The following is a 275,170-nucleotide window of genomic DNA, read 5'->3' as shown; positions in this document are numbered from 1 at the left end:
GGCTCGGGACATCGGGGGGCGGGGCTCGCGAGATCGGGGGGCGGGACATCGGGAGATCGGGGGGCGGGAGATCGGGCGGGTGGGAGATCGGGGGCGGGACATCGGGAGATCGCGGGCGGGACATCGGAGATCGGGGGCGTGACATCGGGAGATCGGGGGGGCGGGAGATCGGGGAACGGGGCTCGGGGACTCCCCCTCCCCCCGGTCCCCCCCTCCTCCCCTTCCTCCTCCCCCATCCACCCCCTCCCTCCTCCCCCTCCCTTCTCACCCCCTTCCCCCTCCCCCTTCCCTCCCTTCCCACCTCCCCCATCTTTCCCCCCCTCCTCCCCTCCTTTCCCCCCTCCCATCCCCCCAGTCGCGCTTTCTCTTCCCCGTCGCTCTCTCTCTTCCCCCAGTCGCTCTCTCTCTTCCCCCCAGTCGCTCTCTCTCTTCCCCCCAGTCGCTCTCTCTCTTCCCCCCAGTCGTTCTCTCGCTCTCTTCCCCCCCAGTCGCTCTCTCTCTCTCTTCCCCCCAGTCGCTCTCTCTCTCTCTTCCCCACCAGTCGCTCTCTCTCTCTCTCTCCCCCCAGTCGCTCTCATCTCTCTCTCTCCCCCCCAGTCGCTCTCTCTCTTCCCCCCCCAGTCGCTCCCTCTCTTCCCCCCCAGTCGCTCGCTCTCTTCCCCCCCAGTCGCTTGCTCTCTTCCCCCCAGTCGCTCGCTCTCTTCCCCCCAGTCGCTCGCTCTCTTCCCCCCAGTCGCTCTCTCTCTTCCCCCCCCAGTCGCTCTCTCTCTTCCCCCCAGTCGCTCTCTCTCTTCCCCCCCAGTCGCTCTCTCTCTTCCCCCAGTCGCTCTCTCTCTTCCCCCCCAGTCGCTCTCTCTCTTCCCCAGTCGCTCTCTCTTCCCCCCAGTCGCTCTCTCTCTTCCCCCCAGTCGCTCTCTCTCTTCCCCCCAGTCGCTCTCTCTCTTCCCCCCCAGTCGCTCTCTCTCTTCCCCCCCAGTCGCTCTCTCTCTTCCCCCCCCAGTCTCTCTCTCTCTTCCCCCCCAGTCGCTCTCTCTCTTCCCCCCCAGTCGCTCTCTCTCTTCCCCCCAGTCGCTCTCTCTCTCTCTTCCAACAACAACATGCCCTGAAAAGACCCTCGGCACCGCGGGCACTTCAGCGAGTAGATATATAAACGATAGATCTGTCTGTCTGTCTATCTGTCTGTCTGTCTGTCCTTCGGTGTGCGTCTGTCCGGCTATGCACTCGAAAGTTATAGAGCGTACCTACGCGTGCGTTACGTCAAAAGAAAGCTTACCATTCCAAAACGGTCGTAAGCGTATTTACGTTTCGGCCGGACAAAAATTGCGCCCGCGTATCCAAAAAAGGTTCAAAATTCCGCTCATTAGCATTTCATTATCCGCTCATTGGCGATAGAGTGATGTCGAGGTCGACCAAATCGTATGCCGGGTTCCTGGTGCGTGCGGGCGGGCCCTCCTACAGTCGAGTGACGGGACGATTGACCAATCCTACACTTCGGTGACCTGACGGTCGACCAATTGGTGCGTGTGTGGCGGGCCTTATCGTTCTGAACCGAGGTGAGTGTCAGCCATCTTGATTCCATTCCTTTTCCCGCTTTCTGTGTTTTTCTTTTCAAACCTACATTTCCAGCAAAAAAAAATTGCTTTTATTAATTGTTTTTAGAAAAAGTTCATTCATTTGTAAATATTTTCTCTAACCTGATGATTCTTTTTCCTACCTTTCCCCGTTTTTGTAAGGTCTCAAAGCCTAGGCCTCAAAGCCTGGGCCTCTCCTGCCCAGCCACGCCCGAGCTTGGTAATTGTCCCACGGCTTCTGGTAAGCTCCTCCCCCCCCCAGTCCCCCCCGTCACGTTACCCGGGGTAACGGCGTCGGCCGCGAGGGGTCACGGGACATGCACAGGGTACACCCGCAGCAGGCGATGCACAGAGCGCGGGAAGCCAGCATCTGATATGCGGCGTCTCTCTTTCTTCCCCACTCGGCGGGCTTGAAGCCGGTTGGGGCGGGGCGGCGGGGCTCGGAGAGCGGGGCTCTCAGGAGTGCGGGGCGGGGCGGGCAGGGCTCAGAGAGTGGGGCTCGGGAGTGCAGGGCTCTCGGGAGTGCAGGGCGGGGCGGCGCGGCCGGTGCTCAGGAGGACGGGGGCTCGGAAGGGGGGGAAGGGGTTACCCCGGCAACCGGGCGTGGCCGTCTCTCAGCCTCAGCCGGCTCATGCCTGTTCCCGGGGCTTGGCTCCATTTGCGGCCGCGGGCCACTCGCCCTCCTTCCCTCTCTCTCTCTCCTTCCCCTCCCCCCTTCTCTCCCGCCCTCTTCTCTCCCCCCTCCCCTTCCTTCTCTCCCCCCTCCCAACCTCTTCTCTCCCCTCCCTCCCCCCTCTTCTCTCCCCTCCTCCCCCCTCCCCTCCCCCACTCTCTCCCCCCTCCCTCCTTCTCTCTCCCCGCCTCCCCACTTCTCTCCCTTTCTCCCTCCCCCTCTCCTCCCCTTCTCTCCCCCCTCCCCCCTTCTCTCCCCCCTCCCCCTTCTCTCCCACCACTTCTCTCCCCCTCCCCCCTTCTCTCCCTCCCCCCTCCCTGCCCTCTGTCCCCCCCCCGCCCTCTGTCCCCCCTCCCTGCCCTCTGTCCCCCCCTCCCTGCCCTCTGTCCCCCCTCCCTGCCCACTGTCCCCCATCCCTGCCCCCTCCCTCCCCGCTACCCCCCGCCCCCCCTCCCCTGCCCCCCCTCCCTCCCCTGCCCCCCTTCCTCCCCTCCCTCCCCTGCCCCCCTCCCTCCACGCTCCCCTCCCTCACCGCTCCCCTCCCGCCCCCCTCCCTCCCCGCTCCCTCCTCCCTCCCTCCCATCCCCTCCCTCCCCCCTCCCCTCCCTCCCTCCCCCCCATCCTCCCTCCCCACACTCCCTCTCCCCCCTCCCTCCCTCCCCACCCGCCCTCCACTCCCTCCCTCCCCACCCTCCCTCTTCCCCCAGTCGCTCTCTCTCTTCCCCCCAGTCGCTCTCTCTCTTCCCCCCAGTCACTCTCTCTCTTCCCCCCCAGTCGCTCTCTCTCTTCCCCCCAGTCGCTCTCTCTCTTCCCCCCAGTCGCTCTCTCTCTTCCCCCCGCCGCTCTCTCTCTCATCCCCCCAGCCGCTCTCTCTCTTCCCCCCAGCCGCTCTCTCTCTTCCCCCCAGTCGCGCTCTCTCTCTCTTCCAACAACAACATGCGCTCGAAAAAGCCTCGGCACCACCGGCACTCCAGCTAGTCTATCTATAGATATAAAAAGGATACATCTGTCTGTCTGTCTGTCCTTCGGTGTGTTTGTCCGGCTATACACTCTAAAGTTATAGAGCGTACCTACACGTGCGTTACATCAAAAGAAAGCTTACGATTCCGGAACGGTCCGTAAGCATATTTACGTTTCGGCGAGACAAAAATTGCGCCCGCGGTATCCAAAAAACGTTCAAAATTCCGCTCATTAGCATCTCATTATCTGCTCATTAGCAATAGAATGACGCTAAGGTCGACCAATCGTACGGTCGAGCGACCCGACGGTCCACCAATCGCTGCATGGCGGGGGCGGGTTCCTGGCGCGTGCGGGCGGGCCCCCCTAGAGTCGAGTGATGGGACGATTGACCAATCCTACGCTTCGGTGACCCGACGGTCGACCAATCAGTGCGTGTGTGGGCGGGGCCTTATCGTCCTGAACCGAGGTGAGTCACCGCCATCTTGATTCCAAACTTTTCATTTCTTTTTCCCGCTTTCTTCGTCTTTAAAAAAAAAGTTGCTTTTAAAACACATTTAGTTTTTTTAAAAAGTTAATTACTTTCTAAATCTTTTATCTAATCTCATTAATTTTCCTACCTTTCCCCGTTTTTGCAGGTAGGCCTCGAAGCCTGGGCGTCTGTTGCCAGCCATGCTGGACCCTAGGCCATTGTTTTGTGGCAAGCTCCTACCACCCTTCACCCCCCACCCCACCCCCCCCCCCGCCGCTGGGCCCGATTCCGAACCAGCAGCCAGCCATCTTGGTAAAAGGCTGGCTGGGGCTTCATTCGCGCTCGCGCTGCACGGCTCATGCGCACCTCCACACCGAGCGCGGCCAGAGGGAAGCGAGCAGGTTAGCGGGGGCTCAGGAGGGGGAGCGGGGAGCGGTGAGGGTTACCCCGGCAACCGGGCTCGCCAGCCGCAATCGGCCATCTCAAGCCGCCTCAGGAGGGCGGGGCTCCGGCTCACCGGGGCGCTGCGCTCGGCATGTCAATGCGTGGCCGGCACGGAGCTCAGCGGAGCCATCGCCGGCAGAGGGGAGAGGGTCTGCTGGCTCCCCGCTCCCTTTCTCCCCCCCCTCCTCTCCCCCTGCACTTCCCTTTCTCCCCCCTTCCCCTCCCCTTTCCCCCCCTCCCCTTCCCCCCTTCCACCCCCTTCCCCCCCTCTCCCCCCCTCCCCTTCCCCCCCTTCTCCCCTCCCCTTCCCCCCCTTTCCCCCTCCCCTTTCTCCCCCCTCCTCTCCCCCCTCCCCTCCCCTTTCCCCCTCCCCTTTCCCCCCTTTCCCCCCACTTTGCCCCCCTCCCCTTTCCCCCCCTTCTCCCCTCCCCTTTCCCCCCTTCCCCCCTCCCCTTTCTCCCCCTCCCCTCCCCCCCTCCCCTTTCCCCCTTCCCCCCAGTCGCTCTCTCTCTTCCCCCCAGTCGCTCTCTCCCCCCCGTCGCTCTCTCTCTTCCCCCCAGTCGCTCTCTCTTCCCCCCAGTCGCTCTCTCTTCCCCCCCAGTCGCTCTCTCTCTTCCCCCCAGTCGCTCTCTCTCTCCCCCCCAGTTGCTCGCTCTCTTCCCCCCAGTTGCTCGCTCTCTTCCCCCCAGTCGCTCGCTCTCTTCCCTCCCCAGTCGCTCTTTCTCTTCCCCCCAGTCGCTCTCTCTCTCCCCCCCCCAGTCGCTCTCTCTCTTCCCCCCCAGTCGCTCGCTCACTTCCCCCCCCAGTCGCTCGCTCTCTTCCCCCCCAGTCGCTCTCTCTCTTCCTCCCCAGTCGCTCTCTCTCTTCCCCCCCAGTCGCTCTCTCTCTTCCCCCCCAGTCGCTCTCTCTCTTCCACCCCAGTCGCTCTCTCTCTTCCAACAACAACATGCCCTCGAACAAGCCTCGGCACCGCCGGGCACTCCAGCTAGGTCTAATCTATATATATAAACGGATACTTCTTTCTGTCTGTCTATCTGTCTGTCTGTCCTCACGTGTGCGTCTGTCCGGCTATGCGCTCGAAAGTTATAGAGCGTACCTACGCGTGCGTTACGTCGAAAGAAAGCTTACCTTTCCGAAACGGTGGTAAGCATATTTACGTTTTGGCCGGACAAAAATCGCGCCCGCGGTATCCGAAAAACGTTCAAAATTCTGCTCATTAGCATCTCATTATCCGCTCATTAGCGACAGAGTGACCTCGAGGTCGACCAATCGTACGCCGGGTTCCTGGCGCGTGCGGCCGGGCCCTCCTACGGTCGAGTGACGGGGCCATTGACCAATCCTACGCTTTGGTGACCTGACGGTCGACCAATCGGTGCGTGTGTGGGCGGGCCTTATCGTTCTGAACCGAGGTGAGTCGCCGTCATCTTGATTCCAAACTTTTCCTTTCTTTTTCCCGCTTTCTGCGTCTTTCAAAAAAACGTTGCTTTTAAAACACATAGGCCTAGAAATTGAGTGGGGTTAGCGCCCAATTAGAGCCGCTAGAGGGCCTTGCGCCGGAATTATAGCCGCTTCGGAAATTGATTTGGGCCCTACCATCGGCGTTAGCCGGTAGCGCTGCGCTGGCACCGATGACGTCATCGGTGTGCGCAGCGTCCCGGTTGCCGTGGTAACGCGGCCGGACGCCGAAATTCAGTTGCGGCCGCCTTGCCCGTGGCAGCCGCAACCAACGATTTTTCAAAAGTTTCTTGCTGGACTTAGCGCCGGCGCATTAAGGTGGCGCGGCGGCCGGCCCGCTTTCCCGGCGGCCGCCTGCCCGCACCTCCCTCCCCGGACTCCTCCACCACCCCCCCGCGGCACAGATGTGTGTGGGCCTCGAGCCCGGCACTTCTCCAAGGTGCTGGGCTCATTTTTCGTGCGATTCCACCGGCCAGCGGTCGGCTGCAGGCAGCTCCACCTTAACAGAAGGAGGAGGCCTGCAGTACCCCAGCCTGCCGCACCGCATCGGGTGCCGCAGCGGGTGATTAGCGCCGCAATCCTGCATTCAGCGCCCATTGTGAGGCGCTGACACCCTCCATTAGCGCCCGCAGCCGTCTGGGCGCGGCGCAGCTGAATTTTTGGCGGGCGCAGCGGCAATTAACGCTGGCGCTAAATTTCGAGCGCTACAGCCCTGGCGGAGGCAAACTCAATTTCTAGGCCATATTGTTTTTAAAAAAAGTTAATTACTTTCTAAATCTTTTATCTAATCTCATTAATTTTCCTACCTTTCCCCGTTTTTCCAGGTAGGCCTCGAAGCCTCGGCCTCTCCTCCGCACCCACACCCGAGCTAGGCACCTCCCGGCCCCAGTCAACAAGCGGCCCCCGATCGCCGCCATCTTTGTGAAGGCTGGAGGGGTGGGCCTCAGCCGCCATCTTAGTAAAGGCTGGTGCGGCGGTGGCGGCATGGAGCTCCGCGGAGCAGGAGCGCGGCGGCATCTAACTCTTGCCCCCCCCCCCAGTCTGTCTCTCTCTCTCTTCCCCGCGCCTCCTGAATGCGCGGGGGAAGAGGCCCGGGGCACCGTGGCCGCTTTCGGAGACTTCAACACCGTGACAGGTGAGGAGGGTCTTTGTTCACGCAATCGGCCGCTCAGGCCCAGGCCCGGAGATCGGGAGGCGGAGAGGGGAGAAGGGTTACCAAGGCAACCGGGGCTCGGGCGGGGGGCGTGGCTCCAGAGATCGGGCCTCCGGAGATCGCGGGGGGGGCGGGGGGGCGAGCCTTGGGAGATCGCGGGGGGGTGTGGCGAGCCTCGGGAGATCGCGGGGTGGGGAGGGGACCATGAGCCTCGGGAGATCGCGGGGGGGGAGGGGGGCGAGCCTCGGGAGATCGTGGGGGGGAGGGGGGCGAGCCTCGGGAGATCGCGGGGGTGGGGAGGGGGGCGAGCCTCGGGAGATCGCGGGGGGGGGAGGGGGGCGAGCCTCGGGAGATCGCGGGGGGGGGGAGGGAGGCGAGCCTCGGGAGATCGTTTCGGCGAGACAAAAATTGTGCCCGCGGTATCTAAAAAACGTTCAAAATTCTGCTCATTAGCATCGCATTATCCGCTCATTAGCAATAGAGTGACATTAAGGTCGACCAATCGTACGGTCGAGCGACCCGACTGTCGACCAATCGCTGCGTGGCGGGGGCGGGTTCCTGGCGCGTGCGGGCGGGCCCTCCTAGAGTCGAGTGACGGGGCGATTGACCAATCCTACGCTTCGGTGACCTGACGGTCGACCAATCGGTGCGTGTGTGGGCGGGCCTTATCGTTCCAAACTTTTCATTTCTTTTTCCCGCTTTCTGCGTCTTTAAAAAAAAAGTTGCTCTTAAAACACATATTGTTTTTTTAAAAAGTTAATTACTTTCTAAATCTTTTATCTAATCTCATTAATTTTCCTACCTTTCCCCGTTTTTGCAGGTAGGCCTCGAAGCCTGGGCGTCTGTTGCCAACCATGCTGGAACCTAGGCAATTGTTTTGTGGCAAGCTCCTCCCACCCCTCACCCCCCACCCCCCCGCTGGGCCCGATTCCGAACCAGCGGCCAGCCATCTTGGTAAAGGCTGGCTGGGCTCACTGCAAGCTTCATTCGCGCTAGCACTGCACGGCACATGCGCACCTCCACACAGAGCGCGGCCAGAGGGATGCGAGCAGGTTAGCGGGGGGGGCGGTGGCGGGTCTCGGGAGGGTAGGGGGAGCGGGAGCGGAGAGGGTTACCCCGGCAACCGGGCTCGCCAGCTGCAATCGGTCGGCTCAGGCCCAGGCCCGGTCCCGGAGATCGGGAGGCGAAGAGGGGAGGAGGGTTACCAAGGCATGTGGGTCCGGCCAGCCGCAATCGGCCGTCTCAAGCCGCTTCAGGCCTGGCCTCGTGAGGGTGGGGCTCGGGCTGACCGGGGCGCTGCGCTCGGCATGTCAGTGCGTGGGGCGGCACGGAGCTCAGCGGAGCCATCGCCGGCAGAGGGGAGAGGGTCTGCTGGCTCCCCCCTCACTTTCTCCCCCCTCCTTCCCCCACCTCTCCCCCCTCTCCCCCTCCCCTCCCCCCCTCCGCTCCCCCTCCCCCCCTCCCTCCCCTCCCTCTCCCCCTCCTCTCCACCCCTCCCCGCTCTCCCTCCCCTTCCCTCCCCCTCCCCTTCCCTTCCCCCCCCCTCCCTCCCCCCCTTTACCCCCCTCCCCTCCCCTTTCCCCCCTCCCCTTTCCCCTCTCCCCTTCCCCCTCCCCTTTCCCCCCTCCCCTTTCCCCCTCCCCCCACCCCCCTCCCCTTACTCCCCTCCCCTTTCCACCCCTCCCCTTCCCCCCCTCCCCTCCCCTTTCCCCCCTCCCCTCCCCTTTCCCCCTCCCCTTTCCTTCCCGCCCTCCCCTTTCCCCCCTGATGGGCCTTCAATAACCACAAAACTAGAAGTTATAGACTTAAACAAGTTGGCTTTTAATCACTAAGATCAGAGCTAACATCTCAACACGCCGACTGGTTCACAGGAATGAGTCATACAGATCCTGGGATCTTTGTGCAAGAGAAGTCAGGGGCGGAGCCAAGAGCCAAGACCTGGAACCTCCCAGGTTAGTCGGGAAAGAGGAAGTGAAACTATACACAGTGGGGGAGGGTAATATACATGAGTGCAAAACGAATACAGGATCAAGACAAACAGATTTCATTACACCCCCCTTCCCCTTTCCTCCCCCCCTTTACCCCCTCCCCCCCTTTCCCCCCTCCCTCCCTTCCCCCCCTGTCGCTCGCTCTCTTCCCCCCAGTCGCTCGCTCTCTTCCCCCCAGTCGCTCGCTCTCTTCCCCCCAGTCGCTCGCTCTCTTTCCCCCAGTCGCTCGCTCTCTCTCTCTTCCCCCGAGTCGCTCGCTCTCTCTCTCTCCCCCCCCAGTCACTCGCTCTCTCTCTCTCTTTTCCCCCCCAGTCGCTCGCTCTCTCTCTTCCAACAACAACATGCCCTCAAAAGTCCCTCGGCACCACCGGGCACTTCAGTTAGTCTACATATATAAAAGGATTGATCTGTCTGTCTGTCTGTCTGTCTGTCTATCTGTCTGTCTGTCCGTCTGTCTGTCTCTCTGTCTGTCTGTCTATCTGTCTGTCTATCTGTCTGTCCTTCGGTGTGTCTGTCCGGCTATACACTCTCAAGTTATAGAGCGTGCCTACACGTGCGTTACATCAAAAGAAAGCTTAAGATTCCAGAATGGTCGTAAGCGTATTTACGTTTCGGCAAGACAAAAATTGCGCCCGCGGTATCCAAAACACGTTCAAAATTCCGCTCATTATCTGCTCATTAGCATTGAGTGACGTCGAGGTCGACCAATCGTACGGTCGAGCGACCCAATGGTCGACCAATCACTGCGTGGCGGGGGCGGGTTCCTGGCGCGTGCGGGCGGGCACTCCTAGAGTCGAGTGACGGGACGATTGACCAATCCTACGCTTTGGTGACCTGACGGTCGACCAATCGGTGTGTGTGTGGGCGGGCCTTATCGTTCTGAACCGAGGTGAGTCGCCGCCATCTTGATTCCAAACTTTTCATTTCTATTTCCCGCTTTCTGCGTCTTTAAAAAAAAAGTCGCTTTTAAAACACATATTGTTTTAAAAAAAAGTTAATTCCTTTCTAAATCTTTTATCTAATCTCATTAATTTTCCTACCTTTCCCCGTTTTTGCAGGTAGGCCTCGAAGCCTAGGCGTCTGTTGCCAGCCATGCTGGACCCTAGGCAATTGTTTTGTGGCAAGCTCCTCCCACCCCCCACCCCCAGCCCCCCCCGGCTGGGCCCGATTCCGAACCAGCGGCCAGCCATCTTGGTAAAGGCTGGCTGGGCTCACTGCAAGCTCCTCGCGCTTCATTCGTGCGCGCGCTGCACGGCGCACGTGCACCTCCACACAGAGCACGGCCAGAGGGAAGCGAGCAGGTTAGCGGGGGGGGGGGCGGGGCTCGGGAGGGGAGGGGGGGCGGGAGCGAAGAGGGTTACCCCGGCAACCGGGCTCGCCAGCCGCATTTGGCTGTCTGAAGCCGCTCAGGCCCAGGCCCGGTCCCGGAGATCGGGAGGCGGAGAGGGGAGGAGGGTTACCAAGGCAACCGGGCCCGGCCAGCCGCAATCAGCCATCTCAAGCCGCCTCAGGCCCGGCCTCGGGAGGACGGAGCTCGGGCTGACCGGGGCGCTGCGCTCGGCATGTCAGTGCGTGGGGCGGCACGGAGCTCAGCGGAGCCATAGCCGGCAGAGGGGAGAGGGTCTGCTGGCTCCCCCTCCCTTTCTCCCCCCCTCATTCCCCCACCTCCCCCACCCCTCCCCTCCTCTACCCCCCCCTCCCCTCTCCCCCTCCCCCTCCCCCCTCCCCCTCCCCTCCCTTCCTCTCCCTCCCCTCCCCTCCCCCTCCCATCCGCTCCCCCTCCCCTTCCCCTCCGCTCCCCCTTCCCCCTCTCCCTCTCCACCTCCCCCTCCTCCCCCCTCCCCTACTCTCCCCCCCTCTCCCCCTCCCCTTCCCTCCCTCCCTTTTCCCCCCTTCACCCCCCACCCTTCCCCCCTTCCCCCACCCTTCCCCCCTTCCCCCTTGCCTCACCCTTCCCCCCCCACCCTTCCCCCCCAGTCGCGCTCTCTCTTCCCCCCAGTCGCTCTCTCTCTTCCCCCCCAGTCGCTCTCTCTCTTCCCCCCAGTCGCACTCTCTCTTCCCCCCAGTCCCTCTGTCTCTTCCCCCAGTTGCTGTCTCTCCTCCCCCAGTTGCTCTCTCTCTTCCCCCCAGTCGCTCTCTCTCTACCCCCCAGTCGCTCTCTCTCTTCCCCCCAGTCGCACTCTCTCTTCCCCCCAGTCTCTCTCTCTCTTTCCCCCAGTCGCTCTCTCTCTTCCCCCCCAGTCGCTCTCTCTCTTCCCCCCCAGTCGCTCTCTCTCTTCCCCCCCAGTTGCTCTCTCTCTTCCCCCCCAGTCGCTCTCTCTCTTCCAACAACAACATGCCCTCGAAAAAGCCTCAGCACCGCCGGGCACTCCAGCTATCTATATATATAAAAGGATAGATCTGTCTGTCTGTCTGTCCTTCTGTCTGTCCGGCTATACACTCTAAAGTTATAGAGCGTACCTACACGTGCGTCACATCAAAAGAAAGCTTACAATTCCAGAACGGTTGTAAGCTTATTTATGTTTCAGCCGGACAAAAATTGCGCCCGCGGTATCCAAAAAAACGTTCAAAATTCCGCTCATTATCTGCTCATTAGCATTGAGTGACGTCGAGGTCGACCAATCATATGGTCGAGCGACCCGACGGTCGACTAATTGCTGCGTGGCGGGGGCGGGTTCCTGGCACGTGCGGGCCCTCCTAGAGTCGAGTGATGGGACGATTGACCAATCCTACGCTTCGGTGACCTGACGGTCGACCAATCGGTGCGTGTGTGGGCGGGCCTTATCGTTCTGAACCGAGGTGAGTCGCCGCCATCTTGATTCCAAACTTTTCATTTCTTTTTCCCGCTTTCTGCGTCTTTAAAAAAAAAGTTGCTTTTAAAACACACATTGTTTTTAAAAAAAGTTAATTACTTTCTAAATCTTTTATCTAATCTCATTAATTTTCCTACCTTTCCCCATTTTTGCAGGTAGGCCTCGAAGCCTGGGCGTCTGTTGCCAGCCATGTTGGACCCTAGGCAATTGTTTTGTGGCAAGCTCCTCCCACAACTCACCCCCCACCGCCCCCCCCCTTGCTGGGCCCGATTCCGAACCAGTGGCCAGCCATCTTGGTAAAGGCTGGCTGGGCTCACTACAAGCTCCTCGCGCTTCATTCGGGGGGGGCGGGGCTCGGGAGGGGAGGGGGAGTGGAGAGGGTTACCCCGGCAACCGGGCTCGCCAGCCGCAATCGGCCGTCTCAAGCCGCTCAGGCCCGGTCCCGGAGATCGGGAGGCGGAGAGGGGAGGAGGGTTACCAAGGCAACCGGGCCCGGCCAGCCGCAATCGGCTGTCTCAGGCCCGGCCTCGGGAGGGCGGGGCTCGGGCTCCCCGGGGAGCTGCGCTCGGCATGTCAGTGTGTGGGGCGGCACGGAGCTCAGCGGAGCCATCGCCGGCAGAGGGGAGAGGTTATGCTGGCTCCCCCCCTTCCTCCCCCCACTCCTCCCCTCCCCCCTCCCTCCCCCTCCCCTTCCTCCCTCCCCCCTTCCTCCCTCCCCCTCCCCTCCCCTTCCTCCCTCACCTTCCTCCCCCCCCTCCCTCCCCCTCCCCCCACCTCTCCCCCTCCCCTCCCCCTCCCTTCCCCCTCCCCATCCCTTCCCCGTTCCCCCTCCCCCCTCCCTTCCCCCTCCCCCTCCTTCCCCCCTCCCCCCTCCCTTCCACCTCCCTTCCCCCCTCTCCCTTCCCCCCTTCCCCCAGTCGCGCTCTCTCTTCCCCCAGTCGCGCTCTCTCTTCCCCCCAGTCGCTCTCTCTCTTCCCCCCAGTCGCTCTCTCTCTTCCCCCCAATCGCTCTCTCTCTTCCCCCCAGTCGCTCTCTCTCTTCCCCTCCAGTCGCTCTCTCTCTTCCCCCCAGTCTCTCTCTCTCTTCACCCCAGTCTCTCTCTCTCTTCCTCCCCAGTCGCTCTCTCTCTTCCCCCCAGTCGCTCTCTCTTCCCCCCAGTCGCTCTCTCTCTTCCCCCCCAGTCGCTCTCTCTCTTCCCCCCAGTCGCTCTCTCTCTTCCCCCCATTCGCGCTCTCTCTTCCCCCAGTCGCTCTCTCTCTTCCCCCCAGTCGCTCTCTCTCTCTCTCTTCCCCCCCAGTCGCACTCTCTCTCTCTCTTCCCCCCCAGTCGCTCTCTCTATCTCTCTTCCCCCCAGTCGCGCTCCCTCTCTCTCTTCCCCCCCAGTCGCGCTCTCTCTTCCCCCCAGTCGCTCTCTCTCTTCCCCCCAGTCGCTCTCTCTCTCTCCCCCCCAGTCGCTCTCTCTCTCTCTCTTCCCCCCAGTCGCTCTCTCTCTCTCTCTTCCCCCCAGTCGCTCTCTCTCTTCCCCCCAGTCGCTCTCTCTCTCTTCCCCCCAGTCGCTCTCTCTCTCTCTCTTCCCCCCAGTCGCGCTCTCTCTCTCTTCCAACAACAACATGCCCTCAAAAGACCCTCGGCACCACCGGGCACTTCAGCTGGTAAATATATAAATAGTAAAAGGACAATCAAAGGGAGGTGGGGATGATTAGTGGCCAAAAAGGAGATCATATTATAGAGGCAGAGAGCATGGCTGAGGTGCTAAACGTGTACTTTGTATCTGTCTTCACTAAAGAAGAGAATGCTGCCAATGTCACAGTAAAGGAGGAGGCAGTAGAGAAGTTGGATAGGATAAAAACAGATAAAGAGGAGATACTTAAAAGGTTGGCAGCGCTCAAAAGTAGAAAAGTTACCCAGTCCAGAAGGGATGCATCCTAGGTTGCTGAGGGAAGGGTGGAAATTGCGGAGGCTTTGACCACAATCTTCCAATCCTCCTTGGATATGGGAGTGGTGCCAGAGGACTGGAGGATTGCAAATGAAGAGGGATAAAGCTGGCAATTACAGGCCAATTAGCCTAGTGTTGGTGGTGTGGAAACTTTTAGAGACATTTATCCAGGACAAAATTAATTGGCACTTGGATAATTATGGTTTAATAAATGAAAGTCAGCACGGATTTACAAATTGTGTTTGACTAACTTGATTCAGTTCTTTGATGAAGTAACAGAGAGGTGGATGAAGGTAATGTATATATGGGCTTTAAAAAGGTGGTTGATAAAGTACCACAGAATAGACTTGCAATGCAAAATTGAAGCCCATGGAATTAAAGAGTCAGTGGCAGCATGGATATGAAATTGACTAAGGGACAGAAAGCAGAGTGCTGGTGAACAATTGTTTTTCAGACTGGAGGGAAGTGTGCAGTGGTGTCACCCAGAGGTCAGTGTTGGGACCACTGCTCTTTTGATTATATATTAATGACCTGGACTTGAATATACTGGGCATAATTTCAAAGTTTGCAGATGACACAAAACTCAGAAATGTAGTAAACATTGAGGAGGATAGTAACAGACTTCAGGAGGCCATAGACAGACCGATGAAATGGGCAGACACTTGGCAGATGCAATTTTTGAAATAATTCATTTTGGTAGGAAGGATGAGGAGAGGCAATATAAACTAAAGGGTACAATTCTAAAGGAGGTGCATGAACAGAGACCCGGGGGTTTATGCACACAAGCTTTTCAAGGTGGCAGGACAAGTTGAGAAGGCTGTTAAAAAGGCCTACAGGGTTCTTGGCTTTATAAACAGAGGCAGAGAGTACAAAAGCAAGGAAGTTATGCTAAACCTTTATAAAATACTGGTTAGGCCCCATCTGGAGTACTGTGTCCAATTCTGGACACCACACTTTAGGAAGGATGTCAAGACCTCAGAGCGGGTGCAGAGGAGATTTACTAGAATGGTACCAGGGATGAAAGACTTCAATTACATGGAGAGCCTGGAGAAACTGGGGTTGTTCTCCTTAGAGCAGAGAAAGCTAAGGGGAGATTTGATAGAGGTGTTCAAAATCTTGAAGGATTTTGATAGAGTAATTAAGGAGAAGCTGTTTCCTGTGGCAGAGGGTCAGTAATCAGAGGACACAGATTTAAGGTGATTGGGAAAATGAGGAAGTTATTTTTTACAATAACAACAGAAAATGCTGGAAACACTCAGCAGGCCAGGCAGCATCCGCGGAGAGAGAAACAGAGTTAACGTTTCAGGTCTGGGACCCTTCATCAGAACTGGAAAAGGCTAGAGATGTAACAGCTTTTAAGCAAGTGCAGAGGCGGGCGTGGGGGGGGGGGGCGGGGTGCGGTGGAGGAAGGAATTGAAGGAACATTCCATGCTAAGGTCGGAGGCAGGAAAGATAAAATGTTGCAAATGGGGATGGCAAAATCATACAGCCTGAAAAATGGGGGTTATAGTCTGAAATTGTTGAACTCAACGTTGAGTGCGGAAGGCCGTAAAGTGCCTAATCGAAAGATGAGGTGCTGAACTTCGAGCTTACGTTGAGCTTCATTGTCATTTTTAAAAGTCATTTTTTATGTCGCGTGTTGCTATGATCTGAAGCAAATCTTCCGCACCTTTATATTCTAGCCCTCTAGTTAGAAAGGTTAACATTCCATTAACCTTTTTGATTATTTTTTGTACCTGACTACTACCTTTTAGTGATCTGTGTACACGGACCCCTAAATCTCTTTGTACCTCCACTATTCCTAGCTTTGTATCATTTGAATAATACTCAGATCTATCCTTTTTTGCTCACACTTACATGCATTGAAATCCATCTGCCACAGTTTTGCCCACTCACTTAATCTATCAATGAATCTTTGTAATTTTATGCTCCTGTCTACACTACTTACTATACCACCAATCTTTGTATCGTCAGCAAACTTGGATATATGGCTCTCTATTGTGTTATCTAAGTCATTAATAAATATAAAGAATAGTTGAGGCCCCAGCACTGATCCTTGTGGGACAACACTAGTCACTTCCTTTCAATTCAAGTGCATTCCAATTATCCCTACTCTCAGTCTTCTACCACCTAACCAATCTCCTAACCAGGTCAATAATTTGCCTTCAATTACATGAACTTTAATTTTAGCCAACAGTCTCTTATGTGGAACCTTATCGAATGCCTTCTGGAAGTCCATATAAACTACACCTTAGACACTCCCTTGCCTCCTACTTTAGTTACTTCCTCAAAAATTTCAATTAGGTACATTAGACATGACCTACCCTTTACAAATCCATGTTTACTCTCTAATCAACTAAAATTTCTCTAATTGCTGTCACTCTGTCCTTAATTATAGATTCCAATAACTTCCCCACAACAGATGTTAAACTAACAGGTCTATAATGTCCTGGTTTCTCTCTCACACTTTTCCTAAATAATAGAGTTACATTTGCAATTTTCCAATCTAAAAGGACAATTCCTGAATCGAGAGAGCTTTGGAAGATTACGGCTAAAGCATCTGCAATTTCCTCACCTACTTCCTTTAAAACCCTGGGGTGGAAATCATCAAGCCCTGGGGATTTGTCACTCTTTAGTGCCCTCATTTTTTCTAATACTGTTTTCTTGCTAACATTAACCTTAGTGAGTTCCAGTCCTTGATTCATCATTAATTTCCCAGGAATGTCAACAATATTATGCTCTTCCTCTACTGTGAAGACATAAGGTCTGTCACTTCCTTATTTTCATTTGCCATATTACCTATATTTGTTTTTAAAGGGCCCACATTACCCTTGACTACCTTTTTTCTTCTAATATAATAGTAAAAACTTTTTGTGTTAATCTTGATATCCCTTGCCGGTTTCTTTTTGTATTCCCTTTTTGCTGCTCTTACTATTTTTTTGTCTTCCTTTGCTGCTCTCTATATTTCTCCCAGTCCCCTGGATCTACACTATTCTTTGCATTTTTATATGCTCTTTCCTTTAGTTTTATGTTATCTTAGCAATGGGACTCAGAGTGTTTCTACAATCACATGATACGGCTAAAATCTGCTCAAGCTTTGCTCTGTGTTCCTATCTTATATGAAAAGTAATTCTAGTGCTTAGGCAATCACATGCAGGTGTGAAGGTTACAGATCCAAATGTCGACTCCAGTCTGCCATTGGGGTAACCCTACTACACAGTATAGAGTACATGTCTTAAAGGACTATTAGGATACATCTTTTCACTTTTTGTATTATTGGCACAACATTTGTTGTCAAAATAACAGCGAAATTAATGGCGTTTGCTGTTATTAAATCGGAAATCAGCCAGCAACTTGTGGTGAGGAAGAGCTACCCCGTGAGTTGCGAATCGCCACAAATTGCTGGACAATTTGCGTCGCTCCGCCGTTAGCCTCGCAAAAATGGCAGCTCGCCCTCAGCCTTCCCTTGAGTTTCGTGAAGTTGCTGCATTTGCACATTAATTGCCCATTAAACTCACCGCAGAAAGTAAGGGTGAGTACTTAACAGCGTAAGTACCTATTAATAAGGAGATTGATGTTCCTGCAATACCAATCAATCTCTCTAGCCCAGTAAGGGAACAATTTAAACTGTGGAGTCTCATTCCTACAGCTAGTAAGTTGTTGTTATAGATTTTTAAAATTTAAAATTTAAATTTTTTTTCTTACTTTTCCTTTCTGTCTCTTATTTTCTCTCTTGCTTAATCCAATTTTTCTTTCCCTCTCTTTATTTCTCTTTCTGTATCTGATTTCTCTGTCATTCTTCTGGTTCTTTCTCAATTCTTAAATTTCATTGGTTAAGGAGATGGACTGTTTATCCCGCCATTCACTAATTTCCCAGATGCCCCATTGCCCTTGCCATGCCGATATCAGCTCACACTCCCAGCAACTTACAGGGCAAATTTTTTTTGAGCTTGAGGCGCTATCAATTACTCATAAAAGACTGAGAGTTAGAAGAGTAACTAAAGGCTTTTATTAACAACAGAATGGAGGTCTGCCTCGAGTGGTCGACCGGTCCAGAAATACAAAGGGCTGGGGAGCAGTCACCTTTATACTAGGACCTGTGGGAGGAGTCAGCCGAGGCATGTCCAGGCATGTACACAGTGGAATACAAACAGGACAAACAGGAATACAAACAGTGGTTTACCACATTCACCCCTTGTTTAAAATTGAGTCCGGCGGGGTGAAGTGTATTAAAAGTTAGTGTATTGGAGTCTCTCCGGAGGTCTTGTCTGCCGCTGTGATCAGCGTGGGGACGGCAGGGGTAGTGAAGCTTCCGGCGTCGAGTCCAGCGTAGGCTGTGGCACAGGCGTGTCGTCCTCGTAGATGTCGAGCGGGTCGCGGGGCCCCGGCCTGCCGTCTGCTGGGGCTGGATATCGGATCGTGGGGGGGGGTGGTAGTGGGTAGTGGGTAGTGGGTTACTGCGGCCCCCGAGGGTGCAAGGTCTCTTATGGAGACTGTGTCCTCCCGCCCGTCCGGGTATGCGATGTAAGCATACTGGGGGTTGGCGTGGAGGAGGTCGACCCTCTCGACCAGGGGGTCCGTTTTATGGGTCCTCACGTGTCTTCTCAGTAGGACCGGCCCTGGGGACGTCAGCCATGGCGGTAGCGATGTCCCCGATGTGGACTTCCTTGGGAAGACAAACATTTTCTCATGAGGGGTGGCGTTAGTGGCAGTGCAGAGCAGTGACCGAATAGAGTGGAGCGCATCGGGGAGCACATCCTGCCAGCGGGAGGTTGGAAAGCCCCTAGACTTTAAGGCTAGCAGGATGGCCTTCCAAACTGTCGCATTTTCTCTTTCCACCTGTCCGTTCCCCCGGGGGTTGTAACTGGTGGTCCTGCTTGTGGCAATACCCCTAGTTAGCAGGTACTGACGGAGTTCGTCGCTCATAAACGATGAGCCCCGGTCGCTATGGATATAGCTGGGGAAGCCGAACAGGGTGAAGAGGTTGTTCAGACATTTAATGACCGTGGCACTGGTCATGTCCGGGCAGGGGAAGGCGAACGGGAAACGGGAGTACTCATCAATAATATTGAGGAAGTACACATTGCGGTCGGAGGAGGGGAGAGGCCCTTTAAAATCAACGCTCAGGCGCTCGAAGGGGCGAGTGGCTTTTATCAGGTGGGCCCTGTCTGGTCTATAAAAGTGTGGTTTGCACTCAGCGCAGACTTGGCAGTTCCTGGTCATGGTCCTGACCTCCTCAATAGAGTAAGGCAGGTTGCGGGCCTTGATGAGGTGGAAGAACCTGGTGACCCCCGGGTGGCAGAGGTCATTGTGGAGGGCCCGCAGTCTATTGATCTGCGCGCTGGCGCAGGTGCCACGCGATAGCGCATCCGGGGGTTCATTTAGCTTCCCGGGCCGGTACAAGATCTCGTAGTTGTAGGTGGAAAGTTCGATTCTCCACCTCAAGATCTTGTCATTTTTGATTTTGCCCCTCTGCTTGTTGTTAAACATAAAAGCAACTGAATGCTGGTCAGTGAGCAGGGTAAATCGTTTTCCGGCCAGGTAGTGCCTCCAATGACGCACAGCCTCCACAATCGCCTGGGCCTCCTTCTCAACAGCGGAGTGTCTGGTCTCCGGGCCTTGGAGGGTTCGTGAAAAGAAGGCCACGGGTCTCCCCGCCTGATTGAGGGTAGCGGCCAGGGCAAAGTCGGACGCGTCGCTTTCCACCTGGAAGGGGATGGATTCGTCCACTGCGTGCATGGTGGCTTTGGCAATGTCCTCCTTGATACGGTGGAAGGCTAAGCGGGCCTCTGCCGTCAAGGGAAAAGAGGTGGACTTGATCAGCGGACGGGCCTTGTCCGCATAGTAGGGGACCCACTGGGCGTAATAGGAGAAAAACCCTAGGCACCTCTTCAGGGCCTTGAGGCAGTGGGGCAGTGGGAGTTCCATAAGGGGACGCATCCGGTCGGGGTCGGGGCCGATGACTCCGTGTTCCACAACACAGCCAAGGATGGCGAGGCGGTTTGTGCGGAATATGCACTTCTCCTTGTTATATGTCAGGTTTAGGAGTTGGGCGGTGCGGAGGAATTTTTCGAGGTTTGCGTCATGGTCCTGCAAGTCACGGCCGCAGATGGTCACATTGTCCAGATATGGGAAAGTGGCCTGCAACGCATTTTGATCTACCATCCGGTCCATCTCCCTTTGGAAGACGGAGACCCCGTTGGTGACGCCAAAGGGAACCCTAAGGAAGTGATAGAGGCGGCCGTTTGCCTCAAAGGCAGTGTACTGGCGGTCCTCAGGGCGGATGGGGAGCTGGTGGTACGCTGATTTCAGGTCAATGGTCAAGAAGACGCGGTACTGCGCGATCTGGTTGACCATATCAGCTATACGGGGGAGTGGGTAGGCGTCCAGCAGGGTGTAGTGATTTATTGTCTGGCTGTAGTCGATGACCAGGCGCTGCTTCTCGCCGGTCTTAACGACCACAACCTGGGCTCGCCAGGGGCTGGTGCTGCCCTCAATAATCCCTTCTTTCAGGAGCCGCTCCACTTCGGTTTTAATGAAAACCCTGTCCCCGGCACTGTATCGCCTGCTCTTTGTGGCGATGGGCTTACAGTCGGGGGTGAGGTTAGCAAACAGTGGTGGGGGGGTGACTCTGAGTGTGGAGAGGTTGCACCTGGTGCGCGGCGGGCAATTTGGAAGCTGCTGGCTGCGGACTGTGAGTGGGGGTAGGGGTCCACCGTACGCCATCGTAACACTTTTAAGGTGGCACTGAAAATCTAACCCCAGCAGGACGGCAGCGCAGAGGTCAGGCAGGACCAGAAGTTTAAAATGATCGTACACGGTCCCGTCTACTACGAGTGTCACCACGCAGTAGCCGCCGATGTCCGCCGACTGGGACTCGGAGGCCATAGAAATCCGCTGTTGCGCAGGCAGGACTGGGAGAGAGCAACGCCGCACCGTGTCGGGGTGGATGAAGCTCTCCGTGCTCCCAGAGTCAAAAAGGCAGATTGTATCGTGACCATTTACCTTAATGTCCATTGTGGAACTGGCCAGTTGGTGCGGTCTCGCTTGGTCCAGTGTAACGGATGCCAGCGTAGGGATCGGTGTGTCGCTGCGGGTATCAGATGAGGCGGTGTCGGGGGCCTGCTGCGTCCCGGCTGTCGTCCAAGATGGCGGCGTCCATGATCCCCATGTGGCTGGAGGCGTCCAAAATGGCTGCTGTACCGGTGATTCGCACATGGCCGGGGAGGTCCAAGATGGCGGCCCGCATGGCCCACACGCGGCGCTGCTGGGGTTCGGGGTGGCTTTGGCCCTGCAGACGCGAGCGTAGTGTCCCTTCTTCCCGCAGCCCGAGCAGATCGCGTTTTTCGCCGGGCAGCGCGCTCTGGGGTGTTTTGCCTGGCCTCAGAAGTAGCATTTCTGGCCTTGGGGCACTGCTGTCTGGCCTTGGGACACTGCTGCGGTAGTTGGGCCGTTGTTGGGGTGTGGCTGGGGTGGCACGGCGCTATGAGGCGGTCCTACCATGTCCCAGGCTGTCATTCCCCGCGGCGTCCACGGTGCAGAGGAGTAGGCATCCAGGCCCTGGTAGGCTGCATCCAACGATAGTGCGAGTTCAGAGGCCTTGTTGAGGTCGAGGTTACTCTGCTCCAACAGTCGCTGTCGGGTGTAATTGGATCTGTGGCCCGCTACAAAAGCGTCCCGGATAAGTTCCTCTGTGTACACGGCGGCCTTTACATCCTTACAACCACAGGCCCGGCCAAGCACAGACAGTGCCTGAAGGTATTCCACGGTCGATTCCCCAGGTTGTTGTTTACGACTCCCCAGGAGGTGCCTGGCGTACACTTCGTTCACTGGGCGCGTGTACTGGTCCTTGAGGAGCTTGATAGCGTCCGCGTACGAGGTCGCGTCTTGGATGACCGAGTACACTCGGTGGTTCACTTTGGAGGTCAGGACATCCAGTTTGTCCTCGTCCGATTTGATGGCTTCGGAGGCGGTCAGGAATTTTTCGAAACACTTAAGCCAGTGAGTAAACTTGGTGGATGAGTCCGCCTCCCGATGATCTAAGTCCAGGCATGCTGGTGTGAGGATCTTCTCCATTATAAAAATGTTGTTAATAAAATTGAGGCACTATCAATTACTCATAAAAGACTGAGAGTTAGAAGAGTAACTAAAGGCTTTTATTAACAACAGAATGGAGGTCTGCCTCGAGTGGTCGACCGGTCCAGAAATACAAAGGGCTGGGGAGCAGTCACCTTTATACTAGGACCTGTGGGAGGAGTCAGCCGAGGCATGTCCAGGCATGTACACAGTGGAATACAAACAGGACAAACAGGAATACAAACAGTGGTTTACCACAGAGCTGAAGTGTGAGGGAAATAGTCCAACGAACAGGACACGTCATGAGATGCCCCGCTTCAACAAATTCTGGGTCATTATTGATTTAACATTGAAATTTGAGCCCCTTTCCATCTTTGCAGTACATTTAAGAATCAATTTAAGACCAGCTTCTTTTAAAATTAGATTAAGTTGTTTATATGAACAGTAATGCTGCACCACACCTTATGAAGCTTATTTTGACACATTTCCAGCAGGTTAGCATATGCATATGTTTAAAACCTTAACCTTTTACTTAACTTTGAAGGTAATTGCAAGGGAGCTGCCAATGTTAAATGTGGACTACACTAAAGTGGGAGGAACAAATATTAGGGTTGGGATCACACCTGAATATAAACAGGTTTCAATCTGGCCACAGTATCAACAAATACCATAGAATAATCTGCTGATAGACTCAAAAACAAGTACCTTCCGTCTAACAATTGAAGATCTCCTCCCTGTTGCAATACAACATCCCATCCTCATACCAGCCATCTTGTTCTCCTTATTGTGCACCGTTCCTGCTACTTAAGTGTTGAGGCTTGTGTGAAAAGAAATCCAGCTGAGGAGTTGCTTAGCTGCGGTTGTGCAGTACAGCCAAGACAGCGTGCATAGATTTGAAATAGTCTGAATTATGTTCCCAGGCTCAGTATAACTGAAATGTTATTCACCAATTTCCAAACCCACGGCTGTGTTTGTTAGGGCTCTCAAAATATGAAAGGTATTTTCCATTCCCTAAGTCCCTGTCAGGGGTGCATCTGAGGAATTGGAGGGGTTAACAAGCCACTGTCATTTGTAATGTTTGGGGTATCTAAGATTCTGAGAACAGGCATCAACTTAGTACTCTACCCCAAATTGCTTTCAAACTAATACTTCAAACATAATATCCTGATGTTACTCTAATTTAAAGGCTTTGTTCAATTATTTCAATCAGACTCATTTCAAAATTTGTAGATGACATGAAACTCAGAAATGTAGTAAGCCGTGATGAGGATTACAACAGACACAGACTGGCTGGTGAAATGGGCAGACACATGGCAAATAAAATTTAACACAGAGAAGTGCGAGGTGAGGCATTTTGGTAGGAAGAATGAGGAGAGGAAATATAAACTAAATGATACAATTTTAAAGGGGAGCAGGAACAGAGAGACCTAGGGATGTACATACACCAATCATTGAAGGTGGCAGGACAAGTTGAGAAGGCTGATAAAAAAGCATACGGGATCCTTGGCTTTATAAACAGAGGCAAAGGGGGTGATTTTCTCAATGGGGAGCTTTTGGAGGCGGGACTCCCACTTGTCGGGTTTCAGTCCCGCTCTATTAACTTCTGGCCAACCCACGCTATTTTCCATTGATTGACCTTGTTAAGCCCGCCCAGCAGGCTTAGCAGACCAATTAAGGGAAAGCTAGTTGCAGAGAATGTCAACGTATGACGTTTCATCTGTCAAAAATTGTTGACAGTTGAATTGTCATCGTTTGACAGCTCTGTGAAGCTGTCAAACACTGACATTCTCTGTAGTTTGATGAGGTCTTGGCCCCGATTTTCCCAAAGGTGTGGGGAATTGTCGGGTTCCCCGAATGTCGGGTTCCGACCCGAATCTAAATGGGTCAGCCAGCTGCATGCAATTTTCCCTCAATTGGCCAATTAATTTCCAGCGTGTGGGCACCCTTGCTAAGTGTCCAATTCCAGTCAGAAAGTCCCACATTATGATGTCATCATTCGTGGTGCTTTTAAAGTCTCCAGCAAGCTTCTCAACCTCTGCAGGCTTCCCAACTAGTCGGACTGAATGGCAGAGGAGCCTGCACCAGCTGCTGCCAGCAGCAGAGGCCGAGCTGCCGCCAAATTTGACGAGACCTCATTGCAGACATTGGTGGATGGGGTTAGGGCCCACAGGGAGGTCCTCTTCCCTAGCTCAGGGAGGAAGAGGCCTCCCAAAGAGACCAGGGCTGCATGGATGGAGGTGGCTGCAGAGGTCAACTCTCAGGGAGTCACCCGTCGGACCTGGATGCAGTGCAGGAAGCGCTTCCATGACCTTCACAGTACAGGAAAAGTAAGTATGAAGTTTCCATCACCCTCAACCTGATCCCCATTGCCTTTCCCCAACAGCACTCAGCTTCAGCAATCTCTTCCTCCACATCCCACTTCACAGTCACATCCATGCACCCTTACCCATTCTCTCGCTCTCTATGCTCACATTCACATAACTATTCCACCATGCAGCCCTTACACTGCCTCTCACTCTGATGCTTGGAACACAACTGACAACACACAGGGAGGGCCCTTGGTCTTGCAGCCTCACACTATCTTTGTCTCCTTCTAAGCATCTATGCTATGGATTCTCTACACTCACTCCTGCACTCTCACTCAAACTCCACTTGTCTCCCTCATTGCAGGAAAAGAGAGCTCACAATAGGAGAGAGCGAGCGAGGACTGGAGGAGGACCACCCTCAATCGCCCACCTGACCCCCTGGGAGGAAACAGTGATGGAGATTGCTGGGGCTGACGTGGCTGTGGAAGCTGGGGCAGGAAAGACAGGAGCAAGCCCGCAAGCTGGTGACAGAATAGTTTCCCATTTCTCTCATTGACATAGCATGAGTCGCTGATATGATTCTGAAGCTACATCATTTGGACTTATGAGCATCTGGCCTAGAAATTCAGTATAGCCACGTTTGGGGCGCTAAAGTCGGGCGGCCGCTAAAGTTTGCGCCCGGCGCAAAGTCACACCACCTTCGCCGATATTCAGTCGCATCGCCCCAAGAGGTTGCTGCTGCGCTAAAACAGGTGATGCACGACTATCTTTAGGCGCTAAGCCGGCGGTGCTGAGCGATACCCCCGAGGCCGGGCGCAGCGCAGGTGCGGCGAGTTGTTGATTGACGGCAGACACTCTGGCGCCGGTCAGCTCTTAAAGGGGGAGGGTGGATTTGTTTGCCTGCCACGCCCTGCACACTGCAGCCCTCAACCTAGGTCTGACCACTTCTGCTTCATCTGCACAACGCCCAGTGCTATGGAGAAGGCCAGGGAGAGAGCGCAGCGCTTCAGCGACGGTGACCTGAGGGTGCTGGTTGGCGGAGTGGAGCGCAGGCGCCATGTTCTGTTCCCAGAAGGTGGCAGGAGGCCGCTGCCCAGCGCCTACCGGAAAGCCTGGAGGGAGGTCTCAAACAGGGTGACTTCCAACAGCGTGGTTGCCAGGACTCCTGTGCAATGCCGGAAAAAGTTCAACGACCTCACTCGGGTTGTCAGGGTGAGTACCCTTTCCAGTGTCCTCCTCATCCCTGCATGTGCACCTCAGTTTATGGGCAAAGGGACCTGAAAGCCCTAATGGCCAGCCCTCATCCAGCAGCTATGGGACTGTCATGAAAATCACTTGCACATTCAGCACTTTACACACTGTACAAGCTATTCGACCATGGGAGGCATTGCAGACAAGATCAGGGCTTCACACTGTCAGGGCCAGTCCACCATGGGAGGCATTGCAGACAAGATCAGGGCTTCACACTGTACAAGCTATTCGACCATGGGAGGCAGTGCAGACAAGATCAGGGCTTCACACTGTACTTAGAGGCCGTCCTTTCTCTTGCAGGCCAAGGTGGCGCACAACCGGCGGAAACTAAGTGAGACCGGGGGTGGCCGTCCTGACGTCAAAGAGTTCTCCGACCTCGACCAGCGTGTGGAGCGCATTATGGCAGGCCGGCTGATTGGCCCCGTCGCCAGTGGAGATGCCGACCCTGTTCTGGGCACCAATGGTAAGGGCATCACCTTTTTGACCTCTCTCTTTCCACTTGCGCCTCAGATCAGCATCCTTTGCCACTGTCCGACCAATGCAGTGCATGGCAGCACTCATGCCTCCCTCGCTGCCGCCCTGTCCTCACTCTAAAGCTACTCTTGTGCCTTCCTGCTTTCAGATGGTGAATCGCCAGGTGAGGAGGCGGGCCCTCAAGCTGCCACTGTCAGCGATTCCGAATTCGAGGAGGAGGAAGAGGAAGCCGGCCCATCAGTGCCACCCTCAGCCGCGCCAGCCCATGGCGATGAAGGGGACACGTCTTCCCTGGAGGGGAGCCGGGGGGAAGGGTCGGAGGAGAGTGAAGCTCCGGGGCCCAGCGGCCTGCAGCAACGCGAGAGGGGTGGGGAAGCTCGGCGGACTTCTCCCCAGAGGGTGAGTGCGGCCTCCAGTCCTGCGACGGTCAGCGCAGAGGAGGTGCGGCTCCTGGAGGAAATGGCCGTCCAGGCTGAGCGCAGGCACAATGAGCTCATGGCTGCAGTGGCAAGGATACCTGACTCCATTGAGTCTCTGTCAAGGAGTGTGCAGCAATTTGGAGCAGCACAGGCCAGGAGTCTACAGGACTTCGCGGCAGCACAGGCGGCTTCGAGCCAAGTGCTCAGTCATGCCGTCCATTCACTGGCTGTTGTCATGCGGACACAGACCAGGGCTACACGGGCACTAACTGCTGCCACCCTCGCTGGATCAGCCAGGCATCGCCAGGGCACTCGCCGCGCAGCAGCAGCCCAGCAGTCTGTTCTTCAGCTGTTTGCTGCGCATGCTGCAGTGCTGGCCCGTGAGAGTGCCAATGTATCAGGCGACCAGGGAGCACCTGCGATCTGTCAGTTTGGCACCATTCCTGCAGCCGACACTGCCACTCCGCCATTGCAGCTGCCACGAGCCGCTGGACAGACTGCTGCCGCCCAAGCAGAGCTGGAGCAGTCAGCAGCCGGCCCCTCCAGGGCCAGAGCTGGTGCAGGCCGACCCCCAAGGGCATCTGGTGTCTCGCCATCTGACCCTCAGCAGCCTTCCCCCAGCCTTGCTGCAGCCACTGGGCTCCCATTGAGGAGGAGCTGCAGGGCGGGCAGGGGCCAGGCAAGGATGCGAAAGGCATCGCCCTCGCAGGGCAAAAAGTAGAAGGTCTGCACAAATGCTTTGTGTTTGTTGAAAGGCCGAGACTGGTGTAGTTGTGTTTTTGTAAGGCCGAGGCTGGTGTCTTTCTTTGTTTTTGTAAGGCCGAGACTGGTGTCTTTCTTTGTTTTTGTAAGGCCGAGACTGGTGTCTTTCTTTGTTTTTGTAAGGCCGAGACTGGTGTCTTTCTTTGCTTTTGTAAGGCCGAGACTGTTAGTTTTGTGTTTTTGGAGGGGGCTTCTCAACATGAGGTTGTAATGTGGGAAGGGCAGAGGTTTGCAATAAATTAATGTTCTTAAATCGCACTGTGCATGGTTTTTTTTGCAAGTCCTGGTTGCCCTGCTCGGCTGAGGGCTTGTGGAGTGGCTACATTCATCTGCTGACATTGGTGTAAGAGCCATAAAAGCTTAAGAAAATACTTTAAAATAGTGGCTAAATGGCATAATACAGTTAATTTACCTGAACGACTTATTGTATTAAGAAACCCCCTATTTTCTTGCTCCAGTAGTATAGTCCGACACCCCCTTCATTCTTGCCACAATGGAACAGTCCCTAAGCCACACATGGGTGCAGCCATCTTACAGTTTTAAACTGCACGTGGTGAAAGAGGCAGAAGCTGTGAGGTTTGGAGCAGTATAGTTTTTGACCGTGTTCGTTTATACGTGTTTGCTTTGTAATTCTGTTTGTTAAGTGTTATAGTAAACCATTTAAAAGACAAAGCTACGTTTGGGAACGTTTTATTTCGACACGCGTCTACTCGATGTTAAAAGCCCCACAGCCCAGTGGCCTGCCTGTTTGGAAACTAAGAAGCGCCACTACATTAGTCAAAAACTAGCTCCTTAAGAAGGAAGGGACGGAATCGTCGGCGAACGTATACATGAATGGTCACGGAGCCAGACGACAATTTAAGAAAGCGAAGGTACAGTGACTGTTACTTGCTTTGTTCATTCTGTTGAGAAGCTAAATAAGAGCTGCGGGTAAAATGGCCGAGGCCTTACGGAGCCAGGAGCTTCCCCCAGCCAGAAGGATTGCTGGCCAAAAGAGGGAAATAAAGCTCACCCCAAAGGCAAGGGAAGAGAAGTTACATAGAAGCATAGGTGCAAGGAAGGCTAAATTAGTTCAGATAACTGGAAAAATGAAGATAATTGATCGTCTCATGGAAGATAATGCTAATATTAAGAAAGCTGAAGACATGATGTATTACGATTTCTCCAAGCTGCATGAAGAATTTAATATACTCAATGAAGATGTATTAGCACTTCTGTCTGAAGAAGAGGGAAACACTGATCAGCACGACTGGTTTGATCTTAAATCAACCAGCATTAAGGACTATATCAAGGCCACGGAGCAGTGGATGTTAAAAATTCGTCAAGATGCTGATACAGCAGAGAAAGATAAGGTTGACGATGAAGTCGGACCAGACGATAGCATTTCAGAGACTTCCGCCAGACCGAGCAAAAATCGAAAAGAAGGTAGCTCTGTTTCTGGACGCAGGTCAGTCGCTTCTACCACAAGCTCGGCGTGACGCATGAGAGCGGAGGCTGAACGGGCGGCGTTGATGGCGCGCGCAGCATCTTTAGATGAGAAGCAAGCTCTTGAACGGGAAGAGGCCCAACTGCAGGTCCAAGAGGCCCAACTGCAGGCCCAACAGGCCCAACTGCAGGCTCAACTGCAGGCCCAACAGGCCCAACTGCAGGCCCAAGTGCAGGCCCAACAGGCCCAGCGGGCCCAGGTGCAGGCAAAGAAAGAGCGGCTGGAGATGAAAACAGCTATCGAGGTCTCAGATGCCAGGTTGAGTGCGTACGAAGATTATGAAGGCTCACGGGACGGCGGGAGCCACTGCCAGTCAACGTTGCCACATAGAGTTGGATCCAGGGCACCTTCAAGAGTTACAACAGAGCCCGAAAGCAATTCCCCGGCATTACAGCGTGGAAGAGTGGCCTCTCCACTAACAGGAGCACGTGATGCTACCCCAGGCGTCAGACGGTCTAGACTAGACCCTGCTGATGACCACCAGAGGCCTGAAGACACAGGGAGAAGCCTATACCGAGTGATGCAACGTCAGAACGAAATTACAGAGATGCTTGTAAAACAACAGAATCTGTTTCGACTCCCTCAAAGAGACATACCAGTGTTCCAAGGCGACCCACTCAAGTATAAGCCCTTCATCAGATCCTTTGAACAAGCCATTGACTCCAAGACAGAGAGCAGCAGTGATAAGTTGTACTACCTGGGACAGTACACCAGTGGTAAACAATTGGCACAAGCCATTCCCTGAGAGGGGGCCTAGAACCAACGTTCAATAAGCCGGCGACGGGCGGCCCTTGCACTTTCTGCCTCCCTCCTGTGCTGGTCCTCCTCCTCCTCCCCCTCCTCAGGTGGTCCTCCAATCTCTGGTGGCAGTGGCTGAGTCCTGCGGATAGCCAGGTTGTGCAGCATGCAGCACACGACCACGAAATGGGAGACTCGCTCTGGCGAATATTGTAGGGCTCCACCGGAACGATCCAGACAGCGGAACCGTTGCTTCAGGATGCCGATTGTTTGCTCAATGATGTTCCTGGTCGCTTGATGGCTGTCGTTGTATCCCTCTTCAGCAGGGGTGCTGGGCGCACGGAGCGGGGTCATCAGCCAGGTACACAAAGGATAGCCTTTGTCCCCGAGAAGCCATCCTCGTGGGTGAGGCTGGGCCTGGAACATGTCTGCCACAGAAGTCTGGCGCAGGATGAAGGCATCGTGGCTGTTGCCTGGAAAGCGGGCATTGACAGCTAGGATGAGCTGCCTGTGGTCACACACCAGCTGGACGTTGAGCGAATGGTAGCCCTTGCGGTTGCGGTAATCCTCGGAATTCTCCAGAGGTGCCCGCAAAGCCACATGCGTGCAGTCAATGGCGCCCTGCACCATGGGGAAGCCCGCGAATGCTGCAAAGCCCATTGCACGCTGTTGCTGCTTGGCAAGGGCCATGGAGAAGGAGATGAACTGACGTCTCCTTTTGAAAAGGGCATTGGTCACCTGGCGGATGCAGCAATGCACGGCGAACTGGGAGATGTTGGAAATGTCCCCAGTAGCGGATTGGAAGGAGCCGGTGGCATAGAGGTTGAGAGCCACCGTCACCTTCACTGCCACCGACAGAGACGTCCTGCCCCTCAGATGTGGCTGCAGATCACCGCCAAGCAGGTGGCAGATCTCTGTGACCACCTCCCTTCGGAATCGCAGCCTCCGAACACACTGCTCGTCAGACATGTTCAGATAGGAGAACTGCTGGCGGTATACCCTGGGTGGGTAAGGCCTCCGTTCCTGACGCCTGTTGCCCCCTCTCCGCCTAGCCAGGACTGCCACTCTCTCACGGCGTCTGTGAGCCCTTTGGATGCAATGGAGAAGGCCAGCGTTTGCACCCATTGCAGCCCCCATTATATGTTAGCAAACAATGATATGTCAATGAAGGCAAAGACAAGTGGAAAGCTGTGGCCTGAAGCCACAAGTACCTGTCCGAGTGTTGAGCCAAAGCAGAAAGCTCTCTACCTTGGTCTCTCTGCAAAGATCCGTCTCTCAAGAAGGAGTGCTGCGAAATGGCAGCCTTTTCTAGTGCAGGAGGAGTGCCCTTTAATTTGCGCCCCCCGCGCCCCGCATCGACTGAGAACCGTTCCCCTCTACCGGTCGCTAGGGGCGCCAGGCGCACAACAGGGCGTCGCGACTGAATTTCCGGTTTGGGGCGCACAAAGGGCGTTGCACGAGGAAATGACGTCAAGATCTGCGCGCGCAGCTGAGCGCGTGCAAAGACTTTGCGCCGCCGCTAAATCGTGAGTGAAGTTGGGGAGAGGCGCAGATCACGCTGCACCCGGCCGCTAGCCGCCTAGCGCCCAACATCTCCTCCTCCTAAGGCGCTACCGGCTGGCGCAAGCAACTGAATTTCTAGGCCTCTGTGCCTTGGCATCAGATCTCTAACTCTTTCCTTTACTCCCCCACAGGACCATCCGGAGCCCCAGTCGCCACTGCCGAGGAGGAAGAGGCAGCCAGACTCCTCAGAGGAAGCTCCAGCCTCTGAGGGCGCAGCATCAGCAGAAGTAAGCACACCCAGCACCAGCGCAGACACTCACACATCGGGGGGGGCCTTCGGGACATAGAGTAGTGTTGTCACCTGGTGTTTCACAGCTCACAAGTGAGCATCAGCAGATTGTGGAGACAGGGACAGCAGTGGAGAGTCCTCGTCGGAGGACGCAGGCCTCTGCCAGCTCAGCTCAGCTGCATGTCGACCCTATGCCTCTGGGTCCATCCGCAAGAGAGGAGGTGATGGCTTTCCATGCACAGATGCAGGAGTCTCTGACAGGTTTTGTCTCCAGGGTCGCTGCGAGTGTGGAGCGAATGGAGGAGTCCATGGCGAGCATGAGCACAGCCTTATTGGAGTCATTGGCACATGAAAGCATCACCACGGAAAGGATGGCTACCTCCGTGGTAAGGATGGCTACCGCCAAGGAGAGGAGAGCTGCAGCCGAGGAGAGGAGGGCTGCAGCCGAAGAGAGGAGGGCTACGGCCATGGAGGAGCTTAGTCGCCAGGGTATCGAAAACATGGTGAGTGCTTAGAATAGAATGACATCTTTTGAGGAGCGATGGGCATCTATTGAGCACCGAAACCAGACCTTCATGGAAGTCCCTCTGAGCAGGACTTCCAGTGCAGAGATGGGTCCCCATGGCCCGCCTGATGTGCAGCAAGGTGCTCTTCAGCCACTTGCAGGCGCTGAGGGGGAGCTGACCCATGAGAGGGAGGTTGTTGGCACACCTCAAGGAAGTGGGGGCTCCTCTCCACGCGCTCACACTTCCATGCCACTTCAGAGCCCTCGGTCAGAGCCCCGCCGGAGTCCACACCCAAGTGAGATAGGAGTCTTAACCCCTGCACAGCCGCAGGAGAAGCAGACTGCTGGCGAGCCCTCACAGGCTCGCCACCCCAGAGGACACCCGCCAAAGGTGTCGAGACAGGAGCAGCAGGAAAGTGAGCAAGGGGCTGCCACATCTGCTGAAGCCACAGGGGTACCACTACGTAGGAGCACGTGTAAGAGAAAAATAAAGCACCACTAATCACAAGGGTAGTCATGGGTGAAAAATCTTGTATATAGTTTTAATGCCATCAGTTTCCTGTACATTAAAAATCTGGTGGCAACTGCTGCAGTTATGGCGTCTGTCATTTGGCGAATGGGGATATCACATTGATGCCTTCGGATTACTTGCAGATGTCAGCAAGCTGGTCAAATAGGTAGAAATGCGCAGGCATGGGCCACTGTCCATGGTCAGCTAAGAAGCAGCGAGGCTACAGTGCCTGATGTACCAGGCTACGCAAATCTGCCCAGGATGAGTGCGTTTCTTGCATTCCGCCCAGCAATGTTCTCGCGCACTGGTGCCACTGGTTGACGGGCCTCTGCAGGATGCTCGTTTCCGTCCTCCTCCTCCTCCTCCTCCTCTTCCTTAGCATCATCCTCAGCATCATCCTCATCCGAGGCGGCTCTGTGAGGAGCCTCTTGGTCCTGCGGAATCGGTAAGCCACGACGCTGTGCCATGTTGTGAAGCACACAGCATACCACGACGATTTTGGAGACCCTGGCTGATGAGTACCATAGGGCTCCACCTGATCTATCGAGGCATCTGAAGCGCATCTTTAGCAATCCGATGGCTTGCTCGATAATGCATCTGGTGGAAATGTGGCTGGAGTTGTAGCACTCCTCAGCTTCGTTGGCTGGTCTCCTCAATGGCATCATTAGCCAAGACCGCAGGGGATATCCCTTGTCTCCAAGTAGCCATCCCTGAAGTTCATTTGGCGGACTGAATAGCGGAGGCACAGTAGACTGGCGCAGTATGAAGGAGTCATGGCAGCTGCCAGGGTACTTGGCACAAACATGCAAAATCACCTTCTTGTGGTCACACACCAGCTGAACATTAAGGGAGTGGAAGCCCTTGCGGTTGACAAAAACTCCTGGATTGCGGTGGGGTGCCCTAAGGGCCACATGTGTGCAGTCAATGACGCCCTGCACCCTTGGAAAGTCTGCCAGCTGAGCTAATCCAAGCGCTCGCGCCCTCACACTTGCGTGATCCCTGGTGAAATGGATGTGATTGTGCGCGAGGGCAAAGAGAGCATCGGTGACCTGTTTGATGCAAGTGCGTGCGGCCGCCTGGGAGATGCCGCTGATGTCTGCTGTTGATCCCTGGAAGGAGCCTGAGGCATAAAAGTTGAGTGCGGTGGTGACTTTGATGGCCACTGGTAAGGAGTGTCGACCTGGTGCTCTGGGCTCCAGGTCCTGCTGGAGCACTACGCAGATGTCAGTCACTACCTCTCGCGAAAGTCGGAGCCGCCTTTGGCACTGCTGCTCAGTCATGTTGAGGTAGCTCACCATGTGTCTGTAGACCCTGTTTGGGGGGTATCTCCTGCGCCGACGGCCTTCCATGCGCTGGCCCCTTCTGGCCTGTGCTGCCTCAGGTGGCTGAGCCGCAGCCTGTTGCTCCTGCTGGTGCTGCTGTTGCTGGTGCTGCTGTTGCTGGAGCTGCTGTTTTTTTTTAATTTTTTTTTTTTTTTTTTTTTTTTTTTTTTAATTTTTTTTATTGTTGCTGGATCTGCCCCAGCCTCCTCTGCTGTTGGAGATCCTCTAATGCCAGGAAGGGAAGGAACAAAAGGCCTCCCATGCTTCTGGCAGATGCCTCCGTTGAGGAAGTGCTGAGTGAGGGTGGTGAGAGGGGCTTCCCAGGAGCTCACACTGGAGAAGTGTGTGAGGCTCCAACCTTCCACAGCTGTGCCTAAGTCTTCAACAAGTTGCCCCAAGCCTGGAGCAACAAGGTCCTGCAGCCTACCAATGCTGTCTGATTAAATCTCTTCATTCCTGATTGACCTGCAGCTGAAAGTAAGCAAGCCGACATTGTTCACACCAGGTTTCATCAGCGGTGTTCCCACCAGGCGTGGTTTACATGGGGAACGGCTGAAAATTGCAAGGGCCCCTTAAAATTGGATTACAGCTGCCAATTATTGATCATTAGGCTCCCGCCGACCAATCCCGCCGGCTGCGGGCGGGACTGACTCGGGTCACGCTGAAACAGCGAGGCGAAAGTCGGGCGGGGCGGGAAATCGGGCGGGGGGTCGCGACCCCCAATTTCTGCGATTTTCAGCCCCCGCCCGCCTGAAACCCCGCCCGACGGCTCCGGGAAAATCGGGGCCCTTGAATTCAAGACCTCATCAAACCTCTTTCTTTTGCAGAAATGAGATGGTTGTTGCATTGGAGAATGCAACGGCCATCTGTCATCTCCAACACGGAGGTGTGAGACTCTCCGCATACCCACTGACTGAAGCCAGCAGGAAGAAACAAAGGTAAGTACACTTTCTCTAACACTTTACACTTACCTCAGATACTCACCTCTCCACACTTGCACCCACCACTCACCTCCAGAGCACACTTTTGGACCCCTCCAATCCCTGCAGACCCCCTATTTGCCTCGTGACCTGGAGGGGTTCAGAACCTTCAGGAAGCCCGCACTTGTGTGGGCAAAAGGGGGATAATCCTATTTTCTGTCTGTTAACTACCTGTTAACAGGCAGTTAAGTGGATGTAATCCCTTCCCGCCTCCAAGGAGACGGGACCCGGCGCGGGACGGCTACCCGCCTCCTGGCAAGATAGCATGGAGGCGGGTTGTGGGCAGGTTAGCACCCGCCCCCAGATTCTGCCATTTTCCTGGCAGTCCCGCCTCCAAACCCGCCTCCCCAGGGCTGGCAAGATCGCACCCATAGAGTACAAAAGCAAGGAAATGATGCTAAAACTTTCTAAAACACAGGTTGGCCCCAGCTGGAGTATTTTGTCCAATTCTGGACATTACACTTTAGGAAGGATGTCAAGGCCTTGGAGAGGGTGCAGAGGAGATTTACTAGAATGGCTCCAGGGATGAAAGGCTTCAGTTATGTGAAGAGACTGGAGAAGTTGGGGTTGTTCTCCTTGGTGAAGAGAAGGTTAAGAGGAGATTTAATTGAGGTTTTCAAAATCATGAGGTGTCTAGACAGAGTAGATAACGAGAAACTGTTTCCAGTGGCTGAAGGGTTGGTAACCAGAGGACACAGATTTAAGGTAATTGGGGAAAGAACTAGAGGCGACATGAGGAGAATTTTTTTACGCAGTGAGTTGTTATGATTTGGAATGCACTGCCTGTAAGGGCGATGGAAGCAGATTCAATAATAACTTTCAGAAGGGAATTGGATAAATACTTGGAGGGAAAAAAATTGCAGGGCTATGGGGAAGGAGCAGGGAATGGGAATAATTGGATAGCTCCTTCAAAGAGCCGGCACAGGCACGATGAGCCAAATGGCCTCCTTCTATGATGTATCATTCTATTCTATAATTTGAATTTCTCGTGTTTCTTGTATTGCAACCAATTCCTAGGGTAATGCCAGTGCCTGAATTGCTGTCACTAGCTGATAAGCTTTAATATGTGTGCTGGCCATATGATAAACAAGGGCTGCATTTGGTCTGTAGAGGGTAGTATGACCATTAAACAAAGCAGCAGGGTCAGTCAGTTATTGCAGTGGTACTACCAGGTGTATGCAACCTGTTAAACACTTTAATTTCCTATTTCAATGCCAATTCCAAAAGAATTCCAAAAGCAAAACTGGAAAAAGTCTGTGTATGGGTGGGTGGGGAGATGTTTACACAACTTCCACAGATTTCTTTTAAAATTAAAAGCAGCCACATCAATACTCCACGTTAAGTAAGAGACACAAGGAATCGCCACATAGTATCACGATTGTCAAGACAAGTATAGCCAGATAGCTAATTGCTACATGCTGCCTGGGCTCATATTACTATTTACTGTTCTTCCCAAAGTCCTGAACTAAATTACCTTTCCTTCAAAGGAAAGATGAGTTTCAACGTCGTCAGTGCTGATGCTTTAATTTGTATGTACAGCAACAATCCTATCTAGGCTTCTACAGAAGTCTTTGAAAATCCCAGGGTGAGGAGAAAGAACATCGTTATTAACTACAGCATTCCAAAATTAGGCAACCCTCCTGAATAAGCAGGTTTTTACTTTCAGGGACATGCAAACATAGAAAAAAATAGTCTGATTGCCATTGAGTGGAATTCCTAGCTACATTACACAATGTGGTATTAGGATGACTGCAAAGTACCAGAGCAATTAGAAAGAAGGTTGTGTCATTTTTGTCCAGTTTATATACATATTCACCATATCCTGCAGATGAATTAAGAATATGTTGAAGATATATAGTGGATCAATAAGTACCTGAAAAAGAGAGACAGGTTAATATATCCTTTGTCAGTTCTGTTCAGGTCAGTTCTTATGAAAGGTCCCATCTGAAATATCAAACTATCTTTTTCTTTCTAATTCAGCCTTTCCAAAAGTTAGCAGCTGAAATTTAGTGCAGGTTCCATTGGTCTCGCCATAACTCTGGCGGACACACCAGACAAATGCCAGAAATGCCAATTTCCTTGGGGGTTGCACCGGTCTGCCACCAGAGTTAAAGTGAGAGACCAGTGGAACCCCACCCACCCCATCCAATCTCAGCCCCTTTATCTTTTGCGCATGAATGTTCTTTTATATGATTCTGTTTCACCAATTAACACAAAAATTCATCAGTGCAGTCTGAACCATTTGCCGTTACGCTTTAATCCATGAACCGAAATTCTGCGAAAAGCTCTGCAACACAGGTACGGATCATCACATACATAATGGATAAAAAGAAAGACAGGCAATCAATATCCCAGCTACGACAAAAATGCAATTTTCCCAGGAACATATTCAAAGTCATTTGATAGAGAACGTCTCTAAGCTCTTCAAATGCGCCATTGCCACCAAGCTCTGCATTCATATCTTTCACCATTCCTTGTCTGAATTCCTTGGCCCCGATATTAACGCAGAGACGGGAACGGAGCACAGGGGATAGCGATAGCGGACAACAAACACGCAACATCGTGAGACATGTAGGAATGCTCGATTGCAACGGGGATGTCTCGTTATCATTTTACTTCTGGGTTTCATGTCTTCAACACACGCGAGCGGACGTGACGCGGACTCGCATGGCACGATTTAATATCGACTATTTAAAGGTCCATTTCACAGATGCAATGGAGGAGGATATCTGAAGATTGCTCGTGAGATATTTAAAGGAGAAAACCGAGGGACATGACTGTCAAGAGAGCAAAGGCTGTACCCAGGTTCAGTGAGTCATCTCTGGATGTTCTGCTGGGTGCCGTTAGGGCGAGGAAAGAGGTCCTCTTTCCCAGCAATGGGAAGCAGAAACCTGCTGCCACCGCAAAGAAGGCTTGGCTTGAGGTGGCACAGGAAGTGAGCAACAGGACCGCGACCAGGAGGACCTGAATCCAGTGCAGGAAGCATTTTAATGGCCTAACCAGGTCAGGAAAGGTAAGCAAAGTCACAGATTTATCTACATCCTGTAGTGCACCCGCTCCCCTCACTCTGTCTTGTCAAGGGTACTCCATTTACATCACTCCTCACACCCACTTCACTTTCAGCAGTACCCATCATTCTGTTTCAATGCACATCCTCACTTCCTCCTTCCTCCATCCACCACTGCCACTCACTCCAATCCTGATGCAATCTAATAACACCTCAATTCTCTGCACACGTCCTCAAATGGCACTGTCAGCACGTTCCTCAAATGCATGCCAGTGCCACTCGTGATGCAGCTGCCTGGTTGTCACCCTCACCAAATGTAATGCATCCATCGGATGCACACATGCCTTAGAGTCAATCAAAGGTCTGTCGTGCCACCCTTGTGGGAAAAGAGAGCACAGAATGCCAGGGACAGGTTGAGAATCGGAGGCGGGCCACCACAGATCGTAGAGCTTTACCCAGCAGAGGAGGAGGCTTTGGAGATTAATGGCATATCAGCCTCCCTATACATCGGAGGTGGTGAGATTGGTTGTGCATTGAAGCAGGATAACAGCATTAATCTCTCAGACCCACATCTGCTACAAGGCAAAGTCATCATGAATTGACTTCAGCACTTTACCAAATATGATCACTTTAATCATATGTATTTCAACATTTGTAAAGTTCCATGTCTAAACCTTATATGTCTGTTCGCTCCTCCAGGGCCATCACACAAAGAAAATGAGCCCCTGCCCAGAGATGGTGAGGACTCCTCAGAGGAGCTCATCCCTACTGAGGGCGCACTGTCACAGGACATATGTGTTGCAGGCGCCAGCGCAGATACGAGCACATCGGTAGGGCCTGCTAGACAGTTAGATGGGATGTCACCTGATGGTTGGCACGGCACAAGTGAGCATGAGTGAAGAGTGGTGGCAGGGACAGCTGTGGAGAGTCTGTGTCAGAGGGCGCAGTCCTCTCCAAGCTCTACTCAGCTGGACAGAGATGCTGAACCCTGGGGTCCATCAATGGAAAGGAGATTGCTAGAAGTTCAGCAGCAAGCGTGCGAGGTACTGGCAGTCCTGCCAGGAACACTTCCCACAGTGGCACAGAGGACAGAGGAGTCCAGCTCGGACATTTGAGTAGTGATGTTGCAGGGATCTTCAACTGTACAATCTTCCATTGAGAGTCTGGCCTCCTCTATGGACGTTGTATCAGGGCGCACAAATGAATCCCTGCAAGCCCAGACGGCGGCCTTGCAAGCTCTGAATGCCAACATGTCTAATTTTTTACATTACCTTAAATTTATTAATTCCCACCACTTTCCCATGCTCCCCATTCTCGAATGGCGAGTGCCAATTGTGCTTTTCATTTGTTTGGTGCTGTATGTGGAAAGATAAATTGACTGACACCAATTGGTGGATGTGGAACCAGTGGATGGATGGTTAGAGGATTGCTTGTGTGAGGTGGCGGGATATGTTATCATGACATTGGTCCTGTGTGAGTGACTAACTGAAGCTTCAAGCTATTAGGGCATCCCTGGCATCTCGAGCATCAATGCGATCAGCTGTTCTTCCTCCTTGGCATCGGAATCCTCATCAGATGAGGAGAGCTGAGGGGTTTGTTCCTCCTGCACCTCGAGTTCTTGCTGCTGCGCTATGTTGCGTAGAACACAGCACACCACGATTATGCTGGAAACCCTCACTGCTGAGTACTGAAGGGTGCCTCAAGACTTGTCCAGGCACCTGAAGCGCTACTTCAGCATGCCGATGGCTTGCTCGATCTCATATCTGGTTGTCATATGGCTCATGTTGCAGCGCTCCTGGTTCTCATCTGTGGAGTTATTTAGAGGTGTCATCAGCCAGGTTTGAAGGGGTATCCTTTGTCACCTAGCAGCCACCCTTTAAGGACCATTCCAGGTCAGAACATGTTGGGGACTGCCACAATATGAAAGCACCATGGCAGCTCCCAGAAAATCTGGCGCTGACCTGCTTAAACCTTTTCTTGTGGTTACACACCAACTGCACATTGATGGAATGTAATCTTTTTGCGGTTGATGAATGCTCCTGCTTGGTCAGCAGGTGCATGAATTGCCATGGGTATGCAGTCGATGGCACCTGTGGGAAGCCAGCCAGAGACGCAAATCTCAGTGCATGCTCATTCTGGCTATTGTCATCAAAGGGGAAGCTTATATGCCTCTCAGTCTTAGTAAGCAATCTGTCCATCACCTTCCTTATGCATTTATGTGCATATGACTGCAAAATCCTCACTGTCTCTCCGGTGGCAGCCTGGAAGGAACTGGATGCAAACAAATTAAGGGTGGTGGTGACTTTCACAGCCACTGGTAATGCGTGGCCACCAGGTCCAGCAGGCAGCAGGTCTTTGTGATGTCTGCGACCACCTGACGTGATGATCTCAGCCTTTGGAATTACAGGTCAAGGAAGCTGAGTCTCTGTTTGTACACCCTATTAAGTGGGTAAAGCCTTCTATAAGCTCATCCCCTCTGTTGCTCCCTTCTCTGCTGGCCACCTGCAGCTCCCTCCACAGCACCCCCTTGCTGCTGTTGATCCTCATTCTGCTCCTCTTCCTCAGTCCAATCAAGAGCAGCCATGGTGCCACCCATTGTGACGTTCCCTTTCTGAACACCTCCAAACTCTCCAAATCACTCTCTCACACCAAGTACTCTCACCAAACCATGGCTCAGAGGGAACTGAGAAAGCAGCTGTGAGCACTGAACCTTTATTGAGATCGGGCCTCCTGACCTTTAACCATCCCGATAAAGTGTCACACAATCTCGCCTCTGTTGTGTATGTAATATGTGTGCTACTTTGAACCTATGGACAGGACTGCACTACTTGTAGGGCGTAGTGATACGCAGTACCACTCCTGGCCTTAGGGGTATAAATAGTACTGTGGGTACTGATCTCCCCTCAGTTCCCGCCTGTGGGCATGAAGTAAAGAGCTACGTGTAGTCCCTACCTCCAACCAGTAAAGACCTGTTTTATTGTTACTGATTAAGTCTGAGTATTAATTACTTGAACAACTCACAGACTTAACACTGGCGACGAGTCAGGTTCTTACCCTGCGGCAGTTGAAGAGAGGTTTCAAACATCACCACCCCACTAGAAGCGACAGGCTTTAGGACTCTGAAGCCTCCATCAGCGACTGACAGCTTCCAGCGACTGACAGAAGTCTTTCTGCAGTTTCCTTGTTCAACCTAGGTGGTGGGGTAAGCCGTGCAGTGTTGGCTGCAAAGACAGGGCTGGGGAAGTTGGAGAAGATAAGGGCGATCGCAATCCCTGATAAGAGCTGCGGTGAAACGCGCGAGCGGGTAAGCCAGAGCCCGGGAGGGAGCGAGCAAGAGCCGCTTCGGTCGGGAGCCACTTCGCGATCCAGCGATCGCATCCGCTGATAAGGGCAGCACTCGGGCGATCGCGGCGAAGATAAGGGCCGCACTCGAGGGCTGAAGGGAGACGGCGTCGGGGGACGGGTGAAGACCGCCAAGCGCGGGAAAACCGCCATTTTGTGGGCGGAGGACGACGGCAAGAGCGGGAAGCCGCCATCTTTGATAACAAGTAAAGAAAATAAAATCTGAGAAATTGCAAATCTACAATGCCTAAACACGGGAATATTAGCACCTTTGATAGTGACCTCGAAGATTGGGCCATATATGTTGAAAGAGTAAAAAATTATTGTAAGGCCAATAAAATTCGTGACCAAGATAAAGCTCTAACATTATTAAATTTAATGGGTGCGAAGACATACGGGCAATTGAAACACCTGTTATCACCAGATGAACCGGCGGATAAGACGTTCGATGAGATTGTTACTGTCCTGAAAGATCATCTAAACCCCACGCCGCTGATGCTAGCGGAACGATTTAAATTTTACGACAGAAGGCAGCTACAGCATGAAAGCAATGCTGAATATTTGCTGGAATTGCGTAAATTAGCGAAATATTGCCAGTTTGGAACGGGACTGACAGAGGCACTTCGAGACAAATTTGTGTGTGGTTTATTTAAACAGGATACACAAAAGCGACTGCTCGAGGAGAATGAGCTGACGCTTGAGAAGGCGGCCACTATGGCAGCAGCACACGAAGCCGCAGCGAGAGGCACGGCAGTAATGCAGCTACGGTCACCGGAGCTCAGTGCACACAAATTGGGTGTGAGTTCTGGCAAATGTTATCGTTGTGGAAAGACAACGCATGATCAGAACCAGTGTTGGTTTAAAAACCAAGAATGTAGAACTTGTGGTAGGCTTGGACATATAGCTAGAGTATGCAGGTCAGGGAAGAAGACCAGCAACAAGAAGTCACCGCAAGGAAAATACGCAAAGGTACACAAGGTGACCGAACAGGAGTCCGATTCAGACGCTAGCAGTAATGAACTGGCTAGCTTAAGAGTACTCAACGCTGGTAAGGGTGCAGACCTCCAGACAATTTGGGTCACTCTTCAGATAGAAGGAGTCCAAGTAAAACTGGAATTGGACACTGGATCGGCATTGACGGTCATAAATAAGAAAGATTACGGAAAGTTATTCCAACATATTCCCCTACAGGATACGGGGATTATATTGAAAACATACATGGGGCAAAGAGTGTACCCCATCGGGAAAATAGAGGTTGCAGTGGTCCACAAGGGCGAAGACAGTCAAATAATGGACTTATATGTGATATCTGAAGGAGGTCCTCCACTACTAGGACGGGAGTGGATTAGGAAAATGAATATGGACTGGCATTTCCTACAAACAATAACGAGTGAGAACTCGGTGAAGATAGTCGGCCCAGACTCTGGAACGGATGATGGTAAGCCCAACTCAGGTGCAAAAGACAAAGTTTCAGCACAGAATTCCACTGAGCAACAACAACATAGTTTAACTGTGGATTCTGAGTCTGGCAAGTCTACTGATGTGCCCATTTCTGAGGGACACCGGGCTCGAACTCAACTCCATTTCAAACTACAACAGCAATTAGAACAAATGCTTCGCCGTTTTGAGCAAGAGTTGAATGCAACGAAAGAGTTCTTTGATATAGAGTTGGAGAATCTGGAAAGACAACAGAAGCAGCTGATGGAGAAAATGGAGCAGGAGCACACAAAACGTCTGATGTCAGAGGAGTTAACGGTCAGCCAACTCCTGCATATGCTGAAGGACAGGACTCTGAAATGGGAAAAACTTGAACACGAACTTCAATATTCAAACGAAAGGGGTTCGGAGCTCTCAAAGGTTATTGGAAGAGCTGAGGTGGCAACACAGACTGAGATGACTGCAACAGAGCAGCCCTTGGATGCCAAAAGTACGCTGACTCCCGTCAACGTAGAACAACAGACCGCTGAAACAGCTGCTCCGGTAGAGGGATTGAATAGTCCGATCAATCAATCTCCAAAAGAAGTTGAAGTAGTAAAATCTCAAATGAGGTCATTAGTAAACGACTTGCTGAAAGCCCAGAAAAAGCTGGATGAAGAGGTACGCATGAAGAAGTCTCTTCAGGAAAGATGTCTGGACTTGGAACAAAAGCTGGCTAACGCCCAGCTGGGTATGGAGGAAATAGAAGACCCTCTCGCTGGCCTAGATCAGGACGACACCGAATATTACTATGTCCTGTCCTGCCCAACTTGTAACTTCGACTCCCACCATACAGAAATCATGGAGGAGCACCGAAAGCCTACGGAACATCGGGAGAAGGTGGCTCTACTACGGAAAAAGGAGGAAGAGAAGGAGGAACTGCGCATGCAGCTGGCAGCTGACAGTGGAGCCCAGAGAGTCTCCAAGAAGCAGAAAAGGAAAAGTCGAAACAGAAGATGACCCATCTGAACCATTATTACCTCTACCAGATCACACACGTGGTCCCTCCGAACGGAGCCAATTCAGTTCGGAAGTTCAAACTGTTAAATCCATGGAAGGACTATTGAATGAGTCACTCCAGCAACGTGAACCGACTACACCACAGAGATTGAATCTGTGAACTGTTTTCCGCAGAGACTGAATCTGTGATCTGTTTTGACATGAAGTTATCTATGTATCTATGTTATTCTGTTATGTAAACCTGAAGTTATATATGTATATATGTTATTACGTTATGTTAAATGGGGAGATGACTGTAAAGCTAGGAAGGGAGGAATGTTGTGTATGTAATATGTGTGCTACTTTGAACCTATGGACAGGACTGCACTACTTGTAGGGCGTAGTGATACGCAGTACCACTCCTGGCCTTAGGGGTATAAATAGTACTGTGGGTACTGATCTCCCCTCAGTTCCCGCCTGTGGGCATGAAGTAAAGAGCTACGTGTAGTCCCTACCTCCAACCAGTAAAGACCTGTTTTATTGTTACTGATTAAGTCTGAGTATTAATTACTTGAACAACTCACAGACTTAACAGCCTCCATTTCCCTGGTGACTTCCCCAACCCCGGGAAACCCGTGCTGCAGTAGTTAATTTCAATTTGGGCTCCCAATTGCACTGTAGGAGCCCAATTTAAATGCGTTAATAAGCATCCTGCCTCTCCACGGCAGTGCACTCGGATGCCCCGATGTCTGCTGCTATAAAAATGCTGGCCTCCGCGGTGGGTTGGGGGCGTGTTCTGCGAATTTCACATTTTCATCCAAACCCTCTCCCGCCCATCGTGGGGAGGTTAATATCAAGGCCCTGGTTTCCGTCCGACCCACAACGTCTGGTCAATATCAGTGCTATGTGCCATGACGGCAGTGGGATGCTGCAGTTGACCACACTGTCCCTGTAAAACGAAAATCAACAATGTTCCTGTGCCATCATTTTCCAGTGACTCTTGCTGGAAAACATGTTTCTGTGGACATTGGATAAAGATAAAATTGGCCAAGAATATGGTGTTCTCATTCTCAGATATGAAGGGATTCGCAAAATTTCATATGTTCCCCCCCCGAAGATTAATTGGAGTTATTAAAGAAACCTTGGAGTGACTGTGTTTTAAAAATCCAGGGCCTCTCAAAATGGCTGCGGTCAGACACATGGCCAAAGGGCCTGCGGCATCCATATGGATTTTCTGATAGCTTCACAGACTGCATGTTTAATTTGAACAATGCAGTGAGGCAAGCTCAGTTGTATTCACGCCCTGAGGCAGGTTATCAATTGTTTGCCTACACAATCTAAGTTCGGGCGGAGATAGTCCCAGTTGCTTGAGGAACATTCAGAACAATTGAGGAACATTCAGAACAATTAAGGACATTCAGAAAACAATGGAAAGGCAGTTGTGGTACTGATCAGTGCCATCAACGTAAATGGGCCAAAATCAAGGTCCTCTTGTCTTACGTTTTCGAGCCCAAATCGGACAATGGAACGGACTGATGAGGCGCGATAATGACCCATTGCCGAGAGGATATAACTGGGGCGGCCCAGCACCTCTCTCTCCCTCTCTTCACCTCGGCCCAGTGTCCTGTTTGTCTGCTAGCAACCAAGAAGGAAAACCATCTAGAAAGCATCGCAAGCACATTTCGACGGCAGCAGCGGGGCACAAGGGCCAGGCCTTTTCATCTGTTTCACCGGTGAGCATTATCTTTCTGGCCATCACAAGACAACCTAGCTAGGTGTAAGGGTGGGAGTTAAAGGGGTATTACAAAATTGTGATTTTAGAATTTTTCCCTCGTTGTGTCCGTTTCTTCTCCCATTAAGTGTAAAACTGTATTGCATCCATAGCGATTTATTTTATCTTCTGTATAATACTGTTTTTTCTTGTAGTGTTAGCTTTTCTAATTAATAAACATTGGTTTTCCTTGCACCAATCCACTGGTCTGTTCGTTTGTCCTTGTTACCACTCGATAAGTCCTGAGCTCAGAATCAGGAAGGGGAAAAACGATTCGCAACCGCACAGCGGGCAGGGCAGCTCAGGAAAACATAACTGGCTGACCTACAATAAGCCCCTGGAACGAAACCCCCTACAGATAGCCTGCCCGCAGTCATGGAACCAGACCGCATCATAAGTCAGTATTTTAGGAGAGGAAGACTAAAATTTGGAGGAGGAAAAATAGAAATGTGAAGAAGGACTGGGGATTGGCTGTCCTAATATAATGCAATACTCAAACATTAATTATTAATTGAAGTTAACTGTAGACTCCACTTTTCATCAAGTTATCTGTCAGTTCAAATACAATTTGTGTGAACGTTCGCGAGAGTACTCCTTTAACAACTGGGATTTGAACCTATCTCACTATAAACGAGAGGGACTATTATATATGAAAATAAACCATACATGGGTAGAAAGGGATGTTGAAATTGTTTTGCCCTGCAAAGCATACAGTACAGAAATTGTAAATCACAAATTAAATGTTGATGTAACAGAATTATATACTAACATCATTAAAATCTAAATGATTAATGCAGGACAAAACCAAAGGTGCTCAGCAGATAAATCCTCCAGTTGTGGGAATTATTTTAGTTGAACTCTTCCCCTACTTTAATGGAAGCTCAAATTAAATGATTGTCTACTACTAGTAATGCTTCCTTTCCTGCAATTGGATACATCAAAGTTGATTATTGTACACTGTTATGCAAATAAATTCTAAATATATGTGTAGTCTACTGGCAGCAGTATTAAAAGGGGTTATTCTTGCATGTCGAACTGTCGCTTTCTAAATGAGCAAGTGGAGGAAGTTCAGAGACAACAGTTACACTAGGACAGCTAAGGAACTAGAATCAGACAAAATTGAACTTTCTACTTGTCTAAGAGGGAAGTCACTTCTGCCTGCCAAAAGCGTTCACTGCTAACCCTGAGGTGCATTCCGGGATCAGCTCATTTGTACGCTGAATAGTGGACCCCTGATTGGAGATCCACCATACATTGGCCAGGAGTACGGTGGGGGGGGGAGTTTAGTGAAGGCATGATTGCTGCAGGCAGAGGAGCAAAAGCAGACCAAAGAAGTAGATGATGAACATGGCCAGCCAGAAGAGGGAAGGCCCCTACATGGTATTACAGGGCTGTAAAACATTTAATGATCTGATGAAGATGGGCACCACAGTATGCATTACAGCTGAGCACTGAACAAAGGAAAGTTGTAAGAATATCTTCACATACTTTGGCACCTTTCCTTCACACGTGTGCCTGGAATGTCTACAGCTGTAGGTGCATAGAGCACGTAAGTGGTCATTGTTTGGAACCTGCAAATGATTCGCATCTCCACATTATCAGCATGCCCATCACTGTCAATTTGCACAGTCATTTTGCCTTTCACAATGCCTGCCTTTCCCCCTTAGGAGAAGAGTGCCCACAATGCCAGAGAAAGGAAGACTACAGCGAGTTGAGTGTGGCAGGCTTTCATTAGGCCGTGGAACCTTCCTGTTTCCACCCCCCACCACGAGGAGGAAGCAATAGAGATCCTGGGAAAATCTGTTGCAGAGGGTGTTGGTGATGAAGAAATGGGAGGCCCTGTGGCAGCAGAAGGTTAATTGCCCTGATCATAATTACCAGTCCTGGTCATCAGAAACTCCAAAAACCAAAAGGCTCTTCCTTCCTCTGAGCTCTGAGAATTCATCTTCATCAAGTGAGTGCTCATATTCCTTGTGCCTATGCCATAATTTAATTTCAGTTTCACGTTGTCATGCCATAGGAAGCTGCAGATGAAGTCAAAGGAGAAGGATGATGAGGGAAAGAAACTGTTCTCTCAATCTCCCAACCGTCTCTCAATTCCTTGATTCTCTCCTGTGCTACCTTTAATCAAACAGGCACAGGCACAGATGTCACCACACTGGGGCCCATAGGTAGCTGTAGTCAGAGGATTGCACAGGGTAAATCATTGAGCACTAGATGTCACGGTGAGGGAGTAGTGGAACACTGGGAAGATTTTGACAGTGGACTGGAGGTACTGATAATGTTCACTTATGGCTGAGGAATCAATGAACCCTGATTTCACCAGCCCAGTGTTTAAAAAGAGGATGTTAGCTGAGTATTGAGTTCATGTGGAAACTCTGTACACACCTCCCATAATGCATGAGCATTGTTAGGGCAGGTGGCGGAGTCCAACACTGCTGTTTGCTGTGCTATTAGGGATGGCTTCTGGTGTCTGACGGCCACCTTATGAGAAGTGTCTGTTGCAAGTAGGCCTATAGGGAACACTCCTGATGCAGAAGGCTTTGAGGCAGGCATGAGTTGCTGTCTGGCATCCCATTCCTCTAGACTGGTAACCTGGGGCAACCAGGTGAAAAGTGCAATATTCAGGGATTTCTATTCGTTACACGATGTGTTAGGTCGTGATTTGACTGATATATATTGCACCATTCCAGGTACCAATTAGCAATTCAATGGTTCAGAGGATGCAATGCCAGTAGCCAAAGGACATGTACGGTGGCATAGTGGTTAGCACTGTTGCCTCACAGCGCCAGGGACCCGGGTTCAAATCTGGCCTCGGGTGACTGTCTGTGTGGAGTTTGCACATTCTCCCCGTGTTTGCGTGGGTTTCCTCCAGTGCTCCGGTTTCCTCCCACAGTCCAAAGATGTGCGGGTTAGGTTGATTGGCCATGATAAAAAAAATTGGCCCTTAGTGTTAGGGGGGATTAAATATGTGGGGTTACGGGGTTACGGGAATAGGGCTTGGGTGGGATGGCTGTCGGTGTAGGGACCGGGTGCTAGGGTTTGGATGATCAGCCATGATCTCGTTGAATGGTGGAGCAGGCTCAAAGGGCCGAATGGCCTACTCCTGCTCCTAGTTTCTAAGTTTCTATCAAGGCCCTTCATTTGATAAAGTTGTCCCAAGTGAAGTACTTCAAGACTTTTCATGACTGGCCCAGGCACCTGAAGCATGATTTTAGAATCCTCATGGTGTGCTCAGTTATGACTCTTGTCAATGAATGAACCTTGTTGTTACTATCCGCAATGTGGCCCTTGGAAAATGCACCAGGGTCATCAGTCACAGCTGCAGAGGTTATCCCTGGTCCCCCAACAACCAGCTAGATGTAGAGTCAGGACCTTGAAATATTGCTGGCATACTTGACTGCTTTAAAATAGAATCATCAGGTAGTTAACAGGCAGTTTTTGCCTAATCCCTATTTTCATTCTTGAAGTGTGGGATTCCCGACGGCTCCAAACCACGCCAAGTTAGCGAGGCGGGCCGTTGGGCTGAAGGGCTTGGAGGGGTCGAGATGTCTGGTGTTCAGGTGAGTAGTGGTGTGTTTGGTGTGTTTAAAGTGTTTAAAGAAGTTTTACTTACCTTTACAGCCTTCCTTCCTTCAGGTCTCGGGAGTCCCTCATCTCACCGGCACAGAAAGCAGAATGGCCGTGATCTGTCAAAAATAGCAGCATTCAGCTTTCTGTTCCAGCGAGATCTCTAAATCATCCTGAGAGGAAGGGATTAACTTGGAGTACAGATTGTCAGTGTTTGACAGCTTCAAACAGCTGTGAAACGCTGATATTTCATCTGTCAAAAGGTCTTGACAGATAAAATGTCAATCTGTGATGTCACCTGTTGCCGGGTGGCCCTTAATTGCCTGCTGAGCCCGCTGGGCGGGCTCAACAAGGTCAATCAAGTCAAAATCGCGTGGGTAGGCTACAACTCGATGGAGGCGGGACTACAACCCCGAAAGTTGTAGTCCCGCCTCCTACACGCCTCCTCAATGAAAATCCAGGGCTTTGGTGAGACCTCACCTGGAGTACTGTGCACAATTTTGGTCTCCTTGTCTCAGGAAGGATATACTTGCCTTGGACGCGGTGCAACGAAGGTTCACTAGATTGATTCCTGGGATGAGAGGGCTGTCCTATGATGAGAGATTGAATAGATGGGCCTATACTCTCTGGAGTTTAGAAGAATGAGAGGTGACCACATTGAAACATATAGGCCTAGAAATTGGGTATAGCCTCGCTTGAGGCGTTAGAACTGGCGAAGCGCTAAGTTTATAGCCAGACGAAAGTTATCGCTGCCTGGCGAGATATTGGGTTGCATCGCCCCCAAAGGGTCTTGAGGCGTTAATTCAGCCGTTGCACGGTGCTCTTAAGGCGCAAAAGTTCAGGCGCTACTCAATATCGACGCGGACGGGCGCAGCGCAGGTGATCTCAATTACGGGAAACCACGAGACCTCCAGGCGCCGGCCGGCTCTTAAAGGGGTGGGTCAGTCAGCCTGAGCTTCAACACCCAACGCCCTGTAGGCCTCAGATTCGGCGCTCGCCCTTGTCTGGCGGTACAAACTTGTTCAGCATGGAGAAGGTTAGACAGAGAGCAGAGCGCTTCAGCACTGAGGCTCTGGGCCACTTGGTGGCTGCAGTTGAGCGCCGTCGGGATGTCCTGTATCCGGATAATGGCAAGAGGCCGAATCAGAAGGCTTACCAACGATCTTGGAGGGAGGTTGCTGTGAGGGTCAACTCCAGCAGCATGGCAACCAGGACCCCTGTTCAGTGCAGGAAGAAATTCAACGACCTCACACGGATCGTTAGGGTGAGTGATGGTTTAGCAAACTTCTGATTCCCTCCATCTGCAGCTGACTTCGGGCACCCTGCTGCAATGATGCCCCAATGGCCATCTGTCAGCATGCACCCATGGCACTTTCTGGGCACACACATGGACAGATGCCTCAAGGCCTCATGTAAGGGCTCTTGCATCATGGGGGGCATGCGATGATCTCTCAAGGCCTCATGTAAGGGCTCTTGCACCATGGGGGGCATGCGATGATCTCTCAAGGCCTCATGTTACAGAGCTTCCCCTTCTTTCCCCTGCAGTCCAAACTGGCCATGATCCGAAAGGAGCAGCGTCGAACGGGTGGCGGACCTCCACAAGTGGTCACTCTGACGGATCTGGAGGAGAGAGTGCACCAGATACTTGGAGGACGTCTGTCTGGTCCAGTGACCACTGCATCTGCCGACCCCATTACCGACAGCGAGGGTAAGACTCTCACCTTTTTCACCTGTTGCCTTCCACTTGGTCCCCCCGCCAGCATGCATCCTCAGTGTGCAGCCATGTCAGAGCCTTGCTGCAATCTGGCATGCCTTTCAGCAAAGCTGTCCTTTTGCTAAAGCCACTCTCCCACCTCCCACTTTCAGATGAAGCAGCACCAACTCGGGCTCAACGCGCTGAAGCTGCCAGTGCCAGTGCCACCGAAGGCGAGGACCAGGAGGAATCCGGACCAGCCGTTGCAGAATCCGGGGAGCTGACACATCTACAGACTGGGGATAGTAGTCCCCTGGAGGGGAGGTGGGGGTGGCTCTGAGGATGAACCAGTTGCCGGACCAAGCGGCATGCAGCAAAGCACGGGGGATAGGCAAGTTCGGCCACCGTCTCCCTGGAGGGCAAGGCAGGTCGTGATGACTGCTGCACAGAGTGCAGATGAGGTCCGTCGCCTGGCTGAGATGAGCAAACAGGCCCGGGTCAGACACACAGAGCTGATGGCTGCAGTGGAGAAGATGCCTGAGTCAATAGATTCATTGGCTAAGAGTATGTTGGACTTCGGGGCAACAATGGAGAGGACTCTCCAGGGCTTTGGGGCATCAATGGACAGGACTCTGCAGGTGTTCGGGGCAACAATGGACAGGTCTATCCAGGGCTTCGAGGCAACAATGGACAGGACTATCCAGGGCTTCGGCCCAACAATGGAGAGGACTGTCCACTTCTTTGAGTCGGCTATGGAAAGGACTGTTCAGGGCTTTGGACAATCCCTGGAAAGGTCTGTGCAGGGCTTGTCCGAGGCAGTGGAGCGGTCGGCACCTGGCTTGTCCGAAGCAATGGGACGAACTGTTCAGGCCTTCTCCGAAGCACTGGCACCTGGCACACAGGTCCTCCCTGTTGCCACGCAGTCACTTGCTGGGCTCCTCCACAGCCAGATTGATGCAACGCGATCTCTCACTGTAGCCACCCTCTCTGCATCAGTTAGGATCACCCCAGGCCCTTCCAGTCCCATACAAGGCCAGCAATCAGTGGAGCATGCGATTGTGGTGGTAGAGCCGACCCGCTCCCCTCAGATAGCCAGTGTGTCGTCCGACCATGGTGCAGGTGTCCTCTCTCAGCAGGAGACCACTGCACATGCCAGCGCTGGGACGCCTGCATTGCAGCTGCCACCACCTGCAGGCCACACTGCTTCCAGCCATGGTCCCATCAAGCATCCTGCATCCGCACCCTCCAAGCCCAGAGGTCGGCCAGGCCGTCCCTCAGGGGCTTCTGCACTTCCAGACAGTCAGCAGGTGTCCCCCAGCCTTGAGGCTGCCACTGGGTTCCAATTACGTCGGAGCATCAGGGAGGGAAGGGGCTGGGCGCGAAAGAGAAGTCGTTCTCCCTCAAGGGGCCAGTTGTAGAGTGAGGTGCTGAGACGTTTGTTTGTCCAAATGCAAGGACACCCTCACCTGTTGTTATATTTGCAGGTTTGTTGAGTTTTGCGGCTTTGCCGAACAGTTCACAGTTATTTTGAAACTTATGGTTTCTGTTGACATTACGTTGTTTAGCTGTAATGAAAGACTTTTGTGCCAATAAACAGAAGTTTCAATGTGGCATGGTGCATGTGACTAGTTTCAGTGATGCTGGCATTCAGAGGCCCTTCAACATCCAAAGTGCGCATGAGTTAAGACTCTCATCATTCCGCCACAGGGGTCTCGACACGAGTCCAGATGAGCCTCTGACGTATGGCCCTTCCACTTTCAGCAGCCCTTCCATCTTCCTCCTCCTCTTCCTCCTCCTCCGCCTCCTCCTCCTCCTCCTCATCCTCATCCTCCTCCTCCTCATCCTCCTCCTCCGCCTGCTCTTCCTCCTCCTCCTCCTCCGCCTGCTCTTCCTCCTCCTCCTCCTCCTCCGCCTCCTCCTCCTCCTCCTCCTCCTCCACCTGCTCTTCCTCCTCCTCCTCCTCCTCCTCCTCCTCCTCCTCCGCCTGCTCTTCCTCCTCCTCCTCCTCCTCCGCCTCCTCCTCCTCCTCCTCCTCCGCCTCCTCCTCCTCCTCCTCCGCCTGCTCTTCCTCCTCCTCCTCCTCCTCCTCATCCTCATACTCCTCCTCCTCCGCCTGCTCTGCTGGTCGTTGAGGGACAGCTGGAATTGGCTGGGTGCGTCGAATCACCAAGTTGTGGAGCATGCAGCAGACGACGACGATGTGTCCCACTTGCTGCGGCGAGTACTGCAGGGATCCCCCCGAATCTTCCAGACATTGGAGACGCTTTTTGACAACACCAATAGTGTGCTGTTTTCTGTGCCTGGTCGCCTGATGGCCGCTGCTGATCATCTCTTCTGCTGGGGTGTCGGCCACACGGAGTGTTGTCATCAGCCATGGCCAGAGAGGATAGCCCTTGTCCCCAGTAAGCCAGTCTCATCTTCGAGGCAGCCCCTCAAAAAGGTTACAAACTGAGGTCAGCTGCAGGATAAAGGCATCGTGGCTGCACCCTGGGAAATGCGCGGTGACTGCCATGATGATTTGGCGGTGGTCACAGACCGGCTGCATGTTGAGGGAGTGCAACCCCTTGCGGTTGCGGAAGTCCTAAGGATGATGGCATGGCGCCCTCAAAGCCAAGTGTGTGCTGTCACTCGCCCCCTGCACCATGGGGAAGTCCGCAATAGAAGCGACACCCTGCGTGCCCTCCGCCTGCTTGTGCAGGGTCTGAGGGAAGGTAATGAATTGATGCCTTCGCCTATAAAGGGCTTCTGTAACTTGCCGGATGCAACAGTGGACTGCAACCTGAGCGACAGTCGTAATGTCCGCAATGGCTGACTGAAAGGATCCGTTGGCATAAAAATGGAGGCCATCAGTCAGTTTAGCCATCACGGACAGAGAGGTTCTGCAGCGTTCACGCGGCTGCAGATCATGACCAAACAGGTGGCACAGATCAGTAACAATGTCCCTCCAGAATCGGAGCCTTCCCAAACACTGCTCCTCCGACATGTCAAGGCTTGTCACCTGCTGCCTAAAGACCCTCGCAGCTTCCCATCGGATTGGCCAACCTCCATTGGCCCCACTCCTTCTGGCCAATCCCGGCCCTCTCTCCTGCCTTCTCTCTGCCCCTTCACAGTGTTGGGCGATGAGGCCGTCACCCTCCAAACAAGCTCTCATTCCGATGCCAGTTGGTCAAAAGGCTTTTAGGTGTAGTGCTGCAAGTGCTTCGGACAGGCTTGAAGGACCCAAGTACTGTAAAGCTACATTCCCAGAACTCCGCTCCACATTAGCTCGCCAACTCTCTCTGGCAACGATCGCAATGAGCAGGCCAAGTGGCAGAAGAATCTGCACTAAAGCTGTCCCCTTTAAATAGCGTCCCCCTACTCCGAGAAGGGCCTGTTAGCCCTCCCTCGAACTGTCACTAATAGCGCTGGGCGCTAAGGCTCCGAGCGCCCCTAGAAGGCGTTGCACACTGAAATGACGTCATGAACTGCTTGCGCTCGCGGGCGCGCGCAAACACTTAGCACAGGCGCTAAATGTATAGTCAATATCTGAGTTGTCGCTATCTTCATAGCGCCCGCCCCAACATAGGGCATCGCCCCAATTCTAGGTCTCTTTAGGCGCTCAGCGCCGGCGCTACCAACCCAATTTCTAGGCCATAAGATTCTGAGGGGGATTGACAGGGTAGATGCTGAGAGGTTGTTTCCCCTGGCTGGAGAGCCTAGAACTAGGGGGCATAGTCTCAGGATAAAAGGTCGGCCATTTAGACTGAGTTGAAGAGGAATTTCTTCACTCAGAGGGTTGTGAATCTTTGGAATTTTCTACCCCAAAGGGCTGTGGATGGTGAAACGTTGAGTAATTCAAGGCTGAGATAGATTTTTGGACTCTAGGGGAATCAAGGGATATGGAGGTCAGGCGGGAGAGTGGAGTTGAGGTCGAAGATCAGCCATGATCTTATTGAATGGCGGAGCAGGCTCACGGGGCTGTACTCCTGTTCCTAATTCTTATGTTCTTATGGATATATACTTGAAAAGGAAAAATTTGCAGGGATATGGGGAAAGAGCGGGGGAGTGGGGCTAATTGGATAGCTCCTTCAAAGAGCTGGCACATGCATCATGGAGTGAATGGCCTCCTTCTGTGCTCCATGATTCTACATACAGCCCAAAACATCCTTAGGTCTGTTTGTTTACCTAGAGAATATTAGAGCCTGGTGCACTGAGCCCGGGCTCAGCAAGGACCGAGTGCCGGTGCCCTGAGCCTGGTGCCCTGAGCCCGGGCTCAGCAAGGACTGGGTGCTGGTGCCCTGAGCCTGGTGTCCTGATGCCCTGAGCCCGGGCAGTTTGAGGTGCCGCTCCCTCTGGCGGCGATGGCTGTCCCGGGAAGGCTGAGCTCGGCACCTCTCTGAGCACAGGTTACTTTTACAGCTCCACCCTCCGCGGCCTTTGCACATCGCTCACCGCAACCCGGACACTCCCACTCCCAGTTGTCCTCTCCCCCTCCCTCTGGAGAACTGGTGTTATTAAAATGCCACTGAGAGGAGATGCTGAACTTGTCTGTGCTTTGAGCAGGGAGGAAGTGACTGCCTAATCCAGGGGATTAGAAACTACAGAAGCCTCTCCCTCCCCCACCTGGTTTTCTGATCCAAGAGCAGGGGACATACAATAACCAGTTCTGCAAAGGGCGGCACAGGAATGGGCAGAGCCCAGTAACCGGAGGGAGGAGACAGCAATCGTTGGAGAGCCGCTGCTGCCCGAGCCGAGTAAGTTTAAATGTCCCACTTTGCTGCACTCGCCGGGCCTGGGCTGGGGATTTGAAAGGTTTAAAACCGCTGTGTGTGTTTTCTCTCTGCCTCTGGTGCTAATCCAGTAGCCGAGCGCTGTGGTGTTTTGCCCATCGGGGGAACTCGATCCTTTTTATTTAAACTCGGCACCGAGCTCTGCTTCCTCATCGCCCGGGTGCGATCCCCGTTCCCGGCAGTGTGAGCTCACACTTTAACACCAGGGGACAGCAATCTTTAACGCCAGGGTCAGCCCAGGCGAAGGTGCTGCACCTGCTCGCCGCGGCGCTGCTTGTTCGTGTTCAGTGGTGGGTGTTTTATTGGTTGTGAAGTGTATTTGGTTTGATTGTTCAGAAGAAACCGAAAGGTCAGTCACGGTAGAAAATGTTTGCAGACGGGAGTTGGCAGAACATTGCAATGGGACCGGATCTTCAGCACACGAGTTGCTTACTCTGCCAGTCATTCATTGCCCTTCAGTCACACTGGAGGCAACTTTTTTCTTTGGTTGGGGAGGGAACACAACACTTTGAGTGAAATGGAAGATAACGTGATGTGGATTGGCTCGTTCGTTAATTAAAGTGTGGCTTTTTGTGTTTGCTGGAATTTAACAAGAACTTGGTTCACATGGAATAAACTTAGTTCTTCACTACTGGCGCGTTGAGTCATATCCAGGGTGAAGGAACAAGCAGCCACGGGGCGATGTTATGAGATATTAGCGAATGCACTGTTTTCTGGGGTAAGCAGGTTGCCTTGAGAAGTGTCATGTGACATGTCCCTTGGCACCGAGCTGGCACGGTTGTTAAGGAGATGTGTTTTGGAACGTTACATCACTATTGTTAACTCTTTGAGGACTGCACCAGAGCCCAGAGTAACCAGATCACACCGTGCTCGTGTTTCACAATGCATTGTTGGCATTGTTTCCCTATATTTATTTTAACACATCTAAAATTCTGGAAAGTTGGTTTTTAATGGAAATGTAAGTAAAAGTGTGTATTTTGAAAACCTTTTAGGGTTGAAAGAGTTACACCTTTTGTGGCAATACTGTTTCAGTGAAATTGTCCTTTGGTTACAACATCATGTGTTACATTGGCAGTATATGTTATCCACAGTGCAGTGAGTGTATGTGGTATAGAGTGATAATGAGAAGACCGTGGAAAAATGAATGGAATTGCTGAATTCAATCCCTAATTTACCGGTAAAAATCCTGGAATCCCATGTCATAAAAACAGATTTAGATTTATTCTGTCACTATAGATCAGTAGCTCTGGTAATGAGCGAGCCTTAAAAAGATGCTTGCAAATGGCCGTGGAAACTTCATGTGGGCAGGTGTACTCATGTTAGGGGTGTACTGCTGTGCTTGTCTGCTGAAACAATGTTCAGTGGCAATTGTTTGCACTTTCTGGGTTATTTGCTAGCAATGAGAGCATTCTCTTGTGGTGCTCAAGTTCTGTATCAGGTGTTCCTGAAATACCAGCCAGCCGTTGGCAGTAGGACAGCAACAAAGATCACATTAAAAATATTCTTCAGTAAATACAAGATTGTTCATAGGAAATCCTTATCGAATTTATTGATCCACGTTCATGAAAGAAGGAAAGAATGAATTGAAAATAATTACAAATGCACAATTTCTAGCAAGTAGATTCTCACTAATGTTAAGTTTTTGTTTTAGATCTTGAATTGTCATGTAGTTGTACAGCATGACCAGCAGCTCGGTAAGTGCTATCAATTTAATCTGGTTCTGAGCTTAACACTGCCGAGATGTTTTTGAACATCTTCCCTAGCTACTTCCATATGAGAGAGCATTCAGTCAGCATTAGAAATCTTTAAAAAGAAAGCTCACTCAGGGAGGGATAACTTTCCATGTCCATCAGGTTAAACTTTTGCATTAAGTATTACATATGTTTAGCGTGTTGGTAATTAAAATGTTTCCCTCTTCCTCCCGTACCCCCTCCCAGGGTAGCTCATGCCCCTGGCTACAGAAGCAGAGCAGTGGATTGGGAATGGGTTGCTTGACCATCTGTTTTGTAGGAAGAGCAAGGACTGGCAGGACCAATGGCTGGAATGGAGATATTTTACTTCTCGCCCCTTTCTGTTGCTTGTTAATTACAGTCAGTAACAGTTCAAGCCACCAGCAGTGGTGTGAGACTTCTGTCTTCCCTGTTAACCGTTGCTCTTATCCACAGTATTTTGCCTTTTGTACGTCGGAAATCTGAAATATAAACCAAAATTGCTGGGAATACTCAGCAGGTCAGGCAACATCTGTGGAGAGAAAAACAGAGTTAACGTTTCAGGTCTGTGACCTTTCATCAGAACTGAAAAATGTTACAGATGTAACAGATTTTAAGCAAGTAGAGGCAGGGAAAAGGGGGAGGTGAGGAAAGAACAAAAGGGAAGGTCTGTGATCGGATGGCAGGCAGGAGAGATTAAATGACAAAAGGAATGATGGTGCAAGGCAAAAGGGGACGGTACTGGGACAAGTAAAGAAACCAAACATGGGTTTAGAGGAGGTGTAAATGGTAACAGTAGAACCATTACCAGCACCTGCTGCCTGGAAAAAAAATGGGAGCAGTGTAACTTATAATAGGAACTTATTTCTTCCTACAAAAGCAAAATATTGTGAATACTGGAAATCTGAAATAAAAACAGAAAACGCTGGAAATACTCAGCAGGTCAGGCACCATCTGTAGAGAGAGAAACAGAGTTAACGTTTCAGGTCGATGAGCTTCCTACCTCGACATCATGGCCTTGACGGAAACCTGGCTGAAGGTTGCTGACACCTTCCCCCTAAATGAAGTCTCCCCGCCTGGTTATACCTTCCACCACTTGCCCCACCCAGACCATCGTGGTGGCGGTGTGGCTCTTAGCACCAAATCCCACCCTGGTCTGTCCCCCCGACTCCTCCAACACTTTCTCCTCCTTTTGAGCATCTCATCTTGATCCATCTCTCTCGCCTTTCATTTAAAATCTTCATTCTCTACCGGCCACCCAAGTACCATGAAAATATTCTCACCGAGATATCTTCACTGCTTTCCTCCCTCAGCCTCTGCACCGAGCGACTTCTCATCCTCGGTAATTTCAACCACCATCTCAATTCATCGTGCTCTCGCTCCTCTGAGTTCACTGCCCTCCTATCCTCCCTTAATCTCTCCCTCAATATAAACTCCCCAACACATATACACAGCCACCCCATAACCTTGCCACCTCATGTGGCCTCGCTACTCCCATCATGTCAATCATAGATAAGAGCATCTTTGATCACATACTTGCATCGCTCTCCACCCACATCCCCCTTCCCCCTCCCAACCCTACTTCCTTCTGTGTCTGCTCCTGGAAAAAAACTCACTCCCAGTTCACTTACAACTGTACTTTCAAAATCCCAACTGTCCAGCCTTTGGCCTTTCATTCACCATGACATTCTGCAGCTACCGATCTGCTCAACCACACCCTCACCTCCAGCTTTGATGCCCTAGTCCCTATTAAAACCATTACTCCCTCCCTCTCCCTGGCAACTATCTGATGTTGAACCAGACTGTTGGCAACCTTGGTGTCATATTTGACCCCAAGATGAGCTTCTGACCACATATCCACGCCATCACTAAGACCACCTCTTTCCACCTCCGTAACATTGCTCGACTCCGCCTCTGCCTCAGCTCATCTGCTGCTGAAGTCCTCATCCATGCCTTTGTTACCTCTAGACTTGACTATTCCAACACACTCCTGGCTGGCCTCCCATTTTCTACCCTCCGTAAACTTGAGGTCATCCAAAAATCTGATGCCCATGTCCTAACTTGCACCAAGTCCCGTTCACCCAGCACCCCTGTGCTCACTGACCTACACTGGCTCCCTTGGGATGTTTTATTACATTAAGACACTATATAAATACAAGTTGTTGTTGACTCTATTCTTTTTCTCCCCTTTTCCAGTTTCTTTTGACCTACATCTGCGACCCTTCCGATGCCCACCGCCACTTTAACAGTTTCCAATTTCCTGGCCCTAACATTAAGTCTCCTTTTCACCATGGACATCTAGTCCCTCTACACCTCTATACCCCACCAGGACGGCCTGTGGGCCGTTTGCTTCTTCCTTAAACGGAGGCCCAACCAGTTCACATCCACCACCATCCCCCTCCGCCTGGCTGAGATGAACAACTTCTCCTTTGCCTCTTCTCACTTCTTCCAAATGAAAGATGTTGCTATAACCTATATCACTATAGGAACCCATATGGAGCTATTCATGGGATACGTAGAACATTCTTTACTCCAGTCCTACGTGGGGCCCCTCCCTCACCTCTTTTTCCAGTACATTGATGACTGTAGCGGTGTCACTTCCTGCTCTCGCCCCGAACTGAAAAATTTAATCAACGTTGCTTCCAATTTCCACCCCTCCCTCGCCTTCATATAGTCCATCTCCAATTTATCTGTACCCTTAGCGACTTCTCTATCTCCATTTCTGGGGATAGGCTATCGACCAATATCTACTATAAGCCCATGAACTCCTACAGCTACCTTGATTATACTTCCTCCCACCCCGCTTTTTGTAAGGACTCTATTCCATTCATACAGTTTCTCCGTCTCGGTTGCATCTGTTCTGACAATGCCACCTTCCACACCAATGGTTCTGATACGTCTTCCTTTTTCCTCAGCCGAGGATTCCCCTCCACCATGTCCATCCCATTTTCCACATTTCTGCTCTCACTCCTTCCACTCCTCCCAGAACCATGATAGGTTCCCCTTGTCTTTACCTTCCACCCCACCATTTCTCTTCTCCCCTTTCAGCATTCCAAAGGGACCGTTCCTTCTTGACATCCCTGTCCACTCTTCAATCGTTCCCAACACCCACTCCCCTTCCCATGTAAGCGCAGGAGATGCAACACCTCTCTTCACACCATCCAGGGCCCCAAACACTCCTTCCAGGTGAAACAGCGATTTCACTTGTACTTCTTTCAATTTAGTATACTGTATTTGCTGCTCGCGATGCCATCACCTCTACATTGGGGAGACCAAATGCAGATTAGGTGATCGCTTTGCTGAACACTCTGTTCAGTCCACAAACGTGACCCTGAGCTTCTGGTCACTTGCCATTTTAATTCACCGCCCCAGTCCCACTCTGACCTCTCTGTCCTTGGCCTCTTACAGTGTTCCAATGAAGCTCAACGTAAGCTCGAGGAACTGCACCTCATCTTTTGATTAGGCACTTTCGAGTCTTCTGGATTCAACATTGAGTTCAACAATTTCAGATCATAACCACTGTTCCTATTTTTTCGGACAGCAGCTGATTCTGCTATTGCCACTTACACCTCCTCCAGATCCATCTTTTGTTTCTTTATGTGTCCCATTACCATCCCCTTTTGCCTTGCGCCATCATCCCTTTTGTCATTTAATCTCTCCTGCCTTCTACCCTATCACTGGCCTTCCCTTTTGTTCTTTCCTTTCCCTCCCCCTTTCCCTGCGTCTGTACTTGCTGTAAACCTGTTACATCTGTAACATTTTCCAGTTCTGACGAAAGGCCACAGATCTGAAACGTTAACTCTGTTTCTCTCTCCACAGATGCTGCCTGGCCTGCTGAGTATTTCCAGCATTTTCTGTTTATATTATTAAACGTTGCTCTTGATTGGTCAGGAGTGACTAAAGAAGCAACTGGTAACTTTGTTCATTACATTTTCAAAGAATTGTCTCTACCAGCATGGTCTTCACTCATTGCCAATAAATGTTGCATAATTTGCTTGTACTATCACTAAATGAGAAACATATCTCGTTCTTCTATATACTGGGAAGTACTGGCCTATTTTAAATGCTTGAACCTCGTACTACACTTGATCAAACGCAACAATAACGTGTCTTTAATGTAATAAGACGTCCCAAGGCGCTTCATAGGAGCAAAGTCAGGCAAAAATTGATACAGAACCAAAGAAGGAGATATTAGAGCAGGTTGGTCAAAGAGGTAGCTTTTAAGGAGTGTCTTAAAGGAAGAAAGAGAGGTAGAGAGATTTAAGGAGGGAATTACAGACCTTAGGGCATGGACAGCTGAAGGCACGGCCGGCAATGGTGGAGCAATTAAAAATTGGGAATGCACAAGAGGCCATAATTGGAGGAGCACAGAGATCTTGGAGCGTTGTAGGGCTGGAGGAGGTTCCAGAGATAGGGAGGAGCAAGGCCATGGAGGGATTTCAAAACAAGGATGAGAATTTTAAAATCAAGCCATTACTGGACCGGGAGCCAATGTAGGTCAGTGAGCACAGGGGTGATGGGTGAACCGGACTTGGTGTGAGTTAGGATACGGGAAGCGGAGCTTTGACTGAGCTCAAGTTTATGGAGGGTGGAAGATGGGAGCCTGGCCACAGGTGCATTGGAATAGTCTAGTCTGGAGGTAACAGAGGCATGGGTGAGAGTTTCAGGAGCAGGTGAGCTGAGGCAGGGGCGGAGTCGGGCGATGGTACAGAGCTGGAAGTAGACAGTTTTGGCGATGGAGAGGATATGGGGTCAAGTAGGGCAATTAATTAATTAAGAAAGGGAAAATAGAATATGAGAGTAAGCTTGCAGGGAACATAAAAACTGACTGTAAAAGCTTTTATAGATATGTGAAGAGAAAAAGATTGGTGAAGTCAAGCATAGGTCCCTTGCAGTCAGAATCGGGGGAATTTATAATGGGGAACAAAGAAATGGCAGACCAACTAAATACATATTTTGGTTCTGTCTTCACAAAGGAGGACACAAATAACCTCCCAGAAATACCGGGGAACATAGGGTCTGATGAAAGGGTGGAACTGAAAGAAATCAGTATTTGTAGGGAAATGGTGTTAGGAAAATTGATGGGACTGAAGGCCGATAAATCCCCAGGGCCTGATAATCTACATCCCAGGGTACTTAAGGAAGTGGCCCTAGAAATAGTAGATGCATTGCTGGTCATCTTCCAGAACTCAATAGACTCTGGAACATGGAACAGTACCCATGGATTGGAGGGTAGCTAATGTTTCCCCACTATTCAAAAAAGGTGGCAGAGAAAAAGCAGGGAATTATAGACCGGTAAGCCTGACATCGGTAGTGGGGAAAATGCTGGAGTCCATTATAAAAGATGTAATAGCAGAGCACTTGGAAAGCAGTGACAGGATCTGTTGTGTATGTACCTTTAAGAGAATAACTGGTCTCAGACTGCAGTACCGGCAGTGACCACCCCTGTATAAAAGGCGCTAGTGAGCCTCTGTAGTTTCAGTTTCCCGATTGACTTCAATCAGTAAAGACTTGTTTTGTTCAACTCCTGCTGTCTGTGTCTCAATCATTCACGGACATAATACTGGCGACGAGCAGATACGAACTTACCTACAGTCTGCACCACCTCCTGGGATCCATTCCTGCAGCGAAGTGAGCAGAGGTCGAGGCCAGAAGGAAGAAAGAAGCAGTAGAAACGGGCGTCGACTGTGGGCATCCGCCCCTGTGTTAGCGGAGTTGAAGATTGCTGGAGAAGCTGTCGAAAGCGGGGCCTGGTTCCTGTCGACGGTGCTTCAGCTAATCGGGCTGGTGGCAGGTAGTACACTGATCCTTCCTGGGCTGTGGCGTTCGCGAACTCGAGCAGGTGGCTTGCAACGGGGCCCAGCAGCGTTGTCGGGAAGAGGAGAGAGAGAGGGTGGAGCACACAGGGCGCGGCCGGTGCTACGAAGCCGGGCTGCGTATAGACCCGAGAAGAGGGAGGCAAGAGTCCCACAGGGTTGTTCCACGACGGGAAAATAATTAAAAAAAAGAAATATTAAACGCGCAAGAAACCGCGAGGAGCTGCAGGTTGCAACGGGAACTGCGGAAAGCAGCGCTAGCAACAGCGGGGAAGAAGGCAAAGCGCCGGAGGCGCCATCTTAATCAGCGGGGAAGAAGGCAAAGCGCGGGAGGCGCCATTTTGTTAAATCGGAGAAGAAGGCAAAGCGCGGGAGGCGCCATTTTAGATTTTCAAGATGCCGAAGACTGGCTGTATCACTGCCTTTGATAATACAATAGAGGACTGGACCACGTATGTGGAAAGAGTCGAGGTATATTGCGAGGCAAACGAAATAGCTGATGAGAAAAAGGCATCGGTATTGCTAAACTTAATGGGCGCTAGAACGTACGGCCTATTGCGGGACCTGATTACTCCAGCCAAACCGAAGGCGAAGAGTTTTAACGAAATTGTTGCTGTCCTACTTGATAGCAGAAAGATTTAAATTCCACAGGAGAACCCAGCATAAAGATGAGAGCAATGCTGAGTACCTTACGGAACTACGCAAGCTATCAAAGCACTGCCAGTTCGGAGCAGGACTGGCAGATACCCTATGGGACAAATTTGTCTGTGGACTCCTGAGTGAAGGAACACAGAAGAAGTTACTCTCAGAGAAAGAGCTGACGCTAGCTAAGGCTTTCAGCGTGGCAGTATCATACGAAGCAGCAGCCAGGGGAGCTGCGGAAATTAAACAAAAGCCACAGGAATACGGCACCCACGAAATGACACGGGGATTTGCAAAATGTTATCGCTGCGGCAGAACTAACCATGACCAGAAGGACTGCTGGTCTAAAGACAAAATATGCAGGCAATGCGGAAAGATGGGACACATTGCACGAGTTTGCAGGTCTGGGAAGAAGACCAGCGACAACAAAAAGGCTACTAAGGAACCGTACAAGAAAGTACAAAAGATGACGGACAGTAGTTCCGAAGACCAGATGAGCGATAGTGAATCCGGGAACAGGAGACTAAGCTGTCTCAAACTTCACAATGTAATCGCAAAAGAGGATCACCGAACCATTTGGGTCACCCTCATGATAGCAGGGTCCCAAGTTAAAATGGAATTGGATACAGGATCAGCGCTAACCGTCATGAATTGACGAGACTACGAGCGGCTATTCTCACACATACCCTTGAGAGAGACATCCATCGTCTTGACGACGTATACGGGGCAAAAAGTATACCCCAGAGGAAAAATAAGGGTGCCTGTTGAATACAACGGCAAGAAAATACGGAAATTGTATCTCTACATACTGCAAAATGGTGGACCACCGTTATTGGGACGTGAATGGATCAGGAAGATAAGCTTAGATTGGCACTCCATTCATGCAATGATGGTGGACGGTAAAAAAGATGACGACGTCACTCCTGGACGATTGTCAACAATCTTAGCTAACGCCTGATGCGCTATCAATTACTCATAAAAGACTGAGAGTTAAGAGAGTAACTAAAGGCTTTTATTAACAAAAGAATGAAGGTCTGCCTCGAGTGGTCGACCGGTCCAGAAATACAAAGGGCTGGGGAGCAGTCACCTTTATACTAGGACTTGTGGGAGGAGTCAGCCGAGGCATGTCCAGGCATGTACACAGTGGAATACAAACAGTGGTTTACCACATTCACCCCTTGTTTAAAATTGAGTCCGGCGGGGTGAAGTGTATTAAAAGTTAGTGTATTGGAGTCTCTCCAGAGGTCTTGTCTGCCGCTGTGATCGGCGTGGCGACGGCAGGGGTAGTGGAGCTTCCGGCGTCGAGTCCTGCGTGGGCTGTGGCACAGGCGTGTCATCCTCGTAGATGTCGAGCGGGTCGCGGGGCCCAGGCCTGCCGTCTGCTGGGGCTGGATATCGGATCGTGGGGGGGGGGTGGTAGTGAGTAGTGGGTTACTGTGGCCCCCGAGGGGGCAAGGTCTCTTATGGAGACTGTGTCCTCCCGCCCGTCCGGGTATGCAATGTAAGCATACTGGGGGTTGGCGTGGAGGAGGTCGACCCTCTCGACAAGGGGGTCCGTTTTATGGGTCCTCACGTGCCTTCTCAGTAGGACCGGCCCTGGGGACGTCAGCCATGGCGGTAGCGATGTCCCCGATGTGGACTTCCTTGGGAAGACAAACATTTTCTCATGAGGGGTGGCGTTAGTGGCAGTGCAGAGCAGTGACCGAATAGAGTGGAGCGCATCGGGGAGCACATCCTGCCAGCGGGAGGTTGGAAGGCCCCTAGACTTTAAGGCTAGCAGGGCGGCCTTCCAAACTGTCGCATTTTCTCTTTCCACCTGTCCGTTCCCCCGGGGGTTGTAACTGGTGGTCCTGCTTGTGGCAATACCCCTAGTTAGCAGGTACGGACGGAGTTCGTCGCTCATAAACGATGAGCCCCGGTCGCTATGGATATAGCTGGGGAAACCGAACAGGGTGAAGAGGTCGTTCAGACATTTAATGACCGTGGCACTGGTCATGTCCGGGCAGGGGATGGCGAACGGGAAACGGGAGTACTCATCAATAATATTGAGGAAGTACACATTGCGGTCGGAGGAGGGGAGAGGCCCTTTAAAATCAACGCTCAGGCGCTCGAAGGGGCGAGTGGCTTTTATCAGGTGGGCCCTGTCTAGTCTATAAAAGTGCGGTTTGCACTCAGCGCAGACTTGGCAGTTCCTGGTCATGGTCCTGACCTCCTCAATAGAGTAAGGCAGGTTGCGGGCCTTGATGAAGTGGAAGAACCTGGTGACCCCCGGGTGGCAGAGGTCATTGTGGAGGGCCCGCAGTCTATCGATCTGCGAGCTGGCGCAGGTGCCACCCGATAGCGCATCCGGGGGTTCATTGAGCTTCCCGGGCCGGTACAAGATCTCGTAATTGTAGGTGGAAAGTTCGATTCTCCACCTCAAGACCTTGTCATTTTTGATTTTGCCCCTCTGCTTGTTGTTAAACATGAAAGCAACTGAACGTTGGTCAGTGAGCAGGGTAAATCGTTTTCAGGCCAGGTAGTGCCTCCAATGACGCACAGCCTCCACAATCGCCTGGGCCTCCTTCTCAACAGCGGAGTGTCTGGTCTCCGGGCCTTGGAGGGTTCGTGAAAAGAAGGCCACGGGTCTCCCCGCCTGATTGAGGGTAACGGCCAGGGCAAAGTCGGACGCGTCGCTTTCCACCTGGAAGGGGATGGATTCGTCCACTGCGTGCATGGTGGCTTTGGCAATGTCTTCCTTGATACGGTGGAAGGCTAAGCGGGCCTCTGCTGTCAAGGGAAAAGAGGTGGACTTGATCAGCGGATGGGCCTTGTCCGCATAGTAGGGGACCCACTGGGCATAATAGGAGAAAAACCCTAGGCACCTCTTCAGGGCCTTGAGGCAGTGGGGCAGTGGGAGTTCCATAAGGGGACGCATCCGGTCGGGGTCGGGGCCGATGACTCCGTGTTCCACAACACAGCCAAGGATGGCGAGGCGGTTTGTGCGGAATATGCACTTCTCCTTGTTATATGTCAGGTTCAGGAGTTGGGCGGTGCGGAGGAATTTTTCGAGGTTTGCGTCATGGTCCTGCAAGTCACGGCCGCAGATGGTCACATTGTCCAGATATGGGAAAGTGGCCTGCAACGCATTTTGATCTACCATCCGGTCCATCTCCCTTTGGAAGACGGAGACCCCGTTGGTGACGCCAAAGGGAACCCTAAGGAAGTGGTAGAGGCGGCCGTTTGCCTCAAAGGCAGTATACTGGCGGTCCTCAGGGCGGATAGGGAGCTGGTGGTATGCTGATTTCAGGTCAATGGTCGAGAAGACGCGGTACTGCGCGATCTGGTTGACCATATCAGCTATGCGGGGGAGTGAGTAGGCGTCCAGCAGGGTGTAGCGATTTATTGTCTGGCTGTAGTCGATGACCAGGCACTGCTTCTCGCCGGTCTTAACGACCACAACCTGGGCTCGCCAGGGGCTGGTGCTGCCCTCAATAATCCCTTCCTTCAGGAGCCGCTCCACTTCGGTTTTAATGAAAACCCTGTCCCCGGCACTGTATCACCTGCTCTTTGTGGCGATGGGCTTACAGTCGGGGGTGAGGTTAGCAAACAGTGGGGGGGGGGATGACTCTGAGTGTGGAGAGGTTGCACCTGGTGCGCGGCGGGCAATTTGGGAGCTGCTGGCTGCGGACTGTGAGTGGGGGTAGGGGTCCACCGTACGCCATCGTAACACTTTTAAGGTGGCACTGAAAATCTAACCCCAGCAGGACGGCAGCACAGAGGTCGGGCAGGACCAGAAGTTTAAAATGATCGTACACGGTCCCATCTACTACGAGTGTCACTACGCAGTAGCCGCCGATGTCCGCCGACTGGGACTCGGAGGCCATAGAAATCCGCTGGTGCGCAGGCAGGACTGGGAGAGAGCAACGCCGCACCGTGTCAGGGTGGATGAAGCTCTCCGTGCTCCCAGAGTCAAAAAGGCAGATTGTATCGTGGCCATTTACCTTAATGTCCATTGTGGAACTGGCCAGCTGGTGCGGTCTCGCTTGGTCCAGTGTAACGGATGCCAGCGTAGGGGTCGGTGTGTCGCTGCGGGTATCAGATGAGGCGGTGTTGGGGGCCTGCTGCGTTCCGCCTGTCGTCCAAGATGGCGGCGTCCATGATCCCCATGTGGCTGGAGGCGTCCAAAATGGCTGCTGTACCGGTGGTTCGCACATGGCCGGGGAGGCCCAAGATGGCGGCCCGCATGGCCCACATGCGGCGCTGATGGGGTTCGGGGTGGCTTTGGCCCTGCAGATGTTAGCGTAGTGTCCCTTCTTCCCGCAGCCCGAGCAGATCGCGTTTTTCACCGGGCAGCGCGCTCTGGGGTGTTTTGCCTGGCCACAGAAGTAGCATTTCTGGCCTTGGGGCACTGCTGTCTGGCCTTGGGACACTGCTGCGGTAGTTGGGCCGTTGCTGGGGTGTGGCTGGGGTGGCACGGCGCTATGAGGCGGTCCTACCGTGTCCCAGGCTGTCATTCCCCGCGGCATCCACGGTGCAGAGGAGTAGGCATCCATGCCCCGGTAGGCTGCATCCAATGATAGTGCGAGTTCAGAGGCCTTGTTGAGGTCGAGGTCACTCTGCTCCAACAGTCGCTGTCGGGTGTAATTGGATCTGTGGCCCGCTACAAAAGCGTCCCGGATAAGTTCCTCTGTGTACACGGCGGCCTTTACATCCTTACAACCACAGGCCCAGCCAAGCACAGACAGTGCCTGAAGGTATTCCACGGTCGATTCCCCAGGTTGTTGTTTACGACTCCCCAGAAGGTGCCTGGCGTACACTTCGTTCACTGGGCGCGTGTACTGGTCCTTGAGGAGCTTGATAGCGTCCGCGTACGAGGTCGCGTCTTGGATGACCGAGTACACTCGGTGGTTCACTTTGGAGGTCAGGACATCCAGTTTGTCCTCGTCCGATTTGATTGCTGCGGAGGCGGTCAGGAATTTTTCGAAACACTTAAGCCAGTGAGTAAACTTGGTGGATGAGTCCGCCTCCCGATGATCTAAGTCCAGGCATGCTGGTGTGAGGATCTTCTCCATTATAAAAATTTTGTTAATAAAATTGATGCGCTATCAATTACTCATAAAAGACTGAGAGTTAAGAGAGTAACTAAAGGCTTTTATTAACAAAAGAATGAAGGTCTGCCTCGAGTGGTCGACCGGTCCAGAAATACAAAGGGCTGGGGAGCAGTCACCTTTATACTAGGACTTGTGGGAGGAGTCAGCCGAGGCATGCCCAGGCATGTACACAGTGGAATACAAACAGTGGTTTACCACAACGCCAAAGAGGTATTTCAACAAGAACTGGGCACTCTTAAAGGCGTAACCGCCTCGATAAAAATAGAAGAGAATGCAATTCCCAAGTTTTTCAAAGCAAGACTGGTACCATATGCAATTCGCCCAGCCACCGAGGCAGAGCTGGAGAATCTGGAGAAGGCAGGCGTGTTGTCTAAGGTCGACTGGAGCGAGTGGGTGACACCCATCGTTCCTGTCATGAAGAAAACGTTAAGCAATAAGTCTGAGGAGCCAAGGAAGGTTCGCATCTGTGGGGATTTCAAGGTGACGGTGAACCCAGTCCTTCACACAGTACAATATCCTCTTCCAAGGATAGAAGACATCTTCGCCTCACTGTCTGGAGGGAAGCGTTTTACAAAAATTGACCTAGCACAAGCATATTTGCAGATGGAGGTTGAAGAATCCTCTAGGAAGTATCTCACGATAAACACTCACAAAGGTCTTTACCAGTATCATCGATTGGTATTCGGAGTAGCATCGGCTCCGGCGATATGGCAAAGAGCGATGGAACAAGTCCTGCAAGGGATTCCGGGGACTCAGTGTTACTTGGATGACATCCTTGTGACAGGTGAAGATGACAGTGAACACCTTAACAACCTAGAACAGGTGCTCACTAGACTACGGGAACATGGGCTACGAGCCAACCGCCCCAAGTGCGAGTTTTTTAAGAAACAGATATCGTATTGTGGCCACGTGATTGATGAAGAGGGGTTACATAAGTCCCCTGACAAAATTGAAGCGGTTGTTAAGGCCCCAGCGCCTGAAAATGTGTCGCAACTGAGGTCATTCCTCGGATTGGTGAATTACTACCATAAGTTTTTGCCGAATTTGTCGACAATTCTGCACCCACTGAACGCCCTGCTATGAACGGGAGTAGCATGGCAATGGAGCAATGACTGTAAGCGGGCCTTTCAGAAGAGCAAGGACTTAATCACTTCAAGAGAAGTATTGGCTCACTGCAACCCAGCACTGCCGATCAGACTGGCGTGTGATGCGTCTCCCTACGGCATTGGGGCGGTACTGTCACATAAATTCCTTGATGGTTTAGAGAGGCCGATAGCTTTTGCGTCACGCTCGTTAACTTCTGCCGAGCGTAACTACGCCCAAATTGACAGAGAGGCCCTCAGCCTAGTGTGGGGGGTGAAGAAGTTCAATCACTACCTGCACGGTCAAAAATTTACTCTACTAACAGATCATCAACCTCTTGTCTCCATTTTCAACCCTCAGAAGGGCGTACCGATAATGACAGCACAACGGCTGCAGAGGTGGTCCCTTTTCCTCGGGGCACACCAGTATGACATCGAGTACAAAGGAACTAAACAGCATGGGAATGCTGATGGATTGTCACGCCTACCGTTGCCGACGGTGGAAGAAGAAGACCTTGCAGTGGATCCAATGGAGTTATTCCACTCGACCATAGTCAAATGTCTCCCTGTGACGAATGCAAACATAGAAAAGGAAACACGGAATGACCCGACACTATCACGGGTCTATGATTTAACGGTGAAGGGATGGCCAGCACATGGCGAACCACTGCTGCCAGCATTCTCGCCGAGAAGAGAACAGCTGTCAGTGTGCAGAGGAACCTTGATGTGTGGATCCAGAGTAGTAATTCCACCTAAGTTGACGGATAGAGTGCTCAATGAGCTTCATGAGGGTCATCTGGGTGGGGTAAAAATGAAGAACTTAGCCAGAGCGTTTGTGTGGTGGCCGGGAATCGATAGAGAAATCGAAGAGATGACCAAGAGCTGTGCAGCATGCCAGAAGGTCCAAAACGCCCCACCACAAGCTCCTCTGCATCCATGGGAGTGGCCCTCATCTCCATGGCAAAGGGTGCACATTGATTTTGCTGGTCCCTTCATGGACTCGATGTTTTTAATTGCGGTGGATGCACATTCAAAGTGGCCAGAGGTAATAAAAATGTCCTCAACCACCACGGAAAAAACTATCATAGTTTTACGAACCATATTCGCCAGGAATGGGCTGCCTGAACAGATTTGCTCTGACAATGGACCACAGTTTGTGTCTGAAGAGTTCCGGAGGTTCTTAAAGAACAATGGTGTTAAGCATTACACATCTGCCCCATATCATCCAGCCACTAATGGATTGGCCGAGAGGTTTGTTCAAACATTCAAGAAGGCTATCAAGGCAATGTGTAATGAAGATATACCCCTACAACACAAGGTGGACAACTTCTTGTTTGCCTACCGGAATGCGACACATGCGGTTACCAACCAAACTCCAGCCATGATGTTCTTCAATCGAAGACTACGATGCCGCTTGGATTTGGTTAAGCCAAACGTCCGAAGAGATGTGGAGAACAGGCAGTTTCAGAATATGAATGAAAGGCCGACCAGGAGTTTTAAGATTGGTCAACCAGTTTTGGCCCGGGACTACCGCACTGAAAAATGGCAGCCAGGAACGATTTGTACACGGCAAGGACCTCTCATGTATACCGTGGACGTTGGAGAGAGCATTGTAAGACGCCATGCTGACCAGATTCTAGAGTCACTGGAAAACGTCAACTCCACACCACGATCTGATACACCTGGCAATGAAATCGACGTACCAATTGCAGCTACCGCAGAATCGGTGACATTGGAAGCAGATGAACCAAACAACGACATTGATCCCGACTCAACCTTGCCAGAAGAACCTAATACCCCAAAGAGGCGTTATCCAGACAGAATCAGGAAGCCTCCTCAAAGACTGAACTTATAATTGCTTAAACTTAACCAATGTATCTAGCAACCGTAATTGTGATTGTAATTAGTTATCATTTAGTTGTTAAATGAATGTTATGTACTGTTTATCTAAAAGGGGAGGAATTGTTGTGTATGTACCTTTAAGAGAATAACTGGTCTCAGACTGCAGTACCGGCAGTGACCACCCCTGTATAAAAGGCGCTAATGAGCCTCTGTAGTTTCAGTTTCCCGATTGACTTCAATTTGTAAAGACTTGTTTTGTTCAACTCCTGCTGTCCGTGTCTCAATCATTCACGGACATAATAGGATCGGACAAAGTCAACATGGATTTACAAAAGGTAAATCATGCTTGACTAATCTACTGGAATTTTTTGAGGATGTAACTGGTAAAATAGATATGGGAGAACCAGTGGATGTGGTGTATTTGGACTTTCAGAAGGCTTTCGATAAGGTCCCGCATAAGAGATTAGCGTGCAAAATTAAGGCACATGGGATTGGGGGCAAGGTATTGACTTGGATAGAGAACTGGTTGGCGGACAGGAAGCAAAGAGTTGGAATAAACGGGTCATTTTCCGAGTGGCAGGCAGTGACTAGTGGGGTACCGCAAGGATCGGTCCTAGGACCCCAGCTGTTCACAATATATATATTAATGATCTGGACGAGGAAATTGGATGTAATATCTCCAAATTTGCAGATGACACAAAGCTGGGTGGGAGGGTATGCTGTGAGGAGGATGTCGTGAAACTCCAGTACGATTTGGACAGGTTAGGTGATTGGGCAGAAACATGGCAAATGCACTATAATGTGGATAAATGTGAGGTTATCCACTTTGGTGGCAAAAACAGGAAGGCAGATTATTATTTGAATGGCAATAGATTGGGAGAAGGGGAAGTGCAAAGAGACCTGGGTGTTCTTGTGCACCAGTCGCTGAAGGTAAGCATGCAGGTGCAGCAGGCGGCTAAGAAGGCAAATGGTATGTTGGCCTTCGTAGCAAGAGGGTTCGAGTACAGGAACAAGGATGTCTTGCTACAGTTGTACAGGGCCTTGGTGAGACCGCACCTTGAGTATTGTGTGCAGTTTTGGTTGCCTTATCTGAGGAAGGACGTTCTTGCCATGGAAGGAGTGCAGCGAAGATTCACCAGGCTGATACCTGGGATGGCAGGAATGACGTATGAGGAGAGATTGTGTCGGTTGGGCTTATACTCACTGGAGTTTGGAAGATTGAGAGGGGATCTCATCGAAACCTATAAAATTCTGTCAGGGCTGGACAGACTAGATACTGGAAGGATGTTCCTGATGGTCGGGGAGTCCAGAACCAGGGGTCATAGTCTAAGGATAAGGGGTAGGACATTTAGGACTGAAATGAGGAGGAATTTCTTCACCCAGAGAGTGGTGAACCTGTGGAATTCTCTGCCACAGAGGGCGGTGGAGGCCAGTTCATTAAATATATTCAAGAAAGAGTTGGATATATTTCTTAAGGCTAAAGGGATCAAGGGATATGGGGAGAAGGCAGGGACAGGGTACTGAATTTGAATGATCAGCCATGATCTCATTGAATGGCGGAGCAGGCTCGAAGGGCTGAATGGCCTACTCCTGCTCCTATCTTCTATGTTTCTATGTTTCTATCAAGATTGTGAACAGTCTGGTTCAGCCTCAGACAGCAGCCAGGGAGAGGGATGGAATTGGTGGGTAAGGAATGGAGTTTGTGGCGGGGACCGAAGAAAATGGCTTCGTTCTTCCCTATAGTTAGTTGGAGGAAAATTCTGCTCATCCAGTACTGGATGTCACACAAGCAGTGTGAAAAAACAAAGTTAGTGGAGAGGTCGAGAGAGATGGTGCTGAGGTCGAGCTGGGTGTCATCAGTGTACATGTGGAGCCTGACTGTGTTTTTGAATGATGTCGCTGAGGGGCAGAATGTAGATGAGAAATAGGAGGGGCCTGAAGATGGATCCTTGTGGGACTCCAGAGGTAACTGTGCAGGAGCAGGAAGAGAAGCCGTTGCAGGTGATTCTCTGGCTACGACTGGCTGAGGGGAATGGAACCAGGCGAGAGCAGTCGCAACCAGCTAGACGATTGAGGAGAGGCATTGGAGGAGGATGCAGTGGTCAACAATATCAAATACTGCAGACTGGTCGAGAGGACGAAGAAGGATAGTTACTATGGTCACAGTCACATCGGATGTCATTTGTGACTTTGATGAGGGCCGTTTCAGTGCTGTGGCAAGGGCAGAAACCTGATTGGAGAGGTTCAAACATGGAGTTGTGGGAAAGATGGGCATGGATTTGGGAACAGCATGTTCAAGGACTTTGGAGAGGAAAGGGAGGTTGGAAATGGGGGGATAGTTTGGAAGGACAGAGGGGTCAAAGGTGAGTCTTTTGAGGAGGGTTGATGGTGGTGGATTTGTAGGAGAGGGAAACAGTATCTGACGAGATGGAATCCATAACAACATCAGCTAACATGGAGGTCAGGAAGGGAAGTTGGGTGGTCAGCAGTTTAGTGGGAATAGGGTTGAGGAAGCAGCAGGTTTGTCTCGTCTTAGGAAAGGAATTCCTGAATTTAGGCCTAGACAAACAACGACTTGTGGAAAACAAACTGTATCTCGTGCTCTCAGTTTCAATCCTTGTATCACTGCTGTTGAAATATATAAAGTATATATCTTTTTAAGATGATGGATCTCTTGTGGTGTTCCTCACAGGCTGAGGAGCAGGCCACACTTTCTATCTGCTTGAGTCCAGATGCGAGTGATATAGTTCCAGGTGGAGGCTAGTGCCAAGGCTACAGTGAAGGGTGGGGCCTGGGTTGAGGTGTGGATGGGCAGATGCTGGAGTTGTATGTTGGGGAGGCAGGTTGAGTTACGAAAGAAAGTAAATTGAATTAATAAAATAAAGTTTACTCCAGCAGCGGGGCACAGGTGGAGGTGGGTACTGCTGTGGAATGGGGTGTGGACTCCTTTAAATTGACTGCAAGCCTGGTGGAGATTCGGGCAGAGCTACATCAGTCTATTGTAAATGAAATTGCAGTTTAGTGCAGGTAATGTCTCTGCCATTTCATTCCTCGGAACATTCACCTCAGAATTCACAACATTTAAAGCAACAGCTCTCATCAAGAGCTGTCCCGTCAGTCTGACTCTAGGTGGGAAGTGTTCTGGTGGCTGTATGTCAGAATTGTTTTTGCTGCAGTGTCATTGGGAAGGTTTTTGTCTTCATAAAATGTACTTGTGAAGAAAATTGAAACTGGGGATAAAGGTTTTGCATAACATGATTGATGAATAATAAAAGTAGAATAAAACCAATTACAAAAACACAAAAACTTCACCATTGGAGAAAATTAACGCACAGACTCAATAGTCATAACATAGACAACGTGTACAAGGAATAGTATTAAAAAGGTCTTCTGTCTTCATTTTGTATTGGAGCCCCCATGTTCACCATTCCCTGGCCAAGAACACAGGCAGGTGCCCTGTTCTGGTGATGCTTCTTTTGAGCCAGCTGCTCATAAATACCCAGGAGTAGTCCAAGTAGTGCCGTGGTTGTAAAGTCTGTGGGTTGTATAGCGAAGTAATACACAGACTACAAGAGTAACTTAAACAGGACTTTACTATTCGAAGGTCAGGGCGAATCTGCCCAATAAATTCTGCCACAGCACTTATATACCGGTGTGGTCACCGTCGGTATTACAGTATACAGCAGCCAGGATAAAGTAGTGCCACACCTAAAATAGTTCTCTTAAAGGTGGACGGTTACATACAATAGTTCTCTTAAAGGTAGAACAGTTACATACACTACAATCCTCCCTTTTTAGCTTACAACATACTTATTCCCCATTAACATAACATCATAACATATCCAACTTCATGTTACAACAGTTCACAGAGGTAGTCTCTGCGGAAACAGTTCACAGATTCAGTCTCTGCGGGAAACAGTTCACAGATTCAGTCTCTGATCTTCTTGACTCGGTCCGGACCACGCCTCCGTGGTGTAGTCGGGTCACCTTGCTAGAGGGACTCATCCCATAGTCCTTCCCTAGACTTAACAGCTTTACTTCCATCACTTCTGAACCAGCATTGCTGACTTTTTAAAACAAACAAAAAACAGTTGGATTGCCTTGGGAAATTTTCCTACTTTCCAACTGATTTGGCTCCGTTCGGGGGACCACGTGTGTGATCGGGTAGAGGTAATAATGGTTCAGATGGTTATCATCTTCTGCTTCGTCTTTTCCTTTTTTGCTTCTTGGAGACTCTCGGGGCTCCATTGTCAGCTGCCAGCTGTAACGCCACCATCTCCCTATGTTCCTTAGACTTTAAGTGATTCATCCTGATTTCGGCACTTTGGGAGTTCTCGGCACAAGCTGGGCAGACCAGGTCCTCGTAATATTCAGTGTCACTCAACAGATCATGGTAATATTCGGTGTCGTCCTGAGCTAGGCCAGTGAGAGGGTCTTCTATTTCCTCCTTACCCAGCTGGACGTTAGCCGACTTTTGTTCCAAATCCCGACATCTGTCCTGAAGAGACTTCATCATGCGTTCAGATTCATCCCGCTTTTTCTGGGCTTCCTGCAAGTCTTTTACTAATGACCTCATTTGTGATTTCAATACTTCAACTTCATTCGGAGATTGATTCATCGGACTATTCAATCCCTCTACTGAAGTAGCTGTTTCAGTATTCTGTTGTTCTACATTGCCGTGCGTCAGCGTACTTTTGGCATCCAAGGGCTGTTCTGCTGCAGACTTCTCAGTCTGGGTTGCCACCTCAGCTCTTCCAATGACTTTTGAGAGCTCCCTTCCCTTTGAAGATTGAGGCTCGTATTTAAGTTTTTCCCATTTTAGAGTTTTATCCCTCAGCATATGAATGAGTTGGCTGACTGTTAACTCTTCTGCCATCATCCCTTTTCCATTAACTACAGGGCTGTTTATAACCTTGCCCTGGAGGAGTTGGCTGACTGTTAACTCTTCTGTCCTCATCCCTTTTCCATTAGCTGCAGGGCTGTTTAGAACCTTGTCCTGGGGCTCCTTTGCTGCTTCTACTTCGCCATCATCCGCAGCCCCCATCATTCGAATTTCCACAAATGAATCGTCCGGTGATGCTGCACCCAACTTCAGTAGGAGCTCGGAAGTCATGTCGACCAACTCAGCTTTTTCTGCCTGCAACCTGCTAACCAGCGCCTTCAGTTGCGGCCCATCTTGTTCCACCGGATTGGAGCACGCCCCTTCAGAAGCCGAATCAGCTTTGATTCGTTTGGCCTCCTCGTGCAGACGGTTTGTGTGCTCCTGCTCCCTTTTCTTCCCCAGCTGCTTCTGTTGTCTTTCCAGATTCTCCCATTCGGTATCATAGAACTTTTTCATTGCTTTCATCTCTTGCTCGAGACGGCAATTCAATTGTTCTAATTGCTGTCGTAATCTGAAATAAGTTTGCGTTCGAGCTCGATGTTCCTCAGTAATATATATGTCTGTAACTTGAACAGACTCAGAATTCTCTGTCAAGCTATGTTGTTGTTGTTCAGAGGAATTCTGTTCTGAAACTTTGTTCTCCTCTGGAGCATAAGCCTTTATGCCCACATTCGTTCTACCAACCTTAGTCAGCAAGTTCATTTTAGACTTGTCTTTCATGCTTGGGCTGGTCTTATCGTCATCCGTTTCAGAGTCTGAGCTGATTGTCTGCCCCGAGTCCTCACTCGTTATTGCTTTGAGGTAGTGCCATTCCATGTCTATTTTCTTGATCCACTCCCGTCCTAGAAGTGGTGGTCCTCCCTCAGGTAGTACGTATAAGTCCATTCCTGGGTGTTCTTTGCCCCTGTCTCTCACCTTGACTCTTATCTTTCCCATGGGGTATACTTTATGCCCCGTGTATGTCTGCAATACGAACTTGGTATCTCTCAAGGGTATATGTGAGAATAGCCGGTTGTAATCCCTTCGATTTATGACTGATAGGGCTGATCCAGTGTCCAATTCCATTCTCACTTGGACTCCGGCTATTTTTAGCATGACCCAGATAGTTTGTAGGTCAGCTTCCTTACTCACATTATGAATTCTCAGACTACCCAGTTCCTGGCCGCTTGGGTCTGAATCCGAATTCTGTTCATCTGAACTCTTCTCAACCACCTTGTGTACTTTGTTGTACTTTTCCTGTGATGGCTTTTTTTTTTGGTTGTTGGTCTTCTTCCCTGACCGGCATACTTTGGCTATGTGACCCAATTTGCCACATTTCCTACAGTCCTGGTTTTTAAACCAGCATTGGTTCTGGTCGTGTGTTGTCTTCCCACAACGATAACATTTCGTTGCACCCGAAGTAATTTGATCCACACTGAGGACCGCTGCCTTCAGCTGCTTTTCCGCAGTTCCTTTCGCTGCGGCTTCGTGTGATGCTGCAATAAGGACAGCCCTATCCAGTGTAAGGTCGTTCTCTTCGAGCAGTCGCTTTTGCGTTCCTTCCTTCGACAACCCGCACACGAACTTGTCTCGCAATGCCTCTGTCAGATTTCCTTCAAACTGGCAGTATTTCGCTAGCCTACGCAGTTCGACCAAGTATTCCGCGTTGCTTTCCTCTTTCCGTTGCGTTCTCGCATAAAATTTGAATCGTTCCGCCAACATCAGCGGTGTGGGGTTCAAGTGATCCTTCAGAACAGCAACAATATTATCGAAGGTTTGATCCGCCGGTTTAACTGGTGCTAGAAGATGCTTCAATAGCCCGTATGTCTTCGCCCCCATCGAGTTTAGCAAGGTTATAGCTTTATCATCATCCTCTATTTTATTGGCCTCACAATATATCTCAATGCGTTCTACATACGTGGCCCAATCTTCTACCTCGGAATCGAAATCGTTGATGTTACCACGCTTAGGCATCTTCACCTCCCTGATAAACAACAACGAAATATTTCTTTAACTCTTTTTAAAAAAAAAAAATTTTCCCAAGATGGCGGTTTCCCCGCGCTTATCTTCTTTCCCCGCCCCTTTCAAAATGGCGGTTCCCGCTTCTGTCTTTTTCTCCGCCTACTGGCGGCTTCCCGCGGTTTCCCGCGCTTATCTTCTTTCCCCGCCCACTTTCAAGATGGCGGTTCCCGCTTTTCTTCCCCTGGCGGGAGGGGTAAGCTTTTCCCTCGGGCGACGGCCGCTGGCTTTCGGGGTTCGCAGCCTGCTCTTCGGCTTCAGCGCGTTCCCTTCTCTCGGCTGGGCAACCGGCTCTGATACAACCCGTTGACGGCGAACGGTCTCAGCCGCTGGCTGGATCTCGCTCAGTCTCCCTCGCTCGGGCTCTGTCTCTCCGGTGCTGGGTACAACCCGTTGACGGCGAACAGTTTCAGCCGCTGGGCTGGATCTCGCTCAGTCTTCCTCGGGCTCTGTCTCTCCCGCTCGCGCGGCTCTCGCTCGCTCTCTCTCGGGCTCTGTCTCTCCCGTTCGCGCGGCTCTCGCTCGGGCTCTGTCTCTCCCGCTCGCGCGGCTCTCGCTCGCTCTCTCTCGGGCTCTGTCTCTCCCGTTCGCGCGGCTCTCACTTGGGCTCTGTCTCTCCCGCTCGCGCGGCTCTCAATCGCGCCTCCCAGCCCTCTCGCAGTCCGGTGCTTCCCTCCCCGGCTGCGGCTGAGTTCTCCGCGATTTATTTATTTTATCTCTTCCCGCGCCTTACGATCCCGGTCGCAGCGCTTCGTGGCCTCGGTCACTGTCCGACCTTTTTCACCCAATCGCTCCTCCCAGCCTCTCGCAGTCCGGTGCTTCCTCCCCGGCTGCGGCTGCGTTCTCCGCGGTTTATTTATTTTTATCTCTTCCCGCGCCTTACGATCCGGTCGCAGCGCTTCGTGGCCTCAGTCACTGTCTGGCCTTTTTCACCCCAATCGCGCCTCCCAGCTTCTCGCAGTCCGGTGCTTTCCTCCCCGGCTGTGGCTGAGTTCTCCGTGGCTTATTTATGTTTATATCTTCCCGCGCCTTACGATCCCGGTCGCAGCGCCTCGTGGTCGCGGTATTTGTCCGGCCTTTTTCGCCGTCGCGGTCTAGTCTCACGACGCTCCCCAGCCCGCTTGTACCGCGGCTTCTGCTCCACGCTGCCCCAGTCTCAGCGCCTCTGGGCCCGACTTCTGTCCAGCTCCTTTCCCCCTCGACCGTGGTCGAGTGCACCGCCCTTATCCTCCGTTTATTTGTTTCTATTTTCCCTTTACTCACAGTCACCGTGGCCGACTTGCTTCTCGTGTTGATCGGCTCACTCACCACCGTGGCAGAAGGGACAATCCGTGCCTGTTGCTGATGGAAGACTTCGTGTTTGAAATCTTCCTCCTTTCTTGGTCTGCAGACTCGAGTTTCCTCTCAGCAAAACGACGAGGGCGGGTGCCTCTTCTCGACGCTCGTTTACTTCTTCAGAAGTATTGTTGCCGCAGGGTAAGATCGAACTCGTCGCCACTGTAAAGTCTGTGGTTTGTACAGCGAAGTAATACACAGACTACAAGAGTAACTTAAACAGGACTTTACTATTCGAAGGTCAGGGCGAATCTGCCCAATAAATTCTGCCACAGCACTTATATACCGGTGTGGTCACCGTCGGTATTACAGTATACAGCAGCCAGGATAAAGTAGTGCCACACCTAAAATAGTTCTCTTAAAGGTGGACGGTTACATACAATAGTTCTCTTAAAGGTAGAACAGTTACATACACTACAGTGGTTATGTTATTGGACTAGTTGCATGTACACCTGCAATGCTGGGATGGATTAGGCCCTTTTGGGGAAAGAAACCTGCTGTCCTTACCCAGTTTGGCTCATAAGTGATTCCAATCCCAGACCAACGTGGTTGACTCTTAACTGCCCTCTAAAGCGGCCTAGCAAGCCACCCAGTTATATTGAAAACCACTAGAAGAAGGCCCGCTACCACCTCCTCCGAGCAACTAGGGATGGACAAGAAATGCTGGCCTTGCCAGCGGCACCCACATACTGAGAATGAATTTAAAACAAAAAGATGGTTGCCACTTTCTTGCAGTGTATTGAAGCTCCAAATGCGCTATGCCACAGAATCGTGGGCCACAGGTTTGATTTCACTTCAGTGAGTTCCAGGTAACGGGTGTGGTGCTCCACCAAGTGCTTGCTGTAGAAGGTAAAAGAGTTTCCCTCGGCTACTGTTGCATACCTTTATGTGAAGTTGAGAGCAGCTTTGATTGATCCCTCAAAACAAGTTGCTTGACCACCTTCTTGGCTGTATTTGGTGTGTGACTCAGGGAAAAGAAAACACTGAGCTCAGCACAGGCAACACAAGCAATTCTGCCTTCCTCCTTACTGTTCAATAATAATCAGCCATTTGTTGCAAACAAACTTTCTTGGTCACACAGTCACAAAGTTATTATCAGACTTCATATTTGCATAGATAAGACTTTCCTTTGCATTAAATTTTACTTCTGCTACCTAACAAAATTAGATACAATCTGAACTGGCTCATTTTAATATTGTGCCCTTTCACGCTTCCCAAAACACTAGTGTTCCTTTCATGACATGCACTTTATCTGATGCTCAAAATGGTTGTCATTTTTTTGGCCAGAGAAACTTGTATACCTGCAATGCAGGGACAGTTACAATTTTTTTTACCTACAATTAAACTTGTGTTGGAAACCATTCACACCAGTTAATAACCCAACCCTCAGTCCTTGGCTTTGTGTGTACTTTGATGCTTGTGCAGCTAAAATGCTGGATCAGAATGACATCACTAGCTTAGGTTTCTAGGCAACTGGAAATGCGAGACTTATGAAGTCGCCATGCAGTTCCCCGTGAGTCAGAGAATTATAAGTCCAAGGTTTGTGTCTGTCACTATCGCTCAGAGTAGGCCATGCTGGAGTCATTTCAGGCACTTTGTTGTAAGAGCTATTCGTTCTGTTCTGTTTTGTTTTGAATGCTTTGCATATTTCTCTCTCTCTCTCTCTCTCTCTCACACACACTCTCTCACCCATGGTGCCGGTACCTCAGACAAGGAGTAATGGGCCCGGCAGGGAGGCTTCATAAACAACTGGTTTAGGCCGCAAGCCCCGAATAACAACCTAAAGTTCCCACGTTTGATCCGGGAGAGACAGCACACCCCTTTAAACAAACTGACAGCACAACCTTTTTCCAGTTCTGATGAAAGGTCATCGACCTGAAACGTTAATCTTGTTTCTCTCTCCACAGATGCTGCCTGACCTGCTGAGCAATGTCCCCACCCCCCCCAATTTTTTTTTGGTGTGTGGCCCCTTTAAGAGGCTGTGCGGCCCACTCGCAGTCCTTTAACATTGGACAAGCCAGACCTGGCCTGCGCGGGACCAGCAGAGAGCTGTGCAGCGGTACAGCTTATAGGGAACGTTGCTGCTGAGTATTTCCAGCATTTTCTGTTTTTATTTCAGATTTCCATCATCCGCAGTATTTTGCTTTTATATATTAATATAATAAGGAGTTTGTCTGAGGTACAGTCAGCTTTGACATGCTCAGAGACACAATTGAGCAAGATTTGTCTTCGGGTCATGTAGTATTCATGAACCCTACATAACAAACAATAGAATACTTTGGCTATCTGATTAACAAAACTACCTGGTGCAGCTCATGACTGGGCAGACTTTAATGAGGAAAAATTCTTGAGACCCTGAGAAGTAATGGTTCTGTTCTGTTTACACTATGAAATTGTTCTAACTATAGAAACATCTCACAGTTGTTAGCAGAATGGATGATTCTTGCTTTAAAATGTCACTTTGCCACAACAGAAAATTCAGTTGTGTCAGCCTCTGGGGAGTACAACTAAAAATCACCTGGCTCTGGGCTTTTTTTTATGTGGGGCAAAGGAAACTGAGATGTTTAATTTGGAGTCCAGGGAATTTCTCAGTGATCCAGTGCGGTAGTCCCATGTTGTTTGTGTCCTCAGCCTCCTTGTCTTTACTTGCTTTTCCAATAGAAATAAAATTTTAAAGAAATGTTTTCTTCAAACCTTCTGTTATATTTGGTGGGCAGGCGGGGGCTGAGATCTGATAGGCTAACGTTCCTTTGTTAAAAACACATCTTTTTAAGTAAAAGACTTGCATCTAAGCTTCCCGAATGTGATGAGTTAAGCTGTACAGGCAGTGAAGGTCCCAGGTTCGAATCAGAGTCTGTGCTGAGTTAGCTGCTCTCAGCCAAGAAGGCCGTAGGGATATTGCAGTTAGCCGTAACACTGTCCCCTGGGTTAAGGACAGTCAAGATGGCGGCCGAGACGGTCCGGTGCTGAGCGCGCTCTCCCTGCTTCGGGTGGCCAGCTCTCGCTGCTCGCTCCCGCAACCGGAGCGAAGTGTTCGGCGAGTTGGGCAGAGGCAGCGCAGCGCAGCGAGCAGCAGCAGCAGCCACGACGACCCGCTGGAGCACGTCGGCCGGCAGCTCCTCGGCGGGAAGGCATTCCGACTGGGAGGAGGGGAGCCAAGCATGGCGGCCAGAGGCCGAACCATGAGAGGGAGAAGCAGGCCCCGGGCCGTCGGACCGTGGAGCCGGCGTCAGTGAGGAGGAGGCCGCGGCGACTGGAGCATTCACATCCCGACGATGTGTTCGGCGAGTCGGGCGGAGGCAGCGCAGCGCAACGAGCAGCAGCAGCAGCCACGATGACCCACTGCAGCACGTCAGCCGGCAGCTCCATGGCGGGAAGCTTGCAGTCCGACTGGGAGGAGGGGAGCCGGGCATGGCGGCCAGAGGTCGGATCGTGAGCGGGAGAAGCAGGCCACCACTTGGAGCCGGCGACAGTGAGGAGGAGGCCGCGGTGACGAGGAGGACGGAGCAGCTGAGGGACATCGTGCTCCCACTGCCACTGGAAGCCATTGTATTGACTTTCTGAACACGGCGCTGTATGAATAGCTGACGTGTCCCTACGGGGAGTAAGCATTCCATTGTAATTGTACTTGTACTGGTTACATATGGCAAATAAAATTGAATTGAATTGAATTGAATTGAGGAGAGAAGAAATGGGTCAGACTTCCTGCTCCTGAATGCTACCTAGTGACTCCCTCTGGAAGTGCATATATGTGGATGCTGGGTGAAGGGAGCATTCGGCTCAACTGTGATGCCCCTCGCAGTTAAGCTGCCTGCTGATGTTCAGCAAGTCGTCAACACCTTCAGAAGGGGAGTTGAAGAAGGTATTGTCAAAGGCTTGGAATCATGTGCCCTTTTCACATTTTTGGCTGCAGGTTGTATGTGGTATGGAGAGATCATAAATGGGGAGTAGATGAGGGAAAATAGTATGCCTCTCTGTTGACTTATTATAGAGTAGAATTGATAGATGTCGAAGTTCAGATGGTTGAATCCACATATGTAGAGGAGAAAACATGATTGTGTGAGGTATTAGCAGATACCTAAAGGGGGAGAAAATTATATTTTTAAATAGTGACTGGGAGTAGGAAAATAGGAGTGGGGGGGAGCTCTGGAGTATATTGAGTATCAAAAAGAGGAAAATTAAGAAGTATGCAAGATGAGTAGGAGAGTGGGTTAGGTGGCTCATGGAGAAAAGCACTGACACAGGCCGAGTGGGCCAAATGGCTGTAAATTTCTATAAAGTTTCTCCCTCCTTGTGGTGGTTTTTCTTTAACAAGAGGAATTACATGTGTTTATGAAGATCTTTATTCACATACTGATACATTTGATGCATTACCCAATCCTAAGCAGCAGTATTGATTGCTGTGAAAACAATGTATCCACGCAAGGAAAATATTCAGTCATAATTCTTATGAGGGAGCTTATCTAATGCTTTGTGAAATGGAAGCTCTAATGCTACCCAGCTCAAAATGTTTGTTAGGTGTGCCTTGCCTTTCGTAACCTCATGTTGGCTTGATGTTGTTTCTTTTACTGTTGTTAAATGTGCTTGAATTGTTTTCTTTACAGTAAACTCTAATATTTTCTGCCATGTACATCAAGCTAATTTCATGAATTATAGCTCTGACTTTTAAGGACATGACTAACTTTTTAGTTATTTCCAGTCTTTTGGTATCATCTCTGTGGCCTATGAGCCAGACCACAGCACACTTTTTGCACAGTACTCCATTTGCTATCCTAAATTCTTTTTAGTATATATGAATTTATTTTGTTTGATCCTGATGTTTTATGCCGATATGAGCATTTGTTATTGGTGGAAAACTAAAGTTGTTTGCAGAGTGTAGTTTAAATTTATTTCATGCACCTGTGTGAACCATGATTTTATATTTAGAGCGAGGTGCGATTAAATTGACATGCTTTTGTAGATAAATATTTTACATTCACATGTTTGATCTTGGGTTGGGGCCACACAAGGAGTGCATCAGTGCTTCAAGGACACCCTCAAAGCCTCCTTGAAAAAGTGTAACATCCCCACCGACACCTGGGAATCTCTGGCCCAAGACCGCACAAAGTGGAGGAGAAGCATCCGGGAAGGCGCCGAACACCTTGAGTCTCTTCGCCGGGAGCAAGCAGAAGCCAAGCGCAGGCAGCGCAAGGAGTGCACGTCAACCCAAGCACCCCACCCACCCACCCCTTCAACCACCGTCTACCCCACCTGTGACAGAGACTGTAGGTCCCGCATTGGACTCATCAGTCACCTGCTAACTCATTTTTAATGTGGAAGCAAATCATCCTTGGTTCCGAGGGACTGCCTAAGAGAAGAAGAAGAAGCATCAGTGCTAATTTTGGGAATGTTGAATCTCTCGAGTTTCCAGGTTGGGTCCCTCTATCTTGGTTTATTTTTCAAATGTCACTTTCTCGGACAGCCTGCAGCTCCATAGTTCTGGCCGCTGACCTCTGTCAACTCAGGGCAAGAGGTATGCTATTTAAACCCCTGCTCTGAGATCTAGCGGTGAGAACTGGCTAAACTTACCTAACTTAAGTGCGTTTCAGTGCTGGGAAACCTTGGAACCTAGATTCACAGGGCGATTTAACTTGTTACGCCTGGTGTTAATGGAGCACTAAAGGGCCTCAAATTAGGGTAGGTAGGCTGACTGCCCCATTAACCTCAATGCTGTGGCTGTAGCCATTTTGATACCACTGGGCGCCCAAAGCCATTGCCTGTTTCAGGCGCCAGACCTCTTTTAATATGCAAATAGATTCCTCGGACCTCGGGTTCCCACAAAAATAATCTGGGTTGCTGCGGCTGCGGCTGCTGCCCCAGGAAAATGCTCCCCCCCCTTCCCTTGCGACCGTGGCCTCCCCCGTACTTGCCTTGTTGTCAGCTGGGGCAGCTCAATATTGGCCAGCCTTAATCTGGTCATTTGCATTATGTGCCCGTTCGCTGCCCCGCAGATTGCTGGCTTGACACAAATGGGGTGCAGCAGGTATGAGCAACTGGTCTGCTGTCGGGCACCTAAAACTCAATCAATCCTATAAACTTTTGGTTGGTAGTTTAATGTTTAAATGTGATACTTAGCCTCCGTTACTAGATAATCTTTTCTTTGCCTCTGTGCTTTCTTCCTCCGTCTTATAAAATTGATTATATGTCCCTAAAAATTGTCAGGTGAAGTGGAGAAATGCATTTCTCCACTTCACCTGACGAAGGAGCAGCGCTCCGAAAGCTTGTGATTTCAAATAAAGCTGTTGGACTATAACCTGGTGTTGTGTGACTTCTTACATTTGTCCACCCCAGTCCAACTCCGGCATCTCCACACCAAGTGAGAGAAGATTTTGGAGACGGGTTAGCCCAGTAAAAATGAAAGGGAAAGACTTCTCCCACAGCGGAAGCCCCAGTCTCAATTTCTAGTAACCAGTTACACAGCAGCATTGTCAAAGGCTTGGGAACATGTGCCCTTTTCTCATTTTTGGCTGCAGATTGTATGTGGTATGGAGAGATCAAAAATGGGGGGGGGGGGGGAAGATAATTCTTTACAATTAAATAATTATGCAAAATATGCCACATTCTTCAGGTACTGTAAGTTACATTCTGAAATGTTTGGAATACAATTTTCCAGGCTCCACCTGAATCAGAATGGGACCAAAGTCGTAGTGGAAAGGATAAATAGGCCTGTGAATAAGACTTTAAACTAGTAAGACAGGAGGAGGGATCTGGTGGAAATAGCATAAGCCTGAAGATAAAAGAAATAGGAGATGAGACTGAAGGTCAGACCAAGGTAAGGAATAAGAGAAGCATAAATGGTCAGGGAACAGATGCATTTATAGAACATAAGTATAAAATGACTGTTAAAAATAAAGTAAGAGGAACAATGAATAAAAACACATTACATTTCCTGTATAACAATGTGCACAGCATCCAAAACAAAACTGGAAGCAATAATTCGTAGCGAGGAATCAAATGTAATAGGGATAACTGAAACATGGCTACTTAAAGAATAGGACTGGCAGTTAAATATTGCAGGTTATAACTGTGATGAAATATATTCCATTCATCACTGCCTGTTTTCTGTGTCTTGTAACTGCCTGCTTTCTGTGTCTTTTCCCTTCCCCCAGTCCTCATGTATTATGTATTGGAATGTGCTGGAATTGGTTGTGTGCAGGGCTCCGCCCATACCTGGCTCCTTTGTAACCTAAGTCAGTCGGGCATCAGCCTCCTGAAGGAAGACATCTCTCTAGTTTACGTGTTATGTTCTAAGTTAATAAAAGCCTTACTTTTGTTCTGCTAACTTCGAGTCTCGGAATAATTGAGGCACATCAATAACATATTTAGAAAGGATAAGGAAGGAAGGGGTGGTGGGGTAGCTGTCCTAATTAGAGATAACATAATGGCAGTAGGAAAAGGGCAAACTAACATTAACATAGAAACAGAATACATATGGATTGAGATAAAGGATAAGAAAGCTAACATGAATCTTGTCATTCATGTGGAAATGACTTATGAAATGATACTGGGCGGCCTGCTGGTGGCGCTGTCCAGGGAGAGTATAAATACTCGGGCATGGGCCCAGCTTGCTCAGGACGTTCTTTAACAGGAACTAGTGAAGGACACAACTAGATCGCCATGTTGAAAAACAGTTGATTAAAGCCTTGTTTAAAACTTAGACCAAGTGCCTAGTAGTTTTCTTACATCAAAAGCGTCAGTCATGCTAATAGAGTATAGATCACCTGATAGTGGAAGGGAAGTGGAGGAATAAATATGTAAGCAAATCTATGAAATGAGCAAAAGACATAGAATAATAATCATGGGAGATTACAACTACTTCCAAATAAACTGGCAAGAAGAGGAAAGGAAATGGAGTTTTTACAGTGTGTACAGGACTCCTTTCTTACCCAGTCTGTATGAAGCCCAAGAAGAGAGGAATCATTGCTGGGAAATGAACCAGAGCAGATAAGTGAAGTAAATATATGGGAACAGCTAGGCAACAGCGATCACAACATAATAAGGCCTAAGATAATGACTGAAAAAGACGTAAGTAGGACAAAGACCAAAGTAATAGACTGGGGAAAAATTATTTTGAGGGGATGAGAATGGAACTAGGGACGATAAACTGTAAAGAAATATTGACAAGCTAAGAGATAGAACAGCAGTGGGAAATATTTTAAAATATTTTCAGAGTTAAGGAAAAATATATTCTGCTAAAAAAACAAGAACAAACTAGTCAATAATGAAACACAATAGATGAATAAAGGAATAAGGGCAAAATTGAAACTAAAGAAAAAGGCATTCACTAAGTACATAGACAACAAAGGAGAGGATGACAAAAGGCAATATGATGGGGTTTGGAAAGAAGTCAAAGAACAAGTAGGAAGGCAAGGAACATTAAAAAAATAGTCAAGTATTCTACAGACACAAATAACAAAAGGAAAATCAGAATAGGGATAGGGCCACTAGATTATCTCCCGGACAATGACAGCGGAATGGCAGAAATATTGAATAATTACTTTGCCTTAATATTTACCAGGGAGACTAACATGGTGGGCATGACATTAGAAGAAGAGATCAAAAAATATATCAAGACATTTAAGATAGAAAGGTGGAGGGATATTTGATAAACTATTCAAACTTAGGGAGGATAAAACCCCAATATGGATTGCATCCGTGCATACTAAAATGAGCAAGGGAAGAGATAGCAGAGGCACTATGATATTTATAAAAAGACCAGTTAGCTTAACATCAGGGGTAGGATGGATTACTTCTTCACAGAATTCAATAAGGTTGGTCAAGCATGACCTTCCCTTTTGAAGTCCGTGCTGACTACTCTTTATTACATTCTCAGTTTCTAAAATGTTTTTCTATTACATCTTTAAGTAAAAGATTCCATTATCTTTCCTACCGACGGTAAGCTAACTGGTTTATAGTTCCCTGGACGGCTTCTATCTCCCTTTTTTAAATATAGGAAAAACATAGAGTAGTTGAGGCAAATAGCATAGATGCATTTAAGGGGAAGCTAGATAAGTACATGAGGGAGAAAGGAATATGCTGATAGGGTTAGATGAAGTAGAGTGGGAGGAGGCTCGTGTGGAGCATAAACGCCGGCACAGACCAGTTGGGCCGAATGGCCTGTTTCTGTGCTGTAAATTAATGCAATTTTGGAAAATGAATATGAACGTGTTATCCTTTCACCAAATACTGACACAGGAGTACAAATGCCACAAATTTCTGGCTGTTGTGATCTTTACCTTTGTTGCTTCTTTCCTGTTGATTTAAATTTTCTCCCTTGCCCTTCTCGCCTAAAACCATTGCCACTTGCTGGGGTATGGTTTCATCGGAAAGGTAACCTCCACTTACATGGGCATTCTTCATGTGTGAGCCGAGAGGGTATTGCAGCAGGTTATTCAACTATATAGGGCATCGCAGCTGAACCAACTTCTGTCCTTGAAATTAACATGCATGTACTTTCCGATAGGAATTACTGAATGTTGAACCGGAGCAGAAACCCTGGCTGAAATGTTCCTCCTCCTAACTCAAGGTGGCTGAGGGCAGTTGCTGCCCAGCTGAGGTTGGCTAATTCAGCTCAGACGGGGACTGAATCTGGGAACCTCTGCTCTGTATTCCTTGGCATTACACTGGGCAGTGTATTTACCCACTTGGCAGTTGTTTTTTTCTTGTTAGTTGATGAATTATTTTATAACTTTCAGGTTGCATCTTGTTCAGAACTACCCCAATAGTTCAGTGGGTAAGCACAATGTATGGTGTGGTGTGGTCTGTGCTGCATTAACTGATCCCAGCACCTCTGGTGAGGAAAGGATCAGATCCCGCTGTGATCTACCCCCCTCTTTGTTCAAGTAGCCAACTAACCACTGTCTAAGTGAAGAATGGTCACTTGTGTGTGGTAGCAAAAGGCCACCAATGCCCCTAGAATTGTACTTCAGCATGAGTCATCACCTTTAGGAGACAAAAGAAAGAAGTTGTATTTTTTTAATGTTCATTTAATTCCTAGAATGTCAGGGAGGTGACTCAATGTGGTAGCTTTGTTTTTTCTAATGTCCTACGCCTTGGAAAGATGAGATGGGGCTTTATTCTCACAATTACACACTCGCCACTTTTGATGGAAGTGTCATCAAAGAGCATGGAAGATAAACTCCCACAGGGGGATGGGGAAAATTCCAAGCAACCATAAACCATCAAGAAGGTGGCTTGAGCAGTATTATCAGAGGTGTGTGAGACGATAATTTGCTTTTATCCTTGCTTTGACATGGGGGTGGGGGTGGAGGGCGGTGGCATGAGGAGGGGGAAATAAATTTAGTGAAAAGGGCAAATGTCACACAGTTTTGACATTTCTATTCAAAAAGAAAGAAGAAAATTTGCATTTTGATAGTTCCTTATCACCTTGTCAAAATGTCTTGCACAATGCATTCATTTCTGGAGTGCAGTGGCTATTGTTATGTCGGGATAAATGGGTCATTTTCTGGTTGGCAAACGTTAACCAGTGGGGTGCCACAAGGATCGGTGCTGGGGCCCCAACTATTTACAATCTACATTAATGAATTGGATGAAGGGATCGAGTGTAATGTAGCCAAGTTTGCGGATGATACAAAGATGGGTGGGAAAGCAAGTTGTGCAGAGGATTCAAATAATCTGCAGGCTAGGTGAGTGGGCAAATATTTGGCAGATGGAGTATAATGTGGCAAAGTGCGAGGTTATCCACTTTGGCAGGAAAAATAAAAAAGCAAACTATTATTTAAATGGAGAGAGATTACAAAATGCTACAGTTCAGAGGGACCTGGGGGTCCTTGTGCATGAAACACAAAAAGTTAGCATGCAGGTACAGCAAGTAATCAAAAAGACAAATGGAATGTTGGCCTTTATTTCAAGGGGGTTGGAGTATAAAAGCAGGGAAGTCCTGCTACAACTGTACAAGGTATTGGTGAGACCACACCTTGAGTACTGCGTACAGTTTTGGTCTCCTTATTTAAGGAAGGATATACTTGCATTGGAGGCAGTTCAGAGACGATTCACTAGGTTAATTCCAGAGATGAGAGGTTTGACTTATGAGGAAAGGTTGAGCAGGCTGGGCCTATACTCATTGGAATTTAGAAGAATGAGAGGTGATCTTATCAAAACATATAAGATACTGAGGGGGCTCGACAGGGTAGATGCAGAGAGGATGTTACCCCTCATGGGGAAATCTAGAACTCGGGGGCACAGTCTCAGAATAAAGGGTCGCCCTTTTAGAACTGATATGAGGAGGAACTTCTTCTCTCAGAGGGTCGTAAATTTGTGGAATTCTCTGCCCCAGAGAGCTGCGGAGGCTGGGTCATTAAATACATTTAAAGTGGAGATAGGCAGATTTTTGCAAGATAAGGGAGTGAAAGGTTATGGGAAGCGGGCTGGGAAGTGGCTTTGAGCCCAAGATCAGCCATGATCTTATTGAATGGTGGAGCAGGCTCGAGGGGCCAAGTGGCCTATTCCTGTTCCTATTTCTTAAGTTCTTATGAAGCTGGTAGTCCAGACAGAAATCTGGCTTAATGCCATTTTCCCAAACCTAAATGTATATCAGTGCTGTTGAAGGACAAAGTAGCTCCTGCAAGTAACATGACAACACCCTGCTCCACTCCTCAATCACCCCCAACAGCCCCTCCCCTCCCCTTCCCACAGCACTTTCCCGTGCAAATGCAGGAGATGCAACACCTGCCCTTTTACCTCCCCACTTCCCACTGTCCAGGGCACCAAACACCCCTTCCAGGTGAAACAGCGATTTACTTGTATTTCTTGCAATTTAGTATACTGTATTCGCTGCTCATGATGCGGTCTCCTCTACATTGGGGAGACCAAACGCAGATTGGGCGACCGCTTTGCGGAACACCTCCGTTCAGTCCGTAAGGGTGACCCAGAGCTTCCGGTCGCCTGTCACTTTAATTCTCCGCCCCATTCCCACTCTGATCTCTCCGTCCTCGGCCTCTTACACTGTTCCAATGAAGCTCAATGTGAGCTCGAGGAACAGCACCTCATCTTTCAATTAGGCACTTTACAGCCCTCTGGACTCAACATCGAGTTCAACAATGTCAGACTATAACCTCTGCCCCTATTTTTTCAGGCGGCAGGTGTTGATGATTCTGCTATTCCCATTGGCAACATTTAGCCGCTCCTGCCTTCCACCCTCTCACAGACCGTCCCTTTTGTTCTTTACTCCCTGCCCCCTCCCTTTCCCTGCCTCTGCAGCTGCTTAAAACCTGTTCCATCTGTAAGTTTTTCCACTTCTGACGAAAGGTCACGGTCCTGAAACGTTAACTCTGTTTCTCCTCGGATGCTGCCTGACTTGCTGAGTGTTTCCAACATTTTCTGTTGTTAAGGCAACATTAGTATTCATTGCTGCAAAACCTCAATGAGGTGGCATATGCTGCATTGCTTCATGACTAGGATGCGATTTCTCCCTTTCAATTCCTCCATCCATTGAGTTCCTGATCTCAGCCATACTGTTAGGAAAGAGGTACGAGAGGCTGAACCAGTCTATGCAGTTCTTACGGCCTCCTAGCAGATGGTTCAAGAAAAATGTAAATAGCGGTTAGAGAGCAATTCATTGCCTTCTGTCTCATAAAGTGGAATGGTGGGTGGAATGGGTAGGGAACCCTAATGAAGCAGAAATAAAATAAGATTTGAAAATGGCTTGAAGGGAATAAATAAACAACTGCACCTGTCAGTTGACTTACTGTGGAAATATATAGATAATGCAAGACTGCCTAAAGAAGTACAGTATCAAGCTTAATGCTGTTTGCTTTTTTTCTGCTACCGTACACACACTGAATTGCCAAGCAGGATATTGTCACGGTAACATCTAGAAGCTCCAGTGACCTGCTATGGTGTGATCAATAAAGATCAGCACAGAGATCTAAGCAATTGTAAAATATTTGCTTGGTATAGTTCAGAATAATACAAAGTATTGCGCCAGTAAAACATTTTTATTCACACAAACTTAGAGAAAGGTTCTACCTATTTGAGTTCTTTTTCTCAAATGATACTTTTACCAGGTAAAATAATGAATGAACTACCACAGTTGTAAAATAACTGCAAAGAAGTTTTAGTGCACTTCATGCTGTTTCTCTATACAGCACGTTGGAAAAATCCTTTTCTTTTCATTATGTGTGAACATGATGTAAAATGCTGCAGCTCCTGGGGTTTAATTACTTATTTTGACAGTGACTTTGAATGTGGCTCAGAACTCCAGTTGCTGCTGAAGAACGTGGTTGCTTGCATGTCACTAGAAGGTGCCCATTCCTGATCCACATTTTATTATTCCCAAATTAGTTAATGCTTTAAAACCCTAGGCTGTTGGGTATCAGCCCAAATCCACCGAGTTTCCTTCTCTGTTCAGTATATATGAATAAAATAACATAGGCTTATAATTGTTTGAAATGACTTTTGGAAGTGTTGAAATTTCACAATGACTGCAGGAAAACTCACCCTTTTATTATACATTCTTGATGAACCAGGGGAGGTTTCAGGCAGTTGTTAATGTGACCCTGAAACACTGCTCAACATTGTTACTGGGTTGGAAAAAATCCTATAACTTGGCTTCAATTCAGGTATCGGGATCTGAATCCAGCATACCAGATGGTATTCCAGCCATTCAGAGAAGGAACATATTTGACCTTAGAATAGAATTGATATATTTGCGCCAAGGCAATTCTCCAGTGTTTTCTGATTCCTATATCAGAGGAGCAGCACAGTTGGAGAGGGAAAGGGTGTGTGTGTTTAAACATACCATGTCTGAAAAGAACACAATGATTTGAGGGAGTGTGTAAGTGTCTTTGAAAAGAAACTCGTTATGTGTGTATATTTTGACGTGAACAGTGATTGTCAGCAGGCAATTTAATCATGGAGGGCGTCACATCAGGCCTGAGGAGTAATTTTCTAACTCTGTGCTACTGATGCAGTGCTTAGCTTGCTGGTAGCGCATATCAGAAATGTGGGTGTGCACCAGGCACGATTGTCCAATCACTTAAATTCTGTGCAATGTGCACCCAAGTTTCTGATATGCACTACTGACAGGGGAGACTCCCCACCTCTAGTGTGAAGTCAGAAAACGACCCCTCTGTAATCTACGTGCTTTCGTTTTCAGTAAAGGTCGTTGGATAGTAATCAGGGTCAAGAAGCCTGGCTGATTTTATTTTTTGCCTCTCAACTTCCCCCTTAAGCCAGGGACTGTAAAACTAATTTTAGTGCCTACCCTGACTCCCAGCTTGAGATCACCACAGAACCATCGGGGAAGGTGTCTGCCTACATTTTCTTGAATGAAAACTTCTTGCTACACTTAATAAATGAATCCTCAAGCATAGTAAATGTTACACACAAATGAATGTCTTGACAATGTGCCATTTGTGAGTCTCTTATTCTGCATGACTTGTTCAAAGTTTCTGTTTTCAATATGTTGTACAATTTGAAAGGAAAAAAAGTTGGTTCCATTTCTTGATGGAATGTAGAGACCCTGCCAGCTTGCTTTCTGAAAATATTATTCCAGTTATAATGGTTATTTGGAGACTTGCAAAATATTGCTCAATCTCCTTGGCTTTCAAAAACGTTTATTCGGCATCTTGTGAAGCCATGAGGTGCGTGGGCTGCAGAATTTCTGAGGTAGATTTACGTCTTTACCACCTGTGCATTAAGCACTGCCTGAGTGTAGCACAGAAAGGAGAACCTGGCGGAGGATCAGACACTAGTAAAAGAAATGCCTTATTTTCCTTCCATTGAAATGAATGCAAGGGAAATCCAGCGTGTTCTAGAAGGGGCGTATGATCCTCCCCGCCCAAATTTTCCCATGCTGCATTCCGCCGAAGTGATGATTAACACCCAGACAGTAAAGACAAAAATCTACACTCCTGTCTCTTGAATTCAGCAGGTACGATGCTAGTGATGGTGACTCATTTCTTGTGGTTTTATACCTTTAGAATTCAAGAAAATATAAATTGATAAATCAAAAAGTGAAGACAACGTTTTAATCTAACATGAATTTATTTCTATTTTGAGGTTTACAGAAATGTTTGTCACATGGCACAGCTACAGTTTCTCCGAGAATTTGGGGATTTTTTGATGTTTTAGTGAAGTATACTACTTGAGGTTATTTTGTTATAATTTAGCTTGCAGGATAATTACGCAGGGTGTAACTTTTTTCTAATTGTTTTCTCCCTGTCTCTTTACATGCCGTTGGAAGTATGGGAATGTTACAGTGCTCTTTATGTCCATCTGGTAAGGTTTTTTTGGAGAATAGAGGAAAAACCAGGTTGGGAGCGGGGGGGGGGGTTGTGGGTGGTGGCTTAAGTATTTTCTTGCATTGCTGAAGGGTGCTTCCTGCTAGATTAACTGAGAAGGGGCATGAAAACGAACACTTCTGAGTCACTCATCAGCATTTTCTCTCACGGAACAGCAAAAGACTGAGGAAAAAATAGCAGGAAATGACTGGATTTCTCTCTTTTTGTACACTTTATTTTAAGATTGTTCAGTTATGATTTGCCGGTGGTTTGGACAAAATACGAAGTACAGCATCTGAAGTGTGTTGGTCATGCTCGGGGTGTGTGTGTGTGTGTAATTTGCTCCAAGACAGATTGGTATATTACTTTGTAGAAGCCATCATACTTGAGAGAGACATATATTGGTTGGAAATGTACAACAGAATGTCATTGTGAGATATCCATGTGTTTTGCTGGAAATCAGCAGCTCCGATCCTTCAGTTCTCGTATATAGCAGCAGTTCAACTGCTGATGGCAAGGCAGGAATGGCCATCCCTGCTGCTTTTCCGTGGATTCATCAAAGCTTCGCAGAACTTGCACAGTTAGATATTGCAGAAAATCCAGGGCTGGAGATTAACAGAAAAATATTTTCATTGAAGATGTTACCAAATCCTATTTTCTCTGATTTCTGCTGAAGAAAACTGCATCAAGGGAAAGAACTACTGGAGCCCCATCACATGTGGACCACATCAAGCAAGCATCTGACTGCTCTAGATAATACACGATATTTGTTTACCGAAGTTATAAGCAATGGTTCACAAAGGGTCAGTAAAGATTGACTTATAGAATTTCAAATATTTGAAGTCCAGGATTTTGAAGATTGAAAGTTAGACGTTTTCCTACTGGTAATATACATTTTCAGGTCCCACCCCCCCCCCCCCCCCCCCCACCAAACCTTCAAACTATGCACATTTCCCAGCTGAGTGAATGGAGACACAGGCTGCTGTCAGGCTACCAGTAAAGCTGTTTTAGATCTATCCTTTGAGAAATATGCAAGAGCAGCCCAAGATACATTCCTTTCTGATTTTCACTCCCTCTCTGTGAGGAAGTGCCTTGGCCCTGCTGACTGCAGATCCCTTCTGGGATTGTTGGGATCAGAGACTTGCTTTGTGGGGCATGATGGGTGTGAACTTGTATTTTATCACTCTCTCTTTGATGCATGGACTGGGGTACTGAGTCACCAGCAATTATAGTTCTGGTTTTGCAAAATAAGATGCTGAATAATCAGAAGAATACAATACAACATGAGCACCATGGTTTTAAAACTTTATAGGCGTTGTGAGATCATTACCTCTGTGTTCTCCTTGCTCCAGAAACTTTATAATTTATTCTCCTTGGTATTGCATGTCAAGGCTGTGTAAAGATATGTGGTCCTGCGAGTTCCCTTTCCTTCTGACTTCCATAGCTATAAAGGAAAATTATATGCCCATGTAGCCCACCTACTTTGATTTACTGTTAGGCAAATTAGATGCAGGTGCAACAAGTAACGATCAAATCTTAAATTAAAAGTTAAAAATGACTAAGATTGAGGCGTGTGTTTCATTAGTCTACAGAAGGTGCTGTTTAATTGGAATAAGAATCCACTTGATATTTTATGCTTTCTCACTGAAGATGTTGCCAACTTCAATGGTATTTGCTTGCAGAAAGTACAATGAGATTAGTTGCGTGCAAACAGGGTTTTTTCCGCAGCATTTCTGGTGAAGTTACGGCGGCAGAGCAGCTCCAAGAAAATTCCTAGCCATATGGGATGATTTTACGAATTTGCACTCCTGATGTGGAGCGTTGCTGACGAGGAACACACATCAGGAGTTCGGGTGCGAGCCTTCCTTCATTTTCCATCTCTTAAAATTAATGGAGAGAAAATCGCATGGTGTGTGTGTGTCTGAATTGCTGAAAAAGAAAGAAAGACTTGCATTTATATAGCACCTCAAAGCACTTTACAGTCAGTGAAGTACTTTTGAAGTGGAGTCACTGTTGCTATGTGGGAAACGCGGCAGCCAATTTGCGCACAGCAAGGTCCCACAAACAGCAATGTGATAATGACCAGATAATCTGTTTTTGTTATGTTGGTTGAGGACACTGGGGATAACTCCCCTGCTGTTCTTCAAAATAGTGCCATGGGATCTTTTACGTCCACCTGAGAGAGCAGACGTGGCCTCGGTTTAACGTCTCATTCGAAAGACGCACCTCTGACAGTGCAGCGCTCTGCTCTCTCAGCCTAGCTTTATGTGCTCAAGTCTCTGGAGTGGGACTTGAACCCACAACCTTCTGACTCAGAAGCGAGTGTGTTACCCACTGAATCACGGCTGACACTATGTGCTGCTGTGTGCAGCTGGCAGGCAAAGCTTCACACCAGGAACCATCATTTCTAAAATTACCTCTTGTGTTTGTTGAATCCGTGAATCTTTAGGTAGTGTGTCCTTCAAATAATCAACAGAGACTGCAGAGGAACAATCAACAGGTGTTTACTGGATGAGGGTTGCTTTAAAACTAAACAGTACAGATCCCTACTCAGGGTTATATATAGGTGTGGTCACTGCCGGTACTACAGTATACAGGAGCTGTAAAAAGTAGTTCTCCCCTTAAAGGCACATACACTATAATTCCTCCCCTTTTAGATTAACAGTACCATAACATTCATTTAACAATTAACACTTTTAACATGCAACATTAACTGAAAATAGTCCATTTATAAATTCAGTCTTGGGGCGGCTTCCTGATCCTTTCTGGATAGCGCCTTTCCTGAGTGTCTTGCTCTTGGTGCGGAGGCGATTCTGGCCCCCTGTCATCGGTTGGTTCATCAGCTTCCGATACTACTGTTTCTGGGGTAGATGCTACCTGTATGTCGGGTTCATTACCAGGTACGCGAGACATGGGGTTGACTCGTTCCTGTGACGCTAGGATCTGGTCGACATGGCGTCTCACAATGTTCTCCCCAACATTCACTGTGTACATTAGTGGCCCCTGCCGTGTGCATATAGAAACATAGAAGATAAGAGCAGGAGTAGGCCATTCAGCCCTTCGAGCCTGCTCCGCCATTCAATGAGATCATGGCTGATCATCCAAATTCAGTACCCTGTCCCTGCCTTCTCCCCATATCCCTTGATCCCTTTAGCCTTAAGAAATATATCCAACTCCTTTTTGAATATATTTAATGAACTGGCCTCCACCGCCCTCTGTGGCAGAGAATTCCACAGGTTCACCACTCTCTGGGTGAAGAAATTCCTCCTCATTTCAGTCCTAAATGGCTTACCCCTTATCCTTAGACTATGACCCCTGGTTCTGGACACCCCCGCCATCGGGAACATCCTTCCTGCATCTAGTCTGTCCAGCCCTGACAGAATTTTATAGGTTTCGATGAGATCCCCTCTCAATCTTCTAAACTCCAGTGAGTATAAGCCCAATCGACACTTATACGTCATTCCTGCCATCCCAGGTATCAGCCTGGTGAATCTTCGCTGTACTCCTTCCATGGCAAGAACGTCCTTCCTCAGGTAAGGCGACCAAAACTGCACACAATACTCAAGGTGCGGTCTCACCAAGACCCTGTACAGCTGTAGCAAGACATCCTTGTTCCTGTATTCGAACCCTCTTGCTACGAAGGCCAACATACCATTTGCCTTCTTAACCGCCTGCTGCACCTGCATGCTTACCTTCAGCGACTGGTGCACAAGAACACCCAGGTCTCTTTGCACTTCCCCTTCTCCCAATCTATTGCCATTCAAATAATAATCTGCCTTCCTGTTTTTGCCACCAAAGTGGATAACCTCACATTTATCCACATTATAGTGCATTTGCCATGTTTCTGCCCAATCACCCAATCTGTCCAAATCGTACTGGAGTTTCTCGACATCCTCCTCACAGCTTACCCTCCCACCCAGCTTTGTGTCGTCTGCAAATTTGGAGATATTACATTCAATTCCCTCGTCCAGATCATTAATATATATTGTGAACAGCTGGGGTCCTAGGACCGATCCTTGTGGTACCGCACTAGTCACTGCCTGCCACTCGGAAAACGACCCGTTTATTCCAACTCTTTGCCTTCTGTCCGCCAACCAGTTCTCTATCCAAGTCAATACCTTGCTCCCAATCCCATGTGCCTTAATTTTGCACGCTAATCTCTTATGCGGGACCTTATCGAAAGCCTTCTGAAAGTCTAAATACACCACATCCACTGGTTCTCCCTTATCTATTTTACCAGTTACATCCCCAAAAAATTCCAGTAGATTAGTCAAGCATGATTTACCTTTTGTTAATCCATGTTGACTTTGTCCGATCCTGTCACTGCTTACCAAGTGCTCTGCTATTACACCTTTTATAATAGATTCTAGCATTTTCCCCACTACCGATGTCAGGCTTACCGGTCTATAATTCCCCGCTTTTTCTCTACCACCTTTTTTGAATAGTGGGGTAACATTAGCTACCCTCCAATCCATGGGTACTGTTCCAGAGTCTATCGAGTTCTGGAAGATGACCAGCAATGCATCTACTATTTCTAGGGCCACTTCCTTAAGTACCCTGGGATGTAGATTATCAGGCCCTGGGGATTTATCGGCCTTCAGTCCCATCAATTTTCCTAACACCATTTCCCTACAAATACTGATTTCTTTCAGTTCCACCCTTTCATCAGGCCCTATGTTCCCCGGCATCTCTGGGAGGTTATTTGTGTCCTCCTTTGTGAAGACAGAACCAAAATATGTCTTTAGTTGGTCTGCCATTTCTTTGTTCCCCATTATAAATTCCCCTGATTCTGACTGCAAGGGACCTACGCTTGACTTCACCAATCTTTTTCTCTTCACATATCTATAGAAGCTTTTACAGTCAGTTTTTATGTTCACTGCTAGCTTACTCTCATATTCTATTTTCCCTTTCTTAATTAATCCCTTTGTCCTCCTTTGTTGAATCCTAAACTGTTCCCAATCTTCAGGATTATTGCTTTTTCTGGACAATTTATATGTCGTCTCCTTGGATCTTATGCTATCCCTAATTTCCCTTGTTAGCCACGGTTGAGTCACCTTTTTTGTTTTATTTTTATGCCAAACTGGGATGAACAAATTCTGTAGCTCATCCATTCGGTCTTTGAATGTTTGCCATTGCCTATCCACCGTCAACCCTTTGAGTGCCATTCCCCAATCAATCCTACCCAACTCGCTCCTCAGACCATCGTAGTTTCCTTTATTTAAATTGAGGACCCTAGTCTCTGAGTCAACTACTTCATTCTTCATCTTAATGAAGAATTCGATCATATTATGATCGCTCAGACCCAAGGGGCCTCGTACAACAAGATTGCTAATTAATCCTTTCTCGTTGCATAATACCCAGTCTAAGATGTTCCTGGTTGCCATTTCTCTGTTCGGTAATCGCGGGCCAAGACTGGTTGCCCTACATTGAAGCTCCTTGTCGGCTTCTCATTGATGTGCTGGAATTGCTTATTCTCAACATTTCTTCATACATTTGGTCTGAGCAAATCCAGACGAGATCTCAACCTTCGGTTAAAGAACATCATGGCCGGGGTCTGGTTGGTAACTGCATGTGTCGCATTTCTGTAGGCTAACAGGAAATTGTCCACCTTATGCTGCAGTGGAATGTTGTCATCGCACATGGCCCTTACGGCCTTTTTAAAGGTTTGCATAAACCTCTCAGCCAATCCATTTGTGGCTGGATGATACGGGGCGGATGTGTAATGCCATACCCCATTCCTTTTCATAAATTTCCGAAACTCTTCGGACACAAACTGTGGTCCGTTATCAGAGCAAATCTGCTCTGGCAAGCCGTTCCTGGCAAATATGGTCCGTAGGACTGCAATTGTTTTCTCCGTGGTGGTGGAGGACATTTTGATCACCTCAGGCCATTTTGAGTGCGCATCCACAGCTATTAAGAACATTGAGTCCATGAATGGACCAGCAAAATCAATATGCACCCGTTGCCATGGAGAGGAGGGCCACTCCCATGGGTGTAGAGGGGCATGTGGTGGTGCATTTTGGACCTTCTGGCATCCTGAGCAGCTCTTTGTCAGGTCCTCAATTTGCTGATCGATCCCCAGCCACCACACATAAGCCCTAGCAAGGCTTTTCATTTTCACCCCTCCCAGATGGCCTTCGTGAAGTTCATTGAGCACTCTCTCCCTTAACTTGGGTGGAATTACCACTCGGGATCCACACATCAAGGTCCCCTGGCATACTGACAGCTGTTCTCTTCTGGATGAGAATGCTGGCAACAGTGAGTCGCCATGTGTTGGCCATCCCTTCACCGTCAAATCATATACCCGAGACAGTGTCGGGTCTCCTTCTCTATATCCGCGTTAGTTACTGGCAAGCGTTCAATTATAGTCGAATAAAATATTTCGACAGGGTCCACTGCTGGTGCTTCCTCCACAGTAGGCAGTGGCAGGCGTGACCCATCAGCGTTCCCATGCAGTTTCGTGCCCTTATACTCTATTTCATATTGGTTCACCCCTAGAAAAAGGGACCATCTTTGTAGCCGTTGCGCAGTCATCACCGGAACGCCCTTCTTTGGATTAAAGATGGAGACAAGTGGTTGGTGGTCAGTCAGCAAGATGAACTTCTGCCCGTGCAGATAATGGTTGAACTTTTTCACTCCCCACACTAGGCTGAGGGCCTCCCTGTCAATCTGGGCGTAGTTACGCTCGGCTGAGGTTAGTGACCGAGATGCAAAGGCTACTGGCCTCTCCAAGCCGTCCGGGAATTTGTACGACAGAACCGCTCCAATACCATAGGGTGATGCATCACACGCCAACCGAATTGGTAGTGCTGGGTTGAAATGAGCCAACACCTCTTTTGATGTGATCAATTCTTTGCACTTCTGGAAAGCTCGTTTACATTCGTCATTCTACTTCCAAGGTACCCCCGTTTGCAGTCGGGTGTTCAGTGGGTGTAGTAACGTAGACAAATTCGGCAAGAACTTATGGTAGTAGTGCACCAGCCCGAGGAACGACCTCAGTTGTGACACATTTTCCGGTGCTGGAGCCTTGACTACTGCCTCAATCTTTTCAGGGGACTTATGTAACCCCTCTTCATCAATAACGTGGCCACAATTCGAGATCTGCTTCTGGAAAAACTCGCATTTGTGGCGATTAGCTCGGAGCCCATATTCCTTCAATCTAGTGAGCACCTGCTCCAGGTTGGCGAGGTGATCACTGTCATTTTCTCCCGTGACCAGCATGTCGTCCAAATAACACTGGGTCCCTGGAATCCCTTGCAGGACTTGATCCATTGCCCTTTGCCAAATAGCCGGAGCTGATGCTACCCCGAACACCAGCCGGTTGTATTGGTAGAGACCTTTGTGAGTGTTGATCGTGAGGTACTGTTTCGAGGCTTCTTCTACCTCCATTTGCAGGTAGGCCTGGGCCAGATCAATCTTAGTGAAGCGTTTTCCTCCAGATAGCGAGGCGAAAATATCTTCAATCCTCGGAAGCGGATATTGTACCGTTTGAAGGACTGGGTTCACTGTCACCTTAAAGTCCCCACAGATGCGAATCTTCTTTGGTTCCCCAGGCGTATTACTCAACGACCTCTTCATTACAGGAACGATGGGTGTAGCCCACTCGCTCCAGTCCACTTTGGACAGTACTCCAGAACTTTCCAAACCTTCCAGCTCTGCTTCGACGGCTGGGCAGATCACATAAGGCACACCGCGGTCTGGCCTTAAAAATTTTGGGCTTGCATTTTCCTCTATTTTGATCGTCACTGTTATGCCTTTTAGTGTTCCGAGTCCCTCCTGGAACACTTCTTGTGCGTCAGTTAGCATTTTTGACAGTCGTCCAGGTGTGACGTCGTCATCCTTTTTGGCATCTACCGTCAGTGCTTTTATGGCATGCCAATCTAACTGTATCTTCCGGATCCATTCACGTTCTAGTAGTGGTGGTCCTCCATCTGGCAATACATATAAGTCCATTTTTGGTGTTTCCTTGCCGTTGTATATCACGTTCACCCTTATTTTTCCTTTGGGGTAGACTTTTTGCCCCGTGTACGTCTTCAAGATAATCTCTGTATCTCTCAAGGGTATATGTGAGAATAGCCGCTTGTAGTCCCTTTGGTTTATGACTGTTAGGGCTGATCCTGTGTCCAATTCCATTTTCACTTGGACTCCATCTATCTTGAGCGTGACCCAGATAGTTTGGTGATCCTCCATTTTGGTTACATTATGTAGTTTCAGACAACCCAGCTCCTTGCTTCCGGAGTCTGTATCACTTTTCTGATCGTCTGAACTACTCTCCGTCACCTTATGTACCTTTTTGTACTTCTCCTGTGGAGGTTTCTTGCTGCTGGTTTTCTTTCGCGACCTGCAGACTCTTATTATGTGTCCTACTTTTCCACACTGTCTGCACACTTGGTCCTTGAACCAACAATCCTTATGGTCGTGTGTTGTTCTGCCGCAGCGATAACACTTCACTGCTCCATATGACATTTCATTTGTGCCATATTCTTGCGGTCTCCATTGTATCTCTGCAGCGCCCTGTGCGGCTGCTTCGTGTGATACTGCCATGTTGAAAGCCTTGTCCAGCGTAAGATCCTTTTCTGATAGAAGCCGTTTCTGGGTTCCTTCACTTTGAAGCCCACACACAAACTTGTCCCTTAAAGTATCTGCTAGTCCCGTTCCAAACTGGCAGTGTTTCAATAGCTTGCGCAGTTCCGTTAAATACTCAGCATTACTTTCGTCTTTATGCTGGTTCCTTTTGTGAAACTTAAATCTTTCTGCTATCAGCAGCGGTGTGGGGTTTAAGTGGTCCTGTAGGATTGCCGCTATGCTTTCAAAATCCTTTTCCACTAGCTTCTCTGGGTGACTAGGTTTCGCAGTAAGCCGTACGTTTTTGCACCCATGGAATTCAACAATACCAGTGCTTTCCTGGCATCTGGCACTTCATTCGCTTTGCAGTACACCTCTATGCGTTCTACATATGTCGCCCAATCTTCGACTTCATTGTCGAACGCTGTGACCCTGCCACTCTTCTGCATCTCTGGGTGTGGTTAGACTGGCTAAAAATGGCATCTCCCGCGCTCTCCCTTCTCCGCTGGCTCAAAATGGCGTCTCCCGCGCTCTCCCTTCTTCTCCGCTGGCTCAAAATGGCGTCTCCCGCGCTTCCCTTTCTTCTCCGCTGCGGCCCAAATGGCGTCTCCCGCGCTTTCTTTTCTTCCCCCGCGAACGCTGCTCAGCCCTTGAACACCGGCCGCGCTCTGTGCGTTTTCCTGCGCGCTTCTCTCATTGACGCCGCTCGGTTTTCAACCCCGGCTGCGCCCTGCGCGCTTCACCCTCTCTCGTTGACGCCGCTCGGTCTTCAACCCCGGCTGCGCCCTGTGCGCTTTACCCTCTCTCTTACCCGTCGACGCTGCTTGGCCTTTCTCTGTGCCGTCGGTCGGCTCCCGCCGCCACTGTCCGGGAAGGGTCTGCGCCGTACCTGCTGCCAGCCCGCTGCGCTGGATCGTCGCGGCTGGAGAACCAAGCCCAGCTCTCCATAGCCTCCTCTGCCTGCTCAAGTCCTCTCAGGATGGTCGACGCCCGCACTGATGGAATCGGCCTTCTTCTGCAGAGTTGCAGGTAGGTTCGAATCACCTCGTGGCCAATGTTGAATCCGTGAATCTTTAGGTGGTGTGTCCTTCAAATAATCGACAGAGACTGCAGAGGAACAATCAACAGGTGTTTACTGGATGAGGGTTGCTCTAAAACTAAACAGTACAGATCCCTACTCAGGGTTATATACAGGTGTGGTCACTGCCGGTCCTACAGTATACAGGAGCTGTAAAAAGCAGTTCTCCCCTTAAAAGCACATACACTACAGTGTTCAAACGCTAGCCACAAATTGGATAACCTTTACAGAATCATAACTTCCCAATGATACCTTTTCAATCATTCAGTCAGATATCAAATGAAGCTGCAGTGCAACCTGATCATCAAGATTTATACATAGAATAATGGATTACTTTTCCTGGATTTATACTCCATATAAGGCTTTTATTTAAGACCACAGCACCTGTCACTCCAGCTGAAGGTTTTCAGTCACTGCATGGAAAATAAAATGCAACAATAAACAGTCAAACTTCATTATAATGTCGTGATCTAAAAATACCTAGAACCACCCCTGTACAGTACACTGCTGCTTTTGTGAACTCTTTGTCTAACCAGTCAGACCAGTTTTATAACCCTCTCTCCTAACATATAATATAAAAACAGAAAATGCTGGAAATACTCAGCAGCTCAGACAGCATCAGTGGAGAGAGAAACAGAGTTAACATTTCAGGTCGATGACCTTTCATCAGAATGGTTCACGTAGAGGGGTTCCATTTCCAGCATCAATATTAATTACATTTAAGGTGTAGAATACATCGAGCAAAGCTCTCTACTCTGCCCCAACAATGAGTCTCAACCCCACCTTCAGAAGAGGGATTCTTAGTTACTCCATTTCCCACACCCAGCTATCCTTTAGTTTCTCTGAATGAGATTGCTAATTTACTGCCAAGTTAAAGGTAGCTTTTTGTTGTGGGTCTACCGACAGTCATTTCTCATGGCCAGAAATTATTTTTATCCGAAATAACAACAGAAAACGCTGGAAAAACTCAGCAGGCCAGGCAACATCCGTGGAGAGAGAAACAGAGTTAATGTTTCAGGTCGAAGACCCTTCGTCAGAACTGAGAAAAAAGCAGGAAATGAAACAGATTAAAAAGCAAGTTTGGGGGCTGGGAAATGGGGGAGGGGATGAAAGAACCAAAGGGAAGGCCTGTGGGGGGTGAAGAGACATTAAAAGATATTCAAGGCAAGACAAGATGGTAATAGGACGGGTAAAGAAACAAAGGATGGCTTATTTTTATCCCTTCAGTTTGGGATCGACTTATGCTCAGAACCCAGTAGTAGTATCAAACCCACTGCACCATTCGTTGCTCCAAGTATTGGGATTTCAACAATTCTGTGTTTACAAGCAACTGTGGGGTTCTCCTCAGAATTGTTTTTGTGTTTTAGGATTTTCAGAGGGAAATAATTTGCCACTTCCAATATTTAAATAAAATAGTGCTGTAGTTTAAAATTGTTAACCTGGGATCTTGCTGTGTGCAGAAGACTGTCATGTTTGCCTATACAACAATACTAACTGCAAATTCAAAGTACTTTGGGACATTCTGAAAGACTTGGGTAATGCAAGTTTTTTTCTTTATTTCGAGCTGTACAACACCCTTTAACACTCCAGTGCTATATTTCTGGAGCTGTTTGTATTGGTAAGTGATGAGCAAAGTTTTTTGTAGCTTACAACTTAATTAAAAATAGATTTTAACAAAAGTTGGTCTCACATTTGGGAAGTGCAAATTTGATGTAGTAAAGGGTAACAATATGGCAGTAGAAGATTTTAGACGGTCAATCTTTTTGGAGTTATGAGAAGAACGCGAGGCAGCATTAAATAGGAAACACATCTAGGACATAAATGAGAGCAACAATTGAATTTTTAAAGATTGTTTTAAAGGCTATGATAAGAAACTATCCCTATAAGGTAAAAAAAAGAGAAACCTATCAAGATCTAGACCATAATAACTAAATAAGGAGGGCAAGATCAACTAAAAGCCAATCAAAGTATTTCAAGGTACATATAGAAACAAAAAGTTGGGAGGATTGGGAATCTTGCAAGAGTTAGTTCAGGGTAATTTAAAAGAGTGTTAGAAAGATAGTTTATAGATAGCATTAAGAGGGCTTGAAAGAAATGTATTCAGTTACACAGATAAAGAAAAAACTTGCATTACATAAGTCATTCAGAATGTCCCAAAGTACTTTGAATTTGCAGTTAGGATTGTTGTACAGGCAATTATGACAGTGTTCAGCACGCAGCAAGATCTCAAAACAACAATAAGATGAATGATTAGATGTTTTTGGTGGTGTTGGTTGAGGGAGGAATGTTGGTCAAGTAATTTGGAGAACTTCCTGGCTTCTCTTCAAATACTGTAATGGTGTAGGAGTCTCTGCACTCCTAGCAAAGAATCTATAAACTCACTGGAAGTTAACAAACTGAGTTTAATGTATTAAAACTTTACAAAACAAGAAAATGCAGGAGAAGCTCTAAACAGGTCTTTTCTCTATCACTCCACACGAGGACTGGCTGGCCACGCCCTCTACCTCTGACGTCATGACGTCATCACGTTTCCTGCCGTTGGGGATGTCACATGACCCACGTGATGACGTCATCACGTCAGATCGCGATTTTGTCGATCTAGCTCTGTTTAACCAGAGCCAACATTGAAAGGTAATAAACATGATTAAAGGCAATTATACAAGTCCCTGTGAGAGTCTGTTAGTGGCTTTGCCACAATGGGATATTTTACATCTACCTGAACCACAAGAACCTCAAGGGTCTCAGTTTAACATCTGAAGGATAGCACCTCCACTCCCTCAGCACTGCACTGCAGTGCCAACCTAGTTATATGCTGAAGTCTTGCTGTGGGTGGGACTCTACCCCACACTTCCTAATTTAAAGACTAAAATGCAACCAACGGAGCCCAGCTGGTTGCATTAAAGACTGGATAAGACCTTAAAGTTAGGAAGAAATATATTGTGAGAAACAGAGAATAGCAGATAAGTTAAAGGATTCATCACATCAGTGTTTACAAGTGAAAACTGGTTAAATTCTAGTCATATTGGCTCAGGAGTTTATAGTGCTTGCTTTACTCGTGCATGCCAACACTGAAAACTGGGAAAAGCTGAATAAACCAAAAACTGATAAACTGTAATAATACGCCTATGACATTTGAAAACCAGTAGTAGATCAACAGGCTTTGTAACTTTAGCTGGCGGTATACTCAATGTCCGTTCACTTATATTAGAGGATACGTGCATGAAAGTGTGAAGAGGGAACTCCAAATGTTGAAAATTGGTGCTGCATTTCTCGGAGGGTCTGGAGACACACTGCCCTAGGAAATGTGGAAGTTATACATTAAAATGGTGTACTCCTGGTTAATTTTAAGCACTTTTATTATTTGTAATAGATTTTTAACCTAAAATGATGTAAAAAAAAGTGATATTAGGATTTTCAACAGACCAACCATATCATCACCTGTAAAATTTGCCTCACCAATCACTCTATCTATCCAATTCTCCCCCTCCCCATTTCATAGAAGTGCCTTATCCCCCCTGGACTTAGTCCACAGAGACACTGTACTCACTCCACTCTCCACCCTCTCACAAAAGACTGTCTCCTACTCCAACCCTCCAGTTCACTTCTTTTCTCTCTCAATTCAACCTGACCCTTTTTTTCCCTCCCCTCAATTGAAACTGGCACTAGCCTTCCACAACCCTCAGTTCAAGCTGACAATGGCCTTCCTGCTCCCCTGTTTTAGTTGCTACTCTTCTCCCTCCCCCCTCTCCAGTTCAAACTGGCACTCTTTCCCTTCCAACCACCTCAGTTCTAGCTAGCACTCCTCTTTCTTCCCCCCCCTGCCGCACTCCAAACTTTTGCTGGCATTCTTCTTCCTCCACCCTTTTAGTTAATGCTGGAACATTCCAACTACCCCTCTTAATTAATACTGGCTCTCACCTTGCTCCCCCACCCTGCAGCACTGCTCCTAGTTTCTCCCCCCCCCGCAAGAAAAGCTCTACTCTCAACTTCTCTCTTTTCTCCCAAAGCACACTTTGAGTTCACACCCCTCCAAAGTACTCTTCCCAGTTTCTGCCTCTCCCACAATCAAAATTACTGCTCCTGGTTCTTCCTCACATCCTGCTCTGCCAAGCACCACTCATGGCCTCTGCCCTGTTTCTCCCCCCCCCCTCCCTCCCCCTTTCTCCCCCCCTCCCCCTTTCTCCCCCCTCCCTCCCCCCCTTTCTCTCCCTCCCCCTTTCTCCCCCCCACTCCCCCTTTCTCCCCCCTCCCACCCCCTTTCTCCCCCTCCCTCCCCCTTTCTCCCCCCTCCCCCTTTCTCCCTCCCCCTTTCTCCCCCCTCCCTCCCCCTTTCTCCCCCCTCCCCCTTCTCCCCCTTTCTCCCCCTCCCCCTTTCTCCCCCCTCCCCCTCCCCCTTTCTCCCCCTCCCCCTTTCTCCCCCTCCCCTCCCCCTTTCTCCCCCTCCCCCTTTCTCCCCCTCACCTCCCCCTTTCTCTCCCTCCCCCTTTCTCCCCCTCCCCTTTCTCCTCCCTCTCCCTCCCCCTTTCTCCCCCTCCCCCTTTCTCCCCCTCCCCTTCTCCCCCCTCTCCCTCCCCCTTTCTCCCCCTCACCTCCCCCTTTCTCTCCCTCCCCCTTTCTCCCCCTCCCCTTTCTCCTCCCTCTCCCTCCCCCTTTCTCCCCCTCCCCCTTTCTCCCCCTCCCCTTCTCCCCCCTCTCCCTCCCCCTTTCTCCCCCCTCTCCCTCCCCCTTTCTTCCCCCCTTTCTCCCCCCCTTTCTCCCCCTCCCCCTTTCTCCCCCCTCCCCCTCCCCCTTTCTCCCCCCTCCCCTCCCCCTTTCTCCCCCTCCCCCTTTCTCCCCCCTCCCCCTTTCTCCCCACCCCTTTCTCTCCCCCCCGCCTTTCTCCCCCCTCCTCCCCCCACCTGGAATTCCTGTTCTCGAATTCCCAACCACCGTATACAGCAGCCAGTGAGGGAAGAGGGTCCTGGTTCATGTGAATTTTTGTATGCAACTGTGGACTGGGCCTCCAACACACTGATGCCCATATGAAGCGTGAATGGTTGGCGTGTGTATTTAATGATGTCTACATGTGTTATAAAGAAACATAGAGCACTAAGGCCTAGAAATTCAGTATCGCCACGTTTGGGGCGTTATACTCGAGTGGTTGCTAAATTTAGTGCCCGGCGCAAATTATCGCCACCTTCAGCGAAATTGACCTGCTTCGCCCCAAGAGGTGCTTGGAGCACTAAAGCAGGCACTGCACGACTGTCCTAAGGCGCTAAGCCGGAGAAGTGAGGCGCTACCACCGAGGGCGAGCGCAGCGCAGATGTGGCCAGTTAGCGATTGCAGGCAGACACGCTGGCGCCGGTCAGCTCTTAAAGGGGAGGGTCGATTTGGACTGCAGCCATGCCCTGCACATTGGAGCCCTGATTCTCGGCCTGGACAGACCTGCTGCCACATTCTAACGCCTAGGACCATGGAGAGGGCCAGGGAGCGAGTGCAGCAGTTCAGTGAGGGGGCCCTGCAGGTTCTGGTTGGTGCAGTGGAGCGCAGACGATCTATCCTGTTTCCGGACAGTGGCAGGAGACCGCTGCCCAACGAATATCGCAAAGCTTGGAGGGAGGTGGCACACAGAGTGACCTCCAGCAGCATGGTACCTAGGACCCCTGTGCAATGCAGGAAGAAGTTCAACGACCTCACTCGGGTTGTCAGGGTGAGTACCCTTTCCAGTATCCTCTTCATCCCTGCATGTGCACCTCACTTTATGGCCAGAGAGTCCTGAAAGCCCCAATGCCCAGCCCTCATCCAACACCTATGGGCCTTTCATGAAACTCACATGCACATTCACCACTTTACACATTGTAAGGGCTATTCGACCATGGGAGGCAGTGCAGCCAAGATCAGGGCTTCACACTGTAAGGACTAATCGACCATGGGAGGCAGTGCAGCCAAGATCAGGGCTTCACACTGTAAGGGCTATTCGACCATGGGAGGCAGTGCAGCCAAGATCAGGGCTTCACACTGTACTCAGAGCCCGTCCTTTCTCTTGCAGGGCAAGCTGGCGCACAATAGGAGGCAGCAGCAACGGACTGGTGGAGGCCATCCTGACCTTAAAGACCTCAGCGATCTGGAGCACTGAGTGGAGTGGATTATGGTAGGCCGGATGATTGGCCCCGTCGCCACTGGAGATGCCGACCCCGTTCTGGACAGCAATGGACAGCAAAATTCACAGCATTTTGCCACACCTCCTACTTTTTGGCCTGCGAGGGTGATCTGCTTCGCTTGCGAGATTGGCCCCTTCCCACCCTGCAGCTCCTCCGCAATGGGACACCAGTGGCTGCAGCAAGGCTGGGGGAAGGCTGCTGAGTGTCAGAAAGTGAGTCGGCAGATGCCCTTGGGGGACGGCCTGGACCAGCTCTGGGCCTGGAGGGCCCGGCTGCTGACTGTTCCAACTCTGCATGGGCGGCAGCAGTCTGTCCTACGGGTGGTGGCAGCTGCAGTGGAGGAGTGACAGTGTTGGCAGCAGGAATGCTGCCAACCTGACAGGGCACAGGTGCTCCATGGTCGGACGACACACTGGCACTCCCACGGGGCAGCACTGCAGCATGCGGAGCAATCTGCTGAAGCACAGACTGCTGGCCTGCTGCGGCACGGCGAGGGCCCCGGTGAATCCTGCCCAATCCAGCGAGGGTGGCAGCAGTCAGTGCTCGTGTGACCTTAATCTGTGTCTGCATCAGACCAGCCACTGACTGCATGGCACCACTAAGCACTTGCGTGGAAGCCGCCTGTGCTGCACCGAAGTCCTGCAGACTCCTTGCCAGTGCTGCACCGAAGTCCTGCAGACTCCTTGCCTGTGCTGCCCCGAAGTCCTGGACACTCCTTGCCAGTGACTCTATGGAGTCGGGCAACCTTGCCACTGCAGCCATGAGCTCAGTGTGCCTCTGCTCCGCCTGGGCGCCCATTTCAGCGAGGAGCCGCACCTCTTCTGCGCTCACTGTAGCAGGACTGGAGGCCAGACTCTCCCTCCGGGGAGAAGGCCGCCGAGCTTCCCTAACCCCCCCCCGCATTGCTGCAGCCCACTGGGCCCCGGAGCTTCACCCTCCTCAGACCCTTCCCCCCTGCTCCGCTCCAGGGAAGACGTGTCCCCATTATGGCCATGGGCTGCCTCGGCTGAGGGTGGCACTGATGGTCCGGCTTCCTCTTCCTGCTCGCCTTCAGAATCACTCACAGTGGCAGCTTGAGGGCCCACCTCCTCACCTGGCGAATCAGCATCTGAAAGCAGGGAGGTACAAGAGTTGCTTTAGCGTGAGGACAGGGCGGCAGCGAGGGAGGCATGAGTGCTGCAATGCACTGTATTGGTTCGATAGTGGCAAAGGATGCTGGTGTGAGGCACAAGTGGAAGGAGAGAGGTCAAAAAGGCTGGTTGCTGCCTGGAAAGCGGACATTGACAGCTAGTATCAGCTGTCTGTGGTCACACACCAACTGCACGTTCAACGAATGGAACCCCTTCCGGTTGCGGTAATCCTCGGCATTCTCTTGAGGCGCCCGCAAAGCCACATGCATGCAGTCAATGGCGCCCTGAACCATGGGGAAGCCTGCTGTTCTTGCAAATCCCATTGCGCGCTCTTGCTGCTTGTCCAGGGTCATGGGGAAGGAAATGTACTGACATCTCCTTTTGAAGAGGGCATTCATGACTTGGTGGATGCAGCAATGCACCACGAACTGGGAGACATTGGCAATGTCCCCAGTAGCGGATTGGAAGGAGCCGGTGGCATAGAAGTTGAGAGCCACTGTCACCTTCACTGCCACCGACAGAGATGTCCTGCTCCTCAGCTGAGGCTGCAGATCTGCCTGAAGCAGGTGGCAGAGCTCAGTGACCACCTCCCTTCTGAATCGAAGCCTCCGAATACACTGCTCCTCAGACATGTTGAGGTAGGAGAACTGCTGGCGGTATACCCTGGGAGGGTAAGGCCTCCTGTGCCGACGCCTGTTGGCCTTCCTCCATCTGGCCATGATTGGCACTCTCTCTCGGCGTCTCTGAGCCCTCTCGATACAATGGAGAAACCCAACGTTTGCACCCATTGCAGCCCCCATAATATGTGGCCACTCAAGGCTATGGCACTGAAAAATCAATCCAACTGCAAAGTTCTGGGCTGAAGCCAGAAGTACCTGTGCGAGTGCTGACTCAATGCAGAAAGCTCTCTCCCTTTGTCTCTCTGCAAATCTCTCTCTCACACAGAAGGAGTGGTCCAAAAATGGCTACCACTAAGAAGCTAGGAAGAGCCCCCTTTAAATAGCGCCCCCCCAACCCCACAGCGACTGGGAACCATTCCAGTCAACCAGTCGCTGGGAGCACCAGGCGGAAAGAAGGGGGGCGCCACTGAAGTTCCGGTTCGGGGCGCACCAAGGGCGTTGCACCATGAAATGACGTAAGGATCTGCGCACGCAGCTGAGCGGGCGTTGCGGTTTGGCACCGCCGCAAAATGTCTGCTCAATTTCGCGAGAGGCCCGGGCGCTAGCCGCTTCGCGCCCCACTTATCGCCCTCTTAAGGCGCTAACAGCTGGCGCTAACAACTGAATTTCTCCCCCTAAATGTCTACAATACACTCTAGAATACTCAAGGAAATTCTTATCGCTCTGGCTGATAGTTTCAGGAGCCTCATAAATGCAGGATAATAGCAAAGGTTAATCTGATATTCAAAAAAAGAAGTGAGATATGAACTTAAAATTACAGACTAATTAGTTCAACATCTATAGTGGAACCTTTTAGGGAATGCTATCCATGTTTATCAAACAGTACAAGGGCCATACAATGTATCAACATAATTTAGAAATAAGAGGTCATATTTCATGGGTCTGCTGGAATTCTTTGAGGCGGTAGGTAGACTAGCTGGTGAGCACTAATCAGTAGCTATAATTAACTTTGCTTTTCAGAAAGCAGTTGATAAGGATTCACATGTGAAGCTTTTGAAGGAAATGAAGGTTCAAAGAATTAATGCCAAATTAGCTAATTTGATTAAAAACTGGCTTGTCAATAGAAAGCCATGGTGTGGAGATGCTGGTGTTGGACTGGGGTGGACAAATGTAAGAAGTCACACAACACCAGGTTATAGTCCAACAGTTTTATTTGAAATCACAAGCTTTTGGAGCGCTGCTCCTTTGTCAGGTGAAGCGGAGAGATGCATAAAGACACAACTTATATAGTCAGAGAATAATGCCAGATGATTACAGGTAATCTTTCTAACTGCCATTTTTCACACCTCGGCAGAGAGATAATCACAGCAATCAAAGGTGTGAATGGTGTCCAAACAGGTTAGTCAGGAAAACATTACATCAAAGAACAATGAGGTGGGGTCACAAGGGGTCAAATGTTGCAGATGCTGGGGTCTGTATGAAAAACAAAAAACAGACAAAAAAACATTTTTTTTGCTGGAAATCACACCAGGTCTGGCCGCATCTGTGTAGAGAGAACAAGCCAACGACGACTCGAGTCTGGATGACCCTACGTCAGGTGGGGTTACATGTAGCGTGACATGAAACCAAGATCCCGGTTGAGGCCATCCTCATGGGTGCGGAACTTGGCTATCAGTTTCTGCTCGACGATTTTGCGTTGTCGTGTGTCTCGAAGGCCGCCTTGGAGAATGCTTACCTGAAGATTGGAGGCTGAATGTCCTTGACTGCTGAAGTGTTCCCCGACTGGGAGGGAACACTCCTGCCTGGCGATTGTTGCACGGTGTCCGTTCATCCGTTGTCGCAGTGTCTGCATGGTCTCGCCGATGTACCATGCTCTGGGGCATCCTTTCCTGCAACGTATGAGGTAGACAACGTTGGCCGAGTCACATGAGTATGTACCATGTACCTGGTGGGTGGTGTCCTCACGTGTGATGATGGTATCTGTGTTGATGATCTGGCATGTCTTGCAGAGGTTGCCGTGGCAGGGTTGTGTGGTGTCGTGGTCGCTGTTCTCCTGAAAGCTGGGTAATTTGCTGCGAACGATGGTCTGTTTGAGGTTAGGCGGCTGTTTGAAAGCGAGTAGTGGAGGTGCGGGGATGGCCTTAGCAAGGTGTTCGTCGTCATCGATGACATGTTGAAGGCTGTGAAGAACATGGTGTAGTTTCTCTGCTCCGGGGAAGTACTGGACGATGAAGGGTACTCTGTTGGTTGTGTCCCGTGTTTGTCTTCTGAGGAGGTCTATGCGATTTTTCGCTATGGCCCGTCGGAACTGTCGATCGACGAGTCGAGCGTCATATCCCGTTCTTACAAGGGCGTCTTTCAGCGTCTGTAGGTGTCCATCGCGTTCCTCCTTGTCTGAGCAGATCCTGTGTATTCGCAGGGCTTGTCCATAGGGGATGGCTTTTTTAACGTGGTTAGGGTGGAAGCTGGAGAAGTGGAGCATCGTGAGGTTGTCCGTGGGCTTGTGGTAGAGTGAAGTGCTGAGGTGTCCGTCTTTGATGGAGTTTCGTGTGTCCAAGAATGAAACCGATTCTGAGGAGTAGTCCATGGTGAGTTTGATGGTTGGATGGAACTTGTTGATGTTATCGTGTAGTCTTTTCAGTGATTCTTCGCCGTGGGTCCATAGGAAGAAATAGAAAGCAGCAGGCCATGATAAATAAAAGGGTTGTGAGAGGATTGGGGGGATACAGTAATTAATGGAATTCTAAAGGCACCCCTGTTCTCACTATTCATAAGCAATATGGAGAATTATACTCGCTGTGAAATATAACAATTGCAGCTGATAGTAAGATATGTGTCATAATACAGAACAATTGATGGCTTTCAAAGGCTTACGGTGTCTATCTCAGTTGGTAGCACTCTCACCTCTGAGTCAGTAGGTTGTGGGTTTAAGCCCCACTACAGGGCTTGAGCACATAATCTAGGCTGACCCTTTAATGCAGTACTGCGAGACTGCTACATTGTCAGAGGCGCTATTTTTCATATGTCAACTCAGGTGACCATAAAAGAGCCCATGGTACTGTTCAGAGAAAAGCACTGGAGTCCTCTGGTGTTTTGGCCAGCATTTATCCCTCAACCAATACCAAAGAAGAAGATGGTGTGGAGATGCCGGAGTTGGACTGGGGTGGACAAATGTAAGAAGTCACACAACACCAGGTTATAGTCCAACAGCTTTATTTGAAATCACAAGCTTTCGGAGCGCTGCTAATTCTTCAGGTGAAGTGGAGAAATGCATAAAGACACAGCTTATATAGTCAGAGAATCATGTCAGATGTTTACAGGTAACCTTTCCAACTGCCATTTATCGCACCTCGGCAGAGAGATAATCACAGCAGTCAAAGGTGTGAATGGTGTCCAAACAGGTCAGTCAGGGAAACATTACATCAAAGAACAATGAGGTGGGGTCACAAGGGGTCAAATATTGCAGATGCTGGGGTCTGTATGAAAAACAAAAAAACAGACAAAAAACATTTTTTTTGGCTGGAAATCACAGCAGGTCCGGCCGCATCTGTGTAGAGAGAACAAGCCAATGTCGACTCGAGTCTGGATGACCCTGCATCAGGTGGGGTTACATGTAGCGTGACATGAACCCAAGATCTCGGTTGAGGCCGTCCTCATGAGTGCGGAACTTGGCTATCAGCAGAAACTGATAGCCAAGTTCCGCACTCATGAGGACGGCCTCAACCGAGATCTTGGGTTCATGTCACGCTACATGTAACCCCACCTGATGCAGGGTCATCCAGACTCGAGTCGACATTGGCTTGTTCTCTCTACACAGATGCGGCCGGACCTGCTGTGATTTCCAGCCAAAAAAAATGTTTTTTGTCTGTTTTTTTGTTTTTCATACAGACCCCAGCATCTGCAATATTTGACCCCTTGTGACCCCACCTCATTGTTCTTTGATGTAATGTTTCCCTGACTGACCTGTTTGGACACCATTCACACCTTTGACTGCTGTGATTATCTCTCTGCCGAGGTGCGATAAATGGCAGTTGGAAAGGTTACCTGTAAACATCTGACATGATTCTCTGACTATATAAGTTGTGTCTTTATGCATTTCTCCACTTCACCTGAAGAAGGAGCAGCGCTCCGAAAGCTTGTGATTTCAAATAAAACTGTTGGACTATAACCTGGTGTTGTGTGACTTCTTAAAGAAGAAGATGGGCACCCTCTACACGTGGCGTTCTATAATCCAACTGTGAAGCACCTGTAGTGCTGACCTACTCATCACCTTTTACTATTTCCTGTTTGTGGGACCTTGCTGTGCGTAACTTGGCTGCCTTGTTTGCCTACAAAACAACGGTGACTGTACTTCACAAGTAATTAATTGGCTGTGAAGCACTTTGAGAAATTTTGAGGATGTTACGTAAATGTAAGTTCTTTCTTTCTGCTTTCTATCTTTCAAAGGCACCTGAACCCATTAGTGGATAATTTAAAGAATAGTATCCAGATTATAACGTGGATATGTGTACTGTTTTGAATAGTGGAACAAGAAATATGAAACATGTACATATTGAAGAAACTTGCATTAGCAATAATGGGAAACAGAAAGGTGGGTGTGATTACTGAAAGCTTCATATTCACTGGAAACAATCAGCAAGGTTAATCAGGCACCAGGATACATCTCATGGGGATTTGGTTCAGATTCAAAACAAGTTGCATAGATCATGAATAAGGCCACTTTGCAATATTGGGGTTGATATTGGATTGTTACCTGTAGTGCATTAGACACCACCTACTTGCATCATGGAGCGCTGAAGCTTACTGAGCACCCTGTACATGCAGCGTAGTATAATCCAACTGGGACCTTTAGTGTGGACTTGCTTACCAACATACCATAAGCAAATTAAAACATAAAAATATGTTAATTAGAGATAGCCCATTAATGCAATTGAAGCACCTGAACAGTGCTCCAGACATTCAGCGTCTGCTTAAAATGCTGCAGGAGAGGCCCCTTCCCTCTCGTTGCTCTTAAAGTGGTCTGAATTGTTTGGACTTGCTGTGAGAACTGCTGTGTATTTTGGTGCTTTTGTGCTACTCACCTGTTTACTTGTTTTGCCACAAAGAAACTTACAGCCCGCTTCTTAAAGCTGACCTCAAGGTCTGCCTGTTTCCCAAGGGACATTTCAAAGTGTGCTGTTTATTTACTGGTATCTCTCCAGGCATTCCTCTGTATTTGCAGGTTTTGGAGGAGGAGAATGCAAGGAGGCGTGCCAGATAGGTGTGTTTGCAATTTAAATGCTCAGGGCCCACCCTTGTGTTGCCACCTGCATATGGAGGACCAGACAGTTGTATGGAACACCTACATATGGAGATTGTCACAAACTATACAGACTCCTGCAGCCAGACCTGAACACCACTTCCACAACTGGGTTGTCTCAGTCAGTGGCAGTGAAAGTAATAATTCTGCTGACCGTTTCTGTTACGAGGTCCATCTAAACAACAGCAGGAGATATCTGCTAAGTCTTACAACCTACAGCTGCTTCATGCCAGTTGCAGATGCCTTATTTGCCTTTGTTAGTCGGTTCATCTATTTCCCAACAGAAATCACACAACAACAGAAGAGAGCCCTGCAGATTTACCGTCTGGCTGGATTCCCCAAATTGCAGAGCATTATTGATGGCACACAGAAGACACTTGGGGAGGGTTGCCTCGATCACCAATATCACCCTCTTCATGAGAACAAAGGGGTTCCACACCAACAATATGCAGCTGGTCTGTGACCACTGAAACAGAATTAGGGGCCTGGATGCCTGCTATCCTGACTGTTGCTATGATTCATTCATTTTATGTCCGTTCATGTTGCCGCCGTTATTAGAAGTGCCAGGAGGACCAGATGGATATCTGCTCGGGGACCAAGATATGCAGTGCAGCCATGGTTTCTTGCCCCATTGACACACCCAAGACATGAAGAGTTATATAAAGAGGTGCAATTGGCTATCAAAGTTCTAGAGGATCCATCATTTGAAACTGTGACTTGTATGGCTAAACTGATCAGAGCAAGTGCTGCAGTACAGGCCAGTCAAGGTGTCTAAAATTATTGTTGCTCTGCTATGTCTTAAATACTTTCACTATGTAAAGGGGTAGGAAAGTGGGCAACAGCAATTGTAAGTAGATGATGACCCTGATAAGGAGACAGAAGACTTTGTTTGTACAAGCAACCAATCACTTAGCAAGAGTTGTACAGCTGAAGCAACCAATGCACATGTGCTCAATACCTTTTTGTCAGTTAAAGTCTTGCCTCCATTGACCTCCCAACTGTCGATCAAGATCCATGAATAGGTTAGGTAAGGGTCGCTAGGGATATGGAGCTAAGGTTGGTAAATGGAGTTGAGATACAGATCAGCCATGATCTAATTGAATGGCCGAGCACGCTTGAGGGGTTGAGTGGCCTACTCCTGTTCCTAGGAATACCACTGCATTTCTCCACAACTACCTTAGTCTGCCCGATCACAAATCGTAGAATTCTGCAGCACAATTGGAAACAATTCCGGTGAACGTGCCTGTGCCTGCTTTCTGAAAGAATTATCCACTTAGCCCTAATGCTCTGCTCTTTCCCCTTTTAACATTCTTTTTCAAATATTTGTTCACTTCTCTTCTTAAATGCAATTATGGATTCTTCCACCGTTGTTTCTTGTATGTCCTAACAACGCTTGTGTATTAAAAAAAAAACTCCTAACCTCTCTCTTCATTCTTTTGGTGATTATCTTGAATTTATAGGCCTGGAATTTCCGTTCAACTGCGCTGGTTTTTTCGGCGTAATTCACCAGGTATCGGTGTAACCAGCACAAAAGATTGCGGAATTTTAAGCGCAAATTATGTTCAGCGCAACTCTGGTTTCCGCGATCTTTTGCGCTGGCTTTATAAATATCGCGCTAGAAGCAGGGCCCCGCCCAAAAAAACCTGGCCCCGCCCCCAGGGTGAATTAATTACCATTGGGAGTTTCCGCTAATTGCGCTTGTTTGCAGGCCTTCGAGAAGGCTCCACAAACTAAACTGGATCTTTTTGGGTGTAAGGACACTAATGGGTACGTTTTGAATGAATTTTTAAAAAAATTTGTTAAGGAACTGACTACTACCCCAGACTAACTAGAAAATAGTTTGTATATTTTTTTTTAAGTCATTTTCCATAATTTAAAATTGGGTTACTCACAGGTGGTGGATTGGCATTGTGATTTAAAATATTTTTTTGTGATAACCCCCATTTTCAGCTGTATTCATCAAACTTTACCAAGTTACCATTCTTAAATAAGTCAAGGAATATTTTTAAATCAAACTTTTTTTAAATTACCTTTTAAAATGCTGCCTAATTGCGCTAGTTCATGGCAGATTTTACGTTCGGCAATATGCAAATGAGTTTGAGCAGAAACGCCGGGGGGGGGGGGTAATACTTCAAAACCCTGTGAACAGTTAAATCTTTGAATACAATAGCAACTTTATTTGCCAATTAGAATAGCGATTCGCTGTAATACAAAGAATTAATAGTACTGCTATAATTATTCAGGGTGTGTTAGATCTTTATGGGTGTTTTCATAAATCTGTCATTGTGGGATCACATGCTTCTCCAAATTCTTTATGTTGACCGTCACAAGGTTGTTAAAAAGAATAAAAAACCTTGCATTTATATAGAGCTTTTCAATATCTCAAGACATCCCGAAGTGCTTCACAGACAATGAAGTACTTTTGAAGCGTGGTCCTTATTGTAATATAGGAAATGCAGCAGCCAACCTGCAGACCACAAGGTCCCAAAACAGCAATGAGATAATGACCAGATCATCTGTTTTAATGAAGAGGGATAAATGTTGTTAGTTGAGGGATAAATATTGGCCAGGACACCAGAGAATTCCCCAGCTCTTCTTCGATTATTGCCATGGGATCTTTTACATCCATCTGAAAGAGCAGACAGGGCCTTGGATTAACGTTTCATCTAAAACATGGCACCTCTGACGGTGTAGCACTCTCTCAGTACTCAGGCCTCTGGAGTGGGGCTTGAACCTACAACGACTTACACTTGTATAGTACCTTTTGTGTATCAAAATGTACCAAGGCACTTTACAAGAGGGTTGAAGGATGTAGGGTAAAAAATTGGAGAAAAGGTATCGGAGGTGATTGAAGATATCATAAAAGAGGTAGGTTTTGAGAAGGCTTTTCAAGTTTGGGAGAAATAGCAAGCTGGAGGTGTTGGATCCGTGGTTCAGTGGATATGCTATTATTAAATAATCACACGGATGCTGTACATGAACAATAAACAGGTCTTTACTGGAGGAGGGTAGTCTCAAGACTGGGGGTACAGAGGCATGCGCAAAGCTTATATACCGGTGTGGTCACTGCCGGTACTACAGTATACAGGAGCTGTAAAAGTAGTTCTGACTTAAAGGCAGATACACTACAATTCCTCCCCTTTTAGATTAGTAGTACCCCTAATATTCAAATAACAATTAACATTTCAACATGTACATTAAACAACAAAAGTCCATTTATAGATTCAGTCTTTGGGGCGGCTTCCTGACCCTTTCGGGATAGCGCCTTTCCGGAGGTTCTTGTTCTTGGTGCAGAGGCGATTCTGACCCCTTTTCATCGGGTAGTTCATCGGGTTCCACTGCCACTGGGTCTGAAGTAGATGCTACCGGTATGTCGGGTTCATCCCCAGGTACTCGAGACATGGGGTTGACGCGTTCCTGTGACGCTAAGATCTGATCGACGTGGCGTCTCACAATGTTCTCCCCGACATCCACTGTGTACATTAATGGCCCCTGCCTTGTACATATCGTTCCGGGTTGCCATTTCTCTGTTCGATAGTCACGGGCCAAGACTGGTTGCCCTACATTGAAGCTCCTTGTCGGCTTCTCATTGATGTGCTGGAATTGTTTGTCCTCAACATTTCTTCGCACATTTGGTCTGAGCAAGTCCAGACGAGATCTCAACCTTCGGTTAAAGAACATCATGGCCGGGGTCTGGTTGGTAACTGCATGTGTCACGTTTCGGTAGGCTAATAAGAAATTGTCCATCTTATGCTGTAGTGGAATTTCCTTGTCGCATATGGCCTTTATCGCCTTCTTAAAGGTTTGTACGAACCTCTCAGCCAATCCATTTGTGGCTGGATGATACGGGGCGGATGTATAATGCCTTACCCCATTCCTTCTCATAAATTTTTGGAACTCGTCGGACACAAACTGTGGTCCATTATCAGAGCAAATCTGCTCTGGCAAACCGTTTCTGGCAAATATGGTCCGTAGGACTGCAATCGTTTTCTCTGTAGTGGTTGAAGACATTTTTTTCACCTCAGGCCACTTTGAATGAGCATCCACTGCTATTAAGAACATTGAGTCCATGAATGGACCAGCGAAATCAATATGCACCAATTGCCATGGAGAGGAGGGCCACTCCCATGGGTGTAGAGGGGCATGTGGTGGTGCATTTTGGACCTTCTGGCATCCTAAGCAGCTCTTAGTTAGGTCTTCGATTTGTTGATCGATTCCCGGCCACCACACATAAGCCCTAGCAAGGCTTTTCATTTTCACTCCCCCCAGATGACCTTCATGTAGCTCATTTAGCACTCTCCCCCTTAACTTGGGTGGAATCACCACTCTGGATCCACACATCACTGTCCCCTGGCATACTGACAGCTGTTCTCTTCTGGATAAGAATGCTGGCAACAGTGAGTCGCCATGTGTTGGCCATCCCCTCACCGTCAATTCATATACCCGCGACAGCGTCGGATCATTGCGGGTCTCCTCTATATCCGCGTTTGTTACTGGCAATCGTTCAATTATTGACGAATAAAATATCTCGATAGGGTCCACTGCTGGTGCTTCCTCCACAGTAGGCAGTGGCAGGCGCGATAGCCCATCAGCGTTCCCATGCTGTTTCGTGCCTTTATATTCTATTTCATATTGATTCACCCCTAGAAACAGGGACCATCTTTGTAACCGCTGTGCAGTCATCACTGAAACGCCCTTCATAGGATTAAAGATGGAGACAAGTGGTTGGTGGTCAGTCAGCAAGGTGAACTTCTGCCCATGCAGATAGTGGTTGAATTTTTTTACTCCCCATACTAGGCTGAGGGCCTCCCTGTCAATCTGGCCGTAGTTGCGCTTGGCTGAGGTTAGTGACCGAGACGCAAAGGCTACTGGCCTCTCCAACCCGTCTGGGAATTTGTGCGACAGCACCGCTCCAATACCATAGGGTGATGCATCACATGCCAAACGAATTGGTAGTGCTGGGTTGAAATGGGCCAACACCTCTTTTGATGTGATCAATTCTTTACACTTCTGGAAAGCTCGTCTACGTTCGTCATCCCACTTCCATGGTACCCCTGTTTGCAGTAGGGTGTTCAGTGGGTGTAATACCGTAGACAAATTTGGTAAGAACTTGTGGTAGTAGTTTACCAGCCCGAGGAACGACCTCAGTTGTGACACATTTTCCGGTGCTGGAGCCTTGACTACTGCCTCAATCTTTTCAGGGGACTTATGTAACCCCTCTTCATCGATGACGTGGCCACAATACGAGATCTGTTTCTGGAAAAACTCGCACTTGTGGCGATTAGCTCGTAGCCCATACTCCTTTAATCTGGTGAGCACCTTCTCCAAGTTGGCGAGGTGATCACCGTCATTTTCGCCCGTGACCAAGATGTCGTCCAAATAACATTGGGTCCCTGGAATCCCTTGCAGGACCTGATCCATCGCCCTTTGCCAGATAGCCGGAGCCGAGGCTACTCCAAACACCAGCCGGTTGTATTGATAGAGACCTTTATGAGTGTTGATCGTAAGGTAATGTTTCGAAGCTTCTTCTACCTCCATTTGCAAGTACGCCTGGGCTAGATCAATTTTGGTGAAGCGTTTACCTCCAGATAGCGAGGCGAAAATATCCTCAATTCGTGGAAGCGGATATTGCACCGTGTGAAGGACTGGGTTCACTGTCACCTTAAAATCCCCACAGATGCGGACCTTCTTTGGTTACCCAGGCGTATTACTCAACGACCTCTTCATTACAGGAATGATGGGTGTAGCCCACTCGCTCCAGTCCACTTTGGACAGTACTCCTGGACGTTCCAACCCTTCCAGCTCTGCTTCAACAGCTGGTCTGATCGCATAAGGCACTGGTCTGGCCTTCAGAAACTTTGGGCTTGCATTTTCCTCTATTTTAATCGTTGCTGTTATTCCTTTTAGTGTTCCTAGTCCCTCCTGGAACACTTCTTTTGCGTCAGTTAGCATTTTTGACAGTCGTCCAGGTGTGACGTCGTCATCCTTTTTGGCCTCAACCTTCAGTGCCTGTATGGAATGCCAATCTAATTGTATCTTCCGGATCCATTCACGTCCTAGCAGTGGTGGTCCTCCATTTGGCAATACATATATATCCATTTTAGGTATTTCCTGGCCTTTATATGTCATTTTCACCCTTATTTTTGGGGTAGACTTTTTGCCCCGTATACGTCTTCAAGACAATCTCTGTAGCTTTCAAGGGTATGTGTGAAAATAGCCGCTTGTAGTCTCTTTGATTTATGACTGTTAGAGCTGACCCTGTGTCCAATTCCATTTTCACTTGGACTCCGTCTATCTTGAGTATAACCCAGATAGTCTGGTGATCCTCCATTTCTGTTACCTTATGTAGTTTCAGACAACCCAGCTCCTTGCTTCTGGAGTCTGTGTCACTTTTCTGTTCGTCTGAACCACTGTCCATCACCTGGTGTACCTTTTTGTACTTCTCCTGTGGAGATTTCTTACTGTTGGTTTTCTTCCCAGACCTGCAGACTCTTGCTATGTGTCCTGCTTTCCCACACTGTCTGCACACTTGGTCCTTGAACCAACAATCTTTCTGGTCATGTGTTGTTCTGCCGCAGCGATAGCACTTCCCTGTTCCAAAGGACATTTCATTGGTGCCATATTCTTGCGGTCTCCGTTGTATCTCTGCAGCGCCCCTTGCGGCTGCTTCGTGTGATACTGCCATACTGAAAGCTTTGTCCAGCGTAAGGTCCTTTTCTGATAGAAGCCGTTTCTGGGTTCCTTCACTTTGCAGCCCACACACAAACTTGTCCCTTAACGTATCTGCTAGTCCCGCTCCAAACTGGCAGTGTTTCGATAGCTTGTGCAGTTCCGTTAGGTACTCAGCATTGCTTTCGTCTTTGTGTTGGTTCCTTTTATGGAACTTAAATCGTTCTGCTATCAGCAGCGGTGTGGGGTTTAAGTGGTCCTGTAGGATTTCTACTATGCTTTCAAAATTCTTGTTTACCGGCTTCTCTGGGGTTATTAGATTTCGCAGTAACCCATAAGTTTTTGCACCCATGGAATTTAACAGAACCAGTGCTTTATTAGCATCTGGCACTTCATTCGCCCTGCAGTACACCTCAATACGTTCCACATATGTCGCCCAATCTTCGACTTCATTGTCGAACGTAGAGATACTGCCACTCTTCGGCATCCTTGGGTGTGAGTTAACTGTCAAAAATGGCGCCTCCCGCGCTTCCCCTTCTTCTCCGCTGGCACAAAATGGCGTCTCCCACGCTTTCCTTCCTTCCCGCACTCGCCCTTCTTCTCCGCTGCGGCTTCTAAAAATGGCGCCTCCCGCGCTCTTCCTTCTCCGCGGCTCAATGGCGTCTCCCGCGCTCCCCTTTCTTCGCCCCGCGGGCCCTGTTCAGCCCGTGAGCCCTGGCTGTGCTCTGCGCGTTCTTTTTATATTTTTCGACGCCGCTCAGTCTAGAACCCGGCTGTTTCTTTACCCTCTCTCTCTCCGGTTTGTTTTCTTTTTCTCGACGCCGCTCGGTGTTCAACCCCCGGCTGCGCCCTGCGCTCTTCACCCTCTGTCTTACCCCGTCGACGCTGCTCGGCTTTCTCTCCGCCGTCGGTCGGCTCCAGCCGCCGCTGCTCAGGAAGGGTCTGCGCTGGACCTGTCGTTGGTCTCTTGCTGCTCGTCATGGCTGGGGAATCAAGCCCGGCTCTCCACAGCCTCCCCTGCGAAGTTCAATCTCCGCCTGACTGCTGGGTGGTTGCTCGTGGTCGACGCCCGTGTTCCTGGCCTCAACTATTTTTTTTTTATGTTGCAGGTAGATTCGAATCGACACTCGTCGCCACTGTTGGATCCGTGGTTCAGTGGATATGCTATTATTAAATAATCACACGGATACTGTACATGAACAATAAACAGGTCTTTACTGGAGGAGGGTAGTCTCAAGACTGGGGGTACAGAGGCATGCGCAAAGCTTATATACCGGTGTGGTCACTGCCGGTACTACAGTATACAGGAGCTGTAAAAGTAGTTCTGACTTAAAGGCACATACACTACAGGAGGGATTAAGGATGAGACTCCAAAATGTAGGGGAACAGTGGCTGAAGATTTCGCAGCCGATGGAATGGAAAGGATGGGCGTGGTCACATCGGAGATCAAAGATCGAAGAGCAAACTGTGTGCTGGCATATAGGACTGGAGCAGGTTGCAGAGGTGAGGCAGAGTACAAAACCATGGAGGGATTTGAAAACAAGGATGAAGATTTTGAAGTCCAATTAATATTTTTAATCAGTTTTTGACTTTTTTGAAATAAGTACAGTTGGCTGGGAGGTCCTGAGAAGGGGCTGAAATACAGAGAGAACTATTTTAAAGGGATGATTTATATGCCCTAAAATCTTTGTGTTCAGGTGCTTTATGATCTAGAGAACCCAAAACAGCTTTGAAGTGCTAACAATACCAAGGGACCTTTATTCAATATTTGAAAGCACCTGTGTTGTCTGAATTAAATGTCATTTGAGCATTTAATGTTTGTGTATGTACACAATTGTATCATCACAACTCTTGCATGTTCTGATATAATTTTTATGCACAGGCTTTCAAAATAGTTGTTAGTGGCTTGCAACTGAAATGTTTGGTTTTTCAGACCTCAGTGGTGGCTAATAAAGGAACCATTCCCTGGTTATTGTTTCCCCTGTATACCAGTATTTCTGTCTGCACCAATACTTCATAGTAGAGGATATCTTGATTGAAAACCCGTTGTAATAGCACAGTGGTCTGTTAGTACAAATGCTTTTTGCTGACTCTCATGTGTTCTGAACTATAAAACTTCATCATGAGAACATCAGAGTAGATGCAAAGCAGTTCCCTCCACAGTCAGCAATCTTATGTACACTGAGACCCCTCAGAAGTTTGTCACTTGATTGCTCATCCATTGCTACTCCACTTTTCATTTGTTAAAGATGTGGGACTTGCATTGGAAGGCATTGTGATTAACAGAATGCTCTTTTTTTAAAGCAATTAACTCCGTTCAATGCTGGATACTCCACTGGGTTTTCAACTCAATTCTAAACTGAGGGATAGGAGCCAGCAGCTGCTTGGAGCAGCTCCTAATGGTGAGTGTTGTGATTATATAACCCAGCCGGAGCACATTTAACCATTTACAATGGGTGTGGTAGAGGCTATTGTGCATTTCAAACAGGGGGAACAAATGTTGGTTAACCCCTGGCAATTGATTTAACAAAACAAAAGTGGAAAGTTTCCCCCCTTTCCCTAACTTGCTGACTTCTGAGGTATCATTCCTCAGGCACCAGCAGCACTCTGACACTTTTCCACATAGTCATTTTTCATGTGTGACCCTAATAGCGAGTGTAAGGAGGCTGTTCAACCATTGAGGGCATCACAGACTAGTCAAGTTCTGTTCTTATCTGACATCCACATAGGAACATTTTCCAGCAAGGGTCACTGAATAACAAACAGGAACACGAAATCCTGGCTGATTTCCCTAGCTTCAAGCCCAGGGATGTGAACAACAACAACTTGCATTTATATAGTGCCTTTAACATAGTAAAACGTCCCAAGGCGCTTCACAGGAGTATTATCAAATAAAATTTGACACCGAGCCACATAAGGAAATATTAGTAAAAATGAGCTTGGTCAAAGAGGTAGGTTTTATGGAGCGTCTTAAAGGAGGAGAGAGAGGCGGAGAAGTTTAGGGAGGGAATTCCAGAGCTTCGGTCCTAGACAGCTGTAAAAACGGCCGCCAGTGGTGGAGTAATTAAAATCGGGGATGCACCAGAGGCCAGAATTTTGGGAGCGAAGCGATCTCCAATTGTAGCATCCCTCGTACTGCTGTCTCAGCAACTCGGGACAGACTGGGGTGTAAACCTGGGGCCATCCTACTTTATATGGGTCAGTCCCACACTATCAACGTATCCGATAGAGCAGCCCAAACTCTAGTTGTATTTTGCTTGCTGTGTAGAAGAACCTTCCATGAAGCTGCTTGTCACAGACAGGCTACTTTCAGGAAGCTTATCGGCTACCGGGAGCTCTCCGCCATTCACATCCATCCTGGTGAGCTGAGCTTTGTCTATTCTCAGCTAGACAGCTAAATGGACTGGTGAGATGTTTCTTTCTTGATGGGGCTTTATTATTATCTCCCATCGGGTTTATAAAAGGAGGAGCAGAGTGAAATAATTAGAAAATTGAAATATAAAGAAGCAATTTTTTTAATGTGTTTTTCCTGTCGCCTTTTATCTTTGTAATCTCCTCCAGCTCTACAACCCTCCGAGATCTCTGTGCTTCTCCAATTCTGGCCTCTTGTGTATCCCCTATTTTAATTGCTCTGTGGCGGCAGTGCTTTCAGCTGCCTGGGCCCTAAGCTCTGGAATTTCCTCCCTAAACCTACATTACAACAGTGACTACACTCCAAAAGTACTTTGAGATGTCTGGTGGGCGTGAAAGGCGCTTTATAAATGCAAGTCTTTCTTTTAAATCACTCCGCTTCTCTACCTCTCTCTCCTTTTAAGATGCTCCTTAAAACCCAGCTCCTTGACCAAGCTTTTGCTCATCTATCCTAACATCTCCTTATGTGGCTCGGTGTCAACTTTTGTTTGTTAACTCTCCTGTGAAGCACCTTGGGATGTTTTACTATGTTAAAGACGCTATATAAATGCTGCTTGTTGTTGTTTAGGTTTCTCCCAGTGTCGAGCGCTATACCCAGCAGTGAGTGCAACATGCTTCTTGGCTTTTGCCTATGCTGCTCTGCAGCCATCTCATAGGGTATGTGTGAGAATGACTGACGATGTAACTTAGACCTGTGAGGGTAATTTGTTTGATCAGGTATCTGCCACGACTCGGTTTCACAGCCACATCATTTTCCTCAGCAACTGTCTCCGGTTCCAACTTGTTCCACGTGGATTCCAACTAAACTTCCACCCTTCGTGTTTTGGATCCACCCAGGATTACAAATATCTCCAAGATATTAATCGTCCCTCGAACTACTGCTCTCGCCGCATCTTGAGATCCACGGCCCACACCATGCGGCGCCCCATGAACACTCTCGACCTCTCTCTTCAGCAGCACCGACACACTCTATCTCAAAGCTGTCCGGGTCCACCGTTCCATTTCATCCTTCGACTCATCTGACGCTTCAATAAAAAACTTTTTTTCTTCCTTTCTGATGTCAAGGATCGCAAGCTTCATCAACTCTTGAACACCAACACCTCTCCGGAACCTTCTTCCCCTTCACTTTCCTCTGACCCCCCTTCTCCCAATCTCACCCCTGCCGCGTTTTCACTATCCCCTCTGACCTTTCCCTCTCTGACCCGAACGATCAGTACTCAACAAAGGCCTGAGCTTCATCCTCTTACGCCCCCACCTCAATGAATTTCAAGCTCGGCACGATGTTGAGCTCTTTTTCCGCCGCCTTCGTCTCCGTGCCCACTTCTCTGGCCAGGAGTCTTCCCCTCGCATGGCTGACCCTTTCTCCCGCTTTCAGAATTCCCGTTCTACCTGGACCCCTCCCTCTGGCCTCTTACCCTCTCTAGATCTTTTCATTGCTAACTGCCGCCACGACATTGGCTGTCTCCATTTCTCTGCTCCTCTCACTCACTCCAACCTACTTCCCTCTGAACTTGCAGCACTCCATTCTCTCAGATCCAACCCCGACATTGTCATTAAACCTGCTGACAAGGGTGGTGCTGATGTTGTTTGGCGAACCGACCTCTACCTAGCGGAAGCTGAACGCCAACTCGCCGACACCTCCACCTACCTCCACCTGGACCATGACCCCACTACCGAACATCAAACCACCGTTTCCAAGACTCACTGACCTCATCTCCTCTGGCGATCTTCCCCCCATGGCCACCAACCTCATAGTCCCCCAACCCCGCACAGCCCGCTTCTACCTCCTTCCCAAGATCCACAAACAGGACTGCCCTGGAAGACCCATCGTTTCAGCCTGTTCTTGCCCTACGGAACTTATCTCTTCCTATCTCGATTCTATCTTTGCTCCCCTTGTCCAGTCTCTTCCCACCTACATCCGCAACTCTTCTGACGCCCTCCGCCACTTTAACAGTTTCCAGTTTCCTGGCCCCAACCGCCTCCTTTTCACCATGGACGTACAATCCCTCTACACCTCCATCTCCCACCAGGATGGCCTGAGGGCGCTCCGCTTCTTCCTTGAACAGAGGCCCAACCAGTCCCCATCCACCACCACCCTCCTCCGCCTGGCTGAACTTGTTCTCACATTGAACAACTTCTCCTTTCACTCCACTCATTTCCTCCAAATTAAAGGTGTTGCTATGGGTACCCGCATGTGTCCTAGCTATGCCTGCCTTTTCATGGGATATGTGGAACACTCTTTGTTCCAGTCCTACTCGGGTCCCCTCCCTCTCCTCTTTTTCCGGTACATTGATGACTGTATCGGTGCCGCTTCCTGCTCGCGCCCTGAACTAGACAATTTCATTCACTTTGCCCCCAATTTCCACCCTTTCCTCACCTCCACATGGTCCATCTCTGACTCTTCCCTTCCCTTCCTCGATTTCTCCGTCTCCATCTCTGGGGATAGGTTATTGACCAACATTCGCTACAAGTCCACCGACTCCCACAGCTACCTGGATTACACTTCCTCCCACCCCACCTCCTGTAAGGACTCTATTCCATTCTCTTAGTTTCTCCGTCTCCACCACATCTGCTCCGACGATGCCACCTTTCACACCAGCGCTTCCGACATGTCTTCCTTTTTCCTCAACCGAGGATTCCCCTCTACCGTGGTTGACACGGCCCTCGACCGGGTCCGTTCTATCTCCCGCACTTCAGCCCTCACCCCTGCCCCTCCCTCCCAGAACCACGATAGGGTTCTCCTTGTCCTCACCTTTCACCCCACCAGCCTCCAGATTCAATGGAGCATCCTCCGCCATTTCCGCCATCTCCAACGTGATCCCACCACCAAACGCATCTTCCCCTCCCCTCCCCTTTCAGCATTCCATAGGGACCGCTCCCTCTGAGACACCCTAGTCCACTCTTCTATCACCCCCAGCACCCCTTCCCCTTCGCCCGGCACCTTCCCGTGCAAGCGCAGGAGATGCAACACCTGCCCATATACCACCCCCCTCCCCACTGTCCAGGGCCCCAAACACCCCTTCCAGGTGAAACAGCGATTTACTTGTACTTCTTGCAATCTAGTATACTGTATTCACTGCTCACGATGCGGTCTCCTCTACATTGGGGAGACCAAACGCAGATTGGGTGACTGCTTTGCGGAACACCTCCGTTCAGTCCGTAAGGGTGACCCCGAGCTTCCGGTCGCCTGTCATTTCAATTCACCGTTCCATTCCCACTCAGACCTCACCGTCCTCGGGCTCTTGCATTGTTCCACGGAAGCTCAGCGTAAACTCGAGGAACAGCACCTCATCTTCCGATTAGGCACTTTACAGCCTTCCGGACTCGATATCGAGTTCAACAACTTCAGATCATAACCTTGGCCCCTATTATATTTCTATATTTTTTATCTACAATTTTTGTTTGTGACTTTTCCCTTTTTTTTCTCTCTCCCACACGGCAGCTGTCTTTCACTCTGCCAGCGCATTTCACACTTCATTTAGAGCCATTGTCTGTTTCTTTACCTGTCCTATCACTATCTCGTCTCACCTTGAATATCTCTTAATGGCCCAGAAATTCCAGAACGGGGCTTGCAGCGCGTGCAAGCCCCGTATTTACACTTACCCCGCGCTACTGACGATCAGCTCCAGGGACGCCTGGACTTGGTGAATGAAAAAGAAGAATCCCGGGCAGCGTATGACGTCACGCCGCCCAGGAGTGCAGCCAGCGCGAAGCCAGGAGCGTGCAGTGTAAGTGAGACACGCCCCTTGAGGTCTCAGTTTCACTGGACACGCCCCCAATGTTTCTGTCAAGCTGCTAATCATTTTTACATGCAAAGCAGCAGTTTAAATAGGTTTTTGGAAGTTTTTTGAAGATTTTGGTAACTTTTATAAACTTTTTAAAATGTTTACATTATTTTGAGTAATCTGAAGTAGTTTTAAAGAGAATTAAAGCAATTTAAAGACTTTTAAAAGCCCTAAAAGAATTTTTTTAATTCCATTTATTTATTTAGCAATGTCGTCGTCATACGTGTCTTCACACTGTTCCCTTTGGGGAACTGTATGAAGTGGTGGAAGGATTTATGGCCGTGATTAACGCTCATTCCGTGACCGTAACCATCTTTGAACCAGCCATTAGGGCGGTTAGTCCTATGGCGGGAGGGTTTTACGGGCTCCCACAAGCTATAGAAGGAGGGGGGGCCACCCACACCCACGGACGCAAATATCCCACTGGATGTCAACCCAGAATTTAGAGCCGGAGCTCCGACTCCACTTGCCGGGACTGCCTGGAGCGGGGTTCGAAACCCTACCCTGCTCTGGCCCAGCGGCGGGGATCCTACCGCTATGACAAAGGCCCAATCCGATTAGCAACGTGAAATGGCAGCATAGGGCTCCAGTCACGGGGAGGGAAAAGGCGCAGGAAACGTATGGGTGTCACCTTTTGTGCGGAGTGGGCCTTTTGCGTAGCAGTAAGCATCCCCGCCACTGGGCCAGAAGGAGTAGGGTTTTGAACCCCACTCCAGACAGTCCCGGCAAGTGGAGTCGGAGTTCCAACTTTAAATTCTGGGTGGACATCCAGCGGGATACTTGCGTCCGTGGGTGTTGGTGGCCCCCCCCCTCAGATGGGTTGTGGGAGCCCGTAAAACCCTCCCGCCATAGGACTAACCACCCTAATGGCTGGTTCAAAGATGGTTACGGTCACGGAATGAGCGTTAATCACGGCCATAAATCCTTCCACCACTTCATACAGTTCCCCAAAGGGAACAGTGTGAGGATACGTACGATGATGACCTCTTGCGCAATGCACCTCCTTGGACCCTCAGTCGCAGATGCGAGGGGGCAAGTCGTGCAATTGTTAAATTTTTCATTTTATTGACATGTAAAATGTTGGCCCAGTAATTCCCTTCCAACTGCGCGAGTACGGTCGGGGTACTTACGCATCTGGCCGGATGAAATGCCGGTTTTCAGCATGCACAGTGCTTTTGGGGAAAACCGGCATTTCCTGTCCTCTGAACGAAGGGGTTCAGAGGCAGAACGCGTGTGACTGCACAGGCAGCGCGTGCGCAGTATAATTCGCCGCTTTCATTACTGCTTTCAGTGAGGTCAAGTCCTTACAACTTACACATGAAAAAAGCATGGGTACAGTTGCTCCAGAGGCTGCGGAGGAAGATATTTCTTATCGTGGAGCTTCTGAAAGTATGTATGTCTGTATATATTCCTTTGCGTGTTATGTATATATTCCTTTACTTATGTGTATGAATGTATTATTTAATTATGACTTTCAGAGAAAGTAACTTATTTGAAAATCATAATTAAAAACATACATTCATACACATTAGTAAAGGAATATAAAACATACATACATATACGTAAAGGAATATATGTGGACATACATACATAACTCATTCTCACATTCCATTCACACAGCCACAATTGCTCCTTCTACCTACCGTTCTGAAAACCCTTTAAAAAAAAAAAAAATTTAACTTTAAAACTTAGTTAAAATTTCTTAAAATAACTTCCCTCCCTTTCCCAAACAAAAATATTGCATTTCAGAAGCTCCACGATAAAATGTTTCTTCCTCCGCAGCCAATGAACCACTTTACACTTGCTTTTTTCAAGTGTAACTTCTGAGGACTTACCCTCACGGATTTCATGAATGAAATCTACGAAGTTCACTGCGCAAGCGCTGCCTGTGCAGTCGCACGCACTCGAGGTCTGGAAATGCCGGCGTTCCCCGCATGCGCTGTTCATGCTGAACGCCGGCATTTCCAACGGCCAGATGCGTGAGTACCCCGAGCGCACTCACGCCTTTGGCCGCGAATTTCTGGCCCAATGTCTCTTCTTTCATCCCCTCCCCCATTTCCCAGCCCCCAAACTGCCTTTTGTTTCATTTCCTGCCTTTTCTCTCAGTTCTGTAGAAGGGTTTCGACCTGAAACGGTGACTCTATTTCTCTCTCCACGGACGTTGCCTGGCCTGCTGAGTTTTTCCAGCATGTTCTGTTGTTATTCCTGTGAGGGTAATGGTAGCTATGGGTATGGGCCCTCCTTCTATGCAGTATGTTCTATTGAAGCTCAACCACATTGGACCAGATTTTCATTGGGCTGTGAGGCGGGCTTTCAGGCATGTGGGGGGGGCAAAAATCCCGAATTCGGGGGTCCCGACACCATCCCGCCCAAAACCCGCCTCCACGTAAGTTTCAAGGGAGGTGGGTACCCGCCCCGCACTGGGACCCACCGACCCGAGGCGGGAAGGGATTAGTGAAATTAACTGCCTGTTAACAGGTAGTTAACAGGCAGTTTAAAACATTTTTTTTATTCATTGATGGGATGTGGGCGTCGCTGGCTAGGCCTGCATTTAGTGCCCATCCCTAATTGCCCTTGAGAAGATGGTGGTGAGCCGCCTTCTTGAACCGCTGCAGTCCATATGGTGTAGGTACACCCACAATGCTGTTAGGAAGGGAGTTCCAGGATTTTGGCCCAGTGACAGTGAAGGAACGGCGATACAGGTCCAAGTCAGGATGGTGTCTGGCTTGGAGGGGAACTTGTAGGTGGTGATGTTCCCATGCGTCTGCTGCCCTTGTCCTTCTAAGTGGTAGAGGTCGCGTGTTTGGAAGGTGCTGTTGAAGGAGCTTTGGCGAGTTGCTGCAGTGCATCTTGTAGATGGTACACACTGCAGCCACAGTGCGCCGGTGGTGGAGGGAGTGAATGTTGAAGGTGGTGGATGGAGTGCCAATCAAGCGGGCTGCTTTATCCTGAATGGTGTCGAGCTTCTTGAGTGTTGTTGGAGCTGCACTCATCCAGGCAAGTGGAGAGTATTCCATCACACTCCTGACTTGTGCCTTGTAGATGGTGGAAAGGCTTTGGGGAGTCAGGAGGTGAGAATTCCCAGCCTCTGGCCTGCTCTTGTAGCCACAGTATTTATATGGCTGGTCCAGTTCAGTTTCTGATCAATGGTAACCCCCAGGATGTTGATAGTGGGGGATTCAGCGATGGTAATGCCATTGAATGTCAAGGGGCGATGGTAGAGTCTCGCTTGTTGGAGATGGTCATTGCCTGGCACTTGTGTGGTGCGAATGTTACTTGCCACTTGTCAGCCCAAGTCTGAATGTTGTCCAGGTCTTGCTGCATATGGACACGGACTGCGTCAGTATCTGACGAGTCTCGAATGGTGCTGAACAGTGTGCAATCATCAGCGAACATCCCCACTTCTGACCTTATGATGGAGGGAAGGTCATTCATGAAACAGCTGAAGATGGTTGGGCCTAGGACACTGCCCTGAGGAACTCCTGCAGTGATGTCATGTGATTAAGATGAATGACCTCCAACAACCACAGCCAACTTCCTTTGTGCTAGGTATGATTCCAACCAGTGGAGAGTTTTCCCCTTGATTCCCATTGACTTCAGTTTTGCTAGGGCTCCTTGATGCCACACTCAATCAAATGCTGCCTTGATGTCAAGTGCAGTCACTCTCACCTCACCTCTTGAGTTCAGCTCTTTTGTCCATGTTTGGACCAAGGCTGTAATGAGGTCAGGAGCTGAGTGGCCCTGGCGGAACCCAAACTGGGCGTCAGTTAGCAGGTTATTGCTGAGTAAGTGCCGCTTGATAGCACTGTCGACGACACCTTCCATCACTTTGCTGATGATTGAGAGTAGACTGATGGGACGGTAATTGGCCGGGTCGGATTTGTCCTGCTTTTTGTAGACAGGACATACTTGGGCAATTTTCCACATTGCCGGGTAGATGCCAGTGTTGTAGCTGTACTGGAACAGCTTGGCTAGGGGCACAGCTAGTTCTGGAGCACAAGTCTTCAGTACTATTGCCGGAATGTTGTCAGGGCCCATAGCCTTTGCAGTATCCAGTGTCTTCAGCCGTTTCTTGACATCACGTGGAGTGAATTGAATGGGCTGAAGACTGGCATCTGTGATGCTGGGGACCTCAGGAGGAGGCCGAGATGGATCATCCACTCGGCACTTCTGGCTGAAGATAGTTGCAAATGCTTCAGCCTTGTCTTTTGCACTCATGTGCTGGGCTCCACCATCATTGAGGATGGGGATATTTTTGGAGCCTCCTCCTCCTGTTAACTAATCCCTATTTTGAGGGGTGTCATATGGGATTCCCGACGGCTCCAAACCACGCCAGGTTGGAGCAGGCGGGCCGTCGGGTTGAAGGACTTGGAGGGGTCGCGATGTCGGTGTTCAGGTGAGTGATGGGTACATGAGTGCAAAGGTAAGTGTGTTTGGTGTGTCTAAAGTGTGTAAAGAAGTTTTACTTACCTGTACTTAACAGCCTTTCTTCCTCTAGGCATCGGGAGTCCATCACTCAGCCGGAACTGAAAGCCGAACGGCTGCGATCTGTCAAAAGTGACAGCCTTCAGCTTTCAGTGCCGGTGACAGTTCTAACTGAGTCTGCGTAGAAGGACTCAGGTTAGAAGTCAGGCTGTCAGTGTTTGACAGCTTCAAACAGCTGTGAAACACTGATATTTCATCTGATAAAAACTCTTGACAGATGAAATTTCAGTCTGTGACGTCACCTGTTGCCGGGTGGCCCTTAATTGGCCTGCTGAGCCCACTGGGTGGGCTCAACAAGGTCAATCAAGGGAAAATCACGTCGATTGGCCGGACGTCGATGGAGGCGGGACTAAAACCCGAAAGTTGTAGTCCCGCCTCTTTCCCGACAGCTTAATGAAAATCCAGCCCATTGTCTCCATTTTTGATATGGTTTTGTCTGCGGGCCTATAAACAAATACTGTGGCTTGCCTTTATAATTGTGTTAATTTCATATAAGTTTACATGTAGAACAAGCAGTCTCTAAAGGTTGACCAGACTAATTAGTTGCAAAGGAGGTGTTAATTTGGAGTTGTTTAATTGTGGCTTGGGAATGTATCATTACAGGAACATCCTTCCAACTTCCCCTTTCAAGCCTGACAAGTTTAAACCAAACAGAATGATAAATTATGTCTTTGACAGTGATTCAGCTAATACTTTGGGGATCAGGCAAGTTGCTTCATGAATTACATTTATTTGGTCCTCTGCAGTGTTGCAGTTTTTTTCTTTGAGGTTGGTATGTAGGCCGAACTCAGGCTACCACATTAGAACTGTTGAACTAGTGCTGTGAAAGTCATTAATAGTTTCGAACAGTAACATTCAGTAACATTCATGAAATTCTATCTTGGTATTTTAACGTTGTTTACAAGATGAAAGATGCTCTGGTAGCTACAAAGTTAGAGCACTGGGCCTCTGAAAAATGCAAATTTGAATCCAAATATACTTGGGAATTGGGCAGACAGGTGGCAGATAAAATTCAATGTAGAGAAATAAAATTCAGCATTGAGAAATACAAAGTGCTTCACACGGGGACAAAAAATCCAGGAAGGGACATTAATTAAATGGAAAGGAAATAATGGCCCGGATTTTGCGGTCAGCGGCGAATGAACGGCGCTCGCTGTTCATTACGCTTACAGCTGCCCACAGACTTTTAGTGGCCTTCTACAGTTTACAAAAGCCAAATAGCAACAGAAACACTCAGCAGGTCAGGCAGCATCTGTGGAAAGAGAAACAGAGTTAACTAAAACTTGCATTTATATAGCACCTTTAACGTAGTAAAACGTCCCAAGGTGCTTCACAGGAGTATTATAAGACAAAATATTTGACACTGAGCCACGTAAGGAGAAATTAGGACAGGTGACCAAAAGCTTGGTCAAAGAGATAGGTTTTAAGGAGCGCCTTAAAGGAGGAAAGAGAGGTAGAGAGGTGGAGAGGTTTAGGCAGGGAATTCCAGAGCTTAGGGCCTAGGTATCAGAAGGCATGACCACCAATGGTTGAGCGATTATAATCAGGGATGCTCAAGAGGGCAGAATTAGAGGAGCGCAGATATCTCGGGGTGGGGGGGCGGGGTTGTGGGGGAGAATTTTGAAATCGAGGTATTGCTTAACCAGGAGCCAATGTAGGTCAGCGAGCACAGGGGTGATGGGTGAACGGGACTTGGTGCGAGTTAGGACATGGGCAGCCGAGTTTTGGATCACCTCAAGTTTATGTAGGGTAGAATGTGGGAGGCCAGCCAGGAGTGCGTTGGAATAGTCAAGTCTAGAGGTAACAAAGGCATGGATGAGGGTTTCAGCAGCGGATGAGCTGAGGCAGGGGCGGAGACAGGTGATGTTACGGAGGTGGAAATAGGCGTTCTTTGTTATGCTGCGGATATGTGGCCGGAAGCTCATTTCAGGGTCAAATATGACACCAAGGTTGCGAACAGTGTGCTTCAGCCTCAGGTAGATGTTAGGGAGAGAGATGGAGTCAGTGGCTAGGGAATGGAGTTTGTGGCAGGGACCGGAAACCATGGCTTCGGTCGTCCCAATATTTAATTGGAGAAAATTTCTGCTCATCCAGTACTGGATGTCTGACAAGCAGTCTGACAATTTAGAGATCGTGGAGGGGTTGAGAGAAGTGGTAGTGAGGGTAGAGCTGGGTGTCGTCAGCATACATGTGGAAACTGACGCTGTGTTTTCGGATGATGTCGCCGAGGGGCAGCATGTAGATGAGAAATAGGAGGGGGCCAAGAATAGATCCTTGGGGGACACCAGAGGTAATGGTGCAGGAGCGGGAAGAGAAACTATTGCAGGTGATTCTCAGGCTATGATTTAGATAGATAAGAATGGAACCAGGCAAGTGCAGTCCCACCCAGCAGGACAACGGTGGAGAGGTGTTGGAGGAGGATGGAGTGGTCAACCACATCAAAGGCTGCAGACAAGTCAAGAAGGACGAGGAGGGATAGTTTACCTTTGTCACAGTCACAAAGGATGTCATTTGTGACTTTGATGAGAGCCGATTTGGTACTGTGGCAAGGGCGGAAACCTTATTGGAGGGATTCAAACATGGAATTGCGGGAAAGATGGGCACGGATTTGGGAGAGGAAAGGGAGGTTGGAGATGGGACGGTAGTTTGCAAGGACGGAGGGGTCAAGAGTTGGTTTTTTGAGAGGAGTGATGATGGCAGATTTGAGGGACAGTACCTGAGGAGAGAGAACCGTTAACAATGTCAGCTAACATGGGAGCCAGAATAGGAAGTTGGGTGGTCAGCAGTTTGGTGGGAATAGGGTCGAGGGAGCAGAAAGTGGGTCTCCTGGACAAGATGAGCATGGAGAGCTCGTGAGGGGAGATTGGAGAGAAACTGGACAAAGATATGAGTTCAGGGCTAGGGCAGGGGGGAACCTTAGAGGAAGTTTGGCCCAGTGGGCTAGGGGAAAGAAGGGAAATGGCAGAGGCAGCTGAATGGATGGTCTCAATCTTAGAGACAAAGTAGTCCATGAGCTCCTCACACTTGTTGTTGGAGGTGAGGGTGGAGGAGACGGGAGAGCGGTTTAAGAAGACAGGTAGCAGTGGAGAATAGAAGCCGGGGTTTATCTTTGCATTCCAGAATGATTCTGGAATAGTGAGCAATTTTGGCAGACAGGAGCAGGGCTCGATAATACTTTATGTGGTCCAGCCAAATCTGGCGGTGAATGGCTAAACCAGTTGTCTGCCATATCCATTCAAGTCTGCGTCCCTTGGACTTAAGGGAGCGAGGATGAAGGCCGTACCAGGGAGAACGGCCAGGGTGCGATAGAGTAATTGTTTTAATAGGGACTAGGGCATCAAAGGTGGTGGTGATGGTGTGGTTGAGCAGATCGGTAGCTGCAGAAATGTCATGGTTAATGGAGGGCTAAAGGCTGGACAATTGGGATTTCATAAGTGCAGTTGTAGGAAAGTTGGGAGAGTGTTTTTTCCAGGGTCGGACATAGAAGGAAGTAGGGTTGTGGGGGGTGGAAGAGGTATGTGGGTGGAGAGCGGTACGAGGAAGTGGTCAGAGATGGCGTTATCTGCGATTGATACAATGGGAGTAGCGAGGCCACGAGAGATGGCAAGATCGACGGAGTGGCCGTGAATATGGGTTGGCGAATTTACATGGAGGGAGAGATTAAGGGAGGATAGGAGGCTCGTGAACTCAGAGGGGAGAGAGCATGATGAATTGAGATGGAGGTTGAAATCACGGAGGATGAGAAGTCGTTTGGTGCAGAGGCTGAGGGAGGAAAGCAGTGAAGATATCTCAGTAATAAAAGTTTTATGGTACTTGGTTGGGCGGTAGAGAACGAGAGGTGGTGACAATGGTTTTAGGAAAGAAGTGAGGAAAGGGAGCCATTGACAATGCCGGTTGTCATGGGACCAGGAGGGGCCAGTTGTCATGGGACCAGGAGAGGCCGGTTGTCATGGGACCAGGAGGGGCCGGTTGTCATGGGACCAGGAGGGGCTGGTTGTCATGAGACCAGGAGGGGTAGGTGAGTTGTTTTGCACAGGTTGGGAAGGGGATCGTGGAAGCATTAGATTTTTGTAACATGTATTCTGCCTGAGAAGGTTTATTTGTGTCATTTTCACAGGGTTACACACTGTGCCTCAGTTCAATAATCATAGCAAACTTTGACAAGTGTACTTGTATCAAAAGGGGGCAAGTATGTTGGAATGTGTATCACACGACGCCCAGTACCCACTGTAATTCAGCTATGATTTACAGTGTCAAATAGGATTATGGAATTTCATTGCTGACTATCCAAATCACTTCTTTCATTATAAAATCCTATGGAATATGATGATGTAGAAACAGTTGGTATGATCACTAGTGACTTTTGATGTCATTTCAGAGGAGAAATTTTGAATTGCTACTGGTTCTTGTTCTGTCTTTGCAAGGTTATGTTCACAGATGCTGAAGAAGTGGCTATTGAGCCATAAGCAAGTTGCCTTACAGTTATACAATAGCAAAATACTGCAGATGCTGGAAATCTGAAATAACAGAAAATACTGGAAACACTCAGCAGGCCAGACAGCATCTGTGAAGAGAGAAACAGAGTTAACGTTATGTTTATGATGAACCTGCAGTTGAGATGTTTGTTTCTTTTAGTGTGGTCCTTGCAGTGGATCTCTGCCTTCTCTGTGATCCATTAATCTGCATTCTGTATGATCCATTAGTTGTATCTGTATCTTGATCCATTAGTTTTCCTTGAAAATAAAATAGCTTCCTTTTGTGGTACCGTATGTAATCAGTCTGTGCATGGATTATTGAAACGTGAAAACTTCTTGGTTCTCGTTATTTGATAGTACTTACCTCTCTTCAAAAGACAATTATTAAACTTGTTGGTAAGAGTCAAGACAAAGCAAAGGTTGCATGTCCTGAATTGATGCATTAGAATGGATTTGTATGTCGAAAATGCTACTTATACAGTAGATAGAATAATATTGCCATTATTTATGCTACACCACCTCTCCCGTTTCACTGCTTGAGGACATGTGGGACAAAGTTGTACTCCTGTCGTAACAGCTTTTGAATTTGCCCCACCTAATGGTTGCTATGTAATTGCAGTGGTTTGCTACCATGGTAACTGCCCTGTAGTTGTCTTCACTACATGGGTGGATACAGGACTTTCATCAAAGTTCCTGCTCTAGATCTCCGACTCGATTTCCCCCATCTGTCCTGAGTTAGTTGATCTCAGCCAGGGGAGCAGTTGGCGGCTACAATTTGGATGTTGGGCTCCCGATTCGCTATCCAAGGACCCCCTGCTGGTAACTTGGTCATCAGTCAGGACAGGGCTGGGTTGCAATTGCTCCCGTGGTGAAATTACCTGCCAACAACAGCTGCCCAGGTTTACACATGAAGAATGGTCACTTGTGCGAGGTATTGCCCATCGAATGATACCTCCGCAAGTAGTCAATGCCTTCAGGAGAGGAGAAAACTAGCGAGGAATAAAATACCAATAGCAAAAGGAAAAGCAGTTTTAAAAACGGTCATGCCTTCTGCCCTCATCCGCGAAAGAATTCCTAACATTGGTTTCAGAAAATTGATCTCAGTTGATCTCCCTGATTTGCTGAATTTGTTTGACGGAGGAATCAAACATTCGTGCTCATCAATGTATATTACCCTTGTGCAAATAGGGATATGAAATGTGTGTTCAGTGTGTTTTGAAAGACTGTTTATAAATCATTTCCCTTGAAAGATCACCATGGAAACTTTTTTGTTTCTAAACTCTGAACATACTACAGGGCAATGACTTAGGCAACAATAGGACTGTGTACATTGCAGCTGCTTCACAGAAGAAAAAGACAAAATCATTTTAAACATCACTGAAGCAGTTTTGCCCAGCAAAATGTATGGTGAAGCTCATGATGGAATGAAACCGAAACAGAAAAAAAGGTAAAGCAGATGCAGATAAATGGTGTACCACTAAATCTCCAGATTTCAAGTGTGTTTCTAGCTTGTGTACAGAAACCTTGAAGAACCAGTTAAGATCAATCTAAGTATTCAGAGTCTAGAAAGTTCTAGCACCTGTAAGTTAAACAATGGCAAAAATGAAGATGTTACATGCCTGCCTGCTTTACCATAAATGGTGTCTGTATTTAACCGTGGTCTTTGCAGTGCCAGCCATAACAACATGCCCTTGTATTTCTCCCAGTAATGAATGTCCAAAGAAGCCCCCTATATGGTTAACGGCTGTGGATTTTATTTTCCTCATGTCAAACAATGGGAGAAATGATCTTGGGGAGCTACCAGCTTGCTTCTGCTGCTGGTGAATGCTAATGTTTATGTTGATGGATGTGTGCTGATCCATGGGTTCAGTTAACTCCTGAGAGGAGCATTGCATAACAAAGTGGCTGACTTCCGTATCTCTTGGAAGGAACCTGCGGCACAAAGTTTGAAGGTAGTGTTTACCTTCACTACCACAGGTAATGCATTGGCCGGGTTGGATTTGTCCTGCTTTTTGTGGACAGGACATACCTGGTAGATGCTAGTATTGTAGCAGTACTGGAACAGCTTGGCTAGAGGCACGGCTTAAAGTTATCAACTGTCTTTTTAATTATTTTCAATTACCCTGTAATTCTGCAACACTAGTCACAATTGGCCTTTAACAACGCTTTAACAAATTAAATAAACCTTTTCATAACTTTTCATTACTATGAAGCAATGTTAAGATTGGAGGAATTCTTCGGGAGCCGTTGGACATGGAGGGATAGTCTGTTGGCGCTTTTCTAGTGTCATTAAAGTATCTTTTACTTCTGTCTGCTTTACTAGTAACAGAGAGTGGAAGAAATTGCCCTGTGTGATGCCACAATGTTGTTAAATTTTAATATAATACGTTATGGTAATTCCCAAAATTCATTTAATATTTCTGGGAATCACCAAATATTATGTTTTGGGGAAATATCTATAGAGTGAGCAGGGATGATAAAGACATTTCCAAAAGTTGATCTGAATTGGTCCCATTTAAGATCTTTTACTAATTTATCTTTATTGTTCTCTATTTAGATCAATTCAGCTTTAAACTGCCATCTCTACCAGTTCCAGTTAGGTGCGTTGGCAGCTGTTGTACTGGATGACAGCCAAAGCTGTCAAAAAACAACAACATGTACTATTTAGAAATCTGAATCTAGGCGGGTGGGCAGTTAAAGTTGCCTGAGAGACTTGGCCGCCGCCGTCCCGTTCCTTTCTGTTGTCTTTTAGTTCAACGCGATCTTCTGCGCAGGCGGAAAGGACGGAGACCTGAAACTGGTGGGGTCCTTCTTTAAATGTACAGATCCGGGTCCAATGATGTCATCGGGCCCTGACAACTATTCTAACTGGTGGCCTGAGTGGGGGGAGCCATTGTGGCCTTCCCGACAGGTGAAGCCAACAGGAAGAGGAACCGGGGCCATCAGAGGCCTAAACAGTTACGTTTTAAAAAAACCTTTTCCTTGCCTTTCCTTGTGGGGCCAGAAGGAGCAGAAGTGTTCCTCAGGGCACGGGCAACATTAGGGCCATGCAACCTGTTCAGTTGCACGGGGCTTCGAGCCTGCCACTGGCAGCATTGGCCAGTCCAGACAGGCACACCTCTTCGCCTAATGTACTCCGGTTTTGGACAACTGATCTGTATGGATCTTCCCCATCATCGCTGAAGTCCAGGGTGGCAAGGCAGTCACCACCCTGATTCTGGGCCCCAGACGGAAAGTTTAGGCTGCCATGGCTTACCTGAGTGCCAGGAACCATTCCTTCGGTCCTGGCTAACTGCCTGTTGTCGCCCGACATTGTGCTCCTGCCCACCAGGGGACAGCTACTCGGGGCATGTGGATGAGGCCCATAAGTGCTGAGGTCAAGGGGGTTTGGCGCTCACCTTGACCCTGCCCACTCAATTCCAGCTCCGAATTAATGGCGGCGCTTAATTTGATGCATCACACAGGTGAGCAAAGGTCAATGTTTAGAATCTGAAGCAACCGTTACTGAAAGTGATGAGGTGTCACACTAATGAAAGGCGCTTGCTAACTTGGGGAAAATAAACATGGGGTGAAATTGGTGCACCTTGTGCCTGTAGTTTGATACTATCAGCAGCTTGGCCTCCGCCATATTGGTCCTTGCTGCTATTTGGCATTCCTGGCAGCTGCCTGAAAGTAGCGTTGGACCAATTTAATAAACAAAGAAGGGTCCTGTGCCTGTTTCAGTACCCTTCGGCAAAATTTGTGAAAAAACTAGGCAGAGCGTGCACCGTGCTCTTAATAATTGTTTCATTTCTACAGTGGTCTAACCAACGGTCCTTCAAGGCCATGATGGAGGCTGTTAAAGAAAAGGGAGGGAAACTTTTTTGTACTACTTTTGCTGTGGAGCCAGGAGGAGCAGCTGCTCTGCCTAGCTCCACAACACTACTGCGGTCCGCTGCCGGCCCCCGCCTGCCCTCTTTCCACCCACCCCCCCCTCAGGTTTTTCTCTGCCCCATCCCTCTTATCTGGGGGGTCGCTGCCAGTGAGGCAGCAGGCCCAAATTCGATACCCGCCGTCGGGTGAGCTGCATCTGGAGGTGCGACTGGTGCCGGCAGCTCACCCTTGTTATTACAGTGAGACCCGATGCCCAAACTCTGACTAGCCTGTTTCTGATGCGTGGTGGAAGCGCATCGTCAGTTATGCTCCCACAAACGAGCAATAGCAGTTTTGTAGCCCTCTGTCTATTCCTATGGTAAGCATCTACAGATTATTTGTCAAATTTAGATCTCAATTCAGTGGAGACTACTCAAAGGAAATATGTAGCTTTAGTTCTTTTATTAATATAAATCTGTATGAGGTTTTTAGCTCATGTCTAACACCACATTTGAGGGAATAACCGGGCCAGTCTGCTGTTTCATCACAGGAGCTAATGACTATTAGCTGTCGAACACTGTTGCTCAAGGGATGTGAGCAGCTTTCTGCGGATAAAGGTGACCTAGTTCTTGCAAATTTACTGTTCTATATTTAGGTTGAAAAGTTACTCTTCTGTTGCTATACGATTTGCAAAGGATGAACCATGAGCTACTCCTTTCTCCTCAACCAGTCAGCGTTTGACGAGTATAATTTCATCACCTCACCTTCTTGTTCTTTACCCCATTGCAAAATTCATGAGGAATACAAGTATCTATTTCCCAGTGCCAGGCATGGTTCATTTGAAGCTCACCGTAGTATTAAACTAGAAAATGCTGGAAACACTCAGCAGCTCAGGCAGCATCTGTGGAGAGAGAAACAAAGTTAATATTTAAGTTCTGTGACCTTTCGAAAGACCTGAAACATTAACTCAGTTTCCCTCTCCACAGATGCTGCCTGATCTGCTGAGTATTTCCACCGTTTTCTGTTTATATTTCAGATTTCCAGCACCCGCAGTATTTTGCTTTTGTGTAGTAATAAACTGTTGGCTTGGTATGACTTGATCATTTCAGTACCTCCTGTTTTACATTAAAGGTCAAAGCTTGGCGTCCCAGTGTCACCATGAAACCAGCATTTTACCTGCTTTCAGTTTGGTGCTAGACTTGGTTCCCTCGGGTTAACTTAATCTGGACTAATGGGATCTTTTTGCTGAGCTGCAGGAATGTAATTGGTCTGGACATCAGAGGAGATCCCCCAGTTAGTCCATTCACCTCCTGTCTCAGCTACGTGAAACATGGAAATAAAATAGATTAATATCCTTCACACAATGAACAAGCTCCACTATGGTGAGCTTCAAGTTGTTTTACATCAAAATTACATCACAACACACAAGAGGGGGAGTAAAAAAATATAGTTTTCCTACTTTTTCATTGGCAACGGTTCCTTTATTTAAGTGCAGCTGAAGGTGGGTCTACAACAGACATAGTCGTTCTTTAGTTTTGTTTATTGAGGGCCACAGTCCCAACCACTGTGGCACTTGAGTAACAGTATCTCGGAGTGATTGGACGTAGGATTGTGATTCCCCACACAGTGGGGCTAATTTTGACTATGAGCGACAGTGTAAAATGGGCGATATCGATTCAGCCACCCGTTATACTTCTCTCCCGACTGTCACTTCCATTGACTTCATTTCCTTTAAGACTGCTTCATAGGTAATGGATTCTAACCCTCACCTATATTGCCATTGTCACTTGCACAATCAGGCCAGATCACTTTCGAGGTAAGATACTGCAAAATTATATTAATCATATTTAATTTGATACATGTTGAAGCAGAAATTTGAGATATTTTCAAAAGCCTCCATGGAATTGGACATTCAGCAAAGTTATATCCCTTCCCCCCCTCCCCTCCTCTGAATTTCTGTTAAACAAATTCAACAGTATTTACTGTGTGACAAATGGACAATGCCTACAATAAAAAGAAAAAGACTTGCATTTATATAATGCATTTCACGATCTTGGGTGTAGTTAACACTAATGTACTCCAGATGTAGTACAGAACCTTCAAGTATGCATTTAAGGATGAGAGACACTCTTCATGTCAGCTTATGTATTTAGAAGCTTGAAACAGAACTTTTTACGCCGTCTCCAAGTGTTTTACAGCCAATTAAGTACTTTTGAAGCGTAGTCACTGTTGTAATATAGGGAAAATTGGCAGCCAATTTTGTGTACAGCAAAGTCTCAAACAACAGTGTGAAAAAATATCCAGCTAATCTATTGTTGTGATGTTGGTTGAAGGATAAATATTGGTCAGTGTTAAGTCTGTGTGTTCCAGTTGTATTAAGATTAATTACTGACACAGACTACAAGAATAAAGTTCAACAGGTCTTTACTAGTTGGAGGTCAGGACTATACTAAATACAATATCACTACACAGTACTTATATACCGGGTGTCACCACCGGTATTACGTATACAGCAGCCAGAGAAAGTAGTACATCTCTTAAGGCGGAACAGGCTTAAGTTCTCTTAAGGTGGAACAGGTTACATACACCACAATCCTCCCTTTTTAGCTTAACAGTCATATCCCCATTTAACATAACATAATAACATATATACATATAACTTCAGGTATAAACAGTTCAAAGGTTCAGTCTCTCAGGAGGCCTTCTGATTCGGTTTGGATAACGCCTTTCAGTGGTCTCTGATTCTTGTTGCTGAGGTGATTCTTCTTGTTGGTTTCCTATGTATTGGACGTCATCATCAGGTACAGTCCCTGCCGAGGTAGATGCTTCAGGTTCATTAACGTCTTCCACAGTTGTCTCTGTCGCAACCATGGGTTCGACCCTTGCTCTTGATTCTACCAGTTGATCCGCATGACGCCTTATCACATTGTTACCAATATCTACTGTGTACATCAGAGGTCCTTGTCTGGCCCGAATTGTTCCGGACTGCCATTTTTCGTTTCCATAGCCCCTTGCCAACACTGGTTGTCCTACGTCGAAACTTCGAGTGGACTTGTTATTAATATGCCGGAACTGTTTGTTTTCCACTTCCCTCCGCACATTTGGTTTTAACAAGTCCAACCTGGACCGCAACCTCCTGTTATAAAACATCATGGCAGGACTTTGGTTAGTCGCTGCATGAGCGGCGTTTCGATATGCCATTAGGAAATTGTCCACCTTGTGTTGTAACAGAATCTGATCATCGTTCATGGCCTTTATTGCCTTTTTGAATGTTTGGACAAATCTCTCGGCCAACCCGTTTGTCGCCGGATGATATGGGGCAGAGGTATAATGTTTCACCCCATTCTTCTTTAAGAATTTTTGGAATTCTTCCAACACGAACTGTGGTCCGTTGTCTGAACATATCTGTTCTGGCAATCCGTTCCTTGCGAATATTGTTCTTAACACCGCAATTGTCTTTTCTGAAGTAGTGGTATTCATCTTGATCACTTCTGGCCATTTGGAATGTGCGTCCACCGCAATTAGGAACATGGAGTCCATGAATGGACCAGCAAAGTCAATATGTACGCGTTGCCATGGGGCTGAAGGCCATTCCCATGGGTGTAGCGGTGCGATCGGAGGTGCATTTTGCACTTTTTGGCACCCAGCGCAGCTTTTTGTCAACTCCTCTATCTGTTGGTCAATGCCCGGCCACCATACATAAGCCCTAGCAAGACTTTTCATCTTAACTCCCCCCAGATGACCTTCATGCAGTTCCTTTAAAACTCTTTCCCGTAACTTGGGAGGAATAATCACTCTTGTCCCGTACATCAAAGTACCATGGCAGACGGACAGCTGGTCTCGCCTTGCCGAGAATGCCGGTAACAGAGGATCACTATGTGTTGGCCATCCTTTCACTGTCACCTCGTAAACTCGGGACAGTGTCGGGTCGTTCCTGGTTTCTCTTTCAATACTTGCATTGGTGACTGGTAAACACTCGATGATGGTCGAATGAAATAACTCAACAGGGTCAACTTTCGTCGTCTCTTCTGCTTCAGGTAGTGGCAGGCGCGACAGCCCATCAGCATTGCCATGCTGCTTTGTACCTTTGAATTCTATTTGATATTGATGTGCCCCTAGGAAAAGGGGCCATCTCTGGAGTCGCTGTGCTGTCATCACCGAAACACCCTTCTTAGGGTTAAAAATGGATACCAACGGCTGATGGTCTGTCAGAAGTGTGAATTTTTGGCCCTGCAGGTAATGATTAAACTTCTTCACTCCCCATACAAGGCTGAGAGCCTCCCTATCGATCTGCGCATAGTTGCGCTCAGCGGAGGTCAATGATCTGGATGCAAACGCGACTGGCCTTTCTGTGCCATTTGGCAACTTGTGTGAGAGTACTGCCCCAATACCATATGGAGAAGCATCACAAGCCAACCGAATAGGCAGTGTCGGGTTGAAGTGAGCCAACACTTCCTCCGAGGTGATCAATTCTTTGCTTTTGCGAAATGCCTTCTTACAGTTTTCGCTCCATTCCCATGGTACCCCCTTCTGTAAAAGAGCGTTCAGCGGGTGCAGTACCGTGGATAGATTCGGTAGAAACTTATGGTAATAGTTAATCAATCCCAGAAACGACCTCAACTGAGAGACATTATCCGGAGCGGGAGCATTTACAACTGCCTCTATCTTGTCAGGAGACTTATGAAGCCCCTCCCGGTCAATGACATGACCACAGTACGAGATCCGCTTCTGAAAGGACTCACATTTCTGCCGATTAACTCTAAGTCCATACTCTTTCAGTCTGTTGAGCACCAGTTCCAAGTTTGCGAGGTGTTCTTCATCACCATCACCTGTAATCAGAATATCGTCCAGGTAACATTGTGTGCCTGGAATTCCCTGTAATACCTGCTCCATGGCCCTCTGCCAAATTGCCGGAGCCGATGCCACTTCAAAAACCAGCCTATTATACCGGTACAAACCTCTATGCGTGTTGATCGTGAGGTACTGGCGTGACTCTTCTTCAACCTCCATCTGCAAGTACGCCTGCGCCAGGTCTATCTTGGTGAAGTGTTTCCCGCCAGACAACGAAGCAAAAATATCCTCAATCCGCGGAAGCGGATACTGCACCGTGTGAAGCACCGGATTAACGGTGATCTTGAAATCTCCACAGATGCGAACCTTCCCTGGTTCTCCTGGCTTGTTGCTCGAAGGACGTTTCATAACGGGAACAATGGGCGTAGCCCACTCACTCCAATCTACCTTAGACAGTACACCTGAACGTTCTAGCGCTTCCAGTTCCGCTTCTACAGTAGGTCGTATTGCATAGGGTACCGGTCTGGCTTTGAAAAATTTTGGTTGTGCATGTTCATCAATCTTGATGTTTGCCGTAATTCCTTTCAGTGTTCCCAGTCCTTGCTGGAACACCTCTTTAGCATCATCCAATATTTTGGACAATCGTTTAGGTTTGACATCTGTTTCCCCGGAATCTACCGTTAGTGCTTTTAAGGAGTGCCAGTCCATATTCATTTTCCTAATCCACTCCCGTCCCAGTAGTGGTGGACCTCCTTCAGGTAGCACATATAAGTCCATTACTTGGCTTTCTTCGCCCTTGTGGACCACTTTTACCTCTATCTTTCCGATGGGGTACACTCTTTGCCCCGTGTATGTTTTCAATATAATCTCCGTATCCCGTAGGGGAATATGTTGGAATAACCTTTTGTAATCTTTCTTATTCGTGACCGTCAATGCCGATCCAGTGTCCAATTCCATCTTTACTTGGACTCCTGCTATCTGAAGAGTGACCCAAATTGTCTGGAGATCTGCATCCTTACCAACGTTGTGTACTCTTAAGCTACCCAGTTCATTACTGCTAGCGTCTGAATCTGACTTCTGTTCGTTCGAACTGGTCTTTGTCACCTTGTGCACCTTTATGTATTTTCCTTGCGGTGACTTTTTGTTGCTGGTCTTCTTTCCTGACCGGCATACTTTAGCTATGTGGCCAAGCCTGCCACACGTCCTGCATTCTTGGTTTTTAAACCAACACTGGTTCTGATCGTGCGTTGTCTTTCCACAACGATAACATTTTACAGTACTCAAACCCAATTTATTTGTACTGAGTTCCGGTGACCGTAGCTGCATTACTGCCGTGCCTCTCGCTGCGGCTTCGTGCGCTGCTGCCATAGTGACCGCTTTCTCAAGCGTCAGCTCATTCTCCTCGAGCAGTCGCTTTTGTGTATCTTCTTTTAATAATCCACACACAAATTTATCTCTTAGCGCTTCTGTCAGTCCCGTTCCAAACTGACAGCACCTTGCTAGCTTACGCAATACCATTAAATATTCAGCATTGCTTTCATCCTTCAGCTGCCTTCTGCTGTAAAATTTAAATCGTTCCGCCAGCATCAGCGGCGTGGGGTTTAGATGATTTTTCAGGACAGTAACAATCTCCTCGAACGTCTTATCCGCCGGTTCATCTGGTGATAAAAGGTGTTTCAATTGCCCGTATGTCTTTGCACCCATTAAGTTCAATAAAGTTAGTGCTTTCTCTGCATCTGGGATTTTATTTGCTTTACAATAATTTTGTATGCGTTCTACATACATGGCCCAATCCTCGATGTCGCTATCAAAGGTATCAATGTTCCCATGTTTAGGCATCGTTGCAATTTATTTTATCCCAAGATGGCGGCTTCCCGCTCTTGTCTTCGTCCTCCGCCTACAAAATGGCGGTTTTCCCGCGCTTGGCGGTCTTCACCCACTGGCTGCAATGGCGTTTGGCGTGCCGCTGCTGCTCCCCTTTCCCAGCGGTTAGTAACTCCCCCGACGCTGTCTCCGCTTCACCGCGGCTCCCTCGGGCATTCGCGCTTCCCCGATGTCGCGCCTCGCAGCCCTTCTTGCAGCCCAGTTATTAGCACCGGCTGCGTTCGCCTTCACCGCGGCTCTCGCGCCTTCAGTCGCCCCAGACGCTGCGCCTTTTTGGCCCGAAAGCGGCCCGGCCCTTATCACCAGCCGCGATCGATGTCCCCGCGCTGCGCCTTTCGGCCCGAATGCGGCCCGGCCCTTATTTCCGGTCGCGATCGATTCTTCCGTCTTCCTCCCCCCGTCTGTACAGCCAACGCGGCCGACTTTCTGCTCGCGTCGCTGACCGGCTTACCCACTACCGAGGTAGAAAGAAGATAGCTGACTGCCGCTGATGGAGGCTTCGAGTTCAGGATGTCTTCTGCACTCCGGGTTCTCGATGCCTGCCGCGCGACGTGTCTTCCAGCAGGGTGATGAGGGTGGATGCCTCTCTTCGACGCCCGTTCTGTGGACGAAGCCGCCGTGGATATAAACTGCCGCAGGGTAAGAATTGGACTCGTCGCCACTGTTAAGTCTGTGTGTTCCAGTTGTATTAAGATTAATTACTGACACAGACTACAAGAATAAAGTTCAACAGGTCTTTACTAGTTGGAGGTCAGGACTATACTAAATACAATATCACTACACAGTACTTATATACCGGGTGTCACCACCGGTATTACGTATACAGCAGCCAGAGAAAGTAGTACATCTCTTAAGGTGGAACAGGCTTAAGTTCTCTTAAGGTGGAACAGGTTACATACACCACAGTCAGTACAATGGGGAGAACTCCCCTGCTGTTCTTCGAAATAGTGCCGTGGGATCTTTTATGTCCACCTGAGGGGGCAGGCGGGGTTTTGATTTAACAGGAATAAAAAAAACTGTCTAATGATTTGTAATGAGGTTGTTCCAGAACTAAGTCATCTGAACTGACTGTACATTTGTGCTAGAAGTAAATGGACGCAATATGTTGACTTATAACACATCATTACCAACAACGGCTTACAATGTCCTGTTTCAAGCCAGTAATACATAGCTGACTGCAAGAGTGTCCCCCATCCTCCTTCATCATATATTTGGAAGTACTGTACTACATCTGGAGTACATCAGTGTTAAATACACCTGAGTACATCCGTCAGTATCACAACATGGCAACTGAGCATAGTACAGGTTTGATGGGAACGGATAATGTGAAAAGTTTACGGGGGAGAAATTGGGTGAGTAGCGCCACCTGTTAGCGCCTAAAGAGGCAGTCAGTGGCTGTAGCGCCACTGGCTGCGTCTCCGGCGATATTCAGTAGGGGCGCTAATGGTGGCGTTAGGCATTTGCGCTGCACCGCCACTGATGACGTCATCGGTGTGCGCAGCGCCCCATTCGTGCCCCGGTCGCGATATTTGGTAGCGAACGCCGCAGTTGCGCCGCTCGCTACCCGCTCTCGGTTCACGGGGCCTTACTGTGCCAGCAGCGGCGCAAGTTAAGGTGGAGGTGCGGGGCGGCTGCCTGCCAGCACCTCCGTCCCCGGCCTCCTAACCCCCCCCCCCGCGGCATTGCCGGCTGTTTCCCGAGAGCCCGGCACTTCTCCTTGGTGCCGGGCTCATTTGCCGGCACTCGCGAGCGGGGATCGCGCTGTTGCAGGCACCTCCCCCTGAGCAGTGGGAGGAAGGCCTGCAGTACCGCAGCGTGCCGTGCCGCAGCATGTGGCGCTGCGGCACGTTGCCCTGCGATAATCAGTTTCAGCGCCCTAAGAGGGACGCGGAGCGCCTCGAGCCTCGCCCCGTCTCCCTCGAGGGGCACTGAAACTGAATTTCTGGCGATCGGTATCACTCCGATCGCTGCGCTAAATCCTGCGCTCAGGCAACTTTTGCGCCACTTTGGCTCCCCAACCCAATTTCTAGGCCGTTTTAAAAAGTGGCGATTGGTTTGACAAACAAATTGCTTTGTAAATCAGTGCAATGCGATACTTTATTGACCGTCCTTTTTCATTGAGCCAGTCCTATTACATGCCAGGGAGCAGTAGAATAACAAACCATTGAACTGTAAACTTGCTTTGCGATAAAATGCCGTATGATTTACCATGTACTATAAATGAGCCTGTTAAAGTTGTGGTTCAGGAAGAAATAATGAGTTATGTGTCAAGGTAAAGAAATTGAGGGAGATTTTACAAATAAAATTTATTTTCAATCATGTAAGTAGGTCATACATGTGGCAATTTATTTATTATGTATTTCTCCTATTGATGGCTATGTATGGTCAGTAAGGAATGTTAAACCCTGCTTTGCATTAATAACAGCACAGTAATGCTACATACAAGTTAAAGATTATCCATTATTTAAAAAAAAATCATTTATGGGATGTGGGCGTCGCTGGCAAGGCCAGCATTTATTGCCCATCCCTAATTACCCTTGAGAAGGTGGTGGTGAGCCGCCGTCTTGAACCGCTGCAGTCCATGTGCTAAAGGTACTCCCACAGTGCAGTAGGGAGGGAGTTTCAGGATTTTGACCCAGCGACGATGAAGGATCGGTGATATACTTCTAAGTCAGGATGATGTGTGTCTTAAAGGGGAACTTGGAGGTGGTGGTGTTCCCATGCGCCTGCTGCCCTTGTTCTTCTAGGTGGAAGAGGTCGTGGGTTTGGGAGGTGCTGCCGAAGAAGCCTTGGCGAGTTGCTTAAGTGCATCTTGTAAATGCCTGTTGTAGCTGACTGAACACTTATTAAACACCCTCGTAAATTGATGTTGTCTTTTTGTATCTGATGACCATATGGAGCACAAGATGCAGGAGCAGCTTGGATTATCATAAATTGTGATATGGGCCCACTGCAGTAAGACTCCATAGTGTGAAAGCATTCCCCCTTGAAAAGTTTTTATTATCCCCAAAGGATATACAAGAAACAGATGAAGCAAGCCTTGTCATTTTGTTTACTTTTCATTGTTATTTTGGGTAGCTTTATTTCTCATGAGCATATTCCTTTAAAAAAAATGCCTTTTCCGATTTCTAGAATCAATCCTTTAATCCACACAGCGCTTCCATCTGTGTAAACTAAGGTGGTTGATCTGAGCAGTGAATTTATAGTGTCCCTCCCCATATCCATGTACTATTTAGGTAGTATGGTTTGCGCAGCTAGCACTGGAGTCCTGTGTGTGTGTGTTGCTGCAGTCGGCTAGAAATAATTTTGAGGGTGAAATGGATAGAATTTCTGGGGTAGCCTTGGAATTCCCCAGACAACTACTGTGGGGGGGGTGCGATTGGGGCCTTTGTCCACGTCCACCTGCTGGAATATGGCCGGCTGAAAGAAACAGGGCAGAATCTCAGTGGAACCGGGTTCCTCCCCAAATCCCAACCATCTGCCTGCTCTCTGCTCTTGATTAGCCCCTAAGTTTCTTTTTGAAATTAACATGCTCAGAACATAATTGTACAACATGCGTGATGAGTTTACATAGGAAACTTCCATTATAAATGTCGACATAGGCATTTATAATTTTTCTGAGTCTTCCTGAAGCTAACAAAATGTAAAATAAGTGACGACAAGTGTGTAGTCACAATGCAGTCATAATTTCTCCCTTTCACTCGCACACAGAAATTGCCTTTCTTTTTATTTTTCCAAATTATTTGGAGTAAAACTATTTAACAAATAGTGCTAGAAACTAAAGAAAAATATTCCATCAGTGTTGCGGACTGAACAGTATTGCTGCATCCTGGGAAATTAGGGGCACTTTATATGTTCAGACTGCACAATTCAAATTCAGATCAAATCATTACTCTGGATCAAGTCCAGACTCCCGAGAGAGGCTGAGGCCTTCAAACAAAAACTTTAATGAAAGCATTAAAAGGTACAAGAAACAATTCAATGGATAAATTGAATTGTCATTGTGATGTATGTATCTTTTTTTAATTTTTAATTTTGTTTACGCTCTTATTTTGTACAGGAGAGATTTTAGTTACCGAAGGGGGGGAAAAAATTCATTGAAGCATTTTGTGCGAACCTGGTGGCCAGATTGTGAGATTAGGATTTTGACCTTTCATTGTTGCTGGGTCAAATTCCTGGAACTCCACTGTGGGAGTGCCCTCACTAACTGGACTGCAGCAGTTCAAGAAAGCAGCTCACCACCACCTTCTCAAGGGTAACTAGGGATGGGCAATAAATGACTGGCTTTGCTAGATATGCCCATAACTTGAGAATGGATATTAATTTTTCCCCCCATTATGTATATTTACTCATCTAAACATTTTTTTTAACTTCTTCAATAAACTATAGTTTGGACTGTTAACTGAATAAATTAAATCCTGAAAAGAAACCAAATACTGTAAGCATTCAGTATTAACAGGAAGTTTGGAAAAAAAGAAAGAACTTGCATTTATATAGCACCTTTCACATCCTCAGAACTTCCCAAAGTGTTTCACAGTCGATGAATTACTTTTATAGTGTTATGTTTTGTACCCAAACATGACAGCACAGCAAACACCCGCCTACAGCAATGAGGTGAGTGTTGGTAGAGGGACAACTGTTGGCTAAAGCACCAAGAGAATACCCCTATGCTTCAAGTAGTGCCCCTCTACCACTCCCCTGGCTGACAGCTAACTCTGCATACACCAAGAAGGCCCCAGGTTCTATCTCCAGTTTTTGTGGCTCGGCTGCTTGCTGGAGAAAGTCATGGAGCCATCACGGGAGCTCTGAATGTTAACTCACTTGCCGTGAATTTCCTGAGTTTAATTTTGTAACTGAAAGGCCCCAAGTATTAGATTAGATTCGGCAGTAAGCCTTCCTCCTGAGGTGCTGTTGTGCAGCAGTGAAGACAACAGAAGGTAAAGTTAGCACTGAGAATGTTTGTAGTTCTTGCCTGCTGTGCCCAAAACCACACTCAGATGGCTTCAAACAGTTGACATTGAAAGTGGTGCCCAGATCCACACAGGGGGCTGTGTCCTGACCTCCACTTTTTCTTATTTTCCTTGAGTTAATGAGGTAGTTGCACAGGATTGTGTGTCCATTCCTGAAGGACGGAAACAGCGAGGTAGCGTGAATAATCGTTACGTGAAAACAAAATGACAGCACTAAATATATAACATGTTCAGTTGTAGAAGTTATAATCAGTGGACCCACCTTGCAATGCCAGATTTTCAGCTCACAAAATGAGGTGGAGGAATTGCAGCTCCCTGATTCTCTAATGGTAAAGGTGGCAGCTTTGATTCCCACTCCTAGTTGCTAACCTATGACCCCGTTAGAAAATGTGTGTTGACATTGGGCGAGGGACAGGATTGGACTTGGCTGTGATGCCTCCCACTATCAAATAGTCTGCTGACACTCACTTTCTGGGAAAGAAAAAGAAAGACTTGCATTTATATAGTGCCTTTCACAACCTCAGGACTTCATAGCCAATTAGATACTTTTGACATGTAGTCACTGTTGTAATGTAGGAAACGTGGCAGCCAATTTGCGCACACCAAGGTCCCACAAACAGCAATGAAATAAATGACCAGATCGTCTGTTTTTAGGTGTTGGTTGAGCCTATGGCTGACACACTTGAATAGTGGCCATTTGAATAGGGTGCTGGAAGGCTTTTGGTGCCAGGGAAAGTCACAACTTTCAAGAGAGAAGGGGAATAATGTGTTGGAAAATGAATTTTAATGGCCCATCCATTTTACCCTGTTAGTTTACCTCTTTATTTTGAGTAAAGTCTAAAATACTTCATAAAAATCGTTTTTCCCCAAATGCCTGTCCGTAATGTGTCATTTCATTTATATATCAAGCTCACTGGCCCCGATGTTTACAGGGTGTCGAGGAGGGAGCAGGGGCAACTTGGCAGTCAGGAAACCCTGAAGAACGGGCTTTCCTTGGGTCCTGCTGAATTTAACGGAATTGCTTGATTACCATTTTCGGAATCCGTTTCCCAGCCGCAGGCAGCCAGATTGAGAGGCTGGCTTGCTGGCGGGCGAGTAGGCCTGTGGCACCAGGCTGCAGCTGGAGAGCGTAAAGGAGGGAGGGAGAGGTCGGGGCGGGGGTGGGGGGGGACATCGATTGGGCAGTGGAAGGGTGGAGAGATCGGGGAGGAGGGTACATCGATTTGGGGGGGCCGGAAATATTGTGGGGGACATCGATGGGGGGGCCCAGAAAGATCGCCGGAGGAGGGGACAGCGAAGGGGGGCCGGAGAGATCAGGGGTCAGGAGGGGGGGTGGGGTGGATTTAATGGGGGTCCAGAAAGATCAGGGAAGGAAGGTAGAAGATCACAGGGGGCCTGTGGAGGAGATTGGAAGCTGGGGAGGACATTGGGATGGCATTAGATCACTGGAGGAGGGGAGGGGGTTCCAATCACTGGGGAGGTTAACAAGGTAACTTGGAAGGCTGGGGGATACCTCTTGCTCCTCCTGGCCCACAAGCAGTGCTAGAAAGGCGTTTACCTGTTCCATCCAGCAGTCCTCGCCTCCCTTTAGCTGTCAGGTTTCCCGTGGCCTGGGAAACCCAGCCGACCAGCGTTAAAGCTGGAACAGGAAAAAAAATCTGAGGCACGCAGCCTCATTAAAGTATTTAAATGAGGGACCCACCTCCTGAGAGCGGGTTGGTCGCCTGCCCCTTTCCTACCTCTGTTAAAATTGGAAGTGGGAGGGTTTGGGTTTTAAATCTTTTAAATTTTAACTTCCCACCCGACCCAAACCCACCCGTTTTTGGGGGTTAAAATTACCCCCATTTTTGCAGATCTGTTGGTTCAGGCCAATGGTGCAGCAATACACTGCAGAAGGGAATGGTATGAATTGTTTTCCCAACCACCATTGGTCATGTGGTGAATGTATGATATTAGCCTAGCCATTGAGAGCAGTGGCAAGTGGAAGCTGGGCCTTTATCACAGGGAGAGAGGGAATCTGAGCAGGTGATCTGCCCAAGCTTTCCATTAGAAAATAATTGGAGAATAGTGAATGGTACAGGTAGAACCGATATGGTTGTCACTATTTGCTACCAGTAAATGAGCAATTACAGATGTTTATGAATCATTTTCTAATATTTCTGCTAATTGCAGGATAGCTCTGTGCTGTACCTTTTGGTGCTTGGAATTGTACTGAGCTGGGCTATATTTACTTCATTAACAGTTGTTGGACATCACACATTTTCATTCCATTTATTTGGACTGGATCCAGTCTCTGGTCCAGAGGTAAAAGGAAAATGGGTCAACCCCACATTGCCATCCAGTCTAACCGAACAATATCAGATGAGCAATGAGAAAAATCGGCACCATTTCTGCTCTTGTATACTGCTACCCAATTGTACCTAATTGTCTTTATACCTCCCTTTTTGCATCCGAATACTAAATGATCTTGGCCTGAAGTTTCCTCAATGGGTGGAATTGGGAAATTGCGCCCAAAATGCGGCAGTCTGGCCGAGGTGAAATTGTGCCCAAGTTGCCACACAAACTAATTAACATGAGCCCGGATGTAAAATCTCCCATGAATCAGCCCAATCAACCAGCGCAATCGACTTGTGATTGGAACAGGGCCGATGGGGCCTCAAGATGCATGGGTGGGGTAGTATAAAAGGTGAGGAAAACAAAGTCTCTTCAGAGTGAGGTTGGAGACGACAAGGTAAGTTGCATTTATCTCTCTGTTCTGCAGTAATTAATTAAGTCGCTCTGTACAGAGTCTGAAGTATTTCCCTCCCTGCTGTGTAGAAATCTTGTATTAAAAACAGTTTAGAAAAGTAAGTTGTGAAGAGGTAAGAACAGGCGCCATGGGCTCCCATCTAAAATAATCAGTTGCATTTCTGTTCAGTAAATGGACTTGATGATATGCTTATATATATATATAATATATATTTATTCTTTCCCAGGTTACTGTGAATCATAAACTAGACAGTTTTTGTACAGCATGGTTGTTGGAACTACATAGGATATACGGCATAGAAACAGGCCATTCGGCCCAACCAGGAGCTGTGGGATTGCAGAAAAGGACCGAATATATTCTGCTTGCTTGTTCCAATATGGCCTAGAACTGATCTGGTGAACAACATGGCTTCAGCTGCCATTAGCGAAGGGAATCGACAGGTCCCGAGTCTCTCGGGAGTGGACTCGGAAACCTGCACCATTGTATTTAAAAACCACTGGGCTCAGGTGAGTCTGTCTATCTGTATGTGAATCAACCAAAATAAATAACATAAATAGATAGGAATAAAAGAAAAGACAGCCATCCGTGGCTTAGTAAAGTAATAAAGGATAGTATCCGACTGAAAACAAGGGCATATAAAGTAGCCAAATCTAGTGAGAGGATAGAAGATTGGGAAGCATTTAAAAGCCAGCAAACAATAACTAAAAGATTAATTAAGAAAGGGAAGATAGATTATGAAAGTAAACTAGCAAAAAATATAAAAACAGATAGCAAGAGTTTCTACAGCTATATAAAAAGAAAAAGGGTGGCTAAAGTGAACGTTGGTCCCTTAGAGGATGGGACCGAGAAACTAGTGGTGGGGAACATGGAGATGGCAAAGACGCTGAACAAATATTTTGTATCAGTCTTTACAGTAGAGGACACTAAAAATATCCCAACACTGGACAAACAGGGGGCAATGGGGGGGGGGGGGAGGAGCTAAACACGATTAAAATCACTAAGGAGATGGTACTCAGTAAAATAATGGGACTTAAGGCGGATAAATCCCCCGGACCTGATGGCCTACATCCTAGGGTCTTGAGAGAAGTGGCGGGAGGGATTGTGGATGCATTGGTGTTTATTTTCCAGAACTCCCTGGACTCAGGAAAGGTCCCGGCAGATTGGAAAACTGTTAATGTAACACCCTTATTTAAGAAGGGAAGTAGACAAAAAGCTGGAAACTATAGACCAGTTAGCCTAACATCTGTGGTTGGCAAAATGTTGGAGTCCATTATTAAGGAAACAGTAACAGAGCATTTGGATAAACATAATTTAATAGGACAGAGTCAGCATGGTTTTATGAAGGGGAAGTCATGTTTGACAAATTTGCTCGAATTCTTTGAGGATGTAACATACAGGGTGGATAAAGGGGAACCAGTGGATGTAGTGTATTTGGACTTCCAAAAGACATTTGACAAGGTTCCACACAAAAGATTACTGATCAAGATAAGAAATCACGGGATTGGGGGTAATATACTGGCATGGGTGGAAGATTGGCTATCTAACAGAAAACAAAGAGTTGGGATAAATGGTTCGTTCTCGGGCTGGCAATCAGTAACTAGTGGTGTTCCGCAGGGGTCAGTGCTGGGACCCCAACTATTTACAATCTATAGTAACGATTTGGAGGAAGGGACCGAGTGCAACATATCCAAGTTTGCCGACGATACAAAGATGGGAGGGAAAGCAGTGAGTGAGGAGGACATAAAAAACCTGCAAAAGGACATAGATAGGCTAAGTGAGTGGGCAGAGATTTGGCAGATGCAATATAATGTTGGAAAGTGTGAGGTTATGCACTTTGGCAGAAAAAATCAAAGAGCAAGTTATTATCTAAATGGAGAGAAACTGCAAAGTGCTGCAGTACAAAGGGATCTGGGGTGTAAGGTCCGCGCCTCAATAATACACGGACTTCGGGAGAACAGTTTAACAGGTACTTTACTGAACAGGAGGCAGCGTCAGACTGAAAATACAGAAGCCTGCTAGGGCCTTTTATACAGGGGTGGTCACTGCCGGTACTGCAGTCTAAGACCAGTTTTCCCTTAAAGGTACATAAACAACAATTCCTCCCCTTTTAGATAAACAGTACATAACATTCATTTAACAACTAAATAATAACTAATTACAATTACAATTTTCTCGGTACTATATACATCAACTGAAATAGTCATTTATAAGTTCAGTCTTTGAGGAGGCTTCCTGATCCTGACTGGATAGTGCCTTTCTTGAGTATCCTGTTCTGGCGGTGGAGTCAATTCTGGCTCATTGTCATTGGTTGGTTCGTCAGCTTCCAATACCACTGCTTCTGAGGTAGACGCAATCTGTACTTCGGGCTCATTACCAGGTGCACATGCTTGTGGTATAGGTTTGGCTTGTTCCTGTGACTCTAGAATCTGGTCAGCATGGCGTCTCACGATGCTCTCTCCAACGTCCACTGTGTACATTAGTGGTCCCTGCTGTGTGCATATCGTTCCTGGCTGCCATTTTTCTGTTCGGTAGTCGCGGGCCAAGACTGGTTGCCCTATCTTGAAGCTCCTGGTTGGCTTCTCATTTATGTGCTGGAACTGCTTATCCTCAACATCTCGTCTTATGTTTGGTTTGAGCAAATCCAAGCGACATCTTAGTCTCCGGTTGAAAAACAGTACGGCTGGAGTTTGGTTGGTTACTGCATGTGTCGCATTCCGGTAAGCAAACAAGAAGTTATCCACCTTGTGTTGCAGTGGTATGTCGTCATTATACATTGCCTTTGTGGCCTTTTTAAAGGTCTGAACAAACCTCTCAGCCAATCCATTTGTGGCTGGATGATATGGGGCAGATGTGTAATGTTTCACCCCATTATTCTTCAGGAACTTCCGGAAATCCTCAGACACAAACTGTGGGCCATTGTCGGAACAAATCTGTTCTGGCAACCCATTCCTGGCGAAGATGGTCCTTAGGACTGCAATAGTTTTCTCCGTGGTGGTGGAGGACATTTTAATGGCCTCTAGCCATTTCGAATGGGCGTCCACAGCGATTAGAAACATTGAGTCCATAAATGGACCAGCGAAATCAATGTGTACCCATTGCCATGGAGATGAGGGCCACTCCCATGGATGTAGCGGGGCCTGTGGTGGAGCGTTTTGGACCTTCTGGCATCCTATGCATCTCTTGGTCATATCCTCGATTTCTTTATCGATTCCCGGCCACCACACAAACGCCCTGGCTAGGCTCTTCATTTTTACCCCTCCCAGATGACCCTCATGAAGCTCATCGAGCACTCTATCTCTCAACTTGGGTGGAATTACCACTCGGGATCCACACATCAAGGTTCCCCGGCACACTGACAACTGTTCTCTCCTTGGCGAGAATGCTGGCAACAGTGAGTCGCCATATGCTGGCCATCCCTTCACCGTCAAATCATAGACCCGAGAGAGTGTCGGGTCATTTCGGGTTTCCTTCTCAATACTTGCGTTTGTAACAGGCAAACATTCGACTATGGTCGCATGGAATATCTCCACAGGGTCCACTGCAGGTGCTTCTTCCGCCGTAGGCAACGGTAGGCGCGACAGCCCATCAGCGTTTCCATGTTGTTTCGTACCTTTGTACTCTATGTCATATTGATGTGCCCCTAGAAAAAGTGGCCATCTTTGCAGCCGTTGCGCCATCATCACCGGAACGCCCTTCTTTGGGTTAAAAATTGAGACCAGGGGTTGATGATCAGTCAGTAGGGTGAATTTCTGCCCGTGCAGATAGCGATTGAACTTCTTCACCCCCCACACCAGGCTGAGGGCCTCCCTGTCAATCTGGTCGTAGTTACACTCGGCTGAGGTTAGCGAGCGCGATGCAAAGGCTATTGGCCTCTCTGAACCGTCACGGAATTTGTGTGACAGCACCACTCCAATGCCGTAAGGTGACGCATCACATGCCAACCGAATCGGTAGTGTTGGGTTGTAGTGGGCCAATACTTCTTTTGAAGTGATTAGGCATTTACATTCCTGAAAGGCACGCTTACACTCATCACTCCATTTCCATGTTACACCAGTTTGAAGCAGGGCGTTCAGTGGGTGCAGAATTGTAGATAAATTTGGCAAGAACTTATGGTAGTAGTTCACCAACCCGAGGAACGACCTCAGTTGCGACACATTTTCCGGTGCTGGAGCCTTGACTACAGCCTCAATCTTGTCCGGCGACTTATGCAACCCTTCCTCATCAATCATGTGGCCACAATACGAGATTTGTCTCCTGAAGAACTCGCATTTGGGATGGTTGGCTCGTAGCCCATATTCCTGCAATCTCGTGAGCACCTGTTCCAGGTTGCAAGGTGTTCATTGTCATTTTCGCTCGTAACCAGGATGTCGTCCAAATAACACTGGGTCCCCAGGATCCCTTGCAGGACTTGTTCCATTGCCCTCTGCCAAATAGCCGGGGCCGATGCTACCCCGAATACCAGTCGATTGTACTGGTAAAGGCCTTTGTGAGTGTTTATCGTGAGGTATTTCCTAGATGCTTCTTCCACCTCCATTTGTAGATACGCTTGAGCCAGGTCAATCTTTGTAAAACGTTTCCCTCCAGATAGTGAGGCGAAAATATCTTCTATCCGTGGAAGCGGATACTGTACTGTATGCAGGACTGGGTTCACAGTCACCTTGAAGTCCCCACAGATGCGAACCTTCCTTGGCTCCCCAGGCGTGCTGCTCAATGCTTTCTTCATTACAGGAACGATGGGTGTGGCCCACTCGCTCCAGTCCACCTTTGACAGCACCTACGAACGCTCCAGACTCTCCAGTTCAGCTTCCACGGCTGGGCGGATCGCGTATGGCACCGGTGATGCGCTATCAATTACTGAGAAAGACTGGAAGTTAAGAGAGTAACAAACAGGCTTTTATTAGCTAAAGAACGAAGGCATGCCTCTAGTGGTCGACCGGTCCTGAATGCCTGGGGAACTGCAGAGCAGCCGCCTTTATACCAGGGCATATGGGTGGAGCCAGGGGCGGAGCCAGCTGAGGCATGCACAGACAGGTACAACAATGGGCAAGAGTGAACAACAGTGAAGTGAACAACAGTGAACAACAGTGGAGTGAACAACAGTGGTTTACCACAACCGGTCTGGCCTTGAAAAATTTTGGGGTTGCGTTATCCTCAATCTTTATGGTTGCCTTTACTCCTTTTAGAGTCCCAAGTCCTTGTTGGAACACCTCTTCCGCGTCAGATAGAATTTGTGACAGACGTCCAGGTGCGACGTCATCATCTTTTTTGTCAGTCACAGTTAGTGCCAGAATGGAATGCCAATCCAGTTGTAGTTTTCGGATCCATTCACATCCCAATAATGGTGGTCCTCCATCTCGTAGTATATACATGTATAGTTTCTGTGTTTCCTTTCCGTTATATTCAACTGGCACCCTTATTTTTCCTCTGGGGTAGACCTTTTGCCCCATGTATGTCTTCAATACAATGGACGTGTCCTTTAAGGGTATGTGTGAGAATAGCCGCTCATAGTCTCATCGATTCATGACAGTTAGGGCTGATCCTGTGTCCAATTCCATCTTTACTGGGGACCCTGCTATCATGAGGGTGACCCAAATGGTTCGGTGATCTTCCTTTGCGATCACGTTGTGTAACTTTAAACAACTTAATCTCCTGCTCCCGGAGTCCTTATCACTCTCCTGATCTTCTGAACTACTGTCTGTCAGTTTCTTTACTTTCCTGTACTGTTCCTTAGTAGTTCTTGTCGTGTTGGTTTTCTTTCCCGACCTGCAGACTCTTGCTATATGTCCCATTTTTCCGCATTGCCTGCATATTTTGTCTTTAAACCAGCAGTCCTTCTACTCATGGGTTGTTCTGCCGCAGCGATAGCACTTTTCGGCTCCATACGCCATTTCGTTAGCGCTGTATTCTTGTGGTTTCTGTTGTATTTCCGCAGCTCCCCGTGCTGTTGCTTCGTAGGATACTGCCACGCTGAAAGCCTGTTCTAGCGTCAGGTCCTTTTTTGAAAGTAGTCGTTTCTGGGTTCCTTCACTCTGGAGCCCGCAGACAAACTTATCCCGTAAGGTGTCTGCCAGTCCTGCTCCGAACTGGCAGTGCTTCGATAACTTGCGTAGTTCCGTAAGATAGTCAGCATTGCTCTCATCTTTGTGCTGGTTTCTTTTATGGAACTTGAATCTTTCTGCTATCAGCAGTGGTGTAGGGCTTAGGTGTTCCTGTAAGATATGAACAATCTCCTCAAAACCTTTCTCCATTGGTTTAGCTGGGGTAATTAAATTCCGCAATAGGCCGTACGTACTCGCACCCATCAGATTTAATAATACCGCTGCCCTCTTTCCATCGGCCACCTCATTTGCCTTGCAGTACACTTCAATTCTTTCCACATACGTGGTCCAGTCTTCTACCTCGTTGTCGAAAGCAGTGATACTGCCACTTTTCGGCATCTTGGGCGATTTAAAATGGCACCTCCCGCACTTTTGCTTCTTCCCCAATGGAATAAAATGGCGCCTCTCGTGCTTTTGCTTCTTCCCCAACGGGATAAAATGGCGCCTCCCGCGCTTTTGCTTCTTCCCCTTGCTGCCACGCTGCTCCTAGCGTTCTATGGGGTAATGGCGGCGACCCGCAGCTTCGGCGTGTCTCGCTTTCCTTCCCCCCCGTTTAGTTTCTCTCCGCTGTCCTGTTCTTGAGCACCGACCGCGCCCTGTGCGCTCCACCCTCTCTCTCTTGTTTTCTTTTCCCGGCGACGCTGCGCGGCCCGTTTTGTAGAGCCGCTCGATTGAGCTTGAGCCCGCCGCAGTCCGGAAGGGTCAGCGTGCTACCTGCTACCAGCACGATTTGCTGGAACCACAGTCTCTCCCGCAATTCTCCGAACACCGATGAATTCTTTGGGCGGTTGCCCTCGGTCGACGCCCGTTGCTCAGACTATGACCTTCCAGGACCCTCCTCTCAGGCGAGATCCCCATGAGATGATGCCACACTGCAGGTGAGTTCGAACTTACTCGTCGCCACTGTAAGGTCCGCGCCTCAATAATACACGGACTTCGGGAGAACAGTTTAACAGGTACTTTACTGAACAGGAGGCAGCGTCAGACTGAAAATACAGAAGCCTGCTAGGGCCTTTTATACAGGGGTGGTCACTGCCAGTACTGCAGTCTAAGACCAGTTATTCCCTTAAAGGTACATACACAACATGGGGGTCCTGGTGCATGAAACACAAAAAGTTAGTATGCAGGTGCAGCAGGTGATCAGGAAGGCCAATGGAATCTTGGCTTTTATTGCGAGGGGGATGGAGTATAAAAACAGGGAAGTCTTGCTTCAGTTATACAGGGTATTGGTGAGGCCACACCTGGAATACTGCGTGCAGTTTTGGTTTCCATATTTAAGAAAAGATATACTTGCTCTCGAGGCGGTTCAGAGAAGGTTCACTCGGTTGATTCCGGAGATGAGGGGGTTGACTTATGAGGAAAGGTTGAGTAGGTTGGGACTCTACTCATTGGAGTTCAGAAGAATGAGAGGCGATCTTATCGAAACATATAAGATTGTGAGGGGGTTTGATCAGGTGGATGTGGTGAGGATGTTTCCACTGATGGGTGAGACTAGAACTAGGGGGCATAATCTAAGAATAAGGGGCTGCCCTTTCAAAACTGAGATGAGGAGAAACTTCTTCACTCAGAGGGTAGTAAATCTATGGAATTTGCTACCCCAGAGAGCTGCGGAAGCTGCAACATTAAATAAATTTAAAATGGAGATAGACAGTTTCCTAGCAGATAAGGGAATTAGGGGTTACGGGGAGAGGGCAGGGAAGTGGACGTGAGTCTAGATTCGGATCAGCCATGATCCTATTGAATGGTGGAGCAGGCCCGAGGGGCCGTATGGCCTACTCCTGCTCCTACTTCTTATGTTCTTAAATCAGTTCCATGGGGCAAGAACAGGCTGAAACGATGGGTCTACCAGGGCAGTCCTGTTTATGGACCTTGGGAAGGAGGTAGAAGCGGGCTGTGTGGGATGGGGGACTATGAGATCCTATCTTGACTCTTTTTGCTCTCCTTGTCCATTCTCTTCCCAACTACATCTGCTACTCTTCCGACGCCATCTGCCACTTTAACAGTTTCCTGGCCCTAACCGTCTCCTTTTCATCATGGACGTCCAATCCCTTTACACCTCCATCCCCCACCAGGATGACCTGTGGGCGTGCCGCTTCTTCCTTGAACGGAGGCCCAACCAGTCCCCATCCACCTCCACCTGGCTGAACTTGATCTCACATTGAACAATTTCTCCTTTGACTCCACTCACTTCCTCCAAATAAAAGGTGTTGCTATGGAAACCCATATAGGTCCTGGCTATGCCTGCCTTTTCATGGAATGCGTGGAACACTCTTTGTTCCAGTCCTACTCGGGTCTCCTCCCTCACCTTTTCCTGTACATTGATGACTGTAGTGGCGCTGCTTCCTGTTCTCGCCCCGAACTGGAAAATTTCATCAACTTTGCTTCAAATTTCTAACCCCCACTCCTCGCCTTCACATGGTCCATCTCTCAATCTTGCCTTCTCTATTGCTATTTCTGGGGATAGGCTGTCAACCAGTGCCTACGATAAGCCCACCGACTCCCACAGCTACCTTGATTACACTTCCTCCCGCCCCGTTTCCTGTAAGGACTCTATTCCATTCTCCCAGTTTTTCCGTCTCTGTCGCATCTGTTCTGATGATGCCACCTTCCACACCAGTGGTTTCGATACATCTTCCTTTTACCTCAACCGAGGATTACCCCTCCACCGTGGTTGATAGGGTTCCTCGACCATGTCCATCCCATTTCCCACACTTCTGCCCTCACCCCTTCTCCTCCCTCTCAGAACCACCATGGAGTTCCTCTTGTCCTCACCTTCCAGCCCAACAGTCTGCACATTCAACGGACCATCCCCCGCCATTTCCACCACCTCCAGCGCGATGCCACTATTGAACACATCTTCCCCTCCCCTCCCTTTTCCGCATTCCGAAGGGACTGTTCCCTCCATGACACCCTGGTCCACTCTTCCATCACCCCCAACACCCACGGCATCTTCCATGCAAGTGCAGGAGATGTAACACCTGCCCTTTCACCTCCTCCCTTCCCACCGACCAGGGCCCCAAACACTCCTTCCAGGTGAAACAGCGATTCACTTGTACTTCTTTCAATTTAGTATACTGTATTTGCTGCTCACGATGCAGTCTCCTCTATACTGGGGAGACCAAACATAGATTGGGTGATCGCTTTGCTGAACACCTCTGTTCAGTCTATAAGCATGACCCTGAGCTTCCGGTCGCCTATCAACTTAATTCTCCATCCCACTCTGACTCTGACCTCTCTGTCCTTGGCCTCTTGCACTGTTCCAACGAAGCTCAATGGAAGCTTGATGAACAGCACCTCATCTTTTGATTGAGCACTTTACAACGTTCTGGACTCAACACTGAGTTCAATTTCAGATCATAACCACTGCTCCCATTTTTTTTCCAGACAGCAGCTGTTGGTAATGATTCTGTTGGTGCCATTGACACCTCCTCTAGACCCATCTTTTGTTTCTTTACTTGTACCATTACCACCTCTTTTGCTTTGCACCTTTATTCTTTCCTTTATTCTCTCCTGCCTTCCACCCTATCACAGACCTTCCCTTTTGTTCTTTCCTCATCTCCCCCCTATCCCTGCCTCTGTAGTTGCTGAAAACCTGTTACATCAGTAACATTTTCCAGTTCTGATGAAGGGTCATCAACCTGAAACGTTAACTCTGTTTCTCTCTCCACAGATGCTGCCTGACCTGCTGAGTATTTCCAGCTTTTTCTGTTTATATTTCAGATTTCCAGCATCTGCAGTATTTTTCCTTTCTATTCTTTAACCATCAGCCACAGCCAGAGGATTAGGCCTGGACTATTCTTTAATTTTTATATATTCTATTTTTGCCTGCACTCTGACGCCTCCCATGGCTAAGATGGGTAATTCAACATGTGGGGGAATCATTGGCGTGTTCCCGCTCTGTAGTACAGCTCATTGCTACTCTAGGGTCACGCCACCAAATATACCAAAAAGTTATGACTTAGCATCTTGTTTGCAATAAAGATTGTATTTACTGTCTGCCTACACTGCCCTCAGTACAAACCACTTGCTCTTTAACACAAAGGAGAACTCGATTTAAAACTAAATAATCCAAATCTAAATGTAATATGGATATGGAATAGAATGTGGTTTATATTCCATAACTAGATGGCTCCAGCATCGATCATAATCCACAGCACATCTACCTCATAAACTAGAAGAGGCTGACGGCATATAATCATAAATCGAATCGTTTTTTTCTTTTTGAGGGTGATTCTAAACCCAGTGGGGAGTGGCATTCACAGAGACCAATACCTGGGAAATTGTGGGAGCCTCAAGGATAATGGGAAACATTTCTACACAACATGAGCTGAACCATTTAGCCCCGCCCAAACCGCCACGGTGGCGGTGTGCCTCTTATCACCAAATCATACCTTGGTCTGCCCCCCTATTCCTCTGGCACATTCTCCTCCTTAGACCACCTTGTTCCACCCCTTGCCTCTCATTTCAAATCCTTGTTCTCTACCGCCCACCCAAGTGCCATGCTAATTTTCTCAGTGAGATAATTTCACTGCTTTCCTCCCTCAGCCTCTGCACTGAACGACTTCTCATCCTCGGTGATTTCAACCTCTATCTCAATTCATCATGCTCTCTCTCCTCTGAGTTCACTACCCTCCTATCCTCCCTTAATCTCTCCCTCCATATAAACTTCCCAACCCATATTCACGGCCACCCCTTTGACCTTCCCATCTTACGTGGCCTCGCTACTCCCATCGTGCCAATCACAGATAAGGCCATCTCTAATTACTTCCTTGTATCACTCTCCACCCACATCCCCCTTCCCCCTCTCAACCCTACGTCCTTCTGTGTCCGCACTTGGTAAAAAAAACTTTCCCAATTCACTTACAGCTGCATTTCATTTACAGCGGCACTTTCAAAATCCCAACTGTCCAGCCTTTGGCCCTCCATTCACCACAACATTTTGGCAGCTACTGATCTGCTCAACCACACCCTCACCTCCACCTTTGATGCCCCATTAAAATCATTGCACTCTCACCCTGGTCATTTCCCCCTGGTATGGCCCTCATCTCTGCTCCATTAAGTCCAAGGGACGCAGACTTGAACATATACGGCGGACAACTGGTTTAGCCTTTCATCGCCAGATCTGGCTAGACCACATAAAACACTATCGGGTTCTGCTCTTGTCTGCCAAAACTGCTCACTATCATCCTGGAATGCAAAGATAACCCCCGGCTTCTCTCTATTGCAAATCGTCATCTTAAACCTCTCTTCCCCTTCCTCTAAGGTTCCCCTGTCCTAGCCCTGAACTCTCATCTTTCTCTAAGTTTTATCCTATCTCCCCTCATGCCCTCTCCAAGCTCATCTTGTCCAGGAGACCCCCCTCCTGCTACCTCGACCCTATTCCCACTAAACTGCTGACCACCCAGCTTCCATTCCTGGCCCCCATGTTAGCTGATTCTTTTAACGGTTCTCTCTCCTCAGGTACTGTCCTCCTCCCCTTCAAATCTGCCGTCAGCACCCCTCTCAAAAAAACCAACCCTTGACCAATGTTTCCTCTAAGCTGCCACGGCCGCACAGCTCTCTGGACCTCCCGTGCAGCCGGCTTTTCAATGCAAAAGGGGCTGCGCTCCCAATAAAAATAAGAAGGAACATTGCCCTTGACCCCTCCGTCCTTGCAAATTACCGCCCCATCTCCAACCTCCCTATTCCCTCCAAAGTCCTTGAACGTGTTGTCACCTCCCAAATCCGTGCCCATCTTTCCCGAAACTCCATGTTTGAATCCCTCCAATCAGGTTTCCGCCCTGCCACAGTACCGAAATATCAAAGTCATGCTTTCCTCCTTTTAAGACACTCCTTAAAAGCTACCTCTTTGACCATCTGCACTAATATCCCCTTACATGGCTCGGTGTCAAATTTTGTTTGGTAACCCTCCTGTGAAGCACCTTGGGACATTTTACTATGTTAAAGTTGCTATATAAATGTAAGCTGTTGTTGTAGAAATGAATTGCAGTAGGGTTTGTTTTACCTTGTTTCTCCATATTCTCAACATCATCTTCCTCATTCCACAAAAATGTTAAGGTGTTGGCTGTCAAAATTGCTGCTTTATTCAATTAGTTCTGCCGTGACATTGCTGATTTTTAACAGCCTTTTTAAAATATGTAGTAAATATAATTATAACAGAAGGGTTCACATTCAAAGATAAATTAATATGATATGGGAATTTTGAGAAGTCTGTGGGGTGTTTCCTATGTATAAACAACCCAAGAGTGGTGAGACTTGGCAGACCAGCATGGGTAATTTTATCCCATTCCTCTTGGCACTGAAATGTTATGTAAACCTTGGTTTTTGCAATCATCCTTTCAGTCAGTGCTCCACCACTCCCTAAAGTACTGAAGGAAGCTTTGACATTTCACTGTGCTTAAATGACAATTTTATTTTTTGCAAATATTTCTTTTGATACTGTTGTCGTGCCATAAAATATACTTTTTTTTGTTTTTATCTGTTATAATGTCTTTGCTGTTTCTTCACCATTGAAGGACTGCTAGTACTAAACATGTTGCTTGCCACAATAGTTGTGAATAGGAACTTGTTGAACCGGATGAACACGTCTTTAGATTGCTCTTCTTACTTGTTCTGAGTTATAAATATGCCAATAAAGCAAAATGCTGCAGATGTTGGAAATCTGAAACAAGAACAGAAAATGCTGGAGGCACATATAGGACTGACTTAACTCCACTGGATCTGTTGAACAGCACAAAACCTTGGTTCCTTAGACCTGGACTGAAAGACTAATAAAACCATTATCCTAAAGAAACATCTATTCTACTCAAATTCACGGTTTTTATCTGGATAAAGAGTGGCTCAGACTTCCTCGGGGTTTACTTTCCTTTGGTAGTGCACTGGTTAACCTGTTCACCTAAAATTCCTTTGCTGCTCTGTTAATGCAGTCGTTAACTTGTTTATTAAGGAATTGTACTCTAACGTGTTAACCTCGTTCACTGTTTAGAAGGAATGAAACCACCATTTTGTGTTTCATTACAATAAGATTGAGTTCTGTCCACCGAAAATAATTTTCTTCCGAGTTAAGATCCGAGGATAACAAAAATGTCATTATTTTCCATTTTCAATTCATTGGCTTTTTGAAGGCTGCTTTCTAAAGAGGGGTGGAGGTGGAGAAGGCATAGTCTCCACCAACAACAGTGGGAGTCACTCCCAAGTCACAGAACAAGGCAACAGATAATGGTATAGCAAAATACTGCGGATGCTGGAAATCCAAAATAACAACAGAAGATGGTGGAAAAACTCAGCAGGCCAGGCAACATCCGTGGAGAGAGAAATAGAGTCAACGTTTCGGGTCGAAACCCTTCTTCAGAACTGAGAAAAAAGGCAGGAAATGAAACAGATTTAAAGGTAGTTTGGGGGCTGGGAAATGGGGGAGGGGATGAAAGAAAAGACATTAAGAGATATTCAAGGTGAGACGAGATGGTAATAGGATAGGTAAAGAAACAAACAATGGCTCTAGATGAAGTGTGAAATGCATTGGCAAGGTGAAAGACAGCTGCCATGTGGGAAAGAGAAAAAAAAGGATAAGCCACAAACCAAAAGTGTGGATAAAAAATATGAAAATATAATAGGGGCCGAGGTTATGATCTGAAATTGTTGAACTCGATATTGAGTCCGGAAGGCTGTAAAGTGCCTAATCGGAAGATGAGGTGCTGTTCCTCGAGCTTACGCTGAGCTTCCGTGGAACAATGCAAGAGGCCGAGGATGGTGAGGTCTGAGTGGGAATGGGGCGGTGAATTAAAGTGACAGGCAACCGGAAGCTCGGAGTTAACCTTACGGACTGAACGGAGGTGTTCCGCAAAGCGGTCACCCAATCTGCGTTTGGTCTCCCCAATGTAGAGGAGACCACATCGTGAGCAACGAATACAGTATACTAGATTGCAAGAAGTACAAGTAAATCGCTGTTTCACCTGGAAGGGGTGTTTGGGGCCCTGCACAGTGGGAAGGGGGGAGGTATATGGGCAGGTGTTGCATCTCCTGCGCTTGCACAGGAAGGTGCCGGGCGAAGGGGAAGGGGTGCTGGGGGTGATAGAGGAGTGGACTAGAGTGTCTCGGAGGGAGTGGTCCCTACGGAATGCTGAAAGGGGAGGGGAGGGGAAGATGCATTTGGTGGTGGCGGAAATGGCGGAGGATGATCCGTTGAATGTGGAGGCTGGTGGGGTGAAAGATGAGGACAAGGGGAACCCTATCGTGGTTCCGGGAGGGAGGGACAGGGGTGAGGGCAGAAGTGCGGGAGATAGAACGGACCCGGTCGAGGGCCGTGTCAATCACGGTAGAGGTGAATCCTCGGTTGAGGAAAATGGAAGACATGTGGAAGGTGGCATCGTCGGAGCAGATGCGACGGAGACGGAGAAACTGGGAGAATGGAATAGAGTCCTTACAGGAGGCGGGGTGGAAGGAAGTGTAGTCCAGGTAGCTGTGGGAGTCAGTGGGCTTGTAGTGAATGTTGGTCAATAACCTATCCCCAGAGATGGAGACGGAGAAGTCAAGGAAGTGAAGGGAAGAGTCAGAGATGGAATTCTCGTTCTACCTGGACCCCTCCCTCTGGCCTCTTACCCTCCCTAGATCTTTTCATTGCTAACTGCCGCCACGACATTGGCTGTCTCCATTTCTCTGCTCCCCTCACTCACTCCAACCTACCTCCCTCTGAACTTGCAGCACTCCATTCTCTCAGATCCAACCCCAACATTGTCATTAAACCTGCTGCCAAGGGTGGTGCTGTTGTTGTTTGGCAAACCGACCTCTACCTAGCGGAAGCTGAACGCCAACTCTCCGACACCTCCTCCTACCTCCACCTGGACCATGACCCCACTACCAAACATCAAACCACCGTTTCCAAGACTGTCACTGACCTCATCTCCTCTGCAGATCTTCCCCCCCACGGCCACAAACCTCATAGTCCCCCAACCCCGCACAGCCCGCTTCTACCTCTTTCCCAAGATCCACAAACAGGACTGCCCTGGTAGACCCATCGTTTCAGCCTGTTCTTGCCCCACGGAACTTATCTCTTCCTATCTCGACTCTATCTTTTCTCCCCTTGTCTAGTCTCTTCCCACCTACATCTGCGGCTCTTCTGACGCCCTCCGCCACTTTAACAGTTTCCAGTTTCCTGGCCCCAACCGCCTCCTTTTCACCATGGACGTACAATCCCTCTACACCTCCATCCCCCACCAGGATGGCCTGAGGACGCTCCGCTTCTTCCTTGAACAGAGGCCCAACCAGTCCCCATCCACCACCACCCTCCTCCGCCTGGCTGAACTTGTTCTCACATTGAACAACTTCTCCTTTGACTCCACTCATTTCCTCCAAATCAAAGGTGTTGCTATGGGTACCCGCATGTGTCCTAGATATGCCTGCCTTTTCGTGGGATATGTGGAACACTCTTTGTTCCTGTCCTACTCGGGTCCCCTCCCTCACCTCTTTTTCCAGTACATCGAGGACTGTATCAGTGCCGTTTCCTGCTCTCGCCCTGAACTAGACAATTTCATTCACTTTGCCTCCAATTTCCACCCTTTCCTCACCTTCACATGGTCCATCTCCGACTCTTCCCTTCCCTTCCTCGACTTCTCCGTCTCCATCTCTGGGGATAGGTTATTGACCAACATTCGCTACAAGCCCACTGACTCCCACAGCTACCTGGGCTACACTTCCTCCCACCCCGCCTCCTGTAAGGACTCTATTCCATTCTCCCAGTTTCTCCGTCTCCGCCGCATCTGCTCCGACGATGCCACCTTCCACACCAGTGCTTCTGACATGTCTTCCTTTTTCCTCAACCGAGGATTCCCCTCTACCGTGGTTGACACAGCCTTCGACCAGGTCCGTTCTATCTTCCGCACTTCTGCCCTCACCCCTACCCCTCCCTCCCGGAACCATGATAGGGTTTCCCTTGTCCTCACCTTTCACCCCACCAGCCTCCACATTCAACAGATCATCCTCCGCCATTTCCGCCACCTTCAACGTGATCCCACCACCAAACGCATCTTTCCCTCCCCTTTCAGCATTCCGTAGGGACCGCTCCCTCCGAGACACCCTAGTCCACTCCTCTATCACCCCCAGCATCCCTTCCCCTTCGCCCAGCACCTTCCCGTGCAAGCGCAGGAGATGCAACACCTGCCCATATACCTCCCCCCTCCCCACTGCCCAGGGCCCCAAACACCCCTTCCAGGTGAAACAGCAATTTACTTGTACTTCTTGCAATCTAGTATACTGTATTTGTTGCTCACGATGTCCAAACGCAGATTGGGTGACTGCTTTGCGGAACACCTCCGTTCAGTCCGTAAGGGTGACCCCCAAGCTTCCGGTCGCCTGTCATTTCAATTCACCGTTCCATTCCCACTCAGACCTCACCGTTGCGGCCTCTTGCATTGTTCCATGGAAGCTCAGCGTAAGCTTGAGGAACAGCACCTCATCTTCTGATTAGGCACTTTATAGCCTTCCGGACTCAATATCGAGTTCAGCAATTTCAGATCATAACCTCGGCCGCTATTATATTTTCATATTTTTTATCCACACTTTTGGTTTGTGCCTTTTCCTTTTTTTTCTCTCTCCTACATGGCAGCTGTCTTTCACTCTGCCAGCGCATTTCACACTTCATCTAGAGCCATTGTTTGTTTCTTTACCTGTCCTATTACCATCTCGTCTCACCTTGAATATCTCTTAATGTCTCTTTTTTCATCCCCTCCGCTATTTCCCAGACCCCAAATTGCCTTTTAATCTGTTTCATTTCCTGCCTCTTTTTTCAGTTTTGAAGAAGGGTTTCGACCTGAAACGTTGACTCTATTTCTCTCTCCACGGATGTTGCCTGGCCTGCTGAGTTATTCCAGCATCTTCTGTTGTTATAATAGATAATGGTATTGGTTTACTCAGCCTTCTGTAATAAGTGTTTTGTGACGTACTTCTTTCCTTCATTCATCTGTCAACCCATATTTCAAAACAAACGTGTTAGACTAGATGGCTCTCCTGGTGACTCATCATGTTTATCCAGTGAGTTGTTGAACGGTGTCAGATTTGACCCCCATTTCTGTTTGAAGTTTAGTGATCTCATCTGGTTCAGTGTGCTCCAGTTGGCCTCACTGCCCCTGGGGACAGAGGAGAAAATCAGCCAGGGTTCCTGCTCACTATCCAGTGCAATTGTGGCCTTTGGGTGAGAAAGATTGGGCACCGGTCTGATGCCTCTCCTGGTTAGGAAAGCTGTTTATTGACACGCCATGATGGTGTCATCTACATTGCACAATAATTCATTCAGCCCGATCTGCCCTCACCCAAAGAGGGTGTATGTGCACGTGCCAATGCAGGGGTCATTGAATAACAAACAGAAGTAGGAACATTGGTTCATTTCCCCTTCACCCTACCCCATCCCAGCCCAGGCACACTGAGGTTCACTGTAGCTCTGTGTTGCTGCCCCAACTGAGATTTAATTTTTTAAAACTTCAGATTAACCTTTTCTGATTTGACTAATATCGGCAAACCTTATTCCTGCACAGGTGATAAAGATTTTAGAAAGGCACGACCCACTGAAGAACTCCAGTGCAAGACATGGGGTTGTCCCTCCAGACGAAGCTAGCACTGTCCAGAATTATGTTGAGCACATGATCTTTCTGTTGATTGAGGAGCGAGCTGAAGATGCTGCCATGGGTCCCATTCTTGAGTTTGTGGTGACAGAAAATGTCATGGAGAAACTTTTCCTGTGGAGTCTTCGAAGGGAGTTCACAGATGAAATGAAAATCGAGCAGATAAAAATGTACGAAATGTTAGTAACACAATGCCATCAGCCTTTGCTGCACCACAAACCAATCCTGAAGCCTTTAATGATGATGTTAAGTGCATGCTCTGGGACCAGTACTACTCCTGTGGAGACTGAACTGGTTTTGCTGCTTAACCAGCTCTGTTCCATCCTGGCCAAGGACCCTTCCATCCTGGAACTCTTTTTCCACACTAGTGAAGACCAGGGAGCGGCAAACTTCCTCATCTTCTCCCTGCTGATTCCTTTCATTCACCGAGAGGGAGGAGTGGGACAACAAGCTCGAGATGCATTGCTGTTCATCATGTCTATGTCAGCCGAACGTGATGTGGCAAAACACATTGTGGAAAATACATACTTCTGTCCGGTAAGAGTTTAAACATTTATTCCTAGTAATTGTGGTTCCTTATAGTTAAAGGGAACTTAACAGTTAAAACAGGCCACTTAGTTGACACAAGTTGAAATTCACCAACCTGAAAATCACTAATTGAACTTATTTCATAAAGGGCCCAGGACAGTCCTCTCATCCACAGTAGACATTTATGCAAAAGTTATTGGGGGGGGGAAATTCGGTTGCTTTGCACCTCCTGTTAAGAGGGCGCTAATGGGGCGCAAAGCAACCGAGGGCGCCTGGGCGCGGCGATGTTTGCGCCGCTCGCGAAATTGACCGGACATTTTGTGGCGGCGCTAAACACTATCACCACGATCTCCTGTGCCCGCAGATCGTGACATCAGTCGAGCATGCAACGCCCCGGTAGCACCCCGAACCGGATATTGAGTGGCGCCTCCTGCCTTACCGCCTGCCACTAGCAACGACAGGTTGAGGGGAGCGTTTTGCAGTCGGAAAGGGACTGGGGTAGCGCTATTTAAAGGCGACCGCTTCTGCCTTTTTTTGTCGGTGACATTTTTGCACCACGCATTCTGAGAGAGAGAGAGACTTCTGGAGAGATTCAACGTTGTGTGAAGGAGTTTTGGGTACTGAGCAGCACTTTGCAGGTTCATTTTGATTTGACCTTCCTTGCATCGATTTAGAAGAGACTATGGGGGCTGCACTCTGAGCTCTTTCCCTGGGCCTCTCCATTGTTCTTTCCAGCAGAATTGATGTACAGGTCTCTCCAGGCCGAGATTCAAGGCTGCAATGAGCAGGGTGTGGCTGGAGAGCAAGATCGACCCTCCCCTTTAAGAACTGGCCTGTGTCAGTGTGTCTGTGTTTCATTGCTGACTGACATCACATGCGCTTCGCCAATGCTCTGAGGTAACGCCTCGCTCCTTGGCGTTAGCGCCTTAAGAGAGGTGTGTAGCGCCTGATTTAGCGCTCCAATCACCTCCAGGGGCGATAGAAGCCAAGTTTGAAGTCGGAGGCGATAATTAGCGGCAGGCACTAAACTTTGCGCCCGGCCGATAATTGCGCCCCAAACGAGGCGACACCGAATTTCTCCCCCATTTTCTTATAAAATAGTTCTGTTCTTCAGAAATATGTTGTTACTTTTTCTTCTTCATATTATATAATGGCTGCATCCTTGAAAGAGTTTTGAAAATAGCAAATTATTTTCACGAGACATACAACCTCACTCTCTTTGTAAGTATACCATTGTTGGAAATAGATTGCAAGACGAATTTGTAATTTTTCAAGTTGGAAAAACAAAATACTTTTTTAGAAAACTTGTTTCATGGTGGGGTATTTTGGACAAGCGTCCTCTTTCTCTGTCACTCGTTTGATTCTTTATCTTTCTAGTCTAACACCTTTGTAGCTGAGGCTCGGTACACAGCCAGCTCTCAGGCAATCCCTCTGACCAGGTGCTAGGAGGCATTAGGGGCCAACCTGTCATGACGCTATCCTCCAACTTCTCCCTCGTCTCTGCATGAAGCCTCTCTGCCCAAGTAGGGAATTGAGCAACATTATGGCCCAAAGTTTGGGACTCTTTGTGTCGAGCCTCTAGTGTGACTCAACACTGAAGAGCTGCATGGCACTTGTTGAGTAGATCACACTCAGTGGTTCCAGAGTTGAATTCATAACTGCAGAAATCCTGCGTGTACTTTGCAGCAGGGGTCACTGGACAGTAATTTTAAAAAGAAGGATCCATGGTTGATTTTTTTTTGGTTTGTTTCCCTCTCCAGCAGATTGTGGCACTCTTGGATCATTTCAGCACTAACAATACAGATGTTGTGGATCAGACATAGAACCTCTTGATCTGTAGGGTTCAGTACCAGACCGTCGGGGATGTGGGGGGAGCAATGCATCCCCTCACCAGTGGCACCTCAGTCAGCCACAATGCTCTTGGGCTATTGAGGGGGAAAATTCTGCCAGGAAGTGTGCACAAGATTAATGCAATTAAGATTTCAACTCTGGCACCTATTCAGTGCAGATTATTTTTGAGTTTGCTATAATTCATATAACAATTGCTGTCAGTAGAAATTGCATTCTATAATTCTGCAAATTTGCAATTGACCTGTTTGTAGGGCTTTATGAGCACCACCTCTCTCGACCCCTCCACTGCCTCTGATTTGTCGCTCTGCTTGTCTGACATCCAGTACTGGATGAGCAGAAATCTCCTCCAATTACACAATGAGAAGACCAAAGTGAATGTCTTCTGCCCCGCCACAAACTCTCTTCCCTAGCCACCGATTCCATCCCCTTCATCGGCCACCATCTCTGTCTGAACCACACTGTCTGCAAGCTCGGTATCCTATTTGACCCTGAGCTGAGCTTCTGACGCCTTATCCTCTCCATCACCAAGACCGCCTACTTCCACCTCTCCGCCCCTGCCTCAGCCTATCTGCTGCTGAAACCCTCATCCATGTTTTTGCTACCTCCAGACGCAACTATTCCGACTCTCTCCTGGCCAGCCTCCCATCTTTCACCCTTCATAAACTTGAGCTCATCCAAAACTGTGCTGCCAGTATCCTAACTCGCACCAAGTCCCATTCACCCAGCACCCCTGTGCTGCCAGTATCCTAACTCGCACCAAGTCCCGTTCACCCAGCACCCCTGTGCTGCCAGTATCCTAACTCGCACCAAGTCCTGTTCACCCAGCACCCCTGGGCTGCCAGTATCCTAACTCGCACCAAGTCCCGTTCACCCAGCACCCCTGTGCTGCCAGTATCCTAACTCGCACCAAGTCCCGTTCACCCAGCACCCCTGGGCTGCCAGTATCCTAACTCGCACCAAGTCCTGTTCACCCAGCACCCCTGGGCTGCCAGTATCCTAACTCGCACCAAGTCCCGTTCACCCAGCACCCCTGTGCTGCCAGTGTCCTAACTCGCACCAAGTCCCGTTCACCCAGCACCCCTGTGCTGCCAGTGTCCTAACTCGCACCAAGTCCCGTTCACCCAGCACCCCTGGGCTGCCAGTATCCTAACTCGCACCAAGTCCCGTTCACCCAGCACCCCTGTGCTGCCAGTGTCCTAACTCGCACCAAGTCCCGTTCACCCAGCACCCCTGTGCTGCCAGTATCCTAACTCGCACCAAGTCCCGTTCACCCAGCACCCCTGTGCTGCCAGTATCCTAACTCGCACCAAGTCCCGTTCACCCAGCACCCCTGGGCTGCCAGTATCCTAACTCGCACCAAGTCCCGTTCACCCAGCACCCCTGTGCTGCCAGTGTCCTAACTCGCACCAAGTCCCGTTCACCCAGCACCCCTGTGCTGCCAGTATCCTAACTCGCACCAAGTCCCGTTCACCCAGCACCCCTGTGCTGCCAGTATCCTAACTCGCACCAAGTCCCGTTCACCCAGCACCCCTGGGCTGCCAGTATCCTAACTCGCACCAAGTCCCGTTCACCCAGCACCCCTGGGCTGCCAGTATCCTAACTCGCACCAAGTCCCGTTCACCCAGTGTGGTAAACCACGTTCACTATCGTATCACTGTTAGTAGTTAGCACTGTTCACCACTGTTCGTTATAACTGTATCACTGACCACTATTGTATCACGGTACGAGGTCGCCTCTTGCCACACTGCTATACCTGGGATGACCACCGCCGACTCCGCCTTGGCTCCACCCACCAGGCCAGGTATAAAGGTGAGCGACTGACTGGTATTCCTCCTGCTTGGATCGGATCACCCACGAGAGTGGGCTCTGTTATTTAGTCAATAAAAACCTTTAGTCACCTTCGTAACTCTTCGCCTTTTATTGGAGGAATTGATAGGTATATCAATTTTATTGACTAAATTTAATGATGTCCGACAACGAGTCACAACCGGCGGAGGAGCCACCAGCGCAGCTCCCAGGAGCACAGCCACACCAGCCAGCTTGGCTGCGAGCCCTCAGACCGCCGTACCTGGACCTGAACCCACGAGCAGCAAACTCAGCCGCAGACTTTAAACACTGGCTGGTCTGCTTCGAATCATACCTGAGAGAATCCAGCGTCCCTCAGGCATCCAAACTAAGTGTCCTGCAGGCGCAACTGAGCCCGAGAGTATACACTCTCATCGAGGACATGACTACCTACGAGACCGCCATCAACCTGCTGAAACAGAAGTACCGGACCCCGGTAAACTACATGTACGCTAGGCACCTCCTAAGATCACGGCCGCAACAGCCAGGAGAATCAGTAGCCGAATTCTCACAGGCGCTATATGCACTCGCCAGGAACTGTGACTTTAAATCGGTGTCGGCAGCCGAAAATACTGAAGATAATATCCGCGACGCATTCCTGAAAGGCCTACGGTCCGAGTACTCACGGCAAAGACTGCTGGAAGCTAAAGACCTCAGCATGGAAAAAGCTGAAGCCCTTGCTATCTCCCTGGAAGTGGCCCACCAAGATCAGGAAGCATTCACCAGGTACTGCTCGCGACCCTGGGACTCGGGCCCGACCCCTACCACAGCACCCTTCCCAGCGCCGCCCCCGGGACCTACCTCTGCGTCGGCGTCCCGGACCCGACCGGCCCCGCCACCCCCGGCACCGGCCCCGACATCGGGCATCCGCGATCGGGCCGCCGGCTGTTTTTTTTGTGGCCAGGAGAAGCACCCGAGGTCGCGCTGCCCAGCCAAGAACTCCACATGCAGAACCTGCCTGAAGAAAGGCCACTTCTCCAAGGCCTGCAGGAGCGGATCCTCAGAGGCCAGCAGTGCCGCATGCGAACTATGGGGGCGGCCATCTTCGTTTAGGGCAACTGAGGCCAGCATCCCCACACATGAGTCATGGGGGCGGCCATCTTTGTTTAGGGCAACTGAGGCCAGCATCCCCACACATGAGTCATGGGGGCGGCCATCTTTGATTAAGGCAACCGACCCCAATAGTGCCTCATGTGAGCTACGGGGGCAGCCATCTTCTCCGTCATTTTGCCCTACCTCGTGGGAGACGCCATTTTACTCACCACGCCCGACCGCCTCGCCCGCAGATGACAACGACTCGCTCAGCTACACACTAGCTTCCGTCACCCTGGACCAAGCCCGCCCGCACCATCTGTCCAAGTCAATGATGGACATCAAAGTGAACGGCCACGCCACGACCTGCCTGTTCGACAGCGGAAGCACGGAGAGCTTCATCCACCCAGACACGGTGAGCCACTACTCCCTCTCTGTCCTACCAACGCGCAGCCGAATCTCGATGGCATCGAGGTCCCACGCCACGGACATCAGCGGCTACTGTGTCGTGACCCTGTCGGTTAAGGGCACGGAGTATAAAAACTTTAAACTCCTCGTCCTCCCCCATCTCTGCGCTGCCGTCCTACTAGGGCTGGACTTCCAATCCCACCTCCAAAGCGTAACCCTAGCATACGGTGGACCCCTCCCCCCACTCACAGTCAACAACCAGCAAACGTTAAACCGCCCACCGCGTAACACCTGCAGCCTCTCCACCCTCAAGGTCCCGCCACCCTCTCTGTTTGCTAACCTTACCCCTGACTGCAAACCCGTCGCTACCAAGAGCAGGCGGTATAGCGCCGGGGACAGAGCCTTCATTAGCTCTGAGGTGCGGCGCCTCCTGAAAGAGGGCATTATCGAGGGGAGCAGCAGCCCCTGGCGTGCCCAGGTCGTAGTCGTAAAGACCGGCGATAAAAACCGCCTGGTCATCGACTACAGCCAGACCATAAACAGATATACCCAGCTGGACGCATACCCCCTCCCCCGCATATCTGACATGGTCAATCAGATTGCACAGTATAAAGTATTCTCGACCATCGACCTGAAGTCGGCCTACCACCAACTCCCTATCCACCCTGAGGACCGCCAGTATACCGCCTTCGAGGCGAATGGGCGCCTATACCACTTCCTTAGGGTCCCCTTCGGTGTCACTAATGGGGTCTCGGTCTTCCAAAGGGAGATGGACCAGATGGTTGACCAGAACGAACTGCAGGCTACATTCCCCTACCTAGATAACGTCACTATCTGCGGCCGCGACCGGCAGGAACATGACGCGAATCTGGAGAAATTCCTCCGTACGGCCCAACGGCTGAACCTCACCTACAATAAGGAGAAATGCGTGTTTAACACCACACGCCTTGCCATCCTCGGCTGCGTAGTGGAGAACGGAATCATCGGCCCCGACCCAGAAAGAATGCGCCCCCTCATGGAGCTACCCCTCCCCCACTGCCCTAAAGCACTTAGGAGAACCCTGGGGCTTTTCGCCTACTATGCCCAATGGGTACCCAATTACGCGGACAAAGCCAGACCCCTCCTGAAAGCCACTTCCTTCCCCCTCACGGAGGAGGCGTGCGCGGCCTTCTCCCTCATTAAGGGAGACATAGCCAAGGCCACGATGCACGCAGTGGACGAGTCCATCCCCTTCCAGGTGGAGAGCGACGCATCCGACTTCGCCTTAGCCGCCACCCTAAACCAGGAGGGGAGGCCAGTGGCCTTCTTCTCAAGGACCCTACAGGGCCCCGAGATCCGACATTCGTCGGTCGAGAAAGAGGCCCAGGCGATCGTGGAGGCAGTACGGCGCTGGAGGCACTACCTGGCAGGCAAACGATTTACCCTCCTCACCGACCAGCGTTCGGTGGCTTTCATGTTTAATAACAAGCTGAAGGGCAAAATCAAGAATGACAAGATTTTGAGATGGAGAATCGAGCTCTCCACCTACGATTATGAGATCTTGTACCGGCCAGGCAAGCTGAACGAATCCCCTGATGCCCTTTCACGAATGACATGCGCCAGCGCGCATATCGATAGGCTTCAGACCCTCCACGACCAGCTCTGCCACCCCGGAGTCACCAGACTCTACCATTTCATTAAGGCCCGCAACCTGACCTACTCCATCGAGGAGGTCAGGACCATGACCAGGAACTGCCAGACCTGTGCGGAGTGCAAACCGCACTTCTATAGGCCGGACCGAGCAAGCCTGATCAAGGCCACCCGCCCCTTCGAGCGCCTGAGCATCGACTTTAAGGGGCCCCTCCCGTCCTCTGACCGTAATGTGTACTTCCTCAACATCGTTGATGAGTACTCCCGTTTCCCCTTTGCCTTCCCCTGCCCCGACATGACCAGTAGCACGGTCATCAAGTGCCTGAATGCCCTCTTCGCCTTGTTCGGGTTCCCGAACTACATACACAGCGACCGGGGCTCCTCCTTCATGAGCGAGGAACTCCGGCAATTCCTCCTAGAGAGAGGTATTGCAGCAAGCAGGACCACCAGCTACAACCCCAGAGGTAACGGTCAGGTGGAAAGAGAGAACGCGACGGTATGGAAGGCCGTCCTCTTAGCCTTAAAGTCTAAGGGCCTCCCAACCTCCCGCTGGCAAGAAGTCCTCCCGACAGCGCTGCACTCCATCCGGTCATTACTTTGCACGGCCACTAACACCACCCCCCATGAACGAATGTTCGTTTTCCCCAGGAAGTCGACTACGGGAACCACTCTACCAACCTGGCTGACCGCCCCGGGGCCGGTCTGGCTGCGGAAACACGTGAGGGCCCATAAAACGGACCCCCTGGTCGAGAGGGTGAACCTCCTGCACGCCAACCCCCAGTACGCCTACGTGGCGTACCCAGACGGGCGGGAGGACACTGTCTCCCTACGAGACCTCGCACCCTCAGCCGATCCGGAAACACCGCCACCACCCCCCCCAACCCCAGCCCAGGTAGACGGCATGCCGGAACCCCACGAGCCCTCGCCGACCACGCAAACACCAGCATCAACACCGGATAAGGCACCAGCACCGGATAAGGCAACACCACCGCTGCGGCGATCGGAGAGGCTTACGAAGCCTCCGGACAGACTGACCTACCAGAATTGGTAGTACACTTCACCCCGCCGGACTTAATTCTAAACAAGGGGTGAATGTGGTAAACCACGTTCACTATCGTATCACTGTTAGTAGTTAGCACTGTTCACCACTGTTCGTTATAACTGTATCACTGACCACTATTGTATCACGGTACGAGGTCGCCTCTTGCCACACTGCTATACCTGGGATGACCACCGCCGACTCCGCCTTGGCTCCACCCACCAGGCCAGGTATAAAGGTGAGCGACTGACTGGTATTCCTCCTGCTTGGATCGGATCACCCACGAGAGTGGGCTCTGTTATTTAGTCAATAAAAACCTTTAGTCACCTTCGTAACTCTTCGCCTTTTATTGGAGGAATTGATAGGTATATCACCCAGCACCCCTGTGCTGCCAGTATCCTAACTCGCACCAAGTCCCGTTCACCCAGCACCCCTGTGCTGCCAGTATCCTAACTCGCACCAAGTCCCGTTCACCCAGCACCCCTGGGCTGCCAGTATCCTAACTCGCACCAAGTCCCGTTCACCCAGCACCCCTGGGCTGCCAGTATCCTAACTCGCACCAAGTCCCGTTCACCCAGCACCCCTGTGCTGCCAGTATCCTAACTCGCACCAAGTCCCGTTCACCCAGCACCCCTGGGCTGCCAGTATCCTAACTCGCACCAAGTCCCGTTCACCCAGCACCCCTGTGCTGCCAGTATCCTAACTCGCACCAAGTCCCGTTCACCCAGCACCCCTGGGCTGCCAGTATCCTAACTCGCACCAAGTCCCGTTCACCCAGCACCCCTGGGCTGCCAGTATCCTAACTCGCACCAAGTCCCGTTCACCCAGCACCCCTGGGCTGCCAGTATCCTAACTCGCACCAAGTCCCGTTCACCCAGCACCCCTGTGCTGCCAGTATCCTAACTCGCACCAAGTCCCGTTCACCCAGCACCCCTGTGCTGCCAGTATCCTAACTCGCACCAAGTCCCGTTCACCCAGCACCCCTGTGCTGCCAGTATCCTAACTCGCACCAAGTCCCGTTCACCCAGCACCCCTGTGCTGCCAGTATCCTAACTCGCACCAAGTCCCGTTCACCCAGCACCCCTGTGCTGCCCGTATCCTAACTCGCACCAAGTCCCGTTCACCCAGCACCCCTGGGCTGCCAGTATCCTAACTCGCACCAAGTTCCGTTCACCCAGCACCCCTGTGCTCGCTGACCTACATTGGCTCCCAATCCACCAAGACTTCATTTAAAATTCTCATCCTTGTGTTCAAATCCCACCTGGCCTTGCCCCTCCCTATCTCCTCCAGCCCTACAGCTCTTCGAGATCTCTGCATTTCTCCAATTCTGGCCTCTTGTGCATCCCAGACTTCCTTCACCCCACCATTGGTGGCCGTGCCTTCAGCTGCCTAGGCCCTAAACTCTAGAATTCCCTCCCTAAACCACTCTGCCTCTCCCTCCTGCTTAAAACCTACCTCTTTGACCAAGCTTTTGGTCACCTGTCCTAATGTTATCTCCTTTGGCTCAGCGTGAATTTTCTTGTCCTGATTATGCTCCTGTGAAGCGCCTTGGGACACTTACTTTGTTAAAAGCGCTATATAAATGCAAGTGTTGTTTTACAGTAGTTGTGGGGTCCATCAGTACCACGTTGTGTCATCTGATCAGCTTCACGTCTCTATTGTATTTGAGGTTAATTCCATACATGAACTGGCTTTTATCCATTAAAGTAAACACATGCTGGTTTACACAGTAACTCTGGCGTGTCTAGCAGTGCGAGGCAAAGACTTATTAAGAAGACTGCAGCTTCACAATTGACTGCTCTGCTCTAAGTGCATAGGGACTCTAATTATGTACCTGCAAATGTTGGAATGACACAACTATTTGATGTTATGCTCATAACCAAAATGCCCTTAAGTTTCAGACATCGGTTTGTGAATTATGTCAAAGCAGCAAACAGTCTGAGCAAATATTGTTTAGATTGGAACTACAACCCGGTTTCAGTAGTAATAAATCTGAGATTGTGTTTTACCAATTAGCATTATTCTGGGTAAAGTTCCATACTGCAAACATAAATTTGTAAAACATAGGCCTCGATATTAACCCTCTATGATGAGCGGGAGAGGGTCAGGGGTGGGGAAAGCGTCTCCAACCCGCCATGTACACGCCCATTGCTGTTTTAATGGTGGTGAGTTTTGTATTTAAATTGGGCTCCCACAATGCAATTGGGAACCTGATTTAAATTTTATAGTTGCTGCACGGGTTTCCCAAGGCACGGAAAACGTGGCAGTGAAAGGGAGGCAGGAGCTGCCGGCTACACAAGGTAAGTGCCTTTTACAGCATTCCTTGTGGGCCAGGAGGAACAGGGGTGCTCTCCCCGACCCCTAAAGGAAGCCTTCGGCCTCCCCGCTGCCGAATGCAGCCTCTCTCTTTTTACCCCCGCCGCAGTCGCCAACCTACCACCCCAGCACCGATCTCTTACTCCTTCCCTTCCGCGATTGCTTCTCTTTTTCCCCCCAGCTCCAGCCCCGATATCTCGCTCCCTCTCCCCTCCTGATTGCCGGGGACCGTCCCCAATGGTCGACAGCTGTGGCCACCTGCCACTGGTTTAACTGCCCAGCAGCTGGCCAGCCTGTCAATTTGGCCAGCTGCCGGGCAGGAAACGAAAGAAAAAATTATAACGAGGTTCTGCTGTTAAACCTCTGCGTCTCTGGTTCCCCACGCTCCCCTGTATCCTCCCGCCTCCCCGTAAATATCAGGGCCATAACCTCTGATATCCGAGGCTGGCAACAAGCTGAAGATTTTTTTTTACTGGAGTGGATCAGGGAAGTGAAGCCCAATTTTTAAAGTTAGTTGAGGAAAACTGGCTATTGGACCAGCAACCGAAGGTCAAGATTTCAAATTCCAGTTATGAAACTGAATCCAGTAAATCTGGTAATGTGTGGGCTAGCACCAGAAAAATTATTGTGATAAACTGCTGGATTGTCTTAAATATCCAACTGTCTCACTATTGCGGGAAGCTACCACCCCTACCCGGGCTGGCCTACATGTGACTCCAGTCTTGCACTAAGCGGTTGACCCTTAATGCCCTTAGGTATCCAGGGTTGGCAATAAGTACTGCCTTGCCAGTGTTGCTCGCATCTCAAGAACAATTAAAAAAAATTTTTTAAACCATCCGTAGGTAATACGTAAAAGTTTTCTGCAATTTGGGGGCAGTGGGAGTTAAAATCACAGAGGGTGTATATTTTTCTTGCTGTTGTACACTTGCTGGTATGGTGATGCTGGATTATTAATCTTTATTACGCAATGTGTTAACAAATAACTGATTTATTTGTGATAATTAGTGTACTTCTACATATTTCTATATCCAGGCATCTTTTGCTTCTCACTGAAACCCAAGTTGCATCTCTTTCTGTCTTTTGTTCCTTCCAGTTTTCCTCTCGCCACTTCCAACTTCACATCCCAAAGATCCATATTTGCCGATGTTTATCTGATGCCCCTGTTGCTCACCTTGGCTCCTTTGAATCATCTGACTTTGATTGTTCTGCAGCTAAACGTCTCATTAAATTCACTTGGTATCTGTCTCTTAACCGTGGTAACTTTTTGCCCAACAAAATCCAAGTTATCAAGTTTAACTTTCCTTCTGCTGAATTGAATGATTCTCAGCACCTTCAGTGTTCAACACATCTCCGCTGCTACAGACCAGACCAACATTAATCCTGAGTCCTTTCCATCTTGAATGACCTTGAACAACTAGTCAATCAGCCTACTGATACCTATGATCAGCTTCGTGATATAAGTACCTTCCTAATCCTTTCCTCAATTCCAATCCTAATTCTTACATTGTATTTGCCTCTTCACTCCTGTACACCTCTGACCGCTGTCATATATCGGCCTCTTGCAGAGTACTCTGCAACAAATTTGAGTAAAGTATTCCTGTTGTGTTTGGGGTAATTCAAGTGTGGCGGTCAGTGGGCTCCATAGAATTTCCCATTCATTAAACTTAACAGATGAAAAATCCCAATAACCCCATGTCTGAGTTCCTGATATGTGCTCCTTGTACACAAAGTACAAATCTATAAAAAGTTACCCTTTTAAGTCAAATAACTGTGAAGGTCATTAGAAATTCTTTACTTTTCCCTGCTTTTATTTGTTTGATCCTTCTGTCTGTGCCAGTGAAATAACTGATATACCGATGGGCATGGAAGGTTGCATACCTCACTTTTCCCCTTCTGTCAGATATGGGACTGAATCTTGGTTCGATCACACCTGCCATTCTGTTGTCTTATTCAAAATTCTACTTATCGCACCTTCATCTTGATGACTGTGCACCATCATGGGTCAAATCTGTCTCTGCTCAGAAAGCTGATGAACACAACTTGTTTTGGGGGCAAAAAGCTACAATTGCGCTCCTCCTGCCCCTCCCGCAGCTATTCTTTCTGGTGCCTTGCCAAATCTATCTGTTCTAACTTCTTTATCCTCTTGCCATAATTTTGCTTTATTGATTCAGTTGTTTGCTGTTCTAAAGAAAGGACTGACTTTTTGGCTGACTTTACTCCTCCAATTATAATCTTGATGACCTTGGTAAACTCCTCCATTCTGCTCCAATATGACCAATACTGAGTTCTGTTCCTCTGATCCTCCCTGCTCTGGTCTCCAGTAAGAACTCTGAACCTGAAGGTCATAGAGTTATACAGCACAGAAAGAGGCCCTTCGGCCCATCGCGTCCGCGCCGGCCATCAAGCCCTGTCTAATCTAATCCCATTTTCCAGCATTTGGTCCATAGCCTTGTATGCTATGGCATTTCAAGTGCTCATCCAAATGCTTCTTGAATGTTGTGAGGGTTCCTGCCTCTACCACCCTTTCAGGCAGTGAGTTCCAGATTCCAACCACCCTCTGGGTGAAAAAGTTCTTCCTCAAATCCCCTCTAAAACTCCTGCCCCTTACCTTGAATCTATGCCCCTGTAGCGGTCCCACGGGTTGTCCTTTACATTGAGATACATAATTCTCTTTAACTTAACTTATGCATGTATAACTTACCTTTCTTTAGTTTAACTTATTTATGCATGTATAACTTACCTAACTGTATGTATTTAATTTACTTAATTGTATCACTTACCAGTTAGGGCTGTTACCCCTTTAACTTACCTGTTAGGTCGCCTCTTAAAGGGGCAACGGCCCAACGCGCTGACGTCATGCATCACGTGACACATGCGCGCCGGCCGCCGGCCCGACTCGGTCTTCCAAGACGGCCGCCGGCCTACCGCAACTTCGGCCGCATCGGCCAGCCGACGGGAGCGACGCGATCTACCGCTCCCGTGGCAAGCACCGGCACAGCCTGGCCTCGCGACCTCGGCCTCAACGGCCAGCCTCCGTACCGGGGAGATGCACCGATGCAACGGCGCAGGTCACGTGACCGCCTAAGCGCACGCAAACGTGCTGACGTCACGACGCGGTCACGTGACGCCCAAAGCGCGGGAACACACAGTAGAGCGCGATGACGTCATCACGCTCTCCACAGGACTGCGAACTCATTCCTCGTGGAGTCCCCGCTGGGACAAGACCTATACCACGGTGCTCCTACAGTCAGCCATCTTACCTGCCATCTTACCTGATGTAATTAGTCTGTTCCTGTAAATAAACAACTTGTTAATAGTTCATCGAAGTCAAACTCTCTTATTTAGTGGCGATCTACTCAAACCACTACACCTCCTTGTTATTGACCCCTCTACTAAGGGAAAAAGTTCCTTTCTATCTACCCTATCTATGCCCCTCATAATTTTGTACACCTCAATCAGGTCCCCCCTCAGCCTTCTCTACTCCAAGGAAAACAACCCCAGCCTGTCCAGTCTTTCTTCATAGCTGAAGCGCTCCAGCCCAGGTAACATCCTGGTGAACCTCCTCTGCACCCTCTCCAAAGCAATCACATCCTTCCTATAGTGTGGCGACCAGAACTGCACACAGTATTCCAGCTGTGGCTTAACCAGTGTTTTTTACAGCTCCATCATAACCTCCCTGCTCTTATATTCTATGCCTCGGCTAATGAAGGCAAGTATCCCATATGCCTTTTTAACCACCTTATCCACCTGTTCTGCTGCCTTCAGGGATCTATGTACATGCACACCAAGGTCCCTCTGATCCTCTGTCTTTCCTAGGGTCTTACCATTCATTGTGTATTCCCTTGCCTTGTTAGTCCCTCCAAAATGCATCACCTCACACTTTTCAGGGTTAAATTCCATTAGCCACTGTTCCGCCCATCTGACCAACCCATCTATATCGTCCTGCAGACTGAGGCTACCCTCCTCGCTATTTACCACCCCACCAATTTTCGTGTCATCTGCGAACTTACTGATCATACCTTTTACATTCACATCCAAATCATTAATGTAGACCACAAACAGCAAGGGACCCAGCACCGATCCCTGCGGTACCCCACTGGACACAGGCTTCCAGTCGCAAAAACAACCTTCGACCATCACCCTCTGCCTTCTGCCACTAAGCCAGTTTTGGATCCAATGTGCTAAGGCACCCTGGATCCCATGGGCTCTTACCTTCTTGACCAGTCTCCTGTGCAGGACTTTATCGAAAGCCTTACTGAAATCCATGTATACCACATCCACTGCACTACCCTCATCCACACACCTAGTCACCCCCTCGAAAAATTCAATCAACTTAGTCAGACATGATTTTCCCTTGACAAAGCTATGCTGACTATCCCTGATTAATCCTTGCCTCTACAAGTGGAGACTAATTCTGTCCCTCAGAATTTTTTCCAATAATTTCCCTACCACTGATGTTAGGCTCACTGGCCTGTAATTCCCTGGTTTATCCCTACTACCCTTCTTGAATAATGGTACTACGTTAGCTGTTCTCCAGTCCTCTGGCACATCCCCTGTGGCCAGAGAGGTTTTGAAAATTTGTGTCAGAGCCCCTGCTATCTCCTCCTTTGCCTCACACAGCAGCCTGGGATACATCTCGTCTGGGCCTGGGGATTTATCCACTTTTAAGCCTGCTAAAACTGCTAGTACCTCCTCCCACTCGATGCTAATATGTTCAAGTATATCACAGTCCCCCTGCCAGATTTCTATGTCTACATCGTCCTTCTCCATAGTGAACACAGATGCAAAAAATTCATTTAAAACCCCACCTACATCTTCTGGCTCCACACACAGATTGCCACTTTGGTCCCTAATGGGCCCTACTCTTTCCCTAGTTATCCTCTTGCCCTTAATATACTTAAGGTATCCCTGAACCTGAAGGTATCCCATCCATTATCCTCAAGGTGTCTGCCACCAAAATTACTCGTGTAGGAGTCTCTTCAGTCTCTTACTTCCAGTCCTTGGACATTTTATTGTGTCCACCCCAGCTCTAAGAAAGGTGATCTTTCTTGCCCATCCAACAGTTGCCTTATTGCCATTATGTTGGTGGTTTTTGAAATTCTGGAAACTGCTTTTAACTCGCAAATTGTTCATCACTTTGAAAGTTCTGGCCTAGTCCATGATTACTAAGATTGGCACGGTTATTCCACATGATTTTATTGTCTGTGTTCTGCATTACTGTAACTCTGCTTTTGAGCACTTTGGTGACTCATGTCATTGCCAGGCTAGTCTTTCCTGATATTGATGGCCTCTTTATATCAGTGGCTTTCACAACTCATCATCCTTTTTGCTGATGGTTTCATTCAGTGTTCATCAGTATCTTTCAGATTGAACACCCTTAGTACGTACAATTTCCAGTTCCCTTGCAGTGCAGTGGCTGAATCATTGTGTTTTGATCCCCTCTATTAGAGAGCGATGTAAACTTTATTAATTTTAATTCGTCAAAGACAAAGGGCTGGATTTTCATTGGGCCGTGGAGTTGGGATTGGGGGCGTGTGGGGGTTTAAAATCCCGAAATCGGGGGTCCCGACCCCATCCCGCACCCAACCCGCCTCCATGCCAGTTTCAAAGGAGGCGGGTACCCACCCCGCACTGGGACTAATCCCTACTTTCATTGTTGGAATGTGGGATTCCCGACGGCTCCAAACCACGCCAAGTTAGCGAGGCGGGCCGTCGGGATGAAGGGCTTGGAGGGGTCGAGATGTCCGGTGTTCAGGTGAGTGATGGGTGCATGAGTGCAAAGGTAAGTGTGTTTGGTCTGTGTAAAGTGTTTAAAGAAGTTTTACTAACCTTTACTTACCTTTACAGCCTTCCTTCCTTCAGGTCTCGAGAGTCCCTCATCTCATCGGCACAGAAAGCAGAATGGCCGCGATCTGTCAAAATCTGCAGCCTCTGCTTTCTGTTCCGGGGAGATCTCTAAATCATCCTGAGAGGAAGGAATTAACCTGGAGTACAGATTGTCAGTGTTTGACAGCTTCAAACAGCTGTGAAACGCTGATATTTCACCTGTCAAAAGGTCTTGACAGATGAAATTCCAATCTGTGACGTCACCTGTTGCTGGGTGGCCCTTAATTGGCCTGTTGAGCCCACTGGGCAGGCTCAACAAGGTCAATCAAGTTGGCTAGAACTCGATGGAGGCGGGACTACAACCACAAAAGTTGTAGTCCTGCCTTCTACCCGCCTCCTCAATGAAAATCCAGCCCAAAGGGTTAGAAATTGGTTATGGCCTGTCTCCTCTCCAGAGGCAGCTCGCTTCGCTCATTTTCCAAAAGATCAAATTTCAGGCCACCTGCCTTGCCTGGTACTGGGGGAAGGACATGCTGATCGTGGGCCAGCATAGGCCCGCAGGAGTGCTGTGGGGCCCCGAGGAACACTCCCGCTCCTCCTGCCTCCGCATCAAACTTACCTTTTTAGTGGTGGCTGTTTGCTAGGCCGCATCCACGACAGGAAAACCTGAGCGGAGCGGGCCTGGTGCCTGCTCTACTCAGAGCAGCCCTATTTGGCAGAGCGGTCCTAAAACAGGCATTAATGTATGTAAGGGGGCCTAACGCCTGTTTTAAGTGGCCGCCAGGGTTGCCTGAAATCGCCTGACCCAATGTGGGGGGGTCAGATGTATTTCAGGCATCCTCGGGACATGCGACATAGCCCTGCTGTTGCCCCTGCTTTCTGTCTGGCAGACTTGCGTAAAGAGTACCAATTTCTAGCCCACAGTTCGTTCTCGTGTCTCAAAAGTTTAACCAACAGCCACTATTTACTTTTGATGATTTGATCCTCATTCCTTCGATATCAATCTGCATTCTTGGCCTTATTCTTCTGATCTCAGATGGAATTCCCATCTCCTCTATTGCAAAAGATGGTTCGAAGCTTTCTCTTTCATGCTAAATATTTCTTACTGCTTCAACAGCTCGATAATGCCCAAGTCTGTCCAAGACTTGAGTGCTGTTCCCACAGGGCTAATTTTCCTGTCAGTAGTGCCCAGGAACGCTTATCGCCTGGGTGCTAATGACAGGAAATAGAGGCACGCATTGGGTTTCCACCCCTTTTACGTTGCCCTGGGACTTCTGGGCTTCCCCAAAGGGGCAGACCCAGGCTTGCAGCTACAGTAGATGGAGACCATGCATTCCCATGAAAGGGAGATGGGAGGAAGCTTTCCTGACCTTCCAGCCTCACTTTCTTGTGGTTCATCAAATTCCAGGGATGCTCAAAGAAACTGATGGATATGCCTTGTCCCCGAGTCCTCTTCAGATTGGAGGATCTCAGGGGGGCCAGGTAGCAAGGCAAGGGAGGCCATAAAGATGTGCTCCTTTTCTCTTTCAGCCTCCCAATAGACCCTAAAGCCTGGAGACCTTTTGGCTACGTTGGAGAATGGCAGACAGAAGGGCCAGTCCTGCACCCGCAGGCTTCTGTTTCTGCCCCCTTTGCCAGGGTTAGGCCCTGACTTGCTAATGATCTGGCCCACCAAATTAGAGCACTCTTGCCCTGGACAGACAGTGCAATTTGGGTGGTTAGAACTAGTAGAATCAGGCAGATAGTCTTTGTGCCACCCAAGGGCTTTTATACAAGCCGTAAGCCACTGAGACTCCACTGAAATGTATTGAGGACTTAAAGTGGAAACTACATACTGCAAGGAATGCACTTTTTAAGAGAAGTTCATGTGGGAGACTGAAATGGTAGCTCATAAGCCACTGGTTACAGTGAAAGCAATAAATGAGAGCTTTCAATATGTATTCAGAGTACGGAATAAAACCACTATATTATTAAAAAGCACCTGGTCATGATGCATTCTTACCTTGTGAATACTTCCTGGAATGGGGCAGGAGCATGAGAATCTACCACTTCTATTTCTGTCTAGGTACTTTTATATTTAGTGCTGCAATTTTCCCTGTTTATGTATAATGGTGCAAATGCTCAAAAAGACTGATGGCAGTTTGTAGGACCTATGAAAACATGGGTCTCCGATGCCATCAGGTCTCTGGAGTTTGATGCCAGGGGACCCATCTGTTTACCATCAGCACCACTCTCTCTCTCTGTGTAAAATGGCTTCTCGCTCCTCATTCACTTCTCTCTTTCACTTGTGTCTACCTATCTGTCTTTCTCCTCTATTTCCATTTTCACTTTTCCTCTTTCTTTCTGACTTTCACTTCTCCTTCACTCCAGTTTTTTCCCCCTCTACTAATGTTTTGTTGTTATCTCCCGATTGTCTCTACAATTGGGGCTTGGAAGGTGGGAGAGGGAAAGTATTGTCTCGTGGGCAGGAGGGACGGCAGCAACATGAGTTCATTCTGCTGAGTGGGTGGCTCGACATGATTGACATGGACTCTAGCCAATCCAGAGGAAACATTGTATTGCTGTTGTCTCTGTAATTTTTGCTAAAAACATTAACATTAGGGAACGGATGGTGCTGTAGGCTCGGCATTAGCCTTTCACTTCTGGAATTTGGGATGAATGTTTCCCCTATTTGCTGTCTGTGGGTTTCAGCAGCATCAATCCAGTTTCCATTGGACAAAAAACCTGTCTCTAATTTGGCACTAATTGGAAATTGCAGGAAGGCCACAGGATAGCTGGTGTGAGAAATGGTAAGAATGTCCCGTTGGTGCATTAGGGAGTGCTCTTCGGAGGTTGGGGAAAGGGAACATTGTTGGGGTAGAGTAGAGGGGGCTTTACTCTGCATCTGAAAGTGCTATATCTGACTTGAAGGTGCTTAATGCTGACACTGGGGGCTCGAATTTCATCGGGCCGTTGAGGCAGGATTGGAGGCATGTGGGGGGGTTAAAATTGCAAAAATTGGCGGGCGGGCCCAACCCCGCCTCCATCCCGCCTCCAAACAATTTTCATTAAATAGTGTCTACTGGTCCTGTCTCCGTCCCGCCTCCAAGAGACGGGATAGGCCGTTAAGGCCCTTAGCAAGCACTAAATTGCCTCTATAATGCCATTTTGAGAGGCCTTTGTGATTTTAACCCTTTTCCCACGTGAAGCACGCCTGTTCTGAAACACGACGGTGAAACCTGGCGGGAGCACAATTGGATTGCTGACTATCAGCTGCATCTCAACCATTAAATAGGAGATTTGATCAGTCATCATTTGCAGGTGGCAGGACTTTGTTGTCTCAGGTCTGGGGGAACTTTTAGAAGGCATAACCACAGCTGTGGAAGTTTGGAGCCTGACACCCATTTCCAGTGTGACCTCCTGGGAAACCCCTCTCGCCACCTGAGCGCTTCCTCAACTGAGGCATAACCGGAAGCATGGGAGGCATTTATTTCCTTCCCTTCTGGACATCAGATGAGGACGAAGACCAGCCGCGGCACCAGCAGAACCATGAACAACAGCAGCAGTACCAACAGCAGCAGCAACAACAGGAGCGCCAAGCTGCTACTCAGCCACCTGAAGCTGCACAGGCCAGAAGGGGCCAGCGCATGGAAATCCGTCGGTGCAGGAGATAACCCCCAAACAGGGTCTACAGACACAGGGTTGGCTACCTCAACATGTCTGAGCAGCAGTGCCAAAGGCGGCTCCGACTTTCGCGAGAGGTAGTGGGTGACATCTGCGCAATGCTGCAACAAGACCTGCAGGCCAGAGGACCAGGTGGACAACCCTTACCAGTGGCCGTCAAAGTCACCACCGCACTCAACTTTTTTGCCTCAGGCTCATTCCAGGGATCAGCAGCAGACATCAGCGGCATCTCCCAGGCGGCTGCACACACTTGCATCACGCAGGTAACCGATGCCCTCTTTGCCATCACGCACAATCACATCCATTTCTCCAAGGATCAAGCAAGTGTCACGGCGCATGCGGTTGGACTAGCTAATCTGGCAGACTTTCCAAGGGTGCAGGGCATCGTTGACTGCACACATGTGGCCCTTAAGGCACCCCATCGCAATCCAGGTATTTTTGTCAACTGCAAGGGCTTCCACTCCCTTAACGTTCAGCTGGTGTGTGACCACAAGAAGGAAATTTTGCATGTTTGTGTCAAGTACCCTGGCAGTTGCCATGACGCCTTCATACCGCACCAGTCTAGTGTGCCTCCGCTATTCAGTCTGCCAGACCAACTTAACGGATGGCTACTTGGAGACAAGGGCTATCCCCTGAAGACGTGGCTAATGGCACCGTTGAGGAGCCCTTCCAACGAAGCTGAGGAGAGCTTCAACTCCAGCCACATGTCCACCAGAGCCATAATCGAGCAAACCATCGGTTTGCTGAAGATGCGCTTCAGATGCCTGGATAGATCAGGTGGAGCCCTGCAGTACTCAGCAGCCAGGGTCTCCAGAATCGTCGTGGTTTGCTGTGCACTTCACAACATGGCACAGCGTCGTGGCTTGCAGATTCCTGAGGACCAAGTGGCTCCTCACATATCCTCCTCAGGTGAGGAGGAGGAGGAGAGCGAAAACGAACATCTTGCAGCGGCCCATCAACCAGCGGCAGCAGTACGCGAGAACATTGCTGCCCGGGATGCAAGGAACACACTCATCTTGGCCAGATTTGCTTAGCCTAGCCAATCAAGCACTTTTGTCTCACAGCTTCTTACCTGAGCATCGACAATGGCCAAGAACCAGCAGATTCCTTGCAATTTGACCACCATACTGACAATTGCAAGTAATCCTAAGCCCTCAATGTGGAAGTCCCATTCGCGAAATGACACACGCCACAACTACAGCAGTAGCCATCAGATTTTTTATTTACAGTAATCATCTGATGGTTTTTTAACATAAAACATCAAATTTCACCCAAGTGACTACCCTTGTGACTATTTGTGCAGTATCTTTCTCTTACGCGTGCTCCTACGTGGTGCTTTCCCTGTGGCTTCAGCAGATGTGGAGGCCCCTTGCTCACTTTCTTGCTGCTCCTGTCTCGACACCTTTGGTGGGCGTCCTTTGGGGTTGCGAACCTGTGAGGGCTCGCCAACAGTCTGCTGCTCCTGCGGCTGTGCAGGGGTTGAGACGCCGATCTCAGTTGGGTGGGGACTCTGGTGGGGCTCTGACCGAGGGCTCTACAGTGGCATGGAAGTGTGAGCGCTTGGAGAGGAGCCCCCACTTCCTTGATGTCTGCCACCAACTTCCCTCTCATGGGTCAGGTCCCCCTCAGCGCTTGCAAGTGGCTTGAGAGCACTTTGCTGCACATCAGGGGGGCCATGGGGACCCGTATCTGCACTGGCAGTCCTACTCAGAAGGACTTCAATGAAGGTCTGGTTTCTCTGTTCAATAGATGATCATCGCTCCTCCAGAGATGTCATTCTATTCAGAACACTCACCATGTTTTCTGTACTCTGGCGACTTATCACCTCCATGGAGGTTGCCGTCCTTTCCATGGTGATGCGTTCATGCACCAATGACTCCACATAGGCTCTGCTCATGTTCGCAATGGATTCCTCCATTCGCTCCACACTCGCAGCGACCCTAGAGACAAAACCTGCCAGAGACTCCTGCATCTGTTCCTGGAGTTCCAGCACCACTGATCTTATGGATGGACCCAGAGGCAGAGGGTCGACATGCAGCTGAGCCGAGCTGGCAGAGTCCTGCGCCTTCCGACTAGGACTCTCCACTGCTGTCCCTGTCTCCACAATCTGCTGATGCTCACTTGTGAGCTGTGATACACCAGGTGACAACACTACTCTATCTCACGATGTTCCCTCCGAGGTGTGAGTGTCTGCACTGGTGCTGGGTGCGGTGAATTCTGCTGATGCTGCGCCCTCAGAGGTTGCAGCTTCCTCTGAGAAGTCTTGAGGCTCATGCTCTTCCTCCTGGATAGTGGGGATGGGTGCTTGCGATGGTCCTGCGGGGGAGTAAAGGAAAGAGTCAGCGATGTGAGGTCAAGGTTACATGCACATTGCATATTGCAGATGATCATAAGTCCATCTGTTAGGGCTTCAGAATCATTATCAGCAACTCATGCAATGTCATTGAGAGAGATGGAAAACTATTCTGTCACCAGCTTGCTGTGATGCGCCCGTCTGTCCGTCCCCCACTTGGGAATCTTCCTCCACTCCCACGATCTCCAGGACCGCCTCCTCCCAGGTGGTGAGCTGGGCTACTGAGGGTGGCCCTCCTCCTGTCCTCGCACTTTCCCTCTTATTGTGAGCTCTCTTTTCCTGCAATGAGGGAGACAAGTGGAGTTTGAGTGAGAATGAAGGAGTGAGTGTAGAGAATCCATAGCATAGATGCTTAGAAGGAGACAAAGATGGAGTGGGGTGGCAAGACCAAGGGCCCTCCCTGTGTGTTGTAAGTTGTAATTGCATCACAGTGATAGGCAGTGTGAGGGCTGCATAGTCGAATAGTTAGGTGAATGTGACCATAGAGAGAGAGGGAATGGGTAAGGGTGCATGGATGTCAGTGTCAAGTGGGATGTGGAGGAAGAGATTGCTAAAGCTGAGTGCTGGTGAGGAGAGGCAATGGGGATCAGATTGAGGGTGATGGGAAATTCATACTCATTTTTCCAGTGCGCAGAAGGTCATGAAATCTCTTCCTGCACTGAAGCCAGGTTCTGCGGGTTATTGACAAAGAGTTGACCTCCTCTGCCACCTGGATCCACACAGCCTTGGTTTGCTGGGGAGGCTTCTTCCTCCCTAAAGAAGTGGTGTGGAGATGCCGGAGTTGGACTGGGGTGGACAAATGTAAGAAGTCACACAACACCAGGTTATAGTCCAACAGCTTTATTTGAAATCACAAGCTTTCGGAGCGCTGCTCCTTCTTCAGGTGAAGTGGAGAAATGCATAAAGACACAGCTTATATAGTCAGAGAATCGTGTCAGATGTTTACAGGTAACCTTTGACTGCTGTGATTATCTCTCTGCCGAGGTGTGATAAATGGCAGTTGGAAAGGTTACCTGTAAACATCTGACACGATTCTCTGACTATATAAGCTGTGTCTTTATGCATTTCTCCACTTCACCTGAAGAAGGAGCAGCGCTCCAAAAGCTTGTGATTTCAAATAAAGCTGTTGGACTATAACCTGGTGTTGTGTGACTTCTTACATTTGTCCCTGAAGAAGGGAAGAGCACCTCTTTATTTGCTCTTGCTCCCTCTACTGAAGCCTGCAGGGCAACGCCATCACAGCAGGGTGCAGACCTAGGTCTCTGGCTGGACATTCTTCCTGCAGGTGCCTCTAACATGCAAGGGCAAAAGCTTGGCAGTCTGCAGAAGAAGCAAGGCTTGTTGCAGACCTTAAATGCAGCAGCAATGATGATGTCATCGGAGGCGACTTTCAGACTGGAAAAACTCATTGGCCATGAGTTCCCACACGTTGGAACTCAATTGGCCAATTAAGTTAAAATGGCATCATTTTCCCACATCGATTTAGAATCGGGTGGCTAACACGAAATGCGGATTACACGACCCCAGCCCGCCCCAGTATCAAAATCCAGCCCTGCGTGTCTGAAATAGGAAGAGTTCCATTCCCCAGCATAACATCCCTCACCTTTATGAACAAAAAAACCCCATTAAAATCAGAGGATTTGAGAGTCTTGTGATGTCCATAACAAAGGTACAGGTTTAATAATGGTTCTAAAGCTACTTGCTGTTCTGTGGAGTAATCTGTATTGAGAAAATCCAGTTTCTCACATTTTGCAAAACTTGATTTCTTTTCCTTTCCATTTTTTTCTATAGGACTTGCAAGTCCCCATATTTATTAGATAGATTGAAAAGTGGTGCAAAATTAACTTCCATTGTTTCCATACTGTTAAAAGATTTATTCGCCCTTGCAGAGGCGATAGATTGAGATTTGTCATCCTCTTTTATACTTTCATGTTTTTCATCCCAAAGAATGGTTCAAGTTTTGCTTAGAGAATGCCATTTAGTCTGAATAAATGTGCTGTATTGACGGATGCATAGAGGCACATTAATCATTGTACATCTGGACTGCAGCATGTTTCAGGAAGCAATTTGCACCAGTGTGTATTAGTCCTGCTGCAACTTTGCAAAAGCTTCCCAAGGTCTTTTAGAGGTGAAAAACAGTCTTCCTTTTACAATCCAAATGTTTTTTGAGATATTATTTACCACTGCACCTGTGCCCTTCCTCTTTCTTGCCATGGGAGTAGTTTATTTGCAGAAAAGTGTTACTGAGCTTGAGCCCAGAATCGAAGTGCTTGGAGATTCTGGCTTACTGCCTTGTTGTATAATCAAGGCTTTCACAGAGTTAAGCACTTTCAGTTGCTCACAGGAATTCTAAATTATTATTTCAATTAATGACACATTTTCTTCATTCTCATTTCTGTTGGTAGTTAAAAGAGCATTTTTTTGTACATGTAAGTTATTAGAATTGCAAGATTTTGGGAAAATTCTAAAATTATTTATAATTCCTAAAAAAATAGTTTCAAGTAAGTGTTGTATTGTATGCAAATAAATTTTTTTTAAGGCAGAGAGGTTGAAATTCATCTCGCATTGTAGCGGAAAACGGGCGTTGTGAATTTCCATGCCATCCCATTTTCTTTGCCATTAACTTCAATGGAAGAGCAAATCGGGCAAAGTGTAAAAGGGACTGGCAGTTCGCTATCGCCCATTTTCGGCTACCATTCAAGACAAATTTCACCCCCATAGTGTCTAAAGGGCAGTTCCTGGGCAGGCTCAGTTCCTGAAATAGTGTGCTTTAAAAATAAAAATCCACTCTTATTTCCTGATCTTACTGCACCAAATGCTAGATGTATTATAGCACCAGATTTTTCACCATGTCTTAAACATGAGAATATTTACGTTTCAGTGAACGCCATGTATCCTCAAATTTTCTCCTCCCATTTTATCCTTGGGTTTCCCGCTGGCTCATGTACCTCTAACTGAGAAGACACTTCTGGCTGGGCAGCCTGCTCCCAGCTGTCTGCCAATACCACCTTTCGCTGAGTGTTCACTGAGGCTCCGCCGACTTCATCTGCAGAGAATCATTGTACGAAGCTCAGATCAGAAATTGAGCAAAGAGAATCTGGCCTGCAAACTTCCACTCTGCAGCATTACATGGTGATGCTTCAATGAGCACTATTGCTTTGCGGCCTTGCCTGTTTCAATTTTTTAATTTAAAATGGCAAATAAAAATGATCAATTGCAGATTCAATTAGCTTTGTGAAGAAGTAATTATATTACTGTATAATCATGCTACAATCTGTTTATATAAAAGATTGTCTTTGCAAGACACTTACCCTTGAGGACTAGGATTGCCAACCTTCTCGATTATCTCTGGGAATGAAAGACTAATCTTCCGGACACTGCTGCAAGAAACCCGGCAGAAAAATCATAGGGAAGTGGCGTTTGCACTTCAGCATTGCCGCATTCCCGGTTCGTGCTTGTGGACTTTCTTTTCCAGACTGCTTTGTCCCTGCTTGCGGTGTCCCTGCATATTCTATGAGGTCCTGCTCTGTTCTTTATTTGAAATGAACAAGTGGGTCACAGTCACTCTAGGTGACTGGTATGCCTTTCAAAGCGAAGGCGCCTGGCTCGATCTTGTGGGATTGCATGTGCACACACTGCCCACGTTAGTCAAAGGGTAATCCCGACGCTGTGTTTGGCGGGGTCTCAAAAGCTTAGCAGGTTGCTGCTGCTCCTTCCCCCAGGCCCTGGTTAGGCCAGCGGGCCATGGCGTGTCCAGCAGAGCAGGGGAACAAACAGGCAAAAGGAAGTAAATTTAATTTGCTGATCTGCTCTGAATGGAGAAAAATACAGCATCGGAGAACATTTCCAAACAAGATCAAATCAACAGAAATGATCAGTTTCAGAAATATTCATAGTAAGTCAAGTCATCAAATGTCTTCTATTTACAACATCACAAATAACACACTTGCAATTCAATTCATGAGGAATTTCAGGCAGTTTGTAGACAAAGCCTTGTGCGTCAATAGCGTTATCGAGTTGCAGCATGACTTACATTAAAGTCAGAACCACAAATCAGCTTTAGTTGTATTAAACCACAATAGGAATTAGGCATTAATCATATCTTCAATAGAAAATAAATAATTTAGTCGCTATACTATTTAAATGTTAAACTGAAGCCAGGCTTTTGAGGTGTCATATTTCATTCAAACACTGATAATTTAGGGCATTACACAATAGAAGAGGTGCAGTCACTGCTGGAGTGATGACATGAGTAATGAATGTCACTTTCTCGCCTCTCCGGCTGCAGCTGCTCGACATGATTCCTTCGATCTAATACAGAAAGTACTGTAACAAAGGGTCACCTTATGCCATAACACAGGCAAATACAACACTCTATAAATTATATGTGGTGGAATGTAAGTGGCAGATAAATATAGTCATGGGACAGGAAAAAAATAATAAAGGGCTCGAAACAGATCGGGTGACAAATTGGAGACTGAATAACTTAAGAACATAAGAAATAGGAGCAGGAGTAGGCCATTCGGCCCCTCGAGCCTGCTCCGCCACTCAATAAGATCATGGTTGATCTACCTCAACTCCACCTTCCCGCACTATCCCCATATCCCTTGATTCCCTTAAAATCCCCAAATCTGTTGATCTGTTTTGAATATACTCAAAGACTGAGCCTCCACAGCCCTGTAGGATATAGAATTCCAAAGATTCACCACCCTCTGAGTGAAGAAATTTCTCCTCATCTCAGTCCTAAATGGCCGACCCCTTATTCTGAGACTGTGATCCCTGGTTCTAGACTCCCCAGCCAGGGGAAACATCCCCTCAGCATCTATCCTGTCAAGCCCTCTAAGAATTTTGTATGTTTCAATGAGATCACCTCTCATTCTTCTAAATTCTAGAGAATATAGGCCTAGTCTACTCAATCTCTCCTCATAGGACAATCCCCCCATCCCAGGAATCAGTCTGGTGAACTTCATTGCACTCCCTGTAAGGCAAGAATATCCTTCCTTCCGTAAGGAGACAAAAACGACACAATACTCCAGGTGTGGTCTCACCAAGGCCCTATATAATTGTAGTAAGATGTCTTTACTCTTCTACTCCAATCCTCTTGTAATAAAGGCTAACCTACCATTTGCTTTCCTAATTGCTTGCTGTACCTGCATGTTAACTTTCAGTGATTCGCGTACAAGGACACACAGGTCCCTCTGAATACCAACATTTCTTACTCTTTCACCATTTAAGAAGTATTCTGCTTTTCCTACCAAGGTGGATAACTTCACTTTTTCCACATTATATTCCATCTGCCATGTGCCTGCCCACTCACTTAACCAACTATCACTTTGCAGCCTCTTTGCATCCTCCTCACAACTTACTTAAAGTGCCTCTCTTGAAACTGACTAACAATGAAGAAAAAATGGCAGGAAGGACAAAAGGTGTAAATAATTGGAGTGATGAGAGTGAAAATAAAGAGTAGAAAGAGAGTGACAGATTGGCATATATCCTCATGATATTATAGATATCACTTGGATACATCTACAACATAGTTTCCGCTTTGGGTGCAATCGGCAATCCGGGTGCAAATTGCGCTCAAAATTGGACTAGCTTTGAGTTTTTTCCCCTCCAGTTTCCGCTCAAGCTCATTTGCATATCTGTAAAATCTGCCATGAAACAGCGCAATCTGGCAGCATTTCAGAATGTAATTTTTTTCAAATTTTTTTGCTTTTAAAAAATATTCCATGAACATTGTACCCTGTAAGCTGTGCTTTGTTCTACATGGCCTGTTTATTTTCATGCACGGCCCCTTTAAATTTCTGCGCATGCGCGGTGTTTCCAATGGAAAAGCCGGTGCACGGTCTGTGTGGGACCTTTCCTATTACAGCGAGGGAACATTGTCCTTGATATATTTGTGTGGTAACTTGGTGCAGTTAGATTAATACAGCTGAAAATGGGTTTATCACAAAAAATAAGCATTTTTAATTAGTCTCTAGTCCACCACCTGTGAGTAACCCGATTTTAAATAACTGAAAATGACTTTTAAAAAAAATACCAAACCATTTGCTAGTTACATTGGTGTCCAGTAGTCAGTTTTAGTAAATTTTAAAAAAAACTCAGAAGCTTTTAAAAGGTGCCTATTAGTGCCCTTGCACTAAAAATTTTTAATTTTGAGAGCCCACTCAAAGGCCCGCAAACGGGCGCAATTAACGGAAACTCACTATGGTGATTTTGTGGGCGGGGCCGGTTTCGAGCAATGTTTTTTAAACTAGCGCAAAAGATTGCAGAAACTTGATTAGCGCTTGAAATTTTTCAATGCTTTGTGCTGGTTTGGCCGATTTCGAGCGAATTGCGCTTAAAAAAAAAAAAACCAGTGCAACCTAGCGGAAACTCCAGGCCATTGCATTAAGGTTTCTTGAGCCTTAAAAAAAAAATGGCTGATATGGCAATAAATTAACAATCTTTTAAAGTTCTTTTGTGAAATTAATTATGACAATTGCCTGTCTGTACAGTTCTATATTTGTATTGGTACTATTGTTGACTTTCAGTATAAATGATCAACGCTAAATATACAAACTTATATGTATAAAACATTTTAAATTGTGTCTTTAATGTTTTTTCTATATGTACATATGTGAAACTCACTCAATATAAGTGATGTAACACAAGAACCAAAAAATTGCACAAATTAAGCAACTTTTGGTACACCATTTTCTTACCAGTTACAGTACAGTGCCAGCTGTGGCTCAGTGGGTAGCACACTCGCCTCTGAGTCAGAAGGTTGTGGGTTCAAAGTCCCACTCCAGGGACTTGAGCACATAAAGCTAGGCTGACACTTGAGTGCAGTGCTGAGGGAGCGCTGCACTGTCGGAGGTGCCGTCTTTCTGATGAGACGTTAAACCGAGGCCCCGTCTTCTCTCTCAGGTGGATATAAAAGATCCCATTTCTATTTCAAAGAAGAGTAGGGGAGTTATCCCTGGTGTCCTGGCCAATATCTATCCCTCAACCAACATAACAAAAACAGATTACCTGGTCATTGCTGTTTGTGGGACCTTGCTGTGCTGCATTTCCCACAACAGTGACTCCACTTCAAAAGTACTTCATTGACTGTAAAGCACTTTGAGACATCCGGTGGTCATGAAAGGCGCCGTATAAATGCAAGTCTGTCTTTTTTTCTTACGAAGGTTCTGTATAATGCAATAATCTTGAATTTCTGTATTCAATAGAAATTTGTTTTTATATATAAAGATTATTATGGTATTTTGAGTTTTTGAAAATAAGTTAAAACATATTGGAGGATAAATTGGTTTGTGCTTTTTTGTGGCTGTGAACTAAATGGTACACACACTGCCTGCGCCAGAAGAGGCTGGCCTGAGAACCACCCGAAATTGGTCCTCAGGCCTCATCTTAATATTACAGGTGAGCTTACGGCGCTTGCCCATGTTGAGGAATCTAATTTTGGGCTGCTGGCCTTGGATGCAGCAGCCCTTCGCGAAGTGCTGGGGGCGAGGGGAGGAGAACACGGAAGGGGCCTCAATCGTGTGCCAGTAGTGGCTCTCAGGAGTGCTGTGGAACCAGGAGGAACACTCCCACTCCAACTAGCTCCTCATCAAATTTTTTTTTGAAATGACTTGCTTTTTTTGACTGCGACCTCGGGCCATATCCACGACTGCAAAACCTGAATGGAGCAGTGCCTGCTTCGCTCAGGGCAGCTCAACTCCCCAGAGGGGTCTTAAAACAGGTCTTAGGCCCCTCATTAGCATATGCCCCAGACTCCTGAAAAATGGCCTGACCCAATATCGGGTTGAATGTCTTTCAAGCGTCCTTGAGGCACAGGTCGTTGGTCACCATAATTGGACCTTGTTTCTCCCATTTTAGGGTGGCAAACGGGCACAACAAGGTCCAATTTCTACCTCAATTAGTTTAAAAAGCAACCCTGTCTTTGGACACGTCTCTATCTAATTAAAGAAGAATCAGACTCTGCATTTATAGTACAGGTGCTGCATTACTGCTTTCTTTATATATAAAAGAAAATAGCTGTTTCATTCTGTTCATGACTATAGAACATGTGGGCTCAAATTTACTTCCCCCCCCCCCTATTTTCTTGCCCCTCCCCCCCCCCGGAGAACCCTTGTTGGTTCTGTGGGTGCAAAGACACTCAACTAAAGGGGACCCAACCTTTTAAAAGGTAAATACAATAACATTTGCAAACTGTCACGACCAATCATGATCATCATGTGATGAAACCTTCAGGGACACGTCCTGCCATAGTTGGCAACCTTTATTGAGGACTGAGTACAGCCCTTTGAGTTTAAACTAATTGAGCTGGAAGTTGGACCTTGTGTAAGATCCTCGATGCAGGTGCCATGTAATGTGATGACCCAAGAGGTGTCTCAACTTTTCACAATTCAGTAAGAATTTTGGGGAAGAATATAGACAGTTGACTGATTCAATATTTATCTCTAACTTTTTCCAGTTCTAATGGAAAGTCATCGACCTGGAACGTTAACTCTGTTTCTCTCTCCACAGATGCTGCCTGACCTGCTGAGCATTTCCAGCATTTTCTGTTTTTATTTCTGATTTCCAGCATCTGCAGTATTTTGCTTTTGATTCAATATTTGGTGTCGGCTTATACTAAGAATAATACTTTAGTGGGGTTTTGTTCATAGTTTACTTGCTGTTTTGATTTCTTCCTCTGACACTATTATTTGACCCACAGGTGCTAGCCACGGGACTGAGCGGCCTCTATTCCTCATTGCCCACTAAACTGGAAGTGAAATCTGATGAATGGCACTATCTGCAGCGAGAGGACTGGATACATATTCCAGCACTGGTACAGTTTATGAACTCCCTGGAGTTCTGTAATGCAGTAATACAGGTACATACTCAGCATCATGTACAAATACAAATATTTGTAAACAGTGCCGGGCAGGTCTTTCACCTCTTGGTCTAATGTTCAGCCCAGATCAAGTCCCCTGCAATGGTTGTATATGAATCTTAAATGAAATGGGGTTTTGGGCTTCAGCTGAGGTTACATGACAGAACTATTCAGGATTCAACACTCACTTTGGTCACAGTTCTTGCTTCTAATATTTTCCCAATATTGACTGCTCTGAGACTGAGTCAGTAAGTGGAGAAAAGTTACGATGCCCAACATTCATATCTCCCTCTTTCAGGAACAGAAAATGTTTACCAAAACTTTGTTAATAGTAACAAAAGAATTTTATGCCTATATTGAACTACCCGTATCTAAAATTTATTATAGGTCTTGCATATAGTGCACACATCTTGTTATATTTTAGTTATACTTGAGACATCACACTTTTGCATAGCCTCTGACTCAAATGAGCAACTCCACATGAGATTTGGCCGGTAACATTATCAGTAAAGTCTGACTGCGCACATTTTATATGCATCACACTTTAGCCACCATACTTTTTGTTTCATATTTAGGGCATCAGATTGGCTCATATTCAGATTTCTTCCACCCATGCAAATGAATTAATTGTGATTTGTTTGTATACCAATTTCTCAGCAAGAAAAAGGCAAACCAAATTGTTCAAAACAAGCTAACACGTGAATGTAAGAAGTTTTTTTTTCAATAAATGATTCACAGCAAAGCTATTTTAACTTTTTAAATTTCAGAGTCTAGCTCTGAGGGACAGACAAAGCGAGTGATTGCACAACCTGTGCTTTCTTCTGTTGTGCTGAGAATTCCAAAGCAATTATTTTTACACAAAAACTTACTTATACAGTTGTGTTAGCTATTTTGCAATACTGATCCTCAAGATCTCCCCCTTTAAACCTCTACCAAACTCGAAGATCTTCCCTGTGTGCACTGCTGCAGTAAAGATTTTCCCCGCCCCAGTGCTACCAAACCACAAGATCTGCTCCCACCTCAGTATTTGTCAAACCCTACTCCAATGCTGCCAAATCCCAGGATCTTCCCAGTTCTCAGTATTCACAACATCATCTCTCGCTTCATTGTTGCCAAACCCTTGGCTCGAACGATGATGGTTTAGGAAAGATGGAATAAGTTAGTTTCATTGTATAAATATTATTCTGGTTATTTTCGCATCTATGTTGCCTTCCTAGACAGCGTACAAGAGAAAAAGAATAATCTGATGGGCAATCTTAGTCTCCAATCTCTCTTGTCGTTCTCTATTTTCTATCACTGGCCAGCATTCCCCTGAACTTGACTCTCTCATTCTTTGTAAGCTCCAAATGTGCAGTCGTACATACTCTTGCTCCTCACAATGTTGAAAGCAACACTGACTGTACAGTCTCCTATTAGAACTCATTCTTTCCCAGAATCTCTAAACAGTGGAACTCCGGATCTCCCCAGTCATTCCTTTCTCTTGCAACCTCCAGATTTTTAAAATCCAAGAACCTCATCACCTAATTGCATTTCCTGATTTACCTCACCTTCTTGTGTACTCTTACTGAACTTAGTGGTGTCCTGTGCTGTTTGGGCTTGGCTCTATACTTTGGTTTTTCAGCTTAAAGAAAATCTGTTTTGTATACAGTGAATGTTCATTTAACCTTTTGCCTAATTCTGTAACCTGTGCTTCTAATTTAGATGGCTCATCCCATGATACGTAATCAACTTGTGAACTACATCTACAATGGATTCCTTGTGCCTGTCATGGCTCCTGCACTTCATAAAGTTAGTAGATTGTTTGCTGCGCGTTCCTAGCCAATGTTTATAATGATTCATTGTGCTCTTTTGTATACTTGGTGTTTTACCTGCAGCCTGACAGTGGTGTGTAGGCTTTGGGGGTAATTGTGATTTCTCCCCCTTCTTCCATAGGTATTTTAACCGATGACCTTGTCGGGTTAGGACTGAATTATGCTCTTCCCCGCCCCCCCCCCCCCCACTTAATAATGCAGAAAAATGTACACGGTAGTTTCAGTGGTACAGGGAAAGATGACTGCTGGCACCAACGGAACTGGGCCGCAACAAGGTTCAGCTACTTCCGGAGAGTAAGCTATTAATTATAAGCCAAAAAATAAAGGGGGAAAAATTCGGTGGTTTTGCGCCTCCCGTTAGCGCCCTCTAACGGGGTGCAAAGCAACTGGTGCCCGAGCGAGGCGCCACCAACGCCTCCCGTGAAATTCAGTGGGAGGTTAGCAGCGCTGTGCCGCCGGCGATGATGTCATCAGCATACGCAGCGTCCCGGCCGCGATCGTCGGTAGTGCCCCCTGACTTACCACCGGACGCTATATCCGACGGGGTCAGGGGGGCCTACCTGCGGCCGGGGCGGCGCTAATTAAAGGCGAGGTGCCGGGTGGCCATTTTTGTTGCTGGCCGCCTGCCAGCACCTGCCCCCATCCCCCGCCTCCTCGTCAGCCCCCCGCAGAGTACCGGCTGCGCTCCATGAGCCCAGCACTTCTCTTGAGTGCCGGGCTCTTTTGCCGGCACTCCATTCGCCGGTGGCCCAGCTGGGCCCCGGGTCGCGCTGCACAAGGCCCCTCCCCTTTAAGAAGGAGAGGAAGGCCTGCAGTACTGTGGTGCCACGCAGCGCCGCAATATTCCCTCGCAGCGCCCCAAGAGGGATGAATTTCGGCCGCGGGGGCACTAGCACCCCGGCAAAATTAACGCCCCAAAGGGGGCGTGGCTCAATTTTTTTCCCCCAAATCTCTCCTGATGTCTAGTAGCAGATTTAGAACGATACAGACCTGGAAGTACCCAAGTTCCATCTCTGGTTTGTGTTGAGTTAGCTGATCTCGAGAGATAATGGTAGTAGCACCGCAATTGGCCACAATGTCCCTGAATCAAGTAGGGAGACGTCGGCTAAGGTTCCTGCTGGAAGTACACATGTATGTCAGGTGAGGACTGGGTGATGCTCACCTGTGATATCCCATGAGGTTGAACAGGCCTCTACTCCTCTGTGCACAGCTCACACCTGAGTAATGGCCAATTAGATAAGGCTGATCAGTGCTTGTGGAACTGTATCCCACCAATGCCGTCTTCGAAAGGAGGAGGTGAGAAAGATAAAATAAAAAACAAACATGAAACCATTTCCCCCTTTCACCCACTCTGTTCCTTTTTCTAAGCTGCTCATCTGTAATATCTCCAGATTCTGATGAAGGGCTATGCCTGAAATGCTAATATTTTCCTTTCAGCCATGGCTGAGTGGGTAGCACCCTCGCCTCTGAGTCAGAACGTTGTGGGTTCGTAGTCCCACTCCAGAGACTTGAGCACAAAAATCTAGGCTGACACTCCAGTGCAGTACTGAGGGAATGCTGCACTGTTGGAGTTGCCGTCTTTCGGATGAGACGTTAAACCAAGGCCCCGACTGCTCTCGCAGGTAAACGTAAACGATCCCATGGCACTATTTCAAAGAAGAGCAGGGGAGTTATCCCCAGTGTCCTGACCAATATTTATCCCTCAATCAACATCACAAACAGATTATCTGGTCATTATCACATTGCTGTTTGTGGGAGCTTGCTGTGCGCAGATTGGTTGCCGCATTTCCTACATTACAAGTGACTACACTTCAAAAAAAAATACTTCATTGGCTGTAAAGCACGTTGGGATGACGTGAAAGGAGCTATATAAATGCAAGTCTTTCGTTCTTTTCTTTTTCTTTACAGATGCTGCCTGATTTGCTGAGTTATTCCAGAATTTTCTGTTCATTTTTTCAGATTTCCAGCATCTGCAGTATTTTTTAACATGTTCTAGTGAGGGGTTACTGTATGAGATTATAGAGGGTGTGTTTTCTCTCCGCACTGTTGGTGCGGAACGAACAGCAGGGGCTGGAAAAGGCAGAGAATCCCCTACATTGGATCCCTGCCCATGTGGGACCTTCCAGATGGCCTTTCAAACTAGCCTAAAGTGCTCTTGAAGAAAATGTGTGAGAGCTTAATTTAAATTTGAAATTGAAATTAATAGCTTGCCGATGACCTCGAGCACCATTCCCCAATTTCCTTGTGGAAAGTACGCTTTACTCAGTGTGCCCACAAAATAGGTGATGAAAGTCACGCACCTTTGCAGCCTTTCAGCAAGTGACTTCTTAAAGGGTCATCTGCTGGATTTTTACCAGGAGCATTTTTGAAGGAGGAATTTAACTTTAAATTTTTGAGTTTCTTGCTGCATTTTTGTGTTAAGTATTTGTACTTCTGGATTTTTGGCAGCAAGAATTTTGATTGCTACGCTTAAAAAAAATTTGGATACAGGTATTCCTCTTGATATGTCTTGTGTTTTTGGAGGAGATGAAAGGTAGACTGTGAGGCAGGTTTATTTGCACTGAAGGCAGACTGCTCACGTCCACTCTTAGCTATGCAGCATATCTCCCTGGGAATATCCAGGAAAACCTGTGTTGACAGGCTTTGCGTTATCAGGAAGACAGTTATCAGGAAGTACCTCCACCTGGACCATGACCCCACTACCGAACATCAAACCACCGTTTCCAAGACTGTCACTGACCTCATCTCCTCTGGAGATCTTCCCCCCGCTGCCACCAACCTCATAGTTCCCCAACCCCGCACAGCCCGCTTCTACCTCCTTCCCAAGATCCACAAACAGGACTGCCCTGGTAGACCCATCGTTTCAGCCTGTTCTTGCCCTACGGAACTTATCTCTTCCTATCTTGACTCTATCTTTTCTCCCCTTGTCCAGTCTCTTCCCACCTACATCCGCGACTCTTCGGACGCCCTCCGCCACTTTAACAGTTTCCAGTTTCCTGGCCCCAACCGCTTCCTTTTCACCATGGACGTACAATCCCTCTACACCTCCATCCCCCACCCGGATGGCCTGAGGGCACTCCGCTTCTTCCTTGAACAGAGGCCCGACCAGTCCCCATCCACCACGACCCTCCTCCGCCTGGCTGAACTTGTTCTCACATTGAACAACTTCTCCTTTAACTCCACTCATTTCCTCCAAATCAAAGGCGTTGCCATGGGTACCCGCATGGGTCCTAGCTATGCCTGCCTTTTCGTGGGCTATGTGGAACAATCTTTGTTCCAGTCCTACTCGGGTCCCCTCCCTCACCTCTTTTTCCGATACATTGATGACTGTATCGGTGCCATTTCCTGCTCTCGCCCCGAACTTGACAATTTCATTCACTTTGCCTCCAATTTCCACCCTTCCCTCACCTTCACATGGTCCATCTCTGACTCTTCCCTTCCCTTCCTCGACTTCTCCGTCTCCATCTCTGGGGATAGGTTATCGACCAATATTTACTACAAGCCCACTGACTCCCACAGCTACCTGGACTACACTTCCTCCCACCCCGCTTCCTGTAAGGACTCTATTCCATTCTCCCAGTTTCTCCGCCTCCGCCGTATCTGCTCCGACGATGCCACCTTCCACACCAGTGCTTCAGACATGTCTTCCTTTTTCCGCAACCGAGGATTCCCCTCTACCGTGGTGGACACTGCCCTCGACCGTGTCAGTTCTATCTCCCGCACCTCTGCCCTCACCCCTGCCCCTCCCTCCCGGAACCACGATAGGGTTCCCCTTGTCCTCACCTTTCACCCCACCAGCCTCCACATTCAACGGATCATCCTCCGGCATTTCCGCTACCTCCAAAGTGATCCCACCACCAAACGTATCTTCCCCTCCCCTCCCCTTTCAGCATTCCGCAGGGACCGCTCTCTCCGAGACACCCTAGTCCACTCCTCTATCACCCCAAACAGCCCTTCCCCTTCGCCTGGCACCTTCCCGTGCAAGCGGAGGAGGTGTAACACCTGCCCCTATACCTCCCCCCTCCCCACTGTCCAGGGCCCCAAACACCCCTTCCAGGTGAAACAGCGATTTACTTGTACTTCTCGCAATCTAGTATACTGTATTCGCTGCTCACGATGCGGTCTCCTCTACATTGGGGAGACCAAACGCAGATTGGGTGACCGCTTTGCGGAACACCTCCGTTCAGCCCGTAAGGGTGACCCCGAGCTTCCGGTCGCCTGTCATTTCAATTCACCGCTCCATTCCCACTCGGACCTCACCGTCCTTGGCCTCTTGTACTGTTCCACGGAAGCTCAACGTAAACTCGAGGAACAGCACCTCATCTTCCGATTAGGCACTCTGCAGCCTTCCGGTCTCAATATCGAGTTCAACAATTTCAGATCATAACCTCGGCCCCTATTTCATTTTTACTTATATTTTTCCACTCCTTTCCTCCCCCCCCCCCTTTCCTTTTGTTTCTCTCTCACACCTGGCAGCTATCTTTTGCCCTGCCAGTACACTTTACACCTAATCCCAGCCTATTACCATCTCGTCTAGCTTCTAATCTCTTTTACTTCTTTTGGTTCTTTTATTCTTTTGTCCGATCGCAGCCCTGCCTTCGATCTAGTTCCTTTTCTCTCCAGTTTTGAAGAAGGGTCAAACCCGAAACGTCAACTCAAATTTCTCTCCACGGATGTTGCCTGACCTGCTGAGTTTTTCCAGCATTTTCTGTTGTTATTTCGGATTTCCAACATCTGCAGTATTTTGCTATCGTATCAAGACAGTGGTGGAGTTGTGCCATCTACTGGAATCTGAACTGATGACAACCTCCAGTATTGAGTCGGCATCGTCTGTAGCAGTCAAGACCACCTTGAACATTTATGCCTCAGGCTCATTCTAACACAATGGACATCAGCAATCAGCACTCCACAGTGCACAAATGCACCAAGCAGGATTTAGATTGCTATTTTGATGATGGTACGGCGAGTGTGAATAAGTGTGAGCATTCGAGAGGTACCTTGCTTTGTGAAGGAGCTCTGTCACCGAGGGCCTTGCTGCAGTTGACCCAGGATTTGCCATGGGCTCCATGCTGGACTGCAGTTCAGCTAAATGGTCATGCACAGCTGCGGACAGTGAACTCCTCCCAAATGACTGCGTAAAACATTGGTGCTCAGATGGAGGTTGTCTTTTAAGTTGCGGACTTTAAGTTGAGGTCTGAATCCTAGGGCTCCGGCTGAGGAAGGGCGGCTGGGCGGCGGCTGGCCCTCTGGCTAGCAGCTTCCTGTTCCTCCACCCGCCGCTCTTACTGACTGCTGGGGTGTGTTCCCACGGGTCCGTGGCTGCAGCCTCCTGCTAGCCGAATCCCCGCTCCCGTGGGTAGTAGATCTGGCCGGGTTCAGACAAGACTCTGGAAAAATGTGGGGGGATGAATAGGAGACTGGGGAATGAGGACGCAGGGGAACAGATGGAGACTGTCTGCAGCCTTTGACACGGTTGACCACACCATCCTCCTCCAACACCTCTCCTCAGTCGTCCAGCTGGGTGGGACTGCACTCGCCTGGTTCCATTCTTTTCTATCGAATTGTAGCCAGAGAATCACCTGCAATGGCTTCCCTTCCCGCTCCCACACCGTTACCTCTGGCGTCCCCCAAGGATCTGTCTTTGGCCCCTCCTATTCTCATCGACAACTTGCCCCTCGGCGACATCATCCGAGGACGGAAGAAAGGAGGCCGGTTCCACATGTACACTGACAACACCCGGCTCTACCTCACCACCAACCCCCTCGACCCCTCCACTGTCTCTGATTTGTCAGACTGCTTGTCCAACATTCAGTATTGGATGAGCAGAAATTTCCTCCAACTAAATATTGGGAAGACTGAAGCCATTGTCTTCGGTCCCCGCCACAAACTCCATTCCTTAGCCAGCGACTCTATCCATCGCCCTGGCAACTGTCTGAGGCTGAACCGGACCGATCGCAATCTTGGTGTCGTATTTGGCTACAAGATACGCTGCCGACCACATATCCACGCCATCACTAAAACTGCCTACTTCCACCTCCATAACGTCACCCGAATCTGCCCCTGCCTCAACTCATCTGCTGCTGAAACTCTCATCCATGTCTTTGTTACCTCCAGATTTGACTATTCCAATGCTCTCCTGGTCGGCCTCCTTTCTTCCGCCCTGCATAAACGTGAGCTCATCCAAAACTCTGCTGCCCGTATCCTAACTCGCACCAAGTCCCATTCACCCATCATCCCTGTGCTCAGTGGCCTACATTGGCTCCCGGTCCGGCAATGCCTCAATTTTAAAATTCTCATCCTTATTTTCAAATCCCTCTATGGCCTCGCCCCCTCCCTAACTCTGTAACCTCTTCCAGCCGTACAGCCCTCCTCGATCTCTGCGCTCTTGCAATTCTAGCCTCTTGTGCACCCCTGATTTTAATCACTCCACCATTGCTGTCTGTGCCTTCAGCTGCCTAAACTCCGGAATTCCCTCCCTAAACCTCTCCAACACCTCCCCTCCTTTAAGACGCTCATTTAAACCTACCTTTTTAACCAAGCTATTCTAATACCTCCTTGTGTAGCTTGGCGTCCAATTTTGTATGAGAACGCTCCTGTGAAGCACCTTGGGACGTTTTACCACGTTATAGGCGCTATATAAATACAAGTTGTTGTTATTGAGACTGGAGCATGAGGGTCGGGGAGAGATGGAGTCTGGGGAACGGGGGCTCGGGGGCTCGGGGGAGAGATGGGGAATGGGGGCTCGGGAGAGATATGGAGACTGGGGAATGGGGGCTCGGGGGAGAGATGGGGAATGGGGGCTCGGGGGAGAGATGGAGACTGGGGAATGGGGACTCGGGGGAGAGATGGGGAATGGGGGCTCGGGGGAGAGATGGGGAATGGGAGCTTGGGGCAGAGATGGAGACTGGGGAATGGGGGCTCGGGAGAGATGGAGCCTGGGGAATGGGGGCTCGGGAGAGATGGAGACTGGGGAATGGGGGCTCGGGAGAGATGGAGACTGGGTAATGGGGGCTCGGGAGAGATGGAGACTGGGGAATGGGGGCTCGGGAGAGATGGAGACTGGGGAATGGGGGCTCGGGAGAGATGGAGACTGGGGAATGGGGGCTCGGGGGGGGAGAGATGGAGACTGGTGAATGAGGGCTCGGGGGAGAGATGGAGACTGGGGAATGGGGGCTCGGGAGAGATATAGAGACTGGGGAATGGGGGCTCGGGGGCAAGATGGAGACTGGGGAATGGAGGCTCGGGGAAGAGATGGAAACTGGGAAATGGGGGCTCGGGGGAGAGATAGAGACTGGGGAATGGGAGCTCGGGAGAGATGGAGACTGGGGAATGGGGGCTTGGGGGCGAGATAGAGACTGGGGAATGGGGGCTCGGGAGAGATGGAGGCTGGGGAATGGGGGCTTGGGGGAGAGATGGAGACTGGGGAATGGGGGCTCGGGGGGGGGAGAGATGGAGACTGGGGAATGGGAGCTCGGGAGAGATGGAGACTGGGGAATGGGGGCTCGGGGGGAGAGATAGAGACTGGGGAATTGGGGCTCGGGGAGAGATGGAGTCTGGGGAATGGGGGCTCGGGGGGAGAGATAGAGACTGGGGAATGGGGGCTCGGGAGAGATGGAGACTGGGTAATGGGGGCTCAGGAGAGATGGAGACTGGGGAATGGGGGCTCGGGAGAGATGGAGACTGGGGAATGGGGGCTCGGGAGAGATGGAGACTGGGGAATGGGGGCTCGGGAGAGATGGAGACTGGGGAATGGGGGCTCGGGAGAGATGGAGACTGGGGAATGGGGGCTCGGGGGGGAGAGATGGAGACTGGTGAATGAGGGCTCGGGGGAGAGATGGAGACTGGGGAATGGGGGCTCGGGAGAGATATAGAGACTGGGGAATGGGGGCTCGGGGGCGAGATGGAGACTGGGGAATGGAGGCTCGGGGAAGAGATGGAAACTGGGAAATGGGGGCTCGGGGGAGAGATAGAGACTGGGGAATGGGAGCTCGGGAGAAATGCAGACTGGGGAATGGGGGCTTGGGGGCGAGATAGAGACTGGGGAATGGGGGCTCGGGAGAGATGGAGGCTGGGGAATGGGGGCTTGGGGGAGAGATGGAGACTGGGGAATGGGGGCTCGGGGGGGGAGAGATGGAGACTGGGGAATGGGAGCTCGGGAGAGATGGAGACTGGGGAATGGGGGCTCGGGGGGAGAGATAGAGACTGGGGAACTGGGGCTCGGGGAGAGATGGATACTGGGGAATGGGGGCTCGGGGGGAGAGATAGAGACTGGGGAATGGGGGCTCGGGGGAGAGATGGAGACTGGGGAATGGGGGCTCGGGGAGAGATGGAGACTGGGGAACGGGGGCTCGGGGAGAGTTGGAGACTGGGGAACGGGGGCTCGGGGGGAGAGATAGAGACTGGGGAATTGGGGCTCAGGGGAGAGATGGATACTGGGGAATGGGGGCTCGGGGGGAGAGATAGAGACTGGGGAATGGGGGCTCGGGGGAGAGATGGAGACTGGGGAATGGGGGCTCGGGGAGAGTTGGAGACTGGGGAACGGGGGCTCGGGGGAGAGATGGGGAATGGGGGCTCAGCGGAGAGATGGAGACTGGGGAATTGGGGCTCGGGGGAGAGATGGAGACTGGGGAATGGGGGCTCGGGGAGAGATGGAGACTGGGGAACGGGGGCTCGGGGGAGAGATGGGGAATGGGGGCTCAGCGGAGAGATGGAGACTGGGGAATTGGGGCTCGGGGGAGAGATGGAGACTGGGGAATGGGGGCTCAGGGGAGAGATGGAGACTGGGGAATGGGGCTCGGGGGAGTGATGAGGAATGGGGAATGGGGGCTCGGGGGAGAGATGGAGACTGGGGAATGGGGGCTCGGGAGAGATGGAGACTGGGGAATGGGAGCTCGGGAGAGATGGAGACTGGGGAATGGGGGCTCGGGGGGATAGATAGAGACTGGGGAATGGGAGCTCGGGAGAGAGATGGAGACTGGGGAATGGGGGCTTGGGGGAGAGATGGAGACTGGGGAATGGGGGCTCGGGGGAAGAGATGGAGACTGGGGAGTGGGGGCTCGGGGGAAGAGATGGAGACTGGGGAATGGGGGCTTGGGGGAGAGATGGAGACTGGGGAATGGGGGCTCGGGGAGAGTTGGAGACTGGGGAATGGGGGCTTGGGGGAGAGATGGGGAATTACAGGATGGGAGTTTGTGGGAGAGAACAGGACTAGTGGTCAGGGGATTGGGGCTCAAGCGAATGGGGGATGAAATAGGTTGGGGTTTGTTGTGGGGACCAGGATTTTCCACAGAGCTGGGAGCAGCAGCAGCAACATGGTGAGTGGGAGCATCATTGAGCAGCAAGTAAAGTGGTGAGTGAATCCTGGGGACCTCACTGTGGGTAAATAGTGACAGATTGTTTCCATTGTAATGAAGGCTATTAGCTCTGATGAGGTGGAATCTTTATGGGTAGAATGGAGAAATACTAAGGGGGAAAAAATGTTAGTGGGAGTGGTTTATAGACCTCCAAACAGTAAGGCGGAGGTTGGGGATGGCATTAAAAGGGAAATTAAAGAAGCGTGCAATAAGGGCACAGCAGTCATCATGGGTGACTTTAATCTACATATAGATTGGGCCAACCAAATTAGTAACAATACTGTGGAGGAGGAATTCCTGGAGTGTTTACAGGATGGTTTCCTGGACCAATATGTCGAGGAACCAACCAATCTTAGACTGGGTATTATGTAACGAGAAAGAATTAATTAGCAATCTTTTTGTACGAGGCCCCTTGGGTCGGAACGATCATAATATGATCGAATTCTTCATTAAGATGGAGAATGAAGTAGTTGACTCGGAGACTAGGGTCCTCAATTTAAATAAAGGAAACTACGATGGTCTGAGGAGCGAGTTGGGTAGGATTGATTGGGGAATGGCACTCAAAGGGTTGACGGTGGATAGGCAATGGCAAACATTCAAAGACCGAATGGATGAACTACAGAATTTGTTCATCCCAGTTTGGCATAAAAATAAAACAAAAAAGGTGACCCAACCGTGGCTAACAAGGGAAATTAGGGATAGCATAAGGTCCAAGGAGAGGGCATATAAATTGGCCAGAAAAAGCAATAATCCTGAGGATTGGGAGCAGTTTAGGATTCAACAAAGGAGGACAAAGGGATTAATTAAGAAAGGGAAAATAGAATATGAGAGTAAGCTAGCAGGGAACATAAAAACTGACTGTAAAAGCTTTTATAGATATGTGAAGAGAAAAAGATTGGTGAAGTCAAGCGTAGGTCCCTTGCAGTCAGAATCGGGGGAATTTATAACGGGGAACAAAGAAATGGCAGGCCAACTAAAGACATATTTTGGTTCTGTCTTCACAAAGGAGGACACAAATAACCTCCCAGAGATGCCGGGGAACATAGGGTCTGATGAAAGGGTGGAACTGAAAGAAATCGGTATTTGTAGGGAAATGGTGTTAGGAAAATTGATGGGACTGAAGGCCAATAAATCCCCAGGGCCTGATAATCTACATCCCAGGGTACTTAAGGAAGTGGCCCTAGAAATAGTAGATGCATTGCTGGTCATCTTCCAGAACTCAATAGACTCTGGAACGGTACCCATGGATTGGCGGGTAGCTAATGTTACCCCACTATTCAAAAAAGGTGGTAGAGAAAAGGCGGGGAATTATAGACCGGTAAGCTTGACATCGGTAGTGGAGAAAATGCTAGAGTCCATTATAAAAGATGTAATAGCAGAGCACTTGGAAAGCAGTGACTGGATCAGACAAAGTCAACATGGATTTACAAAAGGTAAATCATGCTTGACTAATCTACTGGAATTTTTTGAGGATGTAACTGGTAAAATAGATAAGGGAGAACCAGTGGATGTTGTGTATTTGGACTTTCAGAAGGCTTTCGATAAGGTCCCGCATAAGAGATTAGCGTGCAAAATTAAGGCACATGGGATTGGGGGCAAGGTATTGACTTGGATAGAGAACTGGTTGGCGGACAGAAAGCAAAGAGTTGGAATAAACGGGTCGTTTTCCGAGTGGCAGGCAGTGACTTGTGGGGTACCGCAAGGATCGGTCCTAGGACCCCAGCTGTTCACAATATATATTAATGAACTGGACGAGGGAATTGGATGTAATATCTCCAAATTTGCAGACGACACAAAGCTGGGTGGGAGGGTATGCTGTGAGGAGGATGTCGTGAAACTCCAGTACGATTTGGACAGGTTGGGTGATTGGGCAGAAACATGGCAAATGCACTATAATGTGGATAAATGTGAGGTTATCCACTTTGGTGGCAAAAACAGGAAGGCAGATTATTATTTGAATGGCAATAGATTGGGAGAAGGGGAAGTGCAAAGAGACCTGGGTGTTCTTGTGCACCAGTCGCTGAAGGTAAGCATGCAGGTGCAGCAGGCGGTTAAGAAGGCAAATGGTATGTTGGCCTTCATAGCAAGAGGGTTCGAATACAAGAACAAGGATGTCTTGCTGCAGTTGTACAGGGCCTTGGTGAGACCACACCTTGAGTATTGTGTGCAGTTTTGGTCGCCTTACCTGAGGAAGGACGTTCTTGCCATGGAAGGAGTGCAGCGAAGATTCACCAGGCTGATACCTGGGATGGCAGGAATGACGTATGAGGAGAAATTGTGTCGATTGGGCTTATACTCATTGGAGTTTAGAAGATTGAGAGGGGATCTCATCGAAACCTATAAAATTCTGCCAGGCCTGGACAGACTAGATGCAGGAAGGATGTTTCTGATGGCCGGGGAGTCCAGAACCAGGGGTCATAGTCTAAGGATAAGGGGTAAGCCATTTAGGACTGAAATGAGGAGGAATTTCTTCACCCAGGGAGTGGTGAACTTGTGGAATTCTCTGCCACAGAGGGCGGTGGAGGCCAGTTCATTAAGTATATTCAAGAAAGAGTTGGATATATTTCTTAAGGCTAAAGGGATCAAGGGATATGGGGAGAAGGCAGGGACAGGGTACTGAATTTGGAGGATCAGCCATGATCTCATTGAATGGCGGAGCAGGCTCGAAGGGCCGAATGGCCTACTCCTGCTCCTATCTTCTATGTTTCTATTGGTGGGCCAATAGGGAAATAGAGAACGTAAGCCAAAGTTCCTCACTGGAGGAACCAAGGGGGAAAGAGAGGAGAAAGGTTCTTGAGCTGAGCCCTATTAGACAGTGTGATACTTTACTACATGTGGCGATTGAGGTAGAGACTAAAACTTAATTTCAAAGGGAATGTGATAAATATTTGAAAAGGAGAAATCGTAAAAGATATTTGGCGGGGTGGGGGAATGGGGTTACAGGAGAGAGCACCAGCACTGGGGGCCAAATGGCCTCCTCCTGTGCTGTCATTTCTATAATTCTATGAAAAATCTCCTTTATCAAGTCTGAGCTCAGGGAGTGTTGGTGTTGAGTTCAGGATGAAGTGCCCCTAACACTGAGCTCACTGCCCTATGTAGGATCACTAGGTTTGATTCAGGTCGGTCTGTGCCACCCGGTTTTGATGTCTGAAGTCAAAACACAGATCAGCTCTGACAGAGGTTCCCGGTTCAGAGTTGCCAACTTCACATAGAAGCGGACCCAATCCCGAGTCCAAGGAGATGGGGCGAGAGATTGGACCTGTTAAAAGTGGCATTGACTGGGGAGCCTGACCGCACCTTGTGCAGTGCAGGGGGATGCGGACTATGCTTTCAGGGTGAATATCAGGTGAACATCATCAAAGACCCTACCCACCCCAGCCACAGTCTGTTCGCCCTCCTGCCATCTGGGAGACGCTACAGATGCATTCGCACCCGTACGACCAGATTTAGGAACAGCTTCTTTCCCAGGTCTGTCATCCTACTGAACTCTACAAATAAACTCTAAAGCCTGCACATCTGCCAATGCACTTTATTATGGTTATGCTTATGTTAATGTATTACAAGCCAAATGTATGTTGAATGTTTAAATGTCTTAATCTAAATGTACACTCTCGGGAGCCGCAAGCCTACATTTCGTTGTACTGCACTTGTGCACTAACAATGACAATAAAAGTTGATTTGATTGATTTGATTTGATTTGATTTTGATTTGATTAGATTATAGGATTAGTACCAGTTACAGGTAGGATATCTGGGCATTACACTTATTACTACCAGTTACATATAGACTATCAGTGAGTTACTATATTACTGTTGGTTTTAAGGAGAACCTGAGTGTTATCACTTTACTAATAGTTATCAGTGCAATGTCGGTGAGATACCATCAGTAACTGGCGGAATGAAAGTTCCTTCCACCTCCTGCTTTCCTACTGTAAATCGCTTCCCTGCCCTCGCTCTCACCTCTTCCCTGCCCTCGCTCTCACCTCTTCCCTGCCCTCGCTCTCACCTCTTCCCTGCCCTCGCTCTCACCTCTTCCCGCCCTCGCTCTCACCTCTTCCCCGCCCTTGCTTTCCCTGCTACCCGGCCCTCGCTCTTCCCCTTCCGTCTTCCCCGCCCTCGCTCTTCTCTCTTCCCCACCCTCGCTGTTCCCTCTTCCCCCCCTCGCTCTCCCTCTTCCCCCCTTGCTCTCACCTCTTACCCGCCCTCGCACTCACCTCTTCCCCCTCGCTCTCCCCTCTTCCCCCCTCGCTCTCCCCTCTTCCCCCTCGCTCTCCCCACTTCCCCCCTCGCTGTGCCCTCTTCCCCGCCCTCGCTTTCCCCCTTCCCTGCCCTCGCTTTCCCCCCTTCCCCGCCCTCACTCTCCCCTCTTCCCCCCTCGCTCTCCCCTCTTCCCCCCTCTTCCCCCCTCGCTCTCCCCTCTTCCCCCCTCGTTCTCCCCTCTTCCCCCTCGCTCTCCCCTCTTCCCCCCTCGCTCTCCCCTCTTCCCCCCCTCGCTCTCCGCTCTTCCCCCCTCGCTCTCCCCTCTTCCCCCTCGCTCTCCCCTCTTCCCCCTCGCTCTCCCCTCTTCCCCCTCGCTCTCCCCTCTTCCCCCTCGCTCTCCCCTCTTCCCCCCTCGCTCTCCCCTCTTCCCCCCCTCGCTCTCCCCTCTTCCCCCCCTCGCTCTCCCCTCTTCCCCCCCTCGCTCTCCCCTCTTCCCCCCCCTCGCTCTCCCCTCTTCCCCCCTCGCTCTCCCCTCTTCCCCCCCTCGCTCTCCCCTCTTCCCCCCCTCGCCCTCCCCTCTTCCCCCCCTCGCCCTCCCCTCTTCCCCCCTCGCTCTCCCCTCTTCCCGCCCTCGCTCTCCCCTCTTCTCCCCTTCGCTCTCCCCTCTTCCCCCCTCGCTCTCCCCTCTTTCCCCTCGCTCTCCCCTCTTCCCCCCCTCGCTCTCCCCGCTTCCCCCCTCGCTCTGCCCTCTTCCCCGCCCTCACTCTCCCCCTTCCCCGCCCTCGCTTTCCCCCCTTCACCACCCTCGCTTTCCCCCCTTCCCCGCCCGTGCTCTCCCCTCTTCCCCCCTCGCTCTCCCCTCTTCCCCCTCACTCTCCCCTCTTCCCCCTCACTCTCCCCTCTACCCCCCTCGCTCTCCCCTCTTCCCCCCTCGCTCTCCCCTCTTCCCCCCCTCGCTCTCCCCTCTTCCCCTCACTCTCTCTTTTTTCCTCCCCTCGCTCTCTCCTCTTCCCCCCTCGCTCTCCCCTCTTCCCCCCTCGCACTCGCCCTTTCCCCCTCGCTCTCCCCTCTTTCCCCCTCGCTCTCCCCTCTTTCCCCCTCGCTCTCCCCTCTTCCCCCCTCTCTCTCCCCCTTTCCCCCTCGCTCTCCCCTCTTTCCCCCTTGCTCTCCCCTCTTTCCCCCTCGCTCTCCCCTCTTCCCCCCTCGCCCTCCCCTCTTCCACCCCTCACTCTCTCCTTTTTCCTCCCTTCGCTCTCCCCTCTTCCCCCCTCGCTTTCCCCTCTTCCCCCCTCGCTCTCCCCCTTCCCCCCTCGCTCTCCCCTTCTCCCCTCGCTCTCCCCTCTTCCCCCCTCGCTCTCCCCTCTTCCCCCTCGCTCTCCCCTCTTCCCCTCTTCCCCCCCTCGCTCTCCCCTCTTCCCCCCCTCGCTCTCCCCTCTTCCTATCACTCTCCCCTTTTTCCTCCCCTCGCTCTCCCCTCTTCCCCTCTTCCCCCCCGCTCTCCCCTCTTCCCCCCTCGCTCTCCCCTCTTCCTATCACTCTCCCCTTTTTCCTCCCTTCGCTCTCCCCTCTTCCCCCTCGCTCTCCCCTCTTCCCCCCTCGCTCTCCCCCTTCCCCCCTCGCTCTCCCCTCTTCCCCCCTCGCTCTCCCCTCTTCCCCCCTCGCTCTCCCCTCTTCCCCCCTCGCTCTCCCCTCTTCCCCCCTCGCTCTCCCCTCTTCCCCCTCGCTCTTCCCCCCCTCGCTGTCCCCTCTTCCCCCCTCACTCTCCCCTCTTCCCCCTCGCTCTCCCCCTCTTCCCCCCTCGCTCTCCTCTCTTCCCCCCTCGCTCTCCCCTCTTCCCCCCTCGCTCTCCTCTCTTCCCCCCTCGCTCTCCCCTCTTCCCTCCTTGCTCTCCCCTCTTCCCCCCTCGCTCTCCCCACCTCCCCCCCTTGCTCTCCCCTCTTCCCCCCTCGCTCTTCCCGCTTCCCTGCCCTCGCTTTCCCCTCTTCCCCCCTCGCTCTCCCCTCTTCCCCGCCCTCACTTTCCCCTCTTCCCCGCCCTCGCTCTCCCCTGTTCCCCCCCTCGATCTCCCCTCTTCCCCCTCGCTCTCCTCTCTTCCCCCCTCGCTCTCCCCTCTTCTCCCCTCTTCTCCCCTCTTCTCCCCTCTTCCCCCCTCTTCTCCCCTCTTCCCCCCTCGCTCTCCCCTCTTCCCCCCTCGCTCTCCCCTCTTCCCCCCTCGCTCTCCCCACCTCCCCCCCTCGCTCTCCCCTCTTCCACCCTCGCTCTTCCCGCTTCCCTGCCCTCGCTTTCCCCTCTTCCCCCCTCGCTCTCCCCTCTTCCCCCTCACTTTCCCCTCTTCCCCGCCCTCACTTTCCCCTCTTCCCCGCCCTCGCTCTCCCCTCTTCCCCCCTCGCTCTCCCCTCTTCCCCCCTCACTTTCCCCTCTTCCCCGCCCTCACTTTCCCCTCTTCCCCGCCCTCGCTCTCCCCTGTTCCCCCCCTCGCTCTCCCCTCTTCCCCATCCTTGCTCTCCCCCTTCCCCCCTCGCTCTCCCCTCCTCCCCCCCTCGCTCTCCCCTCTTCCCCCCCTCGCTCTCCCCTCTTCCCCCCTCGCTCTCCCCTCTTCCCCCCTCGCTCTCCCCTTCCCCCCTCGCTCTCCCCCCTTCCCCCCTCGCTCTCTCCTCTTCCCCCCTCGCTCTCCCCTCTTCCCCCCTCGCTCTCCCCTCTTCCCCCCTCGCTCTCCCCTCTTCCCCCCTCGCTCTCCCCTCTTCCCCCCTCGCTCTCCCCTCTTCCCCCCTCGCTCTCCCCTCTTCCCCCCTCGCTCTCCCCTCTTCCCCCCTCGCTCTCCCCTCTTCCCTCCTCGCTCTCCCCTCTTCCCCCCTCGCTCTCCCCACCTCCCCCCCTTGCTCTCCCCTCTTCCCCCCTCGCTCTTCCCGCTTCCCTGCCCTCGCTTTCCCCTCTTCCCCCCTCGCTCTCCCCTCTTCCCCGCCCTCACTTTCCCCTCTTCCCCGCCCTCGCTCTCCCCTGTTCCCCCCCTCGATCTCCCCTCTTCCCCCCTCGCTCTGCTCTCTTCCCCCCTCGCTCTCCCCTCTTCTCCCCTCGCTCTCCCCTCTTCCCCCCTCGCTCTCCCCTCTTCCCCCTCGCTCTCCCCTCTTCCCCCTCGCTCTCCCCTCTTCCTCCCTCGCTCTCCCCACCTCCCCCCCTCGCTCTCCCCTCTTCCACCCTCGCTCTTCCCGCTTCCCTGCCCTCGCTTTCCCCTCTTCCCCCCTCGCTCTCCCCTCTTCCTCCCTCACTTTCCCCTCTTCCCCGCCCTCGCTCTCCCCTCTTCCCCCCTCACTTTCCCCTCTTCCCCGCCCTCACTTTCCCCTCTTCCCCGCCCTCACTCTCCCCTGTTCCCCCCCTCGCTCTCCCCTCTTCCCCATCCTTGCTCTCCCCCTTCCCCCCTCGCTCTCCCCTCCTCCCCCCCTCGCTCTCCCCTCCTCCCCCCCTCGCTCTCCCCTCTTCCCCCCCCTCGCTCTCCCCTCTTCCCCCCTCGCTTTCCCCTCTTCCCCCCTCGCTCTCCCCTCTTCCCCGCCCTCACTTTCCCCTCTTCCCCGCCCTCGCTCTCCCCTGTTCCCCCCCTCGATCTCCCCTCTTCCCCCCTCGCTCTCCTCTCTTCCCCCCTCGCTCTCCCCTCTTCTCCCCTCTTCTCCCCTCTTCCCCCCTCGCTCTCCCCTCTTCCCCCTCGCTCTCCCCTCTTCCCCCCTCGCTCTTCCCTCTTCCCCCTCGCTCTCCCCTCTTCCCCCCTCGCTCTCCCCTCTTCCCCCCTCGCTCTCCCCTCTTCCCCCTCGCTCTCCCCCTCTTCCCCCCTCGCTCTCCCCACCTCCCCCCCTCGCTCTCCCCTCTTCCACCCTCGCTCTTCCCGCTTCCCTGCCCTCGCTTTCCCCTCTTCCCCCCTCGCTCTCCCCTCTTCCCCCCTCACTTTCCCCTCTTCCCCGCCCTCACTTTCCCCTCTTCCCCGCCCTCTCTCTCCCCTCTTCCCCCCTCGCTCTCCCCTCTTCCCCCTCACTTTCCCCTCTTCCCCGCCCTCACTTTCCCCTCTTCCCCGCCCTCGCTCTCCCCTGTTCCCCCCCTCGCTCTCCCCTCTTCCCCATCCTTGCTCTCCCCCTTCCCCCCTCGCTCTCCCCTCCTCCCCCCCTCGCTCTCCCCTCTTCCCCCCCTCGCTCTCCCCTCTTCCCCCCTCGCTCTCCCCTCCTCCCCCTCCCTTCTTCCCTGCTCTCCCCCTCCCCTCTACCCCGCCCTCCACTCTTCCCTGCCCTCTCCCTCCCCCTCCCCTCTTCCCCGCCCCCCTCTTCCCCGCCCTCCCCCTCTCCTCTTCCCCGCCCTCCCCCTCCCCGCCCACCCCCCCACCCCCCAGTATTTTACATACGCATATGAAGCTGGGAGCTGCAAGGTTGTCTCAGTGCCTTGCATGTGTCCTCAGTTCATGTGTAAGAGGCTGTTAGCAAACCGTGGCAGGCAAACTTCACCGAGATGTCCTCTACAGGGAAATGCTCTGGAGGATTTTCGTAAGTTTTTTTTATCTGCTTTTTGGCATTATTGATGTTTGTCACCACCGTAACTATTTGTATGATCTCCTCCCACGCAGTCCAAATATCTCTGTTGTGGGAAATTGTCTCTCTAACAAATAGGACAATTCTCCTCAGACCCAATTTGGTTAGCAGCAGCTACTTGGATAATACACCCTTGTATTTCTGGGTTATTGAGAGTGTTATGCAGTAAATTGTTCTTGGTAACACTGTTCAGTTGAACTTGACAGAAAAATATTTCCCAGATGTTGAATATCAAAAGTTGCCTCTGCTGACGCCGCCCAGCTCTATCTCACCACCACCTCTCTCGAACCCTCCACCGTCTCTATACTGTCAGACTGCTTGTCCGACATCCAGTACTGGATGAGCAGAAATTTCCTCCAACTAAATATTGGGAAGACTGAAGCCATTGTCTTCGGTCCCACCACAAACCCCGTTCCCTAGCCACCGGCTCCATCCCTCTCCCTGGCAACTGTCTGAGGCTGAACCACACTGTTCACAATATTGGTGTCATATATGACCCTGAGATGAGCTTCCGACCACCAGTGCTCCCTTCAAGCTGCGCAGCCGCGCAGTGGTCTCGGGGTCCCGCGCAGCTGCTGAGCTGGTTTCACAATGCAAAAAAACCCACATGCATGGAAGTTTGAATGGGCCATGCGCCTGTTATAGGAGCCATGTGACCCAAAAAAAAATTAGGGGGAACCATTGCCGACCACATATCTGCACCATCACTAAGACCAACTATTTCCACCTCCGTAACATCGTCCATCTCTGCCCTTACCTCAGCTCATCCGCTGCTGAAATCCTCATCCACGCCTTTGTTACCTCTAGACTTGAATATTCCAACACTCTCCTGGCTGGCTGGCCACATTCTACCCTACGTAAACTTGAGGTCATCCAAAACTTGCTGACCGTGTCCTAACTCGCACCAAGTCCCATTTACCCATCACCCCTGCGCTCGCTGACCTACATTGGCTCCTGGTTAAGCAGCGCCTCGATCTCAAAATTCTCATCCTTGTTTTCAAATTCTTCCATGGCCTCGCCCCCTCCCTATCTCTCTAATCTCCTCCAGCCCTACAACACCCCCCCCGCCACCCCGAGATATCTGCACTCCTCTAATTCTGGCCTCTTGAGGATCCCTGATTATAATCGCTCAACCATTGGTGGCCATGCCTTCTGTTGCCTAGGCCCTAAGCTCTGGAATTCACTCCCTAAACCATTCCGCCTCTCTTACCCCTCTTTCCTCCTTTAAGACGCGCCTTAAAACCTACCTCTTTGACCAAGCTTTTGGCCATCTGCCCTAATATCTCCTTAATGGCTCAATGTCGAATTTAGTTTGATAATGCTCCTGGGAAGCACCGTGGGATATTTTACAATGTTAAAGGCACTATATAAATACTCGTCGTTGTTGTGAGAGCTACACATGACACCTGGTAGTCCATGGGTTAGGCACATTGGGGTAGACTTTGGCTTTGTGCGCGATCGTGTAAAACGGGTGGTAGTGAATCGGCGGCTCATTTTATATATCTCCCGATTTTTATTTCCATTGACTTCCATGGAAATACAAATCGGGAGAGATAGGAAACGGGCTGCCAATTTGCTATCGGCCGTTTTACACTGTTGCACAAATTCAAAATCTACCCCCATTGAGCTGAGAAGATTGCCGGCAGTTTATAGGTACACTGCAGGCACTGTGCTTTCCTCTCTCATTACTGTTGACGTGACTTTTCTATTCATTTCAGATGACCGTGGAAGAAGTTATGACTACGACAGCGTACTTGGATCTGTTCCTCCGCAGCATCTCAGAGCCTGCACTGTTGCAGACCTTTCTGAGCTTCATTCTGCTGCATGAGTATGAAAAAGTGTCGATTCTAGATACACTCGTCAGCCGAATTAACACCCCCTTTCGGGTAAGGTTACTTTTTACTTTGACCTAACTGTGCTGTTTCCCCTCTTCCAACACAATTGTTTGCGAACACACACACAAACATGCCACTTGAGGAACACTGATCTAAATTAATGACTGAAGGGAACTCATTCTCAAGAAGCAAGGAAACAAGTTCTATCACTGATCTCTTAGATTTTTTTAGCGCTGGGATGATAGTGGGAACGGTACCACTGGCCTGAGTGTCCCTGGGCTAAATAAGGGAAAAATCAGCCAGGGTTCTTTTCCCTGACTGTGCAGTGCCTCATGCTGGAGTGAGTGTGTGTATCCTGTGCAAGACAGGGTGACGTTAACTCTATTTCTCTCTCCACGGATGCTGCCTGGCCTGCTGAGTTTTCCAGTGTTTTCTGTTGTTATTTCGGATTTCCAGCATCCGCAGTATTTTGCTATTGTATTAGAGTTGGGGAGGTGATTTTCTGTAGTTGTTTATATATTCTAAAAGAAATAATGATCAGAAGAATTCTTCCTATTATGCTTAGTGTTACTGACACACAGGTCCCAGAAATTGCTGGAAGTACTCAACAGGTCAAGTAGCATCTGTGGAGAGGGAAACCGAGCTAATGTTTCAGATCGATAACGTTTCATCAGAACTGGAAGATGTTGGAGATGAACAGCTTTTAAGCAAGTACAGAGCTAGGGAAAAGAAGGGGCAGGAAAAGAACAAAAGGGGTCTGTGATGGGGTGGAATGCAGAAGTGAATAAATGACATAAGTGATGGTGCAAGGCAAAATGAGGTGATAATGGAAGAAGTATAGAAACAAAAGATAAATCCAGAGGAGGTATAAATGGTAACAGCAGAATAGCTGAGGAGGAGGGATGCATGGAAAATCTGGCAAAAAAAAAAATTACACATCAGATTAAATACATTAGTCCTCGTGTGATCAGAAAAAAAAGTGTTTAACTTGATTTTATTCTTCAAATGCCCCCCTCCATAGCTTTCTTGTCTTCTACACTTCATGTTTTAGTTGGGAATGGAGGGCAGTCCAAATTTCTGTTGGATTCATTGGGGGCGATTTTCTGATGTCGGAAGAGGCGGGTTTGGAGGCGGGATAGGCAGGAAAATCAGAAATAATGAGGGCGGGTTCAGAACCCGCCTCCGTGGGATTTTGCCGATGCCGGTTTTGGAGGTTGGGAAACGGTCCCGCCTCCAGCTGGTCATCACGCTAGTTAACATCATTAAATGCTCATTAAGGGCCTCTCTAAGCCTATTTTGAAAGGCCCTCGTGATTTTTCGAGCATTTCAGCCTGTTCCACGACACTCCTAAACCACGCCAGCTAAACCTGGCGGGTTGACTCGTGGGTGGTCTCCTCACAGCTGCAGGTCCAACAATACATTGTTTATTTCATCAAGGATTACTTGCAGGTGCCAGAACTTTTCTTTAAAAGGTCTTTGAGCACTTTTAGAAGGCCTTCTGAAGTCGGAGGTGCTGCAGCTTGAATCTATCAACTTTGGGACCTCCTTGGAAGACCCCCTCCCCGGTTGCAATGAGCACTTTCTCAATTGAGGCATCTGCAAGCAGCATGGGAACCATTCATTTTCTTTCTCCATGGCCCGCTGAGGAGGAGGAGGATCTGGAGGAGCAGGAGGAGGAGGTCAGAGCACCGGTGTATCGACCAGCAGCAATGGCAGCACATGAGCACATGGCTGCCCTGGATGCAAGGGATGAATTTATCATGGCCAGATTTGCATAGGTTGGCCAAGTTGGCACATGTCCTTGGCTCCATCCTAAGACATCATTGACAATGGTCATGACTCTCTGGCCTCCTTTCACTCTGGCCACCAACCTGACAACGCAAGTGTGGCAGAGCCCACAATGTAAGAACATAAGAACATAAGAACATAAGAACATAAGAAATAGGAGCAGGAGTAGGCCAGTCGGCCCCTCGAGCCTGCTCCGCCATTTAATAAGATCATGGCTGATCTGATCCTAACCGCCAATCTACTATCACAGCACCATCTCCTGAATCTAACAGAATTAGACACACGAAATAGGAGCAGGATCAGGCTACACGGCCCCTGGGCCCGCTCCGCTACCCACAGGGCCATGTCCGATCCGAACCTAGACTCATGTCCAAATTCCTGCCCGCTCCCCGTAACCCTTAATTCCCTTTACTTCTAGGAAACTGTCTATTTCTGTTTTAAATTTATGTAATGATGTAGCTTCTACAGCTTTTTGGGGCAGCATATTCCATGGACCTACCACCCTCTGAGTGAAGTAGTTCCTCCTCATCTCAGTTTTGAAAGAGCAGCCCCTTATTCTAAGACTATGCCCCCTAGTTCTAGCTTCACCCATCATCGGGAACATCCTCCCCGCATCCACCCGATCCAACCCCTTCACAATCTTATATGTTTCAATAAGTTCGCCTCTCATTCTTCTGAACTCCAATGAGTAGAGTCCCAATCTACTCAACCTCTCCTCATATGTCCATCCCCTCATCCCCGGGATTAACCGAGTGAACCGTCTTTGTACTGACTCGAGAGCAAGTATGTATTTTCTTAATTATGGACACCAAAACTGTATGCAGTATTCCAGGTGCGGTCTCACCAATACCTTGTACAACTGAAGCAATACCTCCCTATTTTTATATTCTATCCCCCTAGCAATGAAAGCCAACATTCCATTGGCCTTCTTAATCACTTGCTGCACCTGCATACTAACCTTTTGAGTTTCGTGCACCAGGACCCCCAGATCCCTTTGTACTTCAGTACTTTCCAGTTTCTTGCCATTAAGATAATAACTTGCTCTACGATTTTTCCTGCCAAAGTGCATAACCTCACATTTTCCAGTATTGTATTCCATCTGCCAAATCTCTGCCCACTTACTTAGCCTGTCTATGTCCCCTTGCAGGTTTCTTATGTCCTCCTCACTCACTACTTTCCCTCCCATCTTAGTATCATCTGCAAACTTTGATATGTTACACTCGGTCCCCACCTCCAAATCGTTAATATAGATTGTAAAGAGTTGGGGACCCATCACTGACCCCTGCGGAACACCACTAGTTACTGATTGCCAGTCTGAGAAGGAACCATTTATCCCAACTCTCTGCCTTCTGTTAGATAGCCAATCCTCTATCCATGCCAGAATATTACCCCCAATCCCGTGATTTTTTATCTTAAGCAATAATCTTTTGTGTGGCACCTTGTCAAATGCCTTTTGGAAGTCTAAATACACTACGTCCACTGGTTCCCCTTTATCCACCCGATATGTTACTTCCTCAAAGAACTCCAGCAAATTTGTCAAACATGACTTCCCCTTCATAAAACCATGCTGACATTGTCCTATTAAATTATGATTATCCAAATGTCCTGTTACTGTCTCCTTAATAATGGACTCCAAAATTTTACCTACCACAGATGTTAGGCTAACCGGACTATAGTTTCCAGCCTTCTGTCTACTGCCCTTTTTAAATAAGGGTGTTACATTAGCAGTTTTCCAGTCTGCCGGGACCTTTGCTGGGTCCAGGGAGTTTTGGAAAATTATTACTAATGCATCCACAATCCCTACCGCCACTTCCCTCAAGACCCTAGGATGTAAGCCATCAGGTCCAGGTGATTTATCTGCCTTGAGTCCCATTATTTTACCGAGTACCACTTCCTTAGTAATTTTGATCGTGTTTAGCTCCTCCCCCCGCTATAGCCCCCTGTTTGTCCAGTGTTGGGATATTCTTAGTGTCTTCTACTGTAAAGACTGATACAAAATATTCATTCAGTGTTTTTGCCATCTCCATATTTCCCAGCATTAATTTCCCGGTCTCATCCTCTAAGGGACCAACATTTACTTTAGCCACCCTTTTTCTTTTTATATAACTATAAAAACTCTTACTATCTGTTTTTATATTTTTTGCTAATTTACTTTCATAATCTATCTTCCCTTTCTTAATCAATCTTTTTGTTACTTTTTGCTGTCTTTTAAAGTTTTCCCAATCCTCTATCCTCCCACTAGATTTGGCTACCTTATATGCCCTTGTTTTTAGTCGAATACTATCCTTAATTTCTTTACTTAGCCACGGATGGCTGTCTTTTCTTTTACACCCTTTTCTTCTCAGTGGAATATATATTTTTTGGAAGTTGTAAAATAACTCCTTAAATGTACACCACTGATCATGTATCGTCTTACCCTTTAATCTATTTTCCCAATCCACTCTACTCAATTCTGCTCTCATACCTTCATAGTCTACTTTATTCAAGCTTAGCACACTTGTTTGAGATCCAACCTTCTCACCCTCGAATTGAATATGGAATTCAACCAAGGGGATCCTTTTCTAGGACATTTTTAATTAATCCTGTCTCGTTACACAGGACCAGATCTAAAGTTGCTTGCCCCCTGGTCGGTTCAGTTACATACTGCTCAAGAAACCCATCCCTAATACACTCAATGAACTCATCCTCAAGGCAGCCCTGCCCAATTTGATTTGTCCAATTAATATGATCGTTAAAATCCCCCATAATTATAGATGTCCCCTTATTACAAGCCTCAACTATTTCCTGATTGATACTCCGTCCAAATGAGTTGCCACTGTTCGGAGGCCTATAGACTACGCCCACTACTGTTTTTTTCCCCTTATTATTCCTTACCTCCACCCAAACTGTTTCATTATCCTGATCTTTTGACCCAATATCATTTCTCTGTATTACAGTGATTCCTTCCTTTATTAACATAGCCACCCCACCTCCCCTTCCTTCCTGCCTGTCCTTCCTGATCGTTAAATAACCTGGTATGTTTAATTCCCAGGCATTGTCACCCTGCAGCCATGTTTCTGTAATGGCCACAAGATCATACCCATATGTAGTTATTTGTGCCATTAACTCGTCTATTTTGTTACGAATGCTACGTGCATTCAGATAGAGAACTTTCAAAGATGTTTTGTGACACTTAGTTCCTGCTTTTGCCCTTTTTATTACTTTACCTTTTACTCCATACCTTCTGCCCCTTCCTGACACGCTCTGGTTTTTAATTTCCCCACTGCTACCTAAGTCTATGACCTTCTCTGTTGTCATTTTTATTATTTGCTCTCTGGGAACCTCCCCCCCACTAGTTAGTTTAAAGCCCTCTCTACAGCCCTAGTTATATGATCCGCCAGGACTCTAGTCCCAGCACTGGCCAAGTGAAGCCCATCCCAACGGAACAGCTCCCTCCTGCCCCAGTACTGGTGCCAGTGTCCCAGGAAGCAAAACCCATTTTTCCCACACCAGTCTTTGAGCCACGCATTTAACTCTCTAATTTTATTTGTCCTAGCCAAATTCACTCGTGGCTCAGGTAATAATCCAGAGATTATTACCCTTGAGGTTCTGTTTTTTAATTTGACCCCTAGCTGCTTATACTCCTTTAACAGAACCGGCTTCTTAGTCCTATCTATGTCGTTTGTAGCAACATGGACCATGACAACTGGATCCACCCCCTCCCACTGCAAGTTTCTTTCCAGCCCAGAGGAGATGTCCTTAACCCTGGCACCGGGTAGGCAACACAGCCTTCGGAACCCTCGCTCTCGGCTGCAGAGAACTCTATCTATCCCCCTAATAATACTATCCCCTACCACTACAACATTTCTATTTACTCCCCCCTCTTGAATGGCCCCCCATTCCATGGTGCTGTGGCCAGGTTGCTCATCCTCCCTGCAGTCCCTGCTCCTGTCCCCACAGGGAGTAAGAACCTCGAACCTGTTGGACAAGAGCAAGGGCTGCGGCTCCTCCAGCTCTACCTCCTGGATCCCCGTACCTGCCTCACTCGTAGTCACACCGTCCTGTCCCTGACCATGGGCTACATCTGAATTAATTAACTTCATAGGTGTGACCACCTCCTGATACACAGAGTCCAGGTTCTTCTCCCCCTCCCTGATGTGTCGCAGTGTCTGAAGCTCAGACTCCAGCTCATCAACACAGAGCTGGAGTTCCTGTAGCAGCAGACACTTGTCACAGACGTAATCACCGTGAGCCTCAATGGGGTCCACCCACTCCCACATCTCGCAACAGTAACACATCACCTGCTCCATTCTATGCAATTAATTAAATTTTTTATTGTTAGTTATGGACACCCCTGCCCGATTTTAGATGCTAGTATCTCCTTTAATTAATTGGATTTAAATTAAATCAATCCCTCTAATTACACCAGTTAAATGGTTTACCAACAGTCACTCTGCACCAGAAAGGCCTTATTAACTACAACCCACAGAGTTAAAGTTTGAAAAGAGCACCTAACACCCCACTTACCCTAACTCACACTTACCCAAACTCACAGCACTCTCTGCTGACTTGCACTCAGTGCTTGCTCGCACTAGCCTGGTCTTTTTATACTGTTTGTTTGTGGAGCTGACTAAGGCGAAAGAACAGATGCCATGACGCCAACATTTTGGCATCAAATCATTTTAATGCTTTCCAACAGGGATGGCATTTCATCAATACACAGAAACATTCTCCCAATCTGCACACAGATCTGGAGGTTATATCCCTTGCCAGCTATACCCACACAGCCTTGGTTTCTTTGGGAGGCCTCTTCCTCCCAGATGAGTGGAAGAGCACCTCCCTGCTAGCTGTCACCCCCTCAAACAACATTTGCAGCGCCTCGTCCGGGAGCCTCGGGGAGGCCCTTGCCTTGGAATTGGACATAGTGGTTTCTCAGAATATGTTGCAGGTGGTGCAGCATAGGCAGAAGTCCTGTGCAATGAACCAAGGCAGCAAGAAGCCATAAAATCACCCTGGAAAAGTGATGTCAGCAGAGGCGAATTTCAGTTCCTAAACACTAATTGACCAAGGATATCCCACACCTCTGAAATCAAGTGGCCAATCATGGGAAAATCGCAAATTTTTGAAACCCACCCAAACTGAAACCCGCCTCCATCTTGCCTCCAGTGAGAAAATCGCCCCCATTATTTCACTTTACACTTGGGCAGTGGGGCCTCTAGTGTTACCTATGAAAGGTTATTGACAAGTATGAAGTTTTAGGGCACAGAACATAACTGCAGTTGACCCAAAAATGCTCTAAATTTTCTCCCCTGGTCTCCACATCCATATTTCAACTGTCATCAGGTGGGCAGGTAGGCGAGGCCTCTGCCAGTGACTGGTGAGCACCCTGCTAGGAAGTTCACAAGCCTAGGAAACGGGTTTAAACAATTTCATTATGTGCTTTCCAGAAAATTACTGGTTTTAGATGGGTAACTGATTTAAGGACTATCTTGGTGTTGCCCTCGTGGAAGACTATTCTAAACATCTTAGTAAAAAAAAGTGATGTTAAAATGTGTAGAAATTTAAGGCATGATTTGAGCGGCTTTTATAGAATTCATCTAGTCATTCAGGAGTTTTGAAATGCAACCCCTCTTCAAGTTGGCAAGTGACCAAAATTAAGCATTTTTCATATAATCATAAAATTATACACTGCAGAAGGCCATTTAGTTTAAAAAAAAATTCATTCATGAGATGTGAGCGTCGCTGGCAAGGCTAGTATTTATTGACCATCCCTAATTGCCCTCGAGAAGGTGGTGATGAGCCGCCTTCTTGAACCGCTACAGTCCATGTGGCGAAGGTACTCCCACAGTGCTGTTACGGAGGGAGTTCCAGGATTTTGACCCAGCGACAATGAAGGATCAGCGATATACTTCCAAGTCAGGATGGTGTGTGACTTGGAGGTGAACTTGGAGGTGGTGGTGTTCCCATGCGCCTGCTACTCTTGTCCTTCTAGGTGGTAGAGTTTGCGGGTTTGGGAGGTGCTGCTGAAGAAGCTTGTGCTTGTGCCAGCTCTTTGAAAGAGCTATCTAATTAGTCCCACTCCCCTGCTCTTTCCCCATAGTCTTGCAAATCTTTCCTTTTCAAGTATACAATTCCCTGTGGAAATTTTTTGTTTAAGATGCCTTATTTTATTCCTATTCCTTCTGTCACCGACTGGAACAAAGGCAGGCAGGTGGTTAAAATAGTGATCACTTATTTATCGCTGCTTGCTTAACGTGTGACCACCCGACACCATTTTAACAGCACATTTTTTGATTTAATAGAATCATAGAATGATACAGCACAGAAGGAGGTCATTCGGCCCATTGTGCCTGTGCCGGCATGATCTAGGACAGGTACCCGCCACAGGCAGGCAGAGGGCTTCATGGGTATATTAAAATAGGGATCCTATGATGCAGTTAGAACCTCAATGTCATTTTAATTGAAAATTGCCACCCAGTGCCTGTAAAACTTGTCAGGATTGGTGTCTCAGAGCCACTGAAGTTGTATTTAAAGGCGCAGGCCATTGGATCATTCCCCAAATATTTGACCCTCCCAGAAACGTGGCAGGATAGCTGCTGGGACACAAGGGAACCCCCCCCCCCCCGCCTTCAGACGTGGCTCATGACACCCCACCACAATACCTAAGCAACACAGGTATAGTCAAAGCCAGGAGACCACCAGGATCTTCATTGAGCACACCATAAGGATGCTGAAGCAGAGGTTCAGGTGGTTCCTTACAATATGCACATGAAGAATCTGACGCATTGTAGTGATGTGCTGCATCCTGCACAACCTTGCCATACAGAGGCCTGCATTTGGTGGAGGCAGAGCAGCAGCAGCAGTCCTCACCGGTTGAGGGAGAGGGTGAGAAAGCAGTAGAAGAAGGAGGGCCACCTTAACACCCTGCAGCAAGAGATGTGAGGGATCATATTGTTCAGTGATTCGATGATCTGACCAAAGCCCTGCCCTGAGAAATTCCACAAAGCCCCTCCTTGTTGCATCTTTCACCACTCCCTTCATCCTGCATTCAAGAAGATTCAAACTGTTCAGACAGCTTCTATATTAATGATATACTGACAAAACAGACTCAGAAACTGTTATAAAACCACTTTGCAGACCAAAGTGCCAAATGTGATGAAGGCAAACGTAATACAGTAAACTCTTTCGTATCCGGCACCTACGGGACCGGGATGGTGCCGGTTGATTAAAAATTCTGGATAACGGAGAGGTATACCTACCAAGGTACGAGAGCCCCATTACACAGCCACAGGTGTAGAAACCCCGGTTACACGGCCACAGGTGCAGGAGCCCCTGTTACACAGCCACAGGTGCAGGAGCCTTGGTTACACGGCCACAGGTAGAGGGGACGCGGTTACACGGCCACAGATCCAGGAGTCCCTGTTACACGGCCACAGGTACTGGAGCCCCGGTTACATGGCCACAGATCCAGGAGTCCCAGTTACATGGCCACAGATCCAGGAGTCTCTGTTACACGGCCACAGGTACTGGAGAACCGGTTACATGGCCACAGATCCAGGAGTCCCTGTTACACGGCCACAGGTATTGGAGCCCCAGTTACACGGCCACAGATCCAGGAGTCCCTGTTACACGGCCACAGGTATTGGAGCCCCGGTTACATGGCCACAGATCCAGGAGTCCCTGTTACATGGCCACAGATCCAGGAGTCCCTGTTACACGGCCACAGGTATTGGAGACCCGGTTACATGGCCACAGATCCAGGAGTCCCTGTTACACGGCCACAGATCCAGGAGTCCCTGTTACACGGCCACAGGTACTGGAGCCCCGGTTACATGGCCACAGATCCAGGAGTCCCTGTTACACAGCCACAGATCCAGGAGTCCCTGTTATACGGCCACAGGTACAGGGGACCCGGTTACATGGCCACAGATCCAGGAGTCCCTGTTACACAGCCACAGATCCAGGAGTCCCTGTTATACGGCCACAGATCCAGGAGCCCCGGTTACATGGCCACAGATCCAGGAGTCCCTGTTACACGGCCACAGGTGCTGGAGCCTCGGTTACATGGCCACAGGTACAGGGGACCTGGTTATACGGCCACAGGTACAGGGGACCCGGTTACACGGCCACAGGTACAGGGGACCCGGTTACACGGCCACAGGTACAGGGGACCCGGTTACACGGCCACAGGTACAGGGGACCCGGTTACACGGCCACAGGTACAGGAGACCCGGTTACACGGCCACAGGTACAGGAGACCCGGTTACATGGCCACAGGTACAGGGGACCCAGTTACACGGCCACAGGTACAGGAGACCCGGTTACACGGCCACAGGTACAGGGGACCCGGTTACACGGCCACAGGTACAGGAGACCCGGTTACACGGCCACAGGTACAGGAGACCCGGTTACACGGCCACAGGTACAGGGGACCCGGTTACACAACGAGAGGTACAGGCGCCATGGTTACATGGCAAAAGGTACGAGAACCCCGGTTACACAGCCACAAATATACAGTAAAACTTACCTTTGGGTTCCTGAACCTACTCCTGAATTTTGCCGGTTATTAGAGAATTCCGGAAAATTAGGTGCCGTTTAAACGAGAGTTTACTGTAAATGCCTTCCATTGATTTCTCAGCCAAGTGATCATCCCATCGTGCTTTCCTTTAAAGAAGGTCTCCTGGCCACGAAATTGGAGCTTTTAGCAGCTGGTTTGGTGAAAAAAATGGTGGCTGCTTCGCTTCCGCCTGCTTCTGCCAGGTCCTGCGGCGATCGCCATTTTGGGCAGGTCGGCAGTGCTGCCGTCACCTGCAGATATTTAGATGCGACAGATTGTGTCGTCAGTGAGTGTGCAATGCAGATGTGACACATGATCTGCCGGTCCATTTAACGCCCTCTGCTAATCATGACCAGCTGACCATGTGTTCAGCGGCAGGAAGGACCCCCCCAGCAGCGCTTTTTAAAGGGATCATCAACTACTTGCAGCTGACTTGCTATTTCAGTTCTACTGGCTCTATGTAAGTTTGTGCAATGGTTTGAAGCTTTCTAGAGTTGGTTAAAGTTGCTGAGGTGACAGGGAGTGTTGCTGCAAGTGGAGAAGACCTTGATTCTCATTTTAAAGGGTTCTACTCATACCACTTGCTCCTAGTCATGGGGGCTTTACTTGCAGTCCCCCTTGCGCTCGAGTATGACAGGGAGATGGAGCGGAGGCAGTAAAGAAGAGGACAAGATGCTCACAGAGGGAGGTGTGAGGGTGCCGGTTAGTTCCCTCAGTAACCCCTAGATGGCACCGTCACTTGTTTTTTTCCCTTTGCTAATTGTTACTAGTTTCTCCTGTGTTTATTACTTAACTGCCTTTTATCAGGTTTATTGGTTTCACCTGTTTTTGCTTGTATTTAAGTTCTGTGGTTTCTTCCCTCTGTGCTCAGTCTTGACAAGCCATTTGCCTAGTGGTAGCTTGTCTTGAGCTCCTATGTTTGTAACTGTTTACCTGTGTGATTCTAGTAAAGTACTTTTATTTAAGACTGCATACCTGCTTCTCGCCTCGTCTGCCTGCACTTGGGTCCAGAACCAGCCTCGCCCTGACAGCAAGACTGAGCCAGTATGGACCCAGCAGTGATGGAGGAATTTTGTTCTATTCTCTCCCATCAAGGTGCCTTCCTCGGCCGCCTTGAGCAACTTCTCCAAAGCATTTCGGATAAGGTAAATACGTGGACTCAGACCATTCAACACCCAGCCGCTGTGGCTTCTGCTCAGGATGTTCCTCCTCAGTCAGTTCCTTTGGGTACTACCCCACCGGTCGCCGACCTCCAGACTCACCGAGAGCCTCGCCTACCCGCGCTAGAGCGCTATGACGGTCATCCGGGCAAGTGTCGCGGCTTCTTGACCCAGTGCTTCCTAGTTTTTGAACTCCAACCCTCCATGTTCCTATCACCCCGCTCTAAGGTAGCGTTCATCATATCACTACTCTCGGGAAAAGCTCTCGCCTGGGTTACCGCTATCTGGGAGCAGCAATCTTTCGTCTGCTCGGACATTCTCCTTTTTGCCGAAGAGATGAGCAAAGTGTTTGACCATCCTGTGAGTGGACGGGAGGCAGCTAAGAGACTTTTGAATCTCCGCCAGGGCAACTGCAGCGTAGCCGACTTCGCCATCGAGCTCTGCACACTCGCTGCGGAAAGCCGCTGGAACACCGAGGCCCTCCTCATAGCCTTTATGTTCCCAGTCAGGTGCGCGCCCAGGTCCTTCAATGGGGGCACTCTTCTCGATTGACTGGTCATTCTGGGATCCGTCGGACTCTCGAGTTCCTTAAGAGGAGGTTCTGGTGGCCCTCCATTGAAGCCGACACCCGGGCCTTTGTCTCCGCTTGTCCCGTCTGTGCCCAGAACAAGACATCCCACGTTCCATGTCTCTCACCTCAAGCCGGTACTTACCAGTCCCTTGGTTCCTCCTTCCAGACCTCCCCCCCTGCCCCGCATGATTGACGGTCAGCAAGCCTACACTGTCCGTCGCCTCCTTGATAGTCGCAGGGTTAGGAGGAGCATTCAATACCTGGTCGACTGGGAGGGTTATGGTCCTGAAGAGCGTTCCTGGGTTCCGGCCCGGGACATTTTGGATCCTGAACTCATCAGGAATTTTCACCGTCGCCACCCTGATCGTCCAGGAGGAACGTCAGGAGCCGTTCCTAGGGGAGGGGGTCCTGTGAGGGTGCCGGTTAGTTCCCTCAGTAACCCCTAGATGGCACCTTCACTTGTTTTTATCCCTTTGCTAATTGTTACTAGTTTCTCCTGTGTTTATTACTTAACTGCCTTTTATCAGGTTTATTGGTTTCACCTGTTTTTGCTTGTATTTAAGTTCTGTGGTTTCTTCCCTCTGTGCTCAGTCTTGACAAGCCGTTTGCCTAGTGGTAGCTTGTCTTGAGCTCCTATGTTTGTAACTGTTTACCTGTGTGATTCTAGTAAAGTACTTTTATTTAAGACTGCATACCTGCTTCTCGCCTCATCTGCCTGCACTTGGGTCCAGAACCAGCCTTGCCCTGACAGGAGGAGGAGGGGGAGGAGGGCTTTCAGCAGGAGGCTTTACCCACCTAGAGTCTTTAGGGAGCACTTCTCCTACTTGCACCTAAGCCTGGGCGAGTGTATTAGGAGGCTTTGCTTCACCAAGAAGGTGATCACAGTACTCTACTACCTCCTGCAACCAGGCCTGCAGCCTCAGAGCAGGGTGATGATGGCTCTCCCAGTGGCCCTCAATTTTTTTGCCACCGGATCTTTCCAGTCTGGAGCAGGCGACATAGCTAACATCTCCCAGTTCGCCGTCTATCGCTGCATCCAGGAGGTCACAGAGGCTCTGTACTCCAGGAGAAGGGACTTCATTGTCTTCTCTCTGAACAGAGAGAGGCAGGAGGAATGTGCATGTGCCTTTGCCAGGATAGTGGGCTTCCCCATGGTGCAGGGCGCCATCGACTGCAATGTGTTTGGGTGAAGTGTGTCAGTGAGTGTGGTGCAATGTGTTTGGGTGAAGTGTGTCAGTGAGTGTGGTGCAATGTGTTTGGGTGAAGTGTGTCAGTGAGTGTGGTGCAATGTGTTTGGGTGATGTGTGTCAGTGAATGTGGTGCAATGTGTTTGGGTGATGTGTGTCAGTGAGTGTGGTGCAATGTGTTTGGGTGAAGTGTGTCAGTGAGTGTGGTGCAATGTGTTTGGGTGAAGTGTGTCAGTGAGTGTGGTGCAATGTGTTTGGGTGATGTGTGTCAGTGAGTGTAGTGCAATGCTTCCACCACAGACCCAATTCACGTACGAACCGGGGTCAAGCAAGGCTGTGTCATCGCACCAACGCTCGTCTCAATCTTCCTTGCTGCAATGCTCCATCTCACCCTCAGTAAGCTCCTCACTGGAGTGGAGCTAATTTACAGAACAAACGGGAAACTGTTCAACCTCCGTCGCCTCCAGTCCAGATCCAAGGTCGTCCCATCCTCTGTCGTCGAATTACAGTATGCAGACGCCGCTTGCGTCTGCGCTCACTCGGAGGCCGAACTCCAAACCATCGTAAACACCTTCACCGAAGCATACGAGAGCATGGGCCTTACACTAAACATCCGTAAGACAAAGGTCCTCTACCAACCTGCCCCCGCCACACAGTGCTGCCCCCCGATTATCAAAATCCACGACGAGGCCTTGGACAACGTGGACCACTTTCCATACCTTGGGATCCTACTGTCAACAAGGGCAGACGTCGATGACGAAGTCCAACACCGCCTTCAGTGTGCCAGTGCAGTCTTCGGTCGCCTGAGGAAGAGAGTGTTTGAAGACCAGGACCTCAAACCCGGCACTAAGCTCATGGTCTACAGGGCAGCAGTGATACCTACCCTGCTGTATGCCTCAGAGACATGGACCATGTACAGCAGGCACCTCAAAGCACTGGAGAGGTACCACCAATGCTGCCTCCGCAAGATCCTGCAAATCCATTGGCAGGATAGGCGCACCAACGTCAGTGTTCTTGCTCAGGCCAACATCCCCAGCATCGAAGCGCTGACCACGCTCAATCAGCTCCGATGGATGGGTCACATTGTCCACATGCACGATACGAGACTCCCAAAACAAGTGCTCTACTTGGAGCTCCGGCACGGCAAGAGAACCCCAGGTGGGCAGAGGAAACGCTTCAAGGACACCCTCAAAGCCTCCTTGAAAAAGTGCAACATCCCCACCAACACCTGGGAATCCCTGGCCCAAGACCGCACAAAGTGGAGGAGAAGCATCCGGGAAGGCGCCGAACACCTCGAGTCTCTTCACTGGGAGCAAGCGCAAGCCAAGCGCAAGGAGCGCACGTCAACCCAAGCACCCCACCCACCCGCCCCTTCAACCACCGTCTGCCCCACCTGTGACAGAGACTGTAGGTCCCGCATTGGACTAATTAGTCACCTGCGAGCTCATTTTTAATGTGGAAGCAAGTCATCCTCAGTTCCGAGGGACTGCCTAAGAAGGAGAAGAAGTTTGGGTGATGTGTGTCAGTGAGTGTGGTGCAATGTGTTTGGGTGAAGTGTGTCAGTGAGTGTGGTGCAATGTGTTTGGGTGAAGTGTGTCAGTGAGTGTGGTGCAATGTGTTTGGGTGATGTGTGTCAGTGAGTGTGGTGCAATGTGTTTGGGTGATGTGTGTCAGTGAGTGTGGTGCAATGTGTTTGGGTGATGTGCCTGCCATGGTTGAATAGCTGTCAGTATGTGCAAGGTGTGAGATGTGGGTGTGAGTATTGTAGCAGTGGTAAGTGTGTGAGGGTGAGGTGAAGCTATGATTGTGAGGTATGAGTAGTGATTGCTAGAGATTGTTAGTAGGTGAGTGATGGGGGTGTGGTGCATTGAGCAGTGTGGGAGGCTAGTGGTGCAGATGGTGGGATATGGTATTTGATGATGCATTCACTCACCTTGACTACTCGTGTGAGGTCATTAAATGTTTTGCGGCGCTGGATCCAAGTCCTGGGGACAACACTTGTCGTAGTGACGGCTTCAATGTGATATCCTCCCACAGCCTTCTGGTGTGCAGCCTCCTGGTGTTCAGCTTTGAAGGCCTCCTGCCCCCTTGCAGGTAGAGGACCTGACAGCATCTTTGTATCCCCGGGACCAAGGCCTCCAGTGCTGCATCTGAAAATCTCCTTGCCCTTTCCCTTGGCTGTTGGGCCATGGTTCTGTTCACAATGACAATGAGGTGCTTGTGCATCAAAGCACTTCCCCTTTAAGTAGCGCAGAGAGCCTAGGCTAAACATTATTGGCTATTAGACTGCACCCGATATTGACCCCCCCTGTTCAGCGCTAAGCCAATCAGCAGCGCATTTAGCGCTGAGATCAGCACTGCAATCATTATAATGAGCAGGCAGCACGAATTTTACGTGCTGCCTGCACCACTTTGAACGGGTGTGGGCACATAGCGCTGCGCGACGCCCGCGCCTGTTTTCGGGTCTTATCTAATTTCTAGGCCCCTAACTCTACTACCCCTACACCGTGTTCCCCTAGTGGCCTGAGCAAAGCAGATGGAAGGCTACTATTCCTCGTGTTGGGACTCTTGAGATGCTTGTGGCCACTAACTTCTGGTTGCTCGAACCCGTGAGGGCCCAGCTTCAGACTGCTGCATCTCGGTTGCTGCCGGGGCAGTCTGGCCATCTAACTTCTACCATGGCTGGTATTGGTTGAGAGGGTGGCGAAGAAGCAGGCATGCTGACATCCTGAGAGAGCGCAACACGTACCTTCCTTCGCAGCACTGCCAGTCCCTGTGTGATAGCAGACTGCACAAGATGAGTAACTGCTTGAGAGCTCTTATCCATTTGCACCACCAATCTGTTTCGAGGTGGACACCTGCTTCTGTAAGGTGGAGCATAGGTTTGAGCCCAGAGTTTCTTTCGTTTGAGCTTCCAAAGCTGCAAAGGCTGTGAACATTGACTCCCTTTGTGAGGAATCAGCCACACTCTCCAAGGTAGACTGTAGAGTTCTTTGCCATGTGAGATTACATCACACAGGCTGGAAGCAGACTCCTCCACACTCTCAACCATAGTGCTGAAGCACCTTGGAAGGCCATCCAATACCTTGTATAACTGCTTGTGTGAGGCCAACAGTTTCCTTTTCATCCTGAAGTCATTGCCTCTGTCCCGCTCAGCAGAGCTGGGAGAGGACCTCACCCTGCAGTGAGCTGCCTCCTGGGCTGGCCTTGCCACAAGTACCGGCTGCTGCTCACTGATGCTGAGTATTTCACCACGTGCAAGGTAACAGTAGTAGGCAGACACCCTGCTCAGTGAAGTCACCTGACTCACCTTCCCCGATGCTCATGGCACTGCCTGGGCCACTGATCTCCAGGACTAATTGCTCTGCTTGCGTGAGAGCTATAATGTTGGACATTCTCCCCCCACCCGCCCCTCCCCGCAATCTTGATCCTCTTCCTGACATTATGTGCTGTCTTGTCCAGGAGAGGAGGAGAGTTAGTGAGTGACTGGTGAGAAGCTAAGTGGAGATTTGTAGGGTTTGTGCAGATAGTGCATGTGGTGAGAGCTGGAGAAGAAGCAAGATGGAATGAGGATGGGGGAGGTGATGAATGTAAAGCCAGGTGTGCAGAACGTGGTGAGGAAGGGGTGCTGGGAGGAGTTGGTGATTGTGCAAGTCCTAACGTGAGAAGAGAATGGTGTTAGTGTGTGGTGGGAAGAGAGCAAAGGAAGAGGTGAGTGTGTTTTTGTAACACCGCTCTTTCTTATTCCAATGTGTCCTTGTGGAGGGATGTGATGGAGGGGAGGGAATTGTTGAGAGTGGTGGGGTAGGGGGGTGAAAGGAGTATTGTCAGCACCTGTTGAGAGCGGGGGAGAGCTGAAGAGATGTACTCTTGCTTTCTACATTGAACCCAGATGCTGGTGGCTCTAACCCTGTCAGGCACGTCTGTCCAGGCCTGCTTCATTGTGGCCTTGGGGATGCTCCTGTGGCTGTCAGGAAACTGTACTTCCCTCCTTGCCCTGAATTCCTTCATTAGAACTTCTTGGGAGGTCTCGGAAAAATGTAGTGGGGATGCAGGGGTGGGGCTATGAGGGAGGAGGGTGTGTAGGCGGGTTGCCTGATTCCCGACACGATTGGGAGGACAACCCGTCATTTAAATTGAAATGAGGCTCGAGTGTTAAAATTGCCCAGGCTTCATATTGTTGATGATGTGTGGGCTTGCCCATGCCTGGCCGGCAGCTCAATTCGTGCCCTTAGTTAAAACCAGGGTTTATATGTGCGATTGTAAAACTTACAGAAATGGCCCAGCCTATTCAATGAACAACAGCTGAGGAAACAGATGTGTTGTTATACATATGTAAATTGTAACTTTCCAAAATACTGTTCTAAATGGGTAACTATTGAATTGTTCCAGCAGCAATCGGGTGGGTCAGGATAGTTTGTTGGTAGGTAGGGAGTCAAGCATTCATTTCAAAGACAAGTATCCTGTGGATCTTTTTAAAGTGTATGTATGATTGGCAGCTGTACGTCAGAACACCATTTTGAATCCCATGAATCACTGACCACCTAATGTAATTATGAGAAATATATATATTTTTAAATTCTTTATTCTGGTCTGTCTTTGGGGAAGTTTGAGGCTCTATCTCTGGCTGATTTGCACCAAGCTTGCAGTCATTCCGAAGCCATCAAAATGGGAGGCAGGCCAGGGACTCCATGCATTGGTCTACAGCAAACCGTCACATAATATTGGTCAGAGACCATGCTTCTGGGCCCGTATACAGTGAGAGTTAGTGCAGGGGACCCTCCCTTATTGTTTTCAATGTTCTGAGGAGGATTAGTAAGTTCTATGTATTTACTGTAAATGTACTGTTTGTATTTAATACAGTTTACTTATCCGCTTACTATTAAATAAATCTGTCTGGTGATTTATCGCTTAAGCCACGATTCAATAGGATGTTTATTCTTCTGCCTTTCCAAAGACAAGGAACCCTGTGACAATGTGAAATATTGAAAGACAGTAACTGTTCTCAGGGGTTCTCTGTTAAAGGAGCGATCTGTGATGTTAAACCCAAAGAAAATATCTAATGTAAAAATGTAACAATAGTTGGTCTCATCATTCAGAAATCTAGAAAACTAACCCCTCTTTAAATTGGCAAGCTTACATGTTGATTGTTGCCCAGTTATTTTTGTGAAGTTGGTTTTGAGTTGCCAACTCTCTTTGAATGTATTGTTGGAGGTTTCATCAAATGACCAGCTGCCTCCGACTGCCCCGCCCCCACACTCCCGCCATTGGGTGCCCAACACATCTATCCTCACATCACACTGCCTTCCCACACCAATTGGAAAGCAAAAAGACTCGCTATCCAATTGGATGATTCTAGACTGTCAGTCAAACAGTCTTCTTTCCATCTCCAATATTTTTTATCACTAATACACAGAAGTGTTCAAAGAAAACGAAAACAAACCCACAATTATTTTTAATGCCCATATGATTTTTCTCCAGAGTTGCTCGCAGCAGTGTCCTGGAGACTCCAGGCCAATCCTGGAGGGTTGGCAACTCTAAGCGAGATGCGTCTAGTAGAAGGAATTTGGTACTTAATAAACTTTGTCTCCACTTCTTATACATACCAACATTTGGTGGGGTGAAATTTCAGTAACCTGTCCATAGGAGCAGAGGCAGCTCGTCTGGATCTGGACTTTAGTGTGCGCGCGAGAGTCAGTGCTGTTGTCGGCAACAGCTTGAGCCCCGGGTGAGCAGATGGAGCCGAGCAAGAAGGGCTGTTAGATGAGTGGTGGCCGGCTCAGAGCCAGTGCTGGGGGGTGGGAGAGGGAGAGAGAGGCCTGGACTGTGAGATTAGAGGGAGAGATGGAGATCGACGATCTGCATATCAGGAAGAACGAGTTAGAAATAAAGAGCTGGCTTTACCAAAGTGATTATTGGCTCCATCTCCTCCCATCTATTTACTGGTTCCTCTCTTGCTCTTTTCCTTGGCCTTGCTTTCTTCTTTTAATGGAAGATAGCCATGGACAAAGAAATCAAACTCATTACACATGTGTGAAGGGCCCGGTCATTGCCATGGTAACACACTGGCTTGGTTAGACATATATAGCTGTATCTCACCTGTCAAAAAGGTTACCAGCCACTACTACATAGGAGCTGGGAATATAGGCTTGGGAGCGTTTTCTTTTTGTGGAATTGGTAGTAGGATATTAGACATGTTTGACAAATGAAGTAGAGAGTCGGCCTATTATTTCTAAAGCACGTTTCAAAATGTTGTGTAAAGGACTGTGAATAGATTTGTATCGTTGATGTACCCTTGGATTAAAAAAAAAAGTGATGATTGCTCTCTCTGTCCCTGAAGTTCAGGAAGGTATTTCAGTGCCAGTCCCAAATAACCCAGGATCCAGTTGAGCTAGGAATACCAAAGGAGAAATTTGTTATGTCTGAAAATAAGGGATGTGTGGGAATGAGGAACTCACACATCTTAATATTCCATGGAACAACAGGCCTGTGCAGTAACATGACATTGACATTCGTATTAATAAGTCAATGGAACAGAGTATATTTCACTCACATTGGACTTAATAACCCAAAGTTTTTGCTTTGGTGGAAATCATATGCAAAGTTGATTGGTTGGGTTTTGTACCTGTCTGATTTGGCTGTTACTGTCCTTGGAGAAATTTATGGGATTAGCCTAATTTAAATAATCCTGGCTGGCTACCTGCCGGGGAGGGAGGAGGCAGTAGAGGAATCCAGAACAGAGGAACATTGGCTTGGGATTTTCTTGGAGCTGCTCCTGCTCCTGCTCCCTCACCGGAACTTTAGTGGAAGTGTGGCGAAACCCCATTTATGTGTGGAAATGGGGTTTCCGCTGCACTTTGGCGAAATTACAGCGACAGTGCGGGAGTGGCTCCAAGGAAATTCCGTGTGAAAGTCAGATAGCCAGGTGGTGAAGGATAGAACAATAAAGCCTAGTCTTTATTACAAGTGTTTATTTACAGAGACACACTGTGCACCTGCACCTGCACCTGCACCTGCACCTGCACCTGCACCCGCACCCCAAAATCAGCTTGCAACCCTTCCCCAGCCTACTCCTATATATATGCACAAGTGTCCCCAATTAATACCCACCACCTGAATACAATTAACACCCAATTGCTATACTCCACTTGAATATAATTAACATTCCGGCCCATAATCTTAAAACTCAAGTTTAGTCAAATAAAAACAAAACTTCTTCACATAAAGGGACATGAGAAAGTGGAATCCACTGTCCAAGAAGGTAATTGATGCAAAATCAATTGAGGTTTTTAAAAGGGAGATGTACTTACTTAGGAAGTAATAGCATTTAGGATATGGAGAAAGTGTAAGAAATTGCGACTAAAATTGACAGAGCTTCCATGGCTAATAAAAAACAGAGCAGGCTCAATGCGCCAAATTCCTATGCTCCTAACTCAAGGAAAATGTTCGTAAGTATATTTCTTTCTCCTATTAAATGAGGGAATTCTTTGAATATAAAGCATTCACACTATTGTTTTCTCCCCATTAATTAGCATAGTCTAATAGTGCTAAATTATATGGGGGAAGAGATCCTGTCCTGCTTTGAAACTCGGCAAGAATGAGAAACAAGCATGTAGGACACAAGACAGGTTAAATGCCTTTTAGATTACATGAATGCCACTTTTATATTGCATGTCTGTTATTTCTGTTTACTAAATTTCATTGATCAGCCAGGTACATATTGGACATATTTCTGATCCCTATTTGTTTTTGTATGCACATGGGTGGTTAGATCAGCATATAGAAAGAACTTGGATTTATATAGTGCCTTGCATGTCCTTAAAATGTCCCAAAGTGCTCAGAGCCAATACATTACTTTTGAAGTGTAGTCACTGTTTTGTAGGTTAACCAAAGGTATTAAAGGATATGGGCCAAAGGCGGGTATATGGAGTTAGATCGCAGATCAGCCATGATCTCGTTGAATGGCGGAACAGGCTCGAGAGGCTGAATAGCCTACTCTTGTTCCTATGAAACACAGCAGCCAATTTTGGACACTGGGATAAATGACCAGTTAATCTGTTTTAGTTGTGTTGGTTGAGGGATAAATGTTGGGGAGGACACTGAGAGAACTTCCCTGCTCCTCTTCAAATAATGTCATGGGTTCTGAGAATACTGCATCAAAATGTTAACCTAGGTGATGTGCTCAAGTCACTGGAGTGAGGATTGATTTCATGACCTTTTGACTCTGAGGCGAGAGTGTTACCATTGAGTCAAGGCTGATATCTTATGCAATGGGTTGTGACCTTTTTATTTTATACCAGGATTGGGGCTTCAAAATTCTTAATAGCATAGGGCTCTCAATGGGTTAATCCAACCCTGGTTGCAACCAATGCACTGAATTTTACGGTATTGCTTACGGTAACTGGCTAATCAATGTTTTGTTCATTATTCTCCATTTCCATGAAAAAGCCGAGAAAGGCAGTAAGAGAAGTAACTATAGTAACATATGCAACTGAAATGTCATGGAGAATACACTTGTACTTCATTAAAAAAATCATAAGCTTTCTCTCAGAATTAGCCAATATTTGTCACAAACCATCCACTTTTGTTTCTGAAAGTGTTAAGTAGTGTCAATCACAACCTGATTATTTTTAAAATTCTTCTGACAGTTGTGTGTCGTATCTCTGGCCCTGTTCAGAACCCTTATCAATCTGAACTGTGAGGATGTTATGTTGCAGCTTGTCCTGAGGTAAGAAAATGTTGAATATAGTAGAGAGCTACTTGTTTAAGAAGAATTAAATAGTAATTGGCAAAAGGGTCATGGGTTGAAACTGCTGTGTGATATTCAAACTAACACATTAATGTGTTTCCATGAGAATTCCTTTCTCCTCTATTTTAATGAAGGCCACTGTAACTAAAATAAGGGGCCGAGGAATTTCAAACAAACATGCTAACACATTTGTTGAGCATCACACAGTGCAACCACATGTAGAAATGTTTGATTTCAGCATTCCTGGTACAGAGCTTCACACACCAGGAAGGCTAAAGACGCAAATTTAACTCCTATATGCATTACTTTATGTTTTGTGTTTAAGGTTGGCATGGAAACATTCTATTCTTTGTGTTCCTTTTTGTAATGTTAAATATTGTTTATAAAATCAAGCACTGTACATCAGGGATTTAATACAAAGCAGCGATGTGTCTTTTAAAAAAAAAATGTAAATTGACAATATTGCATACCCTCATCCATTTGCCATTCATGTTTTTATATGGCCATAACTCAGCTAGGCCCGTCTCCCTCTGACCCCACCCCCATCCCAGTCGGAGTGACGGACACAACAGTTTGTCATCCTGTGCCCTTCACATTCTGGAGGAGCTCGGTGAACCAGTTCAGCTTTCCTCCCCGCTTCGAAAGGTTCTCTGTTCCTACCATCACAGGTTCCTGACTTTTAGAACCAGGCACTGCAACTTCTAGCATCTCGAAGGAAGGGCAAGCGCAGTTTGTGCTTTAATTGATTTCTGCTAGCTGTTTCAATCATGCGCCCTTTGCAACACTAAGCTCTTGGCATTCAAATTTTGCTCTTTTTAGGCCATTATGTTACTTTACTCAAAAACCCCAATTTTGTGATCCCATTAAAAAAATATCTGTGCCTGGTATTTTTGGCTGCCAGGGTGTAGCTAAGCAAAGGTGCAGCAAACTGTGTGCAATTTGCAGAGTCTGAATAATGGGCACGAGCTCCCAGCACAGCTTTGGTCTTGCACTGACAGCTTGGATAATGAAGTGCACAAAAGCTGGCTAGTAGCTCAAACTTAAAGGGTTGTTGCCACTTAAAGTTTAAATAGTTGAATATGAGGGAAAATATTATTTCAGATGTTGTAAAGGTTTAATTAAAGGATTTTAAATATTTGGTCATCCTTTGCCAAGGCTGTAGTGAGGGTACGGGGGAGAAGAAGCACTAGACAAAAAAATGAAGTGAAAGAAAACCCCATGCGGAGGCACAAAACCAAGTGTGTGGGCAGGTGACAGAGCAACACAGTACCCAATGCCCCTGACTGATGCCTGACAAAGTGGTCACACTACCACGTGGATGGGTTTAACAACAGTTGTCGTGTTTGGAACACCAGGGCACAGTCACCAGAGGACAACAGTGCAGTATGCCTGTCGGGAGGATGGTGACGAGGCTCAGTGGTCTGTACATTACACGGGTGCCTTCTACAATGCTCTACCTTCTTAGGAACCTTGCATCTGGGAAAAGTTTTGTACCTTATAAACTAGTGCCTTCTTTCCATAGGGAAGATGATGTGTGGGTTTCGCCTTGCAAATAGGGCCTCTGTCACTTGCTTGTTGCATCTGTGGACAGCCAACATATTGATTTGGCATATGGTCCCAGTGCTGGATTGGAAGAATTGGGTAGCGTAATAGTTTAATGCAGTAGTGACCTTCACATCCATAGGAAGAGCTGTCCCAGTGGTAGAAGTTGTTTTCAGGTTAGGCTACAGTAGGTTGCATTGCTTTGTGACAGATCTCCTTCGAGATGCCCAGGAAGGAAAGTTTGGGCCGGTAGACTCTGGTTCTGTGATAAGTACTGGTACACGGAAGATTCTCCTCTCTGGCCATTATCTGAGGCTCAACTATGTTTTTGCAACCTTGGCATCCTATTCCGCTTACAAGGTGGCCTACATCCAACTTCGTAATATTGCTCGTCTTCACCTGGCCTCAGCTTATCTGCTGCTGAAACCTTCATTCATGCTTACGTTAACTCCAAACTCGACTATTCCAATGCACTCCTGACTGGCCTCCCATCTTCCACCATTCGTAAACATCAGCTCATCCACATTTGTGATTCATACCCATCCCGTTCACCCATCACCCCTGTGCTCACTGACCTACATTGGCTCCCGGTCCATTAACGTCTCAAATTTAAAATTCTCATCCTTGTGTTCAAATCCCTCCATGGCCTCGCCCCTCCCTATCTCTGATACCTCCTCCAGCTGTACAACTCTCTGAGAACTCTGCGTTCCTCCAATTCTGACCTCTTGTGTATTCCCGATTTCCTTCACCCCTCCATTGGTGGCTGTACCTTCAGTTGTCTCTGCCCTAAGCTCTGGAATTCCTTCCATAAACCTCTCCACCTCCATCTCTCAGGCGCCCCTTAAAACCTACCTCTTTGGCCAAGCATTTGGTCACCTGTCCTAATATCTCTTTATGTGGCTCGGTGTCAAATTTTGTCTGAACGCTCTTGTGAAGCGCTGTGGGACGTTTTACTATGTTAAAGGCAAATTGTTGTTGTTGCACTCTGGGCTCATTGTTGGCCACAGCCTCTGTTTGGGCCTGTGCAAATTCTTTCATTTCAGGGGTACAGTTTGTAGGACCTTTGTCATTAGGCAGATTCAAATTTGGGGACCTCATGTTTTCTCCAAAGGAGGTATTATGTATTGTGGCTAACCCTAACCCTAACCCTAAATGCTGATGCTCATTTTCAGGTACTTGGGCTAATCACAGCAGCCGTCTTTCTGATGCTTAATCCCCAACTGTAATCGGCAGCCCATCAAGTATATCTGTTCAGACAGTGGCTAACATTGCAGGGTTCCCCTTGTCCTATCCAGCTCAGATAGTCAGTGAGGAAGCTCAAGGAAATAAATAGTTACTGGTTTTGTGATTGAATCGGTCATATTCCTTTCTTATTACATAGGGTTTTGAAATTATTACCAGTATTTTGGGGGTTACTTCTTGTGATTCGATCTATTTTGCTGTGTGAAACCACAGACCAATGGCCTTATCTATAGGCATTCCTCTTCAGGTATATCTCCAGTAGAAGCAGGTACAAGGAAAAAGCCTACAGCACAGGTTACATAGCCCATCAACTGCAACATTTTCAATGGCTAGCTCAAGTATCAGTACTGCGTGACATGACCAAAGAAGGGTAGCCTCATTTTCGTGTACCCTACCAAGATGCAGAACAACTAATAAGCAGGTGTCTAGTCACGGAGTGCCACTCTTGACTCAGCCTTCAGCTTAGAATCATAGAGTAGTACAGCACAGAAAGAGGCCATTTGGCCCAGTGAGTCTTTCGAAGAGCAATCCAGCTAGTCCCACTCCCCCGCACTTTCCCTATATCCCTGCAATTTTTTCTCCTTCAAGTATTTATCCAATTCCCTTTTGAAAGCTGCTGTTGAATCTGTATCCACCACCCTATCAGGCAGAGCATTCCAAATCCTAACCACTCGTTGCATAAAAAACTTTTCCCTCATGTCGCCTCTGGTTCTTTTACCAATCACCTTAAATCTGTGCCCTCTGATTATTGACCCATCAGCCATTGGAAATATTTTCTGTTTATTTACTTTTTCTAAACCCTTCATGAATTTAAACACCTCTTATCAAATCTCCTTTTAGTCTTCTCTACTCTAAGGAAAACAACCCCAGCTTCTCCAGTCTATCCACGTAACTGTAATTCCCCATCCCTGGGACCATTCTAGTAAATCTCTTCTGTACCCTCTCCAAAGCCTTCACGTCCTTCCTAAAGTGCGGTGCCCAGAATTGGACACAATACTCCAGCTGGGGCTGAACTAGTGTTTTATATAGTTTTCGCATAACCTCCTGGCTTTTGTGCTCTATGGCTCTGTTTACAAAGCCCAGGATCCCATATGCTCTTCAACGATTTGTGCACAAACACCCCAGATTTCCCTGTTCTTGCACCCCCTTTAAAATTGTACCATTTAGCTTGTATTGTTTCTCCTCAGTCTTCCTACCAAAATGTATCCCCTCACACTTTTCTGCATTGAATTTCATCTGCCATGTGTCCGCCCATTCCACTAGCCTGTCTGTGTCCTCTTGCTATTACTATCTTCCTCATTGTTTACTACACTTCCAAGTTTCGTGTCATCTGCAAATTTTGAAATTGTGCCCTGTACCCCTAAGTCCAAATCATTAATGGGTGCTTGGATGGACATTATAAGACTGAATCCCATCAGTCATCTCGTAGTCCATCTACATGAATGAAAGATTTACACACAGGTAGTTTAAGAGATCGCTGAGGTATGGGGCTGCCTGAAAATAGACCTATTCTAAAACCATCAACTTCTTGTTTCTGCACTCTGATCAGGGTGGGAGGCATGTGCTTGGAAGCTGAAGGCTTGTTTCTTTTTCCTGCAGACAGAAAGTTCTGTATATCCTGTTTCTGTTCCCAATACCCAAGGTACTGCAGAAATGCACAGACTAAGGCCCCGATTTTCCCGAAGGTGCGGGGAATTGTCGGGTTCCCCGAATGTCGGGTTCCGACTTGAATCTAAATGGGTCAGCCAGCTGCATGCAATTTTCCCTCAATTGGCCAATTAATTTCCAGCGTGTGGGCACCCTTGCTAAGTGTCCAATTCCAGTCAGAAAGCCCCACATTATGATGTCATCATTCGTGGTGCTTTTAAAGTCTCCAGCAAGCTTCTCAACCTCTGCAGGCTTCCCAACCAGTTGGACAGAATGGCACAGGAGCCTGCACCAGCTGCTGCCAGCGGCAGAGGCCGAGCTGCCGCCAAATTTGACGAGACCTCATTGCAGACATTGGTGGATGGGGTTAGGGCCCACAGGGAGGTCCTCTTCCCTAGCTCAGGGAGGAAGAGGCCTCCCAAAGAGACCAGGGCTGCCTGGATGGAGGTGGCTGCAGAGGTCAACTCTCAGGGAGTCACCCGTCGGACCTGGATGCAGTGCAGGAAGCACTTCCATGACCTTCACCGTACAGGAAAAGTAAGTATGAAGTTTCCATCACCCTCAACCTGATCCCCATTGCCGTTCCCCAACAGCACTCAGCTTCAGCAATCACTTCCTCCACATCCCACTTCACAGTCACATCCATGCACCCTTACCCATTCCCTCTCTCTCTATGCTCACATTCACATAACTATTCCACCATGCAGCCCTCACAAATTTGATTGAATTTTTTGAGGGGGTGACTAGGTGTGTGGATGAGGGTAACGCAGTGGATGTGGTATACATGGATTTCAGTAAGGCCTTCGATAAAGTCCCGCACAGGAGACTGGTCAAGAAGGTAAGAGCCCATGGAATCCAGGGTGCCTTGGCACATTGGATACAAAACTGGCTTAGTGGCAGAAGGCAGAGGGTGATGGTCGAAGGTTGTTTTTGTGACTGGAAACCTGTGGCCAGTGGGGTACCACAGGGATCGGTGCTGGGTCCCTTGCTGTTTGTGGTCTACATTAATGACTTGGATATGAATGTAAAGGGTATGATCAGTAAATTCGCGGATGATACTAAAATTGGTAGGGTGGTAAATAGCGAGGAGGGTAGCCTCAGTCTGCAGAACGATATAGATGGGTTGGTCAGATGGGCGGAACAGTGGCAAATGGAATTTAACCCGGAAAAGTGCGAGGTGATGCACTTTGGGGGGTCTAACAAGGCAAGGGAATACACAATGAATGGTAAGACCCTAGGCAAGACGGAGGGTCAGAGGGATCTGGGTGTGCAGGTACACAGATCCCTGAAGGCGGCGGAACAGGTGGATAAGGTGGTAAAAAAGGCATATGGGATACTTGCCTTCATTAGCCGAGGCATAGAATATAAGAGCAAGGAGGTTATGATGGAGCTGTATAAAACACTGGTTAGGCCACAGCTGGAATACTGTGTGCAGTTCTGGTCGCCACACTACAGGAAAGATGTGATCGCGTTAGAGAGGGTGCAGAGGAGGTTCACCAGGATGTTACCAGGGCTGGAGCGCTTCAGCTATGAAGAGAGACTGGGCAGATTGGGTTTGTTTTCCTTGGAGCAGAGGAGGCTGAGGGGGGACATGATTGAGGTGTACAAAATTGTGAGGGGCATAGATAGGATGGATGCTGAGGAGCTTTTCCCCTTAGTAGAGGGGTCAATAACTAGGGGGCATAGATTCAAGGTAAAGGGAGGGAGGTTTAGAGGGGATTTGAGAAAGAACTTTTTCACCCAGAGGGTGGTTGGAGTCTGGAACTCACTGCCTGAAAGGGTTGTGGAGGCAGAAACCCTCACAACATTTAAGAAGCATTTGGATGAGCATTTGAAATGCCATAGCATACAAGGCTACGGGCCAAATGCTGGAATATGGGATTAGATTAGACAGGGCTTGATGGCCGGCATGGACACGATGGGCCGAAGGGCCTCTATCTGTGCTGTATTACTCTATGACTCTATGACTCTATGACTGCCTCTCACTCTGATGCTTGGAACACAACTGACAACACACAGGGAGGGCCCTTGGTCTTGCAGCCTCACACCATCTTTGTCTCCTTCTAAGTATCTATGCTATGCAATCTCTACACTCACTCCTGCGCTCTCACTCAAACTCCACTTGTCTCCCTCATTGCAGGAAAAGAGAGCTCACAATAGGAGAGAGCGAGCGAGGACTGGAGGAGGACCACCCTCAATCGCCCACCTGACCCCCTGGGAGGAAGCAGTGATGGAGATTGCTGGGGCTGACGTGGCTGTGGAAGCTGGGGCAGGAGAGACAGGAGCAAGCCTGCAAGCTGGTGACAGAATAGTTTCCCATTTCTCTCATTGACATAGCATGAGTCGCTGATATGATTCTGAAGCTACATCATTTGGACTTATGAGCATCTGCCAAATCCAATGTGCAAGTAGCCTTGGCATCAGATATCTAACTCTTTCCTTTACTCCCCCACAGGACCATCCGGAGCCCCCGTCGCCACTGCCGAGGAGGAAGAGGCTTTGCAGCCAGACTCCTCAGAGGAAGCTCCAGTCTCTGAGGGCGCAGCGTCAGCAGAAGTAAGCGCACCCAGCACCAGCGCAGACACTCACACCTCGGGGGGGCTTTCGGGACATAGAGTAGTGTTGTCACCTGGTGTTTCACAGCTCACAAGTGAGCATCAGCAGATTGTGGAGACAGGGACAGCAGTGGAGAGTCCTCGTTGGAGGGCGCAGGCCTCTGCCAGCTCAGCTCAGCTGCATGTCGACCCTATGTCTCTGGGTCCATCCGCAAGAGAGGAGGTGATGGATTTCCATGCACAGATGCAGGAGTCTCTGGCAGGTTTTGTCTCCAGGGTCGCTGCGAGTATGGAGCAAATGGAGGAGTCCATGACGAGCATGAGCACAGCCTTATTGGAGTCATTGGCGCATGAAAGCATCACCACGGAAAGGATGGCTACCTCCGTGGTAAGGCTGGCTACCGCCGAGGAGAGGAGGGCTGCGGCTGAGGAGAGGAGAGCTACGGCCATGGAGGAGCTTAGTCACCAGGGTATCGAAAACATGGTGAGTGCTCAGAATAGAATGACATCTCTTGAGGAGCGATGTGCATCTATTGAGCTCCGAAACCAGACCTTCATGGAAGTCCCTCTGAGCAGGACTTCCAGTGCAGAGACGGTTCCCCATGGCCCCCCTGATGTGCAGCAAGGTGCTCACCAGCCACTTGCAGGCGCTGACTGGGAGCTGACCCATGAGGGGGAGGTTGTTGGCACACCTCAAGGAAGTGGGGGCTCCTCTCCACGCGCTCACACTTCCATGCCACGTCACAGCCCCGCCGGAGTCCACACCCAAGTGAGATAGGAGTCTCAACCCTTGCACAGCCGCAGGAGCAGCAGACTGCTGGCGAGCCCTCACAGGCTCGCCACCCCAGAGGACGCCCGCCAAAGGTGTCGAGACAGGAGCAGCAGGAAAGTGAGCAAGGGGCCTCCACATCTGCTGAAGCCACAGGGGTACCACTATGTAGGAGCACGTGTAAGAGAAAAATAAAGCACAACTAATCACAAGGGTAGTCACTTGGGTGAAAAGTCTTGTATATAGTTTTAATGCCATCAGTTTCCTGTACATTAAAAATCTGGTGGCAACTGCTGCAGTTATGGCGTCTGTCATTTGGCGAATGGGGATATCACATTGAGGCCTTAGGATTACTTGCAGATGTCAGCAAGCTGGTCAAATAGGTAGAAATGCGCAGGCATGGGCCACTGTCCATGGTCAGCTAAGAAGCAGTGAGGCTACAGTGTCTGATGTACCAGGCTACGCAAATCTGCCCAGGATGAGTGTGTTCCTCGCATTCCGCCCAGCAATGTTCTCGCGCACTGGTGCCGCTGGTTGACGGGCCTCTGCAGGATGCTCGTTTCCCTCCTCCTCCTCCTCCTCCTCCTCCTCCTCCTCCGCATCAGCATCATCCTCATCCGAGGCAGCTCTGTGAGGAGCCTCTTGGTCCTGCGGAATCGGCAAGCCACGACGCTGTGCCATGTTGTGAAGCACACAGCATACCACGACGATTTTGGAGACCCTGGCTGATGAGTACTGTAGGGCTCCACCTGATCTATCGAGGCATCTGAAGCGCATCTTTAGCAATCCGATGGCTTGCTCGATAATGCATCTGGTGGAAATGTGGTTGGAGTTGTAGCGCTCCTCAGCTTCGTTGGCTGGTCTCCTCAACGGCGTCATTAGCCAAGACCACAGGGGATATCCCTTGTCTCCAATTAGACATCCCTGAAGTTCATTTGGCGGACTGAATAGCGGAGGCACAGTAGATTGGCGCAGTATGAAGGAGTCATGGCAGCTGCCAGGGTACTTGGCACAAACATGCAAAATCTCCTTCTTGTGGTCACACACCAGCTGAACGTTAAGGGAGTAGAAGCCCTTGCGGTTGACAAAAACTCCTGGATTGCGGTGGGGTGCCCTAAGGGCCACATGTGTGCAGTCAATGATGCCCTGCACCCTTGGAAAGTCTGCCAGCTGAGCTAATCCAAGCGCTCGCGCCCTCACACTTGCGCGATCCCTGGTGAAATGGATGTGATTGTGCGCGAGGGCAAAGAGGGCATCAGTGACCTGCTTGATGCAAGTGTGTGCGGCCGCCTGGGAGATGCCGCTGATGTCTGCTGCTGATCCCTAGAAGGAGCCTGAGGTATAAAAGTTGAGTGCGGTGGTGACTTTGATGGCAACTGGTAAGGAGTGTCGACCTGGTGCTCTGGGCTCCAGGTCTTGCTGGAGCATTGCGCAGATGTCAGTCACTCCCTCTCGCGAAAGTCGGAGCCGCCTTTGGCACTGCTGCTCAGTCATGTTGAGGTAGCTCACCATGTGTCTGTAGACCCTGTTTGGAGGGTATCTCCTGCGCCGACGGCCTTCCATGCGCTGGCCCCTTCTGGCCTGTGCTGCCTCAGGTGGCTGAGCCGCATCCTGTTGCTCCTGCTGGTGCTGCTGTTGCTGGTGCTGCTGTTGCTGGCGCTGCTGTTGTTGCTGGATCTGCTCCAGCCTCCTCTGCTGTTGGAGATCCTCTAATGCCAAGAAGGGAAGGAACAAAAGGCCTCCCATGCTTCTGGCAGATGCCTCCGTTGAGGAAGCGCTGAGTTAGGGTGCTGAGAGGGGCTTCCCAGGAGCTCACACTGGAGAAGTGTGTGAGGCTCCAACCTTCCACAGCTGTGCCTAAGTCTTCAACAAGTTGCCCCAAGCCTGGAGCAACAAGGTCCTGCAGCCTACCAATGCTGTCTGATTAAATCTCTTCATTCCTGATTGACCTGCAGCTGAAAGTAAGCAAGCCGACATTGTTCACGCCAGGTTTCATCAGCGGTGTTCCCACCAGGCGTGGTTTACGTGGGGAAAATTGCAAGGGCCCCTTAAAATTGGATTACAGCTGCCAATTATTGATCATTAGGCTCCCGCCGACCAGACCCGCCGGCTGCGGGCAGGACTGATTCGGGTCTCGCTGAAACACCGGGGCGAAAGTCGGGCGGGGCAGGGAATTGGGCAGGGGGGTTCGCGATCCCCAATTTCTGCGATTTTCAGCCCCTGCCCGCCTGAAACCCCGCCCGACGGCTCCGGGAAAATCAGGGCCTAAGTGTTTATGATCATTCCATACTGGCTCCATCAGTAATGATTCTGAATGATCCTCACAATGAGCACAGTCAGCATTTCTTACCCTACAACAAGGGTTAGATGCTCGATCCTGAACTGGAGATTTGTTATTGAATGGCATTAGATTCTAGATCCAAGTTTTCCCTTTTTGATGGTTGAGGCCCAGCTCAATTCCTGGAACTTGTCCGTTAACCAGGCTTATAATATCAAGTGGTGGAAGTTTTCAGAATGTGTGCAGTTAGGTCCATTGTCCCCTTCATTTCTGAGTTTCATTATATTCTATAATATCTGCAAATATCTGCAGTAATTGTATGAGCAGGTCTAAAGCACAAAGACCCCACAAGGTAAGCAATCTCACTTTCTTGTGTTCTTCACTCTACCTGGATAGCTGTGTTGGTTGCGATAAGGTTGTAGATGGACGAGAACAAGCAACTGCTGCCTGCTTAGGCTCAATCCCAACACCGTGCTAGACTGCTTTCTAATTTACAAATATTAATACAACGTTAACAATTAACTTTAATATTAAATATTAACTGCTACCATCAATTCCAGTTAATGCATAGTATTCCTTTAACACTGCAAATAATATTCACTGACTAAATATGTGCAGGAGACCGTGGGGTAGAATTGCATGGAATTCTCTCGCTGTAAATTTGACGGAAGATCAGCAGAAACCCTGCAGAACTAGTGTAAACCCGAGTATAAACTCTGGTGTATTCTCTGCAGAACTAGTGTAAACCCTAGTATAAACCCTGGTGTAATCTCAACAGAACTAGTGTAAACCCTAGTATAAACCCTGGTGTAATCCCTGCAGAACTAGTGTAAACCCTAGTATAAACCCTGGTGTAATCCCTACAGAACTAGTGTAAACCCTAGTATAAACCCTGGTGTAATCCCTACAGAACTAGTGTAAACCCTAGTGTAAACCCTGGTGTAATCCCAACAGAACTAGTGGAAACCCTAGTATAAACACTGGTGTAATCCCTGCAGAACTAGTGTAAACCCTGGTGTAATCCCTACAGAACTAGTGTAAACCCTAGTGTAAACCCTGGTGTAATCCCAACAGAACTAGTGGAAACCCTAGTATAAACCCTGGTGTAATCCCTACAGAACTAGTGGAAACCCTAGTATAAACCCTGGTGTAATCCCTACAGAACTAGTGTAAACCCTAGTATAAACCCTGGTGTAATCTTTGCAGAACTAGTGTAAACCCTAGTATAAACCCTGGTGTAATCCCTGCAGAACTAGTGTAAACCCTAGTATAAACCCTGGTGTAATCACTACAGAACTAGTGTAAACCCTAGTATAAACCCTGGTGTAATCCCTACAGAACTAGTGTAAACCCTGGTGTAATCACTACAGAACTAGTGTAAACCCTAGTATAAACCCTGGTGTAATCCCTACAGAACTAGTATAAACCCTGGTGTAATCTTTGCAGAACTAGTGTAAACCCTGGTGTAATCCCTGCAGAACTAGTGTAAACCCTAGTATAAACCCTGGTGTAATCACTACAGAACTAGTGTAAACCCTAGTATAAACCCTGGTGTAATCCCTACAGAACTAGTGTAAACCCTGGTGTAATCCCTACAGAACTAGTGTAAACCCTAGTATAAACCCTGGTGTAATCCCTACAGAACTAGTGTAAACCCGAGTATAAACCCTGGTGTAATCCCTACAGAACTAGTATAAACCCTGGTGTAATCTTTGCAGAACTAGTGTAAACCCTGGTGTAATCCCTACAGAACTAGTGTAAACCCTGGTGTAATCACTACAGAACTAGTGTAAACCCTAGTATAAACCCTGGTGTAATCCCTACAGAACTAGTATAAACCCTGGTGTAATCTTTGCAGAACTAGTGTAAACCCTGGTGTAATCCCTGCAGAACTAGTGTAAACCCTAGTATAAACCCTGGTGTAATCACTACAGAACTAGTGTAAACCCTAGTATAAACCCTGGTGTAATCCCTACAGAACTAGTGTAAACCCTAGTATAAACCCTGGTGTAATCCCTGCAGAACTAGTGTAAACCCTAGTATAAACCCTGGTGTAATCCCTGCAGAACTAGTGTAAACCCGAGTATAAACCCTGGTGTAATCTTTGCAGAACTAGTGTAAACCCTAGTATAAACCCTGGTGTAATCCCTACAGAACTAGTGTAAACCCTAGTATAAACCCTGGTGTAATCCCTGCAGAACTAGTGTAAACCCTAGTATAAACTCTGGTGTAATCCCTGCAGAACTAGTGTAAACCCGAGTATAAACCCTGGTGTAATCCCTGCAGAACTAGTGTAAACCCCTAGTATAAACCCTGGTGTAATCCCTGCAGAACTGGTGTAAACCCTAGTATAAACTCTGGTGTAATCCCTACAGAACTAGTGTAAACCCCTAGTATAAACTCTGGTGTAATCCCTACAGAACTAGTGTAAACCCTAGTATAAACTCTGGTGTAATCCCTACAGAACTAGTGTAAACCCTGGTGTAATCCCTACAGAACTAGTGTAAACCCTAGTATAAACTCTGGTGTAATCCCTGCAGAACTAGTGTAAACCCGAGTATAAACCCTGGTGTAATCCCTACAGAACTAGTGTAAACCCTAGTATAAACCCTGGTGTAATCCCTGCAGAACTAGTGTAAACCCTAGTATAAACCCTGGTGTAATCCCTACAGAACTAGTGTAAACCCTAGTATAAACCCTGGTGTAATCCCTGCAGAACTAGTGTAAACCCTAGTATAAACCCTGGTGTAATCCCTACAGAACTAGTGTAAACCCTAGTATAAACCCTGGTGTAATCCCTGCAGAACTAGTGTAAACCCTAGTATAAACTCTGGTGTAATCCCTACAGAACTAGTGTAAACCCTAGTATAAACTCTGGTGTAATCCCTACAGAACTAGTGTAAACCCTAGTATAAACCCTGGTGTAATCCCTACAGAACTAGTGTAAACCCCTAGTATAAACCCTGGTGTAATCCCTACAGAACTAGTGTAAACCCTAGTATAAACCCTGGTGTAACCCCTACAGAACTAGTGTAAACCCTAGTATAAACCCTGGTGTAATCCCTACAGAACTAGTGTAAACCCTAGTATAAACCCTGGTGTAATCCCTACAGAACTAGTGTAAACCCTAGTATAAACCCTGGTGTAATCCCTACAGAACTAGTGTAAACCCTAGTATAAACTCTGGTGTAATCCCTACAGAACTAGTGTAAACCCTAGTATCAACCCTGGTGTAATCCCTACAGAACTAGTGTAAACCCTAGTATAAACCCTGGTGTAATCCCTACAGAACTAGTGTAAACCCTAGTATAAACTCTGGTGTAATCCCTACAGAACTAGTGTAAACCCTAGTATAAACCCTGGTGTAATCCCTGCAGAACTAGTGTAAACCCTAGTATAAACCCTGGTGTAATCCCTGCAGAACTAGTGTAAACCCGAGTATAAACCCTGGTGTAATCCCTACAGAACTAGTGTAAACCCTAGTATAAACTCTGGTGTAATCCCTGCAGAACTAGTGTAAACCCGAGTATAAACCCTGGTGTAATCCCTACAGAACTGGTGTAAACCCTAGTATAAACCCTGGTGTAATCCCTGCAGAACTAGTGTAAACCCGAGTATAAACCCTGGTGTAACCCCTACAGAACTAGTCTAAACCCTAGTATAAACCCTGGTGTAATCCCTACAGAACTAGTGTAAACCCTAGTATAAACTCTGGTGTAATCCCTACATAACTAGTGTAAACCCTAGTATAAACTCTGGTGTAATCCCTACAGAACTAGTGTAAACCCTAGTATAAACCCTGGTGTAATCCCTACAGAACTAGTGTAAACCCTATTATAAACTCTGGTGTAATCCCTACAGAACTAGTGTAAACCCTAGTATAAACCCTGGTGTAATCCCTACAGAACTAGTGTAAACCCTAGTATAAACCCTGGTGTAATCCCTACAGAACTGGTGTAAACCCTATTATAAACCCTGGTGTAATCCCTGCAGAACTAGTGTAAACCCTAGTATAAACCCTGGTGTAATCCCTACAGAACTGGTGTAAACCCTAGTATAAACTCTGGTGTAATCCCTACAGAACTAGTGTAAACCCCTAGTATAAACCCTGGTGTAATCCCTACATAACTAGTGTAAACCCTAGTATAAACTCTGGTGTAATCCCTACAGAACTAGTGTAAACCCTAGTATAAACTCTGGTGTAATCCCTACAGAACTAGTGTAAACCCCTAGTATAAACCCTGGTGTAATCCCTACATAACTAGTGTAAACCCTAGTATAAACTCTGGTGTAATCCCTACAGAACTAGTGTAAACCCTAGTATAAACTCTGGTGTAATCCCTGCAGAACTAGTGTAAACCCGAGTATAAACCCTGGTGTAATCCCTACAGAACTAGTGTAAACCCTAGTATAAACCCTGGTGTAATCCCTACAGAACTAGTGTAAACCCTAGTATAAACCCTGGTGTAATCCCTACAGAACTAGTGTAAACCCTAGTATTAACCCTGGTGTAATCCCTACAGAACTGGTGTAAACCCTATTATAAACCCTGGTGTAATCCCTGCAGAACTAGTGTAAACCCTAGTATAAACTCTGGTGTAATCCCTGCAGAACTAGTGTAAACCCTATTATAAACCCTGGTGTAATCCCTACAGAACTAGTGTAAACCCTAGTATAAACCCTGGTGTAATCCCTACAGAACTAGTGTAAACCCCTAGTATAAACTCTGGTGTAATCCCTGCAGAACTAGTGTAAACCCTAGTATAAACCCTGGTGTAATCCCTACAGAACTAGTGTAAACCCTAGTATAAACCCTGGTGTAATCCCTACAGAACTAGTGTAAACCCTAGTATAAACCCTGGTGTAATCCCTACAGAACTAGTGTAAACCCCTAGTATAAACTCTGGTGTAATCCCTGCAGAACTAGTGTAAACCCTAGTATAAACCCTGGTGTAATCCCTACAGAACTAGTGTAAACCCCTAGTATAAACCCTGGTGTAATCCCTACAGAACTAGTGTAAACCCCTAGTATAAACCCTGGTGTAATCCCTACAGAACTGGTGTAAACCCTAGTATAAACTCTGGTGTAATCCCTACAGAACTAGTGTAAACCCCTAGTATAAACTCTGGTGTAATCCCTACAGAACTGGTGTAAACCCTAGTATAAACTCTGGTGTAATCCCTACAGAACTAGTGTAAACCCTAGTATAAACCCTGGTGTAATCCCTACAGAACTAGTGTAAACCCTAGTATAAACCCTGGTGTAATCCCTACAGAACTGGTGTAAACCCTAGTATAAACCCTGGTGTAATCCCTGCAGAACTAGTGTAAACCCTAGTATAAACCCTGGTGTAATCCCTACAGAACTAGTGTAAACCCTAGTATAAACCCTGGTGTAATCCCTACAGAACTGGTGTAAACCCTAGTATAAACCCTGGTGTAATCCCTGCAGAACTAGTGTAAACCCGAGTATAAACCCTGGTGTAATCCCTACAGAACTAGTGTAAACCCTAGTATAAACTCTGGTGTAATCCCTACATAACTAGTGTAAACCCTAGTATAAACCCTGGTGTAATCCCTGCAGAACTAGTGTAAACCCGAGTATAAACCCTGGTGTAATCCCTACAGAACTAGTGTAAACCCTAGTATAAACCCTGGTGTAATCCCTACAGAACTAGTGTAAACCCTAGTATAAACCCTGGTGTAATCCCTACAGAACTAGTGTAAACCCGAGTATAAACCCTGGTGTAATCCCTACAGAACTAGTGTAAACCCTAGTATAAACCCTAGTGTAACCCCTACAGAACTAGTGTAAACCCTAGTATAAACCCTAGTGTAACCCCTACAGAACTGGTGTAAACCCTAGTATAAACCCTGGTGTAATCCCTACAGAACTAGTGTAAACCCCTAGTATAAACCCTAGTGTAACCCCTACAGAACTAGTGTAAACCCTAGTATAAACCCTAGTGTAACCCCTACAGAACTGGTGTAAACCCTAGTATAAACCCTGGTGTAATCCCTACAGAACTAGTGTAAACCCTAGTATAAACCCTGGTGTAATCCCTACAGAACTAGTGTAAACCCTAGTATAAACCCTGGTGTAATCCCTACAGAACTAGTGTAAACCCTAGTATAAACTCTGGTGTAATCCCTACAGAACTAGTGTAAACCCTAGTATAAACCCTGGTGTAATCCCTACAGAACTGGTGTAAACCCCTAGTATAAACCCTGGTGTAATCCCTACAGAACTAGTGTAAACCCTAGTATAAACCCTGGTGTAATCCCTACAGAACTAGTGTAAACCCCTAGTATAAACCCTGGTGTAATCCCTACAGAACTAGTGTAAACCCTAGTATAAACCCTGGTGTAATCCCTACAGAACTAGTGTAAACCCGAGTATAAACCCTGGTGTAATCCCTACAGAACTAGTGTAAACCCTAGTATAAACTCTGGTGTAATCCCTACAGAACTAGTGTAAACCCTAGTATAAACCCTGGTGTAATCCCTACAGAACTAGTGTAAACCCTAGTATAAACTCTGGTGTAATCCCTACAGAACTAGTGTAAACCCTAGTATAAACCCTGGTGTAATCCCTACAGAACTGGTGTAAACCCTAGTATAAACTCTGGTGTAATCCCTACAGAACTAGTGTAAACCCTAGTATAAACCCTGGTGTAATCCCTACAGAACTAGTGTAAACCCTAGTATAAACCCTGGTGTAATCCCTGCAGAACTAGTGTAAACCCTAGTATAAACCCTGGTGTAATCCCTGCAGAACTAGTGTAAACCCTAGTATAAACCCTGGTGTAATCCCTGCAGAACTAGTGTAAACCCTAGTATAAACCCTGGTGTAATCCCTACAGAACTAGTGTAAACCCTAGTATTAACTCTGGTGTAATCCCTACAGAACTAGTGTAAACCCCTAGTATAAACCCTGGTGTAATCCCTGCAGAACTAGTGTAAACCCTAGTATAAACTCTGGTGTAATCCCTACAGAACTAGTGTAAACCCTAGTATAAACCCTGGTGTAATCCCTACAGAACTAGTGTAAACCCTAGTATAAACCCTGGTGTAATCCCTACAGAACTAGTGTAAACCCCTAGTATAAACCCTGGTGTAATCCCTGCAGAACTAGTGTAAACCCTAGTATAAACTCTGGTGTAATCCCTACAGAACTAGTGTAAACCCGAGTATAAACCCTGGTGTAATCCCTACAGAACTAGTGTAAACCCTAGTATAAACCCTGGTGTAATCCCTACAGAACTGGTGTAAACCCTAGTATAAACCCTGGTGTAATCCCTACAGAACTAGTGTAAACCCTAGTATAAACCCTGGTGTAATCCCTGCAGAACTAGTGTAAACCCTAGTATAAACTCTGGTGTAATCCCTACAGAACTAGTGTAAACCCCGAGTATAAACTCTGGTGTAATCCCTGCAGAACTAGTGTAAACCCGAGTATAAACACTGGTGTAATCCCTACAGAACTAGTGTAAACCCTAGTATAAACCCTGGTGTAATCCCTACAGAACTGGTGTAAACCCTAGTATAAACCCTGGTGTAATCCCTGCAGAACTAGTGTAAACCCTAGTATAAACTCTGGTGTAATCCCTGCAGAACTAGTGTAAACCCCTAGTATAAACCCTGGTGTAATCCCTACAGAACTAGTGTAAACCCCTAGTATAAACCCTGGTGTAATCCCTACAGAACTAGTGTAAACCCTAGTATAAACCCTGGTGTAATCCCTACAGAACTGGTGTAAACCCTAGTATAAACTCTGGTGTAATCCCTACAGAACTAGTGTAAACCCTAGTATAAACCCTGGTGTAATCCCTACAGAACTAGTGTAAACCCTAGTATAAACTCTGGTGTAATCCCTACAGAACTAGTGTAAATCCTAGTATAAACTCTGGTGTAATCCCTACAGAACTAGTGTAAATCCTAGTATAAACTCTGGTGTAATCCCTACAGAACTAGTGTAAATCCTAGTATAAACTCTGGTGTAATCCCTACAGAACTGGTGTAAACCCTAGTATAAACCCTGGTGTAATCCCTACAGAACTAGTGTAAACCCTAGTATAAACTCTGGTGTAATCCCTACAGAACTAGTGTAAATCCTAGTATAAACTCTGGTGTAATCCCTACAGAACTGGTGTAAACCCTAGTATAAACTCTGGTGTAATCCCTACAGAACTAGTGTAAACCCTAGTATAAACCCTGGTGTAATCCCTACAGAACTAGTGTAAACCCTAGTATAAACTCTGGTGTAATCCCTACAGAACTAGTGTAAACCCTAGTATAAACTCTGGTGTAATCCCTACAGAACTAGTGTAAACCCTAGTATAAACCCTGGTGTAATCCCTACAGAACTAGTGTAAACCCTAGTATAAACCCTGGTGTAATCCCTACAGAACTAGTGTAAATCCTAGTATAAACCCTGGTGTAATCCCTACAGAACTAGTGTAAACCCTAGTATAAACCCTGGTGTAATCCCTACAGAACTAGTGTAAACCCCTAGTATAAACTCTGGTGTAATCCCTACAGAACTAGTGTAAACCCCTAGTATAAACCCTGGTGTAATCCCTACAGAACTAGTGTAAACCCTAGTATAAACCCTGGTGTAATCCCTGCAGAACTAGTGTAAACCCCTAGTATAAACCCTGGTGTAATCCCTACAGAACTGGTGTAAACCCGAGTATAAACTCTGGTGTAATCCCTGCAGAACTAGTGTAAACCCTAGTATAAACCCTGGTGTAATCCCTGCAGAACTAGTGTAAACCCCTAGTATAAACCCTGGTGTAATCCCTGCAGAACTAGTGTAAACCCGAGTATAAACCCTGGTGTAATCCCTACAGAAATAGTGTAAACCCCTAGTATAAACTCTGGTGTAATCCCTACAGAACTAGTGTAAACCCCTAGTATAAACCCTGGTGTAATCCCTGCAGAACTAGTGTAAACCCTAGTATAAACTCTGGTGTAATCCCTGCAGAACTAGTGTAAACCCTAGTATAAACCCTGGTGTAATCCCTGCAGAACTAGTGTAAACCCCTAGTATAAACCCTGGTGCAATCCCTACAGAACTGGTGTAAACCCTAGTATAAACTCTGGTGTAATCCCTACAGAACTAGTGTAAACCCCTAGTATAAACCCTGGTGTAATCCCTGCAGAACTAGTGTAAACCCCTAGTATAAACCCTGGTGTAATCCCTACAGAACTGGTGTAAACCCTAGTATAAACTCTGGTGTAATCCCTACAGAACTAGTGTAAACCCTAGTATAAACCCTGGTGTAATCCCTACAGAACTAGTGTAAACCCTAGTATAAACTCTGGTGTAATCCCTGCAGAACTAGTGTAAACCCTAGTATAAACCCTGGTGTAATCCCTGCAGAACTAGTGTAAACCCTAGTATAAACCCTGGTGTAATCCCTACAGAACTAGTGTAAACCCTAGTATAAACCCTGGTGTAATCCCTACAGAACTAGTGTAAACCCCTAGTATAAACCCTGGTGTAATCCCTACAGAACTAGTGTAAACCCTAGTATAAACCCTGGTGTAATCCCTACAGAACTAGTGTAAACCCTAGTATAAACCCTGGTGTAATCCCTACAGAACTAGTGTAAACCCTAGTATAAACTCTGGTGTAATCCCTACAGAACTAGTGTAAACCCTAGTATAAACCCTGGTGTAATCCCTACAGAACTAGTGTAAACCCTAGTATAAACCCTGGTGTAATCCCTACAGAACTAGTGTAAACCCTAGTATAAACCCTGGTGTAATCCCTACAGAACTAGTGTAAACCCTAGTATAAACCCTGGTGTAATCCCTGCAGAACTAGTGTAAACCCTAGTATAAACCCTGGTGTAATCCCTACAGAACTAGTGTAAACCCTAGTATAAACCCTGGTGTAATCCCTACAGAACTAGTGTAAACCCCTAGTATAAACCCTGGTGTAATCCCTACAGAACTAGTGTAAACCCTAGTATAAACCCTGGTGTAATCCCTACAGAACTAGTGTAAACCCCTAGTATAAACTCTGGTGTAATCCCTACAGAACTAGTGTAAACCCCTAGTATAAACTCTGGTGTAATCCCTACAGAACTAGTGTAAACCCTAGTATAAACCCTGGTGTAATCCCTACAGAACTAGTGTAAACCCTAGTATAAACCCTGGTGTAATCCCTACAGAACTAGTGTAAACCCTAGTATAAACCCTGGTGTAATCCCTACAGAACTAGTGTAAACCCGAGTATAAACCCTGGTGTAATCCCTACAGAACTAGTGTAAACCCCTAGTATAAACTCTGGTGTAATCCCTACAGAACTGGTGTAAACCCTAGTATAAACCCTGGTGTAATCCCTACAGAACTAGTGTAAACCCTAGTATAAACCCTGGTGTAATCCCTACAGAACTAGTGTAAACCCTAGTATAAACCCTGGTGTAATCCCTACAGAACTAGTGTAAACCCGAGTATAAACCCTGGTGTAATCCCTACAGAACTGGTGTAAACCCTATTATAAACTCTGGTGTAATCCCTGCAGAACTAGTGTAAACCCCTAGTATAAACCCTGGTGTAATCCCTACAGAACTAGTGTAAACCCGAGTATAAACCCTGGTGTAATCCCTACAGAACTAGTGTAAACCCTAGTATAAACCCTGGTGTAATCCCTACAGAACTAGTGTAAACCCGAGTATAAACCCTGGTGTAATCCCTACAGAACTAGTGTAAACCCTAATATAAACCCTGGTGTAATCCCTGCAGAACTAGTGTAAACCCTAGTATCAACCCTGGTGTAATCCCTACAGAACTAGTGTAAACCCTAGTATAAACCCTGGTGTAATCCCTACAGAACTAGTGTAAACCCCTAGTATAAACCCTGGTGTAATCCCTACAGAACTAGTGTAAACCCCTAGTATAAACCCTGGTGTAATCCCTACAGAACTAGTGTAAACCCTAGTATAAACCCTGGTGTAATCCCTACAGAACTAGTGTAAACCCCTAGTATAAACTCTGGTGTAATCCCTACAGAACTAGTGTAAACCCTAGTATAAACCCTGGTGTAATCCCTACAGAACTAGTGTAAACCCCTAGTATAAACTCTGGTGTAATCCCTACAGAACTAGTGTAAACCCCTAGTATAAACTCTGGTGTAATCCCTACAGAACTAGTGTAAACCCGAGTATAAACCCTGGTGTAATCCCTACAGAACTAGTGTAAACCCTAGTATAAACCCTGGTGTAATCCCTACAGAACTAGTGTAAACCCCTAGTATAAACTCTGGTGTAATCCCTACAGAACTAGTGTAAACCCTAGTATAAACCCTGGTGTAATCCCTACAGAACTAGTGTAAACCCTAGTATAAACCCTGGTGTAATCCCTACAGAACTAGTGTAAACCCTAGTATAAACCCTGGTGTAATCCCTACAGAACTAGTGTAAACCCTAGTATAAACCCTGGTGTAATCCCTACAGAACTAGTGTAAACCCCTAGTATAAACTCTGGTGTAATCCCTACAGAACTAGTGTAAACCTGAGTATAAACTCTGGTGTAATCCCTACAGAACTAGTGTAAACCCTAGTATAAACCCTGGTGTAATCCCTACAGAACTAGTGTAAACCCTAGTATAAACCCTGGTGTAATCCCTGCAGAACTAGTGTAAACCCTAGTATAAACCCTGGTGTAATCCCTACAGAACTAGTGTAAACCCCTAGTATAAACTCTGGTGTAATCCCTACAGAACTAGTGTAAACCCTAGTATAAACTCTGGTGTAATCCCTACAGAACTAGTGTAAACCCCTAGTATAAACTCTGGTGTAATCCCTACAGAACTAGTGTAAACCCCTAGTATAAACCCTGGTGTAATCCCTACAGAACTAGTGTAAACCCTAGTATAAACTCTGGTGTAATCCCTACAGAACTAGTGTAAACCCCTAGTATAAACTCTGGTGTAATCCCTACAGAACTAGTGTAAACCCCTAGTATAAACTCTGGTGTAATCCCTACAGAACTAGTGTAAACCCTAGTATAAACTCTGGTGTAATCCCTACAGAACTAGTGTAAACCCCTAGTATAAACTCTGGTGTAATCCCTACAGAACTAGTGTAAACCCCTAGTATAAACTCTGGTGTAATCCCTACAGAACTAGTGTAAACCCCTAGTATAAACTCTGGTGTAATCCCTACAGAACTAGTGTAAACCCCTAGTATAAACTCTGGTGTAATCCCTACATAACTAGTGTAAACCCCTAGTATAAACCCTGGTGCAATCCCTACAGAACTGGTGTAAACCCTAGTATAAACTCTGGTGTAATCCCTGCAGAACTAGTGTAAACCCTAGTATAAACCCTGGTGTAATCCCTGCAGAACTAGTGTAAACCCTAGTATAAACCCTGGTGTAATCCCTACAGAACTAGTGTAAACCCTAGTATAAACCCTGGTGTAATCCCTACAGAACTAGTGTAAACCCTAGTATAAACCCTGGTGTAATCCCTGCAGAACTAGTGTAAACCCCTAGTATAAACCCTGGTGCAATCCCTACAGAACTGGTGTAAACCCTAGTATAAACTCTGGTGTAATCCCTACAGAACTAGTGTAAACCCCTAGTATAAACCCTGGTGTAATCCCTACAGAACTAGTGTAAACCCTAGTATAAACCCTGGTGTAATCCCTACAGAACTGGTGTAAACCCTAGTATAAACTCTGGTGTAATCCCTACAGAACTAGTGTAAACCCTAGTATAAACCCTGGTGTAATCCCTACAGAACTAGTGTAAACCCTAGTATAAACTCTGGTGTAATCCCTGCAGAACTAGTGTAAACCCTAGTATAAACCCTGGTGTAATCCCTGCAGAACTAGTGTAAACCCTAGTATAAACCCTGGTGTAATCCCTACAGAACTAGTGTAAACCCTAGTATAAACCCTGGTGTAATCCCTACAGAACTAGCGTAAACCCTAGTATAAACCCTGGTGTAATCCCTACAGAACTAGTGTAAACCCTAGTATAAACTCTGGTGTAATCCCTACAGAACTAGTGTAAACCCTAGTATAAACCCTGGTGTAATCCCTACAGAACTAGTGTAAACCCTAGTATAAACCCTGGTGTAATCCCTACAGAACTAGTGTAAACCCTAGTATAAACCCTGGTGTAATCCCTACAGAACTAGTGTAAACCCTAGTATAAACCCTGGTGTAATCCCTGCAGAACTAGTGTAAACCCTAGTATAAACCCTGGTGTAATCCCTACAGAACTAGTGTAAACCCTAGTATAAACCCTGGTGTAATCCCTACAGAACTAGTGTAAACCCCTAGTATAAACCCTGGTGTAATCCCTACAGAACTAGTGTAAACCCTAGTATAAACCCTGGTGTAATCCCTACAGAACTAGTGTAAACCCCTAGTATAAACCCTGGTGTAATCCCTACAGAACTAGTGTAAACCCTAGTATAAACCCTGGTGTAATCCCTACAGAACTAGTGTAAACCCGAGTATAAACCCTGGTGTAATCCCTACAGAACTAGTGTAAACCCGAGTATAAACCCTGGTGTAATCCCTACAGAACTGGTGTAAACCCTATTATAAACCCTGGTGTAATCCCTGCAGAACTAGTGTAAACCCTAGTATAAACCCTGGTGTAATCCCTACAGAACTAGTGTAAACCCTAGTATAAACTCTGGTGTAATCCCTGCAGAACTAGTGTAAACCCTAGTATAAACTCTGGTGTAATCCCTGCAGAACTAGTGTAAACCCTAGTATAAACCCTGGTGTAATCCCTACAGAACTAGTGTAAACCCCTAGTATAAACCCTGGTGTAATCCCTACAGAACTAGTGTAAACCCCTAGTATAAACTCTGGTGTAATCCCTACAGAACTAGTGTAAACCCTAGTATAAACCCTGGTGTAATCCCTACAGAACTAGTGTAAACCCCTAGTATAAACTCTGGTGTAATCCCTACAGAACTAGTGTAAACCCCTAGTATAAACTCTGGTGTAATCCCTACAGAACTAGTGTAAACCCGAGTATAAACCCTGGTGTAATCCCTACAGAACTAGTGTAAACCCTAGTATAAACCCTGGTGTAATCCCTACAGAACTAG

At 48.6% G+C, this 275,170-nt stretch overlaps 1 protein-coding gene across 3 annotated transcripts; it reads left to right on the top strand.

The window, feature by feature from the left end:
* Window positions 1–54,316: 54,316 nt before the first annotated feature.
* On the top strand, window positions 54,317–252,907 carry fhip1aa (FHF complex subunit HOOK interacting protein 1Aa). 3 transcript variants are annotated; one of them, XM_086011678.1, is made up of 8 exons: window positions 54,317–54,615; window positions 126,137–126,234; window positions 158,461–158,740; window positions 175,858–176,481; window positions 207,139–207,297; window positions 208,999–209,085; window positions 228,944–229,111; window positions 250,951–252,907. In XM_086011678.1, the coding sequence occupies exons 3-8, from the start codon at window positions 158,639–158,641 to the stop codon at window positions 251,032–251,034; spliced, it is 1,224 nt and encodes a 407-aa protein (XP_085867804.1). In that variant the 5' UTR covers window positions 54,317–54,615; window positions 126,137–126,234; window positions 158,461–158,638; the 3' UTR covers window positions 251,035–252,907. The 3 variants fall into 3 exon arrangements, with proteins under 3 accessions (XP_085867804.1, XP_085867812.1, XP_085867822.1); XM_086011686.1 differs by lacking the exon at window positions 126,137–126,234; XM_086011696.1 differs by lacking the exons at window positions 228,944–229,111; window positions 250,951–252,907 and adding an exon at window positions 210,546–210,979 and having other exon boundaries at window positions 54,324–54,615.
* The last annotated feature ends 22,263 nt before the right edge of the window (window positions 252,908–275,170 follow it).

The sequence above is a fragment of the Somniosus microcephalus genome, chromosome 2 (genome assembly GCF_052327205.1).
Source record: "Somniosus microcephalus isolate GS21.2 chromosome 2, FLI_Smic_1.0, whole genome shotgun sequence".
Classification (NCBI taxonomy): Eukaryota; Metazoa; Chordata; class Chondrichthyes; order Squaliformes; family Somniosidae; genus Somniosus; species Somniosus microcephalus.
This window is presented reverse-complemented; position numbering and strand designations above follow the sequence as displayed.

Coding starts and splice junctions, on each gene's coding strand:
- fhip1aa (XM_086011686.1), top strand. CDS start 158,639: ATGGCTTCAGCTGCCATTAGCGAAGGGAATCGACAGGTCCCGAGTCTC. Junction 176,482..207,138: donor AAAATACATACTTCTGTCCG/GTAAGAGTTTAA, acceptor TTTGACCCACAG/GTGCTAGCCACGGGACTGAG. Junction 209,086..228,943: donor TGGCTCCTGCACTTCATAAA/GTTAGTAGATTG, acceptor TATTCATTTCAG/ATGACCGTGGAAGAAGTTAT.